This window comes from Oryzias latipes, chromosome 1 (genome assembly GCF_002234675.1).
Source record: "Oryzias latipes chromosome 1, ASM223467v1".
Taxonomy (NCBI): Eukaryota; Metazoa; Chordata; class Actinopteri; order Beloniformes; family Adrianichthyidae; genus Oryzias; species Oryzias latipes.
Window position 1 is genome coordinate 23025971 of NC_019859.2, and position 209119 is coordinate 23235089.

The window sequence follows — 209119 nt, forward strand, 5'->3', positions numbered from 1 at the left end:
TTCATATCATTAAGAAGCAGAAAGACTTCTGAAAAGAAAAACCTTTGCAGTCTGACATCAATTTAAACAAACTGATTTTGTCAGTAAGTCATGTTCATCATTCAAGCAGCCATGAACACCAACTCAACGGACGAGCTGCACCATCTGGCCGTGGTGCGCCTTCGGGTGGGTAATAGGCAGTCAGATGTTGAATGTGAACTTGGTGTGTCTCATCACTAGACTTGCATGAAGACACAGAACTACTGGCAGAGTTTGTGACAGACCCAGGAATGACCGAACGCAACCACGACCAGCACCTAAGGACTTCTGCGCTCTGACAATGTTTTGAAAATGCCACACAGCTGCGGACCCATTCACCACATGTGAGGTACTAAGGTTTCCAGACAAGCCATCACCAACCAACTCCAACACTTTAACTTGAATGCCCCTGACGCCAAGACACCGCCGTGAATATTTGCTGTGGATACAAGACCATGTGATCTGGACCGATGAGTTTCGGGTCACCTTGGACAGAAATGATGGTCGTCAGCGTTGCTGGCAAAGACAAGGTGAGCAATACGCTAAGATCAACATGGTCCCTAGGGTTTGCTTTGACGGAGGAAGTGTAACAGTTGGTGAAGGCATCACCTGTCTGTATAAAACCAGTTTGGTTGATGTAGATGATCCAGTCCCTGTTCATGGATGACAATGCTCCACCACTTAGTGCCGGAACTTCAGGAAGTGAGAGTGCCTTATGGCTAGCAACGCCCCCTGACCTGAACTATTAAGCTATTGATAACATCTGTTTTTTTTCTTTCTTTATCTTAGGCTATATTTGATCATTGTCTTAATTTGGGTATAATAAATATTAAACAAATAAAAAATGGCGTTTCTCCTCATTCATTATTAGTAATACCAAAGAGAACTGTTACATATTTCTTTAAAATCAGACCTAATAGGAAAAGCTCTTGAAAATAACATTCCTGACTTATTGAGGTGTGTTTCCTCTAGACTGTAGGGAAATCTAGTGGTTGCTCATTTGATGTTTTCACCTCATTGTGCTTCATCTGACATTACATATTTCCTTTACATGAGTCTGTTCTGTAAAGAGGACCATATCACAGCTATGAAGTCACACTTTTATCACTTCAAGGAATTATTAGCTGCTAATCGAAATGTGTAGGTGGCAGCATGACGCGGCGCTACTCTGCATGTTTGTTGTTTTTATGTTTTCAAGTCACTTATTCACACAGCTAGGAATGCATGTAATAGAGCTGATTTCATTTGATATTTTTTGCAGCTTTTTAAAAAACATTTCTTGAGATGTTTCATTGTAGCAAAATACATATTTTATGTACAGTTATGTAACTCCAAGTGTTTTTTCCAGTTTTACTGTCTGCACAGAAGAGCTGCTGAGACGTCACACATTCAGAGGAGAAATGAGGGACAAGTTGCCGATAGTGTTGTGTGTTTCTCTGAGCTGTTGCTGCACATGTTTTACTCCACTGTTTCTGTTGGGCCTTTGCCTCCCTGCTATGTCAACCCAGACATTATTGCATAGGAAGCGCAACATTTGGCAACTCTGTTAACCTTTAGGACAAAGCCGCGACGAAAAAACAGAGTTTAAAGTCCAATTTTCTCAGGTTTCCTGCTACACTGAGTTGATGAGTCGTCCACCTAAATGAGGGTAGTTCATAAATGTATTTATGATGTCTACTTTATGGCTGTGCGTTTGCCGTCTCAAAAATCTGCTCTTGCCTTTCCATCCTGCACTTCTCATGCAAGTGGCACCCTGTTTTGTCTTTGAAAAGCCTCCAAACCCCAATCTTCATCTTCCCCTCATCCTCTGCTCTCCATTCTTCTTTCCACTTTCTTATTCATTCCTTTATCTTTATTTAATCAGGCCATCATCTCACAGTCAAAAATAATTAGTGCACCCCCTGATAGCTCATCAACTATGAATGAGATGGTGAAGCTGGTTGAAGTAGCCAGATATCCGATTTTTAACCCTATGGCCATGCGAACACGCCAGCCTTCGTCACGCAGCGCCGTGTTTTAGAAACTCTCCCTTCACCAAAGCAGTTCATCTTTAACAGCTTTTCCATGTTTCTTTTCCAAACCGAGGGGGTTGTCATTCACTTTCTGTTCTATTATCTTTTATTTACTCCTGCTCTCGACAAAACAGATATCGATAAGCGGGACCTGCTGAGGCGAGTCCCCGCTATAGAAGAACGCCTCAGCTGGAATCCAGGAAGTCTTGTAGGACACTTAAGAGAGGAGAGACAGGACCTGTCATTTCTGTCTTTCATCCATCCTTCGCTCCTGCCTTCATCACTTTACTCCCCGCTCGCCGGTCTCTCAGCAAATGCCGCACCGTTTCATGTGAAGAGCCCCCACTTCCCTCATCACTGCTCTCCATCTCCTGCTTTATCTGACACTGAAGGCCCAACAGTGAGGCAGAGATGGAGAAGCTGTCAAGCTTCGGTTCTGATCTCTTTTCCTGGGATTCTCCAGGAGTAAAGTGTGAGCATCACGGTACTGTATTGTCCAAGGAAGGTTAGGAAGAGAATTAATAAGAGTTTTCAATTATTTATTTTGTTTTCTTAAGTATTCCAAAAACTTAAAAAAGCGGAACATAAAACACTGAACTGCAAAGCATTTTCACTGAACTATTTGTCTGAAACTGCTCTTGCTGTCACTAAAATGGAAAAAAAAAAAAAAAAAAGCATAAAATCCTGTTTTTAATACACAGCATAGAGAAACCTTCTGTGACTGGCACTTGTCTACTTTGTTTTCTTGGGAAAAGAGCGATTATGCGACCACAGGGGGCTGCTTTAAGCCGAGGGCATCATGATGAGTAAATGCCTCTTCACCTCGTTTGGTTTGAACTCTGCTTGGAGCTGACTGACCGGTCCCTGCTGACTAGAGACAGGTTGCAAGCTTGTACTCCGTGAATGGACGTGTGATTAATTCTGTGCCCAGGCTCTAAAGACACTTTAACTCTATGAGCCAGGCCTTATGTTGGCTTCCATATTTAGCTGAAGCATAGACTTTAGCATTTGGTGAAAGTGATGGATCTGAGTGCCTGATGAGTACAGCAAAAAAAAAAATAAAGAAATGACTAGAATTTTGAATTTTTTAGACTCATTTCTGACATCTGTTTTCCACAAAAGGCAAAGCCCTATGTAAAAAGAAGTACTTAATAAAAATAATAGAAGTAACCAAATGATGACAATTCAAGAAATGACCAGGAAGATACCACAAACAAGAACCCAGTGTGAGAAGAAGCTGGTATTTTTTTAGGATGCTCTTCATTTTGGTAAACCGTTTTCTAAAGGTATGGAGTCAAATTGAGGTCATAAAAATTTAAAACCCAAACTAAACCACTTGAAAGATTCAAGAAGACATTAGTAGGATGGCAAATGGGAACAACAGAGTTGATGGATGTTACAAAAGAAAGGATGAAAAATACGCCTTTTGAACTGTTTTATTATTGTCTCTGTCAATGTCATAAAAACCGCAGTTCTCTTAGCTGAGGTGCGATTTATAATGCTTAAAATTAGTAATAGCAACTAATACTAAAACTTGTATTAAAGATTTGTTCAAATCTTTGTGTACGAGGATACTAACATTGACTCAAAAATTGGGGGGGGGTAAAGCTTTTTCCTTCAGGGGCAGCTGCCTTCCCTTGTTCCCCTGTAGCTCTGCCCCTGGTTACCAGGTGGCAAAGAAAGAAAAAAAAAACACCAACTACATATGTTCAGGTTTTTTTTTTTTTTCTTCAATAATCTAATTCTGAAGGAAGTTTTATTTTGGAAAACTGTTGGATTTTCTCCACCGCATCCAACTCATCCTTGAGCCGGTTCATGTTGCATGTGGTCGAAAAGGTTTTCACTTGTTTCTTAAAGCGGTGTTTCAGTCGCTATTTTCAAACCCGTTAAGCCACTAAAGTCAACAACAAAAACTTTTTTTTTTCCCCAGCGAAGATTCATTCAGTGAGAAAACAGAAGAGTCTTTCATTTAAAAAAAAAAGCAGCTTTTAACAGACAAAAACCAGGAGTCTTTACTTCAAATATTGATTTATTGCAACATAAAGTTTAATCCAGTTGCAGAAAACCTTTCAGAGGACAACGATAAACTCTTCTTTCAATAGTAGAAAACTTTAAGCCAAAATAAACAAAAAGTCAGACTCTCGCTTCAGCCTCGTACAGGCTGGTCTCTGTAAATATTGTCAGACATTAAACTAGTTTGTGGCCTGAAAAGGTTGGACCCCACTGGATTAGACCATCTGCGATAACGATGCACATTAATCTGAGATTATCCGAAAATCATTAAAAAAAATAAAAGTAAACTCTCACACAGAGCATGCAGAGATCTTAAGCCACTCCCTGAGCATCCCCAGTACTTTCCCTTCTGCTACCAGGGAGCCAGACTTCCTTCTAATCTCTCAGAGTAGTCATGACTAATTATTCTTGTGGCTTTGTAAAAGCTATTTCTTTTCTTTTTTTCTTTTAACATTGGCTTCCTGACCACACAATGAACCTTTTTTCAAACCTCTTAACACTGACCTATGAATCATAAAAGCATAAAAGGCTTCTAACAGGGAGAAGAACATATTTAGTAACATTTTCAGTTTCTATTTAGTTGCGTTTTATCATCTGATAGGTTTAATCCGGTTGCAGCTTCTGCAGCACAGTTTTGACAGACTGTGCTGATTTTTTATCTGAAAAGTCACAAACAACAGTAGCGATCGCAGTACATTATTAATACCGTTTTTCTGTTTGAACTGGTCTGCAGCCTCAGGTATACAAAGCGCTGAAATGTCAGTGTGAGCCAAAGCAGCAAGCAAAAGACCCAACATGCCCACCGCTGTGACAAAAAGTCTGAGAAAAGCTGAAGGTAAGGAGCTGTTCGCTTTGATGGATCACCGAGCTCAACCACATTTCAGGGTTTTGGACATTGATTTTCAAGCTCTTCTGGCATGAACTGATGTTAAGGCCAAACTGAAGGTAGGTAATCCATCCAGGAGCTCAATGGCAAAATGATTAAATGTTTTTTTTTTTTTGTGCACAGAGCGCAAAATATTATGTGATTATGTTGAGGGATAAAGGCTTGACCCACAGCGAATGATTAACCACACGTACTTTTTCCTGTCAAAGTGGAAGAGTAACACACTCGACATCAATACTGTCAAACACAAACTGTTTTTCAAGAAATGAGAGATGAAAATTTACCACATAAAGCAAAGTTATCCAGAAAAAAAACATATTTGTAAAAAGAGCGGTTTTGAATAAAACCAACATCAGCTTTGAAGCATTTTATTGTGTTCCAAAACAAGGGAAAATCCTGCTTTAACTTATTAATATTTCTCTTTTACATAAGACCAAAGTCATAAAGTTAGTTTATACTTTGATTAGTGGTTAATTTCAGGTAAACATCATCATCAACCTTAGACATTTTCACTCATTTTTTAATAATTATGGAGATCTTGAATGAATTCTGTTTTGCATATGTGCTAAAACATGAAACCAACATAAAAACAGAACTGTCAAATCCAAGTCCCCACATGATCCATAGCTTACAAACTGAAATTTCCTTACATAAAAGTTTGCAAAACCCTTTCAAAGTTGCTGTTGACCTATCGGCATATCCTTTCAGTGGTCGCACTCATTTATTTGCACAGGTGGTTTGGCAGAGATTTTTACGTTGAATGTCCTTGTCCCTGTATTTTATCTAGGCTGGGGGCCGGCACAGGGGGACCCAGACCTGAGAACATACAGTATATGTGGTTCAGCCTCTGATTGGATGATTGCATGTTGGGTTGCCTGCCTGCCCACACATGTGTCAAAGTGTCCTTGAACAAGACTCTGAACCCCATGTTGTTCCAACTGGTAAAGGTTGGTGCCAGTGTTTGGCAGCAGAGTGTGAATGTGTGAGTACATGGGTGAATGGGACTGTGACTGTAAAGCGCTTTGGGCCTTGAAGCAAGATAGAAAACTGCTATATAAGTAAACACTATTTACCATATGTGTAACCTTGAATACCACAACATGTTTCCTTTGGAGTCTACTTTTTATTGGAATACCAGTCTGAATTTGGGCCAAAGTTGTCCAAAACATCTTGTGAATATGTTGCAGTGCTGCATTTTCTGTGCTCACTCTTTCCAGTTCAGGGTCAGGGATGCTGAAGCCCACAGAGCCACTGTTGGGCAAAGGCGGGGTACACCCTGGACAGTTTACTAGCCAATCGCAGGCTGCTATGGATCAATTTTATGCTGAATATTTTAACAGAATGTTGATCAAATTTTTAAGCAAGGCTGTAGCTTCTAGTTGTTTCATTTTCTTCTTCATATTCTGGTGTGCAGAGGACTTTCTGGGTAGTTCAAGACCTCAGAGTGTGCTATAGCCCTGGGGTTCCCAGAAATGTCCATGACTCTGCAGTGTATGAAACATCCCTGCTGAATTACTGCTTGGTTTGTGTTGCATATGATAGTTTTTTTCTCCATGGGGAATTTTTTCAGAGGTCTACAGCTACAAAAAGGTATCAACAGGCATTGCATAAAAGAAAAATCAGTCACAAACAATGTGTTTGAAAAACAGATGAATTCTTTTTTTGTTTTTTCCAACTAAAGTCTTTCTACGTAGTTGTTTTAAATATTCTCCGTGCTCAGTGATGCTTATGATGTGGCTCTTGTTATTTTTGCACATTTCTCTTTGCATTGCATGCTCTGCACTGACTGTGGGGTTTCTTTGCAGACCTATCCATGACTCAGGGCTGCCTCTGGGAGTGGGGGCGGGTGGGAGCTCATGGGGGGTGTCGTGCCTCTCTTCTGGGCGATGGCGTAGGTCTCGAGTGGTCCGGGCCCGGAGCGCCTTGGGGTGGGACAGGTCTCTGTCCTGGCGGGGGCTCCGGCTCTGCATGCTCTCTGTTCTTCTTACTTCTCGGCCCGGGGGACTGCCGGGTTTTGGCCTCTGGCTCTGTCTCCATAGTGAGCGTCTGGTATGCGTAAGGGTGGTTGCTCCCGGGTTGTTAGGTTTGGAGTTGCTGGACCCAAAAGGCAGACAGGGACTTAGGTTGATTTAGTGAGTTTCATTGTAGGATGAAAAAGGGGTTGGGCGTTGGATCTTTGGCGTTGGTCTTGGTTCTTTGGGGTTTTGTTCTTTGGGGGTGGATTGAGAGTCTCTTGTGGCTTTTGTTCAGGAGGCTTGGGTTCTGGAGGCTTTGGTTTTGGTGGCTTTAGTTCTGGTGGCTTTGGTTCTGGTGGCTTGGGTGTGGGCGTTGGGTTTGGCGTAGGCTTTGGCTTGGATCGGTGAGTCCTTCATTAGAGCAGACGAACCGACAAAGGCTGGGGGGCGAGATGGACTAAAATAGGTTCACTGATTGGATGCTGAACAGGTGTGTGAGACCGGATCCTCAAGCAGGTGTGCGGGGGCGACCCCGACGCCTGACACGGGTCTTTGTCTGGTGGTTGGGATCTTGGATGCCTGTATCGGCCGGCTGCTGCGCTGTCTGCCCCATATTCTGGGGTGTGGGGGGCCAGGCCTCCTATCTTTGCTGGTGTATTCAGTGTGATCGAGGTACACCCTAAGAAACACATATTTGTTCAACCCATGCACCTGCTTATCCACTTTTGCACAAATTTGTGCAGGGGTACTGTTTCTTGGTGTGTCTATGTGAGAACTAAGTCATGCAATTTACTTGACACTCTTATGTTATGACTCTATATTATCGACTGCCCTCCCACCCCCTACCCCCTTCTTAAACCCAAATCCCCCATCTCCAACATCCCACTCTATTTCTTTCTCTCTCTTCTTTTCATCCGTCTGGTCCAACAAGGAATACACATAAATATAATTATTATAAACAAAGTTTAGCCTCAAATACAAAAGGGGTTTATACAAATGTACTCTCCGTTTGTCTGAAAATCCATAAAGCCCTGTTGTAACAGTAAAATCTGTCTAACACAAGAGGCCTTCAGCTCTGATCTGCTTTCTCAGCTGTTGAACAGGACAAGTTAAAAAAGAAAAAAAAATAACCTCAAGACCTAGACATTTTGTAATGTAACAATGGATGTGAATGACAGAGGTCAAAGGTTACCTGTAGGTCTTCTGCAAATTTCCACTGCATGTAACTGCTAATTTGGTCCATTTTTCCGTACAGATCTTTTCAAGAGCTGCGATATTTTGGGGCTGGTTCTGGACAACAGAGTAAATGGTGTAAATGGTGAATACTTACATCATGTAGTGCTTTACTACCTTCCTCAAAGGCCCAAAGCGCTTACAGTCATAGTACCACTCACCCATGCAACTGCACAATATTTCAATTGCCTCCACGGAGTGGTGAAGACTAGTCAAACCACTCCACAACCTTGAATTGTCTTTTACATAGCCACTCCTTTGTGTTTGGAGTCATTATCAAAATGGTCTCACTGATGGAAGGAGGGTTTTTTTTACCCAAAATCTCACCGTACATAACTCCCTTCATCCTTTCCTTAAACATATCAGGACTATCCTCTTCGCAGATATTCAGCCTCAAAGCATGATGTTTCCACCCCTATGCTTTACAGTGGGCAATTTGGCATTCTTCCCTCTCCAAACATGGGAAATTGCATCTATGCCAAAGAGTTCCATTTTGGTCTCATTTGATGACATGCCATTATCCCAATCCCTCTCTAAATCATCAAGATGATTTCTGGTAAACTGTAGACGAGTCTGGATATGTGCTGGTTGACGCAGGGGGACATTGAGGCACAGCAACATTTGAATCTATGACGGTGTAGTTTGTTACTATAGTAACTCATACCATAGTTTCCCTACTGTTCTCATGTGAGCTCTAGTTGGAGGGAGATTGTCAGTGATCTTCCATTTTCTAATATTGCTCCAACAGTTGATCTCTTATTATTGCACTTCTTGCTTATTGTAGATGAGCTCCAGTCTTGTGTAGGCGTGCAATTTTTTCCCTGGTGTCCTCAGACAGCTCTTTAGTCATGGTGGAGAGGTTAGAGTCTCTGACTGTTTAAGGGTGTGGACAGGTGTCTTTTATACCGATAACCATTTCAAACAGGTGACATTAATATAGGCACCAACACTTTTTTCTTCATTATTAAAATACATTATTTAAAAATCATATAATGTGTTTTCCTGAATTCTTTTTTACACTCTTTGTCTCAAAGATGATGTACATGACAGACCAAACACCTCTTTTTAAGTGGGACATCTTGCAGAATATCTGACTGACAAATAAGTTTTGCCCTCTGCATTAAAATGGTATATAATGAAATAAAAACACGTGTTGCTGGTAGCAAGTTGCCTGATATACCTTGAGTTATAAATAGCTGCTACCTGAACTACATCACCTGAGGATTAGCAGATGAAACAAAAATCCTAATGATCCTGAATAAAGATAATTCAAGGACATTTAGAGGAAATTAATATGAGAGTATTTGGATCCGTGTTATTGAGGCCCCAATGCACACTTCATGTAACAAATGTCTTTCCTTTCATTAACACATTTTGGAGCTTCTGCACAATTTACTATCTGCCAAGTGTAATTCTCAACAGCTGTTGCCACTAATCCTCACTCCCATACAGTTGACATTATATGGGTGTTTGGAGGGACAGTGGAAATGTGCAGGCAAGCGAATCTCCTGGCAGACTCTAATGTCACTGCCAGTGTAGGAGAGTGACAGTTCAGCTAATTAGACCGCTTTCAAATTTGCATTTCTGTGATATCCTGCCCTAGCCTCATTTGAACGTGAAATGTGCAGGAATGCATTCTGGCGTGTTTTATGTAACCCCAATCCAAACACATGGACAGAATGGGCGGAACCCCTCTGTCATTGAAAGAAAAGCACACAAAGGGCACTGGAAAAGCTTGAAAACTGGCTAGAATAATAAGTTCCCCAAAAACCTGCAATCAAACAGTTTCAGTAACTGTGAAGGAGACTTCTGCATTCACAGTGGGGCAAAAATTATTTGGTCAGCCACCAATTGTGCTAGTTCTCCCACTGAAAAAGATGAGTGAGGCCTATAAATGTCATCATAGTATTACCTCAACTATGATGGACAGAATAAGAAAAAAAACCAGAAAATTCCACTGTCTGATTTTTAAAGAATGTATTTGCTAATTATGGTGGAAAATAAGTATTTAGTCAATAACAAAAGTTCAACTCAATACACTGTTATATACCCTTTGTTGGCAATGACAGTAGTCAAATGTTTTCTGTAAACCGCTGCTGTTTTTTTGGCCCATTCCTCCATGCAGACCTCCTCTAGAGCAGTGATGTTTTGGGGCTTTCGCTGGGCAACACGGACTTTCCACTCCCTCCAAAGATTTTCTAGGGGTTGAGATCTGGAGACTGGCTCTGCCACTCCAGGACCTTGAAATGCTTCTAACGAAGCTCCTCCTTCATTACCCAGGCAGTGTGTTTGGGATGGTTGTCATGCTGGAAGACCCAGCCACATTTCATCTTCAATGCCCTTGCTGACGGAAGGAGGTTTTCACCCAAAATATGACGATACATGGTCCCATTCATTCTTTCATTTACACTGATCGTTTGTCCAGGTCCCTTTGCTGATAAACAGCCCCAAAGCATGATGTTTTTACCCCCATGCTTTTCACTAGGTATGGTCTTCTCTGGATGCAACTCAGCATTATTTCCTCTCCAAACAAGACGGGTAGAGTTCTTACAAAAAGTTATATTTTGGTTACGGCCATCTGACCATAGAAACTTCTTCCAATACTCTTCAGGATCATCCAAATACTCTCTAGCAAACTTTAGATGGACCTGCACATTGACTGGCTTTAGCAGGGAGAGACATCTGGCACTGCAGGATTTGAATCCCTGGTGGCATAGTGTGTACTGATGGTAGCATTTGTTACTTTGGTCCCAGCTCTCTGCAGGTGATTCACTAGGTCCCCTTATGTGGTTCTGGGGTTTTTTTCCCTCTCCATTCTTGTGATCATTTTGACCCCATGGGGTGAGATCTTGCGGGTAGCCCCTGATCAACGGAGATTGTCAGTGGTCTTGTATGTGCTCCATTTCCTACTAATTGCTCCTAGAGTTGATTTCTTCACACCAAGTTCCTTACCTATTGCAGATTTAGTTTTCCTAGCATGGTGCAGGAAAATTGTGTTTCTGGTGTCCTTAGACAGCTCTTTGGTCTTGCCATAGTGGAGTTTGGAGTGGGACTGTTTGAGGTTGTGGTCAGGTGTCTTTTCATGAGTCACGGTAACAAGTGGAGGACAGAGGATCGTCTCACATAAGAAGTTACAGGTCTGTGAGAGACAGAAATCTTGCTTGTTTGTAGGTGACTAAATAATTATTTCTCAACACAATTTGCAAATAAATTCTTCAAAAATAAGACAATGTGATTTTCTGGATTTTTTCTCTCATTTTGTCTTTCATAGTTGAATATCTTTTGCGGACCTATCCATCATATCTTTTTCAGTGGCAGAGCTTGCACATTTGGTGGCTGACTATTACCCCCCCACCCCCCCCACTGCATATACGGGTACTTTCGTCTTCTTTTTCTGTCTAAAATGCTCCAATTGTCTAAAGTTTGAAGTGTCTTCTCCCCAGTCCACATTTTAGCTCCATCCATAGATGTACAATAAGATTTAAAGAAGGACTCATAAATGTCCACATTACAAAAGTCTGATAGTCAAAAATTGCATTTCTGAATATTTCTTGATTTAAATTGTTGTGAATCAGGAGCAGATGAAAAAATGCAGTTGGAAAAAAAGATGTATGTATGTTATACAAGTTACTACGGCAGGCCAGAAGCTCCCTGCTCTGCTACTTCCCATTTTAGATGACTAGATTTATCCTTATTTTCCTTGTCTGACCTGGCATCTGGCTCAAAACTGTATGGCTGGATAGCTCCAATATTGCTCACCATTTTTGTCGCACCGGTAAGGTTAGGTTGGGGTGTTAGGGGTTGTAAGTTAGCAGGAGAGCATGTAAACAAAGGGATGATGGGAAGGGGGTAGGCTTACTTTGTGCCAACAGTCCAGCCCACAACTCAGAGGTGGATTTCTAATGAACTACTACTGCTGCTCTGCAGAAACTATGTCGTAGAAAATGGACAGAGGTTTTTAGATTTTGGCTTAAAACGACATCATTATAGCTAAAAGACCACTTGGAACAATTTTACATTAGATCAGAAGATGATTGGAGTGGGTCTTTAAAGTAAAACGGATGTGGATGGCCACAAAAACAACCCAGATTTTTCTCATTTTCTCATCATGTCACATGAACAGCCCCATGATCTGACTCTGATGCACTAAAGTTGGCCTTTATTGTCTCTGGAGGTTTTCCTGAGCTTTTAGTTAGTTTGTATTATTTAGTTTGTTATCGGTTTTCCTGCTAGTGTCACATCCAGCAAGGTTGTCTTGAGTTGTGTGGACTAGAAACAAACCTTAGTCTGTTGTATATCTATGGTTGAGCTAGTTTACATCTTCTCACATTAGTCCAGGCTCGTTTCATCAGATTTAGTCTTAATTGATCCCATGAAACAACACTGACTCAATGCCTCATTTTTATTTGATTTTTGTAGTAATATTTCTTTGATGTTGCTTTTGTTAGTTTCAAGTTTAATTAGTGACCACATGTATTTTTTTCTTTTTTTCTTTTACTACAATTGGGATGCCAATAACTCTATCTAGATATGTTGGCCAATTGTGTAAAGAAGGTGAAATATGAAAAAAATTACTTGTCATTTTGAATTTCATGTTGAAGCAGCCTCACCAGTTGAATTACATGTGCATCATAGCTGCAGCGCAAGCCGTGCTGTAGGTACGTACCATCTGGACTTTGGGCAGCATGCCTGTTTTAACACATGTGAGGAAGGAATCGGCTAAGTGACTTTATATCATTGTTCTTTTTCCATAAATTCAAACTGCTGAAAAAAAATCACCAACCCTGAAAATGCATTTTAATATATTTTGTATTGTTATAAAGGCTCAACTCCCCATTTGACCCTGTTTGGGCAATCATAACTCAGCAACGTCATTGCTAAAATAGTCGCGTGGACAGCAATTGGACAGAAAGTGAGGTTGATAGTGCAAAGAGGTACACTGTTGTGATGTAGCAGTCCGCTGGTTCCACGCTACATGTGGCTCAATGAGGGTCATTTTACTCCTGGCTGACTCAGTATCTCTTGTTTTTATGAGTCAATACTCCCCAGATCTCACCATAAATTCAGCTTAACCACCATTACACCATTTTAAAGGATACTGGTATGTACACAGCAGCAGCTTGGATTCATTCCTCCACACAGAGGAAGTCGAGTGTAACTGCTGACCTAATAACTCATGAGTCCTGTTGTTTGCCTCTCAGCCAGCCTCGACCTTTCTGCAGCATTCCCTAACTTGGACTGTGCATTATTAATGCTGCGCGCCTCATGTGTGTATATCAGTGCATGTTGCTCTAAGACGTTCTCCCTTTAGATGGTTGATTTTAATAGATATTAATACACCAGTGAGATTATCTCTCATTATTTGTTTTATCATCATGCTCCATTCAGCCTCCTCCCTCAATGGGCCGGCCTACATTCAATTGGGATGTCTGAGAGACCCAGCGAGTCCAATTCTCCTTTTTTCTTTTTTGAGGATTTCACTAAGAAGCCCCCATGGGGGACTGAGAGAAGTCAGAGCTCTGAAAATGAGCAAAGAAGTGTCCTTTCTTTCATCTTCTGTTACCCTGTTTTCTGAAATCCATCTTTTCCTTTCTGTTTCTGTCCTCGTAAGTCTGCCAACTTCCCCGCCTGCCGGAGGCTTCACTGTAAATGCCACATGGAGGAGAAAGGAGGGTTACTGTTTGTGCCTGGGGAGGGCCTCTGTTTGTTTCTTGAGGATCTTACGCAACTATAGAGTGACAGTGGAAACAGACATGAAGAGGCAGATATTTCGGTCACTGCAACAGCGCGTCTGACAACGTCTTGTGTTCCAAGCCAGACGCCAGGAAGAGCTGGAGGCTCCTTGTGTGCTCGGCGCCAGTCTGCTTTGATAAGACCACATCTGGAAAGGGCAGCCCTCCAGCCCAGCGCCTCAGAGCTGGATTTAGAGTGGGTTCCCGTCACTGTGAGCGGCAGTAATACCTGTAGTTGTGCAGCTGCCCTTTTCAACTGGTCCCCACTGGTTACACAACCAAAGTGTATCACTTCGCCACATGGTAGTGCTCTTTAATAAGCATCCACTTCTTCGCAGCAGCTTTCTTGATATTTCAGTTTAGAAGCAGACGCACAAAAAAAAGTTTGACTTAAATAAGATCCTCCATCCAAAACTGTGCGTGCCCCACACAAAGCACTTCTCTTTGTGAGTTTGAGTGTGCAGAAAACGAGGACGGGGAGACAGATGATGTAACCATGGTGACATACCAAACTCACTTGCCTTGGGTTAAAATCACAAGCGACAGATGGGAGATGGAGAGGAAATCAAAAGCCCCAGTTAGGACATGTTCTCTTCACACATTCACCCCCCTTAAGGCAGTAGCACCGCAGCAGTTTTAAAGATGATAAAAGCGGAACCTCTTTGGTGCACCAAAGATGCAATTTTCAGTCACGCACTTCAGTTCTGTGCCTTCAAACAACAATTACAGTGCTCTCATTAAACGAAAAAAAGGGGATTTCACCTTCAGCTACAAGCCTCTGGTCTACGCTAGTTACACGGTCTGGGTCTTTTCCCAGATATAGGCTCAACTGTGCTGCAATAGGAAGCAAGTTTTTCCAAAAAATATTTTGTTGCACGAATAAGCATTTGGGAAATGGATCTGTTTACGGTATTTATTTAGGTCCACTGTAAACCCTTTTCCATTAAGGACTATAACATTTTAAGAGTGTTTTATGTAGCCTTTTGGTCAACAAATGAACGAAAATATGACCCAGTAAACATCCACCAATGCTATTCTGACCCGTTTGCCTCAGAACGACATTTTGCTGTGAATTTTAAATCATGTATTTGTGTAAAATGCTTTAAAAGAAAAAAATATATAGTTTAAGCACAGGACATTCCAGCAGGTACTAGGAAGATTAAAAGTAAAAAAAAATAAATAAATAAAAAAGAATGAAAGCTAAAGAGGCATGTGAGTGGAAAAATATTCTACTGCAAAAAGCGTTAGCATCCTGACACTACTTGCATCTGCCAGTTTTCTTCTTTTTCTTTTACAATTCCATTTCTATTGTAACTGTGAAATTCTTCACAATTTAAAAGCAATTTTAAGGGAGTAAGCCCTGACTCTGGTCCAAACCACAGTCAGTGTAGCGGCAGATGCACTGTCACCACCCGATCAGTCCCCATCTGGGCAAAATTCATGTACTTCTGAATTTTACAACACTTACAAGAGTATCTCTTCTGATGTTAATGACAATAATAAACACCTAAAAATGTTTACAATAGTGAAAATTTTATTTTATTATTGACAGAACAAAAAAACAAAACAAAAAAAGGTTACAGATCAGGACTGCATGATCCTTACTGCACATTAGGGGTGTAACAATTCATTTGAACAATGATGTGATATTTGTGGTTATCGATTCCATTTACTCTCGATTATGGTTCACTTTGAACAACCAGATTCGATCAGATTCATTGACGTAAAATTGATCCTGGACACCTTTAGCCAGACTTTCAACAAGGGTGACTCAGACGTTTTCCAGATTCCGTGTATTTCTTGCAAGACAGTCAAGTGTAAAATAAATATGTGTACAAACAAAAGGGTAAACAGGAATTAATGAAAAATCCATTCACATTTTAGTTTCATAAAGTTTAACCCACTGGGATTTTTCCACATCTAAATAATCCAAAGTATTTACAAACATTGGACTAGAATGATGGCTCCATCAGTTTTTGGAGTCATTTCGTGTGTCGTCTGCTGTGATGGTACATTAGAGTAAAATAAAACTCACATCGTCGGGTATGAGCTGCTGTTGGAGGATTCAAATGCAGCAAAGCAGCTTAAAACCTGAACGTATTAAATAAACAATGATTAAAAAACGTATATGAACTTTAACTTTGACAACCCTAAAACCTGCATCATTAAAGGGCCTATACAATGCAGCAAAATCTAATTTTTGTTTAGCTTTTAATAATAATAATATTGGATTGGATTTATCTGTGCTTTTCAAGTCGCTCAAAGCGCTTACATTGTGTCCATTATTCATTCACTCCTCATTCATACTTGGTGATGGTCATCTACTGTTGTAGCCACAGCTGCCAGTACGCGCCTACAGCCCCTCTGACCATCACCGGGACATTCATGCACCAGTGGTGCCACACTGGAGGCAAAGAGGGGGAAGTGTCTTGCTCAAGGACACAACGTCAGTTGGCTGGTGGGAGCGGGGATTGAACCGCCGACCCATCGATCATTGGACGACCTTATCAACCGCCTGAGCCACTGCCACCCTTTTTAAGTGTATTATAATTTCATTCCTCATGAAACGAAACCGCAAAGTGGTATTTTGATCCACTCTAAGCACCAACCTCTCCCAACCCACGAAAGCAAGCGGGTTCCAGCGAGCTGATGTAGACAAGTGAGGAACCGCCCCATCCACGGAGAGTCTGAGCTGCCAGCAGCGCCCCAGGTTAACACACACACACACACACTCACTTTCTCTGCAGAGCTTGCGCTGATCAGCAAAAACTCCTTCTTTTTATATGCACAAATGCACATCCATCTTTGCAAAAGTTCAGATTTTGTTTTTGTTTTTTTGTGGGCAAGATGCAGACATGCGGCTCTAAGTTGACGTCATGAAATGGCCGCCACCCACACGGAGCGAAAGGTGGAGCCTCAGACATAGAGTCGTCTTACTTTCAAGTTTGAAAAGAACTCAGGAAAATAACTAATATTTACTAATACAATTCTTCAGTGTGCCAAAGGTAATATGTTATCATAAACATGGATATTGTTTACTATAAAATGCTTAAGAATAGCAGGGTATAGGGCCTTTAAGTATCCAAGACTGGTGAGCTGTCCAGGGTGTACCCCGCTTTCACCCAACAATAGCTGGGACAGGCTCCAGCAACCCCTATTACCCCGAAAGGGATATAGCAGGTGAAGGAAATGGATAGATGGCTTAACTAAGGCATAAGACAAGAGGACGGGGAGCAAAACCTTTTTCTTTTTCTACTTTTGGTTTATTGGTTTTTGATGAAATACTGGGTCAGTGAATCATCCAAAAATCTTCTTTTCATGAAATCACTTAATAAGTAAAATGAACTTTCAGTCATTTATTGTGTGAAAACAGAACATTTGCTTCTTGAAAGTTGAGGTTATTTTGCCTGCATGTGAGACCTTTTTAAAACAAGAAAATCCAATAGAGAACTTCTCATTTTGTAACTGGGACTGCGTTGTGGAGGTGTTTCCTTCAACTCAGAGCAAAAGGAAGTCTTTTTAATGCTGCACATTCAAAAGAACACCACTGTAAACAGCTGTCATGGAATATTAACAAACAAACAAATATGATATTTATTCTTTCACCGGGAATAAAGAAACCACCTTTTGAATAAGTCGTGTTGTGTTTCTGGATCCCAGCTGTTTAGCCTCCCTTCTGGCCTCAATGCCAAACTCCTTTAAGGTCATTCCACCTTAAGAATTCTAAAGAAATGAAAACAGAAGACTGTTGACTTCAGAACTTGTTCTCGTTACACTTAAAGCTGCCATATCAAACACAATCTAGGCTTTGTGCTCTGAATGGCAAGTCCTCAGGCCAACTGGTCTTGTTACTTTGAAGTGACGTCCTTGGATATGACAGGCGTGCTCTTAACCAGCAGAACACAGATAAGTGCTGCGATGGGCTCCTCCTGACCAGTGTTTGCACCATTCTGTCTGAGGTCTGCCAAAAATCCAATCTTTAGCACTGAACTCCACTCTGTTTGGATATTTACTAATCACTTATCGTAAGCAAAGCTCCATATAAATGCACAGCGATCAACGCTGACAGCTTTCATCACAGCGATTTTTATTATTTATTTTACAACCTCAGGTCAGCCATTTATGTAACTGTTGTGTTGAGACTGTTCTGGTGCTCGGCGGTTGATGCAAAGCTGTTAGTCTTTCTTTTGTCTTTCGTTACGAGTCTTAAAAAAAAGACAAGATTAGCTTTAGCTCTTTGTGCGATTAATAGATGTTATAAACCGTGAGTTAAGTAGATCTCCTGGCAGACACATTTTTGCCCAAAATGTATTGTAAAGGTTAAAAAGTAAGTTACATGAGGAGCTCTATCTGTAAATAAACAAAATAAGGAATGTGTTTTTTTTTTTTGTTTTGTTCTTCAAGCTTCCAGTGGTCAGAGAGAGATGAGGCAACTGACGTGCAGTCAGGGTTCTGATCAGTGTGATCAGGGGGGCGTGGCTTACCTTTTCCCTGGTGCCTCTCTACACGGCACACCCGATCCTCATCTCATCACTGTCTTTAACCCTTGTGCTATCTTAAATGACCCTACCCTCACATTGACGTGTTCTCCCTACCATGACAAAGGTGGAAAGATTTCATGTAATCCATGGACACCAGTGAAGATCACAAATCATTGAAGAAAAAAGGCTCAGAACACTGTCTAGTGGGTCTAGATGACCCAACTCCCAATGTTAAAGTGCCTAGGATAGCACAAGGGTTACAGGCCTGAGCCTGTCACTGCTCCCTGCCGGATTATTACTTTTCAGTAGCTCTCAGTATCTGTCCAGTTTTGTCCGTGATTCAGCTTCCTGCCGGATTTAGTTTTGTTCCTGAGGAATAAACCTTTAAACCTGCCCTCTGCTTCAGACTCTCCTTTGGGGTCCTACCACTCACCCTAAAAGTCACCTCAGTTACATCATTTTATGGGTCGATAATTCATAGGTTCAAGCAAGATATCTTTCTATCATTTAGTTCTTGTTATAAGTGGGCCAGTTTATGGAAATATCAGTGTTTTTATCTATTGGCTTTGGGAAAAAACATTTTTTTAGTGAGTACAACTGAGTAATCTTAAAACAGGAAACTACTTACTTGCTAGCTAAAAATATGTTGTTAATATTTAATGCTCTCTTTTGAACTCTTTGTGTGTTTGCTTTACTGTAGAATTTTATAGTTTGTGTTAAATTTTTCAGTAGTTCAGAAGAAGAATGGATTTTCTGTTAGGTCATTTATGGATTCATGGAAGAACTTTTTTAAGACCCACTTTGATGAAAATCATGTTCTTGGTGATTTTAACAAGTTCTTGCAGTATTTTTCTCATGATAGTGGACATATATAAATAAAAAAATTGCTTAAAATAGAATTTCTGAGTGTTTCTTTATTTCCATTCTGATGCAGCCACTTGTAGACAAATAGATTCACGTCCGTCTTTGTTTTCCTCGTCTGAGACATCTGGCTCAAAACTGTACGGCTGGTTAGCTCTGACATCGCTCACCATTCTTTTTGCACCACAAATGTTAGCTTGGGGCTGTGGGGGGCTGTAAGCTAGTATGGCAAATTTTTAATTACCTGGTTCAGGTGTGTCCAGCCAATTAGAACATACCAGAGCAGGGGATGCTGGAAAACATGCAGGCCTGGAGTTGCCCATCCCTGGTCATAGTCCTAAAAAACAACACACAGCCGCCACTGTAATCTTCCAATCAGGTCAACCCCTGATTGGAAGATTACAGGTTTGATTCCCGCCCTTGTGTCGAAGTGTCCTTGGGCAAGACACTGAACCCCACCTTGCCTCCGGCGGAAGGTTGGCACCTATGTTCGGCAGCGAAGCCGCCTCCAGTGTGTGAATGTGTGTGTGACTGTAAAGCGCTTTGAGCCTTCAAGGAAGCTAGAAAAGCGCTATATAAGTATCTGCCGTTTACCATTTAAAAAAAAAATCATAGTTAAAAGGGCACTGGGAAAATGTTTAAACAACTCAAAGATGATCTGAGTGGGTCTTTAAAATGTAAAATATTAAAGTCCATTTAAGATCCAATTTAAAAACCAGACCGGGACCCCAAATAACTGAGGAGGACCTGGCTACAGACAGGATGTCTGGCCCCCAGACATCATCAGCCGGGAGCAGAAATTCTCCAAGATTTCAGATATACAGCACCTTTCATTCAAACTATTTGATGCGGATAAACGATTTAGTGTGCAAAATGAGTGTAAAATAGGGGCAAAAACTGCTTTATTCTTTTCAAATATGATATTTGCAAAGGTGCTCAGATTTGAATAACTCTTAACCTGTTTACACCGTAAATTTTTAACCCTTAACATGATCAATCAGCGTATTCTGTCATGGAGAAAAGCGGCTTGGCGCTGGTATGCAACACTCTATCTTAGTAATGTGTTGCATATCGGGGAAAAGCCGCTTTTCTCTGTGAATCATCTGATTCACGTTGATTGCGTAAGCAGTTACGATATGTCAAAGGGCATAATAGGTTTTGACAGAGACCTCTGTTGTGTTAAAGGTTTAAAGCTTAAAACAAAACAAAAACATAAGTGTAAGGGTCACCAGTGCAATCAATCGACCAATCAATCGAATCATGGGGGGGGGGCATGAACTTCCGGTTCTGGACCTCTAATCCCAGCTAATGATGTCCGGGCGCCATGTTCTTGTCTGCAGCCAGGTTCTCTTGAAATAAATGACATTTTGGACGATAACAATGTCCATCCAAATAACATTGTCTCACTCTGAAAAAGGGTATTATTTCTGTGTTTTACTTATAAAAAAACTCAAAAAGCCAAAAACAACAGTCAGTTTTTTACTGTCAGCCAAATTGGGACTGAAACTCTGATCTGAAGGATTCAACATGAACAAAATGAGCTAATTTATTTTTATACAAAAAGAAAATGGCTACAAAACATCTGCAGATTAAAAAAATGATTTCATTAGTATGACAATGGATGTGCTGCATATTCTCAGCATTACCCGCTCTGCAGAAGAAATAAAGGCTGCAAACCCGTTCATGTTGACAAAGGGGCTGCAATTATCATAACATGCAGCCACATTTCAGCAAATGCAGAAACAACAAAAAGAGTACTGTAAGTGATTTGAGTTTCAGGGGGACCATATATAATGATGCACTATGCAAGTGGACTCACTTTTTTATCATGTGACTTCCTTTTATTTTATTAAAGCCCCACTCCGATTATCTTTTGATATTTTATCAAAGCATTCCCATTCTTTTAACCCTTGTGCTATCTTAGATGACCCCACCCTTACATTGACGTGTTCTCCCTACCATGATAAAGGTGGACAGATTTAATGTAATCCATGGACACCAGTGAAGATCACATATCATTGAAGAAAAAAGGTTGAGCGCACTGTCTAGTGGGTCTAGATGACCCAACTCGCAGCGTTAAAGTGCCTAGGATAGCACAAGGGTTACTTAGTATTATGCAATTTATAGTCAAAATCAAAAAGCCTGTCTTGTTTTCTAGAACACAGTTTCTGCAAAGCAGCAGTAGTTCATTAGAAACTCATCTCTGAGTTGTGGGCGGGACTATTGGTGCAGAGCAAGCCCACCCCACTTCCCATCACCCATAGTCTCCTGCTAGCTTATAGCCGCTCACACCCCAACCTAACGTTTGATTCCATTGCATTTTTTTTGTATTCCCCTAATTCAAAATGACTTGGACAAAGAAAAACTCAGAAATCCCATTTTGAGCTGAATTTACTTTATATATGTATGCCATCATCAGAAAAATACCACAAGAACATGTTAAAAACACAAAAAAATGTGTCTTTAAGTCTAATTAAAGTCTAAAAGTTCAGTCTAATTATTTGCAGATGTGTTGTCCATTTGCTGTAATAATTCACATTATTGTGAGCTCCCTTGTCCATCATAAATTTCCCATTTTACAGCATACCCTTGTATTATGTTCCCCATTATGAACCAAAAACGTCCTGCTGAAGTTAGCAGAATGGATTTCTCACTTGTCTTTGTTCTCTTTCCTGCCAACACTGAAGCACACACACAACATTTAGTTCCCCTCTATTGTATTTCAATGGAAACAGAAATCTTACAGCCTCAAAAGATGGCACCAGATCTATCTATGGCTATTCAAGACTTATATACTTCCTACGATCTGGAAAAGCTGCGCTGTAAACATTTACTCAGGAGAATCCAAGACACATCTTTGAAACGTGAAAAGAAAAGTCTCGGATTCGCTCAGAAAAAAAAGCGTTTTCTCCAGGAATGGAGACATTGTAAGGAAGGCTGTTTTTTTTTATTGTGCTCATTTCAATTTTCAACAAGAAAATAAAGAAAGCCTTTGAGGGATGCTATGGCGGAGCATTCACTCGCAAGCCCCCTTTGCTTTCTCTCTCCTGAGTCATTCACTAGAAGAATGCAGCACAGTCTTCCTTTGAGTTGGCGTACTCCATTGTCACCTCTGCCTTGTGTCAGTAGGACCTCCGTTTTATTCCACTTGTTAGGCATTGTGGTTTCAAAAACTCCGTTTTGCTGAATCCGTGTTTAAAGAGCGGCAACGAAGACTGTGGTCAGAGTCGGCTCGTCCTCTCCACCAGCTTCCAGATGTGCTCTGCTTCTCTCTGACACAAGAAAACCTCAATATAGTACTTCTCATGAACAGAAAGGAAAAAAGCAAAACAGTAGGTTAATACATCGCTACATTAATATGATTTAAAATATGCTCAAGTGAGGCATTGAAATCAAGCAGGTTATAAAAATGCAGTTGTTAAAATGTGAACTCAGAATTGTTACTCTTTTGAACTTTTAAATCAATTTCAAAGTTAGAAACATCTAAGAAAAGAGAAGGTGTTAAGGCTGTTGTAAAGTTAAAGCCACAATCTGGAGCATATATCACCACAGTTTTTCATTTTTTTTACTCTTTTTTGATTTGATCTGGGTTGTTTGCTGCCACAACAGACGTGAAAAAAAGCAAACCATCTAAAATAATATTTTTAATACCACAAAAAAATGTATTACCAACCCACGATTGTGACTTTAGGCAGAATAATGACTAGAACTTTATAGATTAGTTTATAGCAAAAAAAAGAAAAAGAACAATAAAATAAAAATGAATCATAAGCCAGAAAAATTTTTTTTTTTACAGTTTCCATTCACCCTTTTTTTTTTACCTCTATTTCAAATCACAAAGCAAAGTAGACATGATCAGCATCTGTCTTTGTTTAAGTATTGTACAGTCACTTTCAATAGTAGTCCTGTTAAACACAAAACCAGCTAAAATTCTGTTTCCACCCCTGGTTTGCTAAAGTTCTCACCAAACTTGTTGCACAGTTCTGTGGAGAATATTCTTCTCTACATGAGCAGATGATCTGATCTTTACACCTCCAGTATTTAAATCCTACATACATTTAAGATATCGTACACATAGTAGTTTTTCACCTCAAAAGTGAAACTAATCACATTTTTATCATTGCACTTCTTCTCTAAAATCCCCAGGGCATTCCTCCGACAGATGGTTGGGGGACAGTTTTGGTCTTCCTGACAAGCAAACATCACTCTGCTCATAAATCATCTTCTAGAGAGCCAGTAGTCCTTTTACTCATCTGTGGGTTTGAATCACAAGTGGCCATCTGCTGGGTGTCAAAAGACAAAAAAAAAATTAAATAAACCACAGCTGCAAAGCGGAGCTAACTTATCAAAGAATACATTCATCTGTTTGTGGCTCCGTGAGTGTCTGCACACACACTCGTGCCGCTGTGGACACTTTGATGGGTTCTGGTGGGTCTACACTTGGGTCCTGTTTGGAGGCTGGAAGTGTCAATTTAAATATCCACAGTATTTTGGTCTTAGATATGATTGGACAGCCTGTGATGGTGGATCACGTTGTGCAAATCGCTGTTTGGCAAAATGGTGTGAACGGATGCAAACAAGTGGCGGTCTGCCTGCAGTGAGAGTTTAAATCAATTCAAATGTGATTTCAGGCTGGCAGGGTGGAACTAGAGGAGTCCAAAAAGAAAAAAGAGGACAACAAAAAAATACTACAGAGCTACATGTGTTAGATAAGAAGCCAAAAAAAAAAGTTCACTTTTTTCCCAAAAGTTGCTTTTTTGATTTCAAACAGTGCAGTTATGCTTTCCCTGTGGGAATTGAAGACATTCAGTAGAAGTTCAGAAGTGTCATTTTCCAAAAAATAAAATAAAAGAATGATGTCAGTGTGTAACTCTTTTGAGAAGTCAGGTTTCAAATGGTTGTACAAAGAAAACAGTCGCCTCTGTTGCAAATATAGAACTTCTCTCCCATCTGTACAGAGTGGATCAGAATGAGGAGAAGGGCCGGCTGGTTTTGGCTCAACGGAGGAGCGCTCTCCTCCTAGTGAAGCAAGAGGAACCCAAAGTCACTTTAAATGTTACAATTTTTCTCCGTTCATCGAAACGGTCAAAAAAATTACACAACAGAGCCATGCCGCATCGAAACAACAAAATATTAATGAGGAGGAATAATAAGAAGAAGACCAGTAATGAGAATAATGAATATAAATAACAATATATTATCGTTGTTTGTTCTTTTTTTCTTTTCGAAATTGGTTTATAAAAACAATGGTGAGGAAAAGTTGGTACACAGTAGGGCTCTACTATCCCCTTGGTTGATTTGGCACATAATACTCACTCTCTGGTGAGAACTACCTACTCTTCTCAGCACAGTTAAATAATGCTGTTGTCTGGGGAGCCATCCGAAATCTGTCCTCCTGATGGTTTCTATCTCCCAATTCACATTAGGTTCTTCAAAATCTGCTGCTCAGCTGAATCGCAGGACGCGATCCAACCAGAACCTGACCCTCTTCCTCTTTGTCTTCCTCGCTGGCCCCACCTCATGACCCACGTTTGAAGAGCTCAGGGTAGATAGAAAACATCACCGAGCTTCAGGACGAGTTTCCCTGACAACGTTTACAGTTTTCTCCTAAATTTGTCTGGTTTTCGTTTAAAACTTAGTACAAATAGCTACATAGGTCTGAGCTATATTTCATATTATATTACAAAAAGGAACTATAAGTGTTGTTCAAGATAATCTAAGTTTGGTCCTCATCCACATTCTGGGAGGAAAAGGCTTTCTGTAAAGTGTGTTTGTGTGTCAGTATTTACATGTCTTTGCGGCAAAAAGGTCCGTGTGTGTGAGGATTGATCAGTGTGGTGTGATTGTGTGTTTCCTTCCGTGTTGTTTGTCTTCTCCCTGTGTGGCATCAGGCCTTCTGCTGGGCAGACACGCCCTTCCAGTAGTCCAGTATGTCATGAAGGTCTTCATCCTTGGCAAACTGAACCTTTCGCCTCAGCGCGTGTCCGGCTGCCACATATCCTTCGTCCTCCATGGAGGATTGTCGGTGCCTCTTCCGGTGAGATTTGAACCTCTCCCAGAGTCCCAGGGTCGGGGTACAGAGGAGCCCTTCCTCCTCCTCGTCTTCCTCAGTGCTGGAGCAGTAGCTGAGGTTGTGGTACTCGGGAGAGAGTGGGTAATGTGGTGAGAGCTGGGAGTAGGCCAACTCACGCTGCTTAGCCTGCCTGCTGAGGGTGAGGGGGTCCAGCATGGACGGCTTGCGGGCTCCTGACTGGTGGTGGAGTTCCTGCAGGATCTGGGGGTGATGCTGGAGCTCCTGGAAGTGCTGCTGGGAGCCGGGATAGGAGTGCCGGTGCTCGTTATACTGGCGGATTCTCTGTGCTTCAGCTCTCAGGATAACCGCGGCCGGGGTAATTGTACGGATGCAGTCTCCACCTCCTCTTTCCCCTCTTTCTCCTCTTTCTCCAGGTGAGGCTCTCTCAATATACCGGGACTCTGACGAGTGGTAACCCCCCTCTGAGCGGAAGGAGCGAGGGCTCCTTGCAGAGCCCGGAGAAGAGGAGGTGCTTGGTCTCTTAGACGTTGGCGGAGCTTCTATGCTGTGGTGCCTCTGCAGTGAGTGATGGTAACTCCTCCCCCTCTCATCTTTCCCGCCTCTTCCTCCCTTATACACAGGGGAGAGGAACTCCCCACCACGTTCTCCCCTTTCTCCTTGCTCGGACAGAAGCACCAATTGTGGCTCTGCAGTTGAAACGGCACCCCCACCTGAAGAGGAGGGGGATTTGATTCCCTGCTGAAAGGAGGTGGACTCAGACTTCAGAGCATCGATGCAGTTGTTGATGATCTGGTTAACTTTGTCCACTTCTTTAGCGATTGTAGAGATCTCTGCCACTGAGCCCTGGGGGTTCTCCTGGGGGGATATCTCCCTTTCGATGCCTGGGCTTCTGACATCCATGTAGTTCAGCTTAGCAGACTTGTGTCCCGGTGTTTCTTTCACCTCCTGCAGCTTGTAGGGATCTATTTCTGCACCCTGAGGCAGGTAGGGCATTCTGGACATGCTGTCCCCTCCAGCAAGGTTCTGGGAAACGCATTCTCCGCTCCCCCCCTCTATATCCCCTTCTCCACCATACTTGAGCTCTTTCAGAGTCCGCTGGATCCTGCTCATTTTCTTCTCTTTCTCCTCCATCTTCTTCCTCTTTCTCAGGCCATGGACAATAAGGCCGAGGAAGAGCAGCATGCCAAACAGACAGCCTACAATGGTCATGATGTAGTGGGTGGCCGAAAACTGGTTGGGAAGGTGCTCAGCTCCCTCTCTGCGTCCAGTTGAGACGATCAAACAAGTGTGGTTGAACCGTAGAGAGTTTCTTATAGAAGCCACACAGTATGTGTAGTTGGTGTTGGGTTTCAAATCTTTCAGCTCTACGTCTTCTATTTGTTTTTTCAGATTCTGGATGTCCGTGAAGAAGCTGTTGTTATAAAGCATCAGGATGTACATTTTCTTGTAAGGATGAGGAATCTCAACGGTAATCACGGCACTCGAGTGCTGCACATATTTAACCCTCATTCTCAGCTTGGGGTCAGAGGAGGTGGGGCTCGGGTTTGTCACATCTTCAGGAGGAATCCCAGAGGCACAGTCGTCCAATCCGCAGTCAGGTGACATGGTCGTGGAGTCAAGGATGTAGAAGGGTGTCACGCTGCTGCCATCATCCGTGCACACCAGACTGAGCACGTGCAGAGCGTTCCGCTGAGTAGGCATGCGAGGATTTTGGCTCAGCAGGTTGTAGCCAGAGAATCCAGGAGGGGAGTCGCACACCATCCTCTCAGTGGTCCTGTTGGGGAAGGCTGCGAGCCAGCGCAGGAACGCCAGCAGCTCACAGGAGCAGTTGAAAGGGTTTGTGTAAAGTTCACAGGTGGTCAGCTTAGAGAGTCCAGAGAACAAGCTTCCATCCAACATCTGGATCCTAAGGGAGGAACAGGAGAAACGTGATTATTCCAACTGAAGTTCCCCTTTCAGACATTTTGACAGCTGAACAGATTGAATTTAACAGAATTTGCTCTTTTTTAATACTTGATTCACTCAGAATCCTGACATTTATCACTTTTACTTTCAAAAAGCCTCAAAGCGCAACAACCAACGCTGGTTTCATTTCAATAAAAGGTTTCCTCCAACAATGACAGACAGTTATTTGCACAGATAAAAACCCGAGAAGGAGATTTATGTGCGCTACAGTCATTGAAAGATTGAGTGTCTCACTGAAAAAGCTTTTCAAAGGTGTAGCAGGTTCTCCAAAACCAGGTTGTTAAAAATCACATTAACCCTAACATGGACCTACATTGATGCTGGGTATGAAATTTGACTTGATCTTTCTTTTTGTGAACAAGAACTGTCCAACAACAATAGATTACACAAATTAGACTCCACATATCAGCTTTACAGGAGGCTCTTTCTAGTTTTAGTGTAACAGGAAGTGATCTGTTCATTTTAATTATACAAAATATTGGCTGTCCCTAAGTTTCTTTCCCCCCTGTATTCTGTGTTGTGTTTTGCAGCCCCTCCTTAACGTGTTCTTCTTCGCTTGTTTTCTCCTTATAAGGTTGGGGCTTGCTTCCCCTCTCTCCTTTTTGTTTTAGTGTCCAGCGGGAGAGGAGCTAATACAGGATGCTAACACCGTGATTTCTATTTTCTTTTTGGAAAATTGTCAGATTTGCAATAAACGGAGGTGGTCTCCAAGGGTGCTGCTCTGTCCCGACATCTTTTGACTTCCTAAAACACAGCGCAGAAGTGATCCGGTTACATTTGCAACTGCAAACTTGTTCTTTCACTCAAATAAACAAACACAATGCCTCATAGAAACTAGACAAGATCATTTCCCATTTTGGAGTCAATAAAGTTGTATTCTATTCTCTTTTGTTCACAAAGTATTCTGTTAACTTGAAAAAAATAAAAAGGGGAGTCTGGGGTTAAAATTTGCAAAAATCTTTTTTTCTCTCATATTTATAAAGTTTTTTATTGTTATCATTATCATTTAGGCCTAGTTGCCGGCTTAAAAACTTCTTCTTGACATTCAATTGATTCAGTAAATCTTTATGTGGCTACCTGGAAGGAAAACAGAAAACCCATCTAAATGCAATTCAACTAACCCCTTTTCTTTTGGCTGATCCCAGTTAGAGGGTTATCATAGTGAAGTCTTTTACATGGTGATTTGGCAGGTTTTACCCAGGATTTTCTTTACTGACTTAACCAGACTGACAGAAGTTTGGCTCAATCCCCCAGAGTGCTGATTAGGAGCCCAGAACAGTCCAACCATCCAGCCATCTATTTCCCATACCTCAGTCCCATCGCAGGAGCCTACTCAGCTACTGTTGGGCAAAAGCGAGGGATGTGAGTGACCTGGACAGCTTGCCAGACTGTTGCAGGACAACACACTGACAGACACACACTCACAATCACAGCTGAGGTACAATTTAGAATCCCAATTATTCTGTTAAACATGTTTTTGGTGCCTGGAGAAAACCCACGCATGCATGAGAGAACATGCAAACTACACACAGAAAGAACCCTGCTAAAGTTTGAAGCAGGCTGTGACACCAGAGTGCTTACCACTTAACCACAGCGCAGCCTGCCCAGTACAATGTTCATTCGATCACATGGTGCACACTCTGGACATCGCGTTGTTGCAACATGAATTTTCCTCTTTAGTGTTTCTTGAAGCTACAAACACATGGTGATCTCTAGACAAGTGGGGAGAGGGCTTCTTTTTTTTCCCACTGTTCACTAGTGCATGGCCGTCACCTACAGTTGGAAGAGGCTTGCTGAGAAATGTCAACACGGTGCAAATCCGGTAAATCTTGCTCCAGGCTTTTTCATTCACAGCTCTATTCCAATATATTTATAAGGCATGGTGTATACAACTGCAGTTATCCCCCAAGATGAATTTTAAAATGGTTGGTACTTCTGTGAATTAAAAGGGACACCCTCCGTATACCACTATCAAATTGGAATCCCTGATTGGTCAAAATTCAATCTAGCTTAAATTCCAATGCGTGTTTAATGGCCACACGTTTTGTACGTAGAGCCAAATATGGTCTTCAAATTGTCTGTAGTAACCCGAGCTTTAAACGTGGAAAACCTTAATATGCATTTATATGTGTGTACATAGACTTTTCATTGGGAGTGGCCACTTGGAAGCACGTTGGTGTGAGGGTGGTGTGAACATAGCTTGGGTTTTACATGCTGATTTTTATGTTGTTGAGCTCATGAAATCAAAACAGAATCATTTTACATAACTCTGTCCCTTTAGAGAACACCTTTGTTTGCTACAATATTTAAAATAAAAAAAACGCTTTTTTTGTGTCTTGAATTTGACCTACTCCAAGTATGAATGTATTTAGTCTGGTTCTGACACAGAAATCATTTTTCAAATCCAATCTGTATAGAAATCTGATTAAAATGATGGCGTGCATGCAAAAGTGGTCAAAGAGCTGAAGATGGAGCAGCCACAAATCCTATCTGAGTCTCTGTTACCCTAAAACCTACTTTTCCCAACCTCGGTCACTGGAAGTTTATGAGGATTGGACATAAAACATACATGGTTGCATTTTCATCTTAATGAATGCAAAGTGACATTTTCTCAGCAGTGGATTTAAAAGCAGCCCTGTGGATAACAGCTGGAGGGGGGACTACTAGCATCTTAAAATCTTGGTTTGGTACGCCACCACTATGCTTGTTGCATTTGGACAAACACACATTAGGACGTTGCTCATATCGTTTTGTGGAAGCACTGAACAGAGTTTATTCCGGTCTAACCAAGGTATGCTACTTTTTGCAACCAAAATTTCATTTAAAATCTATGGAACCTGACGAGTTTCAGAAGTCGCTTTAAAAAACAGGAAATAACATTTTCTGTGTAAATAGGTTAATTCTATTTTCTTTTTCATTTAATGAATTCATCTTTTTTTGGGGTCTACACCGTTGTTTTTTTTCGTTCACCACATCCTTGCACAGCCGCAGCCCAATACCTGTTCATCGAAAGGTCTATGTTCTCTATGTTGGGACATTCCCAGAAGGTGTTGGGTGTAACGGTTTCAATGACGTTGGCTTGCAAGTAGAGATACTGCAGTTTGCCCAGGCCCCGCAGCATCCCCTCTGTCAGGTTCCTCAACTTGTTAAAACCCATCTGGAGAACCTGGGGAGACAGAGACAAGTGGGATTATCCTAATCTCTGAAGGGCTCGTCTGTGCCAAGCATTGCTCACAAACAAGCTGCAGACAAACAGAACAAACAGATGACGGTTCAGTACAGCTAGTGTTTCACATGCTGATCTAAGCCTTTGTGCTGCATTGAATTTACTCAAATCTTACTTGTTCACATTTTTCCTTACTGGCACATCTCCATTGGGTGTATGTTTCGATGTGGGGTGGAAGTGCAAGCATGACAGCTCATTATGGTTAATTTTGGAACAATGCATAAATATTTCTGGAAGCCAAACCAGGGTTCTTTGTTTCTCTGTGTAAGTAGCTGTTTGAGGCTTTATTCAGAATTGGACTACACACACACACACCTACACACGCACACACACATACACACCAGTGCAATCCTTTGTTTATTACTCTAAAGTCTAGATACATGGTTTAGATTCTATAGCCACATTAAGGGACATCATGAGAATGGATCATACCATTGTTGTGTGTGTGGTAAGTGTATCGTGAAGTATTTGTAAGGAAAATATAAGTAACAAACACTTCTGACGTATGGGTGATGCTGTTGTACGGTGCCACTAAGCCAGGGATGACCACGTGCAAATGCTGCACACACAAGGTGCACAGGTGATACGTGAGTGTCCGTTGGATGCTCACACAAACTGTACTCTGTCTAATTTCATCATTCTAACAGCCAGGCTGTGCGCAAGGCACGCCCACTTATAACTTCTACAGCTCTTTTGGGCTCCATGCGCAGTCTGCAATGTTTGGAGGTGGGTGGAGAAAATTAAAAAATCCATACAATGTTCCTGTGTCTCACCAACTTCACCCTTACTTACCCCTTGCGTGTTGTATAAGTGTTCACTACGACCTGTCAGTCAAAGCGTGCCCGTTGAAAAAAATGTAGCACAAACATTTTCACTCTATGGGTTCACTGAGTGGTCTACAACCTCAATAATGCCTGTGTGCCCCTTACAGATTTGCCCACAGACAGCCCATTTCCACCCATAATGGTCATGTCAGGCAGTTATTGGTGTTTATAATGATAGGTTGCTGTTTGTAGCTGCTCACCTGGAGGTTGAACAGTGCTGAGAAGGCTCCATCTTCCACATAACTGATATCATTCTTGGTCAGGTTCAGATATGTAAGATTACCAAAGCGACTGAGTGAGGAATAATGGATTGACCGTATCTTGTTCTCATTTAGCCTCAAGTCTACAATGGTGCTGTAGAAAAAAGTAAAAAGGTTTTAGATGAAAGGAACTGAACACTTCACAGGTAAAGTTTTGTACGACGGGCTTTCTTACCTGTTGATGTGGGAAGGTATGGCTTCATAAGGAGGCTGGTTCATACTGCAAATAGCCAGCCACACAAAGCCTTTCTCCCCTTCGATAAGCCAGCACTCAGCTGTTGCTACTGGCAACCGAAACACTGACAGCAGGGCAAGCCAACAGAGAAAGGGGCAGGCTGTGGATAAGATCCCTGATGAAGAACCTCCAGCCGTGCAGTGTCTTTGCCTTCCCGTACTCTGGGCCATTTGGGATGTCATTGCTGTTGCCATTAGAGAATGCCGAGCGGAAACGCTTGCCATCTAACATTTATTCATACTGGCTTTAGCCATCAAAAATGTCCTTAGGGCTTGCGTATATATAGCAATACTTTAGGATATGACAACTTTTATTTTTCCGGCTTCTCTTGTTGTAACTGTTTTGGACAACGCATTGCCAACATCATTGCTCCCTCTGTGCTTTGTAACACGTTGAAGTGAAATTTAGAGTGTTACTGAGATGCGTCACTTCATTGGCAGTTTGTGCTTTGGTTGAATCATGTTAGTAATCTGATTAAGAAGTTTAATTTCTTTCTGTAGGTCTAAACAGTCAAGGCGAAGCTGTCCCGGTTTGTCTGGCATCCGTGTCCTCTGGGGCCGTCCACATCTCGCTTTTGATGTGTTTGTGATACAGACAGGGATTCCTCTTCACTGCTTCACTCAGCCCTGGTGGGAAAAGACAGCAGAGATGGGAAGAAGGTGTTAGACCGGGATGGCTAATGACTCACAATTGTTTATTTGTGAGATGCAACAAACCTAACCCTGTTAACAGTGTGATGAGTTGGAGGAAGCTGTTCCCGGTTGTGTAACCGTCTTACAAGGCACACACACACACACACACACACACATATTTTCTCTTTATGGAAAAGACATTACTTGACAAGTTCAATTAGAGCACACACTGGTGCAGATATACAACAAGCATTTGCAGATCCTAAAGAGCTTGTTCTTGTTGTAATTTCACACATGCATATTCTGCTGCTCCATTAACTTTGATAGCGGCCATAGCTCTGGTGCTGTGTCTGGTGGTGTTTTTTCTGGGAAATAAATGTCCAGTGAATAAAAAGAAAACTCCTTAAAGGAATAACTGCTGGGGAACAGAGAAAGATAGACTTTGGGGAATTAAGGCAGGAGCAAGCCAGTGACATTTATAGATGGAAAGTGGGTGTTGGCTTGCATTGAGCTAATTTGAAGCCAATTTTTCAGTTTTAATGTAGTCACCATTTTGAACAGATGATATGTTGCTAAACTCTAGGATTCCTAAAACCAGGCAAACAGGAAGGACGAACCAGCATGACGGCGATGATTGTTTGCAAGCTGCCAATCAATGGTTGAACGTAAATAGAAAAAAAATTGAAATAAATTGGAGAGCAATATATAGATGAAAAGGAAAGGCAATAGTAGTGTGAGAAAATAAAGATTATGAAAGGAAAAAGTAATGTAATTGGTTCTTAACTGTTAGCAAAACATAAACATAGAGTGATAACTCTCTTGTCGACAACTGTCTGTCTCAGCTGTGAGCATAACAAACAGGAAGTGACATCACTGATTTGAAGGAGCTGCTTTAGAGGAAAGGTCCAGCATCTTTTGGCAGCAGTTCTCGTCTTATTGATTGCACATGAATAGCGAGGCAGAGAGGTGCTGATGTGCCAGCACGGATCTGAGATGGAGGACAAATGAGATCAATACTTTAGAGAACAGCACAAAGTTCTGCTGGATTTTCCTCTTCCTCACAGAAAGCTGACGTCCCCTGACCTGTGTATCTGCGCTCACACCATCAATGGAGTTTTCAATTATCAGTGCCCCTAAAGAAATGCAATCCTTTCAGTTACTAACCATCCACAGCCTCCTTCACAGCAAACACTTGAGCAGACCTCTATGCAACAGTAAATCGATGCCAGGGCGGCCATGAAGGTGGTGAAGCACGGATTCAAGGTCAGTGTCAAAGATGGGCCTGAGTTAGACCTGTTCCTCTGTGGAATTAAACTTAAATGCCCTCATATGTTGTGTTGTCTGTTGTAAGGAAAAAGCTTTCATGTTGACCGGATGACAAGGAATCTTATTTGTGACAAAGTCACAAAGTCAAAAATTATTCAGAGTATAAATAAACTGTCTGCTGTGCTTTGAGTTTCACTATTTCAGTAATTAAATAACAAAAACTCAGAAGAAATTCATTAAAACTGAATTTGCTTAGAAGTGTTCTTTGATTAACAATCAAATCTCTAGTTCACTGTGTACCAGAGAAATACTATTCTATTATTTAAAATAAATTCGATTTCTGCAATTTTTATTATAAGGCCAAATTAGCTTTGTATTTTCTAGCAGTAAAAGTGGTTACAGAACTGTAAGTTGATGAGCAATATAGATGCAAAAAATACATATAGATGCATAAAATACATATAGATGCATAAAATCTCGTAATTTTTTTTCTTTCCTTTTTTGGTGGCCCTAATACTCCGTCGTACAATTTAGACACTGACAAAAGCCTAATTGATTTATTTTTACTTTATTGCAGATCTTATTGATTTATTTTTACTTTATTGCAGATCTTATTTTTCCATGGCTTTTATTTCACTTTTTGCCACTTTTGTTAAGTTTATTTGATTTGGATAGCTAAATGAAAACATTTCAATGTTTTTAAATGTTTTTTTTTTCACATGTTATATGCAGAAATAGTATGGATGAAATTATTTAATTTTCCCACAATTTTGTTCAAACCTCGATTTTTGAGTCATGGTTCAGTTTTGGTTTCATATAGGATTTGTGTATTCCAAAACAACAATAAACAAAAATTTCAGAAAAATCATTTTTTAAATGTGCTAATAAGAGAATAACAATGGTGAAAAACCTTTTAGTTGGGTTATACTAAGCCTTGTGTAATGTAATGAAACAAAAATAATAAATCTTTTATAAATTTAGCATGACACATGTCTGACACTTTCAACGTAAACACATTGGTGTGCAGTCGGGATGCCATGATCCACTTTCCAACAATTCGGTTCAATGGTGTTTACATGCTGTTGGGTTTTAATGGAGAATTGTGCCAACCCTAATAAATAGTACAAATCCGTCCGTCCATCCATCCATCCATCCATCCATCCATCCATCCATCCATCCATCCATCCATCCATCCATCCATCCATCCATCCATCCATCCATCCATCCATCCATCCATCCATCCATCCATCCATCCATCATCTGAACCAGCTACATTTGGGCGAAGGCAGGGTACTCCCTGAATGGGTTGCCAGGCTGTTGCAGGGTGTATACATTTCTACAATTCTACTCTACATGTTTTGTCCACGCTGAAAGTTAAATTCTATTGTTGACAGGTTTTTTACAGCTGTTGGTGTGTTAGTAGATTTAATGGTCAACTCCACTCTAATCTGGGTGAAAAGGCTTTTACTTTCTGTTACAGTGCTTGTAACAATATAGACTTAGCTTTACCTTAAAGAGAAAAATCAATAAATGCCATTGAAAAAAGTTTGGGTATTCAATGTGTACTGTATGACAAATCTGTGTTTTAGAGACCAGCTCTCTGCATAAACCTCACAAGGGGAAACAGACATTTGTATTTACAGTAATGTCTAGAAACGAAAAGGCTTTCCCACCCCAGTCAGCACAATCTATAATTAATGGTGTTACTTCCTTCCACATTGCATCAGACAAGCATCAAGCTGAGCCACCAGACAAAGTGCAGGAGCTGTAGTCAGTGGCACACACTCACTCCGTCACAGGAAACACTGTTTGCCGACTAAAATCCAGGCTCTGGGAAGCAAACCATTCAACCAGGATGTGAGGTGAGTATGCAATGCTGGTCACAGACACAGCATGAATGAAGTGTCTTGATACAGCTCCCTATTGAAGCGAACAGCAGCTGAAGGGCCACAAGCAGAAGTGAAGGTGAGCTGAAAACTACACCCACAATTTACAACTATCGTTTTTCTTGTAAGTAGTTAACATAACACATGTTAAAGGGACTGTTCAAAAGCTGCTGCTCTTTTTCTTTTCTCCCATTTTGCATCATTCATCACCTTGTGGAAAATTCCAGCACTCAGCATCATCACTGCCTTGCTGTCTTGTCATGTTACCCTCAAACATTTATATGGTACAAACTGTCTTATGGGGGAAGACTTAAGGTGACTCCATGCTTGCTTTACACTTGCTTTACTGAAGGAGTGATTGATGCCATGGCAGCATTATTTTACATTATATTGTGCGGAAGGTCCACAAAAGGTGACTTAAAAACCAAGAGAGCATTAGAATTAAGAACAGGAACTGGTGACCACACTTTGACACACAGAACCAGCAGTGAATAGCAATTTTCAGACTTTTCCATGGAATTACTATTTTGTTTTAAAGTATTGCCTAGACATGCTTGAAAGTAAGGCCTTCTGCCCCGACAAACAAGCAAAAAACAACTTGGAGGATGTAGAAGGTCTATGGAAAAATCAATGACTACCATCTGTGAGGCAGGAGCTCAAACAATAAGTTTGCTCAATGAAGTAATCCTGAACAAACACATAAAAGTAGTTCTAGAGCAATAGCACTTATATCACTTTATTTATTTCAATCCAAAACCTTTTTGCATTATCAGAGTATTCATTTTTTAATAGAAACAAATCCTTCAGCAACCCGCTGGGAGTTCTGGATAAAAGGTTTACAAAGCACATCAAACACCTTTAAAACCTAGAGTACGGTGAAAACAACTGTAACCCGGTTTTCTATTCATAGTATTGCTGAGTCATTGAGTTGAACTACATTTTATGTTGCAGATCTACTAATGCAAGTAAAGAACCCAAAAATGTAAGGGAACCAGACATCAGTATGGTAGGGATGTAACGATTAATCGATGAACCCATTTTTAGTCCTGTTAATTTTTATTCAAGTTGTTAATCAAATCGACCTAAACCATCATGAAATAATTTCAAAATCAAATAAATCTTTTAAATTGATCCTGAAAAATACCACAATGTTCCGTTTGTATTATTTTGATGTGGTGAAACAACAGAACTGAACTTTATGAAATCAAAATGCAAATGGATTTTCCATTGATTCTTGTTTACTTGCTTGTTTGTACAGGTTGGTCAGTGAATCCGATGGTTCAAAATGAACAATACACACTATGTATTGTGGATCGTCAACCCCAAATGATGATCGAATCGTTGTTAAAATGAATCATTACACCCCTGGTATCAGAAAATAGGAAATTTAGGAAACGAATGCATAACCAGTACTAAGCCAGAAATTGGCAAAAAGAAAAAAAAATATCAAGGACTCTAAACACAATGATCGAAGCCTCAGGGTGTTCGACTTGAGTGGCTGATTCTGAAACCAGAACAAATGGAGTTAAGGGAAATGAAAGCTACAAAGGGGAATCATGTTCTTCCTCCAACATATATTAGCATTTGAAATGATGCTGTTGTGACACACATTCTTTGTTTATCCAGTGTTGTTTTCAGCACTGTAATAAGGCAGCTACAATTACACACCTAACGGCCACCTAAGCAGTGAAAAACAAACGGTCAAGCAAAACATTCTGTGATCCATTGCCAGAAAGCCATTACCAAATGCATTTTTCATTTGCTCTTCTCTTTCAGAGTGCCGGCAGTTTCCGGTTTGAAATGAGTCGCTCTCCCAGGTCAAGGGGTTAAGGAGTCTGTACGTTCTGTGCATCAGCCAGTGAAGATTAGAGCATGAAATTGAGTGACAGATCAGGGCAGAAAGTACAGTAAAGTGGACCTTGTACCTTCCCGTAGGTGGTGAACAAAATGCAGCAGCAGAATCTTCAAGATTTCAAGCTGCCGTCTGATTCTTTTTAAACCTTGGCGTGGTCATCAATGTAGACGACAATAGTCAATGAGGTGGAGATAAGACGTCATTACAACAGCTTTGATTGGACAATGAACGATGCTGAAATGTCTCCAGACAGCGACCGTCCATATCTAGCGCCAATGGTAGCCCGGGGTATATAAAAAGCGGGCCATTTTGCACCACTGGATATCTGCAACCCACATTTAGAGCACACATTATTATTTTGTCAATTTACAAATTTACAAATTTTTAGATATGTATCCCAAGAAACCTAGCAAGAGCAAAGCTCCATTGCCCAAAAAAAGGAAGGTCCAAGCGGTACAACCACAACAGGAGTCTTCATAGGATGAAGAGCATCAATGCAGCATCAATGCAGTTGCCCCATTTATTTGCAGGACCCATGGTGGGCGGGATCACCAGATTGGCGGCTGATCATCATTGGGCCCCCGCCCATGTCACCAGCCCTTGTTGAGTGCCTGCGCTGTATGTTTCTCAACAACTGGACGGTGGCAGTGGGATGGCAGCACAGGGGCAGGGGGGTGGCTGGGGGGTGGCCAATTGTCAAACGATTTGGGGAAACTTGGAGACCCTCCCATCAGTCAATTGTCACGCTGCTGCCTTCCTGCCACCCAGCTGTTACTGGACTGCAACAGCATGACCTGCAATGCACCCGGCGTGTAAAAATGTGACTGCCTACTCGCAATTACAAATTGGCCACCTGCCGAATTTGCTGAAGAACTTGCATTTAGGTCACCACACGTTTCATTTGGTGATATGTGATTATAGTCTTAGCAGAATGACTGTGGATCACCCTTATGGGAACTTATTCTGGAGAAACTCAAAGTAAAACTACTTTTCCTTATGGAGAGGGGCCAGTAGAGATGGTTTGGACATCTGGCTGAAATGTCAGTTACCGCTTCCTGGTAGGGAGTTACCGAAATACGTTTATTTGGTAGACTAGAGAAGCTGAAAGAGGTGGAACTGTGCTTTTCAGCCTTTCAGAAGACCCTCATTTATTCCTACAAAAATGATTAAGTAACTAATTAGCATATTCACTAAATGTAAAAAGAAATTTCCTGGTAAAAATAGTGTATATAAAATGAAAAATTTAATCTAAATGTAATTAAGGTTTTTTAAAAACTTATCAAAGATATTTTGCTGGATGGTGTCTAAAAGTGAACCAGTGAAGAAGTTTTTCGATAGATGTTTTACCCAACAGGCATGGATTAAAAACAACAAAAAAAGATTAATTCAATCACTGCAGAGGGCCCCATGCTATTGTTCCCCTAGGGCTCCCAAACTGCTAAATCCACTATAGCTCCAAACATTTAGATCCTCTTTACTTAAACCTGAGATCACGAAGAAAACACAACCGAGATAGTTAAACTCAAGACAACATCCAAACAGTGTAACACAGTCACATACAAATGTGACCACACGTAAACATTAAAAATTTTGCAACACTTTTTGCATCTTCATTTTCTAGCATGTAACTCTGCTGTAGATTTATCATGTGTTTAACTTACTCTGTTTTTATTTTTAAGTATTAAGGTAATGTAAAGGTGTCTAAAACTACACAAGTCATAGCTTGTAAGTTTGTGTTTAGCTGGAGCCAAACACAGACATGTCCTTTCATCCACGGTTGACTGTTTGCTGCCAGCAAACCTTTAGAACATCAAGAAATGTCATGTTGTTCTAGTTTATTTCAGCCTCACTGGAGAGACTTTGATCTAATTGTAGCAGCAGACTATTTGACTTCTTTTGTTTGTTGGTCCTTCTCTGCTTCTCTTCAAGTCTGATTATCAAGAATGGAGCTAAATGTGGATGTGGTTGAGAGCTCGGCAGTCTTTATTTCATCCTTCAACAATAAGAGCAGCTCTGCTCTCCTGGAGGAGTTCAGAGAAATGGTCAGGAAAGTGTAAAAGTACAAGACAAAACACAGAGAAAAATATGTGTAGTTGTCAGAACTCCTGGTTTGTATCCAGGGCGGATGTTGCCAGAAAGGAAGATGCATGTGTTCTGTGCAGCAAATCTGTACAATGCTGTCAGATGATCTTCCTGCAAACGCACTCCGAAACGTGTGAGACAGCATTTGTGGAGGAGCAAGTTCTAAATTGTCTGGAGAATGAAAAAAGGGATATATGTGTGTGTGAGGGTGTTCCAATTTGCTACAGCAGCACCTCACCCCTGAATTTTCAGCCGTCAAATAGATTTGGATCTCGGGCACAGAACTTGGAGGTTATTTTGAGAAGAAATTACAAGTTCTTTCTGACAGTGTTGCTACTAGAATGTTTCCATGCTGACTTGTCAACTTTGTATAAAGTTTTTGGAGGGTATCAACCCTTTACTACCAGAGACACCTCTCTTTGTTTGATTATTAAAGTGTTGGAGTGGAATCAGTTTCCTATTTCACATTTTGTGTGAAGTGCTCTTATTAGTGACATTTTTTCTTAGAAAACTACCAGTATAATTTAGTAACTTGGCTCTATCTTACTCTGATTGACTTGATTTTGATTGTTTTCCCACTGACAACTGCCTTAGCATGGGCATCGTTGCAATGTGATATGAAAATCTCATTATTTCATTTATGTACAGTACAATAAAAAACATACATTTTAAGGCAAGTTAAAGGAACATGTGTTGCACAGTTTGATACATAAGATGAGACACTCATGAACAAGAACAGTTTGGGAAGACATGTAGCTTTTTTACCCAAAGACAAGAGAACTGGGTCTGCTAAGACATCATTTAATGGTAAACTAATAGTAACTAAAAAAAAAAAAAAAAGGTCCCACTATCTGTCACACACCTAGGTGTGCGAAATTTGTTCTCCACATTTGACCCATCCCCTGGGGGAGCGGTGAGCTGCAGACAAAGCTGCACTCAGGAACCATTTGTTGGATTAACCCCCCAATCCACCCCTTAACCCTTGTGCTATCCTTACATTGACGTGTTATCCCTGCCATGACAAAGGTGGATAAAGGTGGAAAGATTTCATGTAATCCATGGACACCAGTGAAGATCACAAATCATTGAAGAAAAAAGTTCAGCGGACTGTCTAGTGGGTCTAGATGACCCAACTCCCAATGTCAAAGTGCCTAGGATAGCACAAGGTTTAAAGAACCAAAGATTTTGTTCTTTTTTTACAGACAGCACAAAGATTTTCTTATTATTTTCCATTGACTGTATATGAGAACGGAAGTGAGTGACTCCTACGCCCTGCCATTCCAAACAGGAAGTACTCGCTGGTTCCAAGAAGCCAAAATCCCATCAACTTCTGTTGAGAAGCAAGCAGTTATTACTCAGTGATTATATTTGTCAGAATAACCATTCTTGCTCCAATACGTTTTATTAACATGTTCCTGCTAATTCTTAATATTTTTCATGACATTTCTTTTTCTGTAATGCAGGTTATTCAAGTCATAAACTTACCAATCAATGCATCAGTAAAAGTATGTGCTTGAATGTTTGAAACATTTAATTGACAGATTCTCACGAGCTTTGAGTGGTAGGGGCGTGGACGTCCAACAAGCCCACCCCTGAATGGAGAGAGTAGTTGCCATAGAAACAGTGACTCAAACAGACTCAGAGTAATCCCTGCTTAATGTCCTTGTCTGGCTCCAGCATGGCGACATCCGGATCACAAAAATATGTCGATTGTATTGACTTCATTTTGTTGGAGCCAGAAGTAAACTGGTTTCTATGGGTGACGTCACATTCACTCAGTCAAGTTTTCATAAACATAAACAAGTGTTATTTTTGTTGTTCTATATTAGGATATATTTTTCAAGCACTTATAGAGCAGATGTGTGGATGTTCTCCATCTTTGTAGGCTCTAAAACCCCTCTGTTTACAACGACTGTTTTCGTGTTTCTAAAGGCTTTAATGGCAAAAGTTCACTTTTCTCCCAGAGTTTGTAGCTAACATTGAGGCGCTGTGACAGACTCCATTAGAGCTGTCATTGGTGTGAACAAGATAGGGGGGTTTTCTTTAGTATTACTCCTTTGTTTGTCCTTCTGCCTGCACTCAAAGTCCAATTAATTTGAAATTTGATCTGGAATCCTTTTTGGCCGTGGTGGTAAGCTCTCCTCTGTCAATTTTTAACAGTGTTAAATATTCATTAAAAAAACAAGATAATTCTATTTGCTTTTTTACTGCACTGCATATTGATTTGTTTCAATCTGACATCTTCATGTCCTGAAGATGTCAGACTGTGGAGTCTGTCAAGAATTCGTCTCTGCTCTGTGTCTAGAGACTTCACATCAAGCCATCGTACTGTCTGTAGTGGGCAGCTCAAATTCACCCTCTAGTGAATTGGCAGTCGGACATGCAAACAGACACATTTCACAAGGACCAAACGATACGTGCGATTTGTAAAATCGATGAAAGGGAGTCATTGGGATTAGATTAGATTACAGGGAAAGGCAGAGAAAAGAGAAAGGGAAGACGAAATGTAAAGGAAGCTCAAGAGCAAAGAGGGGGAAGAAAAGCTCTCAGGCAACTTGACTTCTTAAAGTGGAACACATACTTTAAATGGACGTCTGTCTGTCTCCCGCATGTTCCACATAGATGGGGGTGTAATTTGTTTAGACTCCCAGTCGGACCCAACTCCCATCGGCTGCTAATTTCTGTTTGCAGAAATAAGTCCTCAGGGGAACAAACTACTGTCATCACACAACATGACAAATCGCTGGAGGGGAATGAGGGGACTGCATTCCCATTCATGCTCTTTTAGCATGATGGGTGATATTGGTTTTGTGGGTTGGGGGTGGGAGATGGGGGGGTTGGTTGAGTTAGAGGCTGTGAAATCGGGCTTGACGTGATGGACATTTCTATAAGAGATAAGGAAACACAGAGCGTGACAGAAACTCCAGCTATGGAAATACGGCACTGCTCCTTAACTGGCCTCCGCTGCAAAGGGTGTCACTGGAGACATAATAGGAAAAAAAGCCGGTCCGACAAGCTCTTTTACTTTTCTCCTCTCAGGATAATGTGTGTCGCCTATCTGTCTTCAGCTTGTTGTCCACAGTGAAGTCCCTGACTGTGTGTATTTTCTCTGCCTCTGCAGTATGTGGAGTACAGCAAAACAGGGGGCCGCACTCATAAGTCTCCTCCATCAACCCTGCAGTCCTGCATTTGTCACTCCCCCTGCGGGAAGAAGTGGACTTAAGAGATGCCACAGATGAACCCCTGCTGCAAAACATTGTGTGGTTGCGTAATCTGTTTAGTATTTAGTGACAGCAAAAGAGGGGGGGGGGGGGGGGCAGGAAAAAAAAGATAAAGGGGTGGAAAATGTGAGCAGTGTTTCAAAGACAGAAGACAACATAAAAGTAAGAACGTCTGGAAAAATGCCAACTCGTTAATTTTGATATGTAGGTCAAAACAAAGATGGGATAAATACGTTTTAGGAGAAAAGTAGCATAAAAGCTGTGGAGGCATGGAGTTTATTGTAGCACCAAAGAGTTGGCACTTTATGCGCCATTTATTTTGTTGAACGTATCCATCTCGAGCAGAGTGTGATGGCTTTTTCCAAACTTTTTGTCATTTTGTGCAAGCGTTAAATGGTTTGTCAACTGTTTTCTTTTGACTCTGTCTACTTCTTCTTCCAGTCCCAAGTCACGTCTCAATCAAAGTCTTCATTTGCCGTATGCCATTTCTCTGTCTTGACTCCTAACTTCCCGATCTATAGAGTATTTAATTTGATTTGAATCTTGAACTCTGAAATACTGAAACCGCAGTACTTTTAATAACTTGCGATACAATCTTTTTGCAATGTATTTCTTGCACAGGTGATGTTATGACTAGGGCTGGGTTGATAAAATAGATTCAGCGATCTGAATCAGTCCAAGCTTATAAATCAATAATAGATCCATGAAAGTAGAGATAGATCTTTTTTGCCTTTTCTTTTCCGGTGACCTCATGCATAACAGCAGTAAAGCCAAAGTCTGCTGGCTTGATGCTAACGTTTAATGGAATTTCCCACAGGAAGGTTAATGCTAACGCTCATTTGACCTAAACATACATTGCTGACACTATGAACAGGCATGAATTTTATTTTTTTTAAATAAACCATTTGTGGTAGAAAGCACAATTTTGTGCCCAAATCTTCTGAAATAAAGTGTAATGCAATAGCGCAATCTCCACCTAGTGACCATGTAACACTGTATAGTCCTAACAATCTCATTGGTTTATAAAATTACTAATATTAATATAAATATCTTCAAAACACATATAGAGTATTAGTGTATTACTTTACTCCTAGCACCCCAGTCCCTCCCCAGCAACAGGGGAATACACAAGATGGGTTTGTACCGGTTGGAAGGAAGCATAGTGCTAAACAGAAAAACTTAGAGCACCCTAAGCTATGCTTCCCGTGTATAACAGGTTTTCCCTTTCTCAGCGATACACCCGCTTAACTGTCAACTCTGGTTATTGGCTCTTCTAGTTAGACACGTGGAGCTCCCAGCAGGTACAGATAGGTGTTATCCGGGCGCCAGAGTTGGTGACATCGAGGGAAACCTTAGCATGTTAGCTCAGAGTAAGTCCAGGTTCCGTCAAGTTGTGATTCACGCAGGCGGAAATGATGCCCGAGGGGGGCAATCAGAGGTTCTGAAGTTAAACGTAGCTTCGGTGTGCAAACTTGCTAAGTCAATGTCAGACACTGTAATTGTCTACCATCCCCTGCCGAACTTCTTTCTAGGAACATTTCTGCTAGCCTTAGTTGTGCGACCTGAAAACTCAGAGACAAGACCCGGGCATAGAGCATCAGTTTACAACTCTCCTCTGAGCCTCCTTTAGCGCCGGTGCAAAAGCCATGCAGGGATAGTTGAGCAGATCTTAGCTTTAGCTTATGTGCTGGAAAGCAAGTGAAAGGAGTAAGACACAGAAACCTATAAGTAATAGATACTAGTACTCTCAATAACAACAAGCAAAATCATGATGTAATGAAATGTGGTTTATTAAAAATTAGATCCATTTCCTCTAAATCCGTCTTAGTCAATGAGTTATTGTTAACAAACTTAGTCTACTGGCCTTAACAGGAACTTGGGTACAACAGGATGACTACTGTATGTTTGGCTAAATGGAGCACCCCCCCCCAACCCCCCTTTATAATGACTATCAAAAATCCAGGATTTCAGGGAAAGGAGGTGGTTTAGCAGTGATATCACAGATTAGAGTAACATCACAACTTACAAATTTCACTGATCTAAAAACATTTATCATGACCAGAATATCAGCTCCATGTTCATCTAAATAGGCTCATGTTTCACTCTAAGTAGTACTTGTAGAGTTGGCAAACTCTTCAAAATAAATGCACCGGATCTCTCAACACCTTCCATGTCAAAAAACTTTTAGCGGTAGCTCCGCCCACACGCAGCGGTAGAGTCAGGTTTTCAAACACTCTTTTGGACAAAGGTCTAGCAGCGACTCTGACGCGGGTTAAAACAAAAGCGGAGCACGCAAATTTGATGCACAGATCGCGTTTAGGAATTAAGATGGCTCCCCTAAGACCTGTGGGCCTCAGACCACACAGGAGCTCTCCTACCCCTTCTGGGCTCCCTCTTTGTCCTTCTCCCAAATTTCCTCCAAAACGTCTTTCCGGCCTTTCATTCAAACCCCCTCTAACATGTCCCCTCCATCGTTCAACCAAATCCCGTCCAGCTCCTGCCCCTCCTGGTCCATCACCCAAATTACCCTCAACTCGACCTCCCCCGCTTGCCTCTAGAGGTGCTATCTCTTAGAGCTGGGATAAAACGGGTCACCAGTGTCCCAGGACTTACAGTCATGCTGAAGGTTACATCAAACTGGGGTTTTCATTTCCAATGTCAGTGTGGTTGATGTCGCCCTGTCTGATCATTTCTGTGTGTTCTTTGACCTTTCCGTTGCTCCCAGACCACCACCTGGATGCCATTGCCCTTATGTTTGGTGCAGTGCGATTCATGTATTGTCCCTCTTTTCCTCTCCCCTCCTGGGGAGTGGGAGTGCTTCCAGACTCCAGTTGGCTCATCCGTGCTCCAGTTCCTGACCGTTTACCTCGCCTTTGCTCCTGCTCCTACACCTGGCTGTGGATCCTGCCTCTGGCTCATCTCTGGCTCGTCTCTGCTCTGTACCTCACCGAGTACCTCGCCTCTGCTCCTGCTCCTACACCTGGCTGTGGTTCCTGTCTCCGGCTCGACTCGCGCCTTTGACTGTCCCCACAACCACGGCTGGATGAAGCTCGTCTGCTGGACTTTTATATATGTAGTTGTAGATTTAGATAAGTTAATTCTTCTCTAAGATTTCTGGTAAATCGCCTGTCCGTCCTGGGGGAGGATCCCTCCTTCATGTGGGCACCCCTGAGGTTTCTTCGTTTTTTCCGGAATCCGGTTTTTTTGGGAGTTTTTCCTTACCGCGAAGGGGGGTCTAAGGGCAGGGATGCCAGTATAGCTTAGTCAGTTTGTTAGTTCATTTTAGTATTTTTCTATTGAACTCTTTGTATTCGTGATCCTTTTGATTTCATGTTTTACTTCGAAGCCCATCGAGACGACTGTTGTTGTGATTTTGGGCTATACAAATAAAATTGAATTGAATTGAATTGAATTGAAGATGAAAATCAGAAAAGGTAGACAGAAAGCTTACAGGATCAACAATGATTTTTTCAGGGCACAGAAATTGCAGTGTTGCAGAGCTGAGTGGAAGTAGAGCAAGTCAAAACTCCAGGTTCATCATGAAATGTATATGGGAGTTGTACACATTCAACCAAATCTTATGCTGAACAAAGGAAAGGCACTTTTCTGAAATCATTAGAAGGTTGCAGTAGCAATTCTTGTGTGTTGTTCGCAATAGTAAACAAATTAACAAAGCCTGCAGCACAGCTGCCATTGGAACTGGTTTGCACATCTACATGTAATGAGTTAGTTGTAATTTTCAATGAAAAGGTTCAGGGCATTAAAAAAGTCATAAACTCCACACCACAAATATATACCCAATAGCCAAAGTCACTCTAAGCTGTCTCACTTTATAGCTGTAACTGACAAAACTGTCCAAGAGATCATCCCCTGTCTTAGTTTGTCTAAATGCTGCCTTGATGTGTTACACACTAGATGGCTAAAGTCTGAACTGAACCTTTTGTCAGCATCAATTACTCAAATAGTTAACATCACTTCAATCTGGAACATTTCCAGAGGCCTTAAAAACTGCTGTCATTAAACTTCTCCTGAAGAACAGCAATATTTATGTCACAGTATTAAATAATTACAGACCCATCTCAAATTTGGCATTTTTAGGAAAATCTTTTGATAAGTTGGTTTACCAACAGCTCACCGACTTTCTCTTAATAAACAATTCATTTGATGTTTACCAGTCAGGTTTTAGACCCCATCATAGCACAGAAACTGCTCTTATCAAGGTACCTAAACAACATCTGCCTAAACACTGACAAAGTCACTGTCTTAATCTTGCTAGACCTGAGCGCTGTTTTTGACACTGCTGATCATGGGATCCTTTTGGTTGGAATTTCTGGCTCTGCCCTTAGTTGGTTCAAGTATCTAGAAGACATGTTATTACTGTGAATTAACAGACCTAGTGGCAGCATGTACAGGTTGAACAAAAGGGGTCCCGGTTCAAGACCATGCAGTCTGAGACACAACTACCAATTTCAATAAAATATTTCCTGTCTTCTAGATACTTGAATCTTATCACAACTATGCAGACGACATTCAACAGATCAGTGCTTGAATGCAAAACAAAAGTCATCGTCTTTAGTCAACAGAAAAAAAAGAGAAAGTGTCAGCAGTTACATTTCCTCTCTGTCTGTAAAACCTTCAAATCAAGTCAGAAACCCAGGCGTAATCATGGACTCTGACCTGAACTTTAACATTTATATCAAGTCAGTAACATCAGCAGCATTTTACCATCTAAAAACATAGCCAAAATCAAAAACATAGTGCCAAAGCCCGACCTGGAGATACTTATTCGTGCATTTGTCTCCAGTAGGTTAGGATACTGAAACGGCCTGCTCCCTGGCCTCCCCAATCGAGCTGTAAAATAGCTTAAGTACAACCAGAACGCTGCTGCTCAAGTCCTGACTAGAACCATCAAGTACCATCACATCAGTCCTGTGCTCAGGTCTCTGCACTGGCTTCCTGTAGCTCAAAGAATAGACTTTAAAGCTGCTCTGCTTCTTTACAAGTCTTCCCATGGCCGTGCACCAAAGTACATCTCTGACATGTTAGCACCATATAAACCATCTTGGACTCTGAGGACCTCAGGGACCGGCCCCTTGCGGGTGCCCAGAGTCAGGACTAAACTAGGGGAATCAGTATTTCAGGCTTATGCAGAAAAGCTGGAACAGTCTCCCTGAGGTTGTGAGAGAATCAGAGAATCAAGAAATTGTTTTGTAGAAAAACACAAACTAATATCCGACGACCAATATGGTTTCAGAAAAAACAGATCAACATCCATGGCGATTACTCAACTATCCTGTCATGGTGCCTCTGGCAGCACTCCTCCCCCTACCCTCTCTGCTCTACTCCTTCACCAGCATTCATCGCCAGTTTGTTCCTCCTTATGGTGCTTAATCTGGTCTCCCGTGCTTGTCTTGCTTCCATGTTTTTGCCTCTTGCTAATTTTTGCTCTTCTGCCTCGGGTTTATCATTCACGAGTGTCACCTAAGTCAGAGATCTCCACGAGCAGCCGCTACGTTGCTGAAAATCCTGTGAACCCGAAAAACCGCATCTTGACCTCCAGTCACGCCACGAGTCCTGTCTACGCCAAGACCTCCTGCTACGCCAAGAAATCTAATCACGCCAGGACCTCCAATCACACTGCAATTCCTGTTTACGCCAAGACCTCCAGCCACGCCACGAATCCCTTCAATACCAAGACCTCCTGCTACGCCAAGGAAACCTTATCACGCCAGAACCTCCTGCCACACTACTACTCCTAACCAGGCTACAAAATTAAACTCATTACTTACCATCTAATTTACATGGTCATGACATAACCGAAGAAATTATAAATGGCACTGACAATAAAGAGTTCACAGTAGGAGTTTTCATCGATCTGAAAAAGGCTTTAGACACTATTGGTCATAACATTCTAGTAAACAAACTGGGAAGTTATGGAATACGAAGACTAGCATTAAAATGGTTAAACAGTTACATTTACAACAAGCAGCAGTTTGTCCAACTGGAGGACTGTAAATCATCCCTACTAAATTTAAGCTGTGGAGTTCCACAAGGATCAATATTAGGTCCCACACTGTTCATCCTTTACATTAATGGCATACACTTGGTATCAAATACACAAATACTTTTTATATGCAGACGACACAAGTATATTCTGTACAGGGGAGAATCTCAAGGAAATTGTATAAACAGTAAATACAGAATTAGGGAAACTAAAACAATGGTTTGACAAAAATAAACTGTCACTCAGTGTTAACAAAACTAAATTCATGATTTTCGGAAATTGCCACATTCCTGCAGATATACAAATAAAAGTTGCCATTGATAACCATGTACTGGAAAGAGTGACTGAAATCGAGTTCCTTGGAGTAATTATGGACGACAAAATAAGCTGGAAACCGAAAATAAAGCAGGTCAGAGCTAAACTTGCTAAAAGCATAGCAGTGTTGGGAAAAACGCGCCATACTCTCACTCACAAAGCACGTTTACTTATATATTCATCCATAATACTACCATATTTACAGTACAGCGTAGAAACTTGAGGAAATACTGATAAAACCAACCTACAGTGTTTATATATCTTACAAAAAAAGCTGTTCATGGAGTGGACAATGGGACACATACAAACGCTCTATTTTTTTTAACTCTATTTTTAAAGTGGGGTTTATTGAAACTATGGGATCTAGTGAAACTGAAAACGGCTCTCATCATGTGTTGTGGTTTCGTGGGCGTGCCTCAGCAGTGACTACTCCTCACCTGCTCCTCATCATCTCCTCACCTGCAGCTCATTACTGAGAGTACTTATTCTGAGAAGGAGCCGTCGGCAAACGCCAGATTATTGTGCCTCATGAGTGAGATTCTGCCAGCCCGTGTATTTGCCTCCCTGCCTGTCGTATCAGCAAACTCTGCCAGTCTGCTCATCTGCCTTCCTGCCTGTCAGCCTTCCTGCCAGTCTGCTCACCTGCCTGCCGTTTCTCCTCCCCTCCATTCATCCCCTCTGCCACATAATATTAAAACCCAGTGCGCCACTCCATTTTTGTGTCCGCGCTTGGATTCTGCAAAGCTCCTCCGGTTTCACAACATCATGTATAAAGCCAGATACAACTTACTACCAATAAACTTACAGCAAATGTTCAAAGACAGAGATGGGAGTTACAATCTAAGAAAAGAAAATATGTTTATCAAATTGTGGAGTGGATTTATGGAATGGATTGGATGAAGGTTTAAAACAAACCAAAAGTTTACATGTATTCAAAAGAACCTACAAGAAGTCACTAATAGTACTGTATAAGGCCAGAAACGATTGAATAAACAAAAAATGTAACTTTTGCACAGTTGCCATACAGAATTGTGACGTGAATGTTTTGTACCTATATGTAAATAGCAATACGTGTATTGAATACGCACATCATGAGGTTTTGTAAAAATGGGTTAGAGCAGACAAGAATTGTCTTCAACCCACTCCTTTTCAAGCACACTGTATTGTTTTATGTCTTTTTTAAACCACTGTGTTGATTTTTTATTTGTGTTTGAAATAATCTGAAACTGAAGGTTCAAATCTAGACTCAAAACATTCCTGTTCAGCCGTGTATATAACTGAAGGGTCCTAATCGACACCTCTTTTCATGTTTTTTACTCTTTCCTTTCTTTTAGAATACATTTTATGACAATTATGTATGTAATTAATCTTTGCACTGTTATGTATTTTGATTTTATTGAATTTTCCTTTTTTTCTGAAGCACTTTGAATTACTTTGTGTACGAATTGTTCTATGCAAATAAAATTGCCTTGCCTTGCCTAAACAGACAATTGATTCAATGAACGGAGGGAGGGAGGGGTAAATTATGCATAGAATTGGCATTAATTGACCGCGCGCTGAGCGGCAGTGGTTCAGGCAGTTGAGAAGGTCATCCAATGATCGAAGGGTCGGCAGTTCGATCCCTGCTCCCCCCAGTCAACTGGATCCTTGGGCAAGACACTTCACCCTCCCTGCCTACACTGTGGCTCCACTGGTGTATGAATGTCCCGGTGATGGTCAGAGTTTTTTTAGCAAGAGATTGTTGGTGCGTACTGGCAGCCACGCCTCTGTCAGTCTGTCCCTGTCAGTCTGTCCACAGAGACGTGGACAGACATTCATTAAGTATGAATGAGAAATGAATGAATAATGAATACATTGTAAGCGCTTTGAGCATCCGGAAAAGCCTGGATAACTCCAATCCATTATTATTGTTATTATTATTATTATTATTATTATTATTAAGTTCAACCAGTTGAACTGTTGACTGCGAAAATGCTGAGCTTTGACCAAACTAGTAAGCCGATTTGGTAGTGATGTGTGGGGGACATACTTTTCAAAACATGGAAGTGCTAACCATTGTAAACACGATCACGAAGGAGAAATTAGTGAATTAATTGTAGCTTGTTCCCAGCTGGAATTGTATGACACCATGACGTACATTGTAAGAACAGTGTGGCAGAAAAGTCTTGGTGAAAGATTTAACTGTTTTGACATCTTGCACCGAGCCTCCTCCAGCTGTAGGTGGTGGAGAAGCGCTAGTATTAATTAAAAAAAGAAAAAGCCCCTCCCTGCCATTTCCTGCTTCTGAACACCAGCGGCTGAATGTGTATTCATAAAACTGTACACATGCCCGGTATGAATGTAGATTAACTGGTCAGTTTGCGTGTCTACGGTCGCAGACCCAAAATTGATTGAAAACGTGCAAAATGGCATCAGTTTTTGATAGAATAAAACCAATTTTGAATGATCTAAATGTCACATGGCCAGTGATGCATGTTGCATCCTGCTACAAATAAAAATTTGCCTTGTATTTAACAAAGATGTAACAAGACCCTGATATAAACACCACACTTGTGTTTTTTCAGTATTGCAATTCTGGAATGTAACATGAACTCTGTTTTTTCCTTCAACAATTACAAATGTTGCTTCATAAGTTGTCTGACATTTCCAGAAATTTTCCGATACACAGAAACTGAATTGAAATGTGTTCAGAAAAGCTTTAAGATGTGTTTGAGACAGGGACAAACCCTCCTGCACCTTTTTTAAGTGTGAGGTTCAGGGGCCAGGGTGGGTTAGTTTGTTTCGCTTTCTAGATTGGTTGTGGGGTTTCCGGGTTCTTTGGGCCTTTATTTTGGTTACTTCTGGTTTCTCCCGTTTGTGTTGCCTCCACCTTTACTTCTGTTTATGAATTGCACCTGTTCGCACACCTGTTGTTCATCATTGCTGTGTATTTAAGTTCCTCCACCCAGTGTCTGTCACGGGATCGTTTTGCATTCTTTGTACTTCGAGATTAAAGGAAAGATAGAGAAACCTTGATTCAACGTACCTCTGTGTTCCTGCTTTTGCATCCACGCGTCGAGCCTGACATTAAGGAGAGATTTTCAAGATGTTGATCATTAAAGTAGCATTAAAGAGAGAATTTATGCACTTCAGAATGTTAATTTTACTGCAACTTAAACCTGGAGACATTTTTGAGATGTAATTCAATGGGTCATAAAAGAATTAATGCAAAGTTGTAAAATTCCCGAGCATTTTTTTAAATTGAGCTAAACACTGAGCCAAACTAGAATTACAATAATAACAGTGGATGAACAATTTAGATGCAAAACTACAGTAATAGAAAAAAACCTTTTCAACACCCTTGATATGTCATAATAGTACACTATTTTGCATATTTAATCACCTCTTCTCCTCTTGTGTCATTCAAACTCTTATTTACAAAATCAAAGTTTCACAGATTTCCAACCAATGTTTTCTAGCTGGTTATCATTCTCTAGTTAGAAAAAAAATTATAAAATATTCTTTGTGTTCTGTCTATACGTATTCAGAGTGTTTTCTTTGGTTTGCATTTGTCATTCCAGTACTAAAAAGTTTGGCTTTGGAAGAAGTTAAAAATCCATGAAAGCTGATGGACAAATGTCAAATCTGTGCTGTGAAAATCCATGTTAGAAAATGACCAGCATCACCTGACTGAGCACTTCTTCATACACAATCAGCCCTTCACACACAAGCCTGCACATAAAAAGGCAAACATACACAAAAGTGTGATAATTATATTTGTGTGTGTATGTCTATGCGCAGACAGTAGGCCAAAGAGGGTTTTAACACACCTAATGGGATTTCACACTACAAAGCACACACGTGCGCTCACTCTTGGACACACACCAGTGTTGAAGATAAACATGTCTGAAAGCTCTGTGTGATCCCAGACAAACAAACACACACACCTACACACACACTTTTCTGATATAAAAGGATTTGTCAGGTTATCACATTGTACACATGCAAAGCTAATGGACTCTGGTGTCCATTCACAGACACTCATTTCCAACAGGCACAGGCAAGCGCACCTGCAGCAGCACAGACACAAAACCACCAACTTTGCAATCCAGACTCCATGAAGTGGAGTCAAGGTCATGTGCTTACTACGGTCCATCAGAAGAAATTTATATTTGCTTTAAAGTTTCAAAGTTAACATAAAAAACAAAACTAAATTCCTTGTTTTTGTAGCAAAATTAGTGTGACTGTTCTATCTGGGTTAATATTTGTATAGGAATTATTGCATGTTACTTCTACTTTATTAACATCCCACTTCAATCATCTTTTGATCTGTTGTAAAATCAATCCCAGTGGTCTTTTCATTATGATTATGCTGTTTTAGCTAAAACAAAAAATAAAAAGTAGTTTTCTAGAACATAGTTTCTGCAGAGCAGCAGGAGTTCATTAGATTTATACCTCAGAGTTGTGGGTGGGACTGTTGAAGCGGAGCAACCCCGCCTCCCTTCCTGAAAGCTCAGGCTGGGGAGCTTGTGGCCCACAGGCAGTGTTGGGTAAATTACTTCTAAAAAGGAATTGATTTCTTTGCTTAGTTACTGGATCAAAATAGTAATTAAATTACTTCACTCATTACCTTTTTGAAAAAGTAATTCACTACTCAATTCTTTACTTTTTTCCTCTCAAATACTTTGTTCCTCTCAAATACTAATTCTCAAGGGAAAAATTGTTGGCGCAAATAAGATCCTCTCGTCTTTCATTTCACTTTATTTTTAAAGGAATAACCTTGTAAAAAGTGAACCTGGATTAAGACATGACCTGGTTTTATTAAAATTCAGACAACAGTGAGAAAATGACAGGTGGTCTATGCCACTGCTCAAAGTCAGATGTGGAAAAAAACTGTCATGCCGATATTCATTTCTATCAAATCTGAAATTAAGCCACTCTTTTTGAAAATACAAAGGACTATTTAATGCCTCCACGTTCATTTTTGCTGACTTTAGGTATTCCATTACAATGAGTCGCACCTTTCTCTCTCTGCCTTTTGTGCAGATCTACACCTCCCCTCCACAGAGCACATTGAGCGCTAACTTATATTGACCAGAGACGCAGTCACGTGCAGCTTAGTCAGTAACTCTGTTTTTTTATTAAAGTTAATCTCCATTTTGTTTCATTTAACCGAGAAAAAATGTCAGAGCCTACAAAACCTAAGTAACAAAGTAACAAAATTTTCTGTAGTCCAGTAATTGTAATTAATTACAAAAAATTTGAACCGTAATCCGTTACCCATACACTGCATATATGCTCTTTTTTAAATAGCATTTTTTTGTCTGCTCCTGATTCATATTCAACCTCAAAAAAACGCCGAAAGATTATTTTAACACCTTTTTCATCAGAGTGGGTCACATTACGGGTTATTAAAACTGTGTGGAAAAATGTGTCAACTTAGTTTTTATGGTAAAAAATTGTGTGATAAAAACTATTTTAAAAGATAATTTCATCGTAAAATTGTTCTCGGAAATATAGGAGACCTTACCATCAGATCCTCTTTGCAGGGAAAACGACTGAGACCATGGCAGAGATTTTTATGTTGTCTAAAGCAGAGCTTTTTGAGTCCTGTTCTGTGGAGCATATTATGGAACTGTCTGAAAGTTCAAAAAAGTTTGGCAGCAGACAAATGACTAAACCACAAACCATAGGTCATGGACAAATGCATCTTTCTTTTGCTACACTGCAAAAAGAAGCCCCTGAGAAATAAATCAAAAGTTCTCATCCCAATGGCAGATTTTCTTCAAATAGCAAAAAATAAATAAAGAAAGAAAGATAAAGAATCTGACATTCGGGTAAGAAAATGGTCTTACTAAGAATTCTTATTTAAAAAAAAAAAAACATCTCACCAAACATGTTTTCTCAAACTACGATTACTTTGTCAATGACAAATCTTCTTGCTAAGATTATTTTCTTGCATGACAGAAAATAAGACAATTTTCTTGAAACAAGATTCCGTTTTTGCAGCATAAACTGGACACTTGCTCAAATCGTTCAGACAATTTTATGGACCACAATTAAATCCCATGTTGTTGCATGTTTTTAAGACTGTTGTTTATTTAATCATTGAAAGAATCCCCTTGAGAAATATAATCCAGAAACCTTAATTAATTATTTTGATTTACAGTCAAAACCTTTATTCAGTCACTGGTTTAAACATTTGCAGAAAATCCCTCCCAGACCACTGGTCTCCCAGTGGTCTGCTTGGATGCACCAAATCAAAACTGGATCATTTCTGGTGTGTGGTTGGGATGTGGGGGTCACATGGATGTCATTAGGCAACCATGTTCTATTTTGACCTTCAAACCACGTTTAAATGAAAGAAAGGTGAACAATCTTAAGTTAAAAAAATATCCTGATGTGCAGATCTCACCAGATCAGATAAATTGGCATGACTCCACATTTGCAGAGAAGTCCAAATCTGTCATTGCCGGAAGTAGCAGGACTCACATTTGTGAGAGCTGGATGTCCCCCAGCAAAACGTTCTGCTACAAGAACAAGTTTTCGAGCTGTAGGAAAAGAAAAAAACTTCTGAAGTGCCAAAGTTTCCTTTACGCTATTCATATTGGTTTGAAAAAATTTGGTCACAGCTTTACCTTTGTGTGAACTCAGCCAGGAAGCTGAAACAACGATACCTCTTAACTGAAAGCTGCCTCACTATGCTGAATGTTGCGTCTCCCTTTTCAGGCTGACAAAACACTCTTTTTGCCTGTGACAACATCTCTTTACTACAAATTTTACAGTTGTGTTATTCAATGTACCTCCAGTATTCAAAGTTGTCCTCAGTAGACTGATACATCCTACAGTGGACATTTTGGGGCATTGAGTTAAAAACTATTGTTCACCTTTCAGGACATCCCTTCAGGGGTGGCTACAGCGAATCAACTTTCACTGATTTGCACTGGTGGTTTGGCAGAGATTTTTACGCTGGATGCCCTTCCTAACACAACCCTGTATTTTATTTGGATTGGGAACCAGTACAGTGGGACCCATGAAGATTTAGGCCCCATTGTGGCTATGTACCACCTTGGGAATCAAACGGGGATTTTCCATGTGCCAGTTCCAACAGCCGCTAGCAGTATATTAAAAACTATTTATGGTTTTTCTGCACTATAAATCACACTCAATTTAAAAAACAAAAAAACAACAGTGTACCTTATAGTCCAAAGCCCCATGGACTGACTGGTTGTGTTCACTCATGTCAAAATGATTTTGAGAGACACACGGCGCTCCGTCTAATGGTTTGGTTGAGTGTTATTGTGAAAATGCTAATGCAGCTAACGTGTTGTGCTGTTGGACTGTGTTTTATTAATTTTTTTATATATTACTGACAAGGTCGAGAGTTAGCGCAATCACAGTAATGGCTTTAGCTGTATCAGTCATTTATTTTACATGTTGCAAGCAAAGTTAGGAGTTGCAGCTTGGCCTTTTGTAAATACGCAAATGTGGCTAACGCTTATGGCATGGCTAAAGTGTAGTGTGCTACAAACAAGTTCTAGGCTATGTCCGAATTCTCTCCCTACTCCCTAACTACAAATAAACTATACACTGCAGGACTATCTAGTGCCCCTTTATTTGAAAAACAATTCAGACACCAAGCTTACTACTTTTTTCTTTTCTTTTTAACAGTAAATATGACATGACCAATTTCACAAAGTAAAAACCTTGTGTTCTAATGATGAAAATGTTGGTGGTTTATAAAAAAAGAAATCAATTAAATACTTTTTTTTCACAGAAATGATTAAAACGCAGAGCATTGTGGTCTGTATTCACCAATCTAGTGAGCATTGATGAACACTGGTCTTTCGCAAAGACTTCTAGGAAATTTCTAGGGTACTTGAGTTTGGAATTGTAGATTCTGACATCTCTACAAAATGGTGAACGTGCTATATAGAGCATTATGTAGTGAGTAGTGAAGGAATTAACACCCAACCATAGAACTAACCACTGTAAACGCAGAAGGTCTGTCTGCCTGATGGATTTATCTTAGAACTCTATATAGAACTCTTATATCTCAATTTGACTTTTAAAGAGTTTTACACTAAAGATTAAAACCCCTTTAAAAACAGCTGCTCTAACTGATTCCTGTAGATTGTTTGCTAATGAATAAAAAAATGAAACAAAAGGATGAATGGGTTTGTTTAAATCCTTATTAAAATCTACCATGGGTCTAGGATTGCACTCAGACTTTGTAGCTTCAAAAAAACAACAACCAAGAGATCAGCGAAAGTTTGTGTCTACTATTGAAACAAACGGATCAAACTTTGCAAGCGATGTTAGATTTAATTCAACACGGCTCAACATTTAAACTGAGAAAATGTTACAAAACAAAAATCCTCATAAGATCATCTTTGACACTTTCAATAAACATCTCTAAGCTCTGAGATCAAGAAAATCCCAACAGGATCCCTGAGCGTTTGCTGAGTGCTTTAAAAAACTGTTTTCCAATGAATCATGTCCCTCTTAAAACTTTACATAATACTGTGGTCTTCCCTGCACTAAATCTTTGCAGAATTCCCGGCTGAAGGAGCTTCAGGGCACTCACAGTCTCAATGATACAACAGAAAACACACATACATCAGGCTGGATGTGGAGCATTTGTTTGTGTTTTTCCTTGTTGCGTGTCGGCGTTAGGTGCATGCATGCAGGGAAAACAGCAGAACTGCAAAAAAAAGACCCAGTTTAGATTTAAAGAATTAAATTTGTGCGATTTTTTCCCCTTAAAAAACATCCTTTTTTTCATCTTTTTTGTCACCCTCTCTGAATGATCACCAATGTACAAGATGCAGCCAACTTATTGTTTTGTGTGATAAACTTTCCCCTGTGAATCCACAGTTTGCACAAAATCTCATGGTAAACTTCCTCTACTGTTACTAATGTCACGCTTTAGTTTGGCATTTTAGATGACCAAAAACCAAATTAAAGACATAAATAGATATATCTACTATATATCTTTGTATCTATTTTTCTTAATAAATTGCGGCTGGATAAAGTAATTAAAAAAATATACTCAAAAGAAAATCCTGAAAGTATAGAGTCTTAAACAATTCTATTAGAAAACAGCAATGTTTTCTAATAGAAAATAGAAAGAAAGAAAACAGATAGACGCTGGACACAGCGTCTATCTGTGTCCAGCACAGCAGCTAAAAGCAGCTCTATTAGCTCTGACTCAGACTTCTACCAGCTGATTGCTTCCTGCAGACCTCTAAAGTGGAGCAGTTGTTTAGCCTAGGTCACATCTTTGACAAACATGGTTTTTTTAGTGCTTTTTTTAGGAGGCTGGCTTTAAAGAGACAGGCTTGAGTGTTTCAGAGAAGCTCATCCCTCTTTACACCATCCACAGACCTCTGTATGAAACTGGTTTCACATTCTGTCTGATTACCGCACATCCAACACAAGTCAATCTTTGCACTTGGTCTGGTACTTAAGGGGGTTTTCAGACTGGAAAAGTCTGTTGGTCCAAAGCAAGTCCTGAACCTTGCGTTTAAACTGTGTTCAGACTGCCTTCAACAGGACATTTCTGTCTCAGACCAAAGCTTGTATTCAAACTCTATAGTTTGCTGACCAGTTTTGAACATATGTAACGATGTCAAGTACAACACTTTCTACTTGCTACTTTGGTACGGCGGAGGCGTACTGCAAGGCAGTTACTGAGGAGACGACGACTAAGAAGGTACGCTGATATGTTTTCATGACATATAGATTCCTCGAAAAACAGTATAAAAAGCAATGTGTATTACGTTAAAAGTTGTTTTGATGAGCCTGCAATGATCCAACCACATTTTATTGAGCTGCTGTGTCTCATTGTTACGGTTGCCTCCGTCCTACTCTGTTTACGTCCCATAGAGCCCGGCTAAGGTGGCCGTGGTTCAGGTGTTCCACCCTAAGCACGGAGCGTATTCAGACTGAGGAAACTCATTGTGAACCAAATCTCAGTCCGATTGGAAACAAACTGAGACCACCTCTAAAGATGGGTCAGAGGGCGGTTCCTGGTCCCGGACCAGGGTCCACCTGGACAAATTCAGAATGAAAATTGGGGGAAAAAAAGTCTGTTTGACTTTAACCCATGTGCTATCCTAGGCACTTTAACATTGGGAGTTGGGTCATCTAGACCCACTAGACAGTACGCTGAACCTTTTTTCTTCAATGATTTGTGATCTTCACTGGTGTCCATGGATTACAGTAAAAGCTCTTCACCTTTATCCACCTTTGTCATGGTAGGAATAACACGTCAATGTAAGGGTGGGGTCATCTAAGATAGCACAAGGGTTAAGAAAACCAAATGTGTCCAGTCTGAAAACACCCTAAATCTGGTATAATATTTTTTTTCTGTGTACCGTTAATTTAACTTGAGCTCCATGTTTTACTCTTTATTTATAGTGTTAGTAATTATGAATCTGTTCACTGACATTCTCTGCTCTGTTTTTTTTACAAATATTTTGAACAGCCATGGAATTTGGTATAGTTTTGTTTCAAAATCCACCAGGAACGTTTTCACTCTTCCTCTTTACTGAAGTTCTGTCTTGCTATGGATTTGAGTGAATGTAAATTTGAAAAGTTCAAACCAAGTTTTGTACTGAGTAAACTTTTAGCTCTTTTTCATCCTCCCCACTGGCTCACAGTTCTTTGCTTACACATTAAATATGCATGAAACTCTCAAAACATTTCCTGTAATGTTACTTCCAGATGTCTTTTTTTCTAATTTTTGGTAGAACCAGGTAATCAATGCAGAAAGTGTTGCCAGGAAGGGCATGTGTCGGAACTGAAGCTCAAACCCCATGAGCGATTTGAGGGCTGATTTGCTGGGGCGATTCCTGAGAGGAAAAACAAAACATTGGTGGAACCAGGTGAGCACAGTGACAAACAAAACCTGCAAAACAACTGAGATTTTGTCGGTTTTATCAAAACATGTCAACACAAGTTCGTCATTTATTCCATAAATGTGACCTCCATGGAAAAACCCTTAGGAATAAAACTCCAATGCCCCTATTTAAACCTGTATCAGCATGCTGATGCTCATTGGGGCAGCGGTGTGCCTGCTGTAGAAGTGTGTGTGGATAATGCTAAGTCCTGTGATTGATGGAAAGGTTAATCATTCTAGACAGATGCTATGCACTCCTAAATCAGTATTAGGAGGAGTGACTCTGTGTGTGTGCATGTATGTGTATGAGTGCATGGATGTCTGTTTAAGCTGTATTGAGTGGGTGTGGGAGCAACCCAGTCAAGTATCAGGACAACCAGCAATGCATGCACTCTCTAGCAGCTTTGTGACTCAAAATTCCAGCTGAGATCAACATGCTTTTGTGGCTGAGCTTTGTCTGACTCCATCCACTGTAAACACGCCAAGGTCAGGTCAGTGAAACCACGGTTTCTCTGAGTGGCTCAGAGAAGTCTCCTCTCAGAGAGCAGGCACTATCAACAAACCTGATCAGACCTTTGCTTTAAACCTGAGAAACTGTTCCCCCAACAGAGATCTCTGAGAAATCGACCAACAGTTCAGGCTAGCTGGAACATAAAATATTTATGCACACAGCTTCAACTTGCGGCACGTCAGTTTGTAGGGACATGCATTACAGCTGATTTGCTTTTGATGCATTTCATACATTACCCATGATTCCGTGCACACATAAAAGCTCTCGCCCCCTGCAAACTCTGTGAGCTAGCTTAAACTCTGAGTTTTTACAGACACATCGCGTAAAGTTAAAGATCAAAGAGGAAATAGCATCACAGCCACCACAAAAAAAAAAAATAAATAAAAAAAAACACACATGACAATTATTATGATTTGGCAAAACTACAGGACCCTTGACATGACATTCCAAAAAATCCTCCCTCCTCAAAATAAAAATTGTGGCCGAAAATTAGCATTTTGTGCACACAAAGTCCTGTTTTGTGGCCACAATTACCATTATGTGGCCACACATTAGTAGGCCTAGGAGTAATTTATACAAAAATGCAACCTTTTGCATGCTAACCCATGACCACAAAATGATACTTTGTTCTCCCAAAATGCTTTGTATCCACAAATGGACAACTCGTGCACACAAAATGCTAATAAAATAGTAATGTATGTCCACAAAATATTAATTTCTGTCCACAAAAAACAATAACAATTCCAATTTGTGTCTACAAAATGTTAATTTTTAGACACAAAATTCTAATAAAATGCTACTTTGTGTTCACAAAATGCTAATTTGTTCTCCCCAAATGCTCATTTTTGTACACAAACTAATAATTTGTGCACACAAAATATTAATTTGTGTCCACAAATGTTAATTTGTGCCAACAAAATGCAGACAAAATGCTATTTTGTGTCCATAATATGCTAATTTGTGTCCACAAAATGATAATGAAAGGATTATTTCTGGCCACAAAATATTAACTTGTTCCCTCAAAAGGCAGTTGTGTTCCTTCAAGATGCTCATTTCTGTCCAGAAAATGTAAATTCTTTCCCTCCAAAAGCTAATTTGTGCGCACAAAATACTCACAAATGGCCACAAATTATAATACGAGGGGGAACAATTTTTTTGAATGTCAAGTCCAGGGTTCCATACAAAAAACTCTACTAATACTAAAATCCAAAAGAACGTTGCAAGAATATGAGCATGCACAAGATGTAAAAATGAAAAGGTCAGTCGTCGAACAAAGAGCAAAAAATAGTCATAATAATAATTATAAAACAAGATACAACCTTTAAAACAAATCTATGATACATTTTAACTCAAAACATTAAAAATGTTTTTTTTTAAAAAGTGAAACATTTGCAAACAAAAACGTTTTGCTGTGTCTGACTTTGTGAATGTCCTCATCAATGGGTTTATCTTCCTCTTTGTTTTCTTCAGTGTTGTGGTTTATGTATTTCAATCTTATACAGTGATTTATTTTATAGTTTTCCATTTAGTTGGGACAACCCCCCCCACACACACACACACACGATTATGAAAATACAACAAACAAAAAAGCGCCATATGAACAAAAAGGACATAAAGCTGAAAATAAACATTGAAATGTTACCTTTCTATTAACACTTGAATTCTTTTTTCTCATTTTATTATATATTAATGTTGTTATAGAAATAGAACATGAATAGATCGTTCCATTATTTTTTTTACATTTAAGGGGAGAATTTTCCAAATATAGAGGGGTGTTATATTCTGATGTTGTCATATCATCATGGTCTGCAAAAATTCAGAGCCTCTGCTGTTGAACATCAAACTAACCGCTTTTGTTTTCCTCTCTGGGTTTTTCTGACATGTCCTTGAAGTCAGCGACACAAATATCAAACTCCTCAGTCACTGTTGGCACCAAAACCGGTGACAGATCGCTTACTCAACCAGCACCATTTATTGTGATGGACGCCTGTGAAGCGCTGCATCACACCTTCCAGAGTACAGACCCTCCCAAACACGAGTCACTTGTTGGTTGGCATTTCCATCTTATATTCTTTACACATACGATTGAAATATATAAAATTTTTGGCTGAGGTGAATTAATTAAGATGCCCGCCCTTCTTTTGATATTAGTCATAAAGTCAAAGGCTGTAAGGTTAATCTGGATCTCTTCTCAGTCTGAACAGAAACATGAATGGATGAATAGATAGATATATTTGAGTAATACCTTTTGTCTACTTTTGTCGATTGGCATTGATGCAATAAAATAAATATTTTTTTAAAATATGATGCTTACCAATAAAGCTCACACCCTGAAGTAAAAAGTAAGAGCCAAGATCTTTTATATCAGGCTTTTTGTTCAAAAGTGGTGACTATTTATTTTGACTGCACAGAAACACCTGAAAGACTGGAGGAGATTTGTATAAAAAAAAGATTTTCTGCAGCGTTGTTATGCAGCGTTGTTAACGTCTTTTGTGAAATAATGCCTTCAATGTTCCAAAAACAGGCTTCTTGCAGAACGTGCACTGCATTAGAAAATGTGAAAATAGTCTGCGCTGATGTTGGTTCTTTGTTCAAAAATGAACAGTGAGACCAACCTGAAAAACAGGTTTTCACGAATACAGGAAAATGTCTGTTTTGTGCTCAATGACTCTATTAAATGAGTCCTACGCACTTATAAGGCACACTTAAAAGTCACAGTAAAAAAAAACTGTTTGGGCCTTATTCACGGTTTCATTCTGGTTGTGTCACTGATGTTGAAGTGATATTGAGAGGCAGACGGCGCTCTGTCAAAATTTCAGTCTGCTTTTTTTACAAGTTGCGAACAAGGTTTGGTGTTATGGTGAATACGCTAAAGTGTAGCGGAGTCCGACTGTTTTTAAAGTGTTACTAACAAAGTTTGGATGTAGCATAATCACAGTAATGTCTGTTTTAGTGGTATCAGTTTGTTTTTTTACGTGTTGCAAAATAGGCTGGGAGTAACAGGTTTTGTGAACACGCTAACAGCGGTAACATGAAGCAGTTTTGGACTGTTTTTTTTTCTTGTGTTACTAACAAGGTTTGAATGGTGGTGGAGATGAGGTGCTCGTCAGGGGGCTGCGGGCACTCTTCTCCGATGGGGCCCAGCGCTGGGCCCTCCTGGCGCGGTGGGGGGGCTGCTCTCCTGGTTGGGCCGGGGCTGCGCTCTCTGTCCCTCCGTGCCTCCCTGCTCTCTGGCTCTGGGGGCCTCGGGGCGGTCCTGCTGGCCCTGGCCTGGGTGGCGGATATGGTCACCCGGGGGGCGGTTGTTCTCTGCTTACTGCTGAGTGGCATTGGGGGGGTTCTGGCTGCCGCACCTGCTGCGGCGGGGGTCTTGGTGCGGGGATGGCTGGGAACTCTCCCTCCTTCTTTTCACATTCCACCATCCATTTTAGAAGAACATAAACACTCACCTGAGCACAGGTGTTAGGTCACCTTTGCACAAACACTTTGCGTGATTGAATGAAATATTTCACACTAGTTGGTTTGAAGGCATAAGTGTGCGTGTGTGAACACTATCTGTATTGTGTTCATGTTGACATGTGGACATTTTTGCAGCCAACAGGTGTGTTGATAACATTTGAGTGTGTGTGTGGACAGGCCCCGCCCCTTCTAGATTTGTATTACATCTGAACCAGACCATATTGATAAACATCCAGCAACTTGTTGCTTTATGCTGCTTCATGGTTTTACCCCCCCCCCCCTTATAATCACCCTTCTACCCCCCCTCTCTAACATCTCTCTCTCTTCTTCCCTTCTTTCCTTTTCCATCCGGTCCAACACAAAAAATCTTCAAATACGATTAAAATGAATAAAGTTTGGCCTCGATTACAAAAGGGGTTTATTCAGACATACCTCTGGTTTGTCAAAAAATTCAGAACCCCTGTTTTTAAAGTAAAATATGTCCAACACAAGAGGCCTTCAGCTCTCATCTGTTTGCCCAACTGTTGGACTGTTTTTTTAAGAGTTGGAAACATGGTTGGGAGTTACAGGTGTACTGAATATGCTGACACTCCTAACGTGTAGCTTGACACAAACAAGAATAAGAATTAGAATTGAACGTAGTTAATAAAGTCTGACAGAGTTATCTCTTTCATCTCGCTCAATGTGCTTTATAGGTCAGGGTGTCTTATATATGACATAAGTTCAAAAAAGACCATTAATTGACGTTGCATCTTATAGGACGGAAAATACAGTATGACATCTCTACAGAGTTGCTTTACTTTAAAGTTATGCTTTTATCTTTGACATAAACTAAAAAATAAAAAAGTATTAAAACAAGCACATAAATTTTTGCTAAGATGTAACTTTTTTTTTTAGCAGGCTCCTGGCTAGTCAAAACACTCACTTTTGTGAAAAGCCGCTTTGTCTATACTAGACTTATACTGAGTCTTGGTCATGTCTCTGTTTTCTACGGAGCCCGGGATCTGACATGGGTAAAGAAAATAAATAAATCGTTCCCACGAAATAATATTTCGTTCCCACAGGATAATAATTAGCTCCCACAAAATTATATTTCATTTCCACAAAAAAATTAATTTGTTCCCAAGAATTAATTATTTTGTGCGAACGAAATAATAAGTCAACAAACAAAATCTGTCACCATCCACAGCCCAAAACACACTTCTTCATGTGTGTAGATGAATTCAAAAACTTGTCATCTTACACCTTTAAGGAAATACAGTGCAGCCTCAATTATGAAATGCTAATGTGTCAAAGTCAAATGAAGTCATTTACTGTAGTGAAGAGGAGCAAATGTTGCTCATTGTTATTCTTTTGTCAATGTCAAACTCAGACTTTGACATTGAAATCATTTCTACAGAATATTTAAAATACCAAAATAAATCTTAATTATTTACTAAAAACTGACTTTATTCAAAATTTTAAAAAGATAAATTCCCTTTAAAATACAATTGCACAATAGTAAGTGTTTGCATAGCAATCACTTAAAATGAAAATTGAAATTTTTAAAAGAAAACAATTGGTTTTTAATGTTTGTTTTAAATTAGTTACTTCTAAAACAAGCTAGTGTTTGGTATCCTTCAATAAAACACCAAGAATCATAAAGTTAAAATATGGTTTTACTTTCTGTATCAACTTTGGAACTTTAGGTCCTGTACCATAGGAGGACATTTTATAATCTTACACCAGTGAATGTGTCATGTGAGGTTCAATGCTGTGAAAAACATGTTTATTTAGAATGAATGCATGGCGTAACATAAAAAGCAAGCCATCTGAGAAATGCGTGTGTTACTTCCTTTTTATATTATTTGGCCTTCTATTATTTATTTATGTACTTGCTGCAAAAATCCTAGCTAGAATGGCTACAGGAAAGCATTGGGGAATAAAAAGGCTAGTCATAAATAGACAATATTTTTGACATAACATTTCCAAGGATTAAGTTAAAAAAAAGTAATCTTCATTACAGATAACTGTAACTGTTTGTGACTTTCAAAAATGTCACAGTTAACTCTTGACTGAGATTCATGCTGAATGCAGCAGAGCTGTGTGTCAGCATGATCTGCTAAAATGCTAGGAGCAATTAGGAATATTCCTTTCCCCCCTTAAACCCCTGTGCTATCCTAGGCACTTTAACATTGGGAGTTGGGTCATCTAGACCCACTAGACAGTGCACTGAACCTTTTTTCTTCAATGATTTGTGATCTTCACTGGTGTCCATGAATTACATGAAATCTTTCCACCTTTATCCACCTTTGTCATGGTAGGGAGAACACGTCAATGTAAGGGTGGGGTCATCTAAGATAGGACAAGGGTTACATGCAAATGAAATATTTAATGAACCTTTTAGCATAAATGAATAGAAAAATAGATACACTTAAATATGTTTTTACTAAAATTACTGTCAATTTTTCTATTTTAGTTAATTCTGAACTTATTGGGTATTTGAAGAAAAAATGTGGTAAAAATAAAGTTTTATTAAAATTGACAAAATCCTTTTCAGCAGCTGCAAAGTAAAAAAGAAAAAAAACGTATTGAGGGAAGTGGCTCACAATTAAGGGTGAGATAAATCCCACTAGAGTGAGAAAAACATGACATCAGTGGCAGTGTGAGGTCAGAGCTGCCAAAGTTGCCGTGTATTTCTACCCATGACGGGCTGAGAGCCTGAAAGGCTTTTCTCCGTTTGTGTCCTGTATGCTGTCAAACCCGTGACTTTGTAATGTGTGCAGAGTGTTGTCTTGAATTGTTAAAAAGTACAGAGACATGCCAACAAAAGATTTGGTTTTAAAGGCAGCATGTGCTGCGCCAAAATCTTCAAGTGCTTTTTCTAAATTGATGCTTGCAAACAGAAGCGCTGAAAGCCTCTTTCACTGTCCAAACCAGAACAACTGCAGTTGTCTGCTTTTCAAGTTAATGCTTACAACTAACTGGAATATGCTTTCTCTGTAGAAGATCTAAAATATTTATTAGTCTCATTGTCAAGGCAGGTCATGCTTCCACAGTGTGATGGTTAATCCTAGATTTCACTACAGATGCATGAATGAACCGTTTGAACAAATGTTTCTCTGAAAAAATAACAGGCTCAACTTTCATGAATTTGCTTTTTCTCTATGTTTTTCATTGTTAATATAAGTTCAGCTTGATGACTTAAGTTATGTATAATACTTTGATCTGTCACGTTTTTTTTCTTATAATATTCGTACAATATTTGTTGTGTAAGATCTATCGGAATACAAAAGTCCCTCAATATGTGCCTGAAAATATATTCTGATTTCCTGATTAGTTTTATAAGTTGCAAATCTTTTTGCCTTCGTTCAACAGTAGCCACGTGAGGCTCTAGCAGCGCCATGACCCCGATGGGATACAGGGGGCTAAGAAAATGGGTGGATTGTTCGAATGATAGTTCTGAATAAATGAAAGAATAAATGTGTTTTACTTCCTTTTACAAACAGGAATTGTTGTAACATTTACTAAGGTAGTTTGTTCAGCTTTCACAATATCCCTTCAGGGGTCGCCACAGCCAATCAGCTTTCACTTATTTGCACAGGTGGTTTGGGAGAGGGTTTAATGCTGGATGCCCTGTCCTGACACAACTATTTATTTTACCTGGGCTGGGGTCTGGCCCAGTGGCTTCAAGACTTGGACCCCCTGTGACAACTAAGTTAGGCAATAGCGTGAAGGGTCTTGCTCAAATTACTTGGTTTAATTATTAATCATAATTGGTTAGAAAAGGCTGCAGGCGCTGCATCTAAATACCTGGATACAAAATTGTGCTTCAGTTCTATTTTAGAATTAACTTTATAGAATTGTTTCCATTTGTGGTCACTGACATAACTTTAAAGACAATGATAGCAGAGCTCCAGCACATGAGGGCACACCCACCTCTGGGGGTTAAAGTGTGCCATCAAGTAGGTCTTCAGGTAGGAAATGAACCACTGCAATGGGTGCAGAGAATACCGTTTTGTGCCGTTGAGGGAAATAATGTCCTGTTTGTTTGGATCTGAAGTGTATAATTTAGATATACATCTTACTCCCTTTGTGTTTTGATGGTTTCATATAAATGCATACATCTCCCTGTTGTACTCTTTCCAGGAAATTGCCCATTGCAGCAGGTTAGAGGAGGCATTTGCAGAGCGATCATTGTCACTTCCCTCGAAAGTTACGTGAACATGCATGTGTGTCTCAGCATGCTGCAATGAAATGACTGTCAGAATGTGCAGAGAAAACACAAGGCCCTGTCTTTTTATATTAAAGAAAAATATAGCTGGCAAAACTGTTTACAACTCATGTAGGTCAAATGCAGGTTATGAGGCTGTCGATCATTTACCAGAGAGGCAGAAAAAAAGACACATTTCTGAAGTTTCTGATCCATCTACAAATGATAAAAAAAATTTGTTCATGTGCCCAGAAAAACTTCATCCAATTACATCAAATGTTTACATACGTCACACATTTAATCGGAATAAATCATTTGACAAGCAGAACTATCTAAACTACAAGAAATGACTGTAGAAGAAGAAATAACGATAACAAACATAGATGCGGGGTAGAGCGAGATGATCTTATATGCATGCTTTTATTATTGTTATGATAATTATTAAGTGACTGTTCGCTTATGATTTTTTAAATCAGTGAAGCCATTCCTTTTTTTTTAATACGTACCGACAATATTTAGTCTTACTCGCACTTTAAATCCATGCAGGCAATGCCACAATGTGCATCTTGGCCTCTTCATGAGCGCTACGGAGTCCCTGACCTGACATGGGTAAAATAATAAATATCTTGTTCCCACAAATTAATATTTTGTTCTCACAAACTAATATCTCGTTCCCACGCAATAATTAAGTTGTGCGGACGAAATAATATCTTGAACCCACAAAATAATATTCTGTTTCCACGCATCAATTAATTTGTCGGAACGAAACAAGTTTTTATTTAAAGCGAGATTTCTCAGAATTGTTGAGTGATTAATTATTGGCGGCTGGATGGCCCAGTTGGTTAAATGCAGGACTGGGTCATGGGAAACCAGGGTTTGATTCCAAAGAAGGGCATTGAGCTTCATCCAGTGTGGGTCTTTGACACTATTGCATAACTATGTAGCTACAAGGGCCTCAAGATTGGGTCCCTCTGTTCTAGTCCCCAGCCTGGATAGAATAAAGATTTGGGTCAGTACGGGCAAACGGCGTAAAAATCTCTGCTAAAATCACCTGTGCAAATCAGTGCAACTCCTTAAGGGAAATGTTGAAAGGTGAACAAACGATTATTAGCTGTTAAGTCTTGGAGTGTAAAGAAGCAACCAATTCATTGACAAATAGCTGCAACCCACTTAACTTTCATCCTTCCATCCATGTGAAACTGCGTTCACAGGGCCTTTGGCAACGCCCCTTCAAGAGACCACTTCCAATGCAAAGTCCATGTAAACGCTCATAAATGTGTTTTTTAAGCTTCAAAGTGCTCCCATTCATGGGCGGTTCCGCACATTTGTAAGACAGTTTTCGGGCCTTTACGTACAAAACGCGCAGTTATTGAACAGGCGTCGAAGTTTAAACCAGTTTGACCAGTTAAGGACTCAGATTTGGTAGTGATGTAATTCAAAGTGCCAACTGTTTGAAGACTGATGATAGAGGAGGACTGTAGATGGCATTAACAGCAGAAGAAGCCCCTCCCTGCGTGTCCAGTGTGAACCCCATGGACGGAATGCATCACATGCCTCGTGTGTTTGTAGCTAAACAGTTATTTGGACAAATAACTGTTCAGCTACAAACACACATCAGAAAAAGAAAATCCTTTTGTTTTGTTTTCAATTCCAGACCTATTTTATTATTGTATTAGTCATATAAACTCCTAAAGTGTAAATCTCATGCGGGCTGTAATGAGTTGCAGTATGTAATGTGTGTTATGACACAATAGCAGCAGCATAGCAATTTTCTGGCTCATGCTGTTAACTTGAGTTGGAGGCTCAGAGCAGATTCAATAGAGGCCAATCATAATTTACTGGTAATGTTTGCTAAATTGTTTTATCTTTTTCCAATAGCTTCTTCCCTTTTGGTTTGTTTAGTTTTTACTATCTTAAATTAAAGACAAACAAATCCAAACGGTTCCTTCGTGTAATATTTAACTGTAAGAAGCAGAAGAATTTCTTTTCTTAATTAATTCAGTCATTTTCAAGAAACTTTCTGTCCTTTTTTTAATTTATTTATTTTGTTTGAGCTCTTTCCTTTAAGTGATTCCGATTGATATTTTCTCAGATTTTGTTAAGAAATCCTATTCATGGAGACAAAAGTGTAACCATTTTTCCTTTTAATGTGGCTGCTGTTAATTTGTCAGACAAAGACATATTGTGCACAGTCTGACACCACGGCTCCCTGCTTGGGTGCAGTCTCCTGTAAACATCCAAATTAGACAGAGCAGGACACAGAGCAGATCCATCACAGTTTTCTAACAAATGGCAGCAGCGGGAGATTCACTTCAGGACTTTAACATCCCGATCACCCCACTTTAATTATCCGTATATCTACCTGACTGAGCATCTGCATTTGCAGGCACCATTATTTTTTTCCCCCCACAAATTGTTTCGGGTTTTTCTGTTTATGGAACATTTTGTTTCATCGTTTCAAGAAATAATCACAGGATGAGCTCTGATGGTTTTGATAGGAAATAGGGGTAAAAGAAATTAAGGCAGATGATCTTAAGGAGACCTAAAGAGTTTCTAACTTGAACAGAATAGATGTCTTTCTTTGGCTGTCTGCCCAGTGTAGAGATTTGTCATTTACCTAAAGTATCACAAAAGGACAGACAAACCAGATGCTTAGGCAGAAAAAATAGTTGTGACGCACTGAGCTAAAAAAAAGAAAGACACATCTTTTAAATTACATAGCGATGTGAATCATTGCTGTGTAATGTGTTCCAACCATGCAGTCTTTCTTTTTATTATAAAAACTATTTTCTTATTGCAATTAATGATTAATTTTGATGAGACTGGGTCAGATGGCATAAGTGAGTGTCCTTGAGTTAACCCCGCAAAGCTCACTATATTTAAAAATCGACAGAAAATTCAAATATTCTTGAATTGAGATCTTTAATGATTTTTTTTTTTTTTTTTTATGAAATTTAAAAAAAATTGCAACTTATATTTTTATTTTGATAGGTTGTAGATGGCATCAATTGTGATACGCTGGGTCATTTGGCGTGTTTTTGCTCATAATAATGTTATTTTAGGATGCTTAAATGTTGACCTGTTGTTTGAAAATGTTGTTTGGAAGAAAATAACCTTATTTATCCACTGTTTCAAATTTAATCCACCCATTTTAACATAGTGTAACTGTGAAGAAATTAAAGACATTAAAGAATTAATTATCATATAATCTTCCACTCTTTCAATACAGCAAGTAGTCTGTGAATGGCAATTGGTGAGTTATTATAACCATAAACAGTTTGGAAGATTAGCAACATTTTTCCAACCAAAAGATTTCACGGAGGCAGCCATTTTGAAATGAGCAGGAAATGTCCTTTTACTGTCCCTATTGGAATGATGATAAACTACAGGACCAAAAACATTGACCAAGTTGGTGTTTTAAGGAAAGTTTTGATCACGCTAATAAGATAGGGGTCTCAGAAATTCCTGTATAAAATAAAATAAAAATAAATGGTTATATAGGGTTAAAAATGTCATGTTGGATTTGCTTATTTTGTATACATATGAACACATTTGTTTTTATTGGCAGTTAGGAAAGCTACAAGTCTTTCGCTAATCCTTTTTGGTTTCCTGTCTCTCATTCTCTGCCAGTCATGACTTCTATTGTTTGGAGACCTGGCTAAAATAATTGGTATTTCACAATATTTGGTGCTTTTCCAAAATAAATGTCACTAATATTGTGAAAAGAAAAACATCTGGACTGCAGCTGAACAGTGAAAAGCCAACTGTTATATCTTTGCTTAGATCCATTGAACTGGATCCATGTTTTCTTTCTTTTCTTGGTCAAACGTTTTTATTCAATGTGTAAAACATGTGAATGTGTCAGAGACGTTAATCCTCGTTACATTGTTGGCTCTTTGTGAATAACAAAGCATCTTTTTGCTCAATCTGAACCACTAATAGATCAGCGTTGCTACAGCAGCCTGAGAAGAAACAAACCGATTCCCTGAAGGTAAAGATAAGGTCTTTTGGAGGCCTTTTTACTGATCTTCTATGGGGATTTTGGAAAACTGCTCCACCTCATAAGCTGCATACGGAGACAGTTTCTATCCTAAGAGGTTACACATTGATTAGACCTTAGGCTCATTTGCCTACTTCAAATGTGCACAGTATTGATCCACAAGCATCACATTCTACTTTTCATTTTATCTCAATGATAATGTGCCACACCCTATCTCTGTGAATTTAAACAAAAGTCATGTTTTCGGACTTAAATGAAAGCTTCATGACAGATTATTTAAGATTATGACAGCAAGGTAATACGCAAAAAAACAAAAACAACTAACTGATTGTGTTAATTATGAATTTTAACATGTTTTGTCAATGTGTGGTGAGGTATGTAGCTGGTGAGGCACTGACTGTTTCACGGTCCGATTTACAAAAATATGAACCCAATAAACACTATTTTACCAAAAGTAAAAACATTTGTGAAAGAATGGGCCGCTCTCAGGAGCTCAGTGATTTCAGCGTGGAACTGTCATTGGATGCAAAAAATCCAGTGGTGAAATGTCCTCATTCCTAAATATTCCACATCCAACTGTCAGCTTTATCATAACAAAATGGAAGAGTTTGGAACAACAGCAACTCAGCCACAAACTGGAAGACCACGTAAACTGATGGAGAGTGGTCAGCGGATCCTGAAGCACATGGTGCAAAGAGGTCACAGACTTTCTGCACAGTCAATGGCTACAGAGCTCCAAACTTCATGTGACCTTCAGATTAGCTCAAGTACAGTACGCAGAGAGCTTCGTGGAATGGGTTTCCATGGCCGAGCAGCTGCATCCAAGCCACACATCACCAAGTGCAATGCAAGGTATCTGATGCAGTGGTTTAAAATATGCTTTTCCATCTGGCAATCTGATGGAAGAGTTTGGGATTGCATTTGGACTGCATTGTGTCAAGTGTGAAATTTGGTGGAGGAGAAATTATGGTGTGGGGTTGTGTTTCAGGACTTGGCCCCTTAGTTCCAGTGAAAGGAACTCTGAATGCTTCAGGATATCAAAACATTTTGGACTATTCCACACTCCCAACCTTGTAGGAACAGCTTGGAGCAGACCCTTCCTCTTTCAGCATGACTGCAGCAGTGCACAAAGCAAGGTCCATAAAGACTTGGATGACAGAGTCTGGTGTGGATAAACTTGACTGGCCTGCACAGAGTCCTGACCTGAACCCAACAGAACACCTTTGGGATGAATTAGAGTGGAGACTGAGAGCCAGGCCTTCTCCACCAACATCAATGTGTGACCTCAACGCGCTTTTGAAATGATGGTCAAAAATTCCTATAACCACACTCCTCAACCTTTTAGACAGCCGTCCCAGAAGAGTTGAAGCTGTAATAGCTGCAGAAGGTGGACTGACATCATATTAAACTCAATGAGTTAGGAATGGGATGGCACTTCAGTTCATATATGAGTCAAGGCAGATGAGCCAATACTTTTGATAATATGGTGTATTTGCAACAAATTAGGTTCATATTTGGCCAAGGACGAATGCAAAATGTAGAGAGGTTTATTATGTCTCCAAAAAAACACAACGGTGCATGCTACAAATAGACTATAACATATTATAGACTTTTGGTTTCTCTTTTTAATGAAAAATAAAGGTTTAACAAGCAAGTGTCTTTTAACTATTTTAAGTTTCAGGGACATGTAAAAGGCTGTAGGAGGCAAATACATCAGTTAAACTGCTGATTTAAGCATAAATAAAACAAATAAAGAAATGTAGAATTTTTCCCAGTGAGAATTCTGCTGCAATAGAGTCGATTACAGTCGATTTACACAATGACAATTTCTAAGTAATATTTCAGGATGCTAGGAATTCTTCAGAGAGTATAGTACTACATCCATATTTTTAAAAGGTCTAATAAATACAGTACAGACCAAAAGTTTGGAGACACCTTCCCATTCATTTGAATGAAAAGGTGTGTCCAAACTTTTGGTCTGTACTGTATGTATTTATTTATGTTTGATCTGATCACTTCCTAAGGTCTGACATTTCGCTTCATCTCAGAATAACTTTCATTCACCAGTTCACATTCATCCACCTTCCTCTTTCCTCTCCCGTTTCCCTTCCTCTTTTCCTTTTTCTTACACACACTGGCCGGAGCCAAGATGTTCAATTAGAGCTCTCCATCTCCTTTCTCTTCCTTTATAACACACTCGGTGGCAGACACACATCCTGGCAGAAACAGCAGTCATTTCTCCATCCAACTCAGAAACTGGGCTTAGAGATGAGAATCCTTTGGCAGGGATCTCTATTTCTCACACAATCAACACACACAAAGCCACATACACACACCCCCAAATTCAATCTATAGTCCTGACAGGTCAAAAGGACAGAAGTGACAAGTAAAAATGTAAAGTCAGACGTTGGCAAATCCACGGGCAGACGTACAAACAGATGCATTTGGATCCATAATTATCTGCCCGAATGCTATTTGCTTTTCTCAGTGCTCATCGTCGAAGACAAAACATATGAGCCCCAAAGATGATGTTTGTTAGAGAGAAGATTAAAAAGGATGAAAAAGTAATGATAATGATTAAAGTGATGAATGCTGAAGGTCGCAGAGACAATATCAGTGATGGAGCTGATGATAATGACAGCGTTCTGTCATCTGTTATCTCATTTAAACAGCAGACTAGGTGGAAACAATCATAACAAGATCAGCAGAATCTCCCACTGTTAATTTCATGTCAAGAATCTTTTCATTTGTGTCCAATTGTGAAAAAAATGGAGGGAGGCTGAAAAAAGCAAGTCCTGGAGCTGAGAAGAGTTGTCATAACAAGAACTAATGACTTCAGACCATCAGCACAGCCACATATTACAGACGCATTTCGCAGGCATGTTAAGGCAGTTGAACAGAACAACATACACTTTTTAGAAGTGGACAGTTTCTGCATTTTCAATGTTGCACCTGCTAAACCCTTAAATGTGTAATTCTGGGTTTCTGCAATAAAGTGACTTTACAGAAATTATTTTGGTGAGAACCATTGCCGATAGAAAGGAACAGGACTGAGTGAGTGGGACACCACCTGTAGAAATGGACTTACTACTAGCTTGGATGAAATGAAGTTAATTCAGTCAACATTTTTTCGTGAAACGGACACTACCATGTTGGAACCAGACTGCATTAGTAAGTAGTCTGAATAGGTCTGAGTCATCGCTTCTATAGTAACCACTCTCACAAATAGGAAGTGAGCTACCCCAGGAAAGATGGCTAAGGAGTTTAAACGATGGACGTGGGGGTCTAGCAGGCACCACATCATTCTGTTAAGGCATGTGATTAGTAGTTTATAGCTTGAATAACACTTGCTACAGCAAAGAAAAAAAATATGATTTGCAAGAACATGTTAAATAATGGTAGGAGAGCAAGAATGTTTTTTCTGACAAATATATTGACTCAATAATAGCTGTTTATTTAGGTCTGTGTTGGATTTCTTATTGGAGCCAGCAGGTACTTCCTTTTTGGGATGTGAGGGGGGAGGGGTCACTCAGTGCAGATCTTATGTACAGTCAACGGTAAAAATCAGAAAAATGACAAAAGTCCAGTATGAATGCCAATCACCAAAACATATTAAACAAGCTGCCAGGTAAACTTTTCAATCTCCTGATGTTGTTGCTCTAAGTCAGAGATTTATTATATATTAGCTGTCTTCCCCTTTAGAACAAAAGTTGCTCCATCTTGTTCTGTTCTGAACTGAGGGTGTATTCAGACTGGACACATTTGGTCTGCTCAAAGTGAACCAGAGTTTGTTTCCCTTAATAATCCGAAACAAATTTTCAGCCTGAATATACCCAAGCGGACCAGGTCTGGGACCAGGACTCGCTCTCTGACCCTTCTTTGGGGGTGGTCTTGGTTCGTTCGGACTGAGCTTCGGTTCATTCTGAGATTCCTCTGTCTGAATACAATCCCTTTATTTTAACACCATCAAAACCACTTCTTACATGCTTTTCTGTTTCGTAGCACAGCATGTGCGCTGCGCTGCTGTGATGTCACCTTAACAGCTATCCTGCAGTCCCTTAACAGAAGTCTCTTAACATAATGCCAAAACACCACAGCTACTCGTTGAAAAGTGATTGCATGAATGCAGGCTCGTTAAAACTATTTTTTACATGACATTACATAACATTTTCATAACATTACATACCAACATATTCTGTTCCGATAAAGATTGAAAAAGTGCAGAACATGCTTCTCTTGTTGTTCCTGGCCAATGACTGAAGAGATCTTTAGTCACATGACTTTGTTACAAGCTTTGGTCCATAACAGGATACTCCGCTTGAAGGCAGACCAAATGCAAGGTTCGGGACTTGATCCAAAACAAATAAAGCACACTCGATCCGGAACAAAGGATTTTTCCCGTCTGAATACATCCTAAAATAACTAACTAGGAAGAAATAGTTGTTAGTTACACATAAAAGTCTTTTCCAATAGAGTAGTTACAACGCCGCTTTCCAGAATCACTTTAGCTTTAGCAAACACTTTTAGCCGGAGAAACTGACACTTTAAGCTGCAGACAGTCGAACTTTGATAAGCTTTGCTTCTTTGCAATACTGCAGAACAAATAACAACTAAAATGAGGAGCTGGGAACAGACACCTTCATTAAAACATAATATTTTTAAGGAAAAGAGCTACTTTCATAGTCCAAATATTAAATTATTAAATTAGTTTCCTTTTTCTTTCTTTTTGGACAAAAATACATTTTCTGGCTCATAAAGGTTGGCACACAGACGCTCACAGGACTTTTGGACTTTGGGAGGAAGCAGGATATTTGAACAATCTCATAATACTATGTGAGAGGAACCAAAAAATGTCCAGTTGAGACTGAATTCAGCAAAATCTGAACTGCTGCGATGTGACAGCAGGCAGAGGAGGTCTTTTGTTTTACCAGCACCCTGGAGATTTTCTAAATCTTCATAAAACCCAAGAAAAAAAACCTTTTCTTGTTCTCACATTGATAGCTACAACCGAGTCCTTCGTCTGGCAGCAGTAAAATGGGTAATGAAATGCCCTTGAGCAAGGCTTTTGCTCCACCCCAACTGCTGTTCTAAACTTTTTGGTCAGCAATAGAGTAGAATCTAGTCTGCCTTTGGCATCTTTATTTTATTAACGTGTTCATCTAAAGAGTTAAGTTTTCAGTAGATTATTTAAAAAAAGGTTTCAAAATGTGTTGTTAGGTGCTTATTTAGGAGCAGGGTTTGCTGCCTTGCCTGTCATAAAACATCTTCTTTAACCCTTGAGCTATCCTAGGCACTTTAACATTCGGAGTTGGGTCATCTAGACCCACTAGACAGTGCGCTGAACCTTTTACCTTCAATGATTTGTGATCTTCACTGGTGTCCATGGATTACATGAAATCTTTCCACCTTTATTCACCTTTGTCATGGTAGGGAGAACGCGTCAATGCGAGGGTCGGGTCATCTAATATAGCACAAGGGTTAAGCTTGATGCCCCGGTCGTGCATGGGAGGAGCTACCAGCTAATGTTTTCAGACTGATTTGAGACATGGAGCGGTGTCTGTGTTTATCTTATTTACAATGCATGAATCATGACACGAATGATGTTGAGAGATCAGGTTTATTTATTTTGAAGAGTTCAGCAAAAAAAACTAGTAATCATGTTTCCATGTTTGAATTCATCAGATTATTCAGCAACTTTCCCAGAGAGAGTCTCTTTAAAGCCTCCCAGCTTTATTCCCCCAGTGAGAGCTGTGTCTTGATGACAGCCACTTTCACGGTCTTTTTCGTCTTTTCTGTTTGACCGAGTGTAACCCTTGTGCTATCCTAGGCACTTTAACGTTGGGAGTTGGGTCATCTAGACCCACTAGACAGTGTGCTGAACCTTTTTTCTTCAATGATTTGTGAACCTCACTGGTGTCCATGATTACATGAAATCCTTCCACCTTTATCCACCTTTCTCATGGTAGGAATGACACGTGAATGGAAGGGTGGGGTCATCTAAGATAGCACAAGGCGTATAGACTTGCTGTTCTGCATTAACCCGAGAGGGCAATAATAAAAACAAGAATAAAATCAGGTTTTCTGTCTGGCCGCCAGCTCTTCTCCCAGGATGCCAGAGACAAGGGAAACAAATTCTGACAGGGGAAACATATCTTGGTACAACACCTGGACGGGCTCCGGAAACCACGCTGCACACAAAGGGAAACAGCAGGTTGAGAAAATGGGTGGAAGTTCAGGAGGATAACTGTTAGATTTATCATCTATTTTGGATATTCTACTGGATATCACTGTCACTGAAAAAAACACATGCCCAAAATTGAGTCCCAGATTGGTTGACGCGACGCAGCGACCTCACCAAATTTAAATACCGTATTTGATCTCTGGCCACACTGCTCAAAGCGCGTTGCTGCCAGATCTCTGCACCACGCCCGTCACAAGGTCTGGGATTGTTGTTTGAATTCAGTGACCTTCAGTTGTGGATAGCACCAGCAAAAACGATGAGAGAGGTAGGGCTCATTGCAAATTTTGCAACATAATTTAAAAATAAATTACCGTATTTTCCGGACTATAAGTCGCCCTTTTTTTCATAGTTTGGCAAGGGGTGCGACTTATACTCCGCAGCGACTTATATTAGAAATAAATTGAAATAAATACATTGTTAACCCTCCTGTTATGTTCATTTGTGAGGAACAGAGATGATGTTCCTGGGTCAATTTGATGCATGAGGTATGTTAAGTGTTAAGAGTATGTTCAGTGACTCAGAGAATCAGCAAACTTTTTTTTACAGTAAGATCTTGAAGGCTAAAAACATAGCATTCTATTTTCCAATGATTTCATAGATTCAGAAATGCAATCAAAATGACAACTGTTTCTACAAATACAGGATGAAAACAGAGTATTAGTTGGCTAATGATGCTTCATGAAAGGAATAAATAAATAAGTATGAGAGAGAATTACTGTGAAATTATGAGATAAACAGTCTGCTATGATTGTGTCATATGAGGTTGTGAAAGTTATTAGTTCTTGGTCTCAGATTTTGTCAAATAAAATTCCCGTCAAAATGCGACTTATAGTCCAGTGCGACTTATCTGTGTTTTTTTCTACTTTAAATGCATTTTTGGGCTGGTGCGACATATACTCCACAGCGACTTATAGTCCGGAAAATACGGTAATAAAATAAATTAATATTTATATATATTTTTTATCACAGCTGGATAGCTTAGTTGGTGTATAAATATATATAAGGTCTAGAACTGGCACGCAGGAAAACCAAGGTTCCCAGGGTCGGAATCAACTAATAATAATGGGGCAATTACCACAACAAGAGTGAGCTTTTCACATCATCCAGTGAGGGTCCTTGGGCAAGACGCTTAAGGCTACTGCTTACCTCATAACCCACAGACAATGATATACAAGTCATGCCCCTCATACCCATAACTGTTGTGGCTGATATCGAGAAATCCTACCAATGGCTAGAAAGGGCTGGCCCACAGGACAGCACTGAAGCACTCATCCTGGCAGCTCAGGAACAAACCCTGAGCACCAGAGCAATAGAGGCTCAGATCTACCACATCAGACAAGACCCAAGGTGTAGTCTGTGCAAAGAGGCGCCTGAAACAATCCAGCACATACCTGCAGTGTGTACGATGCTGGCAGGGAAAGCATACATGGAGCGCCACAAACAAGTGGCTGGAATAATATACAGGAACACGTGTGCAGAATATGGACGCGAAACCCCAAGGGCAAAATGGGAAACACCTCCAAAGGTGATACAGAACGAGGGGACAAAGATCCTGTGGGACTTCCGGATCCAGACTGATAGGATGGTAATGGCGACCCAACCAGACATTGTAGTGGTGGACAAAGAACAGAGTGGTGGATGTGGCAGTGTCAAGCGATGGGAACATCAGGAAGAAGGAACATGAGAAACTGGAGAAGGGGACTCAGAGAAGAACTGGAGAAAGCCTGGAAAGTGAAGGTGACAGTGGTGCCTGTGGTAGTTGGAGCACTCGGGGCAGTAACCCCCAAGCTGGAGGAGTGGCTACAGCAGATATCTGGACAGACCTCAGACCTCTCAGTCCAGAAAAACGCAGTGCTAGGAGCAGCTAAGACATTCTGCAGGAACCCCATGGGTTCAGTCCAATACAAAGATTTAGATAAAGAAATATGCCACAAGAACATGTTTAAAACACCAAAAACACCATTTTCGTCGAATTAGGTCTTTAAACAACTTAGGTTGTCTAATAAAGTAAAAAGAAAAATGACACTTTTAGCTCTCTCACACAAAATATTCTTTTGTATCTGTGTCAGGAAAGTTTTCTCAGAGGAAAAAAGGAGTAAAGCAGATGATGAATATCCTGTTTTCAGTGGAGCGAGTGTGGCTGAATGTCTGTATGTGTGTGTCTGTGTGTGTGTGTGTGTGTGCGTGTGTTTGATGGGTAGCATATTCTAAGCTGAATGTCATTTTTGGTCTGGACTTTTGAAGCTGTGTTTGGTGTTGCGCTGGTGTCTTTTCAATGAAGGCTGGTCTTCAGAAGCAGTGCCAGAGCAGGATGTGTAACATGCAGAGGCACAGATGAAGGGGGGAACAACTTTTACCTTTCCAGATGGAGGTCTTCACTGTCACATCACTGTGAAATAAAAAAAAAAAAACAAAGTGAGGAAAGGGGACAAGAAGAGAGAGGAGGAGGAAGAAAAGACAGATGTTGTGAACAGAGGAGAAACATCAACACAAAGTCGGGAACAGGAGCAGCTGGACAGCATCAGAATTATGAAACAGTATAAAATAGTGATTCAGTAAAAGAATTGAAAACCTTATAAAATTTCTCATAAATATAGGAGATGAAATGGAAACATTTTTGGGAAAAAAAGGGCTGCGTGTGGAGATATTGGGGGGATTCCCATTAAAGAGACGGATTATGTGACGACTGAAGATGACAGCAACATCTGACAGTTGGCAACTCGATGAATGGAGAGGAGTAAATGGGGAAAAAAGGGGGAGGCTAACATGCGCCTCATGGGGAAAACATCATTTTTCGCTCAGTTCACAGTCTCCTCCTCACGTGTGAAGCATGTGTTTGTGTGGGAGTGGGTGTCAAATGGCAGGAAAGAAACCCTTCAGTAATTTCAGCGGTGGACAAAACAATAAAAGTGAAACTCATAACGCCGTAAACCTTGTCACAAAGGAGTATTTTGACAATCCTTCAACAAAAATTGTAAGCTCCATGCTGACTATTACTGTGGACAATACTGCGATAAAAAACATTTAAGTCCCTGTTTGCAAAGAGCCATCAAGATAAATTGAAAGATTAGGTTTCCTGCAGTGTGAGGTGTGTTTGAGAAGAAAAGCCCTGCAAGGAAGAACAACTGATCCTCCAACTCCAAATATGAAATAGTAAATACATTGACTCATGAGGTTTTAGTGAAGAGCAGAACACTAGAGGAAAATAATTCTTTCATTCTCTGTTAGTACGTTTGTTTAAGTCACATGTATCGGAATTTCATGTTTTTTGATAAACAGCGTTAGTCCGGTTTTCATCCATGAAGCCAACCCTGGGGCGCTGGAGCCAACCCAGCTAGTGTTGGGCGAAGGCGGGGCACACCCTTCAACAGGTTGATCCAGGTTTTTGGACTTTGGGACGAAGCAGGAAAAATTCCAAACAACCAAACTCCACATAGGAAGAATCCAGCTGGGATTTGAACCAGATGAGAGTTTTCTAAGAAACAGTTTCTGCAGAGTGGCAGTAGTTTAGTAGAAATTCACCTCTCAGTTGTGGGCAGAACTGTTGATGTGGAGTAAGTCTGCCCCCACTTCCAATCATCCAACTGTTTCTACGCTCTCCTGCTAGCTTACAGCCCCTCACACCCCCAACATAACATGACCGATGCAACACAAAATGGTGGGCAATATTGGAGCTATCCAGCCGTGCAGTTTGGAGCCAAATGGCGGTTCAGACAAGAAAAACAAAGACATACACAAATCTATTTGTCTACAAGTGGATGCATCAGAATGGAGCAGAGCAGGGAGCTTATGACCCATCCAGCATATTTAACAAAATTTTCAAATGGAAAATACTCTATCAATCACTTTTCCTAACCCGCCACATCCCCTTTGGGGTCAAAGGGCTCCCTCAGCATGTCCTGGCTACTGTTGGGCAAACCCTTGACAGGTTGCCAGTCTGTCACAGAAAGAAATACTCGGAACTGCAATTATAAGATTAATTTTCTTTATATTTGTCCTCCATAATGAAAAAATGCGACAATAACATGGTAAAAATGCAGAAAACACATTTTTGATCGGAGTGGCTCGGTAAAATCTCAGACCTTTAAATTTGACAGTAGGGGGCCATATCTTGTGCATACGCTGGGACATTCAAAGATCAGCTTTGAGTAGACTGCAGTGCATGATAAACACATTTCAGACCTCCCGTGAGAACGCAAAGTTAATGTCAGTTTTTTCATTCCCACTAAAAATTAAGGCATGCATAGAGATCCTATTGATTCACAAACCCTATGCTGGTGGTGGCGGTTTGGACGTTTTTTTTTTTTTTTGGCTTCCCATTCAACAATACATTTAGAGAAAATACTTTTTGGTGTAAAGAAAATAGTTCAGTATAAGACGACACTCTGGCAGCAAATTTAACATTTTTGATGAAGGTTTTCTTATAGAACTTAATGCTCTTTCCATTGTGGTATACTACCAAGACACAGTGTGTTATATATCACCAATTGCTTTGGAGGATTGTTACCTACGAAGGTTCGTGATGATACATGGTACATGCCTGGTGTGTGGAGGCTTTATTAATGCATTTATGCATTGACAGTTTACACCCAAATGAGAAAACAGTACCTAAAGTAACTTTCTCACAGTCTTTGCCTTTTAAAACTGAACTTAATCTTTATTACAAATTAATTTAACTTTTAAAAAACTAAAATACCTTTTTAAAATTCTTGCTAGAATTTTTTTTTCTGAAATCATATTTCTCCTTATTTTAGTCATGTTGGACAGCTTTCTCCATTCTAAGAGCATTTTCTGCTGTTTCTGGGTTGCCATGGTGACAAGTCCTGCATCAGTGACACAGAGCACAGACTGCAGTCTAATAACGGCTCGTTATTGGACTTGAATACATGCCTTTTTACGGGGGTATCCTCAGGGCTGAAAAGTGATATTTCAAAGGGTTTGAACTAAATCCTTGAGGGCCAGTCACATTGCATAATTCTCAGCACATGTTTCAGGCCATTGGCTGCCTTCAAGTGTTTTTAGAGATTTTTTTAGGCAAGTCTTGTTTCAATTCATATCAACTTAAAAAAAGGACCTTGCTGTTCTTCTCAGATGTGAACATCTTGAATATTTCTTTTGACAGTTGCTGATGCTATTTTACTGTCAGTGTCGGAGCGGAGCTAAGGCTCTTTTTTTTGTCAAGTGTCTTCAGTGCAATGTATGAAACTTCCTCTCTTATTTGCTCTAAACCTAAAAACTAGATTATGCGTGTGTGTGTGTGCGTGTGTGTGTGTGTGTGGGGGGGGGGGGGGGGGGGGGCTGTACGTGTGTCCATTGACCTGTAAGATTTAACACGCTCAGTTTAGCTGTCTTTTACTTCTTCTTTTTTCCAGTAACCATTTCTGGCAAAAACAACCACCATAAACCATTGTTTTTACATTTATGGAAACCTGAGATACCCGACTTAACTGGAAAAGACTCATCTGACAAGAACACATAGGTACTCTATACCACATTTTCTGTTCAATAGAGAAAAAAAGACGTATCTGTCGTTAACCCTTTAACACTGGAGCTTCAACTAAGGTTTCCTTGAATTACCGTAACTCTTGGTTACAGCTGTGGTGCAGAGGTAGAGCAGTCAACCTCTGACTGGCACATTGCAGATTTGGTTTCTATCTTGCCCGTCCGTGTTTTGAAGTGTCCTTAGGTAGGACACTGAACCCCTCAGTAATCCTGATGGTTATAGGTTGATGGCAGTGTGTGAAAGTGTGTGTGAGTGTGGGTAAATGGGACTGTTATGCTACATTCAATCGACCGATTCAAATGAAAAATCTATGTAAATGCCTGTATGTGCCCGTTTGGGGGTTCCGTGTTAAAATCTCTCTAAGTCAGTTTTTGGGCTCTGTGTACAAAATGAACATTGATTGAAAAGTTAAACCAATTGAACTTTGGCCAATCAGGAACTTGGATTCGGTAGTGACATATGGTTGATGTCCCTTATAATTTATGTTTAAGGTTAGCGCTGCAAAGTAGCTTTGCAGCTACTTTGCTTTACTAAATGTGTAAATGGTTGAAGACTGACGGTAGTTCAACGAGTGCGTGTCACATCCTGTCGCTGGCGACAGCTTCCGGGGGTAAATGGTTAAACTCACAATATGCTAATTTCCAAGAGGACCTGGCTGTAGACAACAAGATGGTGCCTGACAATATCAATCAAAACCAGAAATTCAACCCCACTGACACACATATCACTTGAAAAAAAACTTTATTTTAACTGGTGACTCTAACACTTACATACACATTTCTTTAGTCTCTGACCAGTTGGAAAAAAAACACAGTACCAACACCGCTTCTATAAAGGTGATTAATTACATTATTGTGACACTTGATAAAAAACTGTACTGTGCATCACTTTTTATAGATTTGTCAAAAGATTTTGACACAGTTGACCATGCTGTTTTAAAAAGCAGATTGCTCAGCTTTGGATTGTCAGAGGATGCAGTTGTGTGGTTCTCAAATTACCTGAATAACAGGACCCAATGCATTAAACATGAAGGTCTCTGCTCTAAATTTGTTACTGTCCACAGGGGGGTGCCACAGGGCTCAGTTCTGGGCCCCCTTCTATTTGTTTTGTACATTAATGACCTGGGTGAAAATGTCTCTGATGATAATCTAAATTTTTATGCTGATGACACAGTCATTTACTGTTATGGATCATCTCTTGCTCAGGCCATTGAAACCTTGCACAAAGCTTTTGTTGCTGGACAGCATTCACTTATTCAGTTAAAATTGGTTCTCAATGCTGACAAGACAAAACTAATGTTGTTGTCAAACTTGAAAAGGTCCCTGATACAATTCCAATGGTGTCCACCTTGGATGGAAATGTTATAGAGTTGGTTCATCAGTACAAGTTGGTGTCTGGATTGACGACTCCCTCACCTTTAAACCTCACATAGAAAAACTTGTAAAAAAACCTCAAAATTAACCCATGTGCTATCTTGTGGGGTCGAGATGAACCCGCTCCCAACGTTAACGTGCCTTGGAGGCAATCAACGAAGATAGCACAAGGGTTAAAATGTGAAGTGTTGGTCTGGTTAAAACAAAAAATTCTGGAGAGAAGAACGTAAGTTTTATAGATAAACATTTCAGTGAGCAGCCAAAAGTGAAACCAAGAAAAGTAAGAAAGAAATAGAGAAGAAGAAGTTTAACAAAGTCAAGGAGGAACATAAAACTGATGCATTTTGTCCTTTTAATTTTGTAAATGTGTCAAAGTTTGGGAATTGTGTGCCAAAACAGACTTAAACTTGTATGATTTTTACAAAATCTCTCAGGTCTCCGACAGTCAAACAGTTTCAAGATGTTAGCTCTAAAAAGTCACCACTTTGAGCTTTTGTAATGAACTAAATGTGTTATTTCTGTACCTTTTTATTGTGAAAAGGAGCAGGTTCATCATCAGCTACATCAGCGATGCCAACAAAAAAAGAGATTTGATTTGTTTTTGTTGGCCAGCCAGCAGTTTGAAAGCTTAAAAGGAGCCAAAGACAAAGAAAGAGTGATTTTAAATGGCAATTTCACGAGAGAGTGCAAGTTGAATAGCTGATGTATCTTATTGACAGATGAATAATCTCGCTGCGTGTGTGTCCTTGCTGTCCTGTGACTCTGCTGGACAAAACAAAGAACAGAAACAGTCGGATGTTCAACGCCCCTAGGCTCCACAAGCTCTGATCTTTACTGCGGGGATTTTGTTTTTGACAAAATGTTGCAAATGCTCCATGATCGCTGCAGGCTGTTCGGACAAACTGCACACATTTTTGTCTCCTTGACCCCTTTTTTTTCGTGTGTGTTGACATTAAACACAACAACAAAAGAGAGACACTTATTAAGGATGCAAACAGAAAAGGTCCGGTGACGAAAAAAGTAGAAAAAAAGTCCCAAAAAAATGGGAAAAACTAAAGAAAAATCACAAGAGGGAGGATAAATAAGGATCAGAGAAGCATCATAATAGGTAAACACTGGCTGTACTGTTAGCAGATTAACTGCACAACTACTCACACATGCATGCACACACATGGGCTCTTTAGTTATTCCTATAGCATCTGCGCTGTGTTTGCTCGTCTGTAGTCCCCTTGACTGTGAATGGAGAGGACAGCAGAGCGTTGTCCTGGCTGTTCATTGTTATCCTGGCAGATTCATGTTTGTAAAGGCTAAAACCACAGTGACCAGCGAGCCAGGAGCAGGGCAGGTGACTCAGGCTTAGCTGGTCTGCATCAGTAAGAGGTCTGCAGTGTGGTTCATTCAATTTGCAGCAAAAAAAAAAGAAAAAAAACAGGCTCACAGCAGGAGGGATGTGAGCTTTGCCAGCCACAGCCGCCTCTGTCTGACTTCTGTGCTCACCGCAATGCTTAACAACATAAACATTATGTTTGTGTTTTCCTGGTCAACTTGTATTCTTGAACTGCAATGCGCAGAAAAATGCTGGGGGGAAAACGTGCTCCTTTTTAGGAGTGTTGCATTCGGGGACACACAACAGTTTGCAGGCCAGATAATGAAAACATCCATGTAAAACCTGCTCTGCAGGACTCAAAGTCTCCCACAGCATTACAGGAGTGTCTATGTGAACACAACAAAAATCTGGTCTCCAAAGGTCAAACTCTGGAAGTGGAAAGCCATCAAATCCTGTCTAAACGGGCAGAAGAGAGCTACTGAGACCTTGATAAAGATGATAAAAAAGGCACTCTTTCTGTTAAGAGAGAGCTAAAGAGGAGGATAAGAGGAACACCCACCAGGAGAGGACAGAGGGCAACTTGACGTGTGGTGAGAACAAGCTGCAATGTTAACAAGAGGAAACAGGTAATAGGTGAAACCTGTAAGCACACTCAGAGACGGCACTCTGCTTCAACAACCCTCTTCTTCCTTCACTACAGTATCAACCAAAGGTTACAAGAAAAGCACCAAAGTAGAGGGTCGGACAGCTGTTTAAATAGAAACTGTCTTTTTAAATCAATTATAAAGAGTCTCTATTTTAAAAAGACAACCGTTTTTAAGCTAGGATAAGACTGAGTGGGTGAGCTGATGGCTAAGCGGGGAAAGACACAATGCAAACGCACATGTGCCTGATAATTGAAGCTTGCATGTGCCGAGCAGACATGATGGAGTGGTATCCAAGGTGGGTGGAGTTATTTTAGGCTGCCGAGATTGGCAGTCATGTCATGTGTGCACAACTTTACATAAATCCCTGTGAGGTGCAACATCTATTTAAAATCATGCAGTCCCACTTTCCTGCTGAATACGGACAGACTTTACAAATCCCAGCACCTCAGGCTCTAAAATGGAGAACTACACTGTTTTTGAATGGGTTTAAAAACTAATTGCTGCTTGAATATCTGAAGTTTTAAAGTAACAAAAATAATGTCCTCTGTGCCAAAAAAAAAACACATGACTTTAGAACTTGTTTTAGGCGACTTTCAGAGATAACATAACAGTAAAGCTGGACAAACAAAACTGCAATGTCTTTGTAGACGAGTGAAAGTAAAAAAAAAAAAAAAAAAAGGGTTTTGTCATTTCCAGGTAAAGGTGGCCTGGGCACAAATGACCACTTAGTTTTTCGTGCACACCAATTAGTTTGCCATGTACACCGGTTAGTTTGTCATGACACCGATTACTTTGCCATGTACACCGCTGAGTTTGTCATGTACACCGTTTAGTTTGTCATGTACAACGGTTAGTTTGTCATGAACACTGGTTAGTTTTTCATGAACACTGGTTAGTTTGTCATGTTCACCGGTTAGTTTGTCATGAACAATGGTTAGTTTGTCATGTACACCGGTTAGTTTGTCATGAACACTGGTTAGTTTTTCATGAACACTGGTTAGTTTGTCATGAACACTGGTTAGTTTGTCATGTTCACTGGTTAGTTTGTCAGGAACACTGGTTAGTTTGTCATGAACACTGGTTAGTTTGTCATGAACACTGGTTAGTTTTTCATGAACACTGGTTAGTTTGTCATGTTCACTGGTTAGTTTGTCAGGAACACTGGTTAGTTTGTCATGAACACTGGTTAGTTTGTCATGAACGCTGGTTAGTTTGTCATGTTCACCGGTTAGTTTGTCATGTACACCGGTTAGTTTGTCATGTACACCTGTTAGTTTCGTGTGTGCACTAGTTCGTTTTTTGTGAGCACCAGTTAGTTTCTGATATACACCGGTTAGTTTCTAAAGTACACCAGTGAGAGTTTCTAGTGTACAGCAGTTAGTTTTTAATGTACACCAGTTAGTTTCTAAAGTACACCAGTGAGTTTCTAGAGTACACCAGTTAGTTTCTAGTGTACATGTTTAGGTTTCGTATAAGCCAGTTAGTTTCAAGTGTACACAGTTAGGTTTTCGTATACACCAGTTAGTTTTTCGTGAACACCAGTTAGTTTCTAGTGTACACCGGTTAGTTTCTCGTGTACACCGGTTAGTTTCTAATGTACACCAGTTAGTTTCTCGTGTACACCGGTTAGTTCTCCTGTACACCAGTTTGTTACTAGTGTAAACTAGTTAATTTCTCTTGTACACTAGTTAGTTTTTTAGCTTGCACCGGTTGGTTTCTAGTGTTCACTAGTTAGTTTCTTGTGAGCACCGGTTAGTTTCTCATTTTCACCAGTTAGTGTCTTCTATACAACGGTTAGTTTCTTGTGTACACCAGTTAGTTTCTCGATTACACCGGTTAGTTTCTAGTGTGCACTAGTTAGTTTCTTGTGAGCTCGGTTAGTTTCTCGTTTTCATCAGTTAGATTCTCGTATACACCGGTTAGTTTCTTGTTTACACCAGTTAGTTTCTCTTGAGCACCGGTTAGTTTCTCGTTTTCACCAGTTAGTTTCTCATATACACCGGTTAGTTTCTTGTGTACACCAGTTAGTTTCCAATGTGCACAGGTTACTTTCTCATGCGCACCAGTTAGTTTTTCATGAGCAGCACTTAGTTACTTGTGTGGAATAGTTAGTTTCTTGTGAGCACCAGTTAGTACCAGTACTATTTTTTTTATATTACTCTTTTCTCCCTTTACGGGCTTTTTGTTAAAAGCTCTTTTTCATTTTAAACTGTAATAGTGCCAAACAGGAAACGGCGTACCAGTCAAATGGGGAGCATAAAGGTGGATCAGAGATTGAGGGTTACAGCAGTTTTGAACAGAATGAAAATATGAAAAAATGCCTGAGGAGATCAAAGTCATTTTTCTTTAAGATTTCAATTATTAAATCCAATGAAGCTTTTCAACTCTACTCTTCAGCCGGAAAATGCTAAGTGCAGATCTGTATGTGTGTGTGATTTCTGGGTTACTGTGTATTTAGGGAGCTTCTCAACTTTTTTCTTTTATTTTTTTCTTGGTTTTTCCTTAAGACAGCTACCACCTGTGGTTCTCTTTATCTCCGTTGTTCTGTTTTTTATTTTATGAACCCATAAGTCATGCCTGTTTGTCAGTCGTTTTCTGGTTTTGAAATTGTCCTTCAAACCCCACCATCTGCCAGCTCAGCATGCAGCATCTGTGCAGTTCTTTACTCATCTTTCCTTGAGGCCTTTCTTCACGTATCTCCCTCTTCGGTTACATTTGTCACTCTGCTTTCATGAACCCATCCTCTTTCTAACACGTGGAGGTGAGAGCCGTAAGTGTTTTAAATTGATCCCCGTGGTTTGAAATACCTGTATTAACACCTGCGTACTATCCCTGACTGTTGGTGCTGCACAAAAATTGGGATTTGAACACATCAAAGTGGAGAGAAATGACAAAAATGAACCCAGTGCTGGGAGGATTCTGCACAGAATTACACAGTACTTATGGGTCGCCAAATTGGGTGTGATTACCTTTCTGTTTCATTCGCTCAGAGAGCTTTCTGAATACAAAACTTGGAAGTCCTGGCCCAAAAACTGGCTGTCCTGATGAAAGTGCACCTGCTCTAAAACTTTTGACACGTTTTTAAAAAGATCTGGCAGTTTAAAACCTCGATGTGTGGAAAGCAGCTGTGCAGAAAACAAAAGTCCTTTGGCAGATGACCACTCTGACTGGCCCTCTCCTGAGCACGCACATGGGAAAAACACTATTGGGCAGCATTTCAGAATCTGTTTCAGCATGCAAGTGCAAATCTACGGTGGCCCTGAAGTGCAAATCACCCTTAATTTGACGTGTTTTTCCTACCATGACAAAGGTGGATAAAGGTGGAAAGAGTTTCATGTAATCCATGGACACCAATGAAAATCACAAATCATTGAAGAAAAAAGGTTCAGAGCACTGTCTAGTGGGTCTAGATGACCCAACTCCCAATGGTAAAGTGCCTAGGATAGCACAATGGTTAACACAGCAAATAAATAACAAAAGAAGCAACACTATATTTTAGAAAATAAAAAAAAAACATTTCTGAAAACAAAAGTCATTTCCAGAAATCAAAATGAAATGTTAAAAAAATGAAACAAACTAAGAAACTAGAAAAGGCAAGTATCATGGGGCATTGCTGATTGGATAATGACCTTTGTTCACCTTTTCAACCAAAAGTTATTAGGCCAGAGAATATATTTCTTTAAACTTCTGGCCAAAGCCACTGCAAAAGTTCATTGATTGCTCAATCTAGTCTGTCAAAACATCCTTTTGCTTTCCGTCTTCTTCAAAACTTAAACGTCATCATCCAATCAGTGATGTCCCATAAGTCTGCCTTTACCGGTTTCTTATTTTATTTCATATTTTATAAAACATTTCATTTGATTCCTGGAAATTACTTTTGTTTTCTGAAATGTTTCCTCCCTATTTTGCTTCATTTTTTTGGAATTTTATTTTAATTTCTTTTAAATATCGTTATGATCTTTAACATGATTTTTGCGTTGCGTGAATTTTATTTGCACTTCAGGGCCACCGTACATTTCAGACCCTGTTCTTATTCCATAACTTTTGGCGTTGTCAGTTCCTTATTAAAAATGCCAAGCACTGCCAGCTTGCTTGGCGGTAAAGTAACATCCCAGAACTGATGTAACCTTCCTTCTCTTTGGCTGTTTGATTCTCCTCTGCGCCTGTTTTTCTTTGTGTTCAACTCTGGCTCATCTCGCACACGGCTGTGTTACAGAATCTTTGTCTCATGTTTCCTGAATAATTTCTGAGACTCTTACAAACTCGCATGTTTTTGTTGTATGTGTGTGTGGGTGTGGGTGTGTGTGTGTGTGTGTGTGTGTGAGGTGTGCACTGCACTAGAGAGGAGTGCGCACAGATTAATGACCTTTGCTCTGGTGCATTTTTTAAAACAGGGTGTGAATAATAGATTAGGTTGTAATAAAACGATGAAATATGGATTCATAAGGTTTAGGGGAATCAAGAAAATACCAATGAGGAGAATGATTTGAATCAGCTAGATCTCAGATTTCCTCTTTTTGTGGCCTTAAAGCTTCAAGCTACCAGAGATCACCACTTCAACGGTCCATAGCCCCCAGATAATGATGTACAGGCAGTCATGGTGTTAGAGCAGTCCATGTTCATTTCCTGTATGGATTAAAAAAAATAAAGTTCACCATTCACAGAAAAGAGAGTCTTTGATCTCCTTATTAAAACCATCTAAAGTTTCAGACAAAGGAGTTTCAATCAGTGAAATTCTACCTCTATGCCTCTATTTACTGTGGAATTTAAAGATAAGGTAAATGGCAACTATGGCCAGCTTTACCCCCAAAAAACCTGTAATTTATAAAAGAAAGAAAGAAATCCGCATTGATTGGTCAGTGTTTAAAACTACTTTCTCTTAATTGTTTTATTACTTACTGACAATTGGCATGAATGTTATCAGGGGACACAGTTTAAAACCAGCCTTTGGCTATTTCTAACTTTTTTATCCATGTTATTATGTGGTTTTTAAAATTGCATTGTCCCATTTTAAATAAGTACTACTAAAAATAATAGTAATTATTAATATTATTTCAGGGGAGCCGATCTTCATTCAATGTAGGTCCTTGGGGAAGACCCTTTGTACCACTGCTCAACCACAAGGGGGCCCAAGTCTCACCCTCCCTGTGCCGGTCCCCGGCCCGGGTAAAATACAGGGTTGTGTCAGGAAAGACATCTGAGGTAACGATCACTGTCAAACCACCCGTGCGAATCAGTGAAAGCTGAATGAATACATAACTAATCTTACAGATTTCTTCCTAACTGGTGATCTAAATGTTTGCATCTGTGCGATGGAAACATTTGAGCTTATGGAGCACATATTTAAACAATGCAGACTAAACGGGCAGCAGGTTTTAGAAACAGTAAACGATAGGACATAGATGGAGTAGTGATTTATTTATTTATTTGTAATTAGTTTTGGACTAAATTAATCTGTTAAATGCTGTATTGCTCTTAATATGTATATATATATATATATATATATATATATATATATATATATATATATATATATATATATATATATATATATATATATATATATATATATATATATATATATATTTTTTTTTTTTTTCCCCTAAAGAATAAGGAAAAGCAGCCAATTAGTTAAAGCTTGAAATAAATGACAGAAAAAGTCTCAAGTGTACTGCATGGTATACATATTTTCATGAACTTGATGACTTTTTATTCTTTTGTAGTGATTTTTATCGTAGAAATCAGAACTGTGTCATCAGCAAATGTAAGTTGGTATTTCAGTGGGCAAAAACCTTTTATGAGACTTTTATTCTAAAAGACATTTATTGTTTTTGGCTTCTGCTGAGTAAAATATTTGTACCAAGTGAGCTGGAACTTTATTTTGTAAGACTAAAGTGTGTTTATTTTTATTAGCTCAGAGCTGTAGATCTGCTCCTACTTCACACAATAGGAAATCCATCATTAACCCACTGAATGTTCAAATCTAACAGACAGTGACTTCTACAAACCAATGAGATCTGTCTCATCAGCACATCATTGACTGCAATGCTGCAGATGCTCCTTGAAATCAAAGATAATAAAAGTGAGCTCTGTGGGAGACAACCTATCGGCTCCTCTGAGCCAAACGCCAGTGCAGAGAAACGAGATGGGCGGGGAGGGGCTGAGCGACGGTCGACTAACAGAACCTCCTCAGAGGCGAAAGATCATTATAGGAGAAGCAGAAGCTCTCCTCAGATAATTACCCTCAAGTTGAAAGAAAAAAGTTTTTTAATAATAATAATAATGGATTGGATTTATCTGCGCTTTTCAAGACACCCAAAGCGCTTACATTGTGTCCATTATTCATTCACTCCTCATTCATACTTGGTGATGGTAAGCTACGGTTGTAGCCACAGCTGCCCTGGGGCAGACTGACAGAGGCGTGGCTGCCATTTCGCGCCTACGGCCCCTCTGACCATCACCGGGATCATTCATGCGCATACACACACCAGTGGAGCCACACTGGAGGCAAGGAGGGTGAAGTGTCTTGCCCAAGGACACAACGACATTTTGGCTGGTGGGAGTGGGGATCGAACCGCCAACCCTTCGATCATTGGACGACCCGCTCAACCACCTGTGCCACTGTCGTTCTCTGTTTTGTTGAGTCACACCCACAAGGGCACCCTCCTGAAGGCTCTGGTAATGCTTGGCCCAGTCAATAAACGGCTCCATCAAACACTCAACTAGGTTCAATGAATTGGAGCAAACAAAAAAAGGCCCATTTTTACGGTCCACTGTGGCACTAGTACGGCCATCAGATGATAAATTGGAGTTACCTGAGTGTGCAGTGACATGTTCTTCTCTGCCGTGCCTTTGTGCTAATGTTGGTGACATCTTTCATAAATCCTCTTTTATTATTTTTATTTCCAGGGGCGAGAAAGGGCATCTCGAGATGCAGTCGCCAAGGAGGACCAACCGTGAAAAGAAGGCAATTCAGCTGACACTGGGGGTGAAAAGTGTTTTACTCCCAACTGTCCCAACGGTGAAGGTGCAGGAGGGGAGAAATGAAAGAGACCAGCCAGAGAAAATCTAGTTTGTGCACCAAGCATGACACCACCTTTCCCATCCTCACCCACGCTCCTGGATAAGGGCTGATCTAAGGCTGCGAGAATGGTGGTCAAGAGGTCGTCTGCCAAAGGTTGCATCATTATTAAAGCATTTTGATAGGGCAATAAGATTTTTCTTTGCCAAAACTGAAAGCCACAATCAGAAAAAAGGCTAAATACTACAAATGCAATGATATGCTTTCTTCACGATTCACTTCAAAGCTCCATTTTTGGGTCACGGTTTTGTTTCAGTTTAATATAGCATTAGTGCATTAAAGAACAGCGAAAATTATGAAAAACAAAAATTCAGAAAAATACTTTTTAAATTTGCTGATAAGCAAATAAAATGAAGAAAATCTTTTAGTTGGCTTATACTAAGCCTGGATTTATATGTTAAAGAATAAATAATAAATCCCTCTTGAATTTAGCCCAATACATTGACCCAAAAGTATGGATGCAATGAAGATGCAACAATACACTCAGTTGTAATCACAAAATTGTGGTATCCCTAGTAAATAAAAGTTGTTTCTGTGTCAAATAAAAAAAGGCATTTTTTAAACTTCTTGATAAAGATAAAGAACTTTCTGGAGAACTAATTTTTTTCAAAGATTTTGGTTAAAAAATTAGGTTATCAGTAAAAATAAATTGACAAATACGCCGAAATAAAAAGAGTAGTAACACCATGCTTTCACTCATGTTAGCACCATGCCGGAAAAGTGAATTATTTGATCCTCTTTAATTTAAAAGAAAAGCAAATTTACCTGAACAAAAACAACAAAATCCCTTGATTTTGTGAAGATGTACGATAAAGCATATTTTCTCTTTTTTACAATAAGAAAAAAGTTCTTCATCTACATGAGCTGAAAAGGAACAAACGATCACTGCCTTAAAGCTGGAAATAGGAAAACGAAGAACAATTAGCAGGTAAACATGAGGTAAGACACAAGACACGGCCAGTGGTCTGATGAAACTGAAGGTGAACTGTCTGGTCACAGGGGCAGGAAGGCAAGCCATAGAACTGCAAGTGAAAAGCATGGAGGCAGCAGCATCATAATGAGGAAGCTAATTTTAGCAGGATTGTTTTTCAAAGAGCTAGACATAACAAAGTAAATATTATATGAACCATAAAATTAAGATATTGAATTGATCAATAAATATTAATGAAATTGTTCTTTTTGAGAAAAACAAATTGGAGTTCCAGTAACTTTAGAGCTTGATGGTTTGCATAATCCGATTTAAAGTGTCTACCAATGTAAGTATCAATAAATTAGCTTTTTTAGTGGAGACAATGAACCCTAGAGTGGTCATTATGTTGTTTACTTCATAGATACATAGTAAAAATACAACATCCAACTGGTTACCTCCTCCTAAAAAAAATCCTTTTTCAGTCTCCATCTAACAGAAGAGCAACCGAAAAACTGCAAAAGAGAACAATCAGCAACTGAAAATTGAAGTCCACCAAACCTGGAATAGCATTCAAAGTGTGAAAAGCAACACAAACAAACGTCAGCAAAAAACCCTCAAATTTCAAAGGAAAAGTCAGGAGGCTCTTAATGTCTGCAAAGGAGAACAGAGAAACAAGATGAGATGGGTTTGTTTTTCCATTCTGCGATGTTTGTGTTTGGTGATGATGTGCGTCTGTAACCTCGCTTCATGTCTCATCGCCTCTGTGACCCACTTAGACGAGGAGCTAATTCACACATTACAGGAGAGTTGGAACGTGGCAGCGCAGGGAAGACCAAACAAGGGAGACGGCAGGAAAGATGGCAAGCTGCAGCAGCGATGCTGAGGGCAAAATGAAGGAGGCAGTAGAGGGAACACGGGGCAAATAAAAGCAGAAGGGTGGAAACAGAGTCGGATGATGAAGCTGGTAAGTGATATACTGAGCACGGAAAGAGGTAGAGTGAGGTCAGATGGAGGAACGGATAGATGGAGAGGGGAAGAAAAGTGGAGGGGAAATTTGTGTTGATAAAGTGCAGCTGGGTTGGGAGGGAGCTGAGATGAGGAGGGCAAAAAGGGGGAGAGACAGGAGGCAGGAAATCAGTTGAGCAGACAGAATGTAGAGTATGCGTAGAGAGGATTATTGGAGGGGGTGTAGATGAGAGAGGTGGAAGGAGAGGAGGATAAAGGGGGAGATGCGGAGGAGCAGTCATCAGTATTCCAGCCTTGCACTCAGTTTGCAGCCTAGACAAATGCAAGCCAACACCAGGGAGGAAGTGGATCAGCTGAAGACACACCGACCTCTCCCTCTGTCACCCTGCTCCCCTTTCTTTCGTTTTCTTCCTATCTACCCCCACCCCCCTCAGCGCCCGAGAGAAAAGAACCTTATGGGTTGAGTAACTCAGATCGTGGCTTTTTCCCCCCAGCTCTGCACAAACATACAGAGATGCAGCACCATAAATAAAAAATGAAGGGAAACGCTGCTAAATGTTGAATTTATGTGAGCTCCAGCAGCGCCATGACCCAACACGGGCTTGGAGGGAGGATGGATGGATGGATGGATGGATGGATGGATGGATGGATGGATGGATGGATGGATGAACGGATGGATGAACGGATGGATGAACGGATGGATGGACGGACGGACGGATGGATGGACGGATGGATGAACGGATGGATGGACGGACGGACGGATGGATGGACGGATGGATGAACGGATGGACGGACGGATGGATGGACGGATGGATGGATGGATGGATGGATGGATGGACGGATGGATGGATGGATGGATGGACGGATGGATGAACGGATGGATGGACGGACGGACGGATGGATGGACGGATGGATGAACGGATGGACGGACGGATGGATGGACGGATGGATGGATGGATGGATGAACGGATGGATGGATGGATGAAGCATTTTTGTCTTTCCACTGAAGTCAGATGTAAAAAAGTAATGAACACTTTATTGATATCTATCTATCTATCTATCTATCTTACATCTAGCATGTGAAAGTGTACGCTCAGTAGCAGGGTCAAAACATCCGATCAGACTTATCAAGGCTAGAAACTGAACAGTACTGGAAAAGTCATTGGGAGAAAGAGACAGCACACAACAGATTGCTGTTGTGTGTGTGACCAGCCCAGTGGCTGGTCTCTCTGAGAAAAGAACATAGCAACCTCCCTGAACAAAATCCAGTAACCATCACAGTGGTAGACATCCAAGAAAGAGTCTCAGGTATGAAGAACTTTGAATGAAAAATTTCTTATGATTTCTAAATGTAGGAACCACCATTTACTACCACTACAGAGGTCATGACTTCCAGCCAACGACTTCTCTGTCATGTTCCCATCTTTGGTTTTGTTTGGTGAAATTTGGGTGGTAATGTCTTTGAGCAGATTTGAATATTGTGGAGTTCCTAAACATATAGTTTTCCCAGTCTCTTGTAATCCAGTGATTTCCCCGCAGCAAACCCTTTCGTCAGATTCTTTCTGTAACTATTTCTCCTGGAAGGATCCCCTTCCTAAGCCAACCTATAAAACTGTATTTTCATGACATGCCAGTTTTCTCAGATTTCTCACCAAATATATTTTGTGAAAATAGAAATGACATTATAAACCATCGTGTGACAGTTCCCATCTTTACAGCTCAATGTGTGGAAACACTTCAAAACGATTTGCAGACCCAAACGGAATCAATGATGTCACTTTACCTTAAACTTCTGTGCACAAACAAACCACACATCTCCACAGGCTCTCTACCTGTTTGATGATTAATAAGCACAAAGGGCAACATGATTCAGTCTTTTACCTTTTTGTGCTTCCGGGAGAACTGTTTCAGGTTCTTCAGAGGGAATCCTCTCTAAATGTTTGTCCTTTTAGAACTGCTGTGTCATTTTCTCCAGTGGAAGCTGCAACCAAAGAGAGACATAAGATGACATAAGATTTGAAAGATTTGAACTTGAATTAAAAACTCCCAGATATTGCTTTTAAATAAGTATAGGGCATCCTTTTTAACCCCATTAAACCTTTGGCTTTTGTCACTAAATTGTTTCAAGCACAAATTTATTCTAAGCTGCTATGATGAGGTAAATAACTTTTACAGCCTAATGTATAAACTGCTGCTGAGTTTTTATCATGAAAGAAATAACTGTTTATTTGTATTATTCACATGATAACTTGTTTCTGTAAAGGGATGAATATTAAACTTTTTTAATGGTAAAAACGGATGAACAAATCAAATTTGGATGTGTAGGTATTGATCACCAAATGTGTTTGGGATCAGATTTGGTGAGTGGAATGTGTTGCTGTTGAGTACAGTTGTGAATTTTGCTGAACAGCATCCGTTTGCGTTACAGAGTGGCAGCGGCAGCTCTCAATGGTCCCACCGGTCGCAGCTCAGCCAGAGCAGCTGCTGCTGCAGCTGCACTTCCATCTATGGCACAAGTTTCACGGGTAATATCATCCTCACTGTGGTGAAAGGTAAACTCCTGTGTTCATTCTTCTTATTCCATTGCTATCAGCAAATACGTTGGAAGACTGTGCACGTTTTTACAGGTCAGCTCACTTATTTGATCTTTTTGCATCATCATTTTGATGATGTGTGCTTAGCGCCGTGTTTATGACATGTAACTTTGAGCAATGGTTCTCATTTCTGGTCCCAGGGACCCACTGAGTCATTTGACATGTTTCCTTGCATCAAGACTGTCAGCTTAAGTTATGTGCTGACCTGAGACCAGATTGTGAAAATCTAATATTTTAGGGATTTTGACCACCTTCTTTGTTTTGCATATTTAGGTTCAGTTTGCAGTGACTCCCATTGTTAAAAAGATTGGCAACTGTTCTATACTTATGTTTATGTGTTGGACAAAAACAAACGTTTTTCTGTATGTTTTACATTTGTGTGCACCTTCCACAGGTTCTCGTCACTGTTGACTCCTTTCTTTCTTCATCATGTCTGAACTCCTATGAAGGTTTGGTAGTTTGTTGACGACGTCTGCACCTTTTATCTCTTCATGCGGCTGATAATGGTGGTCGGCATCAAATTTTACTAAAGGTTTTTTTTTTTGCCTCCCACAGTGAGTATCAGAGTGTTGGATTTTACTAGCCAGTGTTAATATTTTGGGAAGATTTAGTCTACACGCAATTTGCTTTTGTTCTTATTTCAGTCACCTGAAATCTTTTAGTTAATTGAAGAGTTTCAGTCTTCAGTCTTAGTTTAGTTTAAAGGTCAAGACTCACTCTGGATGTCCCAGAAAAAGAGAGTTCTAATTGGATCTTGTCTCCATTTGTCCTGCCAAACATTTTCTTTAACTAAGGGTCAGTAAGATTTAGCCACAGTCTTTGGCCGTATCCCAATTCTTCCCCTACCTCTCCGTCTTCTCCCCGCCCCTCCGACTGTAGGGGCATTTGAAGCTGTAGTGGTGACCAAACTTGTTTTTTTTTTCCAATATTTTATTTTCAAGTTTAAGTGAACATATGGCATAAAACACAACGACGAACAAAGACAAGGGGGGAAACGAAGAACAAGACAACCCCCAAAGAACACGACACCTGCCAAAGGCAAGAGGCAAAATTCATACGGGCTTCTCAGATTACCATACTGATTCATAAACAAATACACAAATAAATGTTGCAGTCAAACATAACTTGTACAAGAGAGAGATGCAACATTGCATTTGTGACCCAAATCCAGCACCTCTGCAATTGGAGTCCTGTTGTTCAGTGTTGTAGTTCAAGTTAGATTGTAGTGACCCAGAAAGGGTTTCCAAACAGTATTGAATCTATACTGTGAGCCAAATCTGCAGAACCTCAACCTGTCTAGCCTGATGACATATTTGATCTCAGCCAGCCAATGTTCAAAGGAGGAAGAAGTTGTTGATTTCCAGTTTAGAAGAATAAGCTTTTTGGCCACCACCATTCCCAACTGTAGCGCTGTCTGTATATGTCATGGCAATTGGGGCGTTTGTGAAGAACAGACAAAGATGGCCAGGTGGCTATTGGGCTGAATATCTTTATCATATGCATCAGAAAAGCCTTTAAAGCAAACTTGCTTTTTTTTAGGAGAAGCCGTAGTGACAGGTGTTGTTAGGTATCCCTCCGCCAGTACGGTGACCCGCAGAAGCAACACATTTCTTCACATGAGTGTTCTCTAAAGTACACAAATTTACATTTAAATGTAAGTAATGACTTTTGGTTTTTGCATGACTTTTTAAAGATATAAAACTGATGTGTCTTTTCTGAGTGTAAAAGACCTGCGACTATTCATGACTATCAGTGGTAGTAATTTGAAGACACTATTTCCATGTCTCTGCTTGGAGGGCTAGATTTAGGGGTAGAATTTGGTCTTTGTTTATGTGACTTTTTCTGACGTTTTTACTTAGTTTTAGTCAGTGAAAAAGTCTGCTGACAAAAATCTTTTATCATAGACTTGGTCGACAAAATGAACACTGCCACAAGCCCTCCCCGCTTTCCTACATTTGTCCAACAGCTGTCATTGTGTTGTATTTCTTGGAAAACATGAAATAAGCTGCTCAACTGTTTCTTTTCCCATTTTAGATTGATGCAAACATAAAGGATGCTTCTCCATTGACACATAATCATATTTAGACCTGTCTCTCTGCATTCCTAGATGGTCTATAACTGTTAGAGGCATACATTATTACTCATGATGGTCATCTTTCCAATCTGATCCATATTTTCCAGAGCTGGATGCCCTTCTCTTTCTTCTCTTGTTCACTTTACCATTCCCCTGCATGACTTCTTCTTATGGATTGCATTACAGTTGAGCAACACGGTCCATCAATGACTTAACACAATTTTAATAGCTGCTTCATGTGGTAATCTGCAGTTTTATTGTCTTCCACACTCCTTGAAGTTTCCATGAAAAACAAAATAAACTGATGGGAGAGCATTGACCGGTTGTTCTAACCCTTCAACACAGAAGAGTTCATCCTTTAATAACTGTTTGCACTGCAAATAGAGCAGCATTTCACCCACTTTAGCCTGACCAGACACAATCAGAGAGGATCTAATTGCTTCACAGCACCACTTTTTAATGCAAGAGTCTGTGCAGACAATCTACAGTATTTTAAGATGGTTTTGAAGCTGAAAGTCTTCAATAGTCAACAACTGACTGAATCAAACACCATGTGAATTTGTTTTAAAGAATGGGCACTTACTCTTCCCTCACATCCTTTTAAGTATCCCATCATTCTGAGGACTCACTTATCATTACTTTCTTTTCAAGGCAGTGTTTTGTCAACAAGGAAGACTAGCAATCAAAGACGATCAAGTTGCTCCAACTATTCACCTTGAAGTAACAACTATCTTTTTCTTCCTAGTAAACTTTTCATTAGTTTTCCATTGATTCTTGTGTCTTTTTTTGCTGAATATTGAACATTTCTACCTCTTCTCCATAACGCCCCATAATCAGCACAAAAAAAAAACTTTCCGAATTTCATCGTCATATCTTAAAGACTCCCTCCAAAGAAAATGTTGTTTTGGGTGTTCCTAACATGTTTTTGTGGCATTTTTCTTATGATGGAGGACATACAAAATAAAATTAAGCTCAATGTTGCATTTCTGAGTATTTCGTTACTCAAACTGTGAGTCAGGAGCAGATGAAAAAAATGCTGTTTGAAAAATAGCGCATTTGTCCATAGAAAATGAATTGAGCGGGCTACAAGCTCCCTGGACCACTCCACAACGCAACAGGAGGGTTGCTCCACGCCAAATGTTCCACCCACAACTCAGAGGCGAATTTCTAATGAACTGCTCCAGCTCTCCAGAAACTATGTCCTAGAAAGCATCTTTTTTTTTTTTTTAATTTTGGCTAAAAACAGCATAATCATAATTAATAGACCACTTGGACCACTTTTACAACAGATCTTTTATTTGGATGACTGGAGTGGGACTTTTTTAAAGAGATTAATATGCATTACAAAAAATATATATAGGGCTTATAACACTGCCCTGTGGAGTGCCTTTCTCTACTATACAACTCTCTGAAAGTGAATTTTCTGTCTTTATCCACATTTATGAAAAAACAATTTTCAATTGAATTAAACGTCCTCCATTTAATCTAACCAACTTTTTTAAGGAGCTGGCCTTTTTTCTAAACCATATCATTAAACTCTTTGAGACTGCTGCACCTGCGATGGTTGACTTTTCTAAAACATAGAGGTTAGCAACCTCTACCTTTTTTTTAAAATCCATCCATCCATTTTCTAAACCCATTTCATCCCTTTTTGTGGTCACAGGGCTGCTGGAGCCTAACCTGTTTACTTGTGGGCAAAGGCAGGGGACATCCTCGACAAGTTTCCAGTCTGTGCCAGGGCCACAATCAAACACCCGTGCACACTCATACTCATACCTAGAAACATTTTAGAGTCACCAATATACCTGCGAAGCATGTTTGTGGACACAGGGAGAAAGCCAAAGTCCTGGAGAAAACCCACGCATGCACGGGGAGAACATGCAAATTCCACACAGAAAGGTCCCCCATTGGTCATTCTTTTTCAGGTCCCCCAGCCGGGACTTGAACAGGGCCCTTTATGCTTTCCACCAATGGTGATTTTTTTTTGGTTTCTCACAATGACAAAGTCAAATTTCAATTTTTGTTTTAAAATGAATTAACTCTGACACTATTTTAGCAGAGTGTTACCTGTATCTAAGTTCCCGGTTGTTTATTGCTGTTTACTTGTTGGCTCTGGTAACATTATTAGAGGATGTATTGGTACTATAGCCCCAAAATAACATTTTTAATTAGACAATGTGCCTACAGGAAATTGTCATGTATTTCTTCAAATCGGCCTGGAAGCATTTATTTAAAGCTCCATAATTAGACGTTAATTAAAACAGTGCAGCAGTGTTTAGCAGAGAACAACCACTGCATGATGTTTTGCTGAACAATGTTGCCTCTATTGCTTCATACTTTATTTAAAAAATTGCAGCCTAAAAACAGGTTTTTGGTTGCACAATTCTGAGAGCTTAATTACAAAGAAAAGATGGAGCAAGCAAAATGACTCTACTGCATTTTATTTGCGCTAAGGGGACCAAAAGGAACAAAAAAAAGAAGGTTAAAAAGCATAATAACAGTGCAGCAGCCAAAAAAAATGGTTGCTAAGTTGAATTAAAGTGCTCTCAAGATGATAGGCAAATGGGCCAGTCATAGCAGGAGGAGAAACAGGAGAAGGAGAGAATAGGTGGAGGGGAAGAGAGTCAAGATGGGGAATTGATAAATAGATCATCGTATGCATGGAGTGGCTCTGCCTCTCCTATTTTTCTTTCCCACGCATCTAGCAACCCCACCCCCCACCCCCTGACACCACATAAACAGAATTTCTAACTCATCTGTTTATTTTAAATGAGTCTAAATAAGGCCAGAGCACAGAGGATACACACAAACACAAAGGATCCAAACTGTCTTTTTCTGCTTGTTTTTTTTTTTTTTTTTTAAAGCCAAGCATCTCTGTGAACCTGTAGTCAAGCTTTTGATACGACTCACAGCCAAATTCTAACAACATTTCACACACACACACACGCACACGCAGCAGGGATACCCATGAGGCCTGCAAACTCCCCTGATGTGCTGCTTTTCTAATGGAGGAAGCTGTTGTACGTGACAGAAAAAGCGAGGCAGGCCCACACTCCTCACAGGGTCAGGAGACAAACTCTGTGCTTTGGGTGGCTGTATTGACTGGCAGAGAACTCAACAGAGAGGACGGCAGGTTAAAGGCCGAAGGGTCTCTGTTTTCTCCACCTCCTTCTGGAGGAAGTTGCCAGAAGATTTTTTCCCATCTAAAGACGTCCTTGGAACTGAAAAGCATCTGTTGATCTTTATCAAACTACTTAGTTGCTATTCAAGACGTGACTGTTGTGAGAGATGTACAATTTGGCATCAACATTTCTGTCTAGAGCGTAGGGCAGGGAGGTCCAAACCTTTTTCAAGAACAAATTATTGGAGAAATTCTGTGAAAGGAGTATTAGATGAGATTTGTTGTTTGGTTCATGTGGCATTATACATAACACTTTTCCAAATATCTCCATGAGATTTTATGTTCTACATCTGTAGTTCTCCTCTTATTTTGAGGAGAATATACCCTAAATTAGAATGTGGAATTTTGTAATATTGAACATTTTTCTTATTTTATTGTTTGGTTTTCTGTTATTTACTTGCGCTAAAGGTGTTTTAACTCTTCAATACCTGACCCAAGAAATGGAAATAATATTAACTTCTTAATGTTTTTAATTTCGTATCGTATTTAACCCTTGTGCTATCCTATGCACTTAAACATGGGGAGTTGGGTCATCTAGACCCACTAGACAGTGCTCTGAACCTTTTTTCTTCAATGACTTGTGATCTTCTCTGGTGTCCATGGATTACATGTTTCCACCTTTATCCACCTTTGTCATGGTAGGGAGTACATGTCAAAGTAAGGGTGGGGTCATCTATAGCACAAGGGTTAACTAAATGAAATGGCAAGAAATACAGCATGATACTGCATTCACACTAGACGCGATTTGTGCGTCGGGGGGAAAAAGTTTAAATGTTAAGTCAATTAATCTGAAATCCTGCAGCACGATTTGATTGTCGGGCGCACGTCAGTCTGGCAGCAGCGCAATTTGAGCATCAGACGTCGGTGTTTCAGGAGTTCAAAAATCTGAACTTTGGCGGGGAACTCCCCACGTGGCGTTTTCCCTGACTCGACCTGTGGGTAGATCTAGACAGGTTGCCGGCCTGTCTAGATCTACACAGACATCACTCCATGTAGTGAAAACACATAACCACAACAGGACAGAAACAGCATACCCTCCATTGTAGTTTTTAAAGTCAATGCAAATACTTTTTTTTTTTTTTAATATGATTGACATGACATTCTAGGAGTTGATTCATAAAGTTTGAAAAGAGCAAGAAAGGCCAATCACAAAAAAAAGTTTTAATCAAAAGTTTTAGGAATGTGGTATCTAAATTAGCTTTTCTCAGGATGTTGGAGTCAAAAAGTGACAACATTTGAACACACACAACATTTATGGCTCTGCCCTTTTCACAAGCAGCACATTTAAGCTGCCCCTCCACGTAACCTTTACAAATTCTCATTTTGTTGAATGTAATGCATTTACCATCTGAACCCAGACATTTTGTTTTAGCAGAGAACATAAAACAGTAAGATGTCCACACTTTGAACGCTTGTGACACTGCAGTTTTGGCTTGACCTTCAACTAAATGGATGTGGACTTGTGATCATAATTTTTAATGCAAATTTGAGTTTTTATCGAGCTGCCAGGGAGTCAAACTAAAACCCCACTTGACTCAAATTGACCCTGATAGTAATATTGAAGCTTTTTTCACCCCAACATGAGTCCAGAGAAACCTATTTCAACAGTAAAACAGGAGAGTAAACATTGTTTGTCTGTCTTTTAATCCTAAAATAACAGGAAGCTGTTATCGAAAATTACAATACACATAAGTGCAAAATTAAATTAAGTGCATTTGATTCATTGATCATTTATAATCAGACTTCCATTTGTTTGTTTCTTTCCTTCTTTTACCAGGGAGAGGCCAGTTGCTAATTCAGATCTATGAGACACTAACCTTTGCATTTTTACAATCAAAAAGAAAGACATCACACCTTTGCCCCACTCCATTTTACCAAAAAAGTGGTTTCTCTTACACTGTTTTAGCTCATTCTAAGAGACTCTGGTTTAAGTCTATGTCTTACTGTAACCCTTGTGCTATCCAAGGCACTTTACCATTGGGAGTTGGGTCATCTAGATCCACTAGACAGTGCTCTGAACCTGTTTTCTTAAATGATTTGTGAAACCTCACTGGTGTCCATGGATTACATGAAATCTTTCCACCTTTATCCACCTTTGTCATGGTAGGGAGAACACGTCAATGTAAGCGTGGGGTCATCTAAGATAGCAAAAGGGTTTAGAGTGTTTGGTATTGTGGTATTATGGGATGCATTCATCAGTCAATCTCCTTCCGGTTTGATTAAAAAACCTGACCGTGGTTTTGCACAGAAACCCATTTCTAATTTAAAATGCTGCCAAATACCTGTACACAGTAATGTATAAGGGATGTCTACCTAAAACTGTCATTAACAACTTTAAATACTTAAAATTTAACCAATTTGCTGCATTTGTTCTTTTAAATCACACAACTTCTGCATTCTGTACGTCGATAAGCTTCTGTAATCAAAGAAAATTTCTCTTAAAGCCCAAAGCAAACCTTTACCATGTGTTTGGAATTGATCATATAGTGTGTTATTGAATAGATTTCTTCATTTAGTGCTATTTCTGTCCCATTGATAAGTCAGAAGCCATCCAACCTCTTCTGTCATGCATGCAGTGAGGCAGGGATGACATCTGGGAGCCATCTGGAAGGTTTGTTTTTTTGCCAAAGGGCACTTCAGCATGTGGGATGAAACCAGCAAAAATCTAAATAAAGGATGAAGCTCCCTACTTTTTGAGCCAACAAATGCAGCTATTTGGTTCCATGTAAAATGCTCCTGTTTCATTGCAAATTGGATTGTATGTGAACAACTGTATTCAGGTTAGTGGCTAAAAATGATGTGAATGCAGTTTTAGGGGATGAAAGAAGTTATCTTTGGAGTGTTTTCTGACAATAATGAACTGTGACACACAAATAGAAGGGTACAGGTGTGTTACTTAGCTGTCATAGCAGATGGATTAAAGTCAGCAACGATATTAAAATTACCTTTAGTTTCTTTTCTCACCTCTGGCTCTCAGATTTAAAAAGAAAATCCAACATGGATCTAAGAATCAGAGGAAATTGGCTTATCCCCAGAGCCCTATCAAAGTGATCTTAATCAAACAAGAAACCTTTAGTAACGGTTTTGTAGCAGGATGCTAAGAATGTCAGGGCAACAGCTGGACAACATCCGGCTTCCCTCTGCATCACTGCTCTGTTTACTTTGTAGATTAGTACTTCTGACACTAAAAATATCCACTTTTTTTTTCCAACCAGCGGAGAGACTATCAGGAGAGACTTGACAGGCTGTCCAATTCATGCAGGAGCGTTTGAAGAGATCTAGAGGGAACATGGCAGCGCGTGATTAGGAGCGTAAAGGGAGGTTTGATTGAAATCCCAGGTTAAAGTGCCGTTCAACATGCAGACTTAGCAGCGGCACAAAGACCGTAGAGGTGATTTAAATTTGAAGTCACATAATCATTCATCATAATATAGAAGTATCATAAATGTACCTCAGAACCGTGTGTTTCTGTGGTTTTATGTAAAGTTGATTGATGTGATTTAGTTATGAAGAAATTTTTATTGTAGTTTTTCACATTAACAGAGTAAAAGAAAGAAGTTATGTTTAAAAGAGTTACTTTGAAGTTTTTTTTAATAATGTGAACAGAAAGGAGAGCTCATTTTGTGCCTCTTTTGCCTTATTTTCCTGAATTTGCAAAGGAAAAATGACAGTAAATAGGTTCTAGCTACATTTTTTTTGTCATCAGTGTTCTCCTTCACTTTGATCTCCGCTTTACTTTTTATATAACATAGAATTTTCCGTTTCATAGTGAGGAGTTTTTGTTCACTACTTTATTTGGCTGCCTTTGAAGTCCAGTAAAAAATATATGTTTTTTTTGTTTAATCTTCTTTCAAGTGAGATATATATGGCTCTGTAATGGATCGGTGAAGTCTTTTTAATCTCTAAAAAATGCAAAGCAGCAACATCTACAAAGGCCATGCATGAGCTTTTTGTCTCTGAGTCACAGCAATATTTCCTGTCTCATTAGTGCCTTCACATGAGCACGCACATACACATATGACCAGTAAAGATTTTATGCTTGTTTGTGAGAAGGAAAGATTAATGCACCGCAAACTGTTTGATGCTTGCAACAATATAAAAGTTTTTTTTTTCTTGAAATTCGAGGCGTTTTACCGTTTGAAGTTGTTTTCTCTGTCCAAGCTTTTCTCAAAATCTGCAGTCGAGAAGTTTGTGTCTCAAAAAGAGCGAGGATCAAGAAAGAAGAAAATTATTATACAAATAAGACAACGTAATTTTGCTCCAAACTCTTAACAATCAAAAACTTACCACAGAGTTTAAGGGCCACCAAAAATAAATAAATAAATGAATAAAATTACAAGATTTTAAGTCTTAGATTTACGAGAAAAAAACTCGTAATTTTACTAGATTAACGTGGAAGTGAGCATACAGAGCAGCAAGTGAACGCCGCCGGCAGCAGAGCAGACCAACTTATCTCAATTGAACAGGTGAGTTGAATGTTAATTGATAACGTTCCAAATGTCTGGAAGCTCATTTGTTTATTAATTTATTTTATTTATTATTAATTTATTAATGTTTTATTTATTGAGGGGTGGTTTGCAGGATCTCTGCAGCCCCCTGATGAAGCCATCAGTGTCCCTGCAGATGTCCACTTCAATCCTTTCTTCCTCCACCAAAGACCAGATCTCTACGTTTGTGTAACGCTTCCGTCTGAAGAGGAGCACTTTTTTATTTTTTGGCATTTTCAACGCTGTAATGCTAATATAATAGACTATTTTCATTTCTCTTTATTGTTTTATGTTGAAACTGGAAGTTTCATCTGCAGGAGGGGGCGTATGTAACACCGTTTACTTCCGCATTGGTCTTCAGATGAAAGGTTGATGACGTAAGGTGACAGATGAACTTCAGGGTGTGTGAATGAAGAGGAAAACAAAGTTGTGGTCCTCTACACCCAAACGTGTCTCTGAGCTCCTTATTTTACATATGAAACTCCGCTTTGCCGACACTGAACCCTGGAAAGCCGGCTCCACTGACAACAATCTGATTTTGAGTCGCCAAAAGGTTCCGAATCTCTTTGTTTTTTAAACCTAGCCGGAAATAAAGCTTCACAAAAAGTGTCAGGACCACAAAAAAACACAAATAAATGTTGATCAAAAAATTGATCAAATGATCTTGTCTTTGATAAGCTTAATGTTTATTGATAATGTCACAAATGTTTGGAAACTCATTGGTTTCATTTGCGGTTTAGTAATGTTTTATTTTTTGATGGGGAGCTTGCAGGATCTCTGCAGCCTGTACATAAAGCCATCGGCATCCCTGCAGCTTCCAATCTTTTTTTTCCTCCATGAAAGACAAGATCTTCTATAAGTCTGTGTGATGTTTCTGTCTAATGAGGCCCAGTTTTCGCCATTTTCAACGATCTTATGCTAATATAACAGACTATTTACATTCATTTTTGTTGTTTTATGTTGAAACAAGACGTTTCATCTGGAGGACGTATGAAACACTGTTTTCATTCATCTCTGGTGGTTCTTTTGCCCTTGATAGTTACATGACATAAGGTGACAAATGGACTTCTGGGTATGTGAATGATAGGGGCTGAATAAAGTAGCAATCTTCTATGCCCGAGCTTGTTCTTGAGCTCCTTATTTTACACATGAAACTCCACATTACCAACACCAAGCTCCGGAAAGCCGGCCAAACTAACAATAATTTGGTTTTAAGTCGCCAATAGGTTCAGGATTTCTTTGTTTTTTAAAACGTACCCTGAAATAAAACTTCTCAAAATGCTCCATGTCTTTCATCTTCAAGCAGGACTCACATAAACAGACACTTTGGTGTTTTTTGTCGTTAATTTATTACGTTTTTTTCTCATAAATTTACATGTTTTGAAGCCATAAGTTTACGACTTTAAGTTGTAATTTATTAAAAATGGTTTTGTTTGAAAACTGGCCCCAAACTTGCAATAAGTTCATTTTTTCAGTTAAATTATGTTTCGGTTCTAAAATGAGTCTCATTGCACTAGTTTTAAGTCACTACAATAAAATAATTAACAAAAATTGAATTATTTAAAGACTCAAAATAATACCAACTATTTTCTGTCCTTTCTTGCTTATTTAAAAGTTTAAAAACAAAATAAAAAAAACTGACATGAAGCATTGATTATAATAGCTTAGAAATAGCGAAAAATTGTTTGACTGCAGAAATTAAAAGCAATTCTAACAGAACTTTAAGCTTATTTTTGTCCTTTTGGAACTCTTTTGATATCTGACTTTAGGATTTCTTATTAAGAAAATTTTTTTTTGCTGTATGGACGGATCACTTTACTACTTTCTAGTGATTTTCTACGTAAGACCAGTGTTCTTTTCCTATTTTAAGGCTACCTTTTTTTGCAGTTTAGGCTTTAAATTACTTTATTCTTTCAAAATAAAACTATAAATGACATATTTTATTCACTTTAATAGTTGAATACCTTTCCGCCACCTGTTGTAATACCCTAAAGGTCAACACATTTTGGGGACAGGACGCTTTCTGTACCAGAGCAAAAACGGTACAGATATATCGCTGCTGTTTGGATGTCTCTCGTTTGTTGTCTGTCTGAAAAGAAAGTAAAAAATGACGGCTCACTCCCCGAAGACGATGCGCTGAAAACACTCACTGCGAAATATCATTTTTGAGTAAGACATATGACACTTTAAGTGCGTTTGGGAACACGGCAACGCTGCAATCACATGCAAATTTGTCTTAACAGACTGAAACGCAGAATTTTAATGGGCAAGAAGGAGCTTTGCATCATTCTAAGATACATCAAGGGAGTTAAATATGGGCTTCATGTTGATTTCCTTGTCTAAGAATTGCTTAGGATTTATTCAGGACAAAAAGTCTTATTTTAGGCTGTTTTAGCAGTTCATCTGGATCCCATTGTTACATCAATGAGGATCTAATGACAGTTTTTCTTATTTACATCTAAGCTTTGACTGTGGTGAATCGTGTTCATCTTTGGATTCTTTCTGTCTTCACACCTCTTGTCCCTGCTCTCCTCGTTGCTGGTTTTCTTCTCCAGTACTTCGATTCCACCTTACCTTTTCCTTGCTTTGTTTTTTTGATTTGTGCTGAAGCTGTTTTTTTTCCTGTCCAGCTGCCTCCTAATTTTCTGCAGTGATGTCCTTTAAATCCACTAGTTATGACAGAGGCATTGTGTGCTTTCTTTTCTGTTTTTGGGTCACAATACAGTTTTTTTTTTTTACTCTCACAGGTTTAAGGTGCCAGTGGAAACATTTGAAAGCATATGTACAATGAATGAACTGACATATTTTAGTTTTCCCAAGGATAAATATACTAAAAATATGTATTTAAATAGTGTTGCCTAAAATTAAATTGTTATTTAACTTCTACAGATGTCATGTTTTGCTGCATAATGAGTTTTAAAAATGGTTAAATACTTACTTATTTTGCTTTGCAAAGTCCACCAACCAGACACCCTAACAGGGAAAATCACAATTTTTACATTTTCTTTTAAATTATTTCACAATTATTCATTATTTCTTTGGACAATTTTCCGGGGCGATAGGACTCTCATATTTTTTATTATTGTATTGGTGTGTGTCAAAGAAACCTGCCTTCAGTTTCATTTGTGAAAAATATTTTAATTTGCAAAAATAAAAATGGCGCGTCTGTGCCTTATTACTTATTACTGTAGATGCTGCTAGCTCTCTTAAATATGAGTTTTTTTTTATTTTTTTTGTAAAGCTTCAAATACACTGAGCATTTGATTCGCATTCTTGTCTAAGCGGTGAAAATCTGGTGAATTGGGCGCAAATCTGAGACAGAAAACAGTCGTAAAAACTTGGGTAGCTATGCTTTGTGAAGTTAATACTTTTGAAAGGCCTTTACGCGCATTTACATAGACTTTTCATTAGACATGGCTGGATGTACCCAGCTTAGGTCTAAGCTAAAAGCTTATTCACACCGGGAATGTGACGGGCCAATAAGAATGCGTTGAAAGCACGTTTCTTGAACAGGCGTGTTTAGCATATGGAGTCCATATTGGACTGTCGCTATCCAATTCTAGTGCATGTCTGCCACCTACTGTTGGAAAAGGCTCAGTTTGAAATGTTAAAGAGGTGCAAATTTTGCAAATTGGGCATGAAACAAAGGTTTTGGTTCATTGCTAGCGTTCTTGCAAAAGTGGATATGGATTACCATCATATCAGAAGAGTGGCTTTTGTTTATCTTTATTTAAAAAACAAATGCAGACGTTATCAGGCTCGTCGGCGTGTCTGGGTTCACCAAATAAACCGCTACGCTCGGAGTCCTCCATGATCAGAACATTTTGTAATTGCATGGTTTACACTGCTGTGAATAAAAATAAAAAAAAGAGGTCATCTGTACGTCACCAGCAAATCTGAGTCTCTGATTGGTCAAAGTTTGACTGGTTTAGCTGGTGACATTCATTTTGTCCGTACAACCCGAAAACAGTGGTAAAAACCTGCATAGCCAAGCATGCATGCAAGAGCCCGGACCAGGCGCAAACAGCAATTATTACTTTCTCCCCCATGATCAATTTTTCTCAACGGTTGGCACTTCTGTGAATTAAAAGTGACGTCTCTACCAAATCAGAGTTCCTGATTGGTCAAAGTTTGACTTTTAACACGTGTTAAGTGGCTGCAGGGTTTTTCTGTAGAGCCCTAAAATAGTCTTAAAAATGTGCGAAGCAATGCACAAATGCAAGATTTTTGAACGTGGATGCCCAAAACAGGTTTACACGTGTTTACAAAGCCTTTTTACTGGAAGTGGTTGGTTGAACGCGTGTAGCTGAGGGCGGTGTCAGCGTGGCTTAAAAAACACAACCACTATGAGAGTATCACAATACTTACACAGTACAGTACTATGTGTGTTCACGTGTAAACATATATGTGCTTTATGCGTGAGGGACAAAGATGCTTACATGTGTGCGCGTGGTCCAGGTGTTGGTAATTGGCAGGTCGTCACTGTGCACACACACACACACACACACCATAAGAGTTTGTGAAGTGTGACAGCTGCGGCAACAGAACGTGTGTTAAAGACGGAACTAATTGACTGACACTGATGTCCTTGCGGCTGTCTGTGCATTTGTACGTGCTGCTGTGGGTGGAATAGGAGAGAAATGCAGGATAAGAATGCATACCAACGTGCTTTTGGATCAAAATGTGTGCACATTTGAGCAAATGTGTCTGAACGTTCCGGACCTGCAGGTCTTATTGTCAGAAGTCCCTTTGAAACGGTGCTATCTCACTACATGTCAGAAAAAAGACCTGTTCAGTTTGAGTTTTGTAGGCAGTGAAATGCCGGAATGATTATTACAGCAAACCTTAATGATGGTGAATAATCATTACTGCTGAAAATTATTTTCTGCACCGTAGGAGGGGAACCACATAAACAACAGATCCATCCACATGAGGTTTTCTTTCCCACTCTGATAATCTGCCACAGCACTCAGAAAGGTGAGCGTAATAACAATTCTTGCTAAATTTGAAGTATTTTCTTTTTGTTCTTTCTAGGACAGTTTGTATTCTTCCCCTTCCACAGAATCAGGGCTAAAATTCAAGCACACATTTTCATCCTGCTATGTGATTGACAGTTGGCTTTTTTATAATCTTGAGAGGCTCAGACACTGTGGTGAAATGGCGTGTTCCCTTCTCTCATCTCCCTCTAGAATTTTTTTTTTCTGTCTTAGCTCTTTCCTCTCAGACCTTCCTGAAGAAGCGTGTGAATCCCGCTGCTCCCGGCCTTTAATTGAAATGTTATTTAGCCAACCAATTAGCGCCAAAGAACAGCAGGTGAGCCCCGAGCTTTATCCAATCAATGACCCTAATCTTCCCTAATCAACCAATAAAGATTCCATCATCAACACAATTGCACGCACAACGCAGGCATATTGGAATAGCGGAAAACAAGGTATTTATTTATATCTTCTTTTTAAATATCAAACAGGAAAATTTGCATAAAATGAAAAATGACACGATCTGAGGTACTCCTCTAACAATTTAGAATGCAGATGTCAGCTAAATTATTGCTGTGTCATCTATTCTTCCAATTTGAATGACTACAAATCAATGTAGGGGATTTAGTGTTTCACTTTTTTCTACAACGATTCAGGTTTGGAAAAAAGTCGATGACAAAAACCATTTTGGATGCAAATGATCAGTTTGGTCCGACCTTCCCAAACTTTCAGTGAATGGATTTTTTTAGATTTGGAAGACGGACCTTTTTCAAAAATAAAATATATCATTTTTTATTTTTTACTTAATGACAGGCTATTGAAAATGAACCAATTATGGGATTTAAATATACAATAAGTACATGCCTTTTTACACTGATTATATTTGTCTCCTGATTTTGCCCCTCGTGAGGTGCTTAGACTCTTAAATGGTTAACTCCTTTTAACACAGTAAACATCCCTCTATCAGCATTGATCCCTTTTTTCCTCCTGTTTTCTGCCTTTTATACATGAATTATAAAATAAAAGTAAGAAATAAATGTTTAATGTGGAATCACATATGCATCCTTACAAAGCCTTAACAGATTTATTTGCAATTGAAATATTTCCAGCCTTTTTTTTCATTATCTTCAAAGACAGAAGAGTAGCAGTAGTGAAAACGGCCTAAATTGAAGGTCACACAGATTGAAAATGGATTCTTTAAAAGGATTCACTAATAAATCACAATAAACCAAACATAGAAAATCCATGTAAACCACTGGCAAAGGGAAATGTTGTGTTTCCTTTGATCATCCACTAAGAGTAAACCTAAAACTAATTTATGCTTTAAACAGTGTGTGTGTGTGTGTGTGTGTGTGTGTGTGTGTGTGTGTGTGTGTGTGTGTGTGTGTGTGTGTGTGTGTGTGTGTGCGTGCGTGTGTGTGCGTGTGTGTGTTTAATGCAGAAACAGACAGATGGGGCTGTTTTTCATGCCCAGCAGCAATGACATCTTCGTTCTACGTCTCTTAATGCTTCAATGTTTGCAGTAACTGCAATGCCTGAATTTACTCGAAATGTATTTTCCATTTCAAAAATAACAAGTAATAGTTAGATTTCAGCAAGAAGCAGTGGGTGGTGAGTCAGAAAAGATGCAGACAAACCGAGAGCGTTAAACACAAAGACTTAAGTAATTCCAAGAAAAACTTCACACTGTATTTTTTCAGGGACACGTCAATGGCAATATTCTTGGAAAGAGGAAATAATAGGGGAGGAAATTATTGTATCTAAGCTATTTGTTTACTTCAAGGGGAAAAAAAATGTTTGCTTCTTTGTATAACTACAGCTTAAAGAAAATGAGAAGGATTTTTCCCCCATTACTGGCCAATATGGAGCTTCAGGGTTAAATGATTTTGTTAAAAGCTGTTTTTTTATTGAAAGAGAAACTGCATTGGCTATGATATAGTTGTGGTTTTATTAAAAAACTTGCTCTGGAACCACTCAGAGAGCCTCTTTTTTTCCTGAAAAGGCGTGATTAAGCCCCAGCAACAAACATCCCCCTTATTTCTCCTCATGTTATAGACCAAAATTTGTGCAATTCAGTTCAGGATTTGAAGACATGAAAGCCAGATGTCCGCCACTTACAATGTAATACTTCTATCAGAGCATAACTATTATCATCAAACACTTACACACGATGGGGTTCTTTTCAAACTCTGTCTCGCTATTGTTTCTTAAGTGGCACTTTCAGTCAACTATGTCACAACATGCTAGATTGACGCCTCACTGTCTCCCCATTGCAAGTTTTGGTGAACTCTATCTCCTTCAAGAAATCATACTCATTTCATGCCATACAGCCACAATCAATCTAAAAACAAAAGCCAAAAAAATCAGTGTCTTTTTTTAAATAAATAATAAATATTTATTATAGTAGCATTTATAAGGGGGCCGGTTTAGCTCGTGCTGGTTTGCAGCGCCTTCCATCCATGAAACCAGGGCTCAATTCCAGGCTGCTCCCTCTTCCCCTCTCTGCCTCTGTGCTGGCCCCAAGCCCGGTTGGATTGAGAGGGTTGTGTCAGAAAGGGCATCCGGCATAAAACATTGAAAAGTTATCTATGCGACTCATCCTCAAGGGAGGGTTGCTTCACTGTGGCGACCCCTGATGGGAGAAGCCAAAAGTGTGAGAAGATAGTAGTATTTATAAGTTATGAATGACTTTTGGTATCTGTACAACTTCACTTTAACTGAAAGCTCACTGATTTTTCGAGTCAGAAAGAAATGCATTTTTTAAGTAAAAAAAATGGCAGAAGAAAAAAACAGTGCAAATTCGAGAATGTGATATGTTTCAGAGTACCATTGTGTTTCCTCGCTACAGTTTAGTGTTTCCTCGCTGTGTCGCGGTTCAACTTTCGTAATCTCGCTGTTTTGTGGATTTTTTTTCAGTGAAATTTGGCATGTTTTGTGTTTTAGCGTCACTCTATATTCTGCATTCTGATTGGCTGAAGACCTTGTCAATCAATCTTCTGCTGTGTCTCCTGAACAGTTTGCCTTACATTTACTGTGAGGGCAAAAAGTATTAAAAAGATGAGAAAGGCCTGTAATGTTCATCATAGGTATACCTTAACTATCAGAGACAAAATGAGAAAAAATAATTCAGAAAATACCACTGTCTAATTTTTAAAGAATTTATTTGTAAATTTTGGTGAAAATAAGTATTTGGACAATAACACGTTGAACACTCAATACTTTTTTACATACCCTTTGTTGGCAATGACAACAGTCAAACGTTTCTGTAAGTCTTCACAAGGTTTTACACAAACATCTGCTGGTTTTTGGTCCATTCCTCCATGCAGATCTCCTCTACAGCATTGATGTTTTGGGGCTGTTGCTGGGAAACACTGACTTTCCACTCCCTCCAAAGATTTTCTAGGGGGTTTAGATTTGGAGACTGGCTAGGCCACTCCAGGACCTTGAAATGCTTCTTACTAAGCCATTTCTTTGTTACACAGGCAGTGTGTTTGGGATGGTTGTCATGCTGGAAGACCCAGACACGTTTCATCTTCAATGCCCTTGCTGATGGAAGGAGGTTTTCACTCAATATCTGACGATACATGGCCCCATTTATTCTTTCCTTTACTGAGATCAGTCATCCTGGTCCCTTTGCTGACCCCCCCCCCCAAAAAAAAATGCGGTATTGCATGTCTTCCATTTCCTAATAATTGCAGTTGATTTTTAACACCAAACTGCTTACCTATTGCAGATTCAGTATTTCCAGCCTGGTGCAGGTCAATAATTTGGTTTCTTGTGTCCTCAGACAGCTCTTTGGTCTTAGCCATAGTGTAGTTTCTAGTGTGACTGTTTGAGGTTGAGGGCAGGTGTCTTTTATATAGATAACCAGTTTAAACTGGTGCTGCTAAGACAGGTAACAAGTGAAGGACAGAAGATCTTCTTACAGAATTACATGTCTGTGAGACCCAGAAATCTTGCGTGTTTGTAGGTGACCAACATGCTAGATTCAGACAATATGATCTATATGGATTTTTTTTTCCATTTTGTTTCTCATATTGAGGCGTCTGTCATCTTTTTAAGTGGGAGAACTTGCACAACTTGCACTGGTGGCTGACTAAACAAATACAAATACATATATATATATATATATGTTCTGTAATACTGGACTTATTTTTGTATGAAAGTTTAAACTTTGAGAGTTCAAAAAGTGTGTAGTGAGGAGTTTTACAGCTTTGAAGCATTTGTATTTTACTTTGCGGATTTCACCCATGGGTTATTTTTAAAAGGAAACTCCTGTGATAAATGAGGGAACACTGTACTCAGGTTAATAGAAGTCCCATAGAACAGCGAGGTTCTCATTTGTCTCTCATTTCCACCACATCTGCCCTCCTTTGTTTTAAGGTTTTCTTTAGATACTGCTGCTAAAAAATGAGTTATCCTGCAGATGAGAAGATGCAGATGAAATTCATCTGATTATTAGGTCAGACACTAAACCGTCTGACTGGTGCCACCCACATGCACATAAAAAAAGCCTATCTTTTTTATGGTTTTGAACGCAGACTGACTATCTGCTTGATTCCAGCTTCCATTCATAGGAGTTGGCTGCTGCATTTCACTTGTTGAAATTACAATTCAGTTTTGTGTCACTAACATGCAAAACCAAAAAGTACATCCGTCCTCAGACTAAAGGCCGTGTCCCACAGCCACTACGTACATTTTCCGCATACTGCACGGATAAAAATTGGTCATACATGAATATACATGGAAAAAGTGAAAAAATGGTGGCCTGTACAAGAAAGTTTTTACTGATGTACCATGAAAGAACCAAAATAATACCATGGAAGAACGAATGAACCACGCAGAGAACACGTAATACTAGGTAGAACATGAACTGTGCTTGGTTATTGTACACTTCATTAGTGATTCGTGCATCAGTTACATAATTTGAACGTGATATATGCGCTGTATACCTGATATAAAGGTTGTACATCGGTGATACATGTATGAAAAGTCCATTAGACATATATGGAACGATTGTTCAAATATACAAATGTGCATATGCTTCTCGCAAAATTACACACAACTGCATAAGACTTCTGTAATAAATGTGTTTAAATTACCGTGAAATATGCATAAACTACGTAATTCTCAACTGACCAAAAATCTTAAACAGCTCAAAACAGAATTTACGTAAAGACCCGAAAGCTTGATGGACATCTGCGCACATCAACAAATGCTGAACGCAAAAAACACTTATAAATTACGTATATCTCACACGTATCCTGAAAAGACCAACATTTCAGACATGGAAAAGGTGATTAAGTCATTGCCAGTCCATAATAAGTCCATAATTCTTTGAAGCTAGTTTGACATTAGTTATGTTAGTAACCTAATTCTGTAAAGCCCACTACATCAAAGACTGAACATAATATATATATATATATATATATTTTTAGAATTAACATCATTGTAAACCAATCAAGATTTAGATAGTATCAGGTCATCGTTGTAATTGAAAAATTGCTCTCAATTGACCTACCTGGATAAATGATGGTTCAACAACAACATCCTGGGGGAGGATCCCTCCTTCATGTGGGCACCCCTGAGGTTTCTTCGTTTTTTCCGGAATCGTTTTTTTTTAGGAGTTTTTCCTTACCGCGAAGGGGGGTCTAAGGGCAGGGATGCCAGTATAGCTTAGTCACTTTGTTAGTTAATTTTAGTATTTTCCTATTGAACTCTTTGTATTCATGATCCTTTTGAGTTCATGTTTACTTCGAAGCCCATCGAGACGACTGTTGTTGTGATTTTGGGCTATACAAATAAAATTGATTTGAATTGAAAAATTCAATAGTATCAATTATGATACGTTGGGTGGTCTGGTAAGTTCAGGATAAAACAATGTCAGTTTAAGGGTGTATTCAGACAGGACACATTAGGTTCGTTTTACCCCTATAATCCGGAGCAAATTTTCCATTTGAATACACCCAAACAGACCCAGGTCTGGGACCAGGAACCACTCTCTGAACTATCTTTCTAGGTGGCCAGGGCTCGACATAGCCATTTGTCCGCTGGCCCGGTCCTGTTTTTCGAGCAGTGCGGACCACAAGACTTTACTTTTCACTTGTCCGCTCGGGCCACTAAAATATCTAACGGTTTATATATTCTTCACCTTTTTCAATAAAGTAAATTTTGCGAAAACGTGTAGATTTACCTCGTCTTCATAATGTAGTTTTTCTGCTAGTCCTGCGCGCGCGCGGCTGTCACTGCCGAGCACCACGCGGCACGCGCTCACTACTTTTTTTTTCAAACTTTATTGAATGTAACAATTCAATACAAAACAATGTTAAACAGCAACAACGAAGGCACAAGCCAGTGGGTTATTATTACATTTGATTATAAATCCGACACCGTCACTGAAGAGAGACTGAAGCATGTCAGAGATGTGGAAGACATGGCAGGAATAGATAGGAATATGTTGGATGGAGTAGTGGGTATAATTAGTAGTATGGACAGCAAGATATTTAATGAATGCATTGAAGATGAAACTGTATCCACTAAGCTTTAAGCTGAATGTCAAAGAATCAAAGGCAACTCCAAATACGGGAATCTCAGACTCAAATGCAGTAGAATGTTAAACTACTTAATTTTGTTTTTCTTTACAACACTGTAAGCAGTAAGTATTTCTAGTTAGCTGAATGATCTCAGTTAGACCTGCACAATATGAGGAAAACTCGCGATATGCGATATCAGAGATTAAAATTGCGATAACGATATAATTTGCGGTATATAAACAAACAGCAAAATAACCAAATAACCATTCCCAGTTTAAAAATTATACTCCAAATGACCCACGTTGACATAGGTTACAAACATCTAACATAATAGGGCTCCATCTGATTGGTCAACAATGTGAAGGCGTCCATCCGATTGGTCAAATGCATTAAGGGATTTATTTGATTCGTTAAATGGTTCAAGCTGCCATTAGATTGTTTTAACACATTTAAGGTTTATGATTTATTGCGATATTTGCCGTTAGAAGCACCATGAAAACTTCTGAACTAGTGTTACCTACTACACTGCAGTGCTCTCTTCAAAACATCTGAAACAGACTAGAGCAGATTTAAGTTTGATATGGTCTATTTTCAGTCATTGAAAAGTGTAGAAATAAGTGATGTCACCAGAATGCACCAAATTGCACCATATTAAAAGTTTCCGGGGGGGCAGGCCCCCGGACCCCCCTAAAGTTGCAAGCACCTGCGGAGCGGCGGGTCCCGCTATGCGCGGTGTCGGGCCAGTAACTTTCAGGCAGGGCCAGTAAGTTTCAAAAACTACTGGCCCTGTAGATCAGTGCAAATTTCTGGGCTATGTCAACCCCTGCACGGTGGTCTTGTATTTTTTTCCAATCGGAAAAAATTCGGTTTGCTGAGATTCCTCAGTCTGAACACAATCCATTCCCGGAGCAGAACAACTGTAGCAAATCGACCACGTAGCCGGTGGTCATGTGATTTTAAAAATAAATTAGGAATGTAGCAACAGATGAGCCGCGGACAAATGTAAAGCAACGATGTAGAAAAAAGGGTCCAGCTTTTTCTTGGCTGAAAACGCTTCTTACATGCTTTTCTGTGTCTCGTTACACGGCATGCGCTAGATGGGCGCTGCTGTGATGTCATCCTAAAAGCTACCTTGTAGTTTATTTAACAGAATTCTCTTAAAAAAAATTCCTAAACACCACAACATTGAAACACAGCAACTCACATTTCACATTGAAATGTGATTGGATGAATGCTGTCTCATGAAAACCATTTTTAATGTGATCCACATTGCTTCTCACACTGTTTTCCCCACAATCTATATGTCCTAAACACTTAGCGTACCTTCTTTAGCTATCTTCTTGCCAGTAACCACCTTGCAGTGTGTCTCCACCAGACTAAAGCAGCAGTAAAAAGCGTTGCAGCGATATATAAAGTTTTAATAGGTGAACTCCCGACAAGGACTGCAAAGAGCCTATGACTGCTTTGCTCCCCCCTCGTAATTCCTGACCAATGAATGAAGAGATTTTCAGTCACGTGGTTTTGATTAAAATGTTTGCCAGTCTGAATACCGACCCAACGCAAGGTTCAGGACTCGCTTAACACCAAATTAAGCAGGTCCAGACCTAGTCTGCTCTTGTTTTCTATGCCTCATTAGGACTTTTTCTTCTACCCTTTCTACCTTGTAGACCAGTTTTCTTCACAGGAAACACATTTTATTTGTCATGATTAACTTTTTTATTTTTTGCTGTTTGAAGGTCAGTTTTTAGTACGGTTTGAACACAAATTAAAGGTTGGATGGTTTGCATTAGAAATGCAATCCTCCAGCTTCCTGAAAAAAAGCAACGCCAGCCTGCATGTGTGTGTGCTTGTGTGTCCGTGCGTTGAGTTTGTGTGACAGAGGGAAGAGCCCTGTCCGTTGCATTCAAACTGGGCAGAGCATGCTGAGAGGTGGAACATTTCTTTACATCTGCCTTAATTGAAATGCACTCAAGCATAAATTAGTCCACCCTGCCAGCTCTGCACTTTCTGCTGTCTTGGGTGTGTATGTGCGTGCATGTGTGTGTTCACTAGGTAAACATATTTAAGATGGATTACTTCTCTAATGTTTTGTGTCATGGATATTTCTGCTCACATTTATTCGTGGAGTCTTCCACGTCATCTGCAGCACTAATCTGTGGTGAATTTTCATCCTCCTAAAGTGTAATGAATTGCCTCTCTGCCATCCCCAAAGTGTTTCCCAGTGCTTAACCTCTTTCTTTGGCAATTTCCTTGATGACCATCGCTTCTTAGTCTGCTGTCCTCCCAAATTCCACTATTGTCTTATTAATCCACTGCACTGAGAAAGACTAACTTCCTCTCCTCCCACAGTTTCAATCAATGCTACACTCTGTCCACTCCTCCAACCCCTCTTACTTATCAATTTCTCCCTTTTATCTTTCATTGCCTCTTCACCATAGAGACCACAAGTTCAAAGGAATGAGGGCTCACTTCTATCAACCCATCAGAATCCTTACAAAACTTCTCCTTCCCCTGCTTCTTTTAGTCTTTCAAGCTGCTTTTCAAGGTGCAGCAGAAGGGAGTGCACATCTGATAGATGAGACATGGGAGGATGAGAGCAAAAAAGATAATGAGTGAACGAAGAAGAGGAAAACAGAGTTTAGATCAACTTAAGCAATGAGATGTATTTTCAAACTATAGTGCACACCAGATTCATTGTCTACGGATGGTCAATTTTTGAACCTGTGTAATCCAAAGAGCTATAGACACCAGGTCATGTGACACGTGTCAAAAATGAACTAAATATGCATTCTTGAACACACATTTAGCCTCTAATGTTTTGGTGTTGATAATTGAAACAATGTACTGTAAATCTCGCATCTCTTGCTCCAGGCTTTTTCTTTCACAGCTCTATTCTGATCAATGAAAGACTTGGTGTCATAATTGTGACACAAACCGCAATAATTAATTTCTCCTTCATGGTGAATTTTGAAGTGGTTGGTACTTAATGACAAGGGACGCCATATGTCACTACCATAGAGTGTAAAAACAATGCAGCAGAGCCAAGCCTTATTTTTTTTTTTTTTTAGAAGGTCACGGGTCAGTCGTATGTTTTAACAGAAGGGAGTGGGAAGGGTAAAGGGTGGGTTGAGTTTTTACTGTAATATTGTGTGTTTTTTGTTTTTAATGTTAAAGCGCTTTGAGCTGCGCAATGCATGAGAAGCGCTATTTTATAAGTAAAGTTTGAAAAATTGGTTGGTTGATTGATTGATTGATTGATTGATTGATTGATTGATTGATTGATTGATTGATTGATTGATTGATTGATTTAAAAGCAGACACTTAATTAGACTCAGGGTAATTAACTGAAATGAAAACAACTGTGGATCATGACAAACCTGAAACTGGTGTGACTGAGGGACAATTCAAAACAGAAGATGACCAAAAACAATAGCATAAGTGACAAAAACCATACTTGAGTTCACAATCCTCAATGTCTTTCCATTAGGTGAATTTATAGTCAATGGAAATGCAGAGTTCAAGAGGTAAAGGTGTGAAAAGAGGTTTGGATACATAATAAGCTCACCTCTGTTTGGCGACAGTACTTGCAATAGATACGATGACTCAGACCAACTTGGACCAATCACTGTCGACTTGTTTCAACATGGTGGTGCCTGTATCAGGAACCAATGGTAAGGGATTTGGCCTGATTTGGTTTGAGACGGAGGTAAGGCATTTTCTATGGATGACATCACACCTTGATCCTTCCATTGTTTTTACAGTCAACAGTCACTACCAAATTTGAGTCCCTGATTGGTCAAAGTTTGACCTGTTTTAACATTCAACGACTGTCCAGTGCCCACACCTTTTGTGCGTACAGCCTGAAAACGGTCTTAAAAATGTGTGTAGCTATTCATGAATGCGAGAGTTATGAATGTGAAAGCCTGAAGTGCCCATTTATGTGCGTTTACACAGACTTTTCATTGGCGTTGGTTGTTTGAGCATGTATTTCAGAAAGAAGTGTGAACACTTCCCACTCCTTAACAAGCAATAAATGTAGCTCTACCTAACTTCGGTTGATGATCACTGTATTTAATTAAGTGAATGTGATTTAAGTGACATGTTTGTTTTGTTTTATTTTCTGTCTTTTTAATCTATGCATTTCATAATTTCTTTAATGAGTTTGATAAATATGTGTAAATTCTTTATTGCTTTGACTACAATGCTTGAAATAAATCAATAAATCAAAATCAAATCAATCAAAATCAAGTGTGAACACAGTTTAAGAAACACCGAACTATAGGGCACATTTAGCAAGACAATAGTCAGAGCCAAGTCTGTCAGTCGGTCAAACTTTTCTTAACTGCGTTCACAGTAACTCTGGAACTTGTTTGTAACATACTACACGTTAGCCACCTTAGAAACATTCGCAGAGTGAGCCACATTGACCTTGTTAGCTTATTTCCAATACCCATAGCTCCCTAGCGTGTTGGTAACATGTAAAGAAAAAAATGTCTGAAATCGCTACACATTGACCACATTAGCATATTTACAAGAACAGCCAAACAAAATCGATTCCACATCAGTAAGCACAACCAGAATGAATGCATATATTGTAAGGATTGTGTGTTTAGTTTGGTTTTGTTGTTCTTGTTCATGTTTTTGGTTTCCTTTTTGTCAGTCACACCAGTTTCAGGTTCATGATCCACAGCTGTCTTCATTTCAGTTAATTGCCCTCAGCCCATTTAGTGTCTTGGTTTCTGTTCATCCTTGTCAGGTCATCTGCTTTTTTCTGCTTTGCCACCTTTTTGTTGGTCCTCATAGTTTTGTTATGTTCCCATTCCTGGGCGGCCGTGGTCCAGCGTTGGGCGGTCGACCCATGATCAGAATATTACAGGTTCAATACCCGCCTTGCACGCCCATGTGTCAAAGTGTCCTTGGGCAAGACACTGAACCCCACCTTGCCTCTGGTGGGAGGTTGGCGCCAGTGTTCGGCAGCGGAGCAGCCGCCAGTGTGTGAATGTGTGTGTGCATGGGTGAATGGGAGTGTGACTGTAGGGCGCTTTGGGCCTTCGAAAGAAGGTAGAAAGCGCTATATAAGTATACGCCATTTACCATTTACCGTTTGTTTATTAAAATGTTTTGTCATCTGTCACCAAGCCTGGACTCCTGCATTTTGGATCCTCCATCAGCAGTTCCTGACATACAAAGTGCTCTTGTTTAGAAAAAGACAAAACAATTAAGGTTTTTACATGTGCCCTATAGTGCGAAGAGCAAGGTATTCCTTTTGGGCTGCACCCCTGTTATTGGTGAGTGTGTGTGCTGCCATGTAAATAATGTAGGACTGTCAATTTAGAGTGTACATGAGCGTAGACAAGCTTTAGTGATATTCATAATATATTCAGCTCTTTTTTTCCATTTTGAATAGTTGCCTGCAACTTTTTAAAGGCACTTTTCTGCAGATATGCGTGAAATGTGAGGTCAAAGCACACGTTAAAACAGTCACTGAGCATTGTGGGTCTCATTGCATGTGTGGTTCCTGTGTGAACATGAATATTCTGGGATGGAGAGGAGCACAGGCTGGACTTGAAACCGTATGTGCTAAGGCAATGATAAGAGAGCTGCACTAGTACTCTCATATTCTCTTGAATTTTCAAGATAAGTGGGGAAATAGAAAAAAAACTAGATAAGGCTGGTAAAGGGACCACATTTCAAAATAACAAAAATGCTTTCTCTTGATAAAAATGTAAAATTAGCTCTGCATCCAATGATGATGAAAAGATGATCCTTGAATTAAAAAAGGAGAAAAGGAGGCATTAAGGCATTCAAATGATAAGCATCTTTCCGATTCTTCTCAGATTTGTTTTTATGAAAAAAATGAAAAAAATCTATAATTGTAACTACATAATAAACTGAAAGGTGAAGAAAAAAACACACCTGACGTTGAAAGTGTTAATTTAGCTGAGCCGCAAAAATGTACAAGAGGCATGAAATATACTACTTTCAAATAACTTGTCTATTTAATCACATACATTCAAATAAATACTTAATGTGTCCTTGATCAATGATATCTAAATACGAAACAATTATTATACCATCAAAAAAGTCTAAGAGGTTCTCTTCTCATGGATTCATTCTTGAAATTCATTTTAATCCTTGTGCTATCTTGTGGGGTCCAGATGACCCCTTTCCGTGCCTTGGAGGCACATGAATGTTGGGAGTGGGGTCATCTGGACCCCACAAGCACATGGGTTACAAAAACCTGCATCCAATAGAAAATGATCAGGAACTATATCTTATCCAATAAAAATGCAAAGAAAGAAGTGTGCTATCAATTATGGCACCACCGTTAGGACACAGGCCTGGGGCAAAGTACTGGATGTTTCCTTTCAGATCTGGACTGTAGGAAAACTCCACGTCATGAGCTAAGGGTTTATTAAGACTAATACAATTAAAAAGACTGTTCAGAAATGTTATTTCCATCCATCTTCAGATCCCGTTGTAACCCTTTTGGGGTAACGGAGAAACTGGAGCAACACACCTATTGTTGATTGAAGTCGGGGTACACCCTGAACAGGTCACCAGTTTATCACAGAGCCACACACTCACACCTAAGGGATAATTCAGGAATACTTATTCATCGAAGAATGTGCTTAGTCTTAGACAGTCCATAAGCCTAAGCCTAAGCTTATGGACTGTTGGAGGAAACCAGAGTGCCTGGAGAAAATTCCCTCCTCCTCATAGAGAACATGCAAACTCCAAAAGGTCCCAGCTGGGATTTGAACCAGGATCTTCTCGCCACGGGGTGAGAGGGCTAACTCATAACCTCGCAAATGTGTTTTAAAAGGTTTTATTGTGCTTTAACCAAAAACAGAGACAAAAACAATTCGAAATGTTGCTGTTCCACTTCTTGTCTATAACACGGAGTAATAAACTACATCCACTGCAGCGCAATATTTCATTTAGAGAAACTATTCTTCCATCCTTTGCAGCTATAAACTCACATGTTGAGCTCCTTGATAAAATAAGTCATGGTTTCTTATTCCTTCTTAGCACCATATAGCAGACACACTCATAAGTTTCAATGAGTGAAATCTGACGGACACCTTTTTTTGTATGCTAGACCTACTGAGGTCTGGTGGGCTTCTTATTGGTCTGATGTCTTCTGAATGGCTAAAATGCTTCAAATGTGAATTTAAATGTGACTGTTATATTAAAAAAAACCAATATGATGCATTGGAAAAATGTAACGATATGCTCAAAGTGGTACCACCTTCCTCTTTGAAAGGAAATGTAACTAATTGATAAAAATTAATAAGTTAGAAACTGATTTAGAGGAGTAATCTGATTTATTCGTTTGACAGCTTCACTAACAATCAGCTTGAAGGAGAGAGAAGGTGACGAAGAAAAAAGAAATTCTCAGCCTAATAATGGATTTGATTTCTCTGCGCTTTTCCAGATGCTCAAAGCGACTACAATGTGTCCAGTATTCATTCTCACCTCATTCACTGCAAAAAATGAGCCGCCTCTGGGTAATCCTCCATTACTGTTGTTGTTAGCTTCACCCCGCATCCACTGCGACGGTCCACCTTTCAGTGGAACCGCTCACCTGAACTGCCTGGATCATTCTACATCGGACCACACCGCTCAGTGGAGACAAGTTTAAGAGACACTGTTTATTAGCTCACTTACTCCTCACATTTCAAAGGAAGGCTGGAAATTAATATCAGAGTGTATGAAAGAACAATGAAGCTGTAAAATGACATCCTGTGATGGTTGAAACCCAAAAGAGTGCCTATGTTTTCTCCTTAGAAAACAAAACTTTCTGAAATTGCTTGACACATGTCTGTGGGTATAAAGTTAAACCTTCAGTTGATATTCAGACATAACTCAGTATTCTTCTTTAATTAAGATTGAAGAATGATTGATTTTAAAAGCTTTAAAGAAACAGTGTTTTTTCTTTTTACACAGTAAGATTTTACTCTAGACTTCAAGAAGTCAAGGCCAGAAACAAAATTATTCATGCAAAAGTTGTAGTACAAAGAATCAACAATTCACTTTCCTAAAAGCACCTCTGACTTTTGGACTATCTGTGCACATAATTCTGCTCTGAGTCTTACAAATCCATATACATGTGCTCCGGGAAATGTGTTGCAGATCAGTTGAATTTGTGATAAGTGAAAATTAACACAGATAACAACCTGACAAAAGCCCCCCTTCTACAATGATTACAAATAATACACCACAAAGCATATTAATGGAGCTTTTCCAAACAATATCACAGTGACATGCAGCGCACCCTACAAGGCCCGTCATTACCCAATACCCAAACTGGTTGTTTGATTAGGGACCCTTTGCAATTTTGGGCGTTTTTATCTTGTTCTTGTGGCAGTTTTCTCATAATCTGATGACAAATAAAAAAGGGAATTAAGATTAAAATTGCCTTTATGAGTGTTTATTTCTAAATCATTCTGAATCAGGAGCAGATGCAAAAATGCAGTTGGCAAAAGCTTGTAGGTGTGACGTCAAAGTTACCACGGCAAGCCACAAGCTCCCAGCTCCGCCCCATTCTGATGCATCCACTTGCAGACAAAGAAATCCATGTATGAATTCGTTTTGCTCATCTGAGCTACCATCTGGCTCAAAAACTGTACGGCTGGACAGCTCGAATATTGCTCTGCATTTTTGTTGCACCGTTAATGTTGGGATGGGGGTCTGAGAGGCTGTAAACTGGCAGGAGAGCAGATGGATTGATGGGAAAGATTTACTCCGTGCCAACAGTCCCGCCCACAACTCAGAGACAAATTTCTAGTGAACCCCTGCCACTCTGCAGAAACTATGTCCTAGAAAACGACACAGGTTCTTTGATTTTGTTTTTCTAAAAACGGCATATTCATAACTTAAAGACAACAGCTAGTGAGATGATCAGAGTGGATCTTTAAGCAGGGCGTTACTATGACTTCACCAATTCCATATGCCAGAGGGGAGGCTCTGAAATAGATGGTGTCCATGATGACAGTAGCAGACTGTAATGTGGCTGCACACTTCCTCGTCCTGGAGACAAGCAGCTGCTCCAGACTCCTCTGTAGAGTGAACGACACGCTGCAGTTTGCTCTGGTCTCTGTGCATCGGTTTGCCGTGAGAAACTGGACCACAATTCCAGATGTTGGACTGTTTTTCATGACAATGTTTTTCATCCAACATTTTCAGGTTGAAATTTTTCATCTGCCTCAGAAGCTTCTCGTTTTCCCGTTGGATTGGGATCATCAGGAGGCAAACAGCAAAGGTCATTTGTTGAAGGACATTTTTCTCTCCAGTCTTCAGAACTTTGAGTTCTGAGTTGTTGGTGCTTCAACATGACAGAGAGGTACTCCTGGTTAACTCACCTCCAACACAGATGAGGGCCAGTGAAGGAGGAGTCATGAGTAAAATAGGACATTTGACAGACAGCTTATGGTGTGAGCTCAGAACAAAAGATCCAGCCATGGGTGGAGGTCTAGTCCAGAAGTCAGAGAACACGGTTTCACAGATCCAAAAACTGCCCTTCATTAGGGAGAAAGTCCATAACAAAAACTGTCCTTCGGCCCCTTGAACAGACAGAGTTGACAATGGAAAGTGAGAAAATATCTGGTGTGTTTGTGTTGTTCAGTCAGCAAAGTTAGAAAACAAGTTAAAACGGAGAAAAATCTAACCAGTTTCTCCCGCTCCATTCTCACAAAATCTCACTCAAGGGATTCATAATCCACAACCTGGTAAATTGGTTGGTGTCTCAAGAGAAAGCTACTAACTGCACCAAAAGCACTTTAGGGGTATCCAGAGGAGGAAAGAAATGACAGCATTTTAAGGCATAATGACGCTTAGAACATATTTAACTTGGCATCCTGATGATTACAATTACGGTTGTGACTTTAAAGCCAACCTCTGTCTTTTACTTGATGCAGAACAATCACAAAGGGGACTGGCAACTATATGCACAAAATGCAGTTTTACCAGAATACAAAAAAATACAGAAAAAACAAGCTATCAAAGGCAGAAACACTAATGAAATGAAATCGACTACAGCTCCCGGCCTGGGTTCACATTTTAAAAATAGAAAGTAAAAAGAGAATGGCAAAAAAGAACTGCTGAACTTTGAAGGGACAACCTTATTCCAGATGTCATCAGGGATTTTAGTGAGGGTCAAACATGCAAATGTAAGATCGTGTAGAAAACTACATTTAAGAATAAAACTTTTCCCGAAATGTCAAAGTCAAAGTCAAAACACTCGATAGTTTTCATTGTCCTTAGCCCTTTAACTACCTGCTCAACCAAACAGTAGAAAACATTATTAAAAACAATTACTGGGACAAAAACTTGTCTTTATAGATCTAGTCTGGGGCAGGTTCTTAAAGGGTTAAAAAAAAGAATAAAAGTTCAAATGATGCAATTGCTGTATGTGAACACTAGTTAGTGCCATTCATGTGTCTTCATGTCAACTGATCTTTACCTCTCTCACATATTTCTGTGTGGTTAACATGACCAGCCAGATGTCTTTCAGTTAGTTTACTATTTAGAGATGGGATATACCTGTCAGCAGCCAGAAAAAAATAAATAAACTGCACTCACTGCTGCCATGTGTAATCCTTGTGCTATCCTAGGCACTTTAACATTAGTAGTGGGGTCATCTGGACCCCACAAGACAGTGCGCTAAACCTTTTTTCTTCAATGATTTGTGATCTTCACTGGTGTCCATGGGTTACATGAAATCCTATTCACCTTTATCCACCTGTGTCATGCTAGGGATAACATGTCAATGTAAGGATCTGGTCATCTGGACCCCATAGGACAGCACAAGGGTTAAACATGATTTGAGAAAGAGAAACAGTCCTCCTGCTTGAAATGACTGTAGAAATGTTTTAAAAACGTCACAAAAACGTGTTATTACAGCATCATTATTAAAGTAAAACATAGATTCAGCTCACAGTATTAAATAGACTATATGTCAACACAAGGAGACTGAATTTACCCTATTTTCCACACAGCAAAGCGCACAACATTGTAAGGCACACTGTCAATGAATCAAGTACCCTGGAAATTTCCCAGAAGTCTCTGCGAAAAACAAGTGTGCATCGATGCTCACTGTGTCGGCGAATATAGACCACAATGCATTGCGTCGGAACATTTTTTTACCAAATAAATGTAACTGTATTTTTTTGATAAGCCATCAACGTTTTTATCTTCAGAAGACAGTGGACTCATAAATAACATTCATTTCATTAGAATGTAACTTCGTGAAATCATTTATATCATATTCATCGTAACTTTTTTTTTAAAAAAGTAGTGAGCATGGTGTCCGAAAAAATTCTCGGCACTACATAGTGCTGCACTATATAGTGTTTTAGCAGTTAGGGGTTATGGTGGGAATTCAGACACAACCTGATATTGATAAAGCAAACGCTGCTGTAACTACGCTAACTCCCAACCTTGTTAGTAACCAGGGGGGGAAAAAACACAGTCCAACACCGCTAAACGTTGGCTGAGTTAACATATTTAACCAACATTGTTTGCAACTTGTACAAAAAAAAAGGTCTGACATTTTGACAGAGAGCAGTGTACCTCTCAAAGTTACATCGCCATCGATAAGCACAACCAGAATTAATCCGGATTATAAGGCACATTGTCATTTTCTTAAAAAAGAAAAAGGCTTTTAAATTTGACTTATAGTGCAAAAAGTACGGTACTAAACAAATAAAGCAGCTTTGTCACTTCAACCTAATGGAACAAAAGGGCAAACATGTCTCTAAGCGTAAACGTATGTGCAAATGTTAGCTAAATGCTAACAAACTCAGATTTTGTTGAAAGCTGACTTTTGTGGGAAGAAACTGAAAGTGTCTTGAAAAAAATGTGGTTGCCTATGGTTGCCATATGGAGTGGGCCCCCCCTCTTTCGGTTTTATTTGCACCTTAGACATGTAGGGTCCTTGGTAGGGGGGGTGCTTGGACATCACTGCCAGCAAGCAGCAGATGTCCTCCTAGCACCCTACCCGCCAATTTTAACCGCACCTTAGACATTTAGGGCCCCTTGGTGGGGAGGGTGAGGGGACATCACTGTGAGTAATCAGGAGATGTCCCCTTAGTGCCCTACTCGCCAATTTTAACTGCACCCCCCTTAGTACACACACCCCTCCCCCTTCAATATATATATTCCAACATAAACACACACACATGCACACACCCTGTCAAACACACATACACGCACACACATTTTGCAAGGAAGGTGGGACCTGGGTCCATCTGTCCCCTCCCCCTTCCCTGGTGGGGGGCGCGGGCCCCTTGGCGACGGCTTCCTGGGCCCGGCGGTGCTCTCTCCGCATGGTGGGGGGGTTCACATTACACCTGAGCCGGGGGTGTTCGTGTCCCTGGGGGGTGGGTCCTGGTCCTTGCCCCTGAGCGCTGGCCCCGCCAAACTTCCAACAGTGGCCGAGCCTGGTCGGGCCATATTTACAACACCCCTTGTGGGCCCCCTTTTTTCCCCCGGGGTTCCCCCCTCCTGGTCGGGGGCGGTGGGCCCCTGCCTTGCTCCTCCCTGGACCAACCGTGGGCCGGGTGGGTGGCTGCCTGGAGTGCGGAGCGGGTCTCCCTTGGGGGGTCCTGGCTCGTACCTGGGGTTGGGGCGGGGGGATGCCCGGAACTCCTGGGTGGTGGTGGGGTGCTCGTCTGGGGCTGTGGGCGTCCTTCTCCGGTGGGGCCCTGCGTTGGGCTCTCCCGGCGCGGCGGGGGGGCTGCTCTCTTTCCCTCCGCGCCTCCCTGCTCTCTGGCTCTGGGGGCCTCGCGGCGGTCCTGCTGGCCCTAGCCTGGGTGGCGGTCTTGGTCGCCCGGGGGGCGGTTGTTCCCTGCCTGTTCCCGTGTGGCGTTGGGGGGATTCCGGCGTGGTGATTCCGGGTGTGGGCGCTCCTCCTCCTTCTTTTCACATTCCACCATCCATTTTAGAAGAACATAAACACTCACCTGAACACAGGTGTTAGCTCACCTTTGCACTAATAGTTTGCATGATTGAATGAATGAAAGATTTCACACTTGTTGGTTTAAAGGCATAGGTATGCGTTTGTGAACACTATCTGTTTTGTGTACATGTTGACATGTGGACATTTTTGCAGCTAGCAGGTGTGTTGATAACATTTGAGTGTGTGTGGACAGGCCCCGCCCTTTTTGTACTACATTTGAACCGTACCGTAATGATAAACAACCAGTAAACCTGTCTGCTCTATGCTGCTTCATGGTCTTATCCCCCCTCTCACTATAACCCCCCCCCTCTCTAACATCCCTCTCTCTTCTTCCCTTCTTTCCTTTTCCGTCCGGTCCAACACCAAAGATTTCCAAACATGGTTGAAATTAATAAAGTTTGGCCTCAATTACAAAAGGGGTTTATTCAGTCATACCTTTGGTTTGTCTGAAGATTAATAACCCCTCTTGTTAAAGTAAAATATGTCCAACACAAGAGGCCCTCAGCTCTCATCTGCCTGCCTAGCTGTTGGACAGGACAAGTTTAAAAAAAAAAAATGTTGTAAAGTAGTCAGAAGAAAAAATGGTTCTGATGCAAGTTTACAGACTTTATTGCAGAAGAAATATATTAGATATTAAATGTACCAAAGCCTACTTTCTTTTATTGTGTTACTGCTTAATATCTGCTAAAACATGAAATATGAGGGATGCCAGCCTTATGATTGTGCTTTTATTTCCTCATGTAATTTTCATGAAACGTAGTTAAGTAGCAGAAAAACAAACAGCAATATTAGATATCCCAAAATTGAAACACTTTCAAATGACTTAAAAGCAAACATTCTGAATGTAATAGAGCATCATTATCAGTTATTAAAGGAGTGAATTTCAGAGCAAACAGAATCTAATGGCTCTTTTTTTCCAGAAGGGTAAATCTCTCCTAAAGGGGAAATAAAAATTGAAACCTACTATGTGAAAAAAAAAATGCCTATTTTGCTTGTTAAATAATAAAGTAAATTCAGAATAAAACACGTAGGTGAAGCTGCAATTGTAATGTGGGGTTTGACTGCTGCACAGGATTCAAACTACCAAAAAATCGTTGAAAAATGATGAAATCATAAAAAACCCTGTATGCATATGCAATGTGCAATTTTTCTGACTGCACGTATCCCCTTGATGTTGGGGGGAAAAAGTAAAGTAATATCTACTGTTCTGCACGGAGATAAGAGAAGCAGGAACTAATAACATCCTTACCTAAGCCTCTTCCTGTGTTTGCAACATCTTTCATGTGCAAATGTCGCGCGTGTCTTTGAGTTGAGCTATATGCACCACAATCTGACTCAAGCTTCAAGGCAAGCAAACATTTAATTTGATCAAGTTGTGGATTCAAATTCTCACCAAATTTTTTTCCCCTTTTTTTTTTGCTTCAGACTTCACAGAGCCAAATGAGCAGCGCATGCCTTAAAGCACAGTCGTGACACTCTGAGAGGACCAAAAACACTTTGATTTCACGTACGCCGAGAACATGCACATCTGCCAATGTTCTTTTTTTTACATTCAGACCTGAAACCACAGCGCACTTTTAAACTGGCATATGGAAAAAGCCCCTGGGCTCCCCGAGAATCTCCCCGGCAGCACCGTTTAGGTCTGCTGTTGGAAGGCACGAGGGACAAGCCGTGCACAACGCGCGGAGTAGATGCCCGTTGCCCTCCAGCCTGTGGCAATGCATTAAATATGTAAAGTCATTTGGTCCAACATCACTCTAAAGTGCCAATACTAGAGCAAGCAGAGAGAGGGCTGTAATAACTCTTTCTGTCCACAGTAGTAAAGCAGCAGCTCCCTGGGCAGCAGGATGATTTGGACCTCACTGTGGCCGCCAATATATTACTAAAGTGGAGTTGGAGATGAAAGCCAATATGTGGGCAAAAGACCTACAGAGCCGTTTTTGCCAGAGTGGCAGAGAGTCAATCTGAGATTGACTCAGAGAGCAGAACACCCAAACCGCGCTTTATCTTCTGGACGTTACATTGGAGACCAAAATGGAATGCTTTCCCCCTCATAAATAATGCATCTCGTCCTCATTATTACTGCTATATGGACAGTTGCATAGGCATTCCCCTGGCTAATTAGCACATCCCACAGCAAGGGAAGCACAAAAACAATGATATCTAATGTGTTTAATGATTGGAAGGAAAATGTGGTGCAAAATGTCCTCAAAGCTATGACGCAACATTCTAAACTGTGAGTTTGTTTGAACCTTTCCTTAGTTATACACGCAGGGAAAATGTCTTGCATAAAGCATGTAGCTGTCCTGGGTTCCTTCAGTGAAAAATGACTTTCATCTAGGGTTTGAGTCCAAGCAAATTACCCCTCCACTGGTATGGATCTCTTCAAAAGGGGGTAGGGTTGGATACAGAGAGGGAGAGGAATTCAGGCACAGAGGTAGGAACAAAAAAAAGACATGTACTGCAGAGAAGACAAAAGTTTGGAGCAATGCATACCGAAGAAAGAAGATAAATGACAGGAAACATATTACGCCTTCAGCAACACACGCTCAAGCATCTACTTTCAATGAGAAGTCTATAAACGCATATTTCGGGCCTCTGTGTTCAAACTTTTGCATTTACACAATGCTTTTCAAGTTTCTACGACCGTGAAAACGCATGGCCATTAAACAAGTTAAACCAGGTTGAACTTTACCCAATCAGGGATTCTGATTTGGTGGCGATGTATAGATGGTGTCCCTTTTCATTGACAGAAGTGCCAACCATTTAAAGATTGATGATGAAGGAGAGATTAATGTTTGCGGTTAATTCTGTACGGATTTATATGACACCAGGTCTTTCATATTTATTGGAATGGAGGTGTTATAGAAAAAGCCTGGAGCAAATTTGCAAGATTTGCACCGCTTCAACATCAATAGCGACAGCCCAGTGTGACCACCATTATCCTAAATGTGCATTTAAGAATCCGTGTTTTGCACGTGCAAGAACGTGCCAAATATGCCCGGTGTTATGATAACATCAGAACAAACAAACACCAGCAGTCAGGTTCTCTAAACCTGCTGCAACATCATTCTGGCAGGCAAAGCTTAAAGCCAAAACGCCCAAGAGACAAGAGGCTCCGCTGGTCAAACAAAATAGCTTTTTAATTGAGTTTGTTCCTTTTTTTTCTTTCTTTCTTTTTTTTTTAAAGAAAAGCATGATGAAAATTGTCTCTGACAAATAAAAATCCAAAATCCTTTTTTTTTCCTAATATTTTTTGTGCCCCCATGGGTGAAGATTTCAATAGCTGCTGTCAGACTCTTCAGGAACAAAGAGGCATGCACAGAGAATGTCGTCACTGGAAAAGGGCAAAACGTGGGGCTTCAAACGTGCCGGGGACGAAAAGGGAGATCAGAATTAAAAGAGACAAGGAAAAGAAAAGCATTTCTTTACTTTGCAGGACAAAGAGTGGAGTAGGAACAAAGGAGAAGATGGATGGCAGCCAGTGAGTGATGCCCCTGAAGCACACGTGTGCTGTGTTGCGCCAACAATAGACGCACAATTATCTCATGACAAACCTCGCTGGAAGCCCACCATCCTCTGTCTCACGCAGCATAACACTCGGTCAGTCTGGTGTTGACTCACTTTTGACACGAATACACACAACACAAGGACATCCATCAGACCGCAGCGATGACATTGAGTGAGAACGCTGCAAGCGAGCTGGGTGATGACAGATGGTCCCGTCATCGCAGGAAGACATCAAACTTCCTCTTTATCAAATCAACTGACCTCTTAGATGCTCTTTATCACACTTCATTGTACTTTCAAACGGCTTCTTCATCGGTGCATAAAAATGTATCATTCCAAAAGTCTTCTCAGCTTTGCTGTGACAACCAGCCAAAGTTTGAATTAGTCTTTTTGGTCCCTTCAGGTTTGACAGAATAATTTAATAAGCCACCGATGTCAGCTATGGTCCCACGACCCACTGGCTTTTGTTCAGCTTGTGCAGCGCTGTCTTTTATCCTCGTTTCCTTTTTTAACATTTGTAAAGCCACTTCTGCTTTTCATCCAGCACCGGCACTTTCTGAGCTTTTCCATCCTTGGTATTGCAGTTCAGCTTCACGTTGTTTTCTAAGACGTTTATTGGGTTTTCAGATCATAAAACCTGAGAAAGACTTTTATAAATTTAACCAACTCCATTAAGGTGCCCTAAACATTGGTGCAGGTCATATGGAGCCACAACACACTTACAGCAGCTAAGATTGATGTTTAAAGTGTTGTAAAAGCTTTTCTTGGTTCCTGCCACAGAACGGTTCTGTCACAAGTCCATCAAATATCTGTGGTACTGATCGACAATAGCAATGAAAAAGCTCCAGACTTTAAAAGGCCAAAGCATCGTAAAGAAAAGAAAATCTACAGTGTAAGAATTATAGAATTAATAAAATATTAATATAAAAACAATGTTTTTTTCTGTAATAAATAAAAAACAACAAACTTGAGGGTTTGTTGGAAGAAGAAAAAAATTAAATAGACTTGTTCAAATGCAATTCATAATGGTCTATATATGGTCTTAGCAATATACACTGGATAGTCGCAAAGACTATTAGGGAATTTCTTCTACACTGGATTTTGGAATTGTAGATTCGGACATCCCAGAAATATGGCGAACGCCCTATAAACCAAACGTTATTGTGACTGTGCTACCTCTCACCCCTGTTAGTAACACTTAAAGAAGGAAAAAAAATTGCTGTCCAACATCGCTACATGTTAGACATGTTAGCATATTCATAATGATGCCCAACCTTGTTTGGAAATCGTAAAAAACATAGACTGACATTTTTACGGAGCACTGCATAGCTCTTAGAAATGCTTCGACATCCATAAACACAACCAGAATTAATCCATATATAAGGCGCTCCGGTTTATGAGGCACACTGTCATTTAAAAACAATTATGGCTTTTAAGTGTGCCTTATAGAGCAGGAAACATGGTACATTATTTAGATCTGTACATATTTTTAGGTATCTGAGGGAAAAAGTGTGTTCCTCACAAAAAAAAAACTAAAATGATTTAGAAGTCACTAAAATGACTAAACTGAATCACACTTTGGTAATACCCCCCATACTCCAAAAAACAGAAGTTAGTAAAAAAAAGGAATGAACTTGACTTAGTTTAAGATATGCTGTACGAAAAAAACCCAAGAAGACTAAAAGTATTTCATCATCAATCACATGTTATAGGAGAAACTATGTTATAGGATGAAAAGTTTAGAAGTGTATAGTGGAATAATTGTATGTAATTACACTTACAACCTAGTATTGAAAAAAATGCATAATACAGTAGAGAATTAAGAGCTGCAAGTGAATAATATCTTTGTTTGTTTGATCTAAGTTGGACAAAAAGAAATGCTCATGCACAGCATTGTTTGTCATCTTATTTTGACATGGAGGGTTTCAGTGGGAACATGAATAGAAAGGCTGTCTTGGATTAGAGTAACGCCCAGAAACAACAGGAGCGTGACAGTGAAGTTGACTGTGTGGAAACGAGCCGATAAAACCAACACAAAAGCAGAGTTCTGCGCCCAAGCGTAGTTAGGAATTGATTAAAGCTCCGATTTGATCAGGAGAATTTTTGATGGCCTTGCTGTGAGCGAGATGAGAGAGATCAATGCTTCCCAACCAAAGGACGCCACAGTACCTCAGAACAGAGACAGCATGCGACAGACAGGCTCAAGATCACAAGCAGGGCCAGATTAGGACTTTCCTCTGCTCAGGGCAAGTCTCTGGCATGGCTCCTCTTCTTTAAAAACAAGACGCCAAAAAAAGGAGATTGTTCCCTCCAATGTATCTGAAAAGCTTTGGAATATCACTGAAAAAACGTATTTGGAAGGGTTGTAGTCATTGTACATTTAAGTTGTTTAGAAATTGCTCAGTTATTTTTGTAAAAATACTTACATTGGGTAAATCTTAATCTCACTCCCCCTTTGCTAGTGACAACAAATCTGAGAAAACTGAGTAAAATGTACCCAAATAAAGGGTACATTTCTTACTAGATAAAATAACACCCATGAAAACTAAATTAAAGATATTATCAGTGTTAAGTTTTTTCGTTTTAAAAATTGTCCATACATAAACCATATAAAACACTATTTAAAGTGGTGCAATGATACAATGTTTAAAAAAAAAGTAAATTTTAACCTTAAATGGTATCTTAAATGAATTAAAGGTACAGACTTGTAAGGGTGTATTCGCAATTCAATATTCGCAGTTTCACGTATTCGCTAATTTTCTCTTTCAGTCATGTGACTCATCTGGTTCCTCACAAAAACTCATAGCTTAAGATGCTTTTATGAGACGTTTGAGTTCGAAGGATGTACTGCAGGGGAGGAGGGGAAAAGAGCACGCCGGCCCGTCGGCTTCCTGGCCGGCTGCTGAGGAACAGCGAGCAGGAACTATTTCTCGAATCGCTCCAACTGAAGTTTGTGCCCCTGAATGCCATCAGCTGACTCAGAAGCAGCTGGAAAATATCCTGATATGCTGAAGAAGATAATTGCAGAGAATAATTATCATCTGGATGGATGAATGAGGGAAGAAACCAGCATCTTCTGGAAGAAGAATGAACAGGAAAAATTTCAACAAATTTGATTTCACTGTTTTGGACTCGATTTTGAACGCGCTGTTTTGATCGCGATGGAACGATGTTTTTGTTACACGCTTTTCAACGCAAAAAAAACGCTGCTTTTTACATCTCACTTGGAATAACACAAGACGGCAGGAACAACGTGCTACTTTTAAAAAGTCTGTAAAAAATGGCACTTATGATGACCAAGCCTATGATCTTTACGCTATCTTTCCTGGCGATCCATGACACCTTTTGCTTGCCTTAGAACCCGGTCGTGCTCGCGTGATTTGTAGAATTTTCCAGGAACTCCGCACCCGATGGTCCCGTGGGGCCCTGGCATATGTCTCCTCATTTTTCTCGCAGGGAAAGTGAGGGCATGCTGACATGGTAAAAAAAAGGTGTTTGCATATGTGCAATTAAAAGATGTGTCATTCAGAACAAATCCCCAATGTCAAACATTCACTTCTACAACCTTCATATCCCATAAGGACATGAAAGAATAATGTTCATTTTAAGCATCCTGAAATAAAAACAGTAACACTATACTGTAATGTTTACTATTTATCTGCTGAATTTGAATAGGCTTTACTCAATTTTATTGTGTTTTAGTGATATATAATATCGAAGTGGACTTTATGTGTTCAAATATGTGTTTTAGTAATGTTAAATTAGAAAACACAACACTTTTGAAATTTTTCGGCCAGCCAGATCGGTACAGGGGCTGGCGACTGGTGATGATGTCACAGAATTTGATTGCCTGTACGGTCGTTGACACGCAAATACAGTTCTTCCGAGAAACATGGACGTCTTGTACAAGGAACGCGACACTAAAGCTTATTCCTAATTTCTTCACTACTCACTACATAGCGCACTACAGAGTCGATCAACATTTTGTAGTGATGTTTGACTCTACAATTTCAAAATCCAGTGCCCTGCAATTTTTCCAGATGTCTCTGCAAAAAACCAGTGTACAAAGCTGCTCACGAGATTGACGAAAATAGACCATGATGCATTAAGTTTGAAAATTTTTATGAATAAAAAGTGTTTACATTTATTTTTTAAATAAACAACCAACATTTTCATCCTCTGAACTCAGAATTATCCATAAATAGGGGTTGTAAAATGCTCGTAATTAACAGATTTTCACTTTGTGAAATCGGTCATGTCATATTTCCCGTTTTTAAAAAAAAGTATTGAGCATTGTGTCCGAATTGCTTTTAAAATTCAGGCCACTTCATAGTCCCATACTATATAGTTTTTTAGTAGTTAGGGGTTAGGGGTGAAATTCAGACATAGCCTATAAGTAGTTTGTCTAAGTGTTCTGATCTTAGTGTGACGTCATCATCATTAGTGAAAGCCAGACCGATCTGGCATGCCGAACACATATTGTACCTTCACCCCCGTGAGAGTCCTGAAGAATCCAAAACATTATCATGTTTCAGGCTGTTTTTGTTATGATTTCATGTAAAAATGAACCAACTTTTTTTGTCAATCTGCTCCCCTTAAATTGATCTGTCCTTGTTTTCCCAGCAGGTTTTAATTTAACTTAACAGCTGGTTCAGCCTCCAGGTGGCTGACTGAAACCCCTCTTCTCATGGCGGTGTTTTTCAGTAAGAAAACAGAAACAACTCTTTTGTGATTGAAAATAAAACATTTCAAAGACAGCGTGAAAATGCCAAAAGCAGAGAGCAAAGATTGATTAGAAATCAATACAAGAGTTCCTTGGGCAAAAAAAAAAACTGTTGTTTTGATCCGATGTTTTCATTGTTTTTTTTTTTTTACTTCCTCTCGGTTTGCATGTAATGTGATATCAATTTTTAAAATAACAGTCTTTCTTTGTAATATAATGGAATAGTTTGGTAGATCTACCAGCCAGCTTGGCTGGTGAGTCAAAAATTAGATTTTGGTCACCTGGAATTCAAACTCAAACCAAACACAGCTAAATCAATTTCAAGGCTGTTGCCACCAAAAATGCTCTGCCGAGTGCGGTTTAGAGCTTTTGTTGTATGTATTCCATCATTGTCATTTTTGTGAAAGAAAGTAAAAGCAGGGAGAGAGAAAAAATCGATTAAAATCGAAAATAGAATTTGATGTAAAAAAATCTGAAATTCTGAGATTTTTGACCATGGCTGCCAGCACAGCGTGCATTTCAGTGCCATTGACGTGGCAACTACAGTACAAACACAGAGGTCCAAGTCAACAACTGCCAAAGAAAGAATGTCATTTTTTCTCACCTAATCATCTAAGTTTATCAATTTAATTCAAAATGTGTCTGATTCATTTTAAACTCGTCTTTTCATAGTAAGTTTGTGTATTTAACTACATAACTGTGAAAATTTCAACATATAAATATAAAAAATTCTAGGGGTATAACGATTAATCCCTGAATCGGTTTATCTAACAAGATCAATCTCTCTGAGGCAAGTTTTTTATTGAATCAAATTGAATCGAACCAAACAAAATTGTATGAATTGAAATAAATCGATCTATAATCGAAATTGGAAGATACAATTCGGATTGAGTTACAGTGGGTTTATTTTTACTATGACGTAAAAACGACCAAGTTCCATCACAGCCGACACCTTCTTTAGAGCGATCGCACCCATTGATAAGGATGTGTTCTGTTTACAGTAGAAGACACAACTTTCTGCAGTCGCATCGCATGATTATATGAGTCGCGTCGCATATGAACGCACAGGGTCCCGGACCCTCGGACGCCCAGTAGCCCATGTGGTTGATCCGGTTTTAATGGCAAAGCGGGCAAAGTGCAGCTGCTAAGACGCTCTGGCTGGACTGATCAAATGTGACACATGCCCAATGCCTGTAAAGTCCAGCAGTGACTTCCTGCTTCCTTTAAAGCACACTCAAGGTGCCCTGCAGGTTTTAGCACGTCTCCTTCCACTGAGCGGAACACAAAGGTGGGCTGACTGACATCACCTCTACTTTATAACCACCCTCGCTCCTTGACAACTAAACTCCCGTCGCCATGCCCACTCCACCAAAGGACACATGTCACGAAGGAACACGCCAAAATCAAATTTATTAAGAGAGAGTTCATCTCAACTCAAAAGGAGAATTTAGAAGCAGGAGATTAGAGACCTGAGGCTGATAGTCAAGACATCAAAGACTGATCACGGCTGCATATCTCCACGCTCTCTTTTTTCACTCTCTCTTGCCCCCCCCTCCCCGTCTCACTGTGACTCTCCCTGCCTGCGCTCCACGAATGCGTGGGTGCAGCTGGTTCCTATGGCAATGCCAGTCTGACAGGGCTCGACCCCTTTGCTGCCTCTTTCAAAATGTCGCTGCTTCATTAATTATGAACATGTACGTACACAAACCTGCAGTGTTGTTTTGATAGTTTTTGGGATCATCTATTATTTAGTCAACACCGTTAGTATGGACACGGCTAGCATGCAAAACATCCCTTATTATTACCGGGAAAGGCAGAGAAACAAATGGGATTTCGGGGAGAAAATCTCGTTATCAGCTACACAGCCGAACATGAGTGGGTAAATAATGACACACTGTACCAAATGACACTGCAGTATCATGAGAAAATGAGCGGGCTGCTCTGCTCCGTGACAGATCAGCGCAAATGAACAGCACTAATGGGGCAGTGCAGCAAAGTCTCTGTTAAAACCCAACCAAGCTGCTTGGATTTGACATCAAAAACACACATTGAATTTTTTTAGCCTCCATTCAGCCGCTACATCAGCTAACAACATTGTTAAATTTAGCAACATGCACTTTCATGCTATTGGCATCTCCTGCCTGTGATGCAGCACAGCCTTCTCCACAGCGTCGGCGATGGAGGCGGGGGCTCAGTGGCAGCACAGCTGGGATCAATTGTGGCGGGGAACCATTCCTCTCAGCTGTTTTTATTAAGAAAAAGTTTGAAAAGTGAAACATTTAAGTGGGTGGCTTCGAAAAAAGTCCACACACCGAGTTTCCCACACTCATGGAACACAGGTGTTTTCATCAAGAGCATGGCCCTCCAACTTCAGCCATGCAGTGTCGTTCCTCCACAAACACACCAGTGAGGCATCGTTAGCTTGGCTCCTCAGCGTGTCGGGAAAAAATCAGATTCTAGGAGCTGCTTGGGCATCCCCTCAACAGCTGGAGTGCCGCATTTTGACTCTGCTTTTCACCAACTTGCTCATCTTGATATTTTTTTTGCGCTGTTGCTGACACTGTGTGTGGATGAACGTTACCCTTGTTTGAGACTCGTCCAAAAGATCCGGAGCAAAATTAACTTCTCTGATCTCTGAATGAGCTTCCTTCTGTGCTCGACAGGATTTCATCCTGAACCAAGAAAACACTATTTTTATGCAGGTATTCATCACAGCACACCAGGATTAATTACAGGATGATGATCAACACTGATTCAACCCTTTCCGTTCCTTCCCCAAGCTGTCAGAGTTTTTACACAAACTTAATACCAGTTTGCTTTTTGGTGCACGTTCTATATTTTCACTTAAAATAATTGTTTTTCTTTTGCTCTTTTACTACATTTTGTGGCCATTACGCCTTTTCTTTATAAAATGCAAGCTTTTAAATATGCACAATAATTGAATTATAACACCGTGTAATTTATTTTACTTTGACAGAATCACACACAAGTTCTTTTCTAAATAAAATACATCTTGTGTCAAATAACTAACCTTTTTTTTTACATAACAAAAGAGCTGCATAGGGCTAAGGGGCCTCAGGTTACAGACCCCCGGTATAGACACATTGTTCCAAAGGGAAATTTATTCTAATCACTGGATCCATTTTTGAAAGAACCACATTGTGGATGCTGCTGGATGCTGACATATGTGCTAAATCAGTGGTCCTTAACCAGCCACTTGGTACCGGGCCGCAGACAGAAAACAAATGCATACGTTAACTCCAATTATTTCCGTTTTCGTTTTTTCCGATACTGACAGAAGTTTTATTTTGTAAAACTACCGGATTCTGCTCACCACATCTGTCTGTCTTAACACGTCACACTAGGAACTCAAAGCTATAAAAAGGTTTCTATGGGGAGAAAAGAGTCAGTGGGGAACCTGAAGAGGAGCCTTCGACATTAAAGAAACTTGAAGCGGCTGTCTACTGACCAAACAGGAGATTTATTTTGAGACAGTTGTTTTCACGGACCAGAAGCGGCGGTGATTGGGTCTCGAAAAGTTTCACACATGGAGATAATAAAGTTGCAGACATTCATGTTTATTATTATATTAAGAATATACCAATTTCACCACGGTTTTGTCTTTTTATTTTGCTTTATTTACTCATCAAACCTTAGTCAGACGTGGTTAAAATTAGCGTCCGGTTGTTAGCATCCAGTTTGACGTCTTCATCTTCATCACAAAGTATAAGTTTAAACCAGCAGCAAACATTTGACAGAGGATGAAGATTCAGTCAAATAAAGTTGCTGACCTGAAGATGTTTTCTGGTCTGGTCTGGTCTGGTCTGGCCTGAGGAATCTTGTAAAAGGGAGATTACTGGTAAATTAGGCATCTGTTAAGACATTTTAGCATTTTTTTAAACTAAATTCCTTGTAGTAGCATTTTCATGTGAAAAATAGGTTTTTCAGATACCAGAAGCTAAAACTTATCAAAGGCAAACTTAAGACCAGTCCGTGAAAATATTGTCTGACTTTAAACCAGTCTGTGACCTGAAAAAGGCTGGAGAGCACTGTGCTGAACCAGTAGTACTCAACCCCAGGCCATGGACCAGTTCTGGTTAATGGGACAGTTGGTACCAGGCTGCAGAGAGGAAAAATACAAATATTCTGGTTCCTTTTTTGTTTGTTTTTTACAAAGAGATGATTTTTTTTATATAGTTTTATTTGGGAAAACTTCTAGATTCTCCCCACCATATCCAACTCATTCTAGATGCACGTCAAGTCGCTCAGTCACGTGTCCATCCACTACTTTCTTAAAGTGGCTGCACCAACCACTAAATTGAATCCCCCAAGCTAGTAAAGTTAACACAAAACAAACATATTTTGAAGTTTCTTTTGCAGAAAAAAGCCAGAGAGGAAACAGAAAAACAGGCTTTGACTTCAAAATAAAAGAAAGCTGCTTTTAACAAACAAAAACCAGAAGTCTTCACACCAAATATAGATTTATTTATTTATTTATTTATTTATTTATTGACAGTCTTTCCCACACTCTAAAAATTATGCATAATTTTCAGCTAAGTTAAGAGGATGCTGCTAATAAAGTTGTTCAAATGGTGGATTCACGTGTATGATTATATATAGAAAAACTGTTTTGGTTAACTTTCTTCTTTTTTTTTTACCTGTAGCACCTCAAAAGTTGGTTGGCATTAACATGGTCTGCATCCTGAAAAAATTGGGGACCACTGTGCTAAACCAAAGAACATAAACATCTATATTCTCTGTTTTGAAAAAGCCCCGAGCTTTCACAGGAGCAGATGTGATAAACTATTTTAATCAAAGATCTCAAATCAGGGAATGTGGCCCAAACTGGTTTCTGTGGGTTCAAAATGTGCAGAGCTTTTTAGCTTTTAATGCAATAAATTAAAAACCCTGCTGGCAAAAAAAAATGTTGCAATAGGTGGATACCTAGAAGTAAAAGACAATAAAAAGTTGCACAAAGTGATTTGGGGTTTTCTTCATACCCATCTTGGAAGCAGAGCAGACACGAGGCAAAGCGGGCCAAGCGTTTGGCTTGTGTGGGTCCACTTGAAGTGTTTCTGAAGCCATTAAGCTCAACACAACCTGCTTTTTACATATTTTAAAAGCCTCCAGCACAAAGTCATTCGCATGCAGAGCCAGAGCATTACGATGGCAAGGATGTTTGTGAGCGGTGCTGTAGAGTCCAACGTGGAGATACAAACTGCTCTGTATACAGACTATTACTTGTCTGTATACAGACAACAATTGTCTCCAACCTATAGGTTCTTACTTACTTACTTTAGCACACTTCTATCTGACACTTTATATATGAAAAGTTTATTAAAGATGTATGTTTTTAGCATACCGCAGACGTAGAAGCACTTTAACCCACTTATGTGCAAATGGAATTAGGTTTTAAAACCAAAAGATAAAGAAGCTAACATATTTTCCACATAACAGGGCTCACCAAATTAGTTGGTCTATTATTCAAACGTATGTCATATAACCAATGAGCTGCACAAGACTATAAGACAAAAGAGTCAGAGATAACTCCATCAGTCAGTTAAACTCTATTAACTGCATTTACAGTGACTCTAAGGCTATGTCCGAATTCCTTCGGTACTCACTGCATGGTGTACTAGTGCTTTCACCCTTTTGAAGTGCTGTACCACTATGTCTGAATTCCCACCCTAATCCCAAACTACTAATAAACTGTCTAGTGTGGGACTATGTAGTGCCCTGGATTTTAAAAGCTATTCGGACACCATGCTCCTTACTTTATTTCTTTTTTTTAAGTGACGAACATGATGTCACCAATTTCACGACTAGTAGTAAAGGAATTTGGACACAGCCCACAATTTCAAAATCCAGTGCCCTAGAAATTTCTCAGAAGTCTCTGCGAAAGACCAGTGTGCATCAAATATAGACCACAATGCATTGCATTTGAACAATTTTTGTGGAGGAAAAAAATGATTTAATGTATTTTACATTCAATGTTTTCATATTCAGAACACAGTGGATTCATTAATAGTCATCAATGCTCTATTTATTAGATTTTCATATCCTGAAATTAAAAAGCAAAAAAAGAAATATGGTGTCTGAATTTTAAAATCCAGGGTGCTAGAAAGTTTTTTACATTGTTGTTTAGGGAGTAGAAAGGGAATTTGGAGATAGGCCAAAAATAATTTGTAACATGCTACACGTTAGCCACCTTAGAAGCGTTAGGCACGTTAGTGATTCGCAAAACCTGTAACTCCCATTGTTTTTGCCAAATGTGAAAATAAAACAGACTAATAGAGCTAAAACAAATGTTACAAGAAACAATATGTAAAGGCTAAAAAAGGATATTACAAAAAAAAATTTCTTTCTGTTTTCAGTTTGAGGAAATGTTGATGCATATTTTTTGGACTTGTAAGTACATTGAAAAATGTAGGATATACTTATGATGATATATTTTCGTCTCAATTTAATTTCATATATCTCCTGATTTTATTAACCAAGTATTGTATTCACAAAACTAAATTTAGCAAAAAAGCTCTCAATTTTGTTGATTCACGAGCCCAAATTAGATTTTACTTACACTCCATTTCCCCCAGTACAAACAAAAAAGCAATTAAAACATGGCATTTTGCTCAGCTTTATAATTTAATATAAGTGTTTTTTGTGTTTGTATTTCCCCTGGCGTTTACTTTGAACAATTGATGTAGAGTTATTGTTCTTTGTTTTTTTTTTGTTGTATGTCACTCTGTGTTCTAAAATAAAAAATAAAAAATGTGACTAACATGCAAAAACAACACAGTCCATCATCGCTATAAGTTAGCCGTGTTAGCATCTTCCCAATAACTAACTGGTTTGTAACCCGTCAAAAACAGATAGACATTTAGATAGATCGCCATGTACCACTCAAAATCACTTCGACATTATTATGCACAACCAGAATGAATCCATATATAAGCCACTCCGAATTATAAGGCGCACTGTCATTCTTTTGACACAAATTAAGGCTTTTATTGCGCCTTATAGTGTGGAAGAAATGTTTGGCTGTGAAATTAACAATTTCAAACACTGCATTCATTTGCTTCATTTTTAAAGATTGTCCCCTTAATGTTTTTACGGAGCAACAGATAAACTTAACCTTTAGACAAATTCCCGGCGGTGACACATTAGCGCCCCTGCTCCAGATGGCCAACGCTACTAACCTTTAGTAACCATAAATCCTGCACCCTGAATGTATTTATTGTTTAGACCTTTTATCCCTTGAAGAAAATCAGAATGCATCAGCGGCTTATTGGATCTCATTAAGATCATTATTCGCCACAATGCCCCTGGTTCAACGATACACTCAGATATTATTACATATTGTGTTTCTGGGTTTTTCCAGCCATTAAGTCTTTGGGGCAAAGAGAAAACATGTCCAAACAAACACCAGCTGTTTTTCAGTGCTCCGGATTTTACATGAGATAATGGGTTGTTAAGTGAATACAAAGCGCATGAGCACAGCCAAACACATTTGTTGTGAAGAAGCATATATTTACTCTCAGTTATCACTACGAACTGCCTTGAATATGCCAGATCACAGTGTTCTTGGGGATGTGGGACGCAAGCTTCTTTGTGGCTAAATGTCATCAGAGATGCAGAGTAAATGACAGCCACTTCCCTCCCACAAGCTGGAAATGCGTCGTCACAGAGCGTAGGCCGAAAACTTTCCAACGTTTGGAGTGCATCAAAACTTTCTGCTTAAACAGTTTTGGAAGATTAAATGCTAAGAAGTAAAAAATAAGAACATTTAATTAATTTGATTTTTTTGAAAAATAAAACAGGAAGTTTGTGAAAAATGCCAAACCCAAGTCTAAAAACTTAATAGCTTTAAAAGCTTCAGTCCTTTAAGACTGAAAATTGTGCTTTTTTTGTGTTTTTCACATGTTCTTGTGGCATTTATTGGAATTATGTTAAGAAAAAGAAACTCAAAATTGCATTTCTGAGTATTTCTTTGTTCAAATCTTTGTGTATCAGCAGTAGATGAAGAAAAGGATGTTTTTGAAAGAGCTGTTTGTGAAAATGCACTTGGTGGGTAAAGAGCTCCCTGCTCCGCTCCACTCTACGACGGGAAAGGGGAAAGGGGATGGGCTCGCTCCACACCAACTATTCTAGAAAGCAACTTGGATTTTCTTTTTTTTTATTTTGGCATAAAACATCATAATAATCATTAAAAGATGTTTTGAAAATAGATCGAAAGATGGCTAGAGTGGGACTTTAGGACTCCAGCATTTGGACTTTCCTGTAAAATGTTGTTTGAGCATTACTAAGAAATTTGCATTTATTCTGTTAAACAAATATGACGAGTTATAAGTCCTTCAACTCTACTTTTTTTATTATAAACAGAACTTCAATCTTTTCAGTTTTCATAGTTTTATCCTGACCTTACAACTGAAGTGGAAAACCTTTTGTAGACAGCTGCCATGCCTACTAAACGTTTAAATGGCCTTGCTTTTTCAAAAATGTCTGATATTTTTGCCGCCAGATGTACTAATTTCAGAGAGAGGAAGTTAAAGTTAAAAATGCAGAGAAAAGGACGTTTTTGATTTTGCACTTGAACCTCTTGAGACCTGGCGTCCACATACATGGACAATACATTGTGGGTTAGTAGTTCATTTTGATTACCTGGGCCCCTGTGACAACAAAATAAAAAAGGCAAGAGGTTAAAAACATTATTGTCCTTGTGGGGAGTGAAGCAACAATGAGAATTCAGAAACACCAGGGTTTAAATCTGTGTCCAAGTAATCCCAGACGTAAACAGACTCAGTGGGGTCCTCCCACTCCCTTAAGCAATTAATCAAACAAATATTTCATAAATTTAATATTTAATGAATTCAGTGTGTCATGTACTTAATGTGTCTAATTGAGAGTCAATATAATGACAGCATTTAAATGTGTATCTAAATTTGTAAGTATCCTAACTAAGTTTCATTAATCAACCAACCAACCAACCAGCAAGCCTGCCTGCCTGCCTGCCACTAAGGAGACTTAGCTTTCTGAAAACACAGAAGGTGCTAAATAGTTCATGAGGACCCAGAACTCTGATTTTTGTTTCTCATTTTTGTCAAAGGTATCGTTACATTAATAACAGGCAGCAGTTTGTCCAAATGGAGGACTGTAAATCCTCCCTGCTAAATTTAAGCTGTGGAGTTCCACAAGGGTCTATATTAGGTCCCACACTGTTTATCCTTTACATTAATGACATACACTTGGTATCAAATACTCAAATACTTTTTATATGCAGATGACACAAGTATAGTCTGTACAGGGGAGAATCTCAGGGAAATTGTATAAACAGTAAATACAGAAATAGGGAAACTAAAACAATGGTTTGAAAAAATAAACTGTGACTCAGTGTTAACAAAACTAAATTCATAATTTTCGAAAATTGCCACATTCCTGCAGATTTAGAAATAAAAGTTGCCATTGATAACCATGTTCTGGAAAGAGTGACTGAAGTCAAGTTCCTTGGAGTAATTATGGACGACAAAATAAGCTGGAAACCACAAATAAAGCAGGTCAGAGCTAAACTTGCTAAAAGCATAGCAGTGTTGGGAAAAACGCGCCGTACTCTCACCCACAAAGCACGTTTACTTATATATTCATCCATAATACTACCATATTTACAGTACAGCGTAGAAGTTTGGGGAAATACTTAAAAAAAAAACCTACAGTGTTTATATATCTTACAAAAAAAACTGTTCATGGAGTGGACTATGGGACACATACAAATACTCTATTTTTAAAGTTGGGTTTAGTGAAACTATGGGATCTAGTGAAACTGAAAACAGCTCTCATCCTGTATAAAGCCAGATACAACTTACTTCCAATAAACTTACAGCACATGTTCAAAGACAGAGATGGGAGTTACAATCTAACGCGTATTGAATACATCAGGTTTTGTAAAAATGGGTGGGAGTGACACGATTTCTCTTCAACCCACTCCTTTTCAAGCACACTGTATTGTTTTATGTCTTTTTTAAACCACTGTGTTGATTTTTTTATTTGTGTTTGAAATAAACTGAAACTGAAACTGAGAGGTAATCAAGATTCTTGAGTTTTTGTTTTGTTTGTTTTGCTTTGAGTTTTTTCACATGGTTTTGTGGCATTGTTCTGATGATGGAGGACATGTATAAAGAAAATTAAGACTAAAATTGCAACTTTATTGAAATCTTAGTGGATCAGGAATAGGGAAAAAAAAACACTGTTTGAAAAAGCTTGTAGGTGTGACAGAATCTACAAAAGCAGGCAACCGTCTGTAACGGTTTCGGTTTCTTTGTGTTTTGTTCCTTGATTTCCTGTTTTATTTTGTAGTAATTCCTGTTCTGTTGTTTCGAGTTTTACCCTTCCCCATCAGTCCTGAGTGTTTCCACCTGTGTCTTGTTGCCTTGTATGTATTTAAGTCCTGTCCTTCCCTTCTTCCTGTGTTGGTCCATATTGTGTCGTTCCCCGGTTTAGAGTTTTTCGAGTTTCAAGTTTGCCTGCCTGTTGCAGTGGTTTTGTTTTGTAGTTTCGAGTTCACGTTATTAAACCTTCCATTCCCTGCATCCTCCTGCCTCCACTCCTCTCTGCGCCTGGGTACCTCCTATTCTCCCCGTAACATTATGGACCAACCCTACCAGTACCCAGCAGAGGGGACCTGTCTCTGGTGGACCCCTGGCTCTTCCCAGATCTACAGGGACTTCAAGGGGAGTCGCCTGGCCATAAGGGGGGGTCGACCACATCACCGCCGCCCCCATTCTAAGACATCCCCTGTTTCCTGGTTGGAGCGAGACGTTCTCCGGCATCAGTCCTTCCTGGACCCTCTGGACAAGGATTTTTGGCCCTGGGAGGACTTTTACGGGGAGGATGAGGGGGTCGAGACCCAGTGGGCCTTGAACTGCCCCCAGCTCCCTGCCTCCATCTTTGACGGGAGTCATCTGGCAGTGAGGGGGGGAAGCCGCCGCCGACGTCGCCGACGCCGCCGACGCCGCCGACGCCCTTCTCAACGTCCCGCCCTGGTTTCGGAGGTGAACCAGGAGGCACCCCGTCCGGTTCCGGCTCCGAGGAGGGTACCGGACCCACCACGACCCGTTTCGGTTCCGAAGAGGGTGCCGGACGCACCCCGTCCGGTTCCGGCTCCGAGGAGGGTGCCAGAACCACCACGACCCGTTCCTGCTCCCAGGAGGGTCCTGGACAGGGGGATGGCAGACCGGAGGGAACCAGACGTCTGGCCCGAGCCCCCCGCACCGGACGTCTGGCCCGAGCCCTCCGCACGGGACGTCTGGCCCGAGCCCCCCGCACCGGACGTCTGGCCCGAGCCCCCCGCACCGGACGTCTGGCCCGAGACCCCCGCACCGGACGTCTGGCCCGAGACCCCCGCACCGGACGTCTGGCCCGAGCCCTCCGCACCGGACGTCTGGCCCGAGCCCTCCGCACCGGACGTCTGGCCCGAGCCCCCCGCACCGGACGTCTGGCCCGAGCCCCCCGCACCGGACGTCTGGCCCGAGCCCCCCGCACCGGACGTCTGGCCCGAGCCCCCCACACCGGACGTCTGGCCTGAGCCCCCCGCACCGGACCCTGAGCCCGTGCCGCCTGCCGCGGACCCCAAACCCGAGCCGCCCGCCGCGGACCCCGAGCCGCTCGCCACGGACCCCGAGCCCGAGCCGCCTGCCGCGGACCCCGAGCCCGAGCCACCAGCTCCAGACTTTGAGCCCGAGCCACCAGCTCCAGACTTTGAGCCCGAGCTGCCAGCCGTTTGCTGGTCTGACTGTCAGTGCCGGATAGCACTACCTTCCGGCCGCCCTCCGGACCTGCCTCGCCGGACCGAGCGGTCTCCTGGCCGTCCTCCTGACCCGCCGCGCCGGACTGCGCGGTCTCCCGGCCGTCCTCCTGACCCGCCGCGCCGGACTGCGCGGTCTCCCGGCCGTCCTCCCTACCCGCCACGCCGGAATGCGCGGCCTCCCGGCCGCCCTCCAGACTATGTTGGCCCTTATTTTGGCCTTTCAGGCCCCCCCCTCCTGGACTGTAGGTGGAACCTCGGTGCGGTTCCTTGAGTGGGGGGTAATGTAACGGTTTCGGTTTCTTTGTGTTTTGTTCCTTGATTTCCTGTTTTATTTTGTAGTAATTCCTGTTCTGTTGTTTCGAGTTTTACCCTTCCCCATCAGTCCTGAGTGTTTCCACCTGTGTCTTGTTGCCTTGTATGTATTTAAGTCCTGTCCTTCCCTTCTTCCTGTGTTGGTCCATATTGTGTCGTTCCCCGGTTTAGAGTTTTTCGAGTTTCAAGTTTGCCTGCCTGTTGCAGTGATTTTGTTTTGTAGTTTCGAGTTTACGTTATTAAACCTTCCATTCCCTGCATCCTCCTGTCTCCACTCCTCTCTGCGCCTGGGTACCTCCTATTCTCCCCGTAACACCGTCTCCCTGCTCTATTCCGATGGATTTACTTGATCCCCTTCCAGACAAACAGATCTGTGTATGTCTTTGTTTTCATATCTGACCTGACATCTGGCTCTAAACTGTATGGTTGGATAGCTCCAATGTAGTTCACCATTTCTGTTGCACTGCTACTGTTTGGTTGGGGTTGTCAAGGGCTGTAAGCTAGCATGAAAGCATGTAAACAGATGGATGATGGGAAGAAAGGCTGGGCTTACTCTGCACCAAGGTTCCCGCCCAAATCTCAGAAGTAAATTTCTAATAAACTACTGTAACTCTGCAGAAACTATGTCCTAGAAAACGACACAGGTTTCTTGATTTTGATTTAAAAAAACAGCATATACATCGTTAAAAGACCACTGGGAGCAATTTACAACAGATCCAAATCCAGCAACTAAAAGGGCTCATGTTGTGAGGCATAAATAAGACTTTTCCAGAAAAAGTGAATCTCAAAGTAACTTCCTCAGGTAATTCTAAATCAGCCTTCAATCTAACCTGCACCTTTTCAGACAAGAAAGTGCAACTGTAGTAAAACAGAGCATCATCGAGATCCCAGTGCTAATTACCACAATGCAGTGCAGCCATGAAGACCTGCGCTTTACTACAGATCCATGTGTTTCTTCATGTCATTTTCTCCTCTGTAAGTTGAGTTGCTCAACTAGAAGTTGCTCTAAAAGTGAAGACTAACTTGATTTAGTCCAGCCCCAAACACTGACTGAATTACAGAAGCTGCTGCTAACAACGTGCAGCACTACTTGTGCATTAGGCGCTTAACGAAGGGCGCTTTAAAAACGTTTCAAACCCTAACAGGCTACATGCTAAATATAATTTTAACATAGGCCAAAGACTAATCATTCAAATGATCAAATTAAGGACTCCAGGATTTGAAGGATTTGGCCAAAAGAGCCCGAGCTAGTTCCTGATTGGCAATTGGCCCACTGATGCACAGCTGCTGGCTTCACACATCATGGTTTTTCCTGGGATAGAAGAAAATAAGGCAACTATTCTGAAATTCTCTCAGCTCTAGACCCAGAAAACTAATTCTAGATAACATTTGACAGAGGAATTGAAGCAATCCCATCAGCAAACAGTTCGAATAGATGAGATGCAGATTTTAAAACAAGTGAACACTTTCATACATGTTTCCATCCCAGAGGATCTCATTACTGTGGCCTCAGATCAGGACCCTCCTTTGTGCATGCGTTTCCATCTTACATGCGTGGAATAATTTGCATGCATGCATGTGTGTGCATGCAAATGTAATGCATATTACAGGCAGGCCTGTGTCCGAGTGCGATGCAGATTTTCCGTTTAGAGCTGGGAGCAGCAGAACTAGTGGAGGGGGAGACGTAAACTTTAAAGGAGAAAGCAGGAGGAAAAAAAGAAAGGAGTGAGGGCGAACATGGTCAGAGAGGACAGACGTGAGCTAAATAGCTGACTTGGCAACTGTAAACCAGAGAGGGAGGAGCAGGGTGCGTGAGTCATACTGCTCCGCAATGGGCTACTGTAAAGGACAGAAGCTTTCCTTTTTTTTTTCCTTCTTCAGGAAATGTGCTCTGTTTGGCTGGAGGTCTGGTAGATCATGTCTGCCTCCGGCAATAATAGCAAACGCTGCTTTTGTCATGTTTTTATGCAGGATATATTATTCCCTTTTTAGCAGAAAGGTACATTGTCATAACACTTTAACACTAACTTCATAGGAGAACTTTAACTATTTTGTTTTGTTCGTACACTGGTAGTGATGGAGGATGTTGTTACTCCAGGTGTAAGAGAGCAGAAAGGCCCCCTCATCCTGGTTCATGGAAGTGTGGGCTCGCACAACCGTGTCTGGCAATAGAAAAACCTAAGATGTCAGTTATCGATACAGATACCAGTAACTGTATTGAACTTAAAGTAATTTATTTGGGTCTGAGTGTGGTTTGATGACGCACGTTCAAGAATGCTCTAAAGGTTCTAGTATTGCCCAGGATATTCACACTGGACAAGCAGGGAGGAGCTTTATGTTATTCCTTTTCTATTGTTTACAAGCATACGTCTGCCACCTAAAGCTGGAAAAGGTTTGGTGCGAAATGTCGATGTAAATCTCATGAATCTCATTCCAGGCTTTTTCTTTCACGGCTCTATTCCAATATATTTTTACACGTTTACATAGATTTTTAATTGAAAGTGGCAGCTAGAAGCAATCTGTACGTGGCTTAAGTCTTGGCCTAAGACCGGGCATGTGACGCACATATAAGAATGTGCGTTCTTGAATGTGTGTCACATTCAAGCGATTTAACACTGGATACTAGCGCATGTCTACCACCTACAGTTCAAAGAGTACGTCACTACCAAATCCGTGTCCCTAAATGGTCAAAGCCTGACCATTTTTAACGTTCAACGAGTGTTCAACGGGAGCGCGTTTTGTATGTAAAGCCCCAGAACAGCCAGAAACACGTGTTTAGTCTTGTTTATGTAGAGTTTTTATTGGAAATGGACGGTCAAACGCAGAGGGCGGGAGGAACGTGGCTTCAGAGTTTAGCCTTGGTTTTGCATTTCTGTCCATAGATCATCATTTCAAACACCCAGTTCCTCAAATACGTCTTGCTTTTGTTTCCCTTTTTGATCATAGAGAGTTCCTTTACTTTTACTAATGGACTTTTTTTGGTTCTGTGTACAATAGGGGTATAAAGGGTACAAGTTTCTATTGAAAAATCGATTGAAAAGTGACAGTAACAGCAGAGTCTGCTAAAAATCAAACAAGATTATGTTTAAAAAAGGTATAAGATTGATCAGGAAGTAAAGTATTCATTTCTGGCAAACTTTTTCTACTGTTTTTACTCTGCCTTTTTCTATACATGTGGTGCAAACAAAAATATGTCCAATCACAAGCTAGTCAGGTCAATTCCTATTGGCTGAAGGTGAACCACAGTAAGTGATGTGGTTGCGTGCTCTAAACATACGATAATCCTTTTCTATTCCAAACAATGGCTGAATAAATTACACTTTTATTTAACCACAAAACAGTCTAAAAGAACCAAAATGGCAGGATTTAATGTTTGAAGCTGTTATAACAAAGACTTTTTTTTGTTGTTGTTGCTTTAAATTAAAATTGTTGGGAAGAAAAAAAAACTTTCTCTATTAAAAAGCATTTTCATTTATAGTTTTAAATGCCAAATGAAGAATAAATATCTATTTTATCCATAAAGGTAAAAGAATGGGACTGTATTGTATCACCACAAAGTTAGTTGACTCTTGTGAACCACTAGGGTTGCAAAATGTCAGTAAACGCAGAAATAACTGTTTTTTTCTCTGTATGTTTTTTTTTTCCGTTCAGGAAATATCATTCCCAAATGAGCAGCTATTGTAAGGGCATGGCACCTTAAAGAAGTTTGGTCTGTTTTAAGTGTGAAAGAAAACAGAAAAAAAAGATTTTTTGGCATTTTTGGTATTTAAACAGAGTTGGCATGACTAGTCAGAGTAAATCCTTTAAGCCAAACCCATTTGCTATTGAGAAACACAGTGAAGTACTAATAGACGTGGTGTGATGCTGTCTGAAAAATATTTTATAATTCCACCAGCAAATACAAATAAAATATAAAAATTAAACCCTAATGCCCTGGAATGCTTATGTTTTGTTTGCATGACTTGATTCATTTTACTGTGGTCAGAATATAGCATTTTTTAAAGTTTTTTAAGCTTTAAAGGCTTCTGTTTTTGCAGCTCAGAGTCCAAAAAGCTTTGAGAACCATGAACAGTTGCCTGAAAATGCTGAGTCATTACTTTTTTTTTACCACTGCTTAATCATGTGACATTTTAAATTGGTTTGGTCAACACCAGTGACCATTTGTAAGTGTACCCACATTGATAATTTTTTTAATTAAATCGAAATAAAAAAATACAAAAAAACATGACCTTTATAACTAAGGAATTGAGCCTTTATCAGTTCTTCAGTACAGCCACTTCGTTTTTCCATAACATTAAAGGGACAACAAGACTTTTTATATAATTTTGTGTCTTGAGTATTGTTAGTATTCATCACACAGATTTCAGTGGAGTTACTATTTTATTCCCTTCAAATTTTTTGTTTTCTGCATCATAATTGGAATTTGAGTGTTTGGCACTAATGTGTTTGTAAAAGGCATGACAATTATTTGACTATTTCTCTTTTTTCTTTATCTTTTTAAACAAACCATATTGAAAGCTAACATGATCAAACCATTAAAACTGAAAACGCCTCTTCTTCTTCTTCTTTTCCTTTGGGCTTTTCCCTTCAGGGATCACCACAGCAAATCAGCTTCCTCCATCTAACCCTGTCTTCTGTAACACCAGCTGCCTTCATGTCCTCGTTTTCTGCATCCATAAAGCTCCTCTTTGGTTTTCCTCTAGACCTCTTGCCTGCCAGCTATGGACTCAGCATCCGTCTACCAACATATTCTCTTTCTCTCTTCTGCACTTGTCTGAATCATCTCAGTCTGGCCTCTCTGACTTTATCTCCAAAACCTGTAACATGTGATGTCTCCCTGATGTACTTATTCCTGATCCTATCCATTCTGGTCACTACCAAAGAGAACCTCAACATTTTCATCTCTGCTCCCTCCAATTCTGCTTTTTGTCGGTTCTTCAATGCCACTGTCTCTAGGCCAAACAACACGGCTGCTCTCACCACAGTTTTGTACACCTTTCCTTTCATTTGAGCTGAAACTCTTCTTTTCTTCACCCATTCCCACCTGCCTGCCCTTGCTTCTTCATTATTCTGGACTGTTGATCCTAGATCCTTAAAATCTTCCACCTTCTTCATCTCTTCTCCCTGTAACCTCACTCTTCCACTTGGGTCCCTCTCATTCACACACATGAATTCCATCTTGCTGTGGCTAACCTTCATTCCTCTCCTTTCCAGGGCAATCCTCCACCTCTCAAGCTTCTCCTCCACTTGTTTTCTGCTCTCGCTACAAAACACAGTATTGTCTGCAAACATCAGAGTCGATGATGATTCCTGTCTAACTGCTGTTTTTGCAAAAGCAGGAAGGATGATGAACAAGTATTCATAAACAGCTATACATTTATATATACATTTACTGTCAGACCTTGAATTATTAAAACCCTTAATACATTTTAGATATGTAACTTTTTGTTCAGTTCTAAATCAAAATTAGGGATTTGTTTTCCCCCCTCATTTTTGCCTTTGGAACATCAATCTGTTACATTTTCTGAGATGCATTTCATTTTCTTTCAATATTAATCTTTTTCAAATGAAAGTTACTTTAAGTCTGACTTTGCCAGGGGGCCTGACTCTAAATGTGTGCCATAAAACGTACGCTTTGCTGCAAACAAGGCTGCAGCTAACAGAAACTTCAAAGATGAGAAAAGTTCGATTTTGTTTGCAGAAAAACCACATTTTGCATGGGTGTGGTCCAATGGCATGTGCAAACTTCATTTTGTATCACATGTTGCAGACTCCTCACAAATACTGTACAAGCTTGTGTGTGCGGCAATGAGTTGACACATCCCAAATATGTCTTTGAACTCTGTCTGAGTGACGCATAAAGAAGAGCTCTGCGCTGAGTAAAGCCCTCACCGCTCACTTCTCTCCGCACTGCAAAAACAGAACCTTAAGACAGTAAAAAAAAGCCCCTTGTTTTAAGAAAAAATGTTTTATTTTGTCTTGCAAAAAAAACATTTTTTATTAGGACATTTTTTCAATAGCAAAATCAAATCAAAATAATTTAAAGAAAAAAATGTCTTAGTGACTACAATTTTTTTCTTAAAATAGGACTTTTTGCTTGGTAAGACCATTTTTCTTACCCCATTAGAAATATTTATTTTTTATTCAAAGAAAACATTCTAAATTTGAAGTCTTTTTGACTAATTTCTAGGAAGCCTGTTTTTGCAGCGTGAGCTCTTTCCTCCTGCCTCCCCACCAGCCAGCCCTTCAGCGCTGATTCTTGGGAACATCTGAGGGGTTTAATACAATTTGTGGGCAAAGGAGGCAGGGAGGAGTGAATGAAACATTGACTTCTATATAAGAGCACGGCTCCGGCAGTAATCTTATTTGAGATTGCAGTGATGAGATTTTGGCTTCTTTACTCTGCAAGATGATGCAACTTTGGTCTTAAAAACACAATACAGCTGCTCTGAGTGCATGTGTGTTTTTGTGTGTAAGAGCATTTTACAATCTATGTCCTTCTGATTTTATCTGGAAACTCGGCTAAAAGCAGCATGTTTCCATTTCTGTGCGCATGGAGAAGATAACGTCTTTTTTTCTTCTTCATGTGAAGTTGCTTTGTGGTCTTTTTAATTGTTCTGGACACCACATAGGCTATACTGTTGTTGGTTTTCTGTGGCAGAAACGTGCTTTAGGTTTCATATAAACATGTTATAGTTTTCATGAAGGAAATATTCATAAAGGCAGGCAGCATCAACAACAACTCTGAGGCAGAATCAAGGTCAGGCTACAGTTCATGTTCACACAAAGAGCAGATTGAAGAGTGGAATTTAATGAAGATGTGGTTTTTGACTGTCAGTTTGAACTATACGATGAAGATGATGATTATCTAGTCTGTGCTCTTTTTTTGTGTGAAGTATTACACTTTGAAGCTAAGAGGATTTAGCTTCATTAGCTCGTCTTTTGTTTTTCCTGTGGCCAATAAAAATTTCCATTAGGCTCCTTTTACATTCAGTTTCTCTGCTTTGATGCCGTAAGGATGACGCTTTAGTCCATCTGCCTTCATCTTAAAAAGACACAACAGGCAAACCAAAGAGTTTGTACGTACAAAAGTTATGCTTAGGCTCACGGAAATGGTTAAATGTATACTTTAAACTGATGTTCTAGTCTTCCTCAACTTTCTCAACTTATGATGAGGAGAAGCTTTAAAGCTACTTTCACACCGCCCTCAGCACCCCGCGTTCAAGCAACCACGTCCTATATAAACACCCGTATATGCAGGTTTGGGGCTTCCACGTTTGAAACTTTTGCGCTTACGTGTAACTACACATATTTTTACACCCTTTTTTGGCCCTACGTACAAAATGCACAGCCAATGCTGGTGTATTGAAGGTTAAACCAGGTTGACCAATCAGAGACCCTGATTTGGTAGTGACGTATGGATGACATCTCGTTTAATTCACGAAAGTGCCACTCCATTGTAAATTGATCATGAAGAAGAAAATTAATAATTGCAGTTTGTGTCTGGCCGTAATTCTATGACACAAAATCTTTCATATTTTTGAAAAGAGCTGTGATAGAAAAAACCTGGGGCTAGATTCCCAAGATTTGTACCGTTTTGACATTTTGCATCAAGACTCTTCCAACTGTAGGCGGCAGGCATGCACTAGTAAATAGTAGTAAATACAAAAAAGAATAAAAAAAGCCCTCTCTGCTTTTCCACCATCAATGCCACGGGCTAAATGCATGTTCAAGAACCAGTGTTAGCGCATTCTTGAACGTTCGTCACATGCCTGGTGTGTACGTAGCTTGGGATGCAGACATGGAGGACTGCACTCCTGCACGCCACTGAATTGACTTTCTTGGTGTGTCTGCTTAAGTGTGATTCTTTGTAGGGCTTGCAAAGTCAACCACATGAAACAAGATAAAATATACAAGTTAAAGTAAATTTAAATGATGAAACATTTCCTATCAAAACTTTACTTTGCCAAACTTATTTTTAAGAAACTCATAAAACTTTCTCTGCACTTGACAGAAGGAATCACTTAGTGGTATTGTACAAACACAAAAATACATAGTTAAAGTCCCACTCTGATCCTCTTTTGATCTATTTTTAAAGCGTTCCCAGTGGTCTTTGAATTAGAATTAAGCAGTTTTTAGCGAAAATGTAAAAATCTGTGTTGTTTTCTAGAACATTTTCTGCAGGGCGGCAGTAGTTCATTAGTAATTTGCCTCTGAATAGTGGGCGGGACTGTTGACCCAGGACAACTGCACCTCCCTTTCCTCTGAGCAGGGAGCTTGTGGCCCATCAGGCGTACTTTCTCATCCAGCCCTTTGCGTTCTGTTAAATATTATAAGTGGTATGTAAATCAAGAATGATTTGATTTGATGTTACAAAAAAGCTGTTTTTTCAACGGAATCGTCTGCTCCTGATTCCCAATGATTTGAATAATAAAATACTCTAATACTGAAATGTTATTTTAATCTTAATTTTATTTATATACAGTATGTCCTCCATTATGAAAGAAATTTCCACAAGAACATGTTACAAACAACAAAAACTGGATATTCATCCAAGTGAGTCTTTAAAGAAAAGTATTGTAAGTGTTTATATATTTTCTTTATTTCCTAGTTCCAAATAAACCATAAGATCTGTGCTTAACAATACAGTAAACTAATTTTAATAATTGCCATTCAAGGTAAAGAAAATGCTTTAAAAAGAACTGCTGTCTTTATCAATATAAAATGTTCAATGTTTTTGGTCTCTGATCTGCATTAAGGGATTTTTTGCGTTTCAAAAACAGGACCTTGCGTAACATCATTACAAAATAATAACTCAGGTAAAACAACACTATCATCATATCTTTGAAGTACTAAAATATTTCTTGTTTTTTGAGGTTTTTAAAGCGCATTGCTGCTGAATGTTTTCTATGCCGAAGCAGTTCTGGGCAGTCAACAACACTGTTTGTTTTTACCCATGATTCTCTGGGTTGTCATGGTAATGTATGTCTGTAGAAAACCTTAGGGGGATAGAGAAGTGATGATGGGAGAACATTTAGGGAGCAGCTGCAAAACATGTAAAAAATCTTCACTTTGATGGCGGGATTTGCACAGACATCACAAGTTCAGTTTTTAGACCTTTCAAATTACAAAAGAAAAACTATTCATTTGTGTTTGACCTTGGCAAAGGGACAGCCTTGTTGAAAAAAGGAAATTACTTATATTGTCCAGCTTTAAAGCAGCATTTTCAGGATAATCATACTAAATTTGTCAGAATAAACTGGTAAGAAACAAGGAAAGATCTCGCTTTTCTTTTGTCTAGCATTTTTTTAGACATCAAATCCGTAAAATCTCAATTAAAAGGAACATTTTCTGACAAAATGTAGCTTTTTGGTATCCATTAATAGGCTGCAGTGACTCCCTGAACCAGGATAGTATGAAGACAAACTAGAAATACAAGTACACGAAGCAAAAATGAACAAATAAATTCATTTTTTAAAAAGCAGAGACTGGATACTGACAGCTATTACTGAGTCATAAACAACTAATCGCACTTTCACCCACACGTTTACCACACAGCATATGCCTAAACCACACTTGTCCAACACAGTGTGTGCTGCCAACACCTGTCAAATACCAGCAGTGTACTCAGGCTTTTTCCTCTTCCAGTTCAGCTCTCAGACGCTCTGCAGCTTGTTTGCAAGTATAAAAACGGGATGAAAGATTTTTCTGCTAAATCACATTGATCACTTATTTCTTCAACGTTCACATATCCACGCTCCAGCAGATTTTTCCTGCCCACACACAGTGGCTTAAAACTGTACCAGGCCCGGCGCCAGAGGGCGGGCCGAGCAGGCCAGCCCCGCCCATTTACACATCAGGCCGCCCCAGGACAGGTGCTGTTCGTTCTCGGTATTGTTGTACCCTAAGATCACTAAAAATGGACAATAGAACTTGACTTAAAAAAAGGTTAGCACGGAATACAGAAGCAGTAAGAAAACTACTTCAGTGTCAGCAAAGCAAGTGTAGCAACAGGCCACATCAGCTCCGCCTCTTTGCTCTGCAGCGGCACTCCCATTCACTCATCCAGTCAAGATGATGTTCAAGTTGACAAGCCTAAACAAGAATGCCTCAAAAATTTTCCAGCGCAATATTTCTCTGGAAAGAAATGGATTTTCTGAGTTGCATGGTAACAAAACATACTCTGGTGAGCATATTCAGTAAAAAGTACTGTTTTTCATGCAAACAGTTCACCAAAATCGGATTTGATCTCAGTGAAGTTCTGTCACTTCTTTTTTTTATATATTATTATTTACATTTAAGGTTTGAGCTTCTGTTGTGAGAGTTTACACAAATGTGTTTAAAATGATTAAAAGACAATGTATGGTAACTGTGCCTCCCAAAACGACCAATGCTTTAACAGTATTTTTCTCAAAACACTAGCTCTTATTCATTTACCCCCCTCCCCCATAAATCCATTTAACCATCATTCACACTATTAAAATGTGAATGAAGCCCAACCCAGCCCAAACCCGACCAATTAACTTGATTTGCAGGCCCAAGCTTGAAGCAAACCCGAAATTTCAATTTATCCCACAGTATTTCTGGCAGAAAAGAACGCAAGATTTCATAAGGTTAAAATAATCTACATATTTTTATGATCATGATAAATGCATTTGCACAACGAAATAACGCTGGAACACAGAATTAGAGGCCAGACAAAGAGAGTAAAAGAGAGATCTCGATGCGCACCTTCTTAATTACGCGGAGAAATACTGCAGCCCAGCGTCTGCGCTTCCAGTTTAGTAGTTATATACCAATTACCTTACAGAACCTTCTCTTTTTTAACCAAATTATCTATTTATAACAAGTATTCCTTAGTTTAGTGTCCAAACATCGTTTTAGTATACATTTTTAAAAACATATATTTATTAAAAAAGTCAGAGAGAGAGAAGCTGGCCCGACCCGACGTGAACGTAATGATTGTCATTTTAGTCCTCGACCCGACCCGAATTTCCGGGTTCTGACTCGGGCTCGAGCTTAAGATCTTACCTCTAATTCACACAAGGTCGGTTGTTTTCTGTGGATCCTGGAATGCACAATAACTAAAAAAAGGTTAACGTGAGGAGCTTTTTAGAGCTAACATGATACTTTTTGATCTTTTACAATATTAGAGAACCCATTGTAAGAAATTCTGTGATCTTTTTAAGATCTTAGATTTAAAAAACATACCTGCCTTCTGGAAATGATCATTATAGTTCGATAATGAGGACATTTGTGAAGTACCATAGTTTTTTGGAAAATATAAGTTGGAGTATTGGTCACAGAAACCAAAGAAATGCATCATAAAGAAGAAAAAATCCTATATAAGTCACACTGGAGGAAAAGTTGCACTTTTGGAATAATTATATATTTTAACACAACAAAAAATGGACATTTCATCTTGAGAGGGAAGTCATAATAATGGACTAGAAAACAATAATTGACGGAATATATGCACAGTTTACTAACGTAATTGTATTTAGCTTCATGAAACATAGGAAGACTCTAGTAGCGCAACACATGGACAATTCTTCAGATGAACAGCTAAGATACTCAAGCTCCCAGGCCTCTGATAGAAGACCCAAGCTTATATGAGAAACCACCAGCAGAAGGGTGAGAGGGGCATTTATATATATATATATATATATATATATATATATATATATATATATATATATATATAAATTTTTGGTTGACAACTAATACAGCAATCTACCACTACATCCTTCGCGATCACCTTGTCGATCGGGATCGATGTTATGAGCATCCTTGGAGGAGCAGCTGCAGCGGGGGCGCCCAATCAGTTACAATGTGCTTCTGTTACTGATAGTATCATGTAAATATATGTCCACAAACAGCTGTGAAATTAAAAAAAAATAACTATAAATAACTTTCACAACTTCGGTTTGCCCCTATGCGACGCATATGCCGCAGACCCACTTTTTGTGCCACTGCCCTGTTCTAAAGCCAATCAGTGCAGCAACTGCTTCATGAATGTGTCTTTTACAGAATTACAATTTATCGTTTTTTTTTAGTCTAAGTTATTTTAAAAAAAAGTTCATTGTTGCACTTCTTTTTCTCACCACACACACCACAACACACCCTAGTGTGGTTTTCAGAGTTGCATTACATTATATTCATATTCATGCAGGCTGGAGGAAAGACTCAGCTCGCGCTGCAGTCACTTTTAGCTCAAAGTGAAGCAGTTTGAAACAGAGAATGTGAGTTTTTCCTCCACTTTTTCGTCTGTGATTAAAGAGAGGCTTTCATTTCTGCTTGCAGCGCATCACACATCCAGCTGAACTTATGGAGCTTGCTCTGGTCAGGGTCATTAAGCATGCTGTTGGGGATGTGGCTCAAGCCAAAAGAATAGAGAGAAAGCCGGCATGCCAAACTTTTTGTTATGCTGTCCTAGAAAGTCCTGGAAACTAAAAAAGCTGCTCTTTACTTTTCATCACAGTGACTTTGCTGAATCCAGCTCAGTCCATGTACTTTTATTTAAGCCTTTTGGTATCTGTGGTAATCCGGATCTCAATCTTTTGAAGGTTTATGATTTCAATTACATTTGGATTTGCAGTCTTTGGCAGTGGTTGATGAAATGAGTGCCATTCTGGTTAGAATACGGTGTCAGACTGTTCAATAGGAATTGACAGCCTTGAAAGATTTTCAAACACACGCCAAAGTTCAATTAAAAACTATTTTCATTTAAAGATAAAAACAAGAAAGACTTTTATTTTTAAAAAGAATTCCTCTTTGTTACACCAGGTGAATTTTCAAGCTAATATCTATCCAACATCTGGAAACTACAAAGTTTAACGCAAGATATGCCAATGTGTCAATGCCAGAAAAGCCAAAGTGGGTACAAAATTTGAAAGTCATTAGAGTTGGAGCAGTCTTCATGGTGGTTTAGCAATTAAAACCTTTTCCTCAAAGCAAGAAGGCCCTGGTTCAAATCCCATCTGAGACCTTTCTACATGGAAGCGGAGGCACTGACATCATCAGTCAGATTTACAAATCTATGAATCCTCCAGAGTAGCTTATTAACCATTTGATTGGCAACAGTTAAAGTGTGTTGTTTAAAAGTTCATTTCAACATTTTTCTTCCATTTACAAACTGTATTCCTGGAAATTAAATCACCCAAATTGTTATTATTGACCTACTTTTACTTATAGGAAGTCTGTGTGCCACTCCTTCTGGATGAAACCATGGATGGCCTGTTTGTAGAAGTTTTCCTTTTCTTTCTTCAGTTTTTAAAGTCTGTCTGTCTCAGTGGGGATCACTGCCAGTGACGTGTCTCCACAAATTCCTCAGTTTAGACAAGTAATCCTCCATTTAGAAAATGATGCTAAACAATATGAAAGAATAACTGGAGGCTGCACTACCACTGCGTCACATTCGCCCTCTGCCATCAGGTCAGCATACTGCGTGGCTCACCTAGTGTATTTTTAATGGGCATTTTTAGCAGATAAAAAAGACTAAATGGATCACAAACTGGCACCAATGTAATCAGCCAGTTGGCAAGAAATAAAAAAAGTATTGTGAAGTGATTTAAAAAAAATAATCTTTTATGACAATGTAAATACCGAAACAGTAAAACGCATGCATCAGCTGCAGTTCCAGTCAGTGTGTGCGGCACCAGGGAGCTACGAGCTGCTGGAGCTTATCCTGCCGCTTTCTCATGTATTTGAACAAGAAATTTGATACTTTCTTTTACCAAAGAAACATTGACATTTCTAAAAAAAATTACATTTGATTTTTTATTTGAAAAAGTTTATTTGTTTCATTTAATTTATGCATTTTTTATGTGATGCCTCACCTGCCTCTCCTGACTGCACATCACTGCAACACGGAATTAGCATAGTCTCCTTGTGCATATGTGATTTTTTTCGGGCTCTGGTTTCCTCCTCCAGTCCAAAAATATGCTTCAGAGGTTAAACCCTATAACACTGGGGATGTCGCTGCCGACGCCTAAACAACACACGTTTTTTTGACATAACATGTAGCTATGACTGTTCATGCAATCAAAGTCATCCAGCAGATTCTGATGTGGAGAAAAGCAGCTTTGCACATGGCTCTGCTTATCAACCGGTGCTCTCCATGACCGAATCAGCTGATTCATGCTGATTGTGTAAATACTTTCCTTCTGTAAAATGTTACATATCAGCACAAAGCTGCTTTTCTCCCCTTCAATCCACTGGAATTGCGTCAACAGTTGGAGAGTTACAGTAATCGAAAGAATGGGAATAAATGGGTCCTAGTTGTGAGTGTGAGTGGCTGCTCAACCCTGTTTTGCCCTGCGATGGACAGACAAACTGTCTAAGGTTTTGCCATTGTGTTCTCTGTCCCGATCAGGCAGGAAACTTGTGACTTGGATTTTTCCCCCCACTTCACCCGTCAGTAGCTGAGTAGGCTCCAGCAACCCTGTAACACCAAACGGCCCTGAGAGCGGCTTTACAAAAAGCATGGCTAATGCTGGAGCTTTTTATAAATAAAAAGCAGTATTTCTGTTTCTGCTGATCTTAATTTGTTGTGATCTTTCACTTTTTGGTTGCATTCAGGTCACATTTTCTTCATTCTCATTTTTATTGCCTCAGAATGGAGTCATGAAGCAGTGATGCTGGGAAGTGCATTCCAACAATTCTGTTTTATTGCAAGTAAAGAGGGAGGAGGATATGTTTCTGTATTTTTCCCTCAATGATCCACCATAAATCTGCACACTGTGTCCTGTATCATCACAGAGCCATGCCCATCACGAACGAGATGAAGTGACCTAATAACCTTTTTTGAAGGCCACCCTCCGAGAAGATCTTCCCGGACCCTAAATATGAAGCATCTCTCCTAACTAAGAGACAGAATGATCTGTGCCTCTCCTCTCTTTCGTCATAGCTGTTCTCAAGATATTTCAGACAACAAGGAGGAGACGTAAAGGACGTCCAGACCCTCGAGGAATTTGTCACCAGAGAAGGAAAAAGAAAACCGATGAAGAGACAGACAGAGAGATGCCTGAAAGATAAGAGAGAGAACAGAGAGCAATCAAAAGAAAAACAGTCTGCTGTTTTTTTCTCCTGCTGCTGGTATCTCAGGGTTGGAACAACAGATCCTTGTCATGAAATGGAGGTACAGCTGATGTGCTGCTCAATCAGAGGAGGTAATACAATTTCAATAGTACAGTCTCCAGTTTAATGGCACTGCCAGATAGATTTCTACACTTAGCCATCTCAGAACAGAAAATCAGAGGTGTTTTTAAGTTGCTGTCAGGCCTCAGTGTCTCCAAACCGCTCTTCACACCAAATCTGTTCTGTCTGCAGAACGGAGGACAGACGTAATGAAACAGAATGGAGAAAGCCGTCTCCAGCTTTCATTTCTCCTTTACCCTGTCTTTAAATTTCTGTCTGTTGTATCTCCATCCTTGTCTCTCTGTTTTTAACTCAGCCTTCTCACCTTATCTATCTGCCCATCACACTTTCCTTATCCCCTTTTTCCCGTCTTTCCTTAGCATCCCCACAGCAAAGTCTTGATTTCTAGAGAAGGGTGGTGTAGCAGCAGCCGGCATACAAAACAGCTGACTCAAAACGCACACACACAACCTGCATGAATGGGTGTGCAGCTTGCAGGAATAGAGAGATGGAGAAGGATGAGAAGATAAATATAGAGGAGAAGAAGCATTTCAGGGAAGGGAAACAGGGAGGGAAAGGAGGGGCTATAAAACCTTCTGTTAGAAGTTTAGGTTAAGATTAGCTCAGACTCCGGTACAACGAGCAGATATGCGTCAGCAGACATTAAGCAGCTTCTTCATCATTTACGCTACGAACAGAAGGCACGAGGTCAGCGTTTGGTTGTCTCATCACTTCAAAACAAAATGCTCGGGTTAATAAAACTGGCTCCTGGGAGTCTTCAGGAAGCCTGAGACCCAGCGTGACTCCTGTTTTCAGGCACCTTTCCAGCACCCTCACAACTTGCTGTGTTTACAAATTGGCCAAGAATGGAGTACTTAAAGCAGTTAGATGACCTCCATTTAAAAAAGAAAAAAGGTTTTTGACAAGTTTCTTCTGGAGAGTATGATTGCTGATCCGGTTTCTTTCCCATCATGCCTTTAGATCACAATAAAACCATAATATGGCTGGCATTACCATAAATTTGTTTCAAAATATTTACTATTTAATAGTTTCAGTAAATACAATAGTTACTAAGCTACCATATACTAATTGTGGAAAAAGTATGTTTAAACATACATAAGTAAGGTAACATGCATTGGTACATACATAAGTAAAGTAATACATAAGTAAAGTAACATACATAAGTAACAAACAAAGTAAGGGTACTAAACAGCTTCATTTCATGCCTTCATTTTGTGTGATTGTGTATGTGTGTGTGTGCGCTTGCTTGGTGGGGTGTGTGCAAGTGGGTTACAACTCGTAACAATAACTTCCTAATTACAGTTCCCCAGTGTTTGTGCAATCTTCCTGAAATGCTAACTAGCCCCCTACAGGGACTCTGGTTCATTATTAATCCATGTGCTTGCTTGAGTGCATGAGTCCTGGGTTGAAAAGTGTGTGCCTTGGAATCAAGTGTGTAGGCTCGTGCATGCCTGTCTCTGCATCTCCACACATCCCTTTTGCCGTTGCATGTGTCATGTTCACATATGCAACGCTGATTTGTGTCAGCACTCAGCATGAGCGGGATTCAGCTTTTACGGCTCTGAATGAAGGTCATGTGTCAAACAGGTAAAGAAAGAGTCACGTTGACACCCCCCCCCCCCCCCCCATCACTACTTCCCTCTAGATGTTTGAGGAGGTTACATACAGGACACGTTAAAGAAAAAATCGATTCCTCGCCTGCACACTCTCAGGGTTACACACGTGTTAACATCCAGGGAATCACCATGTTGCAGGCATGTGTTATGGCCCGCGTGTCAACGCTCCAAGGAAAACTGTAATACCATATATTCCGCGCTATGTGGCACACTTAAAAGATTTAATTCTTTTTCAAAAAAATATTATAATCAGAAGCACTGAATGGGATTATTCTGGTACTATTTACTGATATTGAAGCAATTTTGAGAGGTTTACAGCGCTGTGTCAAAATGTTGGTCTTGTTTTTTTAAGTTGCAAACAAGTTTAAGTTTATTGTTAATACACTAACACGACTAACGTGTAGCAATCAGTCTGTAGATTTTTTACATCCTACTAACAAGGCTGGGAGTTCGCATAGTCACAGTAACAGATGTTTTAGTGGTTTGTTTTAGTTTATTCTTGTTTTTTCTTACATGTTGGACACAAGATTGGCAGTTGCAAGTATTATTTTAACGCTAACATGTAGCTGTGTCAGACTCTTTTTTTACTGTTACTAACGAGGGAATGGGATGGACAGAGGGTGTAAGAAGAGCGCTAAATGCAAGAGGGATGACTGTGGTGCACAGGGGAGAGAGGTTGCTCAGGACAGGGAGTTTGTGTATGAATGAATGGATGGGTGTGGTAGAGGTCTGGTCTTGGTATGAAGCGGCAAGGGGAAACCAGCCTTGGCTGAGGCCCTGCTGTGGAGGTGCCCACACTGGGCTGTGCAACTGACCCTGGTGCAGTGTGGTGTGGCTTGGACCAGGCCTTAGACCAGTCACATACACACACACACACGCACATACGCACACACTGAAGGAGGAGGGTTTGGGGAAGAGAAGGAGGGAGGTAAGAATGGGTGCCTTGTCTAGGCTACCCCACTTTGGTGGGACAAAGCCTGGGTATATATATAGGAGGTGTCATGCTGTCCCAGTAACATTTGTTTTAGTGGTGTCAGTCAGCTTTTTTACGTGTTGTAAACAAGGTTGGAAGTTACAGGTTTTAGACGCGGCTAACGTGTAACAGTGTCAGACTCTGTTTTTTAACATGTTACCAAAAAAGGGGGAGTTCATGTATGTGTTAGCGTTATCAGTTACAAGTATTGTAACTCACAATGTAACGCGGCTAACATGTAGCGCTTTACAACTTCTTGAGTTACTTTGATCGCAGTTCTTAAAGTCTAACTGACCAACTTATCTCTGACTCTTTTCACTTGCTTAATCCGCCTTATTTCGGCGTGCATTAAATATGACATAAGTTTGAAAAAAAAGGCCATTCAGTGCACTATAGTGCGAAGAAAGAAGGAACTCATTCTTTTCTGCTTCACATTTGTCCTCTTCACATTTGCCTTTGATTGACCTTCAGGAGAAACTCACACATTTTTCAGATGTTCGAGATGTTCGAGTGTCTCAATCTAAATAAAAAAGCACCATCGTTATTTCTGCTGCCTGCACTGTTTCCCCATCACGGGCCTTATCTATTTGATGTAACCTGTTTCTTTTTTTTTTAAACCAAATGTTGAAATCAAAGTTAAAGAGAAAAAAAGGAGAATCTGAAGAAAATACACAATGAGAAAGACTCATTTTTGCAGAAAATTACCAGACATGCAGAAACTGTTCATATTTATGCAGATGTCCCGTAGGGGGCACCGCAGGGCATCCCAAAGATCAACATTATGACAGAGACATTGCATGCTCTCATTCCTAACACAGAAGACAACTTCCTGTCCAAATGAAATGACTTTGACAAATAGCAACTGATGAATTCTGAGCCTTTGATTGCAGCAGTTCGACATAACACACGGCTCTGGCAACCAGAGAGGTGGAAAAAAAAATCCAGCAAATGGATGGGAGTGTTGAGGGACTCCCCCTGCACACCAGCGCATCTCAAGAGTTCCCAAAGAACCATCCTCACAGAGATGCCTGTAGGTACAGAGACTGAGCTGTGGGTGGATATTTCACTCCTGGGGGTTCAGTAAATGATACAGCACGGCAAGGAAGAAAAAACTAGTCCTTCACAAACTCGGGTGAAGGTTAAGAGCAAACCTTGAGCACATTGACAAGACAGGCCGGATGCAAACGCTGTCACTTTTTATCCATTTACAACATGCCGGCGACTCCTTCCTTCAAAAGCTGCCACTTCTTATTACAAATGATTTGTAAAGTTTGTACCTGCCTCGTTACAGATGTAACCAAAAGACATGGACACTTCTGCTGCTGCAGCACAAAAAGCTTTTACTGGTTAACTGCTGAAAAGGAGATGTTGGAGCACCTTATTGCGTTAAAAGCTTGAGAATAATAAGGTTTGAGAGTTTCTTTTCTCTGCGTCTATGTGAGGGGCGCTCAGACCTTTGGTGAAAAATAGGCACTTTGTGACAGTGCAGTCCTTGGACTGGTGCAGCACACACTGCAGTACTAATGCAGGATGAGAGTAAGACTGCCCTCAAAGATACAGATGTCCCATGATATCTAAATACTTCACTTTGACACAAAATTACTGCCATTTTTCAATCCCCAAAGCTAAATTTCCCCAAAAATGAATCAGTAAGGCTGTTATACTGTAACCTCGTCATGTCTGTCATCCTGAGAGTGAGGCCCAGCTCTCCTCCTCTCTTCCTTTCTTTCCATTTTCTATCCCCCTTTTTTTCCCTTCTTTCCCGCTCTCCACGGCACTCAGCCAACAATTGGATTCAGTCAGTGGAAAAACTCTGTTAGTAGTCCATGCCCTATGGGACAAAATGGCAACAACATCCATTGCAACAGATCATAGGGCGGGTCAAAATGTAACTGCAAGACTTTGCGTCTCGCATATCCATCCGCTGGGCCTCTGCGTTTGAGCCGCACATCAAGACGGTTTTAACGGGTGTGACGGTTTAGCTGCATGGACACAAGTTGTGGCAAATGTGGTTTAAGTCCGGGGACGTCGCAAGCTCCCACAAGAGCCACTACTGCTTCTTCTATCTTCTGCAAGTGTGAAACCTGACAAGACAGATGAGCAGCGGGTCTTCCATAGCATCTTCCCCCTCCTTTGATGTTTTTGGCAAGGAAATGCCTCAACATGTCTCCTTTAGGTGTCACATTTCTTTGAAGTCTGGTGACTGTGAAAGCCACGCTCCATGATTTGCTTAATTTCGCTGCTCATTAAAGCAGTTATTGAGCCCCTTGTGGCCTTGAACAAAGCATTGTTGTTCCTTCTTTGTCTCAACTCATCGAATTTGTTCGTTTCTGTTAAAAAGCACTTTAAGAGATTTTTATTTTTATTTTGTTACACCAGGCTGCATGTTCTTTTTCGTGGGGGGGGGGGGGGGATAGATTAATAATGTGTTCTATTGCTGAAGTAGCTTTGCAGAGACCTGGGGAATAATTAGGAGCTGGATCTGATTTTACCAGGTCATTATTTAGTTTTTTATGGTGAGACCTAAGAGGACACATTGGTGCTTTTAAAGCAATTTCAGGCCTAGAGCTATCAAGCCTTTCCAATAAAGTTTATTCGGATTCAAGAAAAGAATGCTTTGAAGATGAAAGAAGATTTGATATGGTTGTAATTAGGGGTGAAACCAGAGGGAGAGATAAACGAGCCTCCAATCCGGAATGAGCTGTCGCTGTCCATGGTGCTGAACGCGTTTATGCGTAAACCCGGGTTATGAGGACTCTGGGACCGACGCCTGTCCCGGGACAAGGACTACTCTGTTACATCTGCAAAAAAATCTGGCACACTGAAGACAAATCTTCAAAGGCTGATGAAGCTCAGGTCAAATCTGCACAGTTATAGGCAGCTGGAAGGAAGAATCCAATCAGGCACCGCGCAAATTCACCGGGGACTGATCCTGTGATTCTCATGTGCGCGTGATTATTAATGCAAACGCAGAGAAGGCCAGCAAGCTTATTAGAAATCCAAAATTCGTTTCATTCAGCTCACACACACGTAGAGGTGCGCACATTTATGACGAAAAATCACAAAAAAGCATGGATTGATTTCAGAATTGCAGGAGGCTCGTTTTAAATGTTTTTCTCAAAGTTGCCTTCGCATATTATTTTTTTTAATAAATCCAAGCAATACAAGATGCAAAGCTGGAGCTCCTTGCGCCATCTGCTCATGTTCGTCTGAAGGCTTCACTTTACCTGATCCAGATGCCAGCATAGAAGAAGACGGTGCTCCTCCACACATCGGTCCGCTCGCTGCCTCCTCTTTTCTGTTTCAGTCTGTCCGTTACTGATGCGCCCCTGCGCTCTGCTGTCGCCCCTGACAGGAGCTGTGACCGGGATCCGCGCGGCGGTCACAGCGGCTGTGGAGCAGCGTCCGATCCCAGGATTTTTTGGAATTCAAAACGGCGCCTGGTGTGATGTGCTGTCTGCTCACCGCTGCCTGCTTCCTCTCTCCTCCTCCTCTCTCCCCACTCAGTTCCTGCGTTTCACACTGCGTCAGGACTCGCTCTCCTGCGCGCTCTCTCCTGTTTAACTCTCTTCTGTGCGCGCGCACGGGAACAGAAGGTTATGCATTTGGTGGAATGGAGTTTCTATTTGCGCCCTGTTGTCATTCCATTCGCTTCTATCGCCCTCTCAGACCTGCTGCTCCAGTCAGCTGCTCTTTCAGCGCAGAAAGGCTTCCGTGGCTCTCGAAGCGCCGCACACAGCCGTGGAGATGGCGCTTTCGCACGTGAAGTGGGAGATTGCCCAATCAAAGCCAATCCGAGGAACTTTTTAGGCGAAAGTGCCTCGAATAGATGCAAGTGGAGCTGCAATCATGGGAACTGGGGTCCAGCAGAGATGTAGATACTTGTTGTGTGATGGGTGGAGGCCACATTGATGCGTTTTTCTCCCCAAAAGATAGACGGGGCCCGAGCGCTGTCTCAAATTGGCCGTCTGCCTGGATGCGCTGTGGAGCGATGCAATGACCTACGAGCAGTCTGGCCAGAATAACTTATTTAATCACACAAGCACGCGCGCACACAGACACACAGTGGAAGAAATAAGCATTTGATCCCTTCCTGATTTTGTAGTTTTGCCCACTTAAAAAAACAATTGACAGCCTGTCATCTTAATGACAGACTTAATAAATAGTAGAAAATCAAGAAATAATGTTAAAAGAGTTATATAAATTAATTTCCATTTCATTTAACAAAATAAGTATTTGATCCCCTGGTAACCATTAAGAGTTCTGGTTCACATAGAGCAGTTACACTCTCCCAATCAACCTGTCACCTGAGTTGAAAACACCTGTTTAAACTAATTAGATCAGAAAAGACACCTGTCGGCAGAATCAGTCAATCAGTCAGACTCCAAACTCTTCAACATTGGAAAGACTTAAGAGCTTTCTGTGGATTTTAGGGAGAAAATTGTAGACCTGCACAAGACCAGAACTGACTACAAATCCATCGGCAAGAAGCTGGAGGTCAAGGTGGCAAATGTTGCACTTGTGCCAAAAAAAACAAGAATTACAACATGACCATCAATCCACATATGCCTGGGGCTTCAAACAAGATCTCACCTGGTGGGGTTTCCATGATCATGACACCAGTGAAAAATCGGACTAAAATAACACAGCAGGAGTTAGAGGATGATCTTAAAGCAGCTGGAACACAGTCATGAGGAAAACTATTGGTAATATTTTACGCCGTAAAAGTTGAACATCTTGCAATGCTCGCAAAGTAGTCCTGTTGAAGAAGGCACATGAGAAGGCACCTGAAGTTTGTCAACAAACAGCTTCATAATTTAGAGCGTGATTAAGAGAAGTTGTTGTGGTCAGATGAAACCCAAATTGAGCTCTTTGACATCAACACAACGCTTTGTCTTTGGAGGAAGAGAAAGTCTGTCCATGAACACCATCCCGACTATTAAGCATGGAGGTAGTGGCAGTGGAGGCAGGTTGTCCAATGACCGAAGGGATGGTGGTTCGATCCCCGCTCCACCCAGCCAGCTGTCGTTGTGTCCTGGGACAAGACACTTCACCCTCCCTGCCTCCAGTGCGGCTCCACTGGTGTGCGAATGTGTATGAATGTGCCGATGTTGGTCAGAGGGGCTGTGGGCGCAAACTGGCAGCCACGCCTCTGCCAGTCTGCCCCCAGGGCAGCTGAGGCTACATTAGTAGTTACCATCACCAAGTATGAATGAGGAGTGAATGATAATGGGCAAATTGTGAGCTCTTTAAGCACCAAGAAAAAGCGCAGATAAATCTAATCCATTATTATTATTAGAAACATTATGTTTTTTAGGGTATTTTTGTGCACAGGGCTACTACCCCATGTGAATGGGGGGATGGACGGAGCCATGTAACATTAAATCCTGAGTGAAAACCTCCTTCCCTCCCCCAGGAGTCTTAAAATGGGTCATGGATGGATGTCCCAGCAGGATATTGACCCTAAACATTCAGCCAAGGCAACCAGGGAATGACTGAAGAAAAAGCACATCAGGGTCACTGAGTGGCCCAGCCAGTCTCTGCACCTCAATCCTATAGAAAACGGATGGAGATAGCTGAAGCTCAGAGTTGCCAGGCAACAGCCACAATATCTTAATGAGTTAAAAGTCATTAGCAAAGAAGAGAGGGTCAAATTTGTTCCAATGTGCAGAAACCTGGTCAGCAACTGCAAGAAATGTCTGGCCTCTGTGCTGCTAATAAGTATCAAGCCACAGGGTACTAAGTCTTTCCAGCAAGAGGGTTCAAAAACTTATGTTCTTTAATGAATGGCAAATAAATGTATGTAAACCCAGAATCGCACTTTTCTGATACATCATGTATTGAACTGTAAGAACACCCCTCCCCTACTGTCATTGTGGTAAAAACATAAAACCCCTCCTTTTTGACAGTCAGCGTCATACTTCACCGTCAAGTTGCAAAGTCCTATCTTTTTTCAATCATTACCATTTCCTCTAAATATATAAATAATTCACCTGCTGCTACAACTACCACATCCTAAATCACTGACACTTCTGCATTGAAGAAGGAAAAGCCACCAAATCCAAAAATCTAGGAGGTCGTTTGAGGTCATTTTGGTGTAAAGTTTAAAAAACACACATCTCAGATGTAAAGAGCTGAGTTTGACACATGAGTAATGAAAAAATATGTAGCTTTTCACCGTCTGGAACCTGTTCAGACTTGGCTCAGGTGCAGCCCCTCCCCCCATCCGCATTTAACATATGGCTGGGCTTTACACCTGAACCATTTCTTAGCAGTCAAGTTGTCCGTACTCAGGTTTTTGGGGGGAATCCAGATTCTTGCCCCCCACTCTCTGGCCTCAAAGAGTTTGAGGCCATACTGAATGATAATCACAAACTTGTGTGTGAAAAGAATGATTTTAATCTTTTAATGATCTATTGAACTCTTTGTATTCGTGATCCTTTTGATTTCATGTTTTACTTCGAAGCCCATCGAGACGACTGTTGTTGTGATTTTGGGCTATACAAATAAAATTGAATTGAATTGAATTGAATTAATGCCATAGGTCTGTGCGATTGTGTTGATTTTTTTTGATTGATTGATTTACTTTATCGATTTATTTCAAGCATTGCAGTCAAAGCAATAAAGACTGTACACAATGTACACAGATTTATCAAACTCATTACAGAAATTATTAAATGCATAGATTAAAAAAACAGAAAATAAAACAAACAAAAAAGACACTTAAATCGTTTGCTTAATTAAATATAGTGATTATTAACTAAAGTCATGTAGAGCTTGATTTATTGCTTGAAAAGAAGTGGGAAGAAGTGAGCTTATATAATCCCACCCCTACTGAGTTAATTCATTATATAGTTTTGCATAGTTTTTATAATCTGGTTCTGATTCGAAAGATTCTTTTCAAGTTACAAAATCCAGTGCAGTGCATGAGTAGAATGATCAATGCTTGATTGGAAGATCGCATGTTCTATTGCTGCCTGGCCACATGTCGAAGTGTCCTTGGGCAAAACCCCCACATTGCTCCAGGTGGTTATAGTTATATATTATGTGTGTGTGCACTGGTGAATGAGACTGTGACTGTAAAACGCATTGAGCCGTAAAACAAGGTGGAAAAGCGCTATAAAATAAATGCCATTTACCCTACTGTATGTCCTTATTTAGTGCTAAGAAAGACATGCCGTCAGAGCAAAACAAAAAAGTTAAGTAATGTAGGAATTTGAGAACGAGATGCGCTAAAACAGGAAGGTTTTACAAGTGGCAGTATTCTTATGTGACAGTTTTTTTCAAACACTTTAGCTGACAAGGTTCAGTGTGTATGAAAGCAGCAGCAGCAGCTGTTGTTTATGAAATCAAACCACACAACCACAACCTGACAAAGCAGGAGGCCCAGGTTCAACAAACCCACACGTCCAGTTAATAGTCTGGAGGATTCAGCAGCATCAATCTTAGGGAAAATTGATTTATCAAAAGCTAACGGAGAATGGTCAGTGCTGCCAGGAACTGAAATATGCAGGACCAAAGCTGTAGAATGCACCAGAATTCATTATTATACCAGAAATACCAAAGCAAAAAACACAAGAGGTGATTTATGTAGGAAGTATTGAAAAATCTTACACAAAAAATAAAAGGTTTGGTGTAATTTAAGGACAGAACAGCCCTTCAGAGGATGTACAGAGTTTGGTTATTTAATCTTGGTGGTGCAGGCTGTGGCTGTTGTTGATATTATTTCTGCAAGGAATTTCTATGGGAATGGACGTTTGAACTTATCTATTGTTACCATATGGAAAAGTGTGAGAAAGTGGAGCCACTTGAACTACTTTTACAAAAACAGGCAGGAGTGCCAGGAAACAGTTGTATATTTGTAGGAAGTTCCGGATGAATCAGTATAAAACTCTGTGATTATTAATGATAGAATTTACAGAACACTGGTATTTTCATTTTTAGGGATTGCTTCTAGTTTTGCTGTTGTAAAAACATGAATTTCTTCTTTCTCTTCAGTAGCCTGCTCTTTACCAGATTTTAGTTTATTCTCATTTTTTCACATTTTGAAACCTCTGTAGAATAGAATAGAATAGAATAGAATAGAATAGAATAGAATAGAATAGAATAGAATAGAATAGAATAGAATAGAACATTATTGATTCCACATAGGGGAAATTAACTTTTTACCACAGCTCTATGTAACCCTTCGATCCTAGGCACTTTAACATTGGGAGTTGGGTCATCTAGACCCACTAGACCGGGGGTCGGCAACCCACGGCTCTTTAGCGCTGCCCTAGTAGCTCCCTGGAGCATTTTCTAAAAATGTTTGAAAATGTAAAAAGATGGAGGAAAGAAATATATTTTTTGTTTTAATATGGTTTCTGTAGGAGGAAAAACAAGACACAATCATTCTTAACGTTTACCAAAGCTGTAAGAATGTGTAGAATAAATATTGTAGCGCCCGGCAAGTACGTCACTTGCAGCGGACGATACGGAAGCCTAGCTGTCAAAAATATTGAACTGTCAAACAATTGGCTGCGCTAGAGAATTGTCCGTGTCCCATACAGCACACGACTCCGACCAGTCTCAGAGAAGTGGAGGCAAAAAGGAAACTGACAGCGCAGCCTCTTTCCGGCCTATCAAGCCCATTTATTTTGATCACACACCACATTGAACATTGCACAGTGGTGATCAACCTCTCTCCTTTCTACACTCATGGTGCAACATAAAAAACCAACATAACAGGAAGAATAAACTAAGGAGGAACAACAAAACTGCCATATGAAAAGAAACTTGGGCAAACAGAAACGCTCATACTGAGCCCTAATAAGATCGTCATCCCACATCCCACAATCCCCTGCTGCTAACAGACCTAAAATGCACATGACCGCCACTACAATTTCAACACTTCTGTCAACGAAAATTTGCGTCATAGCCTGCGACACACGTTTCTACCAGCAGGGCTTCTTTTTTTTAATTTTTTTTTTATACTTTTAGCGGAACGCTAGGCAGGTGGCTGATGTAAATTGAATCACCGTCAGTTCCGTGCATTGATCTCCTGCTACACAACAAAGCTGTCCAGGGGTGACTTTTTGCGTCACTTTGTCGTCTGTTTAGAACACGTGAAAAATTCCTGAAAAGCAAAGACCTGAACTACCCGCAACTGGAAGATACTGTGGCTCGAAAAGCTGCACTTTATGGTGAATATGACTGTGACAAGCCACCTAAACGAGCTGAATGAAAGTCTCCAGGTGCCGCAAATGCTTGAAGCTGTTCTGTCATTCGAGCCCAGGCTGACTGTCATGGGGCACGCACGTTCCATTTTATTGTTTTTTTTCGAATCCTCAAAATAAAAATGACATCAAAAATCGGATTTCTTTATTCCATTTCTTTAATTTTATCAAAGCAATGAAACATAATTCATTGATATTATAATGAAGCTAAACTTGCACAAGAGAGCAGTCACGTGACGCGTCGTTCTCCGCAGAATGCACTGAAGGGCAAATAAAAATTTGATAGTTAATAATGCTCATTATGTATTTGTAACAACTTAGTCATTTTGATAGTAAGCTAATATAGCTAATATAGCTACATATTGCATGTGTTGCCTTCATTATAAGGCTTAAATAGGGCTTTTAATATTTTGCGGCTTCAGACATATTTGTTTTTTGTTTTTTTCGTCCAATTTGGCTCTTACAACATTTTGGGTTGCCGATCCCTGCACTAGACAGTGCGCTGAACCTTTTTTCTTCAATGATTTGTGATATTCACTGGTGTCCATGGATTACATGAAATCTTTCCACCTTTATCCACCTTTGTCATGGTAGGGAGAACAAGTCAATGTAAGGGTGGGGTCATCTAAGATAGCACAAGGCCAAACAGCAGATAGAAGATCATTTTTCAAATAAAGCTTCTGATAAAGATGCTGTGGTCACCAGTTCATTTTGAAATCTGGAGCAACATTTTATCCTCCAGAGACCATGTGTGCATGTATTACACATGACATTACACTTCAACCTTTCTAAGTAACAAAAGAACACTCCAAACAAAAGCCTTGGTCTTAGGAGGTTAAACATAAAAAATATTTGTGTTTGAGGCAGACTTGTTATCACACAATTTGGTTTTCAGTTCATTTATACATGTCAAGGTGTGCATCTAAGTGTCTGCTATATTGAACTGAAATGTCTTGTGGAAAAAGGTGTACCCCTGCATCCTCTTCTTCTACTTTGTTTGTCGCCAATCCTGTGACTGGACAAGGCAACTAATAATCATAAATGACAAACTTCTGCTTGAGTTCTGACTTACAAGTCAGAGTTATCCATCCATCCATCTACAGTACCCGCCGATCCCTTTCGGGGTCACGGGCTGCTGGAGCTAACTCATCCACTGCTGGGCGAAGGTGGGGTACACCCTGAACAGGTCGCCAGTCTGTTGCGGGGCCCGAGCCAGAATTAATTCAAATAAACAATTGCCAATAATTCCCAATCCCTGTAAATTGTGTTCTTTAGCTGCTGAGGTTTTTACACCATTTTTAAAATTCTTTACTGGAGCAGAAATTCCCTTCATGGGGAACTGTTCTGTGTGTACTTCGCCTTCACCCAACAGTGACTGGCTTTGCTCCAGCACTGGTTGACCCCTGGATGGAAACCGTGGGTTCTGAGGATGGATGGGTGGATGGATGGATGGATGGATGGATGGATGGATGGATGGACGGACGGACGGACGGACAGACGGACGGACGGATGGATGGACGGATGGATGACCATTCCCTATATGTGTAAGTTAACAAGTTAACTTCATTCTGTATCTGCATCTTAATGTATTCCCACAGTTGTTTTTCAGTTTGAATGAAACTGTCATCTCCAGAAGTGTGTGATCTTCAGAGTCAGTCTTTCTGGTCTTTTTTATTCAGTAAAAAACACTTTCTCTTCTCCAGTGTCTTCCTTTTGTGCTCTTAAGGAACTGTACTTTCATTGTAGAATGATTTGTTTTCTCTTTTTGTTTTTGTTTGTGAGTGTTTAATTTTTCACAAATTGCTATCATGCCACTACAATTAAACTGAATCTGACTGAATTACGTTCCAGTTAATTGGACTTTATTGGACCGAATTAGACTGTTTGAATTAAATTGTATTGGATTTTAACTTGTTTATTATCTTCATGCCCTGAAATTTTATTTGGCAGGACTGAGCTAAATTGAATTGAATCGTTGATAGATGTGAACAGGTGCCACATGCAAATTCCAAGTCCTTGGATCTCTTCACAAAAAGCACTAGAGCTGATACGATTCAGAGAGTAAAAATATATTAGGACAACACAGACAGCCTGATATCATTGCAGTCACAGATTTACTTCTTAAAACCCACCTGAGAGCTTGCAATGAAGGATGCTTTTATTTAAAATTTCATTATGATCATTTTTTGATCAATTTTAAAAGCATTCCCAGTGGTCTTTTATAATTTTGTTGTTTTTAGCCAAAATAAAAAAACTGTCATTTTCTAGGACATACAGTGAGCCAAAAAAGTCTTTAGACAGCCACCAATTGTGCATGTTGCCCCCTTAAAAAGATGAGATAAGCCTGTAATTTTCACCATAGGTAAAGCTCAGCTATGAGAGAATACATTTAGGAAAAAAGCATCCAAAAAATTACACTGTCTGATTTTTAAAGATTTGTTTGTAAATTATGGTGGAAAACAAGTATTTGGTCAAATACATGCCTCTCTAATCTTTTTAAATGGGAGAATTTGCACAATTCATGGTTGACTTTTTTGCCCCATTGTAGTTTCTGCAGAGCGGCAATAGTTCATTAGAACTTTGCCTTTGAGTTGTGGAATGGGATAATTGGCGCAGAGCAAGCCTGCCCCGCTTCTTGTCGCCCATCTGTTTACATGCTATCCTGGTAGCTTACATCCCCCCACACCCCCAGCCTTACAATCAACAAAATGGCATGCAATAATGGTCGGGTCCCTCTGGTACTTCAGGGAGTGACATGCTGACCATTATGACGGATTTCTTGACTGCTCAGCAATAGAGAGAGGAAGACCTTGTGGCTTCACTTCACCACCTGAGCGGATCCCTCCAAAGTCAAGGGCAGCAACCGCATACCAAAGCTCCGTGCAAATCAAAGAGCAAAGCACCACGAACCTCCAGTACATCAACAGCAAGCAGCCCAAGGTATACTCTACTTACTCCAGCATCCCGTCATTTGCCGGACACTGAGACCTCATCATCTGGCTCAGATGACAGTACTGCACCTCCATGGGGTCTTTTTTCTGATCCGAAAATTCCCCCTTACCAGACTGGTGAAGACACTGAAAACTATCTGACGCGCTTTGAACTTATCGCTAAAACATGGAAATGGACGAAAAAAGAGTGGGCATGTCATTTGGTTCCACTGCTGTCTGGTAAAACTCTGGAAGCCCACACAGCAATGGATGAAGACCGAGCCCACTGCTACAAAGACTTGAGACTTTGTTGTTGGCTAAATTTGACATTTCACCAGAGACTTATAGGCAGCAGTTTCGCTGAACATCTGCGCCGCATGCAGAAAACCCAACAGAAACCCACCATCGCCTGAAGTCTCTCTATCGCCGTTGGATCCAGCCGAAGCGGCACACCAAGGAAGAGATCGCGGAGGCCATTATCTTGGAGCAACTACTGCAGGTTACCTGCCGATGTCAGGACCTGAGTGAAGGAGCATGAGCCAGCAGAGGGGATCGCAGCAGTGGAGTTGGCTGTCCAGTATCTCAATGCCAGGAGTGGAGGGCGAACTCCACGCTTCATGGGTGTAACATATCAACCAGCCCTGCTGTTTCAGCAAAGAGGTTTGAGGAGGGAGAATGCTCCAGGTACCACCAATAAGGCAGCAGGCTAACGCTCATCTGGTAAGGACATTTTTTTCTTCTATTGTCAGCAACCAGGACATAAAACTTCAGTATGCCCCATTCGAAAATCTAAGGTCACTGGTGCATGTTATCCACCTTAACCTAAGAGTGAGCACACTGATGATAAAGACTTTAAAGGTCAGCAATATATTAATGAGACTGTTAATGGACACTGGTCACTGCTATGTTGGACACTGGAAGCTTCATCTCATTGATAAAGCGCAGTTTGGTGCCAGCGGGGACTCTGGATTATAGCCGGAAAGCAGAAATTCTTTGTGTTCATGGGGATAAGCATCTTTATCCCAAAGCTGAATTAACCGTACATATTGATGATCAGGCCTATCTATTAACGTTTGCTGTGGTAGACAATTTACCTGTAGATGTAGTTCTCGGATGTGATTTACCTGTGCTCATGGACTTGCTGAAAAAAACAATTGAGCCACTGAACGTTACGAAAACCCATGATGAAGTTGATGTGAAAATTTCTGGTGCTGTACTAACTCGAGCCCAAGCAAAAGCAAATGTGCGACATTTGCCTGATTTTGATGACAGCCTTTTTGAGGGTGGTAAAATTAGGCTAAAGAAATCTCCCAAAAACGTTTTGAGAAAATACTAAACTTAATCATCCCAGAGCCAACAGATTTTGCGGGGATGAAACATGGGAATATTTCTGATTTACAAAAGGAGGATAAAGATTTGAAACATCTGTTTGCTAAAGTCGCACAAAGTAATGACAAACTCTTTGGGGAGAAATCACAGTTTATTATTGACAACAATGTGCTAGATATGGCTGTGGGTGAACAAAGGCGTCTTGTTGTACCGGTTATTTGTAGGGCACTTGTTATGCAACTCGCTCACAACGTTCCATGGGCAGGACATTTAGGTCGACATAAAACATACCTTAGAGCAGCATCTCGTTTCTACTGGCCTTCTATGTATACAGATATACAGAAGTATTGTGCTGCATGTCCTACCTGTCAGAAAACATGTCCAACCCGAAAATCAGACAGAGTCTTACTCCAACCACTTCCTGTTATATCCACTCCATTCTGAAGAATTGCCATGTACATTGTAGACCCGCTTATTAAAAGTAATATATCCTTTTTGTCTGTGACTATGCTACCAGATTTCCTGAAGCCTTCCCACTGCGCACTATCACTGCCCCCACTGTTGTCCGTGCCTTGGTTCAACTGTTTTCCAGAGTGGGGATCCCAGATGACATCTTGACCGACAAGGGGACTAACTTTACTTCCTGGCTGATGCAGCTCTTCTACAAACACCTTGGAATCTCTGCAATTCGAACTACACTGTATCACCCCATAAACGGATGGTCTGGTGGAGAGGTTCAATTAGACACTCAAAAAGATGCTGCAGAAGTTTGTGGATGACACAGGTAAAGACTGGGATCTCTGGTTGCAATTTATTCTTTTTGCCTACAGAGAAGTTCCCCAAGCCTCCACAGGATTTTCCCCTTTTGAGCTCCTGTACGGGTGGGATGTCCAAGGACCATTGGATCTGCTCCAGAAGAGTTGGGAGGCTCCGTCTACCATGCCTACAGGCAAAGGGGTAATACAATTTGTGTTGGAGATGAGAGAAAGACTACATAGGTATCAAGAGGAGGCAGAAGTTAACCTGCATGAGGCCCAAAGGAAACAAAACACTTGGTATGACCAACAGGCCCATAACCGTGAGTTTCAACCTGGGCAGAAGGATCTTCTTCTTCTATCTTCCTCAACTCATAAGTTGTTGACTAAATGGCAGGGCCTATGAAGTTCACCACCCTGAAAAGAAAAAGCCAAAAAAAACATACCACATTAATCTGCTGAAAGACTGGAGGGAAAACCCAGGTCCAACTCCTATGAAAGCCATGCTGGTGAGAAAAGTCAACTCCGAAGAGGACATTGATGAAGATACTAGCTCTAGCGGTTCAGCTGGTCTGGCACAAATCCCACCGAAACGAGCAACAGAACTAACTGAGCTGTTTGTAGGGACAGTTAAAATAAGCCACCCCCCTGTTAATTATTTTATAATTGTTTAATGTTAAAACTGTTTCAAGTGTTGTGGATTCATTATAAATCGTGTAGTACTGTAAATGGCCAGCGGTGGAACAAGCCTTGTCGAGCAAGGATGACGTCATGCTGGAGCGCGCAGAGCAGCATGAGAGAGACGAAAGAGGAAAAGAGACCGGAGAAGCGCTGAGAGTTCGTTTTCCTAGAAAAACACCCACCTGTATGAGCTGGCATACGCTGCTGTACTGAAAAGAACCCGTAAATAAACACACAAAATGTTCAGTGTTCTGCTGCTCATTTAAAGTGTGCAACAAAATTTGGTGGCCCGTACGGGGACTTTTGCCTTGCCTCGTGGTGCATGACTTTTTGAAACGTCTAATTAACAGTACAAAAGAAACTACAGAAAATGACGATAATGATGTACAGGCATTGGAGGAAAACACTGAAGATGCAGCTGCACTGGCTAACCTGCAGGAGCAGTATTCTGCACTTCATTTAAGTTTTCAAAAGTCTTCAAGAAAGATTGAAGAGGAGATGAACAAACTGACACAAAGAGTTTTTAAAAATGCTGGTTCTTCTCTGCCCCAACCTCCAACCGCCTTTGTTACTCACCCACCTGAACTAACAATTAGGCGAGAATTCAAAATTAATGGACAAATTGGAGAGAGAGGCCAGAAAGATAAACTGTCATACTCTAATCTGATCCATCAGATAGAAATGGGACTAAAAAAAAAACACAGTGAGACTGAGATCATCGAAGCTGTGGTACGAGCTGTCAGCCCAGGCCTAAGCCTCAGAGACATGTTAGAAATCAAAACAGATCTAACTCTACAACAACTACGGACAATTCTAAAAGGTCATTACAAAGAGGACAGTTCTGTCGATTTGTACCATCGCTTGATAAACATCACACAGGATAGTAATGAGTCACCACAAAATTTCATCTTTAGAGCAATAGAGCTAAAAGAGCGACTGCTTGCATCCTCCAAAGAACCTGGTGCAGACGAGCATTACAGTTTTGATCTTGTTCAAAGGAAATTTCTCAGGGCTGTGTGGACTGGACTGATCCGCGATAATGTAAAGTATCAGCTCAAAAGTTGTCTAGATGACCCCAAAGTAACTGATGATGTTTTGATTGCAAAAACAAATGAAGCTGCCAGTATTGAGTGGGAAAGACAACAGAAATTTAAAAGAAACAGCAAGGAGCCTAAAGTAAGAGAGCTGAGAGCAGAAGCACAACCATTTAAAACCGCTGTAATGGATGCCATGGGTGGACAAGAGAGACCGATTCCTACCTCCACAAAACCTAAAGTAACGCAACCTGCAGTGTCGCAGGCAGAAGGTGAACTGATTTCTGTAATCAAGGAATTAAGAGGAGAAATTGAAGAACTTAAAACTCGTATCAATGAACCACACAGAACTTTCTTCCAACAAAGAATGACAAGAAAACGTGGTTGTAAAACCTGCCAAGATCTTAATAGAGGAGGGCAGTGTGATCATTGCTTCAAATGTGGACAAAATGGTCACACATCCAGGGGATGTAGAAACAAGAAGATCTCCTCAGATCCTGCCGGAGAAATAAAAATGTCTGTCAGCACTGTCACTCCAATCTTAGAGTTACCTGCAGAAAAGGGTGATCAGAGCAAAGACCCTCTGGATTGCTACCAGTTAATCAGGGACAGTATCCAGCACCTAGAAATGAAGTTGGGTAAAGTGACGAATGAAGCTAAACAAGAAGAGCTTCATGTCAACCTTCTCTCCCCAATGCAAAAGATAAAACTTGTCAACCTCATTGGGAAGAAACATCTAATCACCTGCTTCTTGGATGAAGTTGAAACAAAAGCTTTGTGGGACACGGGATCACAAGTGTGTCTCATAAGTGAAATATGGAGACAAGAAAATCTTCCACAGGCAGTAGTAAGAAGTCTCACTGAAATTATTGGAGCAAATACACTGGAGGGAAGAGCAGTGAATAAGACCAAAATTCCATTTAGTGGCTGGGTTGAAGTTAAGTTTAGACTGCCATCAGAGAATCTTCCACAGTTAGAACTCTTAGTTCCAGTCTTGGTAACTAGTGAAGAGGGAGTTGGAGATGAGCCAATCATAGGGTTTAATGTGATCGAACAATTCCTGGAAAAAGGCATAAACTTGCCCCAGACAGTCACTGAAGCTGTTAGTGCAGCATTTTCCTTTGATTGTAGGAAAACAGAAGTATTTCTTAAAATGATGAGAAGAGGGGACGACAATGTGGGCAATGGCATGGTTACAGTTGGCAAAAGTTACATCCATATTCCAGCTGGTCAGACAAAAGGGGTGAAGTGTAGAGCTAGAGCAGGGTTACTCCCAAACCAGGAGGATGTTCTTTTTGAGCCAAGCACTCATCCACCGCTTCCTGAGGGTTTGACAGTAGAACAGGGTGTTGTGAGTCTACGGAGAGGGTCATGCTCCTTCCTCACCATTCCAGTCACCAACCGGACAGCCCATGACATTAAACTTCCCCCAAAAGTCACTCTTGGTCAAACTGAGACGGTGAAACGGATCTACCCAGCTCAGACTGAACCAAAACAGATACATCCATTTGAGAAAAACAGGACGGCTGTTGAAGAAACCACTCTCCTTGGAACTGAAAATAGGAAGAATGAAAGTGAAAACAGAGCAAACATGGATACTGATGACCAGTGGGATCCTCCAGTTCCTTAAAGTCATTTATCTCCTACGCAAATAGAGCAGGTAAAACAGCTACTACGTGAAGAAAACAGGGCTGTTGCACGAGATGAGCATGATGTTGGAACAATCCCCTCATTACAGCTAAAAATTCGCCTAAGTGATCCAACCCCAGTGGCACGAACATATGTGTCTGTACCGAAACCACTTCACAGAGAGGTGAAAGAATACTTAGAGGATCTGCTCAACAGAGGGTGGATAAAAATATCTAAATCCCCATACTCAAGTCCTGTTGTGTGCGTACGAAAGAAGGATGGAAGTCTCCGTCTCTGCTGTGACTACAGGGAGCTAAATCGGAAATCCATTCCTGATCGTCATCCGATACCTCGCATCCAAGACATGCTTAACAGTCTAATAGGAAGTTCTTGGTTCTCCGTTCTCGACCAGGGAAAAGCCTATCATCAGGGTTTCCTAGAAGAATCAAGTCGTCATCTAACCGCTTTCATCACACCTTGGGGTTTATATGAGTGGGTGAGAATACCATTTGGGCTTTCATCTGCTCCAGCGGAATTCCAAAGGTCAATGGAAGAATGTTTGAGAGGTCTGCGAGATGATATTTGCTTACCATATCTGGACGACAACCTAGTCCACTCTAAGACATTTGAAGATCATCTTAACCATCTTAGGTGTGTGTTACGTCGTTATCAAAACCATGGAGTAAAATTGTCACCTAAGAAATGTGAAATATTTCGAAATCAGGTCAGATTCCTGGGAAGACTTGTAACAAAAGATGGCTACACAATGGATCCTGCAGACATTGCTCCAGTGCAGGCTTTGAAGGACAAGGTTCCAACCAATATTGGAGAGCTGAGGAAGCTGTTAGGATTCGTTTCCTACTATCGCAGTTACATACCAAATTTCTCGCAGATAGCAAAACCACTTTATGACCTTCTTTGCGTAGAGAAAACGATGACAACAAAACAGACAAAACAAAGAAGAAGAAAAGAGAAGAAAGGAGAACAGCTGCCATCATCTTCCCCTATTACGTGGTCGGTTGAACATCAGCAAGTGCTTTGTCAGCTATTGAATCTACTTTCTCAACCCCCTGTGTTAGGTTATCCTGATTTTGAACTGCCATTCATTCTGCACTGTGATGCTTCACAGCAGGGGCTGGGAGCTGTGCTTTATCAGAAGCAGGATGAAAAGTTGGTGGTGATTGCTTATGGATCCAGGACTTTGACTGCACCAGAGAGAAACTACCATCTTCACTCAGGCAAGTTGGAGTTCTTGGCGTTGAAGTGGGCCGTATGTGAGAGATTTCGGGACTATCTGTATTACTCCCCACCTTTTACAGTCTACACCGACAACAACCCTCTCACTTATGTGCTCACCACAGCCAAGCTTAATGCCACTACTCATAGGTGGGTCACAGAATTGGCAGATTTTCAATTCTCCATAAAATATCGCCCTGGTAAGAGTAACAGTGACGCAGATGGGTTGTCACGCATGCCATTAAACATGGAGCAGTACATGCAAACATGTACTCAAAAAGTGCAACATGAGATCATAAATAGTGTTACACAGGCTATCACTATTAGAAACCAAGAAACAGGACCCTGGCTTTGCCCAATGACGATCAATGAGCTGGTTGCTGAGGGAAATGATAAAGTTAGAAGGCCCAAAATCTCAAAAACCACATTGAAGGAAGCACAGAGGGATGACCCAGTGATAGGTGAGGTGCTGAAATATGTGTTGTCAGGGAAGTGGCCCAAAAAAAAACAACTAGGCCACAGAAACACAAGTGCTCTAATGAGACAAAAACAAAGACTATACCTCGATGACGATGGACTACTGTGTCGCAAAACAGCTTCCCGCTCACAGCTGATTCTTCCTACCAGATTTCAACAACTGGTTTATAAAGAACTACACGAAGAAATGGGTCATCTTGGGGTGGAGAGAGTTTTGCACCTTATTCGAGAGCGCTTCTATTGGCCACACATGCAGGAGGATGTGGAACATTATGTCATGCGTGTGTGCAGGTGCTTGAAAAACAAACGCCCTAACAAGCCTGTCAAAGCTCCTCTCACGAATATTGTCACAACATACCCCTTTGAGCTGGTCTCTATTGATTTTCTGCATCTGGAAAAGTGTAAAGGAGGATTTGAATATATTCTTGTAGTGATGGATCACTTTACCAGATTTGCTCAGGCTTACCCGTGTCGAAACAAAGCTGCCAAAACCGCAGCAGAAAAGATTTTTGGAGACTTCGTGTTGAGATTCGGATTCCCCACCAAGCTTCACCATGACCAGGGGAGGGAGTTTGAGAACAAACTGTTCGCTAAACTTCAGGAGTACAGTGAGGTTTCTGGATCTCACACAACACCGTATCATCCACAGGGAAATGGGCAAGTAGAAAGATTCAACAGAACACTCTTGGCAATGCTCAGGAATTTGCCAGAACATGCTAAAACAGACTGGAAAGCTTCCCTTGCAAAGGTAGTTCATGCGTACAACTGCACACGCAGTGAAGCTACGGGCTATGCACCGTATTTCCTTCTGTTTGGTCGCCAACCTAGACTCCCTATAGATCTCATGTTTGGCCTCACGGTTAAAGACCAAAGCCCATCACATGAAGACTATGCAGAGAAATGGAGAACAAGAATGACAGAAGCATACCAACTAGCTTCAAAAACAGCCATCAAAGAAGGAGTCAGAGGAAAAATCCACTACGATAAAAAAGTATGTGGTGGAGAGTTGAATCCTGGCTGTAGAGTACTAGTCCGGAATTTCACTGAGAGGGGAGGACCGGGTAAATTGAGGTCATATTGGGAAGACAAGGTTTATGTTGTAACACAGAGAAAACACCCTGAAAGCCCAGTTTATGAAGTGAAGCCAGAGACTGGAAAGGGCCGTGTTAAAATCATTCACCGGAATCTTCTGCTGCCGTGTGACTTTCTCCCACTAACTAGTGAACCTGAGCCAACTAAATCTGGACGGAAGAGAAAAATTAGTCTCCGGAAACAAAAAGAAGAGGAATCTGTGTCTGATGATGAGGAACAGTGGACATCAATGGTTGGACTAAAACCGAGATGGGAAGATCGAGGGGAGTACCAGCGAAGAACAGAAGCAGGAGACTCTGAACCAGACAACAGTGAGGCATCACAGACAGAGCAGAAGGACGAGGATGAGCCAGAACTGACAACAGATGCTCCAGCAGAGATTGACAAAACGCCTGACACAGAGAAAGAAGAGTCATCGCCCTCTTCTTCCAGTGACGATGAAGATCCTGACACACCACAGAGAGGGAAAAAGTATCCTTTTCGTAACAGAAAACCCAAAATGGTGTTTACATATCACCAATTGGGACAGCCTACATTTTCACATGATTAGTGAATGTGATTTTTTGTGTGTTCTTTCTTAAGTAAAAGTAGTAGACAGCATTGTGATTTGAAAAATGTTGAGTTAATAGTTTTACAACAACATGATTAAGTTTAAGTTTTGACATTGGTGCTCTCTTAACGCATAATGAGTCACAAATTAGAGCTACTGAAGTACACAAAGTAGAATGCAGACTTCTTTCAGGTTAAAGTGCCTTACTCAGAGCAGATGCAGATACCTGTTTGTTCGACAGATGTTGCAGTGGACAGTTGACGTGCACATCAACTACTGCTGCGACCATGTGGCATTAAGGAGAGATACCTGCCATATGGACTACTGGATATCAGTCTTGCGTCTGTGGCTTAATATGACCTCTTACTCTTATGAAAAGGACTGCTTTAGTGTGAAGTATGCTACTGTGTGGACTGATGACATCAGGACAAATGTTTCTTATAATGTCGGGACGCCATTGAATTTTTGAGGGGAGAGTGTAGGGACAGTGAAAATAAGCCACCCCCCTGTTAATTATTTTATAATTGTTTAATGTTAAAACTGTTTCAAGTGTTGTGGATTCATTATAAATCGTGTAGTACTGTAAATGGCCAGCGGTGGAACAAGCGCTGTCGAGCAAGGATGACGTCATGCTGGAGCGCGCAGAGCAGCATGAGAGAGACGAAAGAGGAAAAGAGACCGGAGGAGCGCTGAGAGTTCGTTTTCCTAGAAAAACACCCACCTGTATGAGCTGGCATACACTGCTGTACTGAAAAGAACCCGTAAATAAACACACAAAATGTTCAGTGGTCTGCTGCTCATTTAAAGTGTGCAACATGTTCAAAGATGTTTCTTCACTGTTTGCAGATAGACCTGGAAGGACCTTCTTGATTGATGTGTCATGTCATCAGACTGAAGAATGGGCTTCCAATCCGTCAACCTCCATACAGAGTTCCACAGCAAACTTCAAGATGAAATGGACCAGATGTTAAGGCTTGGGGTGATTGAGCCTTCCAATTCAGAGTGGTGTAGCCCAAAGTTCATTTCCTTCAAGAACGATGGTTCTCTGCGCATCTGTATTGATTTCAGGAAACTCAACTCCATCTCTGAGTTTGACACCTATCCCATGCCCAGAATAGATGACCTGCTAGACCTGCAGAATGCATCCCCACCCTTGATCTGTGCAAAGGGTATTGGTAAGTGCCACTGGAGAAGGTCAGTCGACCGTACACTGCATTCCAAACACCTGCAGGCCTATTTCAGTTTACTGTTATGCCCTTTGGTTTGCATGGTGCCCCAGCCACCTTCCAAAGGTTAATGGACAGAGTGCTACAGGGATGTTGCCACTGGAGTGCAGCATACCTCGATGATGTTGTAATTCACAGCAAAACATGGACAGAGAACATGCAACATCTCTCCTTGGTTCTAAAATGAATTCAAGAGGCCGGCTTAACGCTTAACCCTTCCAAGTGCAGATGGGCCCAGTGAGAGACCGAATACCTTGGGTACCATCTTGGAGGAGGAGAAGTGCGTCCACAAGTGGATAAAGTGGAGTCGATCCGAAAATGTACTAGACCAAGAACCAAGAAGAAAGTGCGATCGTTCCTAGGACTGGTTGGCTGGTATAGGCATTTTGTTCCACAGTTTGCATCAATTGCAGCTCCACTTACATCTAAGAAGGACCAAAAGAACCCAGTTCAGTGGACAGCGGAGTGTGAAAATATGTTCACAACACTGATAGCCTGTCTGTGTTCATCACCAGTCCTGTGAAGTCCTGACTTCAACCAAAGATTTTTGGTGCAGGTGGATGCCTCTGTAGTCAGTCTGGGAGCAGTGCTAGTCCAGGGGGAGCAAGGAGATGAGCATCCAACATTGTTCCTTAGCCATAAGCTTCTTCTGAGTAGAGTGCCTAATTAGGTGGGAGTGGCAAAAGAGGTACATAAGAAGGTGCCTCACTCTCACAATAGCAGAGGAAGCCTCACTCTCATCATGGCAGAGGGACTGAGAGTTTGAAAGAGACGTGGGCAGAAGGAGTGCCAGACTAAAGCAACACACAGAAGTTTCTGTTTTCATATTTTCTGGACTTCTTGAGGGAACTCTGCGACACTGGCTTTCTTTGCAATTAGCATTAGTGCAAATATGATCTAACTTAGATCCATTTTACAGCTTGAATGTGTCTGGGGTAGTGCCCAGTGTTGGAATGAATCGTACCCTGCTGACCCTTTCAATGCACAATGGAGTAATTAGGAATTAGGAGGGTGACAAGTTGATGAGGTTAGGAAAGCAAAACAGAGGAAAGAGGAAGAGCGAGCCCACATTAATCACTGGGTTGCATTAATCTGTCCTTCTGTCTGTGTCTGTGTACAGTATGTGGATTGGGTATAATCCCACAGATATGCAGCAGACTGCAGGCATGCCCAAGTGTCATAAAATACATGGGCAATTATTTGCATGTACCACTTAGGTAGCTGACCTTTCTGACTCATTTGTCCAAAAGGGATGAATGATAATGAATCACTGAAAGTACTGACTGTAATCACTGGTAAGGCAGGAAAACTAAAAATAAAAGTGGGTAAACCATTGAAATATAATTTTTTTAGCTGCAGTTTTAGAACATGTTTGTATTTTTGACTTTTCTTCTAAACAATTTTACATATTTCCTATAAAAACATACTATGATTTTCCTTTCAGAACTTCAAGTTGTTAATGGTATGGTAGTTTATAGATGTAAAACCTGAAAACTACAGTAGCTGATGAAGCAAAGACTGTATCATGAAAAGGCTGGAGGAACCGATGGGTCTTGTTTGTGATGCAACCCTACAGCAACAATGTCTGAAATCCGTCTGGTTTTCCAATATTTTTTTAGCCCTTCAAGGAGAATATTGTTCCAGTGACTCTGTACATGTACATGAACTAAGGCCCCACCTTTTACTCGCAAATTTGACACAAATCAGGTTGTATTAAATGTTGCAGTTTTATTTCTGGATAGGTTTCAAAAACAAATAAATTCTGGACCTTTTGGCAACTCAAAATCAGATTGTTGTCAGTGTAGCTCAGTGAGCTCAGAGACCAATTGGGTGAAGAGGACCGGTACTTTATTCTCCCTTTTTATTCACATACCCAGAAGTCCATTTTTCAACTCACGCCATGTAACTGCTATGCACACAAGAAACACCAAAGCGGAAGAAAAACAGTTTTAAACACGACCCCTCCTCCAGATGAAACGTCTCGTTTCAACATAAAACAGCAAAGATGAATGATAATAATTTGTTATATTAGCATTAGAACGTTGAAAAAACGCCAAAAAAGTGCTCTTCCTCAGACGGAAGCGTCACACAGACTTATAGATCTCGTCTTTGGTGGAGGAAGAAAGGATTGAAGTGGACATCTGAGGAGATACCAATGTCTTCATCAACGGGCTGCAGAGATCCTGCAAACCACCCATCAATAAATAAAACATAAATAAATCAAAAATCATACAAAGGAGCTTCCAAATATTTATAACGTTGTCAAGAAACATTCAGCTCACCTGTTCAACTAAGTTTAGTCGGTCTGCTCTGCTGCTGCGTGGTGTTCACTTGCTGTACTGGATGCTCACTTCGACTTTACTCTCATAAATTTACGGGAAAAAAAACATAAACGTATGACTTTAAATCTCATAATATTACTTTTTTTGGTGGGCCCAAAAAAATAAATTAATGAAAACAGAGATTCAAATAAAAACAAACTCATTTGGGCCCAGCAAATACATGTGAAGCGAAGGGGATTGAACCCAATGACTTTACTGCTCTTGCAGATGTCTTGGAACACAGTGGTTTAATCACTGACAATATTGGACATCAATCACAATTCAGGCAGACATGGGGTGAAGGGTGATGTTTATATCATATCTATCACTTTTTGTGTGCAAAGAGGAAAGTTTCATGTTTAAAAAGAAAACAATCCAGTTTAATTAACAAGAAACTATTAAGTTTACAACAAAAAATTCATATCTGCAAGTACTTTATAAAATGGTCAAAACAATTCATGTACAAATACACAAATGTTAAATCATAATTCTAAATTTAGAAGCAATGTTCTTGATTAAAGATGGGAATCTCATGACAACGGGGACTATATGAGGCTAAAGAAAACATCTATGATCATTAGAGTTAAGGTTAGGGCGAAAGATTTTGGTCCCCCTTCCGTGGTAATTGGGCCGTGCATGGTCCATCCCTGGATATGAGCATTTTTCCCCCTTGGATCTTTTTGGAAGGTCCACATCAGTACCTTCAAACAAAACAAAATAAAAGTTAAATGAAATGTAGCGCGCTGTATCCAGGTCTTCCTCAGGCCCTTTAAAGCACGGTGTGAACTCTGACCAGCTCTTAAACATGAATCAGAGATTTAGTGACGCAACATCATTCCACCTTTACAGCACAAGCACTTTACCTCTTAAAGAGACAAGATAACAATTAAATAAAGCACAGAATTACAATACTGTATGAAAGTCGACAGAAAAAAAACAAAAAAAGTTTAAATCGTTTCAAAGGAAAATTTGCAGTGACTATAATTATGTCCAATCCTTCATGGTGGGTTTGGACATGCTGCATCTCACCAACTCTCTCAAGCTGCTCACTCATGAACTCATTTATCTCAACGCCGTGATAACTCTAATGATATCCCATGGGTGCCTCAAAGTATAAAGCAAGTCTGAAGAAAAAGAGTAAAAAAAGAAAAGGAGCGAGCTGGAAAGCAAGAGTCTTTGTGGACTGTATGCTGTCATCTCTCTTGGCAGGAACACAATCTATGAGTCTGTGTGATGTTTAAACAGAGACAGCAAGCAAAGTGTGCATGCAAACACTCTGAAATGCTCACACATGGTTGGAGAGATGAGCACGTAGACCGACTGAAAGACTGGAGGACCGGAGAACAAAGGAGGATTTAAGCAACACTGTCAAGCACTCTCAATGTTTAACGCCAATGACAGGAAGCCCATTCAAAAGTACAAGCAGAAACTATATGAAAGCTTGATTTGCAGCAGGGATCGCTTCAACGAAGGTTTGTATAAAAACAACCATCAGATTGATGCATGTTGAGACGTTAATTGACAGCATTCTTTATGGACTGATCATTTTGCTATTAGCTGAACAGATCCACCTCGGAGCCCCCATATACAGCAATCCGATTCAGCAGGGTTAAGGATTAATGGGTGGTTGTTGGTGGACCCGTGGGTTGACCCTATAGAGCTTTAAACTTGATTTTGTCCTTCCCAGTGGCTCTATTCAGAAAAATGTTCAGTTGGGAGAGCAAATTCACCCACTTAGACATAACTTTTGTCACGCGGAATTCATTGGGTACCATCAGAGATTATCCTTCCAGACTCCGGTTGGCTCATCCGTGTTTCTGCCCTGCCCTGCCCTGACCGTGTCCCTCGTCTCTGGCTTGCCTCTACTGCTGCTCCTACACCTGGCTGTGGATCCTGTCTCCGGCTCCCCCCCCCCCCCCCCCCCCCCCCCCCAAAAAGATAATTTGCTGGACTTGGACTACTGGATGTTGTAGAGATAGGTAAGTTAATTCTTCTGTATGAGTTCTGGTGCATCGCCTGTCTGTCCTGGGGGAGGATCCCTTCTTCACGTGGACACCCCTGAGGTTTCTTCGTTTACCACGAAGAAGGGTCTAAGGGCAGGGATGCCAGTTTAGTTTAGTCTGTGTAATTAAAGTTTAGTATTATCCTATTGAATTCTATGCATTTATGATCCTTTTTGATTGGATGTTTACCTTACAATTACCGGAACGAAAGCCCACTGAGACGACTGTTGTTGTGAATTTGGGCTATACAAATAAAGTTGAATTGAATCCTTATCATATGCATATGGAAATACCTATTTACTGTTCGTATGCTATATACAGTATAAGATATGTCATATTCACAAAGTGAAACAGCAAATAATCCAAGAAAAAAGGTAAGGGACAGAAATATGCAATGAGCCTGTTTGGTGAAAACATTTAATGGCTTTTGCAAAAGCATTTGATTCAAATGAAACTGTATTCTTAAGCACATTAGGTTCGCTGCAAATTGATTAGAAATCTGTTTCTTTTTTTATTTGAATGCCAAAAACCTGATGTGTACTCATGAAAAAACAAAGTAAGAACACTGTCTTAAGACTCGGTGCATTGAAGATCAAATTGATACAGTCGTGAGTTTCAATGCAGTATGGGCTCAAACTAACAAATACAAACATTGTGTTAAAAAAAAAGAAGGACATAAAGAATTGTTGTTTTGGCAAAACGAGAAAAATGTCTACCCACGTCACATGTGCATTTAACCCAGATCATTCAGTAAAGGAGTTTCACTAGAAACAGAAAAAATGGATGCTTTAGTGCGCTGTCTGACTGGCCAGCTAAGATATTGCTCATCGTTTTTGTTGTACTGTACTTAGCTTGGGTTTGTGAAGGATCTTAAGCTAGCAGGAGAGAGTGAAAACAAACAAAGGGATGATGGGAAATCAGCAGAGGGCTACTTCTTTGTCAACTCTTGCCTACAAACCAGATGCGAATTTCTGATGAACTGCCGCTCTGCAGAAAAAATGTCTTTAAATATCACAGGCTTTTTGATTTTAGCTAAAAACTGCATAATATTTTTTTTTATTTTGATCTTGTGTCATGGTGCCTCTGCAAGCTACTCTCCCCCTACCCCGCCTGCTCTGTTCTGGACGCGACCAGCTGCCTCCACTTACCGCATCATCGCTGTTGCCTTCATAAGGAGCACCTGGATCATCATTCGACGCCAGTACGTTGTTCCTCCCACGGTGCATAGTCTGGCCTGGTCATGCTCCTGTTTGTTACCAAGCTTCATGTTACTTATTGCTCCTCTCGTCTCTGTCTCAGGAAGAATCACCTCTGGTACTCACCTGGTCGCTGTCCTCTGGTCTCCCGCTGTCTCGCCCCTGGAATCCTGCTGCAGCTCTCCTCCAGCCAGCCGCCGCGCCTCCTCTGGAAAAAGCCATTACTTACCCTCTGCTATATTAAATCAATTAAACTTAGCCCGTTGTCCGAGTCTCCTTCTGGGTTCCAGCATTTGGGTCACTCTGAACTCACGTCATATCATGACAGAACGATCTGGCCATACACCTGACCCAGCTGAACCGGAGGGACTCCGCCACGCCATCTCCCTACAAGCTAAACTCCTAAGTCGTCAAGCTGACGCCCTGTCTCAGATGTCTTTGGCCCAACAGGACCTATTCCGCCGCCTCGACAGCATCATACAGACTCTCATAGAATTAACTGGTCACTCGCATTACTAAGCGCACCAGCCCCGTTCTCCTTCTTACCTCTGGTAATCACCGGGAATGCCATCAGTTCTTCATTACACAATGTCAGCAAACTCCGATAATCCCCGGGGTTTTTATGGCTCCAAATTCATAACCCACGCATTGAATGGAGCTCACCCTGCATCGCTAACTGGAGCACCTATTGTTTGGCTAACTGCCTGCACTCCGCCATGCCTATCCCCAGCGTTCCCAACTCAGCCCAGGATAAATGTACCGACTTGTTATCACGACCTTTGTACTGTTTTTTGTAAAGCTAAAGCCAGTGCGTTGCTGCCCCATAGACCTTATGATTGCTCCATCGAGCTGTTGAACGGTGCTCCTCTCCCCAAAGGAAAATTATGTAATCTCTCGGGACCCGAAAAGGTCGCCATGAAAAACTATATTCAAGAAGCCCTTTGTCAAGGTCATATCCACCCTTCATCATCCCCTGTTGGCGCCGTTATTTTCTTTGTGGAAAAGAAAGAAAAGTCTTTGCGGCCCTGCATTGATTTCCGCGAGCTAAACCAAATTACAGTCAAAGATAAATATTCTCTACCCTTAATTGATTCCCTGTTTGACTCCGTCCAGCAAGCTAAGATCTTCTCAAAACTCGATCTCCATAACGCTAATCACCTTGTACGTATACGTGAGGGGGAGGAATGGAAAACTGCATTGAACACCCCGTTGGGCCATTATGAATACCTGGTTATGCCGTTTGGACTCACCAACGCCCCCGCCGTGTTTCAACGTCTCGTTAATGACGTCCTGCGAGACTTCTTAAACAGATTCATCTTCGTTTACTTGGACGACATCCTCATCAAATCCGCCAATCCCTCCCAACACGAACATCACGTCCGCCTAGTCCCTGAGAGGTTACTAGAAAACCAGTTATACGTCAAGGCCGAAAAGTGTGAATTTCACGTAACTACCGTCCCCTTCTTGGGGTACATCATCAAAGCAGGCAACATCCGTCCAGATCCCGCTAAGATCGAGGCTGTCACCCAGTGGGCAGTTCCCCAGACTTGGAAAAAAATCCAACAGTTCCTGGGGTACGCTAACTTCTATCGCCGCTTTATCCTTAATTACAGCAGTATAGCGGCTCCCCTCACACAACTCACCTCCATCAATAAAGTGTACTCCTGGAATCCTGCGGCTGACTCTGCGTTCAAGAAACTTAAGTCCCTTTTCGTTTCGGCTCCCATTCTCATCCAACCTGACGTCACTAAACAATTCATCGTAGAGGTGGACGCCTCGGATTCCGGAGTGGGGGTAGTCTTGTCTCAACGTGAGGAGGGCTCAGGAAAGCTCAAAACGTTGCGCCTTCTTTTCCCGCAAATTAATTCCGGCTGAACAAAACTACGATGTAGGCAACTGTGAGCTATTGGCTATCAAGTTAGCACTGGAAGAATGGCGCCACTGGCTGGAGGGAGCAGAACAACCATTCATAGTGTGTACAGACCATGAGAACCTCGCCTATCTCCGTAGCGCTAAGCGCCTCAACTCCCGCCAGCCCCGGTGGTGTTTATTTTTTGACCGTTTTCATTTTTCCATCACATATCGTCCAGGCAGCCGTAATATCAAGCCGATGCTCTGTCCTGCAAATATACCACCACTGACACCACCACTGACTCCTCCATTCTACCTACATCATGTTTCATTGGCAACCTCACCTGGGAGATTGAGAGCAAAGTTCAGCAAGCTCAAGGTGAGATTCCTGCCGGCACCTCCTTTCCTTCTGGCACTCTCTACGTCCCTGATTCCCTCAGGTCTGAGGTTCTCGCTTGGGGACACACGTCCCGCATCGCCTGCCGGGGGGGGGGGTGGTTTACCGGACCATCCGACTCCTCAAACGTCGTTTTTACTGGCCCACGTTGGAGCGTGACGTCAAGGAGTACATCGCGGCCTGTAGTACCTGCGCCCGTTCTAAGTCCTCCAACCAGCCCCCTCTGGACATCTGTTGCCCTTGCCTACACCAAGCCGTCCCTGGTCCCACATCGCTGTGGATTTTGTTACGGGCTTCACCGTCCCAGGGCCATACGGTAATCCTTACAGTCATTGACCGTTTTTCGAAAGCCCCTCAATTTATCCCCCTGCCTCAGTTACCCACAGCCATGGAAACGGCCGACGCCCTCATCCACCATGTCTTCCGTCATCATGGGATACCCAGTGACATCATGTTCAATCGGGGTCCGCAATTCACATCTCAAGTGTGGAAGGCTTTCTGTTCCGCCCTCAGAGCCACGGTCAGCCTGACTTCCGGGTATCATCCTCAAGCTAATGGACAGGCAGAACGGGCTAACGAGGAACTGGAGGCAGCTCTCAGGTATCTGGCTGCCCAGAACCAAGCTGACAGGTCAAAGTGCCCAGTGTGGGTGGAGTATGCCCACAATACCCATTCTTCTACTGCTACCGGCATGTCTCCCTTTGAAGCCTCCCTGGGTTACTCACCCCCTTTGTTTCCTTCCAGCTCCACCTCCAATGGTGTTGGGACATCTGGCTGCAGACCAGGGCGGCTCTCCCCCGCACCAAGGAGAGCAACTGCCAGATCGCCAATCGTCACAGGGTGGTGAGTCCCAGTTACCAGCCTGGCCAGAAGGTATGGTTATCTTCTCGGAACATTCCTCTCCAAGCCTCTTCTCGTAAACTGGCTCCTAGGTTCATTGGGCCCTACACCATGGACCATGTCATTAACCCCACTTTTGTCAGGCTACGTCTTCCGGCAGCCCTCAAGGTTCTTCCCACATACCCCGTTTCCCAAGTCAAGCCAGTCACAGAGTGGTCTCGCCCCTGGAATCCTGCTGCAGCTCTGCTCCAGCCATCCGCCGCGCCTCCGCCTCTGGAAAAAGCCATTACTCACCCTATGTTATATTAAATCAACTAAACTTACCCCGTTGTCTGAGTCTCCTTCTGGGTTCCAGCATTTGGGTCACTCTGAACTCACGTCATGTCATGACATCTTGTGCACACCTGCTGTATGTACTTGCATACAACAATACTAAATACATATACACAGTTGTTAAAAGAACAACTGAAACCATTTTTATTTGTGTGTGACTTTCAGATCCTGACTTTTTTCTTTGGAGGTGTTTTTTTGTTTTATTTATGTAAAAAAACAACAGAAGTTTTTTTTTCGGAAGCTTTTCTCGTTCACATTTTTAAATTGTTTTAAATTGTCCTTCCTACTCCTCTGTTAAACTACGTACTATTCAGATTAACCCTTTATTACTTAAAATCACCTTCAAAAGATTACCGTAATCATGAAACACTTTCTCTGTCTTTTCAAGGAAATCCTTTTATGGTCTAAAATTCATTTATATCAGATGATTTGAGGCTATCAAATGGCCTTTGAAGAAGTGTAGAAGAAACTCTTCACTTTACTGATAAAAATTTGCTGGATGCAATGTTTGTCCTTCTATTGTATTGACATGTAAATGTTACATTGCCATCTAATGTATCATAGTTTAAAGAAATTGTATAAAAACATTCAACAAAAACAGTTCTAAACTTCTGAACCTGCAGTATGAATCCAACCTTGAAGGGTATCTTTGGCAGGTACAATTTGGCATGGAAAATCCAGTATTGTACATGGACAATGTGATGAATGGGAATTTTGAAGAGCATTCTCCTCCAGTGTGTGAGTGCCAAAGCTTTGAAAAGAGCTTTTCCGTGAGAGCAAATGGAATTAGATGCAGTGTGCTTGCTGTAGGCCAACTAAAGTTCTTGGCATACCTGAGGCATTCAAGCCTGTCTGCAGTTTCAGAAAGATCACTCAATGAACAGATGGAGGGTTTCATGTGATCACATGAAATGCATATTTTGCATTTTTCTGTGTTAATTTTGTCATTCTGGCTAAAAGCAATTACGATGCTGATTATTAAAAAAATGTGTTTATTTGTCAAAGTTGATTTTAGCTGAAATCCATACTTCACAATAATTTATTGATAAAGATTGATTAAAGATTTGTTTTTATATGAGAGCTCTCCGATTTAGTCGGAATTTTAATGAAATACTTAAAATTTCCCTGTGATATAAGTAAAAATGATTCAGAAGGAACACAGTTTTCAGTAGTTTTATATGTAATACTTCAAAATTAAGACAAACTGATTATGTCAATAGCAGGTATTTCCACCACTAGCTGCAATGACAGCTTACCAGTGACATCTCCTGCTCCTCACTGACCTCATGACCTCATGTTCTGAGTCACTTGGGGTGGGGTCTGGTCATCCAGTCTCTGCTTCAGCTGGTCCCAGACGTGCTCAATGGGCTTCAGGTCAGGGGGCGATGCTAGTCATACCATATGAGACACTCTCACTTCCTAAAATCCAGCTATGACAATGTGGTGGAGCTTTGTCATCCATGAACAGAACTTTGGGGGTGTTCTGAAGGATTTGGGAGATGGTGATGGGTTCTATGATGTCTCTTAGGTAAGAACTTGCAGTGACTGGATTATCTACAATAACCACATTGTTTTTTTACCGACAGATGATGCCTGCACCAACTGTTACACTTCCTCCGTCAAAGCAAACCCTAGGGACCATGTTGATCTCAGTGTATTGCTCACCTCATCTTTTCCAGCAACGCTGATGACCATCATTTCTGTCTAAGGTGACCCGAAACTCATCAGTAGGCAGGACAGTAGACCATTGTTGCATTGTCCAGGTCACAGTCTTGTATCCACAGCATATATCCATGGTGGTGTCAGTGGAGTCACCTGGCATTCATCTGCCATTCAAGTTAAAGTGGTGGAGTTGGTTGGTGATGGCTTGTCTGGAAACCTTAGTAACTCACATGTGGTGAATGGGTCCGCAGCTGTGTGGCATTTGCAAAACATTGTCTGAGTGCAGAGGTCCTTAGGTGCTGGTTGTCATTGAGATCTGGTACTCACAGGTCTGCTGATGACACTTTGAGATGCACTCAGATGACCTGCAACATCTGACTGCCTTCTACCAACTCGAAGGTGCACTATGACTAAGTGACACTGTTCGTCCAGTAAGCAACATCGTGAGTTCATGGCTGTTTGAATGATGAACTTGGAATGACTTACTGGTAAAATCAGCTTTTCATCCTTGCAGAATGTTAAAAATTTATGCCACATTCAAAAGTATTTTTTTTTTAGAATGTTTTGATACAGACTGTACACAGTCAGACCATTATGTAGAAAACACAAATCAAATCAGGTATGATGTTGATCCTTCTACAACCAAATAAAAGAAAACGATACAGATTGTTCACATGAAGATATCTGAATTCTTACATGTCATTCATCAATTTCTTTACTTCATTCTTCAACCAAAGGTATCGTGGTTCTTTCCACTGTTGGCCATGGTTTTCAGATAGATGGCCTCAAATTTGACTAAAGCAATCCCGAGGAAATTAAAGCTGACTGAGGAGGGTCCTATAGCTTGAAGCAAGGCAAATATCAAGCATAGTGGTGAATTTGTAATATTAATATAGGATGAGCTGTTGGAAAACATGTCTGGACTTCTTTTAATAAGTTTTATTATTAGTTTTTATGACATTGGAACTATGAGCTTTTATGTGTTAAAGTGCCTTACAATAAATCTGTTGAAAGTTCAATATTCTTTAGCTTAACAGCGCTGGTGGTGCAAATGAGTTTAAAACATGCTCGAGTTTGTACAAAATTAATTATTCGAATAGCTGCCATTATCAAAATGACTTATATTGTAGGTCTTTATGATTGTCACACACTCTGCACAAGGCCGTAAAACAAATAAGCTCACGCGGTGCACTGTCGTCACATCCAGCAAATGCCAGAAGTACCAGGTTCTCAGTCTTATGCATGCACAAGGTTGAAAAGCATCTCAATATTATAAGAAATGACTGAGTGATCTTTGCGTCATCTTTGTAGACGCTCATGAGACTATGTGGCAAATGCTTAAAGAGTGAAATCACATGGTGTGCCATAAAAATAAACTGCAACAGCTTAGACCAATATAAACTGTTCCTCAAGTAAACACACCTTTTGACATTTGACAGTTTACTCATAAAATCTTAAAATGCTTTAAAATTCTACAACACAATCACATTGGCTGCATGGTGGTGCAGTGGTTAGTGCTCTCACCACACAACAAGAAGGCCCCCGGTTCAAGTCCTGGCTGGGGGCCTGAAACAGAACATCAATGGGGGATCTTTCTGTGTGGAATTTGCATGTTCTCCCCGTGCATGTGTGGGTTCTCTACGTGGTCTCTGGCTTCCTCCCACTGTCCAAAAACATGCTTCATGGGTCAATTAGCAACTCTAAATTGTCCAAGGTGGAAAGATTTCATGTAATCCATGGACATCAGTGAGGTTCACAAATCATTAAAGAAAAAAGGTTCAGCACACTGTCTAGTGGGTCTAGATGACCCAACTCCTGATGTTAAAGTGCCTAGGATAGCACAAGGGTTAAAGGGTGCATGGTGTTGTGTTTTTAATTGGATTCAATGTAAGAGAGCAAAACAAAATCAAGAGGTATGTGACACAACAAAAACACTCGTCATACCTTCCCTACACAAAGCAAACCAAATGATACCCTAAATCACCTAACTGGCATGAGATTGATCATTCAAAAGTGTTTGGTCCTCCACCATCCTTCTGTGGTGATGGTATATTCCAGTCAACTGGAACATACTCCTCTGCAGAAACAGCATTGCCAGACTGGGTGCTTTCCAGCTAAATAGGGCGTTTTTTACAATTTTACTTTATCTGGCAACACCGGCAGAGATTAAATGATTCAAAGCAATTTTTAAAAGTGGTCAAATGAAGCGACCCGAGGGGCTGGGAAAAGAGGAAAACGCAAAGAGAAAGCAAGACTTTTGTGGCCATACTTCAAAAATTGCTGGAAGACAGATTAAAAAAAAAAAAAAAAAAAACTGCTGCAGAGGCCCCCCATGTTATTGTTTGCGTGGGGCCCCCAAACTGCTAAATCCGCCACTGACAGCACTGAAGCGCTCATCCTGGCAGCTTAGGAACAAGCTCTGAGCACCAGAGCGATAGATCTACCACACCAGACAAGACCCAAGGTGTAGGCTGTGCAAAGAGGCACCTGAAACAATCCAGCACAACTGCAGGGTGTAAGATGCTTGGCAAACCCCAAAGTAAAAATGGGAAACTCCTCCAAAGGTGGTAGAGAATGAAAACAAAGATCCTGTGGGATTTCCAAATCCAGACCAATAGGATGGTAATGGTAAACAAACCAGACATTGTAGTGGTGGATAAAGAACAGAGGAAAGCCGTTGTGGTGGATGTGGCAGCAGTGGCGCCTCCAGAAATTTTTCATGGGGGTGGCCAGTATGGAGTTAATTCAGTCTCAATAATCAGAAATGCACACAACCGGTTTTACAAATGGGGAGCCACATTAAATCTTGGGGTGGCACACAAAAACCATGAGCTATATTTTTAAAATTCATTCTACCAAACGTAGTAAAACAACCTTTAGAAAACCAACAGAAAGATAAATGCCTACTGATATGTTGTAGAACATGAACTTATAGTAGATACTACTAGTATAATAACTAATAGATACTAGTAGATACCATTAGTAGATACTACTACTGATATATATTTATTTATTTTTTGTTTATATTTAATGCTTTGGTGTGTCTGCTTGGGGTGTTCGGCTCTTGACTGAGAGATATCTATAATAAACAAAAAATGAAATCTGTTGTTCTGAAATAATAATAAAAATATCCTTCTAATTATTAATTATATCTGTTGACATTTCTATTCAGACTGATAATCATGAAACATTTTTATTATTAGGGCAACATAATTCTAACTTCACCAGTTGGTCCAGGAACAGGTCAAGCCCCTGCTTATGCTGAGTTCTGCCTTGTTTCTCTGACCAATGATGCTGACTGTCCCTCCTCTGATGCCGTCTCATCTTTGTCTTCCTCATTCTCTTCCGTCATTCATGCTGCTCTGTCTCATCTTCCTCCTCCTCACTACTCCTCTGTTGCTCCCCTACCATCTCTTTCACTCCTGCTGCACTTTTATTCTTAAAATAAGAATATATGTTGAATTTCTCTTCATTCTCTGAAAATGGACAGACACAAGCATCAACTAATGACTATAGGTAACTCTGTGGAAACAAAAACACATCAAAATGTTGCGGTAACACAACAACCAGTGCTTAAATAGTGCCATGAAAATGAGTGGCTTGTGACAGGGACATCCTTTTTTTACTTAATAAAAAGTAATGACACATCCACCACCGCTGATGATGGGGCGTATTTGCACCAAGTATTTGCACACTGGGTTTACATGTTTTGCAGACCGCATGTTTTTTGCACCTTTGCAGCTGTGTTTAATATTTATTTCTTTATTTAATAAAAATCAAATTTTGATAATAATTTTTCATAATAATTGTGATATTTTTAATTATTTAATATAAATGTCATATGTGATGTCCTTTATTGATGTTATATTATATAGATTATTTCTGAATGTCGTGTTGCTGCCACAGATAAAAGAAATTTCCCCATTGTGGGATTAATAAAGTCATCTATCTAGATCTAAAGTACAGTAAACAGATTGTTAAAGACCCACGGAAAATATTTAACAGGAAAAGAAACGTAGCATTTGGGATGTGTGATTGTGTGTGTGTGTGTGCGTTCTCGCGCGCACGCGTGTGTGTGCGTGCTGAAACCGGTGCTCGCGCGATGCAGTAAGAGAGGGGGAGAGCGTGTGTGTGTGGAGCGCATACACGCGGTCAGTCGCCGTTTTGGACTTAAGGAAAAAGTACTAAAGAAAGTTCATCTTTAGTGACTGAGACTGGTTCTTTTGTCTGACCGGCCCGGAGGATCTGAGGGTTCGAACGCGGAAGTGAACCACGCGTCTTATTCATTCTGCGTCCAGCGGCTCCTCTGTAGATGTCTGCGCACTCAAAGGCAGCAGGGAGGGGAGGGGGTGAGGGCTGGTTTAGGTGATCAGAGCGACTTGCCCGCTTGCTGGCTGTGCATTTGGGATGAAACGAACTGATGCTACCACAGCTTATAGTGTCTACTGGGGTGGCCATTGGGGTGGCCAGGTGTCGGAGAGGGGTGGCCGTGGCCACCCCTGGCCACCCCCTGGTGGCGCCACTGCATGGCAGTGCCAAGCGATGGGAACATAAGGAACATGAGAAATACCAGGGACTCAGACTGGAGAAAGCATGGAAAGTGAAGGTGACAGCAGTGCCTGTGGTGATTGGAGCACTCGGGGCAGTAAACCCCAAGCTGGAGGAGTGGCTACAACAGATACCTGGAAAGACCTCAGACCTCTCAGTCCAGAAAAGCGCAGTGCTAGTGTCGGGCCCCACCTTTGCCAAATAGGGGGGTCCGGTTAAATTGCTACACCCAAAAGATTCAGGACCAGGGAAAGAGCGCCACACAGAAAACTCAAGGAACAATTGTTTTTAAACTGCAATAATTTAATCCAATAAAAACATGCAGCCACAACACGACAAAGCCCGAACGGTTAAAACCTAAACAAGACCAAATGTTTAAAAAGGTAGTAAAAACTTTAAAGAGGGACCTCATGAAAACATTGTTAAAATAATTAAAAGAAATAGTCCATGAAACACCAGGGAGACAGGTCCTGCAGTCAGCCACAGTCTTCTTTGTCCACCCTTTGCAGGCGCGGTGTTCCGTTCCTCCCAACATCTACCTGCAAAGTGAAGATAGATCCTGCGAGTATCTCAGTTGTGTGGGGCAAACAGGCCTGGTTATATTCCGAGTGAGAGTGCCACTGGAAGGGTAGAGGATACTCACACACCGGCAGGGCTCCTCACCCTGCCTATGAGTGTACGTCGCGCTGTGGCACTCCTGTCCTGGAGAAGACTCCTACACTGACTGCAGCTCCAGCCACACAGTATGCTCCAGTGCTGTGTCCTTCAACATCTACCAACTGCTCTTCCTCCTTTCTACTGCTGCCAGTGCAGCTTTATGGGTGGGGCCA

General features: G+C 40.5%; 1 protein-coding gene across 2 annotated transcripts; it reads right to left on the reverse strand.

Moving 5' to 3' along the window:
- Positions 1-21569: 21569 nt before the first annotated feature.
- On the reverse strand, positions 21570-174657 carry LOC101154758 (protein ELFN1). Of its 2 annotated transcripts, XM_011477880.3 has the most exons (7): positions 174212-174657; positions 97970-98069; positions 80639-80670; positions 31676-32361; positions 31441-31594; positions 30190-30356; positions 21570-27131 (listed from the first exon to the last, which is right to left on the reverse strand). In XM_011477880.3, the coding sequence occupies exons 4-7, from the start codon at positions 31957-31959 to the stop codon at positions 25079-25081; spliced, it is 2658 nt and encodes an 885-aa protein (XP_011476182.1). In that variant the 5' UTR covers positions 31960-32361; positions 80639-80670; positions 97970-98069; positions 174212-174657; the 3' UTR covers positions 21570-25078. The 2 variants fall into 2 exon arrangements, with proteins under 2 accessions (XP_011476182.1, XP_004066130.1); XM_004066082.4 differs by lacking the exon at positions 80639-80670.
- Between the last annotated feature and the right edge of the window lie 34462 nt (positions 174658-209119).

What these genes read in the sequence shown, in the direction of transcription:
- LOC101154758 (XM_004066082.4), bottom strand. Translation starts at nt 31,959, where the DNA reads ATGGCAAGCGTTTCCGCTCGGCATTCTCTAATGGCAACAGCAATGACA. An exon ending in CAGCACTGTTCAACCTCCAG is followed by an intron (nt 30,357 to 31,440) that starts GTGAGCAGCTAC and finishes CTGTCTCCCCAG; the next exon opens with GTTCTCCAGATGGGTTTTAA. An exon ending in ATAGACCTTTCGATGAACAG is followed by an intron (nt 27,132 to 30,189) that starts GTATTGGGCTGC and finishes TTCCTCCCTTAG; the next exon opens with GATCCAGATGTTGGATGGAA.